The sequence below is a fragment of the Mustela erminea genome, chromosome 4 (genome assembly GCF_009829155.1).
Source record: "Mustela erminea isolate mMusErm1 chromosome 4, mMusErm1.Pri, whole genome shotgun sequence".
In the NCBI taxonomy this organism is placed as follows: Eukaryota; Metazoa; Chordata; class Mammalia; order Carnivora; family Mustelidae; genus Mustela; species Mustela erminea.
In genome coordinates, this window is record NC_045617.1 from 123260327 (window position 1) to 123536133 (window position 275807).

The 275807-nt window shown below is 46.4% G+C and overlaps 18 protein-coding genes, 1 long non-coding RNA gene and 1 other non-coding gene across 77 annotated transcripts; 12 read left to right on the forward strand and 8 right to left on the reverse strand.

The window, feature by feature from the left end:
- Positions 1–552: 552 nt before the first annotated feature.
- LOC116589630 lies at positions 553–656 on the forward strand. Its single transcript, XR_004285389.1, has one exon. It is a non-coding gene; the product is annotated as a small nucleolar RNA U13 (small nucleolar RNA).
- A 20199-nt stretch (positions 657–20855) lies between these two features.
- IER3 (immediate early response 3) lies at positions 20856–22185 on the forward strand. Its single transcript, XM_032338141.1, has 2 exons — positions 20856–21135; positions 21231–22185. The coding sequence occupies exons 1-2, from the start codon at positions 20929–20931 to the stop codon at positions 21489–21491; spliced, it is 468 nt and encodes a 155-aa protein (XP_032194032.1). The 5' UTR covers positions 20856–20928; the 3' UTR covers positions 21492–22185.
- A 188-nt stretch (positions 22186–22373) lies between these two features.
- Positions 22374–33059, forward strand: FLOT1 (flotillin 1). 4 transcript variants are annotated; one of them, XM_032338102.1, is made up of 13 exons: positions 22381–22659; positions 22994–23050; positions 23343–23418; positions 23504–23594; positions 23836–23979; positions 24114–24233; positions 24331–24426; positions 24650–24802; positions 30227–30408; positions 30591–30636; positions 30752–30889; positions 31142–31306; positions 32650–33059. In XM_032338102.1, exons 2-13 carry the CDS (start codon positions 23008–23010, stop codon positions 32677–32679), a joined length of 1284 nt encoding a protein of 427 aa, XP_032193993.1. In that variant the 5' UTR covers positions 22381–22659; positions 22994–23007; the 3' UTR covers positions 32680–33059. The 4 variants fall into 4 exon arrangements, with proteins under 4 accessions (XP_032193995.1, XP_032193996.1, XP_032193993.1 ...); XM_032338104.1 differs by lacking the exon at positions 23504–23594 and having other exon boundaries at positions 22374–22659; positions 23285–23418; XM_032338105.1 differs by lacking the exon at positions 24650–24802 and having other exon boundaries at positions 22376–22659.
- Positions 33060–34221: 1162 nt separating this feature from the next.
- TUBB (tubulin beta class I) lies at positions 34222–38763 on the reverse strand. The gene is made up of 4 exons (XM_032338098.1): positions 38503–38763; positions 36991–37099; positions 36612–36722; positions 34222–36318 (listed from the first exon to the last, which is right to left on the reverse strand). The coding sequence occupies exons 1-4, from the start codon at positions 38557–38559 to the stop codon at positions 35261–35263; spliced, it is 1335 nt and encodes a 444-aa protein (XP_032193989.1). The 5' UTR covers positions 38560–38763; the 3' UTR covers positions 34222–35260.
- Positions 38764–40829: 2066 nt separating this feature from the next.
- On the forward strand, positions 40830–55419 carry MDC1 (mediator of DNA damage checkpoint 1). 7 transcript variants are annotated; one of them, XM_032338041.1, is made up of 16 exons: positions 40835–41321; positions 43161–43299; positions 44161–44541; positions 44627–44696; positions 45010–46030; positions 46298–46469; positions 47357–47422; positions 47588–47680; positions 48426–49193; positions 49305–49348; positions 49801–52053; positions 52135–52254; positions 52384–52566; positions 52668–52793; positions 52905–53015; positions 54603–55419. In XM_032338041.1, the coding sequence occupies exons 2-16, from the start codon at positions 43164–43166 to the stop codon at positions 54768–54770; spliced, it is 5712 nt and encodes a 1903-aa protein (XP_032193932.1). In that variant the 5' UTR covers positions 40835–41321; positions 43161–43163; the 3' UTR covers positions 54771–55419. The 7 variants fall into 7 exon arrangements, 6 of the variants coding, with proteins under 6 accessions (XP_032193933.1, XP_032193932.1, XP_032193928.1 ...); XM_032338037.1 differs by having other exon boundaries at positions 45010–46469; XM_032338040.1 differs by having other exon boundaries at positions 45010–46469; positions 47591–47680.
- A 3502-nt stretch (positions 55420–58921) lies between these two features.
- NRM (nurim) lies at positions 58922–62062 on the forward strand. Of its 2 annotated transcripts, XM_032338130.1 has the most exons (4): positions 58926–59225; positions 59823–60019; positions 60636–60812; positions 61174–62062. In XM_032338130.1, the coding sequence occupies exons 1-4, from the start codon at positions 59093–59095 to the stop codon at positions 61453–61455; spliced, it is 789 nt and encodes a 262-aa protein (XP_032194021.1). In that variant the 5' UTR covers positions 58926–59092; the 3' UTR covers positions 61456–62062. The 2 variants fall into 2 exon arrangements, with proteins under 2 accessions (XP_032194022.1, XP_032194021.1); XM_032338131.1 differs by lacking the exon at positions 60636–60812 and having other exon boundaries at positions 58922–59225.
- A 458-nt stretch (positions 62063–62520) lies between these two features.
- On the forward strand, positions 62521–71203 carry PPP1R18 (protein phosphatase 1 regulatory subunit 18). 3 transcript variants are annotated; one of them, XM_032338072.1, is made up of 4 exons: positions 62521–62964; positions 63799–65656; positions 69790–70000; positions 70854–71203. In XM_032338072.1, the coding sequence occupies exons 2-4, from the start codon at positions 64040–64042 to the stop codon at positions 70871–70873; spliced, it is 1848 nt and encodes a 615-aa protein (XP_032193963.1). In that variant the 5' UTR covers positions 62521–62964; positions 63799–64039; the 3' UTR covers positions 70874–71203. The 3 variants fall into 3 exon arrangements, with proteins under 3 accessions (XP_032193963.1, XP_032193964.1, XP_032193962.1); XM_032338073.1 differs by having other exon boundaries at positions 64012–65656; XM_032338071.1 differs by lacking the exon at positions 62521–62964 and having other exon boundaries at positions 63186–65656.
- A 2783-nt stretch (positions 71204–73986) lies between these two features.
- Positions 73987–90366, forward strand: DHX16 (DEAH-box helicase 16). The gene is given in 21 exon segments (XM_032338043.1): positions 73987–74124; positions 74126–74410; positions 76019–76263; positions 76362–76524; positions 76846–76902; positions 81017–81271; positions 81461–81664; positions 81742–81933; positions 82791–82901; positions 83062–83177; positions 84731–84941; positions 85133–85231; positions 85349–85501; positions 86944–87084; positions 87266–87428; positions 87531–87649; positions 87764–87831; positions 88753–88915; positions 89010–89171; positions 89465–89638; positions 90152–90366. Coding segments are annotated over 21 exon segments (3333 nt in total). The 5' UTR covers positions 73987–74001; the 3' UTR covers positions 90281–90366.
- A 207-nt stretch (positions 90367–90573) lies between these two features.
- C4H6orf136 (chromosome 4 C6orf136 homolog) lies at positions 90574–94439 on the reverse strand. 3 transcript variants are annotated; one of them, XM_032338077.1, is made up of 7 exons: positions 94040–94439; positions 93732–93904; positions 92342–92740; positions 91976–92064; positions 91590–91790; positions 90954–91023; positions 90574–90876 (listed from the first exon to the last, which is right to left on the reverse strand). In XM_032338077.1, exons 1-7 carry the CDS (start codon positions 94323–94325, stop codon positions 90763–90765), a joined length of 1332 nt encoding a protein of 443 aa, XP_032193968.1. In that variant the 5' UTR covers positions 94326–94439; the 3' UTR covers positions 90574–90762. The 3 variants fall into 3 exon arrangements, with proteins under 3 accessions (XP_032193968.1, XP_032193967.1, XP_032193969.1); XM_032338076.1 differs by having other exon boundaries at positions 93732–94439; XM_032338078.1 differs by lacking the exon at positions 93732–93904 and having other exon boundaries at positions 94040–94221.
- On the forward strand, positions 93419–115347 carry LOC116587554. 3 transcript variants are annotated; one of them, XR_004284510.1, is made up of 6 exons: positions 93419–93649; positions 93744–93912; positions 94828–94868; positions 96175–96312; positions 98825–98864; positions 115185–115347. It is a non-coding gene; the product is annotated as an uncharacterized LOC116587554 (long non-coding RNA). The 3 variants fall into 3 exon arrangements; XR_004284511.1 differs by lacking the exon at positions 96175–96312 and having other exon boundaries at positions 93427–93649; XR_004284509.1 differs by lacking the exons at positions 98825–98864; positions 115185–115347 and having other exon boundaries at positions 93427–93649; positions 96175–96451.
- Positions 94527–110934, reverse strand: ATAT1 (alpha tubulin acetyltransferase 1). Of its 8 annotated transcripts, XM_032338107.1 has the most exons (13): positions 110779–110934; positions 110235–110295; positions 110026–110117; positions 109841–109901; positions 109605–109718; positions 109308–109409; positions 100583–100628; positions 100395–100463; positions 98767–98838; positions 98363–98606; positions 95333–95412; positions 95205–95244; positions 94529–94865 (listed from the first exon to the last, which is right to left on the reverse strand). In XM_032338107.1, the coding sequence occupies exons 1-13, from the start codon at positions 110883–110885 to the stop codon at positions 94691–94693; spliced, it is 1263 nt and encodes a 420-aa protein (XP_032193998.1). In that variant the 5' UTR covers positions 110886–110934; the 3' UTR covers positions 94529–94690. The 8 variants fall into 8 exon arrangements, with proteins under 8 accessions (XP_032194003.1, XP_032193998.1, XP_032193997.1 ...); XM_032338106.1 differs by lacking the exon at positions 95205–95244; XM_032338112.1 differs by lacking the exons at positions 95205–95244; positions 110235–110295; positions 110779–110934 and adding an exon at positions 110362–110772 and having other exon boundaries at positions 94527–94865.
- MRPS18B (mitochondrial ribosomal protein S18B) lies at positions 111430–119762 on the reverse strand. 2 transcript variants are annotated; one of them, XM_032338127.1, is made up of 7 exons: positions 119582–119762; positions 118322–118430; positions 118118–118215; positions 117922–117990; positions 114052–114118; positions 112334–112393; positions 111430–112009 (listed from the first exon to the last, which is right to left on the reverse strand). In XM_032338127.1, the coding sequence occupies exons 1-7, from the start codon at positions 119657–119659 to the stop codon at positions 111714–111716; spliced, it is 777 nt and encodes a 258-aa protein (XP_032194018.1). In that variant the 5' UTR covers positions 119660–119762; the 3' UTR covers positions 111430–111713. The 2 variants fall into 2 exon arrangements, with proteins under 2 accessions (XP_032194018.1, XP_032194019.1); XM_032338128.1 differs by lacking the exon at positions 117922–117990.
- Positions 119763–120199: 437 nt separating this feature from the next.
- On the forward strand, positions 120200–137917 carry PPP1R10 (protein phosphatase 1 regulatory subunit 10). 2 transcript variants are annotated; one of them, XM_032338049.1, is made up of 20 exons: positions 120200–120311; positions 120535–123183; positions 127156–127273; positions 127952–128038; positions 128194–128329; positions 128848–128899; positions 131697–131774; positions 131914–132087; positions 132293–132398; positions 132509–132621; positions 133211–133311; positions 133564–133711; positions 133789–133947; positions 134042–134288; positions 134458–134521; positions 134653–134847; positions 135002–135077; positions 135319–135432; positions 135587–136390; positions 136668–137917. In XM_032338049.1, the coding sequence occupies exons 2-20, from the start codon at positions 123165–123167 to the stop codon at positions 136775–136777; spliced, it is 2901 nt and encodes a 966-aa protein (XP_032193940.1). In that variant the 5' UTR covers positions 120200–120311; positions 120535–123164; the 3' UTR covers positions 136778–137917. The 2 variants fall into 2 exon arrangements, with proteins under 2 accessions (XP_032193940.1, XP_032193941.1); XM_032338050.1 differs by having other exon boundaries at positions 120535–121059.
- A 6928-nt stretch (positions 137918–144845) lies between these two features.
- On the reverse strand, positions 144846–161827 carry ABCF1 (ATP binding cassette subfamily F member 1). Of its 4 annotated transcripts, none has more exons than XM_032338068.1 (25): positions 161627–161827; positions 155232–155278; positions 154725–154814; positions 154478–154604; positions 154300–154337; positions 154106–154213; positions 153258–153332; positions 153055–153171; positions 151266–151364; positions 150779–150901; positions 150259–150359; positions 150083–150168; positions 149643–149782; positions 149409–149557; positions 149044–149127; positions 148730–148854; positions 148432–148544; positions 148133–148304; positions 147915–147989; positions 147752–147822; positions 146422–146454; positions 146170–146338; positions 145927–145991; positions 145766–145838; positions 144846–145623 (listed from the first exon to the last, which is right to left on the reverse strand). In XM_032338068.1, the coding sequence occupies exons 1-25, from the start codon at positions 161697–161699 to the stop codon at positions 145457–145459; spliced, it is 2520 nt and encodes an 839-aa protein (XP_032193959.1). In that variant the 5' UTR covers positions 161700–161827; the 3' UTR covers positions 144846–145456. The 4 variants fall into 4 exon arrangements, with proteins under 4 accessions (XP_032193959.1, XP_032193958.1, XP_032193957.1 ...); XM_032338067.1 differs by having other exon boundaries at positions 154478–154607; XM_032338066.1 differs by having other exon boundaries at positions 154478–154607; positions 154719–154814.
- Positions 161828–162908: 1081 nt separating this feature from the next.
- LOC116589422 lies at positions 162909–169626 on the forward strand. Its single transcript, XM_032341371.1, has 5 exons — positions 162909–162913; positions 164933–165756; positions 166955–167098; positions 167786–168024; positions 169279–169626. Exons 1-5 carry the CDS (start codon positions 162909–162911, stop codon positions 169624–169626), a joined length of 1560 nt encoding a protein of 519 aa, XP_032197262.1.
- A 6115-nt stretch (positions 169627–175741) lies between these two features.
- PRR3 (proline rich 3) lies at positions 175742–181120 on the reverse strand. 2 transcript variants are annotated; one of them, XM_032338132.1, is made up of 5 exons: positions 180916–181120; positions 180136–180198; positions 177975–178157; positions 177325–177615; positions 175742–177061 (listed from the first exon to the last, which is right to left on the reverse strand). In XM_032338132.1, exons 1-5 carry the CDS (start codon positions 181019–181021, stop codon positions 176955–176957), a joined length of 750 nt encoding a protein of 249 aa, XP_032194023.1. In that variant the 5' UTR covers positions 181022–181120; the 3' UTR covers positions 175742–176954. The 2 variants fall into 2 exon arrangements, with proteins under 2 accessions (XP_032194023.1, XP_032194024.1); XM_032338133.1 differs by lacking the exon at positions 177975–178157.
- On the forward strand, positions 181116–189836 carry GNL1 (G protein nucleolar 1 (putative)). The gene is made up of 13 exons (XM_032338074.1): positions 181116–181401; positions 181717–182250; positions 182649–182814; positions 183200–183336; positions 183492–183643; positions 183761–183832; positions 184788–184995; positions 185173–185268; positions 185840–186034; positions 188287–188465; positions 188544–188706; positions 188956–189096; positions 189482–189836. Exons 2-13 carry the CDS (start codon positions 182178–182180, stop codon positions 189721–189723), a joined length of 1824 nt encoding a protein of 607 aa, XP_032193965.1. The 5' UTR covers positions 181116–181401; positions 181717–182177; the 3' UTR covers positions 189724–189836.
- A 29394-nt stretch (positions 189837–219230) lies between these two features.
- RPP21 (ribonuclease P/MRP subunit p21) lies at positions 219231–220855 on the reverse strand. The gene is given in 6 exon segments (XM_032338142.1): positions 219231–219301; positions 219304–219372; positions 219518–219643; positions 220393–220475; positions 220570–220670; positions 220747–220855. Coding segments are annotated over 6 exon segments (462 nt in total). The 5' UTR covers positions 220804–220855; the 3' UTR covers positions 219231–219275.
- On the reverse strand, positions 220802–236480 carry LOC116587509 (E3 ubiquitin-protein ligase TRIM39). Of its 6 annotated transcripts, XM_032338083.1 has the most exons (9): positions 236390–236474; positions 233752–234211; positions 232618–232713; positions 226825–227055; positions 225627–225649; positions 224934–225049; positions 223845–224029; positions 223479–223546; positions 220802–220888 (listed from the first exon to the last, which is right to left on the reverse strand). In XM_032338083.1, exons 2-9 carry the CDS (start codon positions 234202–234204, stop codon positions 220867–220869), a joined length of 1194 nt encoding a protein of 397 aa, XP_032193974.1. In that variant the 5' UTR covers positions 234205–234211; positions 236390–236474; the 3' UTR covers positions 220802–220866. The 6 variants fall into 6 exon arrangements, with proteins under 6 accessions (XP_032193974.1, XP_032193973.1, XP_032193972.1 ...); XM_032338082.1 differs by having other exon boundaries at positions 223479–224029; XM_032338081.1 differs by lacking the exon at positions 220802–220888 and adding an exon at positions 235933–236001 and having other exon boundaries at positions 223451–224029; positions 236390–236480.
- A 16-nt stretch (positions 236481–236496) lies between these two features.
- Positions 236497–270353, forward strand: LOC116587534. Of its 24 annotated transcripts, XR_004284481.1 has the most exons (9): positions 236497–236611; positions 236910–237024; positions 238251–238352; positions 260487–260619; positions 263569–263797; positions 264863–265885; positions 266744–266783; positions 267177–267263; positions 269617–270353. XR_004284481.1 is itself a non-coding variant. In XM_032338134.1 (4 exons), exons 1-4 carry the CDS (start codon positions 263666–263668, stop codon positions 269927–269929), a joined length of 717 nt encoding a protein of 238 aa, XP_032194025.1. In that variant the 5' UTR covers positions 263181–263665; the 3' UTR covers positions 269930–270353. The 24 variants fall into 24 exon arrangements, 1 of the variants encoding a protein (XP_032194025.1); XR_004284482.1 differs by lacking the exon at positions 260487–260619; XR_004284488.1 differs by lacking the exons at positions 260487–260619; positions 263569–263797; positions 264863–265885 and adding an exon at positions 256925–256990.
- The last annotated feature ends 5454 nt before the right edge of the window (positions 270354–275807 follow it).

Here is a 275807-nt window from a genome sequence, read left to right on the forward strand (position 1 = left end):
AAGCAGCTCTCAAAGAGATCCAAGACAGGGACTGTGATATCTTGGGGGACTCAGAGCCAAAGCAGGCAAAACCATATCTATTTGCTCCAAGGCTAGATAGATTTTTCCTTACAAAAGCTAAAAATGGGAGTAGGACAGGCAGAGAAAGAAAGGAAGGTGATGGAGGGCTCAGAGCTGCAGAGAATGGAACAAGTTAAAGGAACCAAGAGAGACTAGAGATACAGAAGCATGGAGGCAGAGAGGGTAGGGGCTTAGACAAAGCTGGTAAAGCAGGCTGGGTTGAGAAGGGCTTGGTAGACCATGTGCTGTGAATGAGATTGTGTGCCCCCGAGATTCATCTCTTGAAGCCCGAAACTTCAATGTGACTATATTTGGGGATAGGGATGAGGTCTGAAGAATGGGCCCCTAATTTGATGGGGTTTGTATCCTTATAAAAGGAGGAGAAGATACAAGGGATCTCTGTCTTCTCATGTACACACAGAGAAAAGGCCATATTTTCATATGTCCCAAGGGGGACAGTGGCCACCTACAAGTCAAAAGAAGAGGTCTCTGATCCTTTTGTGGTTCGCAAGAATGACGGTTGGGTGTTCATGCCATTGTGTGACATGTGCCTTTCCGAAACCTTATTACAACCTTGGCACGCTGCCTTCCTGATGTGGGAAAAAAAGAAGAGGCCTCAGAATTAAACCTCCTTGCTGACACCTTGATGTTGGACTTCCAACCCTCAGAACTGTGAGAAATTTCTGTTGTTTAAGCCACCCAGTCTGCAGTATTTTGTTATAAAATAATATGCCATATTGGGAATTTTGAACTAAAAACTCAATGAGGCTTTTTTTTTTTAAGATTTATTTAGTTTAAGGGGCTCCTGGGTGGCTCAGTGGGTAAAGCCTCTGCCTTTGGCTCAGGTCATGATCTCAGGGTCCTGGGATCGAGCCCCACATAGGGCTCTCTGCTCAGTGGGGAGCCTGCTTCCCCCTCTCTGCCTGTCTCTCTATTTGTGATCTCTCTCTGTCAAATAAAATATTTTTTGAAAAAGATTTATTTAGTTATACGAGAGAGCAAGAGCATGAGCAGGAGGGACAGAGGGAGAGAGAATCCAAAGCAGACTCCACACTGGCCGAGCCCGATGAGGGGTTCAGTCTCCTAACCCATGAGATCAGGACCTGAGCCGAAACCAAGAGCCTGATGCTTAACCAGCTATACCCCTCAAGGCTTTAAGCTGGGGATATACATGCTCACAGTTAGGCCTGTGGAGGCTCACCCTGGCTGTGAAATGGGGAAGGAATCTGAGCAGGACAAGACTAAAAGCAGAGACACAAGGTCAGAGATGAGTGTGGGACCCAGGCTAGAGACAATGGAGGCAGGAAGCATGGTGAAAGGGAGTGGAGGAAAAGCAGACAGACTGGACAAACCTTTACAAGGTAAAATCAGCAGGACTTGGAGAATGTAAAGAGGAAGGAGGCAGATTCCAAAGTCCCTTAAGATATAGTTAAGATACTATACTAAGTCTTGGACTGGGAGTCTCAAGACTGAGGCTCTAATCTCAGACCTGCCACCAATAAATTACTCGGTGGCTTTGACCAAGTCACTTTATTGCCCTTCACTGCTTTAGTTTCCTTACATTACAGAAAGAGCTGGAAACCCACGATTCTGTGAAGTAAATGTGCTAACAAGGACAAATTAAAGCCATTGCATCATCTCCATCAAGGTTAGTTTGGGGACTCTTCCCCATGCTTTACTTAATACTATTGACCACATATACTTATAACTGACCATCAAGGACATCTTAGAATCCTCCACCTTACTTGTCTGTCTCCCTCAAAAGACTGAGGACTCCTTGGGGCAAGAACCAGGTAACCTTTTCCCAGAATCAGGTCTCGTATGGTGACTGATTTATTATATTTGTTAAATCGATTATATTAAAGTGCTGAGAGGACAGGTGTATGGTTATTCTAGGAAGGTGTCTTGGTGCGATGTGTTGTGTGTTTTCTGTATACGGGGCGCTGTGGTAGATGCTAGGTCCACAGAGTAAACAAGCAAGCAAGTCATGGACCTTACGTCAAGTCAAGCAGCTTAGACAGACATTAAACACATGAGGACAAAAATGATGGTTTATTTCTAGTTGTGGTAAGTGCTACAAGGAAAAGTACTGGGTACTCTGAGTGTATAATAGAGAGACATAACTTGGGGGTAGACGAAAGGTTTTCCTGAAAGAATGACCTTTATGATTACACACATGGGTTGATTTACTCACAGAATGAAGAGGGAAGAGGGATGGAGAGGGAGAGTGACTTCTAAGTAGAAGGAATAACAAGCATGCATGGAGGCCTGAGGCAGGAAGGAGTTCTGGTGAGGAGAATACTAGAAGGAAGCCCACCAAAATGGTAGTGTTAGTTAAAATCAGGTTGCAGAATCGTGGGTTCTTTCCATTTTCTTCTGTATACATTTTTCATTTTACAGATTTTCACCAACAAACATGTATTGTTTTAGTTATCAGGGGCAAGGGAACAGCGTTGTTAGCTTAAACAAAATAATAAATGATCAGAGAGAATGAATGTCTTGGGAGGAGGGAGCATATTCCAGAAGGATTGGGAACGTAAGCGGTGAGTAATTCCTACGTGGGAGAGAGCAATAAGCACATTGGTGGGACTGAACAAAGCAGCCAGGGTGACTCACAAATGAGGCAGTTGAAGCCAAGTCCACCAAGGGCCATGAAGATGAGGCCAAAGAGTGGGGGTAAGATGAGAAGTTACAGGGAGTTACGTTCAGGGGGCTTGAGCAGAGAGAATACAGCTTTTAGCAGAGGCAAGCAGGATGGGGAGAAAGCAGAGGCAAAAAGACCCCCTGAGCAGGCCCTCCAGGGCTGGTGCTGGACAGCGAGGACCTGATGAGGACAGTAGTCCTACAACACAGAGCCGGCTTTGGTCCTCTGTTACTTCCCAGGTTGGGCTGCCCCATGCTTTCTGCCCGTACAGCGGAAGTGGAAACGGTGGTTTCCGAAGGACCTTCCTGATCTGCTATCTCTGAGAAAGAAACTGCTAGCCCAAGGACATTTCTAAAGAGATAACGTCAAAGATTGGCTTGGGTGGAAAGGGGTGTAGGGCATAGGATAGGCAGGGGATGGAAAATTGAGATCTGATATAAGTTTTAAGATCTGTTCCCACCCACTCCTGTTCATGATAAACACCCTTGCCACCCCGACTGTGTCCATCGCCAGAGTTCCCCCCGCCTCTAGGCTGTGAAACATGTTTAGGGCTGGGATGTGAGTTGAGGAGGGGGTGGAAATTGGCTCCCCTCCTCTCTCTGAGCTGGACGCACAGGAATTGCTTCAGCTGCTTCCCTTCCAGCCGTCCTGTTCTTCCTCCGTAGTTACCTCACATCACCCTCTAATTGCTCCACCTGAAAGCTCCTGGGCGTCTCCCACTCCCTCACACTCCTAACAAGAGTGCTGCCTTACTCCCTGCTAGCGCAGAGAGACAAAAAGCAGCTTCATCCTGGCCTTCCAGCCCATGAGTTGAATGCAGCCTTAGAATCCCTGGCCCATGACTACTCTCCTGAGGAAAGAGATACAAAATTACATTAAATCATCATATTAAGGGGTGCCTGGGTGACTCAGGGGGTTAAAGCCTCTGCCTTCAGCTTGGGTCACGGTCTTAGGGCCCTGGGATTGAGCCCCGCATTGGGCTCTCTGCTCAGCAGGGAGCCTGCTTTCCCCTCTCTCTCCTGCCTGCCTCTCTGCCTACTTGTGATCTCTGCCTGTCAAATAAATAAATAAAATCTTTTTTAAAAATCATCATATTAAATGGGTGTATCAAATGCAGGACCAGTCAGTCGGTCAGTGGCTAAGGGATCTCTGTTCGTAGCCTTGGTGTTGGACCTGTGCTGTTGTGAGTATGGAGGAAGCAGGGACACTGAAGAAACAGTCCCAGTCTCCACAGGTTTTATTTGCTCTTCAGAGGCATCCAGTTCTTAGTAGAAGCAACATCAACCCAGCAACCCTGGGTCCGTGTTAACCACAGAGCTCCTGCTAGGTCATATGGGCTAGCACACTTACCAGTCTGTTCTAAGCCTCAGGTCGTTCCTTCCATTGCTGTTGTTATTGATGGTTGTTGAATAAAGGGGCTGGTCATAAGAAGTAAATGGAAGGCTTTGCAGAATAGGACTGACTGCATTTTCCAAAGATGAGTGCCCCTCCCTTCCCTGCTCTTTGGTCATTTTATAGTCTCCAGGGTAGGGTCCTGTTCTGACCCCTTGAATCTGGGTGGGGCTATGACCGCACCAACCAATGGGGTACAGGGAAAACAATGTAGATCATAAGAAAGGTGAGGTCATAAAAGGAATACAGCTCACACCTGCTTCTTTCTTCCAGTAACCCTAGCCACTCTGCAGGAAAAACCCAATCTAGGCCCCCAGGAGAGAAACTGGAGCCCCCAGCCAACAGCCAGCATCCACTGTCAGGTATGAGGGGGAAGAATCCTGAAGATGATTTGGGGCCCCAGTTTTGAGGCTTTCTGCTGCAGCCTCAGACATCATGGAACAAAGACCAGCCATCCCTACTGGGCTCTATCCAAATTCCCAACCCTCAGAACCCGTGAATATAACAAATGGTGTCTCGTGCTCCTAAGTCCTGGGGTAATCTGGTAGGCAACATTAGGTAACCAGAACATAGAGTAATCTTAGGGCGAGCAAGAATGAGCACATATCAACTGAAGTAGGAAGTGCCCTAAAAGAGTTAAGAATCAGAATGGAATGGCATTAAACACGGAAAGCATTACTAGCTCCCACCATGTGGTTTCAAAGCCAGCTCTGCTGTCAAGTTGTTCCCTCAAAGGCCACCAACAACATCTGAACTAACAAAAAATAAAAACAAAACACCTCTACTTTTTTTCCATACTCATCCTTCTTCAACGTCTTCTTCCATTGACTTCCAGGGACAATGTAAGTTCAACTACCACACTAAAATACCTTTCTACTGATCTCTGCCTTGTTATATTCATGGATTCCTCTTCTCCCACCTACCTTCCTTCTAGGGTATAACCAACTTACTTTCCAAAGTCTTACTCCCCTCTCTCTATCCAGGGCACTCGAAGAGCTCATTCTTTCTTACTGGAACTATCATCTGTCTGCTGAAGTCCCTCACTCCAGTCTCTGCTTAGCTAGCCCTATCCTTCTACATGAACTCCTATTTTGTAGCTCCCATTTCCCACTAGTCATATAGCAATACCTTATTTCTTTGCCACCTCAAATCCAACACCCCAAAATTGACACACTGAAATGGATGCTGTCTGGGCCCCTCTCAGGTCCTTTTTAGCAGCCAGTCCACTCATCACTCACAAGCATGTGGTCTAAAAACCACACATGGCTGTTCCCTTTTCTGTTGAATTTCTCTGGACCAAATGGGACCCAAACCTTCCCCCCTTACGTGTACTTTGGGCAGACCTGTGTCAATGACTGCCTGATGTAGGGCCTCAAAACACCAGCCCCCTTGCCTCCAGCTGGAGCCCACTCTTGTGCCGTCTGTGCCAAGAGCCTCCCTGTGGGCTCAGCCCACACATGTGCTCAGCTTCTTCCCCTTTGCCATCCCATTTCCCTCACTCTCCTCCTCCTCCCTCAATCAATCCCTTGAACAAAAGTCCCATGCCAGGTTCTGCTTCTAAGTGACCCAATCAAAAACACCTACCAAGGTAGATTTGCTCTATTTACCCTGTAAATGCTGTGTGCTGGCCACCCCAGTCTGAAACTCCCTATCAGGCCAGACATCAATTTGAACATATTTTCTAGCAAATGCCTCTCAGATGTACTCCTACCTCACAGCTGGATTGTGAAATCAGTCTCCCCTCCACCCAGCCTGATGTTTCCTGTTATTCCACCCTTCCTCAACATGTCTAGCATGTCAGTGCCAGATTAAAATTTTTTAAATGCCTCTGATTGTACAGCACCCCTACTCAAAAGTTCAATGCCTCCTGTTTCTAATGGTACCAGATAAAAATCCTTTTGTCTGCTTTCCTGGACCCTCACTGAGATCTGGCTTCCATCTTGTTTATTTAATCTCATTTTCAGTATTTCTAATTTTCTATTCCAGCCAGCCCCTTCAGAGTTCCACAAACCACACACATTCCTGTCACAGGACTTTCCCCTCTCATCTTTACTTTCCTAAGTCCCACCAACTAGCAAGAGTATAACCAGAATCAACGTTGAGTTCGCTCCCTGGTAAATCAGAAGCTGTTCTGGGTTTTCCCACAAAGAAAATTTTATTTGCAGCAAATAAGGAGATCATGGGGAATACCTTCCAAAGATCTGACTTCCTGAGCAAGGGCGATGAGTTCCTTTTATTTAGGGTTAGGATGAATATTTAGATAAAGAAGCCTTTGTCATCAAATGTAGAGGCAGGCCTAAGGCCGTGCATGAGTCTTAAGGAAACATGTCTGTACACACATTGTATGTTATGTAAATGAGACTGAGGCTCCTCCTTGGGTGGAGGTTTTAGTATTATAATTAGGAAAAGGTAATTGTAGGTCATTCTATCATCCATCTGTGCAGAAGTGAGTTGGGGGCTAAGCTTAAACTGGTCTGGGAGGTCTGAGCCAGCGAGAGGTCCTGTTAGGGCAATTCCTCCTGCTTGAGGGCTGGTTTTGCTTTCCATTTGCCTGAGTTACGAGATAAGCTGGAGGGGCACTTCGGTGGTGCAGTTGGTTGAGCATCACACTCACAGTTTCAGCTTGGGTCATGATCTCTGGCTCATGAGATCGAGCCCCACATCAGGCTTCTTGTTTCATTGGGTTTTTCCTCTCTCCCTCTCCCTCTGACCCTCCCTCTGCTTTCTCTCTCTCTCAAAATAAATAAATCTTTTATAAAAAGAAAGAGAGATAAGCTAGAAAGAAGAGCTCAAGGAAAAATGTGGGACAAAGATTGGTGAGTATAAGCTAGTGGTCAGTAAAGGTCAAGCCCAGGGTTCTAGCTGGTAATAGGAGGGATGGCCAACTGCCTTCCCATAGCTTCTCGATCCTTTGCCCCAGTTTCCAGCTGGGCACATAGCTGCCTGGAGTAAATAAACATGTGCAGGCCTCCCTTGCAGCTAGATATGGTTAAGTGACTTCATTCACCTCAGACTATTTCATATAAGCAGAAATGTTGTGCATTACTTCTGTCAAAGATCTTAACAGAAAGGAGAGTGTTTCTTTGCCTTTCTCTTCCCTACTGGCTGTAATGTGGAGCTTGAGCAGTGTTGGGGAGGAAGAATTTCCTCTGTCCTGCAAGGTCCTTCTAGCTGGACTAAGAATCAAATTGACATGAGAAAGATTAACAGAAGAAAACAAATTTGGTAGCGTATGAAATTCCAAAGACAATGAGGCAACATGACACTTACATGAGCTTGGGAGAGGATACAAAGGAGTGAAAAGGAGTGAAAGACCATTAGTGGTAAGGTGTAAGGAGATATTTAGAAAACAAAGGTCTAAAAAAAGAAAAAGAAAAAGAAAAGAAAAGAAAAGAAAGGTCTCCCTATTTTGCAGATAAGTTTCCTAGTTAAAGTGGAATCTCTGTAAATAGCTCTCTTTGGTACAAAAGAGCTCTCTGGTACAATCAGGCCATGAGGGAAAGGTGAAGAGCTTCTCCTAATCAGCTGCTACCTTTTGATTGCTTTTTATTCAAAATAATGTTCATGCCAGACTGGCCTATCTTGGGGAGGCCAGCCTTTGGCCCCTACAGCTGCCATCTTAGATCATGAAGTAAAAGCCATGTTTTAAGGATAGAGAAGCAACAAAGTAGAGCTCCTAGCCAAGCCCAGACTACCTTCCCAAATCTAGAGAATGAACTTACATGTAGTAAACCACTGTTGTTAGTGTTTTTACTCACAGCTGAATCTAATCCTAACTAATTCTTCATGGTTCTACTCACATTTTGTGAAGAAAGAAGTGGAGGCGATGGTGTATGGGTAAATGATTAATAGCTACCTTGGGGACAGACCCTCATTTGCAATATTTCCAATTTCCATGACGTAAATATTCCCATCAAGGTCAACTTCAAGCTACCAATGTTATGTCAATTGGCTCACAAAAATCCCGAAAATCAAATGATTGGCTCTTGTGAGCTGGTATGAGCTGGCTTCTGCAAACCACTGGGGAAGGACTGGGATGGCAATGATATTTAGTGGAACTTGCTACATGATAGGCACTGTGATAGGTATTTTGCATACATTACCTTCTTTTTTTTTAAGATTTTATTTATTTATTTGACATAGAGAGAGAGAGTACAAGCCGGGGGAGCAGCTGGCAGAGGGAGAGGGGGAGAGGGAAGGAGGCTCTTGCTAGGCGAGGAGCCCAACACAGGGCTCCATCCCAGGACCTTGGGATCATGACCTGAGCTTAACCACCTGAGCCACCCAGGAGCCTCCACATGTATTATTTTCTTTAATCCTCAACCAACTGCTGAGCAGCAAAGCCAAATTTCTCTAACCATTAACACCTTTTAGGAAAAATTCCAATACCAATGGATTTTTTAAAAATACCTTTTCTAGGCGCCTGGGTGGCTCAGTGGGTTAAGCCGCTGCCTTCGGCTCAGGTCATGATCTCAGGGTCCTGGGATCGAGTCCCGCATCGGGCTCTCTGCTCAGCAGGGAGCCTGCTTCCTCCTCTCTCTCTCTCTGCCTGCCTCTCTGCCTACTTGTGATCTCTCTCTGTCAAATAAATAAATAAAATCTTTAATAAAAAAAAATACCTTTTCTATAACCTTGGAAGATATATTGGTCACTCCTATTACAGATAATTAGAAAAGGTGGGAAATGGAGGTTAGAAAGAGAAAATGGGGTGTGGTGGATTTGTTCTGGGGTATGATCATCTAGCACACACTTTCTCTTCCTCTCACAACAATCACTAGATTGATTGGGGAGTTACCTCTTTGCGGTCAGTTGTAATGACTGTCAGATAAAGTGTCCTTTCTCTGTCTAGCTCCTACCTAAACTAGGCTAACCAGGCTCTCTCTGCTAGGGCTTGGGATGATGAACATGAGTTGGAGAGAAGGAAAAATCTGATTGTCACTCATTCATCCAGCAGATGGCAAGGGCAAGACTGAATCCTCCGGAGCTGCATTCATTGTTGGTTCCCTAAACCTTTCCCTTGATTCTGTGAGCTATCCGATACCCTCCCAATACTCAACTTTTCAGTCTAAGCTAGCCATAATGAGTCTCTGTGGCTCAAAACCAAAGAAATGCAAAGGAAGAAAGAAGCTTTAGAAAAAATTAAAGGAAGCTGAGCCAATGTGCACAGAACTTTAGAAAGACATTTCTAAATCACTATCAACAGGGAGGTAACCATGATTATGTAAGGAGAATTGAGACAAGCCAGTCAGAATGCTGGGCTGGAGTTTTATTCATTCTGCACTGCAAGAATTATGGGCAGAACTGACATTACATAACCCTGAGTGGTGAGTAGGTGTTAGAGCTATACCACAGGAGGCTCATCACAGGGTTATTAAGTAAAGGCAACTCAAATCGTTTTATAACTAGAGTGTTGAAGTTATTCTGAATATCTAGAATCACAGGAAATGTGTGGGAGGTTTGTTGTTCTTAATATGTTGATCATTTAGATGGGGGATCAGAGAGAAAACACAAACCACTAAGCACTCAGTCAACATTTTATCCTCTGGAAAGTAAAGAGAATTTATGATCATCTCATTAAAAACTAGAAGCAATGGAGAATCTGACAAGTTTGTAGTATGGAAGCCAGAAGTTGTATTCGGGTTTGTGGGACTGCCCAGCGTTCTTGCTAGGTCTGTGCCTCAACCAAAACTTTCCTTTCTCACTCCATCGTGCAGTGATCTCACCCTGCTCTGAATTCCTAGAACACTTGCTTTCTGTATCAACATTCCATTCATTTGACATTCATCACAGTGATTTGCTGAGGAAAAGTGCCTATAATCTCTAATATACCAAACAAATGTTAGTTATTATGCTATTGTGTGTGTGCATATACATGTCTACACATATATAATGTATATAATATATGCATGTTGGTGTATACATATAAAATACATAAATACATGTGTATATGTATGGTTATATAGTTATTTTGTGTTTCTCTTGTTTTCCCTTCACTGAGTTATAAGCTTCTTGAGTCATATTTTATCCATTTTTCTGCCTTCCACAGCTATCAGTTGAATCTAATCCTAACTAACACTCAATCAACCTAATGACTGATGTTAGTCAACCTAACTAACCTGATGTTAGTCAACTAACATCAATCAACCTACTGATGTTTTGAGCGTGGGGACTAACTTTTACCATTTCACAAGCACATAACTTTCAGCCACTTACCTTCACTCCCTTCAGTGTCCTACAAGGCTGCTAGGAGGATAATATAAAGTAATGGGCACAGAGCGCCCTGGATGCATTAATTTCCTGTGGCCTATGACAGAAAGAACGTTGTAATTTTAGTTCCTCCTTCCATCTCCTGTCTTCTTTTTCTCAGAAGTTTGGGTCATGGATTTGATCAGAGATACATTTCTCAATAACAGATTTCTGAAGTGACTCCTAGACCTCTGAATGGGAAGTATGCAACATAATCTAACAAGAAAGGACTAATCTATGCTGTTTTTAAAGTGTTGAAAGCAAGGTAAAGCCATCAGCTGTGATAAATATTTCCCTATGCACTATCTTTCCTTCTCTCACCTCATTATCTAACCCAGTATTGTCCAAGAACTTTCTACGATGATGGAAATGTGCTATATCTACTCTTGCCAATATGATAACCACTAGCCACATGTGGTTACTATGTACTTGAAATGTGGTGATGCAAATGAAAAACTGAATTTTAGATTTTTCTTTAATTAAAATTTAAAGAATCACATGCTACCTATGGAACAGCACAGAGCTAAACTAAGAGAATCTAGGTGGGTCTCTTCATTCATTCATTCACTCATTCACCATTCAGTCAAAGTCTTTTGAGTACCTAATATGTGTCAGGTACACTACTAAGCTCTGACAGTGGCTTCAATGATGGTCTCTCATCCAAAAGAGTTCAAAAATTGTCTAAGGAAACAATCCTTTGAGATGATCTCAAGTCCTTATCCTCTTGAGATAAGTTGCTGGAGGAGATTTCTTAGGCCTGGGTCACCCTGCAGATAACTTACCTTCCTGACTTCACCTGCTGGATTAGAATCTTTGCCTGAGCTAGAGGCAGTTCTCCAGGGCAGCTAAGAGGCCGGTGATATGGCCAACAGGGCCACCCACCAAGGTTATTCTATCTTGGAGGCTGAGTGCACAACCTATTCAGAGTTTGAAAGTGAGCCACAAGCAAGGATGCAAATGTCAGAGCAGTGTAAAACCCCAAAGACACCAAGAGCCAGGGCAGAAAGCCAAATAATAACATTAATAATGAGGATTGTTGAGAGACAGGAAAACACAGAAATTGGTTGCTCTCTCTAGGAGCCAAACTTCCTGGATGGCCATCCCAACTGTGCCCCTGTCCTGCTATGTAACATCTCTGTGCCATCCCTTCACTTGTAAAACAGATGTTATTATGGCCCTCCTTTCAGAGGCTTACCGTGAACACTAGATGAATTTGAACATGGAAATGAACCCAGCTGAACTAGCTCCACTCTTTGGCCAATATGCCGTGCTACTGGGCTTCTGAATGAGGTTGACCAGAATTCCAATCTAACTCTTACTACTTTATAGTTATACAGCCTTGAGAAAGTGAGCTGCCTCACTGAACCTCTCATCTTCCTCATTTGTAAAGCGAAGGTATAAATAATAATAGTAGGGGGTGCCTGGGTGGCTCAGTCAGTTACATGTCTGACTGTTCAGGGCTGTGAGACTGAACCCTGCGTCACTCAGCAGGGAGTCTGCTGGGAATTCTCTCTCTTCCTCTGCCCCTAGCCCCCCAAAAATAAATAAATAAATCTTAAAAATAATAATAATGGTGATGATGATAGTAGGGATTTGTGAAGCCTTAATGAATGGATTTCTGTATAGCCATTGGAAAGAACAGCGCCTATAAGGCAGTGTGGGCTCGTGTTACTGTACGTGATGCATGGGACCTGTACAGAGCCAAGCAGCAGAAGCTGAGTAGGGAGTGAGGCTGACAGAGATACTGAGCCACAGGGTGGTCTCGGGGGCAGGTGGGGTATGTTCCTGGAGCTGCTATAGTTCCAAGGGAAACTGCTGAGACATCCTGAGGACATGCCATTGTTCTAGGCAATGGGTGGCTAACCACGCAGACAGTTGCATTCTGGCCCAACCCTGTCGCCTGAGGTAACCTGAGAACCTGTTCTGTGATGAAGAAAGCATTTTTCACTTGGCAGATTTGGTAGACAGGGACTTTTTTGTTTGTTTTGTTTTGTTTTTTAAGTAAGCTATACTTAGCCCAAATTAGGGCTTGAACTCACCACCCTGAGATCAAAAGCTCCATACTCAACCAGCTCAGCCAGCCAGCCACCCCAGCAACAGAGATGTTTTGAGGCAGCTTCCTTGAACTGTTCTGTCAAGGAATAAAATGGTAAATGGCTCTGGAAACAACATGGCAATTTCTTTTTTTAATTTCTTATAAAGTTAAATCTACACCTAATTATACTACTCCTAGACATTTACTCAAGAAAAATAGGAATACATGTCCACAAAAAGTTATATAAAACATTCACAGTAGCTTTATTCATCATAGCCAAAAAAGAAGGAAAAAAACCACAAATGTCCACCAACAGCAAAAGAGCAGACAAATGTAGTATGTTTATACAATGGAATACTATTCAGAAATCAAAAGGAAAGATCTACTGATTCACACAAGAACGTGGGTGAATCACAGAGAATGTTACACTGAGCAAAAGAATCCAGACACAAAAGAGTGCCTAGTATAGTTTTACTTATATGGCATTTATATGAGTGCCTAGTATAGTTTTACTTATATGGCATTTATATGACATTTTAGAATAGGCAAAAACTACAGAGATGGAAATCAGAGCAGTGGTTGCTGGGGGCTGGGAGTAGAGAGCAGGTATGGACTACAAAGGAGCACGAGGAATTTTCTGGGGCATTGGAAATACTCTGTATCATGACTATAGTGACATTTGCACAATGTACGAGTTTGTCAAAACTCATCAAACTATATCCCTAAAGAGGATGCATTGCACTATCTGTAAGCTGTACGTCAGTATGCCCGGCTTTCAACAAAAACACAGTATGGAACTTGCTGGTGCACCAAGCACCAATTTGCTTGGTGCACCAGCAAATTCCATGTGAAGGAGTAGGAGTCAGAAACAGGATGAACACAACCTACAGGAATGGGTTGAGAATATTTGCTTCATACATCTCTTTCTGATTTTCTTTAAATGCTGACAATTTAATAAGTTTTTGTTTTTGTTTTTGTTTTTGTTTTGCCTTGTTAAAAGGTTCCTGGCATCAGAATGGCTTCATCACAATGTCTGGTGGTGGTGATGAAGTCCCAGAAAGTAAGTCAGGTTTGGTGGGGTGAGGAGGTTCGGAGCCGACGACTAAAGAAAGAATTCTTAAGATGTCGTTGGTGCAAAATGGTGGTTTATTAAAGCACGGGGACAGGACCCCCGGGCAGGAAGAGCTGCTGCCCCAGGTTGTGAGGAGTGGCTGGTTATATACACAGGAGTTGGGTAGGTGAGGACAAAGGGGTGTTCAGAAGGGCTATTGGGGCAAAGAATACTATCAGGATATTGAAGGCTTAGTTGCTATCAAGTAAAGACAATTGGAAGTCTGGTGGAATGTTACAATCCTGCTATCAAGCATCCTTGTTAATGAGATTTAGGTTTAGAAGAAATTTAACTTTATTTACTTTTCCTTCTACCTCCTCCTCCTTCGGTTTTTTATGGAGGGGAGGGTGAACATTAGGGCTTGAGGAACTGAGTTCTGTGTCTTTGGAAATTGGGCTATTGATAAGGTAACGTCTTTGTTGTAATCTCAAGGACATTTGCAAACCAAGGGAGACTCCTGTCTTGCAGGATTGTGATCTCAGCAAGTTAACTATTTATCGTTTTATGGCAGTCAGGGGTGCCTGAGGAATGCTACACATATGGAGGGGAGCGGGTGGGGGGGGGGGGGTGCAAGGCACCAGCTTTTGCTTTGTCCTCAGCCAGCCTCCTGCTCCCTCATCAGTGGTGACCAGAAAGGGTACTAGCATGTCCAAACAATCAGATCAATAGACACAGGGGCACCTGGGTGGCTAGTCAGTTAAGTGTCTGACTCTCAGGGTTGTGAGATCGATCCCCACAGCAGCCTCCATGTTCAGCAGGGAGTCTGCTTGAGATGCCCCCTCTGCCTCTCCCAATAGTGCTCTCTCTTTCTCTCTCTCTCAAATAAATACATTAAAAATAAAAAATCAATGGACAAATGACTATCACTGTGTTTGATGCCTCAAGAGGTTCATGTACAAAGTAGGTGAACTAAAACTGCATGTGGGAGTCAGGGCAGGCTCTTCTCAGGAAAATGGAGAGGAAAGAGAAGAAACCATATGTGTGAAGTGTCCAGTGGGTATGAGTTTGGCACATGTGAGAAAAGGCACAAAAATCTGACGTAGTGCTGTATCTCAGGGCACCAGGACAGCACTGGGGGAGTTGAGAGAGAAGGCCTGGACTCAGTTGCCTGGATTCAGGTTGAGAAGCCAGAGCGGCCCCACTAGAGAGCTTGAGGGCACAGAAGTCGCTAGGCAGGCACGGACTTGGCCAAGTTCATCTTTTAACAAGAAAGCTGTGGGAAGACAAAAGAAGATGGACTGTGGGGAGAGGAGTTAAGAAGGTTCTTCGTGGCTCATCCTTGTCATAATTTCCACTAAAATAAAATATGCCTTTAGGGTCATGGACTACTCTGCATGCCAAAAGTATTAGGTAAGTCTCAGTTAGTATAAAGCGGGCCTGAGGGTGGTTCAGCCTCCCTGTACTTTGGAACCCCCCGTTTCTTTTCTGAACTGGGGACCCCTAGCTCCCAAGCAACCCCTTAGTTTAGGCTCCCAGGGGGAGCACTGCTCTGTCTGTTTCAGGGATACAGCAGTTATAGGAGCACACCCAAACAGTCAAGTTTCATGGTAAAGACCCAGAGGCCCAGCCTCTGGTGTGAGGCTGGTAAAGACCCAGCCTCCCCTTGTGAGCAATCCCCTTCCATGCTGGGTGGGATTTCCTGGGGGAAAAAACTGACCAATCGTCTGGGAAGGGAGACTGTCATAGACGGGTAGCGTCAGGGCCACCCCAGAGCCAGGATGACGGTGATATGAGGCTGAGACACTCCAGGGAATCCGTGAGGCCATGGAGAGAAAACATGAGGGAAGGCGGGGCTACAGTCTGCCTGGCCCAGCTTCCTCTTTCATGAGCTCATGGTCAAAGCCAGGCCAGGCAGGAGGGTGCCAGAGATTGAGTGAGTATGTTTTTTCCCTAACTTGGTTCTGAGTCACACAGGCACCTACCCTTCCCAGAAAACCGCTTCAGGGCTCACCCCCTGGCAGCCGGTCAAGCCCCAGACTAACACGCAAGAGAGCCAGGTGGGGAGCTGGAGACCTGCCAACCGGGAGCACTCATCCCACCCCCAGAAGCCTCTCCCAACCTTCAAAGACTAAGGGCCTACAGCAGCTGCGTTAGAAGCAGGAGAGAGACTTAGTTTAACTTTTGAGAACCCAGGGGAGACGATGTTGAATCATGGGGTTGCAAAAGAGGGAGAAACATCAGAGAGCCTTTAATCTAAGCACTTGGCTTTACAGATCAACTCATCCAGTAAATACATGGTGCCTGAAAAGGCAGGACAAAGGGGGAAGTACTGCTTTTGTTGCACTTTCCCCTCCCCCACCACCCATATTGTGCTTTGAGTTAAATCGCTTTCTCCAGTGCTGATATGGGAGCTATCTACACAGAGAGGCAAGCCTCTTCCCTTTTGAAGAGCTCTGGGACATTAATGGATTAAAGGGCCCTACATTTCCAGCCTTTTCAGGAAGCTGGTATTGATGGAGAAGCACAGCTTTAAGCACTGAATGTAGAGCAGTGAACAAGATGGATAAAGTCCTATTCTCATGAAGGTATTACCCAGCAGGAAACTGAGGCCAAAGGGAGGAGCTACAACACTGGGTCCTGGGAGGCCAGAGCTGGCAGAACATCAGGAACACTGGGTCCCTTCTCAGCTCCCCACTCTCAGCAGCCTCCAGGGGAATTTAGGTTGAGTTGAGCTGCGCCAGGAGGGGCCAACCTGCGTCCCAAGGCAGGGGATACCATGTTCTCATGTGACCTTGCCCTGGTTCTCCAGGCATTCTTGCCTTCCTTTTGCATCAGGGAAAACCACCTGGGACTGATCTTGACCCTGGTAAGGCCTGAATCGGTGTCTCTGATGGTCATTTATTAACTTGCTGCCAAGAACTCCCCACCCCACCCTACCACCGTGCCTCTGGCAAGAATTGTTCCAACTAGAATGGTGTGCTTGGGGCCAGGGGAAGGTATTTAAAATCAGTCACATTGGCTGAACAAGAACTAGGAATGCAGAAGTCTTTGCTTCTTTGGAGAAAAGAAAAAGCCACAAAACCTTCCCGGAGATGGAGAGGGAAGGAAGGGGGGTGGGGCAAGGGCTGAAAACAAATTCTATCTCCTGATGAGCTTAGCACTTGGAGGCTATTTTGTCATCCTGGTTTCCTACTCCTGGATTAGCTCACTGTTGCCCACTGCTCCTCCGAAGCAGCCCCTCTTTGTATCATCATAATCATGGCCATCCCAGAAGAAGCACCTACTATGTGCCTAGGAGCAGTACCCTTGTATCCTCAATCCTCACAGTAACCTTAAAACCAATATGCCAACTTTTCAATTGAGGAGACCTTTTCAGAGGAGCTAAGTAGCTGGCCCAGTATCATGTACTTACTTAATGGGAAGCATAGCCGGAATTTAAACCCAGTTTCCTCTAATATCAGTGTCTCCTTTCTATCACAAATCCATCTCAAGTCAACAAAGTTACTGAGTATCTACCAAATGACCAGATGCCACTGAGTTTCAGTTTCTGTTTCCCTGGGTCCCGTGACTCCAGCCCTCTACCTGTTTCCCATTTTCAAACGCTCCCATTTCCAAATATGCATCTCCTTCCCATTATCATTGTCCGCCATTCTAGACTTTGGTCAGCAACGTAGCAGTACTCCAGGTGGGCCAGCAGGCACGACTCGCTCTTATGCCAGGGATTTACACAGAGTGAAGGTCAGTGCCTTGCCATCCATCATCTGCACAGTTAATCCCAATTTAATAGCAGATCCTCCTGAGCCCCAGTTGAGAATCCCCTGCCTCCTCTTTGGAGAGGAAGCATGGTGGGGAGGGGGGAGCCTCTGAAAGGACACAGCTGGACAAACAGACACCTCTGAGGGTGAGGGATAGCTGCTCAGAGGAGATGGATTTAAGAATATTTATTAACCCCCTACTAGGTGAAAGGCCAAGTACTGGAGATACAACTGAGATATCATGAGAAAAAGAGCAGATGTGGTCCTGTACGTTTATGGAGATTATATTCCAGTGGGGAGAGACAAACAACAAAAAGTAAACAAATACATAAAATGATCCTCCACATAGCAAGTGTCGTAAGAAAATAAACAAGGGGTTAAGAAAGAGGTTGGTGGGAGGTCAAGATCTCAGGTCAAATGAGAGAAAGGAAGGATCATAGCAATCTTGGGGGAGAGGGGAAGGAAATGAGGAGCAGTGAGAGCAGTGAAATGGCAAGGGGCCAAGAGCCTGTTTCCCTAGGATTAGGGCAGTGAGAACTGGTCCAGCTGCCCTTCTCGCCCCCAGCCTTTTCTGGCCTTAACTCATCCCCCAGCACTCACCACCCCCTTTCCTTGGCTTAATGATTCACTCCCAACCTTTCTCTAGCTTCCCGTATGGTAGGGAGGGGGTGAAGCAGAGCCATGGGTCTCTGAGGGTAGCAAGAACAGAGATGAGACTGATGGAGAAGGAATGGCGAGTAGTCTTAGTTTCCTGGTTCTTCTCTGTCCCATTCTGGTCTTGACACAAAGAAAGGTCTCTCTGAGCCAGGAGGACGGTAAAGTTAACTAGGTCCAGCTAGAGGCCTAGATTCCAGATGGGGGAGGTAGTGGTGAAACAAGATCCTGACATCCCTCTTCATTTCCCCTCCCCTGCCAAATGCCCTGGAGAAATTTTCCATCATAAACAAGTGGTGCATTCCTGACCTTGGATGCTCCCACCGCCTCCCACTAAGCCATTTTCTTCCATCATCACTATCTCCTCCACCCCCAATTCATATCTCTGTGAGCATGTAGGTAGGCCCAGCCACACATGCAAGTAGTCATGGATTCATTTGTAGTATGCGGTTGCCTTGAAATAATGGTGTAGCTGGGTGTGCAGGCTCCCTGCCTGGGTGTAAAAATGATGAGGATGGCAGGTGTGAAAGGCGGGTACTGGAAGGGGGTGTGTCTCTGTAGAGGAGGTGTGTTTTATGCTGGTCAGAGAGAGGTATGCAACACATGAGTTTAGACAGCAGTAATGGGTATAAAATAAAGCGACACAGAGGCCCAGGAAGCAGTTGTGTATGCAGAAATAATATATCTATTGGAGCCCAAAGGTGGGGATGTCCCTAACTACATCCCATACATCCTTGCTTGAGACATGCCACTAGGTGTTCCTCTTTTGGTGTCTGCATAAGGATAGTCCCAGCTGTTCTTAAGATGCTATAAATTTGTATGTAGGGTTTGAAAGAGTGTCTCCATGTCTCAAAGCTTTAGGTGACCCAGCCAGGCTGTGAATACCATATGTGCAGGTAGAGTTCTGCATTTTCAGCTTTCATTTACAAGACTATTGAGCAACTACTACAGGTAAGGCTCTGGGCTGGGTTTCATGCAGGGCGCAGAGAGACGTGTGACACAGCCTGCAATGGAAGGGATCATACGTGCACTCTGCGAGCAGCAGGCATAACATGATCCAGAGTAAAGACCTGAGCCAGATGCCTTTCAAATCCCTAGAGTCAGCCTTGATGCCTTCATGCCCTTACTGTCAGCACCCCATTCTTCACACTCCCAGGTTCTAATGATTCCCATCTCATTACCAAACAGCTATGGTCTTATGGTAGGAATGTCTCTTACTGCCATCTCTCCTCTTGGTTCCCTCTTCCATTGCTCATCTCAAGCCCTTGTTACCTTCCACCTAAACCTTTCCAATAACCTCCTATCCCCTGGCTCAGTGTCTCCTCATCCAGGGCACACTTGTCATCCTACTTAGTTTCCAACTACCCTCCTTTTATCCTTCCATGACCCAACAGAATCCAGAATCTTGAGTTAAACTCAATCTCCTGGCCTGGACCTCCAGCTAAGCTCTCCCCACTCGGCCCACCTCCTTTCCAGAATCATTACTTCCCACTACTCCTTTACAGGAAACTTACTGTAAGATTGTTTTTCTTGTGATTCCCCAAACACATCCTGTACTTTTCCAGCCCAAGGTCTTTGCTGATTCCATTCTCTTCCTCACAGTCATCTTCCACATCTAACTCTGTGGTACCCCACCCACTGTTCAAAGTCATCTCCAATGCCACTCTTCTATGAAGCCTCGCCTTATTGATTAGATAGATGGGAACACTAGTTCTTTTGGGTCTCCCCTTTATAGTTGGTGTTCAGTTTCTTTAAGACCCTCAAGAGAGTTCGAGGTGCCGGCTGTGTCTGGCTGGCCTCACTCAGCAGCCCATACACTGAAACCAACCTCAGTACTTTCAACAAGACCTTTAACAGTAAATGCTCAAAGGATGTTAAACTGTGAGTCCATGAGCAGCTGTCTCTAAGGCAGTTATGAAAGGGACAAATCTGGGTAACTGGGTAATCTGGGTAACTACTAACCTCTTGCCTTTGTTTTGTGGCAGCAGCCTTACGTGAGCATTTCTGCACACATCTGCGCAGGCAGCTTTCTTGTGTTGCCCCTGCGAAGTCTCTGCACCTTTGCTCCAGTATGTGCATGGTAAAGGGGAGAAGATAGGCCACCGCAAAAGGTTCCACTTGGGCATGTGAGTTATTTTGAGCTGGTGGCAATCAAAAACCCAGCAGACTCAGGAACAGCGTTTTGCCTCTCTTCTTTGCCTAAAAGAGTTTAGATAGGGGACTGAACTGCAAAGACGGCTATTACCAGAAGATAACTATCTGATGGTCCTACCCGCTTTGGCAGGGCAAACTTCTGACTTCCAAACATCCCCTCTTCTTATCTTCCCCTGAATTGGCCTCCTTCCATTCTTTAGCTCCAGAGGGCTTACGAACCTCAATTGCCTTTAAATCTCAAGGCTTCCTCAGTTCCTGAAGTAATTACATCTGTTTTTCTCCTGTTAACTTACATCAATTTAATTGTTAGACCAACCAGTGAAGCTAGAAGGAAAGAAAGGATGATTTTTCTGCCCCTACAATGTGGTGTGTGCTGGGGCAGGCAGCATCATGTCTTGTGTGTACTAGCATGTTCATTTCTCTTTTTGGCTATTTCTGTGATGACTTTCCTCTTGTGTGTGTGCATGCGTGTGTGTGTGTGTGTTGTTCTATGTGTATCTACAAGTATATGAATGTGCGTGTGTAGCTGTAATTCATTGGCTTTGCTGGGTCGCTGCTCCCAGCATGGCCAGATTTCTTTATGTCAGTCCTCCTACCTCCCCAGAGATGGGGCCAGTGGCCTAACCACCTCCTAAGCTATCTGCTGGCTGCTCTCCAGCCCCCACATGCCCTGACATGGGCCTGCAGCCCGGGATCTCACCCATCCCACTCACAACTCACACGCTCACAACGCACACATGGGCGCCTAGTTTGCACAGGCCACGTCGCCGCCCCCTCTCATTGTTTAACCGTCGGAATTTCCAGCTTGCTCTGGCCACCACTCCCAGCAGCGGGTGGAGTTGAGAAGGCCCCGCCCAATACTGGAGCGCACAAAATCTGCTCCGCAATGCTGTAGGTCCGCATTCGGCCATCGGCCTTCCGTTTCGCTCTGTCCGCCATGTGTCACTCTCGCAGCTCCCTCCCCACTATGACAGTCCTGCGGGCCCCGACCCCCGTCTCTACCAGCCCCGGACCCCGGCGGGGCTCTGGTCCTGAGATCTTCACCTTCGACCCTCTTCCGGAGCCTGCGGTGGCTCCTGCCGCGCGCATCAGCGCCTCCCGCGGGCATCGGAAGCGCAGCCGTCGGGTCCTCTACCCACGAGTGGTGAGTGTCGTGGAAGTGGGCACCCGGAGGGGCAGGGGGAACGGCCGGACGCCGGGGTCCTCAGCTAATCTGTCGCCTTTGTTGTCTCTCTTCAGGTCCGGCGCCAGCTGCCAGTCGAGGATCCGAACCCTGCGAAAAGGCTCCTTTTTCTCCTGCTCGCCGTGATCTTCTGCCAGATCCTGATGGCTGAAGAGAGTGTGCCGGCACCCCTGGCTCCGGAGGACGCCCCCAACGGTGCATCCCCCGCGCCCACCCCGGTGCCCCCGGTCCTTGAGCCCCTTAATCTGACCTCTGAGCCCTCGGACTACACTCTGGACCTCAGCACTTTTCTACAGCAACATCCGGCCGCCTTCTAAACGGGACCTCTCCCCACATCCCCCCACCCAAAAGAATCCGAAAAAACAAAGAAACACCAGGTGTACCTGGTGCGCGAGAGCGTATCCCAAACTGGGACTTCCGAGGCAACTTAAAATCAAAGCACTGCAGCGGAGAAGCCAGCCCGAGCCCGGATGAAGAGCACCGACACTCCCGGGAAGGCCGCGTGGGGAAGAGCGTCATTTATTTATTTCTCAGCGATTCTAATTAATATTTATATGTATTTATGTATGTCCCCCTAGGTGATGGAGGGGTGTATGTAATATTTATTTTAACTTACGCAGGGGTGTGAGATGTGCCTCCCTGCTGAAAACGCAGAACTCTTGGTAATTTGTTGAGTTTTGGCGAAGGTGGAGGCTGGGCGCTTTGGTTCTCCTCGAGAACCAAGGTGGAGGTCCTGGATCTGGGAGAGTGCCCGGACAAAGAGTCAACAACGATGGTGGCAGGTCGTAGGTTTAGGGGCTGGTATTCCGTCTTACAGGATTTCAACTCCCTGGATCTACTGTGTGAGGCTTTGACGGACCACCGGGGTTAAGTTCCTCTGCCTTCAATCTTCTCGAAGTTGCCCCGAGGGGTGGCTAAGATGTCGAAGGTCGGTGGGCTGTCAGCGGGCGGCTGTGGGTCGCCCGGTATGTTCTGTGAACACAAATAAAGTCGATTTACTGTCAGTAGTCATCTGAGTGTACGAATCTTTGTTAGCGGCGATTCCCCAGCCCTCCCCGCCTTCCGGCACCAAGGGCGGGCTGGAGGAGCTGGGGCCACGTCCTCCGCAGGCGCTCCGCCCCGGGTGACCGGATGCAGTCTTTCGTTGCCCCGTGTGCGGTTTTCCTAGTTACCGCGGGGCAAATCAGAGATGAGGCAATCTCCCCAGCCCGGGTTGCAGGCCCACGGAGGTCACGTCCCGCTTCCCGGGGCGGAGCTCCAGGCCGGGGAAGGACGGCGGCAGGCTGGCATCCAGCGCAAGCGCGGCGTGCCGGGAAAGGGGCGGGCCGCGGCGGGGCGGGGTCGCGTCTGCCGCGGCGACCGGGTGCGGCCGAGTGAGGGGCGCGAGCGCGGGCGCCGCTGGCTGGAAGGCAGTTCCCCGGGACCGCTGCTCGGCTCCTGAATCCGCTGCGCGCCCCGGCCCGGCCACCGCCAGCGTGCGGAAAGGTGGGTGGGAAGGCGAGATGGAGTCGCACCGCGGAGGAGCAGGGAAGGTGGCGCAAGGTTTGGGGGCCTTAAAGCGCGAGAGAGCTTTATCACCGGAGCCAGAAACTGCCCTCACCGTAGGCGGGACGGGGCAGGGGTAAGGGAGTGGCTGTAAACCGGCGAAGGGGAGGGAGTCTCTGGGATCTGTGGGATTGAATAGGCAAATGCCTTAGCGGAAAGGTGCGGAAGGGACTGGGCCCTGGTGGCTGGAGATTGGGAGAGACTGACGGGAAAGGGAGAATATTCACTCCTGTGGACCCCCGCCCGCAAAGGCTTCCTTTTTTTTTTCCCCCAGCTCCAGCCTGAGCCATGTTTTTCACTTGTGGCCCAAATGAGGCCATGGTGGTCTCCGGTAAGTAATGTTCTTTTCTCAGCCAGTGGCCCCCAAACCCTTGCGGGTCTGGATTCTACCCTTCTCCCTACCAGGTCCCCAGGCGCGGGCCTCTGTCCCCCCCACCCCCAGCGCCGGCTGCAAGCCACCCACTTGTGATTCCCAGTGCTGCCCTTCCAAGGCCCAAACTGCCTCCGCCCCGGCTCCCAGATTTCCCTGTGGGGCTTATTCCCGCCCCTCACTCCAGTTTTTCAGTCTTCCATATTCTAACCCTACCCCTGGTGCTGCAGTTTACTGCCCTCTCACCTTGCAGGCTTCTGCCGAAGCCCCCCAGTCATGGTGGCTGGAGGACGTGTCTTTGTCCTGCCCTGCATCCAGCAAATCCAGAGGTAGGTAGAAAAAGAACCAGGGAAGGGAAACCCCAGTTTTCTCGTTTCTTTTTTTCTTACTGTCCACTCCTCCTTTTTCCCATAGGATCTCTCTCAACACACTGACCCTCAATGTCAAGAGTGAAAAGGTTTACACTCGTCATGGGGTCCCCATCTCAGTCACTGGCATTGCCCAGGTGAGGCTTTCAGAGCCTTTACCCACCCGGAGTCCATTCCTTCATCACCTTCTTTGTGCCCAGACATTGAGAATCTTCTCATCATGGCCTTCCCAACCTCTGACTGCAGAGAAATGTCTCTGCTAAATCTCACCTTCTCCAGGGACTCCCAAGGACTTGACTCTTCCATTCTCTTCCTGCTTCCTACCTGGCTTTATATGAGACCTTCACCACACTTTCCCTATCCCTACTCTGGTTACAGGTGAAAATCCAGGGGCAGAACAAGGAGATGTTGGCAGCTGCCTGCCAGATGTTCCTGGGGAAGACGGAAGCTGAGATTGCCCACATTGCACTGGAGACTCTGGAGGGCCACCAGAGGGCTATCATGGCTCACATGACTGTGGAGGTGGGCTTGAGGGCAGGGAAAGATCTGGAAGAGATACCAGAGTGAGTGGCACAAGGACCCGGCTAGTCTGTGGGAGACAGTATCTGGAGGACTGAGAGCTTAAGTTCCTCCTTCCCACCATTTTGTTACCCTAGGAAATCTATAAGGACAGACAGAAATTTTCAGAGCAAGTTTTCAAAGTGGCCTCCTCAGACCTGGTCAACATGGGCATCAGTGTGGTTAGCTACACCCTGAAGGACATTCATGATGATCAGGTAAACAAACTTGGGTGGCTGATTCTCTTCTCTCCAGTTCCCTGCTCCCATCTCTTAAATCCTCCCAAGGATTCTGATTGCTGCTTCTCTCTCACAGGACTATTTACACTCCTTAGGGAAGGCTAGAACAGCTCAAGTCCAAAAAGATGCTCGGATTGGGGAGGCAGAAGCCAAAAGAGATGCTGGGATCCGGGTGAGATAGATTCTACTTGGGGGATCACTTGGTCCCAATGGTTTTCTTGGGCGTGCAGTGGGAGACGGGATGGAAGGGGCACAACTGAGTGAGGGCTCGTAGAACTGGGTTGGCAGAGGAAATAGATGAGGCACATGCAGGGGAGCCTGGTGAGGAGCAGGCTGTCCCCCCTGGGGCCTTCCTCTCCCTACTCTAACTTCCTCCCTGATCTCTGTGTGGACAGGAAGCCAAAGCTAAGCAGGAGAAGGTGTCTGCCCAGTACCTGAGTGAGATCGAGATGGCCAAGGCACAGAGGGACTATGAGCTAAAGAAGGCCACATATGACATCGAGGTCAATACCCGCCGCGCACAGGCTGACCTCGCCTATCAGCTTCAGGTCAGAGCTCTCACACTGGGCAGTTCATTCCTCTGAAGTCATCCATCTTAGGCCGTCACACTTTCTCATATTCTAACTCTGATCCCTTTATTCTGGCTCTACATTTCTGACCCAACTCCTCCATACGATGATTTGAAAGACCCAAGCATTTCAGTTGAAAAGCAAAGTAAAGGCCAAGAATGGATATGGTCAGTAGGATGTGATCATATGTTTCGGCAGATTGTCCCCTGGGGAATGGCACCTGGATGGGTAGGTGAAGCGAGCTAACATCCAGCCCATTCTCCACACTCACCGTGCTGTGCATTCCCACACAGGTGAGTTGTTGCCGCATCCACCCAGGGGGCCCGTTTTTCTGATTTTTTATGTGCTCACAACAGCCCTGGTGATCGGAGAAGGGCATAAGGAAGGAAAACATGGACTTGGCTTTGCATTCTGCAAAGTGAGATAGGGGCAGCCCTTGATACTACACGGAGGCATGGTCAGTCCTCTTTGCTTGCAGATTCTGTATTTGAGAATGGGCCTACTCACTAAAATTTACTGGTAATCCCAGAAGCAGTCCTCGTGGCACCTTTGTGATCATTTGCAGACATGCACAGAGCAATGAAGAATTTGAGTTGCCTGATGGTGCAGTTGAGGCTGAACAAGATATTTTGCCTTCTTGTTTCAGCTCTCATTTTCATAGTATATTTACTGCTACATTTTTTGCATTCTTGTACTCTTTGTTGGTGGTTTTGCTCTTTAAAATGGCCCCCAAGCATGCTACTAAAGTGCTAAGTGTTCCTGAGTGCAAGGAGACTGTGATATGCCTTACAGAGAAATTGCATGTGTTGGATAAGCTTCTTTCAGGCATGAGTTATCGTGCTGTCAGCAATAACTTCATTGTTAATGAGTATGTATATTATATAAGGTATCTTTAAACAGAAACACATATATAGCAAGCATATATAGTGCTTTGTCGTGAACAGGGGATCACAGGAACCTCACGGTATGTTTCCCCTAACAAGAAAATAGGTATTTGCTAATTCGGTATTCATGGTTACTTTATAGACCAGATCTACTGTGAATAATGGGAGTCAACTGCAATGTTATGAAATTTGGTTCTGCCACAAGTGGGTATAGGCTTAAAGGATACTGAAATAAAAAACGTCTTTAGTTTACGATATTAAATTCCTGAACTTTGCTTCAGTGTAGTCTGCCTACCAGTAGCAGCGGCATCGCTGTGGGCCTTATTAGATATAGAATCTCCAGCTCCAGTCCTGCTGACTGAATCAGAATCTGAATTGGTTATTTTTTTAGAGTTAGTCTCCACACCCAACCTGGGGCTTGAATGCATAACCCTGAGATCAAGAGTTGCATGCTCTACTGACTGAGTCAGCCAGGTGCCCCTAGAATCTGTGTTTCAGCAAAATCCCTAGGGGATTCATGTACACATTGGCATTTGAGAAGCATTAACATAGTGGAAACCATTTCCACTATGCAAGCTGGAAACCAACTTGCAGGGTCCTTAACCTAAATACAGCTTTTCTTATCTGCAAATCAAAGGATTGGGCAGGTTTGGGCTCTGTTCCAACTTTTATCAGCTCTTTTCTTTTGTGCCAGGCTTTGTGCTAGGTACTTGGGGAAATAGGAATTCATTCAACAAATACTGTCAGGTGCCTAAGATGTGCCAGACATTGTTTTGGAAGTGAGGGTGTAAGTATGAATGAGACAGAAAAGATTCCTGCTCTTGTGGAGCTTATATTATAAAACAGGAAACAGCTAGTAAGCAAGTAAATAACTTCCATAGGTTCTAATTATCCTGTTTAAGTGCTATGAAGGAAGTGTACAGAGGGATGAGAAAAACAGTGCAGAGGTTTGGGCTAATCTAAGAAAGCTTCAGTGAGGAAGTGATTTATGAGATAAACCTGAAGATGAGAAAGAGCCAACAGTGTAAGGAGTTGTGGGCCAAGTGCTGTTTCTGTGTTGATGGAAATGCTGTAAATCTGTAATTGTAAATGCTGTGATACTGAGTGCTTGAAATGTGGCTTGTGGAGCTGTAGCTAGTGAAATGTGAGTAAGAAACAGAATTTTAAATTTTATTTATTTATTTAAATTTTAAATTTTACTTAATTTTAATTAATTTTTTAAAGATTTTATTTATTTGACCCAAGAGAGATGTCACAAGTAGACAGAGAAGCAGGCGGGGGGTGGGGGAAGCAGGCTCCCTGCTGCGCAGAGAGACTGACGCCCATGCGGGGCTCAATCCCAGGACCCCGAGATCATGACAGCAGCTGAAGGCAGAGGCCCAACCCACTCAGCCACCCAGGTGCCCTTAATTTTAATTAATTTTAAGTATAAATAGCCATATGTGGTTAGACAGAGGACCATCACATGCAAAGGCCCGGAGGTAGGAAAGAGCTTGGTGTGTCCCAAGAACAGAGAGGAGGGTTCTGATCTGATAGGGCTGGTATGCTGTGAGTGAGATGGCAAGGCAGGCAGGGCCAGGTCCCATAGGGTTCAGGTGGCCATGTTGGAGACTTAAAAGAGAATTCCAAGCCCAGTGGAATCCTACTGGAGAACTTTAAGCAGGGAGGTGTCATGGTCTAATTCACATTTTTTTTCAAAGATTTTATTTATTTATTTATTTATCAGAGAGAGAGAGAGAGAGCGCACAAACAGGCAGAGTGGCAGGCAGAGACAGAGAGAGAAGCGGCCTCCCTGTCAAGCAAGGAGCCAGTTGTGGGACTGGATCCCAGGACCCTGGGATCATGACCTGAGTCAAAGGCAGCGGCTTAACCTACTGAGCCACCCAGGCATCCCCTAATTCACATTTTTACAAGGATCAGCGTGTCTGCTGTGTGGAGAGTTGATTCTCAGAAGACAAGAAGCAGGAAGATAAATTGGAAGCTTTTTCAGAGATTATGGGTTGAATAAATACAGTTAATTTCACTCCCTCTAAAACCACATAGAGTGATTTTTAAACAGAAGAAGGAGAAGATGAAAACAGATGGAGAGAACTGGATTGATAGGAACAGAAAACATCATTTTGGAAGCCAGAAAGCCATCGTAATCAACTAAGCCAATAGTACTTTATCAGTGACGGGCACGATATGACCATTGAATCCTAAATGCTGACAGCCTCCCCTAACCTCCTTATCCATTTGTCCCCTGGATGCATCTTCCAAAGAAGTCATTAGAAGACTGTGCTGAGGAACATGACCAGTGCAAAGGGAAAGACTTTAAGGATCCTGAATCATAGGTTCCTCAGTAGATGACTTGCCCAAATCACCATAGAGTGAAGTTCAGAGCCAACAAGCCTCACCCACATGCCCACAGTTTCACTGTTTTAGACCTCCTTCACTGTGAGCAGCCAGCCAGGGATTCCCTGATATATGAGGGAATCCTGCAGTGTTCAAGTCTGAGACTAAAACCACAAACAGCAAAGCAACTTGGAGGATACATACTATGGAAGGAGTAGAAAGCTTAAAAAATCTTTTTTAATATTCTCTCAGATAAGAGAAGAATTCACATCTAGAAAAGCAGGGCATAAAACAGAAAACAAAATGAGAGCTCTTAAAGTCAGTAAGATGGCAGAAATGAGGGGGGAAAAATCACAAGAAATTCTAGTGAGTCTGGATTTATTTATCTAATTGTAATACATTCTAATTGTAATAAATTTATTAATCCTAATCTACAGATTTATTAATCAAATCAACAGAACAAAGAAAATGGGAGAAAAATCACCAGTGGAAAAAATACTTAAAATGTCTATCTGTTCTGGAAGATACGACTTTCTAGATTGAAACAGTCCACCAAATGTGCAATACAACAAATAAGAAACAACTACCCTGTGAAATTTCAGAACAGAGAGAACAAAGAAGGGATCTAAAAGCTTCCAGAGAGAAAGATCACAAAGGGTCAGGCATCAAAATGACTTCAGATTTTTTAAGAAGCCAGGAGACCATTGGAGCAATACCTTCAAAATACAGATAGAAAATGAATTCTAGAGGCACCAGGGTGGCTCAGTCATTAAGTGTCTGCCTTTGGCTCAGGTCATGATCCCAGGGTCCTGGGATCGAGTCCCATGTCAGGCTCTCTGCTCAGCGGGTAGCCTGCGTCTCCCTCTCCCACTACCCTTGTTTGTGCTCTCTCTCTCACTGTGTCTCTCTCTGTCAAATAAATAAATAAAATCTTTAAAAAAATGAATTCTAATGTAGTAACCTGTACTCAGTCAAACTGTCATTTAAACAAAAAAGTAGAAAAAAATCTCAGAAAAACAAGATCTCAGAAAACTTACTGCCCATGTACTTCTTCCAAAGAAGCTACTGGGGGTTATTTCATCAAAAGGTGAGCCTTAAAAAGGGGGCAGGAGGGACTCCAACACCGAGAGAGAGAGATCCTGTACATTGAAGGAGAGAGCAACTGGTCAATTTGGAACCAGTCTGAAATTTTAGGGTCAGGGACAGCATAGGATGCCATGTCCAGAAGCACCTTTCCTCTGGAGTGAACACATGGATGCAGTAAAGGCAGGGGTATCATCTCTGCTGTTGATAAGACCCTCAGGGATGATGGTCCATGGCTGAGCCAGAGCATTGGGGCCATAGAGAAGCATGCTCCTCTCTGGTACCTCTGTCACCAAAATCTTGACAAGAGCCTTCAGATATCTACTCTACAGGAATAAGAAAATGAGATATGTGTAAATAAGAGGAATTCTATATGTACATGTTCTTGTAAATGTTTAGAATGTTCCTGGAAGAAGAGTACAGAAAAAGCTGGTCACAGTTACTACCTCTGGGGAAAGGAAAAGGTGGTTTAAGGAAATAAGTGGACAGAAACCTTGCTTCTCACTGCTCTTTCTTTTTTTTTTCCTTTTGAAAGTGTACGATATACAAAAAATAAAAATGAAAGAGATACATACACACTCCAGCATCACTGCCAGAGCCAGTAGGAAGCAGTTGCGGGGGGGGCTGGAATTGATGGTGGCTTGCAGGAAGGTTACAGCAGCTCAGATGGAGAGAAGTGGATGGCTCTGAGTGAGGCTGTAGGTGGAAGATGGCCACCACACATCAGAGCATTCCAGGTGCTCATACTCTACAACAGAGGGACACTGGAAAAATAGACTAATATGGGAGCTCAACAGAGGGACCCCTTAGCTTGGCCTGAGGAAGAACAAAGTAGGATCCCTACCCTATCCAGCTCTTGATGTTAAGGCTGCTTGGAAATTACCCTATCATCTGCCTCAGAGGAGGATCAGGCCATCTCCCAAGCCATGATTGGGAGCCATATGGGAGATGGACTCCCCTGGGCTGGCTAAGCCCACCGGGGACTGGTTTCATGTACTTAACTGTATGAATAATCTCACCCAGGAGCCCTGGCCCTGGCTTCTCTCTGTGGTTCCTGGGAGCTTGCTCTTCAGCCCTCATGTCGAGCATCACTCCTACTCAGGTGGCCAAAACTAAGCAGCAGATCGAGGAGCAGCGGGTCCAGGTGCAGGTGGTGGAGCGGGCCCAGCAGGTGGCAGTGCAGGAACAGGAGATCGCCCGCCGAGAGAAGGAGCTGGAGGCCCGAGTTCGGAAGCCCGCAGAAGCCGAGCGCTACAAGCTGGAGCGCCTAGCTGAGGCAGAGAAGTAAATGCCCCTTCCAGGCCCCATCGTAGTCCTTTATGACCTGGTTGCCCCCGTATGAAGAGCTGAGGCCTTCACTACCTGAACTCCTATGGAAGTCAAGTTATAGGCGCCTGTGTTTCTCGAGCAGGGCCTGCCTTTGGCCCTTCCTCAGCCCCTCCCTGCACTTCCCTTTCTGTGCCCAGGTCCCAGCTGATCATGCAAGCTGAGGCAGAAGCTGAGTCTGTGAGGGTGAGTTAAGAGGTGACTCTTGGTGGCTTGTGGAGCAAGTGGGGGTTGCTGTTTGAGCTGGGGTTTCCTGTCCTTAACAACAGCCGTCAGTCCCACAGTTTCCTACTGTTCTCAGATGCGTGGGGAGGCCGAGGCCTTTGCCATAGGGGCTCGAGCTCGGGCCGAAGCTGAGCAGATGGCCAAGAAGGCAGAAGCGTTCCAGCTGTATCGTGAGGCCGCTCAGCTGGACATGCTGCTGGAGAAGCTGCCCCAGGTCTGCGGGTGGTGGGCACCAGGAGAGGAACAGAACCAGGGAGTGTAGGGTGAGGGGTAAAAGGAGGGGTTTGGGGAGAGCCAGACTAGGGAACTGTGAATTCGGAGTGGGAATTATAAGCCAGTGACTGAAGTGAGGAGGGATGATCCTTACAAACTGAAGAATGTCAACGATCTCGAAGCCCAGGGTAAGGTGTTTGAGGAGGGGTGTGATCAGACCACAGGTGCTAAGTGTGCATCTCTCACCTACCAGGTAGCAGAGGAGATCAGTGGTCCCCTGACCTCAGCCAATAAGATCACACTGGTGTCCAGTGGAGGTGGGACCATGGGGGCGGCCAAAGTGACTGGGGAAGTACTGGACATCCTGACCCGCCTGCCGGAGAGCGTGGAGAGACTCACAGGCGTCAGCATCTCCCAGGTGAGGGTCTCTAGAGTGAGCATGGTGGATTTCCTGTAAATTTCTGGGTTCCCCAGGCATGTGAAGCGGTGGGCCTAGTACTAGGCCCGCACCCAGGAGGCTCCAGAGCCATTGACATCTTTGTTTTCTATATGCTATATGCTAGACGCGGTGCTAAGCTGCTGCTGCTACTGCTTTTTTAAAAGGATTTTATTTATCTCAAAGGAAGGAGAAAGTTTGAGTGGGAGGAAGGGGAGAGGGCAAGACAGATTCCCCACTGAGCAGATAGCCTGATGTGGGGCTCAGTCCCAGGACCCTGGGATCATGACCTGAGCTGAAGGCAGACGCTTAACCCACTGAGCCCTCCAGGTGTCCCCGAGTGCTAAGCTTCTACACAAATGGTTGGTTTTTGTTTTTGCTTGTTTGTTTGTTTTTTAATGAAACTGTCCTTTGGGTATATAGTATTTTACAAAGTAAAGAAACAACTTTGAATATGTTAAGGAATTGTGCCTCATCATACGGCTGGTAAAGCTAGATTTCAAACCCAGGCTGACTGTCTTCTAGAGCCTTGTGGTCGCCCCACTAGTACAAGGAACTGGTTGCAGCTGTTACTGCTTTTCTTGGTGCCTGTTTATTTACCTACAGATTATGACAGAAGTCAGAGAGCAGGTTCTGGAACCATAGTGAATCCTGGCTCTGGTCATGCTAGCTCTGACCTTATACAAGTTAGCTACTTCTATGTACTTTTTTCCTCACCTTAAAATCAGGCTAATAATAGTATCTACTCTATTGAATTATTAAGGGAATTAAATGGGTATTTGTAGTGTTTAGCACAGTGCCTGGCACATACTATATATGAGAGTCCTTAAGAAAAAATTATATAGGGGCACCTGAATGGCTCAATCGGTTAAACATCCAGCTTTTGGTTACAGCTCGGGTCCTGTGTTGGGCTCTGTGCTCAGTGTTGAGTCTCTTGTCCCTCTTCCTCCCCCTGCTTGTGCATATTCTCTCTCAAGGTACCTTTTTAAAAAATTACATATGTAAGTGAAAGCAGTAGACCATAACAGTGACCTTCAAGTTAGATTCCTTGGATCCTTCTTGAAGCCGGCATTGAAAGCCCTGAAAGATGAGCTAAGGAGGGTCTGTGCAAGCAGGGTTCTAGCCCCCTCCACTCCTTTTCAGTGATTTCTTGCTGTGGACAGGTCCTGATGACCACTTGACAAGAGGGTAAGGTAGGGTGGCAGAAAAAACTTCTTAGAAGACTTTTGGAAATGCATGTCCTCCCAGCAGCCCTCATCCAGATGGGGAGCTGGGAGAAGAGGTTACATGATTCCCAAGTTTCATCATTGTTGTCTTTTTACCAGGTTAACCACAAGCCTTTGCGAACAGCCTGAGCCAACCTTTGCTCCAGTACCTAGCCTCGTGGTTGCCAGAATAGTACCCATACTGCATGCACAACTGGCTTCCCTGAGCATGCCCTTGACAGTGGGGTACTCCCCCATCTCCTTGCCAAATAGCCTGTGCCTTGCCTTGGAGGGGAAGGGTTGCTCTTCCCAGCCCTACACTGCCAAGACTACCAGTCCCCCAGGGGTTCCATGCCAGCCTTCTGATTATCTTACCCCAATTTAACTTCCTAGACCACATGCACCTATTGTCCAGAATTTTCCTGACCAAAACTGAGGGATGGCCTGAGGTTAACTTTGTCAAATCAATTGCTGTTAAAAAGCACTAATACTAGTTAACAATTAATAAAGCAGAACTCATTCAAAATTAATGCTGGAATGTAGCCTACTCCCTTCATTCAATATATTTTTTAGAATGGAAGTTGGGGGCGCCTGAGTGGCTCAGTGGGTTAAAGCCTCTACCTTAGGCTCAGGTCCTGGGGTGCTGGGATTGAGCCCCGCATTGGGCTCTCTGCTCTGGGGGGTTCCTGCTTCCTCCTCTCACTGCCTGCCTGTGATCTCTGTCAAATAAAACCTTTATTAAAAAAAAAAAAAAGAACGGGAGAAGTTACCTTGTACACTGTTAAAGTTGTACCACTTTTTTCCTGCAGTTGGTTATAGGCAGAAAATCATGCTGAAATGGGAAGTAGTGAGAATTGACCTAGTCCCAAGAACTACTGAAAATAAGGAAATTATAGACTTAAAATTTCCAGGGTCACTCTGAGATTTTGTGTACTTAGAAGCATGTTGTATTGGGTTTAACGGTGTTACTTTAGAATGGGACCATTAAGTGATACTCTCCACTGGTTAACTTTCCCTGTTAACTGAGAAAATCCGAAAGGGTAAGAGAAAACATCAAGAGCCATACCATAGCCTAAACGAACCCTGGATGCCCTGGATGAGCTACACATTTTATGTGGAGCAGTAGCTCTCAACTCTGCATTTGCCAATATTCTCCTTGAGTAGTTAAAAGTAGATGGCTAGTTAACTGGCTTCTGGTTGGGTAGGCCTAAAGATATGCATTTCTAAATTCCAGGAGGTTGTTGATGGGCTGGGAAGCACTTACGCCCTACTTAACATTGATCCTGTGTATCTGAGCCTATGGCTATCCCAGTTATTGAGGAGGGTAGTAAGGTGCTGGGGTAGTTTGGGTACTAAGATTAAGAGAAGAGGCTGGAGCACCTGGGTGGCTCAGTTGGTTAAGCCTCTGCCTTCAGCTCAGGCCTGATCCCAGGGTCCTGGGTCGAGCCCACATCAGGCTCTCTGTTCAGCAGGGAGTTGCTTCCCCCTCTCTCTGCCTGCCTGTTTGGTTTTTTTTTTTTTTGCCTACTTGTGAGCTGTCAAATAAAATCTTAAGAAAAAAAAAAAAAAGAGGGTCCATTAAGTATAAGGATATTCTCATCAGTCCATGGAGAGCAAAGTGTATGTGTTGCTGAACTTGAGCTTCCTGTATCCACTGGTACTCTTTCCCTAAATGAGCACACATCTTGCAACTTAATTTTTTCAGTTGTCATTTATTTTTGGCTCTTGGGGCAATGTTATCTTTTCAATATGAAAAAAAGCAAGTTCAACACAATATAGAAATTTGAAGTGTAGGACAGGATGAAGCCAAGTGCAGGGGAGGGAATAGCAAAAGGAAAAAAACGAGATGTTGCCAAAATGGGAGGGTCTCCTTGTCCCCTCTCTGGAAGAATGATTCAAAAGATTTAGGTGGCAGTACAAACCTTTCTGTATATACACAGCAGAGCTGGGTGTTTGCTAAGGGTGGGGATGGGGAGGGTCTTTCTGGAGGCTAGTCCCTCTTCCCCTTCTTGGCCCCCTTCTCCAACCAGGGGAAAAGGAAGGAATCCAACATATGAAGGTGGTTATATAGGAAAAGAGAAGGATCCTGCTTTAACAGGGTGGGGCAGACCCCTGCAAAAGAAACAGCTCAGGACTCAGCTTGGAAGAAGACGGGAAAATACAGATAATACTGTCAACACCTCTCCTGAAGCTGAGAGGAGCAGGGAAATTCCTGGAAATTAGGACTCAAGAGCCTGGATATCCCTCTCCAAAACTGCTCTAGAATAGAAAACCCTACCCCTTCCTTATAGGTACCTCTACTGCTATGAGGTAGCTTTGTTTCCTTTCCCCGGGGCTACCACATGGGCTTAGGATGGTGGCCATCTACTGGGTTTTAAGCACTTGGTTCTAGATGGGATCTGATGAGACCCAGCTTCTTGGAGAATTATCTTATAAAACAAAGGGAAATACCAACTGGACAAATGGGAGAAGGGGACACCGAAAGGAAATACAGGGTTACTGAGAATGGCAGAAATCTAGGTTTCCCAGAGTGGAAGAGAGGAGACATTCAACAAACAACAAGTATTTATTGAGCGCCTATTATGTGTCAGGCACTGTGTTCTAGGACCACCCCCCTCCAAAAAAGGAAAAAAGAGACAGAGGCAGAAAATGTAATTCTGAGGGAGAGGACAGGGGCAGCTGAGGAAGAAGGCTGAGGGAATGGAGAATCCTGAGGTGATGATGCTCTGCCTTAGGCCTCCTCTTCAGCCTCCTCACCGAAATCCTCCTCCTCTTCTGCGGTGGCATCCTGGTACTGCTGGTACTCGGAAACAAGGTCATTCATGTTGCTCTCAGCTTCAGTGAATTCCATCTCGTCCATGCCCTCACCTGTGTACCAGTGGAGGAAGGCCTTGCGCCGGAACATGGCCGTGAACTGCTCTGAGATGCGCTTGAAGAGCTCCTGGATGGCTGTGCTATTTCCAATGAAGGTGACTGCCATCTTGAGGCCACGAGGTGGGATATCGCAGACTGCTGTCTTGACATTGTTGGGGATCCACTCCACAAAGTAGCTGCTATTCTTATTCTGCACATTGAGCATCTGCTCATCTACCTCCTTCATGGACATCCGCCCACGGAAGACAGCAGCCACAGTGAGGTAACGGCCATGGCGGGGGTCACAGGCAGCCATCATGTTCTTGGCATCAAAGACCTGCTGGGTGAGTTCAGGCACAGTGAGGGCCCGATACTGCTGGCTTCCACGGCTGGTCAGAGGTGCAAAGCCAGGCATGAAGAAGTGGAGCCGTGGGAAGGGCACCATGTTGACGGCTAGCTTCCGGAGGTCAGCATTGAGTTGACCAGGGAAGCGGAGGCAGGTGGTGACACCACTCATGGTGGCTGAGACGAGGTGGTTCAGGTCTCCGTAGGTTGGCGTGGTCAGCTTGAGAGTGCGGAAGCAGATGTCATAAAGGGCCTCGTTGTCAATGCAGTAGGTCTCATCTGTGTTCTCTACCAACTGATGGACGGAGAGGGTGGCATTGTAGGGCTCGACCACAGTGTCAGACACTTTGGGTGAGGGTACCACACTGAAGGTGTTCATGATGCGGTCAGGATACTCTTCTCGGATCTTGCTGATGAGCAAGGTGCCCATTCCAGAGCCTGTGCCCCCACCCAGTGAGTGGGTCAGCTGGAAGCCCTGTAGGCAGTCACAGCTCTCCGCCTCCTTCCTCACCACATCCAGGACTGAGTCAACCAGCTCAGCACCCTCTGTGTAGTGGCCTTTGGCCCAGTTGTTGCCTGCCCCAGACTGACCTGGAATGGGGTGGGGAGGCAGGCTTGATTAGTAAAGAAAGATACAGGACCAAATTTCCACTTTTTAACTTTTGGAATTGTGTACACAAATGTGCCTTCTTTCTCACTCACCTGTAATACATCCCTCCCCCATTATTTACCAACTAGGGAGTTAACTACCAATGCCTGTATTAGAGATTTCAGAACACAGCCCTGGTTAAGCACTCCAGTATACCAATAATCTCCTAGTCCTTGCTGTCTCCTTTACTCAAATATGCTGAATAGCATTACCTATTAATATGTGTATAACTCACCAAAAACAAAGTTGTCTGGTCTGAATATCTGCCCAAAAGGACCTGAGCGAACAGAGTCCATGGTCCCGGGTTCTAGATCCACCAAGATAGCACGAGGAACATATTTGCCACCTATATGGAAGAAAAGAGTCAAAATTGGCAAAGGAGATCAGCTGGAGCAGGGAGACTGCCAGGGACCCTAACTTGTGATTCCAAGTGCGGCCACGAGGGGGCAGAGGAGCCAATCATTTGCCCCATGGTGGGCAATCAAACCAAGGCCTCCTTTTGAAAAAAGGAGAGATCCATCCAAAAATATTAAGAGGTTCTTCAGGGCTGGAAGAGACCCCAGAGAAGCGGAAGAGGAGATGGGACCCAAGGTTCCCTGGGTTCCCAACCTCACCTGTAGCTTCATTGTAGTACACGGAGATGCGATCCAGCTGCAGGTCGCTGTCACCGTGGTAGGTTCCAGTGGGGTCGATGCCGTGTTCATCACTGATTACCTCCCAGAACTGCGGAGGGAAAGCAATGCGACTTCCAACCAATTATGCCCACCCGACCTACACACATTTTAATCCCGGACACGCCCGTGGTAAGCCTGGTTCTAGGGCCTGTGGCATTGCCTCCCCCTGCCTGCCATATCCTTCTACTAGACATCCCCAACCCCAGTTAAGCTGCAGCTTTCATTGCCTGGAATGTGAGACGAGGTGCAACTGAGGAGGCCTTGCGATCGCAGATAATTTTAGGGTGGGAGTGTGAGGAGAGGGAGATGGAAACGGCCAACCAGACTGGACAAGCACACCTTCCTACCGCGCACAATGGGCCGGTGTTTGAGAGACCAGAAGCTGCCGCAATCGACCACCCCCAACCCCGCCCTCCACGTGACTGCGGCGCCCGCGCCGGCCGCGGGACTGACAATGGGAGATGTCGCGCGTGGGCGTGGTGTGAATACCTCCCACGAGAGGCGGGGCTCGGCTTGGGCTAGGGCGCCCCCAGCCGGCCGGCAGGGCCGCTTTGTCCCGGCGCGCCAGGGCGCCCAGGCCCCGCCCTTCTGCTACAACGTAGCGACAGCACTTCCTCCCTGCCCTTCCCCCGCTACACTGTAACCGCGCGAAAAAAAAAAAACCCACCAAAGAAAACATCCCCCACCCCCTGTCTTGGCCCCGGAATTTTCTTTCTTTGCTAGCTTTTTACCCCTTTCTTTATATAAGGATTCTCTTCCTTTCTTCCACCGTTTAGTCCTGAGGGACCCTTTAAAGAAAAGGACTCTCCTACCCTCTTTCTTTATATTGGTTCACGCCCAAAGAGGGTCTCTTTACGGGAGATGTAAGGAAATAAAATTAATCCAGCAGCTATTAGTCTTCTTCCATCCACAAAGAATTACGGGACCGCCCCTCGGGAACCGCGGGCGCGCGAGATGCCTATCTTTTGGGAAGGGTACAGAGCAGTGCAGCCCACCCTGGCGCACCGCGTCCCCCACCCCACGGTGGGATCCAGGCTCCCCTCAGCCGCCGCCCAGCCTCGCCCCTTCTCCCTCCGGCGAAGCCCAGCCAAGAGTGGATGCACATGGGGAAACCTCGCCTCGCTTTGTCTCGGACGTTTCCGCATCTCCCTCCCCTCCCCGTCCTCGGACCGTTAGAACACTTTCAAATAAAATCTTACGGAACCACGGTCTTCCCACCGCCAAAACCGAAGGGTCCTTAACAGCTTCCACCAAAATGAACCAGCGAAGACTAGTTCCCCATTTTTCGCAAACTAATTCTAGCTACAAACGTCTATTATATATGGAAAACTTTTGAGGGGCAAAGCTTGACGATGGGTGGTATGCAAATATATATCGCAGCCATCGTTAATCTGGATTTTTTTTTTCTTCTCTAAAGAAATATAGTTAAAAGAAGAGGTTCAAAATCCTTACCTTGGCACCGATCTGGTTGCCACACTGACCGGCCTGGATGTGCACGATTTCCCTCATTGTTAAAATTTATTTTAATTTTTTTTGCTCGCCTCAAGGTGTGTACGGGGCAAGAAATTATATGGTTTTTTTTTTTTTTTTTTTTTTTCTATACTGCTAGTCTCAGGCTGGAAGGATGGGACGTGTCCCGGAGGCTGGAGCAGCAAGGTCCGAACGCAGCCGCAGGAAGGTTCTGAGAGAGAGAGAAAAGAGAGGGGAGGGCGAAAGAGGGAAGGCGGGCAGGGCGGGGCGCGCGTGCGCCTAGGCTGGGAGGCGGGAGAACAGGCACCGCGCCACCGTCGGGAGACAAAGCCTTATCGAGGCTGGACCTGATTAGTCGATGCCAGTCACGTATAAGACATCCATTGGTCTCTGCTCGGATGGACGAACGCAAGTCTCACTGGGAGTTGTAGTCCTCCATTGTTGTCCACGCTGCAAAATGAAGGGATGGATGGGTGGATAGTGGATTTTTGCTTTGGGGGTTTTTTTAAAGGTTTTTTGTTTGTTTATCAAAAATGACCTTAAGCAATTTTTCTTTCACCTATGCCTGAGTTTTTTGTACTAAAAGGGCGTAGTTTTCGGGGATACAGGAATTGGGATACCTAGGGTGCCAGGCGTTGGAGGGTGGAGTGGGCACGCCCTGAAAGCTCCTTACTGCGGTAGCTCTTGGGAAACGGGCTGCTTAGCTCAGCGAAAACTGGGGAGAAATGCGGCACCTTGCTCTGCTACCTAATAGCTGGTCCTTTGGTGACCCAGGACTTGAACTCTAGTAAGATGCTGCTCCCCCAGACAGGAAGAAAGGGAGTATTGCCCTCCTGCTGTTTTCTTGGAAGTTTTCTAGTGATAACGTTTAGAAACAGAATTGTAGCAATGGTTTTTCAAATTAGAGTTGTAATTGTATGAGGGTGTGTTCACAGAGTAAGTTGAATGGTTTAGAAAAACTGGTATCTGGACTCTGTGAAGTCATTAGTTTCTGTCCGTAAGGGATTCTGGACTTTCGAGCAGCATTGAAGACACTGCTTTTATCAGAGAACTAAGGGATGAGAAGCCTAAATTTCAATGCCTTCCAGCCTGCCTCTAGACATTTTGGTGAAAGTGTTTTTCAGTTTGCTGAATTCTTTGACTACATGGCTGGCCCTTGCAATCTTTCAAAAGCCTCAAGATTGAAACAAAAGGGGGGCGGATGGGAAAAAATAGGATGGGCTCAAGTCAGAGTGACGTGCTTCTTGGGCTTAATTCCTTTGATAGATACTTAGTGTCCACCAATCCAGAAGCTAAGGATACAAAATGAGTAAAAATTGGTTCACCGTCTTCAGGATTTTGCAATTTGTTGGAAAATGTATAAGCAGTGGAGTGTGGTAAGCACTCTAATAGGACGTGTATCAAGGTTATTGTTGTTGTTGTTTTTAAGATTTTATTTATTTATTTGACAGAGAGAGAGAGAGAGATCACAAGTAGGCAGAGAGGCAGGCAGAGAGAGAGGAGGAAGCAGGCTCCCTGCCTAGCAGAGAGACCGATGCGGGTCTCCATCCCAGGACCCTGGGATCAGGACCTGAGCTGAAGGCAGAGGCTTTAACCCACTGAGCCACCCAGGCACCCCAAGGTTATTGTTAATTCAGAATGCATTCAACACATTTCTCCTTACCTAAACAAAAAATAAACCTCAACTTGTGTAAGACCTTCGCTATCCACTTAAACAAAGAGTATTTTACGTTTCAGGGCATGATCACAATGAAAGCAATTACTTTATTGGGGCGGGGGGAGTTCAGAATTTAGAACTACAGGACTTGTTTCAGTTGTTTTTCCCTTACATTGGCTGTAGGAACCTTGGCAGGTCCTGTAACTTCGCAGACTTCAATTCCCTCTGTAAAATCTACTTCTCCCTATTTGATTGTTGTGGTCGGAAGAAAGTGAGATAATGAATGCAAAAGGACTTCCTAAAGTACATACATAATCCAATTGTTACTATTCTCTTCTCGTCTTAGTATAATGAAATATGATTTTTATCAACCTTCCTCCACCTTTTGAAAGACCTCAACCTTTAAAATAGTTAACAAAACAATTCTCCCTCTTCGCCTACAGATCCTTAGGAAAATGACCTCCAAATGTCCATCAGGGATGTAGTCTCCGGGAGGAAAGGACAGAACTTCCACTAAAAAAAAAAAAAAAAGAAAGAAAGAAAAAAGCCAAATCAAAAGGAACTGAAGTTCCACTGCGATGGAGAGGCATCAAACGCCACGCCTACGGGCAGTTCTCCAAACTGCAGCCTCCGGCCACGACTGCAACCCGCGCCTCGTTTTCGTTTCTCATGAGTCAGCGGACTCCATGTCTGGGAGGACCGAGGAAGGTTCTACCGCCGTAGTAGACGCGTCCGGCGACTGCACTAGTAAGCCCCTCTAGCCGCCAGCGGCGCCCAGACTCTGTGGTCGCGGTTTGGAAATCTGCGCGGGAAGTTTGCCACGGAGGGTGAAGCAGCGGTGGGCTGTACCTTGGAGCTGCCCAATCGAGGTGCGCCATTCCGTGCGCGCAAGGCAGCCTCCGATTACCGCCTCCCTCAATCAATTTCAAGCGCCCAGGAAAAGCCGCCCCTTTGAGCTGTTAAGGGGGCGGGGGCGAGGCTCTGGCAGGGCCTCTGGGTTGGGAGCTTCGTCAATCGTCAAGCAGCGGGGCTGTGACAGGCAGCAGCAGGAGCCAATCAGCATATCGGCGCCCTCTCGGCCCGCGCTCCCCCGCCACCGGGTCGCGGCCGTTACTGGTGGCGCGCGCGCGGGGACTCAAAGTAGGTGAGTTCTGGGGGGCCTCGTCCACCGCTCCTCGGAAGCCATCTTGGTTCTCTCGGAGGGCGGGATGGGCGTGCCTTGGGTGCGACTGGGCGGAGGATACTTGGAAGTTTGTTTCTCCGGATTGTAATACTCATCCTTCCTTGACGTCTCTCCCCGAGTTTAGGTATGAAGACGGGGAGTCGTGGGACCTGGAACCTGGAGGGAGCCCCCTGGGGTGGAGATCAAAGATGGTGGCCCACTGGATTGGCTCCAAGGGCCCTGGGCTCCCGCTGAGTTCTCCATTCTTTAGGCCAGAGTTAGCACTATCCCCATGGACGCGGCCTAATTTCCCTGTCAGCAGTTAACCTCTGCGGTGACATCTTTCGGAGTGATTTCCACCCATATTGTGTTGACTTTTCATCACCTTTCATTTGTCCTTTCATCAGGAGGGCAGGGTTAATTTGACGTTTGGTTTGTGAAGAATGTATCCTGAGCTCTTTGAACAGTACCAGGTGCACAATAGGTACTGTCTTTTTGAGCAGTACCAGGTGCACAGTAGGTACTGTCGAATGAATATGATGGGGTTAGTTCTGCTGGTCCGGTTCTCCAGAGGGTTTGTGAAGGCAGAAATAGAATTAATGGTTACAATATAATGAGAAGGATTAGGGGAAGTACAAGTTCAATGACCAATGGGGACCATGTGGGTACACGAAGAACACTAGAAGGCAAGCAAAATTGCAGGAAAGTGACCTTTGAACTGAATCATAAACTATGGGTAAGAATTGGACCAGAAAACTAGGAATGAAGGGCCAAGGAACTGGCTAAGGCATGCAGGTATGGGGAACAACAGGAACAGGGTGTTCAGAAATTGGGAAGAAGGTCCATGCGGCTGAAACATAGGCTTTGGTATAGGGGAGCAGGACCTGAGGTTCAGATCATGGAGGGTATTGCTAAGGAGTTGAGATTTTGTTTTATCCCATGGGCATGGAAAGCCACCAAATATTAAACAGAGACAGTATCTTGGTGATCTTGGGCAAGTTCCTTAACCCACCTATGTTTCAGTTGCTTAGCCTGATAAATGGAATATAATAATAGTAGTTTACAAGGTTTTTGTGAGGATTAAGAGAGTCTGTCATTGTAAAGTAAATAGAGCAGTGCTTCACACATAGCAAACCTCTATGTATGTCAGCTGTTAGGATTCTTTGCAGCTTAGTTTGATCACACTGTGATGTTCTGGTAAAATATAAAAATCCTGTGTTTTGCAGAAGCACATTTATTCCTGTCCTTTCCACCTACCTGCTGTGTTATCCTGAGCAAGTCATTTAATATTTTTAGCTTTGGTTTCCCAAATGCATGCCTCGTATGTCTATTATGCCTGACACATAACACAGTGCCCAACACACAGCTGATGCTTGGCAAAGTTTAGCTCCCTTTAAAATGTTTTTTTCAAACTGTGGGTTCCAACCCAGTGGATAGTGGATAGTGAAATCAATTTAGCGGGTTGCAGATCAGCATTTAAACAATAGTGGATGGGGGAAAAAAAGAATGAAAACTGGCAGTGTATTGTATACCATAAGGCCATTGTTTCTCAAAATGTTCATCTCTATACGTAAGCACATGCATTTGTATAGTTTGTGTACTTGGGACCTTCTAATATTTATTCCCTCTCCCATAATATTTATATTTATTATAGTCACAAATATTTTTGGAATGTTTCAGAAAGGTAATAACAGGATGCTTGTCAGAAGGAGAAATGTCAACCATCACAACTCTCCAGATTTACCCCAGTTATCAGCCTCCTCTTTAAGGCTGTGTGTGTGGACCTGTGATAGAGATGATGATAATGCGTTTCCTTCCCAGGTCATGGAGGACACCCAGGCTGTTAACTGGGATGTTGAAGAAGAGGAGGAGACAGAGAGATGCAGTGAATCCTTAGGGTGTAGCTTGGAGCCCGTAGGGCGATTGCATATCTTCAGTAGTGCCCATGGACCAGAAAAAGGTCAGAGGTTATTGGATACTAAAGTACTGGTATAGGCTTCTTATTTTTGTGGGGATAAGAAGCTTATACATGTTTCAAGGAGATCTGAAAAAATGTTTCACTGGGAATTCAGAGGAGGGGCCTGATTGAGTTGATTGTTTCAGGCAAGTACCCTGGGCTCAGTGGGCTCAGTTTTACTTTGGTAGGAGAAGATGAAGAGATTCATATGAAAATCCAGCATGGTCTGGAAATGGATGGTGGTGATAGTTGCACAACAGTGTGAATGTACTTAATGCCACTGAACTGTACACTTAAAAATGGTTAAATAGTAAATTTTTCATATATTTTACCACAACAGAAAAAACCCAATATGGATAGATAGGGTATTGACAATGAATAACACATTGCTTCTATTCTTCAATACTTAGGTCTTCTCCGGTCTTGTGTATGTATGTGTATGTCTGTGTAAGTAAAGTGACAAGTTTATTAAGTGAAGATATAAGGAAAAGCTCTCAAGAGTAAGGGGGTCCTGGAGCCCCTGCGTAGCTCAGTGAGTTAAGCCTCTGCCTTCAGCTCAGGTCATGATCTCAGGGTCCTAGGATGGAGCCCAGTATCAGGCTCTCTGCTCGGTGGGGATCCTGCTTCCCCCTCTCTCTCTGTCTGCCTCTCTGCGTACTTGTGATCTCTCTGTGTCTCTGTCAAATGAATAAATAAAATCTTAAGAAAAAAAAAAAAAGTGAGGGAGTCCTGACAGGGTTGACTGTCTTTTGTTTTTCTTATGTGTGTGGGGATCTTGAGTTAGTAGTGGAGTACTTAACGGAATATTTTCCTGATAGAAGGCCAAGACTCAAGCTTTAACTTACCTGCCTCTTTAATTCTTAGATTTCCCCCTGTATCTCGGGAAGAATATGGTGGGCCGAATGCCTGATTGCTCTGTGACCCTACCCTTTTCATCCATCTCCAAACAACATGCAGTGATTGAAATTTTGGCCTGGGACAAAGCGCCTGTCCTCCAAGATTGTGGCAGCCTCAATGGTACTCAAGTCCTAAGGCCTCCTAAGGTCCTAAGCCCAGGGGTGAGTCACCGGCTGAGGGACCAGGAGTTGATTCTCTTTGCTGACTTGCCCTGCCAGTACCATCGCCTGAATGTCCCCCTGCCCTTTGTTTCCCGGGGCCCTCTAACTGTAGAAGAGACACCCAGGGTACAGGGAGGAACTCAACCCCAGAGGCTCTTGTTGGCTGAGGACTCAGAGGAGGAAGTAGGTATGTCTGTGTATTGGGAGGGTGGGTGAGAAGATGGAGATGGTGAGTATAAAACAGTCAACTTACTCCTTTCTACTCTTGACAGATTCTCCTTCTGAAAGGTGTGTGATGAAAGGACAAAGGACCTCCCCTTTGGCAGCAGTAGTTCCAGAGAGGTGAGTGCCAAAGGACCAGATACTTGAGTCTTCAAAAGGAGGAGGAACCAGGGACTGTAGGATCCATCTGCAAGAGATGCTTATCATGAAAGTGGGGAATCGCACATACTCTTTCACTCAGATGAACTTTGATTGAGCACCTCTGATTGTGCCAATTAGAGAACTAATTGCTGGAGAAAGGAAAAAAACCACCCACAAAAAACAAAAAACAGCTACTGCCTTGTGTCTGCCCTTATGGGGCTCATAGCTGAGCGGAGTATTCCTTCTTGGGAAACGGGTGCTATAGACTCTTTCCCTTCTCTTCCCTTTGCAGTGATGAAGAAGGACCTTCTCCTGCCCCAGATGGCCCTGGGCCACCATTTGCCTTCAGCCTGGACAGTGACACAGATGAGGAAGAAAGTCAGCATCCAGCAGCAGGAGAGGCCTTCTTAGCTGCCAGAAGAGGCTCCACTGCAGAGACAGAACAGCCTACAGCTGTGGCAACTGAAATCCAGCTTGAAAAGGATCAGTGTTCAGTGAAGGAGAGGAACAATGGCACAGAAGTTGAGAGGGATGCAAGGAATGGGGTGGTCCCACTTGGGGCCACTCTGGCAAGAAACCAAACTGCTGAGGAGGACAGTGACACAGATATGGATGAGAGCAGGCCTGCTGAGGTCCACTGGGAAAGGGCCCAGCCTTCTGGCTTCACAGACAGTGATACTGATGTGGAAGAAGAAGGGATCCCCGCAACCCCAGCTGTAGTTCTTACGAAGAAGAGGCAAATCCTCCACGAAATTAGTAAAAAGATTCCTCAGGCACCTGCTTTGGTACATCTGCAGGAGAGCCCAGCCCATAGTGATACAGATGTGGAAGAAAGTGAGTTCCAACTGGCAGTCCCTCCAGAGAGAAACCAAGCCTCCGTGGTGATTGACAGCAATACAGATGATGAGGAAGAAGTCTTAGCAGCACTCACTTTGGCACATCTGAAAGAGAGCCAAGCTGATACATGGAACAGAGGTACTGATGTGGAAGAGAGCAGGGCCCAACCTGTGGCTCTTCTGGAGCAAAACCAAACCTCTGCTGGGAGAGACAGTGACACAGACTCGGAGGAGGAGGGGCTCCCAATCGAAAAGAAAGGAACTGTTCCCAAGTGTCATATAGACAAGGCATATTCAGAAAAAAGGCAGTCTCCTCTCCGAGACTGTGATCTAGGGGTGGACGAAGATAAGAGCTCACTTGGGGCCCATCTGCAGAGAAGCCAAGCCTCTGCCACAGTGGACATCAACACACAAGTGGAGGAGAAAGCCCTATCAGGACCAGCCGTTACACTTGTGGAGAAGCATCAAGTGCCTATGGTATGGACAAATCAAACAAATGTGGAAGTAGAAGGGGGCCAAGCAAAGCTGCCTGTAATGCATCTAGAGGAAACCCAGCCTCCTCCCCCTGGGGACTGTGAGACAGGTGCAGAAGAGGGCACATCCTTAGCAGCCTCAGTGGTGGCAGATACAGGAAAGTGCCAGCTTCCAGCAGAAGGGGATGCTGGGATGGAATGGGCTGCAGCTGTTCTTGAGCAGGAGAGAGCTCTTGAGGCAAGGGCCCAGGGTGAATCCCTTGTGTCACAGGTGGAGCAGGATCTTCTCCCTGTCTCGAGGGAGAACCTTACAGATCTTGTGGTGGACACAGGCACTTCAGGGGAACCCATCCAGCCACAGAGAGAGGGAGCCCAAACCCCTACAGAAAGGGAGAGAGAATTACATGTGGACAGGACCAAGGACTCTGGGGACAACCATGGTGGTAAGTGCTGGACTTCCTCCCTTGACTCCTTAAAGAAAGAATGCAAAAATAACAATAATAAATAAATAAAAGAATGCTTATAGGGCTTCCTAGTCTATTTGAGCTGCTATAACAGAATGCCATAGGCTGGCTGGTTTATAAACAACAGAAATTTTTTCTCATAGTTGTGAAGGCTGGGAAGTCCAAGATCGGAGTGCCAGTATAGTCATGTTCTGCTGAAGACTGCTTCCTCTTCATAGGCAGCTATCTTCTCACTGTGTTGTCACATGGCAGAAGGGGCACAAAGGGAATTCTGGGGTCTCTTTTACAAGGGTACTAGTCCCATTCATGTGGGTTCTACCCTCATGACCTAATCATCTCCCAAAGAACTTACCTCCTAATAAAATCACATTGGAAATTAGGTTTCAACATATGAATTTGGGTGGGGATATAAACATTTGGTCCATTACAGAGGGCTTGGGGCTAGGGAGAAAATGGTAGAGAAAGAATAAGGAAGTGTCAGATAAGACTTTTCTTTTTAAGGTTTTTTTTTTTTAAGATTTTATTCATTTGACAGACCACAAGTAGGCAGAGAGGCAGTTAGTGAGAGAGAGGGAAGCAGGCTCCCTGCCCAGAACCGCAGGATCATGACCTGAGCCAAAGGCAGAGGCTTTAACCCACTGAGCCACCCAGGTGCCCCTTTTTTAAGGTTTTATTTATTTGTCAGAGAGAGAGCAGCAGGCAGAGGGAGAAGCAGGCTCCCCACTGAGCAAGGAGCCCAACAGGGGGCTTGATCCCAGCACCCTGGGATCATGACCTGAGCTGAAGGCAGACAGTTAACTGACTGAGTCACCCAGGTATCCCCAGATAGGACTTTTTATTATCTATCTTATATTTTCCCCTCTCAGATTCTGAAGACTTGGACCTACAGGCTACCCAGTGCTTTGTGGAGAGAGAGAATCAGAGCCCAGAAGGTAAGGACATCCATGTCATATGGATGTTGGCACAAGTGGGAGCTGGGAGCCTAGACTGGTGGTCCTTGAAGGTTGTGAATACTGGTTTGGGGAGGCCAGGAGGCCAGGAGTGGGAGCCCAGAGTTCTCTGGAGGAGCTATGCTTGAGCCAGCTTTTCTTGTCCAGCAGTCCAGAGCATGGAGGATGAAGCTACCCAGGCCTTCCTGGTTACTCTACCCCAAGACCCTGGCCCTTCCTGTTGCAGTTTCCAGGCCCCAGGTATAAGAAATTCTAGCCTTCATGCCCCTAACTTGGCATCATTGCTTTTCCCTCATGTTTCTTTCATAATCTTTGACTCTTCTGCTAATGTTTCTCCATCTCCCATCATCTTTTTTTTTTTTTAAGATTTTATTTATTTATTTGACAGAGAGATCACAAGTAGGCAGAGAGGCAGGCAGAGAGAGAGGAGGAAGCAGGCTCCCCACGGAGCAGAGAGCCCGATATGGGGCTCGATCCCAGGACGCTGGGATCATGACCTGAGCTGAAGGCAGAGGCTTAACCCACTGAGCCACCCAGGTGCCCCTCTCCCATCATTTTTAAAGAGGCTGCTGTGAGAACTTCTATGCGCATGTGGGGTCTTAACTTAGACAAATATTAAATGTAGTAATTGTCCTCTTTATTCCAAGCCTTCCTTTAATAATCCACTTAGGTTTATTATTCATGAATTTTTTCTTTGAAAGATTTTATTTATTTATTTGAGAGAGAGAGAGCGTGCACGCACGCACACCCACATGAATGGGGGAGAGGGGCAGAGGAAGAGGGAGAAGCAAACTCCTCGCTGAGCAGGGAGCCTGATGTGGGGCTCAGTTTCAGGACCCTGAGATCATGACCTGAGCTGGAGGCAGATGCTTAACTGACTGAGTCACTCAGGCACCCCTGTTATAAATTAATTTCTCTTACTCTTTTTTCAACCTATTAAATTTTCAATCTGCATTTCTCTCTCTCTTTGACTCTTTACCTCCAGGTGCCCTGGATGAGCCATGGGAAGTCTTGGCAACACAGCCATTCTGTCTGAGAGAGTCTGAGGCCTCTGAGCCCCATCCCATTGCTGCCCATCTTGATGCCCATGGATCTTGCCCCTCTACACCCAGGACACCACCACAAGCCCAACATCCAGAGATCCCAGTTCATGAAGAGGCACTGGGGACTCAAGGCAGAGGGATGCAGACTGTGGAGAACGACATGGGTACACCAAGGGAAGCAGCAGAGGGGGTGACCCCTGAGAGAGGACTGTTGAACAGGGAAACCAAGAACCTGCCAGCAGAAGAGAGAGAAGATGTTATAGGAAAAGAAGAATTAACCAGAGGAAAACAGATGTTAGCTAGAGATAATCAGGGACCAGAGTCTGACCAAAAGGTAAAAAGTGCAAGTATTGAAAGGAATACGGAGACTTTAAACATAGAAATTGAGATACCCAGGGAAGTACAAGAGGAAGAGATAGGAAAGCAGACTCTTGCAAGAGAAGTATTTGAGAGAGAAGCAGAGAAACTAGTACTAGAGAGAGAAGATGAGCCAAGTGGATTAGGCATTGAGGTACCAGAAGAAAAACTGGAGAGCGGCCCACAGAGAGGGGAAACAGAGAAAGGGAGCCAGGACCAGGAAGGGCAGGCCTCCCATCTAACACCAGAGCCTAGAGCAGGGACGGGAGACCATCAGGGACTCACTTCAACCCCAGGAGCTTCTGGGAACCAGTCAGATGGAGCCCCGATGAGCCCCAGGAGGCAGCAGAGAGGTAAGTGAAGGCAGAGGGAAACCCAAGATGGTACACAGCCCCTGTGCTAATCAACCCCTAAGTGTCTTGACTCTTAGACCTCAGCTCCACTTGCTTTTACTTTCTCTCTAGGCCACTGGACTTGCAAGATGCCACCTGCTGAGAAGGCCTCTGCGGTGAGAGCTGCTTTTTCTACCGCTTCACTGCCCCTTCACCTGACCTTGCTTTAGTCTACTCCTCCATCTTCCCAATTTTCTTCGGTTGTCACCACTCCTTACTTGGCTTCTGTGCCTTTCCTTTCAACCTGTCATTTTCCATATCTGTTTCCCAAGTTCTATCTCCCTCTGTCTGACTCAGAACGTCCATTTTTTTATGTCTTTTCCCTTTTTCCAACCATCCTTTTATTATCATCATCTATCTGTGGAGAACACTGCTGGCATGAGGAAAGGTGTGTGAGAATGAGGACTGCTCCCTCCCTAGGAAGTTCCCAGTCTCGTGGAAGGGAGGTCATAGATAAGTGAAATGCCAGGAACACACTCTAACCATAAACAAGTATTAAGAACATATCCAAGTACTGTCTCTCTTCTCTCTGCCTATTCTTCCCTCACTTGCTTCTGTTTCTCTTCAGGGTGATCAGGAATCTGCAGATGCTTGTCTACCTCCTGCAGTGCCTGAAGCCTCAGCCCTCCACCACAACTCCCTCCTCTCTCAGAGTCAAAAACATCCTGTGCCCCAGCCCTTCCATTCTCCCTCTCCATCTTCTTTAGAGCCCATTCCCAGAACCAGACAAAATGGGAATCAGGAAGTTCCAGAGACTACCTTGTCCTCAGACATGGAGCCTCTTCACTCAAAATCCAAAGTCAGGCTCCGAGGGTCCTCCAGGAAGACACCCTCTGCAGTTTCTTCTTTAGCCCTTGAACCACACTCTACCATCCCCACAGACCAGCCCCTCAGTCCTGAGCTCACATCTCGGGTCACTCGGGGCAGGACACGTAGGTCCTCTGTCATGACCCCTGAACTAGTTGTCCCCACAGCCCCTGAGCTCCAGACTTCCACCTCCAAAGACCAGCCTGTCATCTCTGAGTCAACATTGCAGGTCACTCGGGGTAGAACAAATAGGTTTTCTGTCAAGACCCCTGAACTTGTTGTTCCTATAGTCCCTGCAGTCAAGCCTTCCACCTCCAAGGAGCAGCCTGCCGCTACTGAGCTCATATCTCAGAGCAGGACCCATAAATCTGTCAAGACCCCTGAACCAGTTGTCTCCACAGCCACTCAGGGAAGGGCACATAGGTCTTCTGACAAGACTCCCAAAACAGTTATCCCCACAGCCCCTGAGCTCCAGCCTTCTACTTCCAAAGACCAGCCTGTCACCCCTGAGTGCACATCTAGGGTCACTTGGGGCCGTACACGTAGGTCCTCTATCAAGACTCCTGAACCAACTGTCCCCACAGTCCCTGAACTCCAGCCTTCCACCTCCAAAGACCAGTCTATCATCACTGAGACCATATCTGGGGCCACTCAAAGCAGGACATATAGGTCTTCTGGTAAGACCCCTGAGCCACATGTCCCAACAGCTCCTAAAGTCCAGCCTTCCATCGCCACAGACCAGCCTGTCACCCCTGAGCCCACATCTAGGGTCACTTGGGGCAGGACACGTAGATCCTCTGTCAAGACTCCTGAACCAACTGTCCCTACAGCCCCTGAAGTCCAGCCTTCCACCTCCAAAGACCAGCCTGTCATCACTGAGCCCACATCTGGGGCCCCTCACAGCAGGACACATAGGTCTTCTGGCAAGACCCCTGAGCCAGTTATCCCAATAGCTCCTGAAGTCCAGCCTTCCATCCCCACAGACCAGCCTGTCATCCCCAAACCCACATCTCAGGGCAGGACACCCAGGACTTCTATCAAGACCCCTGAGCCAATTGTCCCGACAACCCCTGAGCACCAGCTTACCACCCCTGGAGGCCAGCCTGTCACCCCCAAACGTACATCTCGGGGCAGGACACCTAGATCTTCTAGCAAGACCCCTAAATCAATTGTCTACACAGTCCCTGAGCTCCAGGCTTCCACCCCCACAGACCAGCCTGTCATCCCCAAACTTATATCTCTGGCCACTCGGGGCAGGACACAAAGGTCCTCTATCAAGACCTCTGAGCCAGTTGCCCCCACAGCCCCTGAACTCCAGCCTTCCTTCTCCACAGATCAGCCTGTCACTCCTGAGCCCACATCTCGGGCCACTCGGGGCAGGACATATAGGTCCTTTGTCAAGATCCCCCAACCAACTGAGCTCAGAGCCCCTGACCTTGAATCTCTCACCCCCACAGATCAGCTGGTCACCCCTAAGGCTCAGGGTTTTCAGGGTAAGACACTCAGGTCTTCTGGAATAAGTGCTGGGCCAGTTCTTACCACCCCTGAATTCCAGTCTCCTGTCCCCACAGACCAGCCTCTTCCCCCTGAGCCCATCTCTCAAGCCAATTGCAGCAGGAAGCTGAGGGCCACTAGGAAATATGGGTCCCTCACAGCTCCCATTGTCTGTGAGCCGTATTCTGCACTCCCTGAACCTAAATCTCGGTCCTCAGGGAACCAGAGACAAGGGGCAGTGAGAGTAGTTGAATCCCTCAGGACCACACCCAAGCCTGCCTTAGCCCAGCTTCCTGAGGCCCCCACTCATGCTACCCAGATCCAAAAGGTAGAGGGAGCAGGCAGATCAGAGTTCACCCCAGAGCCCCTGCCTAAGGCCTCTCAGAGATGCAAGAGGCCTTTGGCTACTGTAGATTCACCCCCACTTCAAAAACGGCTCCAAAGAGGGGAAGTCACCCAGAAGACAGTGTTCCTCAAGGAAGAGGAAGAAGATCCAATGGAGAGGCCAAGGAAGGAGGAGGTAGGGAGAGGGCCGGGCCTATGAAGCTAGGAAAGGGCTTAGAGACTCAGAAACTCCCAGCAAGATCTTTCTCAATCTCAGGATGTAGTGGCTCCAGGACCAGGCAAGAGAAAGAGAGACCAAGCAGAGGAGGAGCCCAAGGGACTACCAAGCCGCAGCCTTCGACGCACCAAACCTAACCAAGAGTCCACAGCCCCCAAAGTAGGAGAAAAAAGGCATGGGGCTTGGTGGGAGACAGACAAGGGAGGATGGGAGGAGAACTTAGGGGTTTGGAGACCGGCGCAGATGGTACAGGTTGCTGTGACCAGCTCAGGTTAACCCCCTCCACAGGTACTTTTCACAGGAGTGGTGGATGCCCGTGGAGAGCGGGCAGTGCTGGCCCTGGGGGGGAGTCTGGCCAGCTCAGTGGCAGAGGCTTCCCACCTAGTGACTGATCGAGTCCGACGCACAGTCAAGTTCCTCTGTGCCCTGGGGCGGGGGATCCCCATCCTCTCCTTGGACTGGCTGCACCAGGTGAGAGTCTAAGAGAGGACATACCATCAGAGGTCACTGATGGCAGAAGAGCTGGGTGATGGGCTGGGCTGAGCTTGTGTGCTCACTGGTACTGTCCTTAGTCCCGCAAAGCTGGTTGCTTCTTGCCCCCGGATGAATATGTGGTGACTGATCCTGAGCAGGAGAAGAACTTCGGCTTCAGCCTTCGAGATGCCCTAAGCCGGGCTCGGGAACGAAGGTTGCTGGAGGTGAGAGGCAATCTTCTGCCCTGTGCTTCAGCCTTCCCTCCAGAGGCGCCCCAGCTATTCACTGCTTGTCAGGGCATACATTTATGACCTCCACCATTTTCTTCCTCTTAGGGCTATGAGATCCACGTGACCCCAGGAGTCCAGCCCCCACCACCTCAGATGGGAGAGATCATCAGTTGCTGTGGAGGCACTGTACTACCCAGCATGCCCCGGTCCTATAAGGTATGAGTGCTATGTTCTGGATCTGGTGAGGTGGCAGTTAAAGAGGTGGCTGGGGGGCGCCTGGGTGGCTCAGTGGGTTGGGCCTCTACTTTCGGCTCGGGTCCTGGGATCAAGCCCTGCATTGGGCTCTCTGTTTGGCAGGGGGCCTACTTGCCCCCTACCTCTGCCTGCCTCTCTGCCTACTTGTGATCTCTGTCAAATAAATAAATAAAATATTTTTTAAAAATAAAAAGTAAAGCAAGTAAAGAGGTGGCTAGAATGGGAAAAGGTTGGAGAACCAAACATGGACAGGAACACAAGAAGTGAGAGGGTGAAGGGAAGCTCTGTAGTATGTAAAGGGATAGGAATGAAGAAGTCTGCTGATTCCGAGGGATTTATTTTTATTTATTTATTTATTTATTAAGATTTTATTTATTTATACGATAGAGAGATCACAAGTAAGCAGAGAGGCAGGCAGAGAGAGGGGGAAGCAGGCTCCCTGCTGAGCAGAGAGCCCGATGCGGGGCTTGATCCCAGGACCCTGAGATCATGATCTGGGCCAAAGGCAGAGGCTCAACCCACTGAGCCACCCAGGCGCCTCCCTGAGTGTATTTATTTTTATTTTTTATTTTAAAATTTTTTAAATATATGCAAAGGGAGAGAAAACTTCTATTATCAGTGAACCTCCCATATATCAATCACTCAGATTTAACAAGGTAGTTTAGACTTTGCTACATTTTCTCCATTTATCATTTTGTTCTTTGCTAAATTATTTTTTTAAAAGATTTTATTTATTTATTTATTTGACAGATCACAAGTAGGCAGAGAGGCAAGGCAGAGAGAGGGGAAGCAGGCTCCCCGCTGAGCAGAGATCCCGATGCAGGGCTTGATCCCAGGACCCTGAGATTATGACCTGAGCAGAAGGCAGAGGCTTTAACCCACTGAGCCACCCAGGCGCCCCTGCTAAATTATTTTAAAGAAACTGCAAACTTCGTATTATTTCTCTCTATATACTTAAAGTATACTTTCTGAGATACTATGCACTTTGATTTCTCTTTTCTTTTCTTTCTTTCTTTCTTTTTTTTTTTTACATAATCACAACGCCATTATTGATCCATAACAAAATTAACAATAGTTTCTTGGTCATTTTCTTACATTCCATTAGCCAGATCTCACCAGTTGGCCAAAAATGTCTCTTTAAAATTCAAGTCAGGATTCAGACAAGACCCATGTATTGCCACAGTTGCATATCTTTTGATTCTCTTTTACTCTAGAAAAGATCTTCCCCAACCCACCTAGCCTTTTTTTTTATTCCATTGACTTCCTACAGAAACCAGGTCAGTTGTTCTTTAGAATGTCTGAGTCTGGGTTTTTCTGTTTGCTCCTTTGTTGTGTAATTTATGTTGTTCTTTTACATTTCCTGTAAACTATTAAATTTAAAAGGATTGAATAAATCCAGGTTTAGCTTTTCTGGCAAGAGTACTTCTAGCAAGTATGCTTCATATCAGAGGTCTATTTCAGTGATGCTGAAACTGATTAGTAGATTCTGAACCTACTTCTAGGATTCTTTTTCCCTCCTGACTTTGTCTTTGCTCTGTCTTTCCCCAGCCTCAGAGAGTTGTGATTACATGCTCCCAGGACTTCCCTCGATGCTCTATTCCGTTTCGGGTTGGGCTGCCCATCCTCTCACCTGAGTTCCTGCTGACAGGAGTGCTGAAGCAGGAAGCCAAGCCAGAGGCCTTCATCCTCTCCACTTTGGAAATGTCATCCTCCTGAAAACATAACCACAGTACTCTTTTCCCTCCTAGACCAGTAAATAAAGTGTTAGAAAATATTTGGAAGAAAGAACCTAGGGTTTTAGACAGGTTTTGGATATACTGACCTGATTTGTCTTGGAACATGGGGGGGCTGAAAAGGTTTACGGGTAACCAAAAAGATAGGGAGATTTAGAGCCACAGATTTCTTAAATAACCACTTAAGAGTTGGGTAATCCCATACTCATCTCTTAAGTGGCTACCCTTAGCAGGACTGATGTACTTAGTGCTATGAGGAACACACAGTGTCCTGCCTCCTGTTTGGAAACAAACCATTTCTCTTCCTCTTTTACTGGGATTCTTACTCATCTTCTGAAAGATAGTGGAAAGAATTTTAGTGTCAAGAACTTAAAGGGATGCTTGGAGTGGGTAATTTAAGGTTGGATTATGGAACGCTCTAAAATATTTTCCTTTCTTCTCACTCGATCTTGTTAGAAGCGTTCTTTAGCTTTGACTTTGAGCAAATTGCTACATTTTTCTGGCCTGCTTTTCCAGTATTTATAAAAATTAGAGCTTAGGTTTAACCTCTGATAAATAAATATTCACTCTGTGCCTTATGGTGTAGTGCAGTTTCTTTTAACATACCTGAAATTTAAATTTTACTTATTTTATTTTTATTTTTATTTTTTTTTTTTTTTTTTTTTTGTCAGAGAGAGAGAGAGCGAGAGCGAGCACAGGCAGACAGAGTGGAAGGCAGAGTCAGAGGGAGAAGCAGGCTCCCTGCGGAGCAAGGAGCCCGATGTGGGACTCGATCCCAGGACGCCGGGATCATGACCTGAGCCGAAGGCAGCTGCTTAACCAACTGAGCCACCCAGGCGTCCCTACTTATTTTATTTTTAAAGTAAGCTCTGTACCCAAAATGGGGCTCGAACTCACAATCCTGAGATCAAGAGTCTCACACTCCACCAACTGAGCCAGCCAGGTGCCCCTTCAATTTAAATTTTAAAAGTGGGTTGATTACAATGATGGGGAGAAATTGGAACCTTTATTATACATTGCTTCTAGGAATATAAATGGTTCAGCTGCTGTGGTAAGTAGTCTGACAGTTTCCCAAAAAATTAGACATAGAATTCCCAAATGACCCAGTAACTCCATTAGTAGGTATATATGCAAAAGAATTAAAACTTGTGTTCAAACAAACACTTGTACACAGTGTTCATATCAGCACTTAACAAGAGTCAAAAGGAAAAAACAAAAACAAAAAAACAAGAGCCAAAAGGTGAAAAAAAAATGTTCATCAGCAGTTGAATATAAATACATGTGGCATATCCACACGATGGACTATTATTCATCCATAAAAGGTGGTGAAGTACTGATTCATGCTACAGTGTTTTGAGGATGAACCTCAAAGCATTATGCTAAGTGAAAGGAGCCAGACACAAAAAGTCACCTGGGATGATTCCACTTACATGAAATACCTAGAATAGGTAAATGCATAGAGACAGTAGAGTGGTGGTTGTCAGGAGCTGGGAGAAGGGGAAAATGTGTGCAGGGTTTTATTTTGGATTGCTGGGGTTTTACTTTGGAACTTGATAGAGATGGTGATTACACAGATTATGAAGGTATTAAATGTCACTAGATTTTTCTCTTTAAAATAGTTAATTTGGGGGCCTGGGTGGCTCAGTCATTAAGCATCTGCCTTCGGCTCAGGGCATGATTCTAGGGTCCCAGGATGAAACCCGCATCTGGCTCCCTGCCCAGCAGGAGGCCTGCTTCTCCCTCTCCCACTTCCCCTGCTTGTGTCCCCAATATCGTCACTCTCTGTCAAATAAATAAAATCTTTTTTTTTTTTTTAATTTGAAATAGTGGGGCACCTGGGTGGCTCAGTGGGTTAAGCCGCTGCCTTCGGCTCAGGTCATGATCTCAGGGTCCTGGGATCAAGCCCTGCGTCGGGTTCTCTGCTCAGCAGGGAGCCTGCTTCCTCCTCTCTCTTTCTCTCCCTGCCTCTCTGCCTACTTGTGGTCTCTGTCAAATAAATAAATAAAATCTTTAAAAAATATTTTTTTTGCAAATAGTTCATTTTGTTATGTGAATTTCACTTTAAAAAAAGATGGGTGATTAGTTTGTGACTTTTCTGCAAGTGAATTATACTTAAGTTTGTAAAACTTTGGTGTAGTAGAATGAGCACAAGCTTTACTGACTTTTAACACTGCTGATTTCTAAACATGAACATGTCTCGATATATGTTAAGCACAGCCATTGTAGGTGTGGCACATGGTAGGACCCAAATAAATATTAGTCCCATTGTGCAACTCAGCCTGTACTGTGTGAAACTGTCTATGGCCTGGAGGTCCAGGGGATTCCTTACAGTACCAGCTGCCTCTATATCCCTATTTAGCACTCATGTGCACTCTTAGTGACACTGAAGTGCCCCAGTTTAAATTTCTGGAGACTAGAGACCTTTTCTTACACTTCCAATAAATTCTATAGCTTATAGCACAAATAAGAAGTATCTCTATCACTCAGGGTCCCAGCAAGAAATGACAACACTGTCAAATTAGGGCAATTTGGAGAGAGTTTAATAAAGTGAAATTTACAAAGAAATTGGAAGAGTAGAGAAATCATAATGTTGCACTACTCCAGTACCTATAGCTCTATTGTGACCACCTCTAAGTCCTAGAGGTTGAGAGGAGGGAGCAGTTTTGCAGAGAGGGCTTCCTCAATAAAAGCTGTGATTTTCATTGATACAGTCCATTCAGGACAACCTCTTGAAGCAGAAAGCAGGGTGGAGGGTGCATCTGGAGAGGAATCATAAGATGTCTGGTAACAGTTTACAACAGCATTGATTAAGAAAGGAGGGTAGGAGTACTGAGTCTTGGGGTGGAGGAATGTAAAGGCTATGGGGTGCTACCTGGCAATTCATGAGCCGAAAGCATCCCATCTTGGTAAATTTTTTTTGTATTTCTTCTGTCTGTAAGCCAAAGGATTTCACTTAATGATGTCTAAGTTCCCTGCTATGGTCATAGCCACTGTGACTAGGTCCTTAACAACATGGTCTTTTTTTTTTTTTTTTTTTTTAAGATTTTATTCATTTGAGAGAGACAGTGAGAGAGAGCATGAGCGAGGAGAAGGTCAGAGAGAGAAGGAGACTCCCCACTGGGAGCCCAATGCTGGACTCGATGCCAGGACCCGGCATCATGACCTGAGCCGAAGGCAGTTGTCCAACCAACTGAGCCACCCAGGCGTCCCAACAACATGATCTTTAATCCTGATGGAGGAGGGGCACCTGGGTGGCTCAGTGGGTTAAAGCCCCTGCCTTCAGCTCAGGTCATGATCTCTGGATCCTGGGATCAAGCCCCGCATTGGGCTCTCTGCTCAGCAGGGAGCCTGCTTCCTTCTCTCTCTCTGCCTGCCTCTCTGCCTACTTGTGATCTGTCAAATAAATATCTAAAATCTTTAAAAAAAATTCTGATGGAGGAAAACCTTTCTTTTACTTTGCTTTTCAGAAGTATTTGTAGGTATTACAAACAGGTCTGAAGGAAAGTATGTTTAGACAAAAGATCTTAGCGATTCCTCACTAGTAAGTGGGGTCAGTCCAGAGTGAAGTCATAGATAGTTAATTATCACAGGCTTGGATAAAATTAACCTACTACAAAGTTTACAACAAATACAATTTTCTATCACAAATATTTTAACATTGTTACTCTCATGATTGCAAATCAACAGCCTTTGGCATTATTAGAAATAATCTGTGTTACAGAGAAGTTTTCTGTCCTTGGCAAGTGGAGTGAACAAGTTACAGAATAAACATGGTAAAATAGTCACTAACTCTTTAACATAAGATGTAAAAGGTGATTCAGAGCTTTGGGTTCTCAGTCTGGGTCAGCAGTCTTCCGTTCTGTCGCCGTTTATTATTGAAGTGTTAACTGAGGCTTTGTAACTCTGACTCCGGCTAGGTTTTCTGGCTAAGGTTACAGAAAAGGGGGGTCATAATTCTCGGTTTCTACAAGAACCCTGAAAGAGAGGAACTGTCTTCATTTCAGCTGAGACAACTAGCCGATCTACGATTCAATCCACACGAAGGGCTATAGAGCCGCTGCCCTTTCCATCTGTCACTCGGAATTCTAACTTACCCTTCTGTGACGCAGAGACTGCCGTCTGGGTAAAAGCACCCGCGACCCGCCCAGCCGGCAGAAAAAAGGGCGCACCGCTGACCCGAACCCCGGCATTTGAGCGAAGGAGCCCCGCCTTTCCGGGCGGGACCCGAGGGGCGGGGTGAGGGGCGGGGCCTGCGGCCGCGGGAATCCCAAGCCCGCCCTCTTCCCCACCCCTCCGTGTGTCGCCATGGCCCCAGCTCTGCTCCTGATCCCTGCTGCCCTCGCCTCTTTTATCCTGGCCTTTGGCACCGGAGTGGAGTTCGTGCGCTTTACCTCTCTTCGGCCACTTCTTGGAGGGATCCCGGAGCCTGGTGGTCCGGGTGAGCGGGAGGGATCAAGGATGAGCTCTGGGGATGGAGGTGGAGCCGGACGAGAGGGAGGGAGGGCGGGGCTTGGAGACGAATGACAGGGGAAGTCCGGGAGAGGGAACTAGAACTGCGAAAGCTGGAGAAGCTTCAGGGCAGACCAGAGGGCTAAATTAGGAACTCAGGGATTAGCGGTTTGGAGAGGCGCGCGCGCGCGCGCGCGCGCGAGAGAGAGAGAGAGAGAGAGAGAGAGAGAGAGAGAGAAAGAGAGAGAACGAGAACTGGGTGGGGAGGAAAAGGGCGATAAGCGGAGGAAAGAAAGTGCTTTAAAGAGAGGAATATGGAAGGAAGAGTGTTCGAAAGAGGGAGCATTTAGACCACGGAAACAAGAGGGGCAGTCCCCTCTCCAGCCATATTCCTCCCCACCCTGAAGGAGGCCTGGGGAAAAGGGAAGAAGCAGGGAATGGAAAAGGTGGGCAAAGCCTGGAGAGGAAGCATTAAGACTCTTGGAGCATTAAGGGGAAATGGCCTGGGGCCCCAAGAAGAGAGTAGGATAGGGGATGTTTCCCATAACCCTCTTGATCTTTTGTCCCTTTCTTCAACTCCCCCTAGATGCCCGCCAGGGATGGCTGGCTGCCCTGCAGGACCGCAGTATCCTTGTCCCCCTGGCTTGGGATCTGGGTCTCCTCCTACTTTTTGTAGGGCAGCACAGCCTCATGGCAACTGAGACAGTGAAGGCGTGGATGTCTCGATATTTCGGGGTCCTTCAGAGGTCACTGTATGTCGCATGCACTGCCCTGGCCTTGCAGGTATGAGGCCTTGGCCACCGAGTCCCAAGAGAAACTGTCTGTGATAAGGGTGTCCTAGACTGGAGCGGCAAAAGGCCTTCTGAAAATGTGGGTTTAGGAAGAGAACTGAGGGTGTTGAGGACTCTCATCTCAGCTTTCATTCCTCTACAGCACATATTCTCCTTATCAAGAATGGTGTACCATTACTCATTCCCCAAGCAGATATGTGCATTCTCACCTTTGCAACCTTGTTCATGTTGTTCTGCTTGAGATTCCCCTTAGTGACATCCTTTCAGGGCTACCCTTTCTTCGAAACCTCTTCCCTAGGTCTCAAGAGAAGGCTTCACAGTTAGCATTCACTTGTCTTCTCAGTGAGTGCTTGGTACTTTATGTACCTATCTGGTTACCCCCATCTGGTCTGCAAGCCCTCAGGGTAGATATAGGTCATCCTTACATCCTTGGGACCCCACCCTAGGACCCCCACTTAGGACCCCCACCACCCCTATGTGGTGACTGTTTGTGATGTTCATGTAGAGGTGGGGAGAGCTGCAGGCCAGCCTGGGTTGGGGGGCAGCCTCTGGGTCTAAGTCTTTCAAGGGTAGGCTGCTGAGATACCCAGCCCCACATCCTTCCCCAGTTGGTGATGCGGTACTGGGAACCTGTACCTAGAGGCCCTGTGTTGTGGGAGGCTCGGGCCGAACCATGGGCCACCTGGGTGCCCCTGCTCTGCTTTGTGCTCCACGTCATATCCTGGCTCCTCATCTTCAGCATCCTTCTCGTCTTTGACTACGCCGAGCTCATGGGCCTCAAACAGGTGAGGCTCCCAGATTCCTACCTGAGACCTAGGATTCCTTCCAGAATGCCTTTTTCCCTTCCAAGGATTTCCCTCCTCCTTCTCCCATGCTCTTCCACCTTCCTCTTCTTTCAACTCCCTTACCTACTTACCTTTCTTATAAGACAGTCTTCCCTCAGCGTTCTGTCAAAGGCCTGAAACCATGGGCCTACTGGGACTGGGGAAGGCTCATGAACCAGAGATGAGGATCAGGGGTCCTGGTCTCAGGAGGGTGGTCCTTGGGCCTGAGTTACAGAAGGGGAAGTTTCCTGGAAGGGGAGGAAAGAGGTCGCTAAGTTGCAAAAGGGGCTTGATCCCATTTCTAAGCTGTTCTCCCTCCTAGGTGTACTACCATGTGCTGGGGCTTGGTGAGCCTCTGGCCCTGAAGTCTCCCCGGGCTCTAAGACTCTTCTCCCATTTGCGCCACCCAGTGTGTGTGGAACTGCTGACGGTGCTGTGGGTCGTACCCACCCTGGGCACTGACCGCCTCCTCCTTGCTCTCCTCCTTACCCTCTATCTGGGCCTGGCTCATGGACTTGACCAGCAAGACCTCCGCTACCTCCGGGCCCAGTTACAAAGAAAACTCCACCTGCTCTCCCGGCCCCAGGAAGGTGAGGCCAAGTGAGGAGCTAACCTGGTTCCAAGCCCGGCATTGTCTCTCCTTTAACATCCAGGCCCTGGCTGCTTCAGACCAGAAACCCAAATTCATGGACTGAAGGGGCTCTCCCTTCCCCTGTTTGAGCTTCCACTCCTTGGGCCCAGCACCATAACCTGAATTCTGAGTTTCAACCACTGGACTCCAAGATCTAACTTCTCACCAGCCTGGAAGAGGGGATAGGGAACTTACCTGTCTCCTCAGTTCAGGCCTTGACACCCCCCCCCCCCAACATACACACCTTAAGAACCTCCTCATAAGGAAGAAGGGAGGACCTGACCACTTCCCTCCCACTGTTACTCCCTTCTGCACCTCAGGGATCCCCCTTCTCCTCCTCTGGCTTCCCCTTCTAGGAGTGGGACCAGGGTCTGCAGGTTTGATAATGCCTGCCCTCCAGGCTCCGAGTGCCAGCCCCCTGACTAGCCTTGCCTGCTCCTTAGGCGCTGGCCCTAGGCTCTGTCCTCTAACCTAGTTGAAAGGATCCTCCCGCTTTTCATTTTGGGTGACTAAGAGCTCTCTGCTCTCCCGAGGAACACGCGCAGCAGAAAAATAAAATTCAGCCTGTTTTTTCTACATATGGTATGCAGTCTATCGGTGTTTCTCTAGCTAGAGGGCTGACTTTGGGAAGGAGGGCAAGCGGAGCCGGGCACATCAAACTGGAATCTGGGCAACCACCGCGCCCTCTGGCGACCACTGCGGTCAGGCCCAACCCCGTTTCCCCAGAGAGGCCCAGTCCCCCTTCCTCCAAATCCCCCAGTTTGCCTCGCTGCAGAGCAGGGAACCCAAGGGAGACAGGTTGAAGCCAAAGAGTGGGACAGCGGCTCTGCTGTGGGATCCAGTTCCCATAGCTGTTGGCTTCGGAGTACCTCTACTGCCGTCCCGTTCCCCACGGGCCCACCACAGCCTGGTGGCGGCCCCGGACCCCGCAGTAACAAAGGCCAGCCAGGGGAGGCAAAAGCGTGGGGAGGAGCAGCAGGAGATGGAAGGGCGGGTCCGGCTGTAGCAGCTGCTGCTTCCTCTCCAAGTCCCTCGAGGGGCCTGAGTCACGGGCGGCTGCCTTGGGTCGGCGAGCTCGGGGCGAGGGTCTGGACACCTGGGTTCTCCGGGGCTACCGAGAGGGAGAGGGGCGTGGTCCATGGGGACAGAAATTCAGGGCCAGGGATTGCGGCGGGAAAAGAGTCCGCGAGCCTAGTCCCACGCGAGGTCTCCGGAGCGAGGCTCCGCCCCTCGGGCCCCGCCCGCGCCCCCTTCCCACTCCGCATTGTCCTCAGACAAAGCGGTCGCCGCCCCCTGCCCGGCCCCCAGGTCTCTGTCTCGGTCCCTCCTCCTCGACTCCCCTCTTTCCCTCCTCCTCTCCTTCCCTCCTCCCCTCCCTCCTGTCTCCGGATCTCTCTCGGTCCCACTCTCCTCCTCTTCCTCTCTCCTCCCTCCGGACGCCAGGCTCCTCCGCACCCCCTCCCCTGGGAGCCCCGACGGCTTGTGAGTTGACTGAGGGGCTTCAGACTTGGGGAGGGGGTGTCTCCTGTCTCCCGTCCCCGGTCCGGACCTAGGGCTGTCTCCTCTTTGTGACGGGATTGCCTGTCCGAGCGGTCCGAGCTGGGTGGGAATGGCCGGCTATGTCAGGGCTCCCCGAGAGCAGAGACTCAGGCATAGGACTGGCAGGCTCGGATGAGCAGAGCCGTGGAGAGGGTACTCTGCACGCCAGGGTCTCGGGCTCGGCGGGTGGGAGAGGCAGGTGGTGGTGACGGGACCGGGTGGGGGTGGACGCCAGGGTTCTGGGAACGTGCTGGCAGCCCAGACACCCGGGTTCCGAAAGTCCCCAAGGGAGGGTATTTCCCCCGAGCTGCCTGGGGGCGGAGTGCAGGGTGGCGGCTGGGGGGCCAGAGAGGCGTGGCCGGAGTCGAGCTGGGAGGGGAGCCGGGACCTCCCAGGCCCGCGCTGAGACGCGCCCGGCGGCTCCCGCGGAGCTCCATTTCCCCTCTGCCCCCTGATTCCCCCGCTCCCCTAGACTTCTCCACTCCCCGCCCCTCCTCACCGCTCCGACACCCCCTCAAGTCCCACCACCCCCTCTCGGGCGGGATTCCCTGATCTCCCTTCCCACTCTAACCGCCTCGGGGTAACGGTGGGGAAGCCTCGCCTGAACCCTAACACCCCCCATCCCTCCCGGCCTCTCTTTTCTCTCTCTTCTCTCATAACGACTTTTTCCGCCCTTCTCTTCTCTCACATCCTCGGGACTGTCTCTGATACCATTAATCCTGTGCTGCCAAATCTGACTCCTGCGGCTTTGCCCTGAATCTCTCTTCTTCCTCTCAGGGCCACGACCCCACCCCCACTTGGCCCCCAGCTTTTTCACTTTTGTTTTCTCCTTTCTTTGCCCTCCATCTTCTCACTCTTTCCCTCTGTCTTTACCCTCAGCTCCTGTGCCTATCTCTGTGTCCCACCTCTCCCCCCTCTACTTCCTCTCCCCCCACCCCCAGTTTCACCTCTGGGCCTCTGGAGCCTCTCTTTCCTGTTCTCTAGCCCCAGCACTCCCTACCCTCACCTCAGCGCGACCATGGCCACCATCCCAGACTGGAAGCTACAGCTGCTAGCCCGCCGACGGCAGGAGGAGGCAGCCCTTCGTGGCCGGGAGAAGGCAGAGCGGGAGCGTCTGTCCCAGATGCCAGCCTGGAAGCGGGGACTCCTGGAGCGTCGCCGAGCCAAGCTTGGTCTGTCTCCTGGAGAACCTAGCCCTGCACCTGGGACTACAGAGGCTGGACCTCCAGACTCAGATGAGTCGGCTGTCCTCCTGGAGGCCATTGGGCCAGTGCACCAGAACCGATTCATTCGGCAGGAGCGCCAGCAGCAGCAGCAACAGCAGCGGAATGAAGAGTTACTTGCAGAGAGAAGGCCTGGGCCTTTGGAGGCCCGAGATCGGAGACCCAGCCCTGGGGAGATGCGGGATCAGAGCCCCAAGGGAAGAGAGTCAAAAGAAGAGCGGCTCAGTCCCAGGGAGGCCAGAGAGAGGAGGCTGGGGATAGGGGGAGCCCGAGAGTTGAGCCCCAGGCCTTTAGAGGCTTGGGACTGGAGGCAGAGCCCTGGAGAGGCTGGAGACAGGAGCTCCAGACTGTCAGAGGCCCGGAAATGGAGGCTGAGCCCCGGAGAAACTCCAGAGTGGAGTCTGAGACTGGCAGAGCCTGGAGAACAAAGCCCCAGGAGAAAAGAGGTGGTGGAAAGTAGACTGAGCCCTGCAGAGTCTGACAACCAGAAGTTGGGGCTGACAGAGTCGCATAAATGGAGGCCTGACTCTGGAGAGTCTCAGGAACAGAGTTTGGTACAACTGGAGGCATCAGAGTGGAGGCTGAGCTCAGAAGAAGAAAGAAAAGACTGTTCGGAGGAATGCGGGAGAAAAGAAGAGAGACCAGTTCCAAGGCTGGCCTCAGAAGAGATTACAGAGCTGTCAGAGATCCTGACAAGGGAGGCTCCAGACAGCAGCTCCAGAGAAGTGGAGGCAGGAGAGCAAAGGCCCACCCCTGTGGAGGATGGTGAGAGGAGCCTGAGGCTGACAGAAGGATGGAAATGGACCCTGAACTCTGGAAAGGCTCGAGAATGGACACCCAGGGACACAGAGGCTCAAACTCAGAAACCAGTCCCCCCAGAGTCTGCTGAGAAGTATTTGGGGCCTCTTGGTACTGAGGCTGGAGAAGGGGAGGCTGAGAAGGAGAAGGCGGGGGCTCAGGGCAGGCCTCTGAGAACCCTGCAGAACTACAGCTCTGTGCCCTCCCCCTTCCCACCAGAGGACGCTGGGACTGGAGGCTCTAGAAGGCAGGAAGAGGAAGCAGTGGATCTCCGGCCCCCACCAGCTGCCCCTCTGTCTCCCCCACCCCCAGCCCCACCTGCCCCCCAGCCCCCTGGGGATCCCCTCATGAACCGTCTGTTCTATGGGGTGAAGGCAGGGCCAGGGGTGGGGGCCCCTCGCCGCAGTGGACACACCTTCACAGTCAACCCCCGGCGGTCCGTACCCCCTGCAGCCCCCACCATTCCTGCCACCCCAGCCACAGCTGATGCGGCAGTCCCTGGAGCTGGGAAGAAGCGGTACCCGACTGCCGAGGAGATCTTGGTTCTGGGGGGCTACCTCCGCCTCAGCCGCAGCTGCCTTGTCAAGGGGTCCCCTGAAAGGCACCACAAACAGGTAGGGAGCAGCCAAGTCAGACTTCTCAGAAGCCCGCTCCTCAGTTCTCTCTGGCCTTTCTTTTTTTATATCCCCGTATTCTTGTCCTCGTCTATTCTTTCTTGTGAATTCCTGCCACCACCCTTCCTCCTCTATACACACCCTTCTTTCTTGTAGAGCTCATTTTCCATTCATTTCCAAGCCCAAGGATCCTGCCCCAAATCAAGTGCTGTCCCTGGGTGTGTCTCACAGGGTGTGCCCAGGCTGCTCACTTGTCATTCCTTCAGGCTCTGGGTCCTTCCTCCCCACCGCCTCAGCTCCCCCTCTTCCCCCGCAGTCCCATTTCTTCCCTTCCTTTCCTCTGAGTCTGTGACCGAATCTAGCCCTTCTGGTGGGAGACCTGAACCAAGGCTACAGCCTACAATCTGTGAGAGCAGGGTTTTCAGTTGAAAGCACATACAGCCTTCCAGTGGAGTGAATGTTGGGCAGGAACCCGGCAGAGGCACAAGGGGTGGCTTTGGGGTAGGGAGAAATGGCAGGGAGAAGCGAGTGGAGAAGGGTCTCAGTCCCAAGGCAAAGAGGGGAGAGCTGAACAAGGGGACATCCTAGGATGGGGGCAGAGGAATGGAATAGGGCTGGAGGGCAGAGAAAAGACTTCTGAACCCCGAGTCAGCTCCATGGGAGAGGCGCACACAGAGGCCATTTGAAGTGGGTGACCTCAGGGTTGCACACCCTCAGCTGGGCCACTGCTTTAGACAGTGCTCCCTTCTCTCTTGGGACAAGAAAAGCCTTCTCTTCTTCCAAAATCCGCCCCCCCCAACTCCTCACTCCCCTTCTTCCTTCCTCCCTGGGCTTCCCCTTCCTCCTTAGGACTGCCTCAGCAGTTGGTTTTCCCCATTTTCCCCTCTCTTCCTGCTGCCCTGGTCTCTCCCTCCCTTTGGGGTAGCAAAAGAGAGAAGTGAATTTGGAGGCACTGTGCTGAGAGCAAGGAATACAATGGGAGTTGGGGACAGGGGTGGGGGCTGAGGCCAGCAAAGGGTCAGAGGTTAAAACTGGAAAAAGGACAAGGTGCAGGAAGTGGGAGCAGCTAGGCTTCTTGCCCTGGCTTCAGCCCAACCCCTTCCTTACACACCAACCAGTTAGCAGCTTGCAAATCTCTAAGGAGAGAGAGGTCCCTGCAAGGGACAGGGAAGCCCTTCCTAGTCTCCAGTCCTCATCTCACCTGACATCCTCAGATTTGGTTTTCTTGTGTGTCCCCTGTCAGTGGGAAACCACAGGGACCAGAGACCTAGATTGAGCTTTCAGGTCACTTGATTCCCCCAATTCATCTTCATGTGGAGCTCAGGCTCCCACACCTGAGCTGTGGTACCTGAGTCTGTCCTGAGCACTCTGACTGCTACCAGCCCCTTTCCCTTTGGGCTGGGCAGATGAGAGGAGGTAGGTCAGGAACTGCCAGCATGAGGTGTTCAGACAAGTCACTTCCTACTGAGGTTGGCCTGTGCCTTTGGGGAGGAAGAGCAGAGGGAGGCATGAAGTTTGGGGCCCAAAGCTGGGGCCCATATGAGTGCAGGGCAGGACCTTTCATAGTGACCCTACCTAGGTCAGGGAGTAGGGGAGCCGGAAGCAGATCACCCAAACAGGAAGCCTGGGGTGGGGGCCGGAAGGCTGGTATGGCTGAGTGGGGAACCGCTGGGCCCTGGGCCTGCCAGAACCGCTCAGGATGTGGTGAGAGAATAAGGAAGCCCTGGCTGCTCTCGGGGTGGGGGTGGGGAGAAGCAGCACAGAGTTTTCTAGACCCAGACACCTCCCCCTCCACCCTGTCTCAGGCCTCCTTCCCTCTCTGCACCCTGCTCAGCAGGGACTAGCATGCCTTGTCCCAGCTCTGACCCAACCCACTTGCTGGGAGACCACAGGACTGCCCTCCCCCATAACTTCTGTTGGCAAGCTAAAGCCATCAAACATATCCTTGCCACGGGAGAGAAATCCCAGCCCTGCCCTGTGGCTGGTGCCCTTCCCTAAAGGCCCAGAGATGGGCTCCTCCCCTCTCTGGCCCCCTTAAGACTTTATATAGCTGATGGGAGAGGAGCAAGTGAGTCACACCCCTCTGTTTCCTCCCACCCCCACCCCACCCCCAACTCCCATGCAGGCTGTGCATTCCTGAGAAGTCCAGTCAGAAGTTGGGGTGCGGGGTGAGGGGTGGAGGGGGCTCAGAAGAGAAGCAGGGTTAGGGAAGAAAGACAAACATGACTGATAGCAAATAAAATGAATCCTTTTTCAGAGTGGATAATAAATTGTAGAGCTTGTTATCCCAAAGGGGATGTGAAAAGAAAACAAATGGGTCCCCAGAAGTCTGAATAAATCTGTCAGTAACAGAACCAGAAGCGGTCCCTTTTGAACAGCTGGAATGTAAGGGATCTGGCTGCTGTCACTCATCTCTACCAGCAGTTCCACAGACAGTGTGCCTCCCACATTGTTCCCCAGTGTTGATTCTCTGTGGGGACCACTGTCTGAGATCTGGACCAACCCTTCCTTACTCCCTGTAGCAACTTTCATGCTCTTATGGACAGCAGACAAAAGATCACAAATAAGTAAATTCTCTGGTACATTAGAAGGTGGTAGGTAAATGATTAAGGCGGGGGTGGGGGTGGGGGTGGTTAGAACAGGGAAAGTGGAACCTTGAGGGCCAGAAAGTTGGGGGAGTGAATATGAACTTCAAATAGGGTGACGGAGACAGGGAGCCACAGGGATATTTGGGGAAAGAGCGTTCCCGGTAGAAGGAATAGCCAATGCAAAGGCCCCAGAATGAGAGTGTCCTTGGTGGGCTTGACGAGGGTGGCCAGAGTGGGAGCAGATGCCTGAGAGGTGAGGTGGGATGTGACACAGTGGAAATACCCTGTGCGCCTTAGGCTCTAACTTTTCCTCCGTGTGAGATGAGCCAGTGCATGGTTTGGAGCCAAGGAGGCGGAGTTCCAGCTTCCCTTGGGGACCCAGGTTTCGCATTCCTTACAGCCTTTAGCATCCACCTGTCCAGCCACCCCCCCCCCCCCCCCGCCCACCCCAGCTGCTCTCTTCTCACATCCCAGCCCATGTGGAGACACAAGGAAGCAGAGCCCAAGGCCCGAGTTTCCCAAACAGGTGCCTGGAAAGACCTGAGTAGATCATCTGGACCTTTCCAAGTAATTCACAGGGAATCCTCCTGTTTGTCTCCTTAATTGCTTCGGCTCCCAGAGGTAATCCCACTCTGCTCCTGCGCCCTGAGCTTCTTAAAAGGGCAAAGGGGAAGGGTAGAAAGGCGCTGAGAACAGCTGGGCCTCGCCTGCTCTTGAGACAGTGTGTTTGTGGATTTTCTGCTCTCTCCAGGTCCCCTCTGGCCTTTTGCCTCTGTCTCTGCTTGCCTTTCCTGGTGCATTCTCCACTGCAACCTGTGTTTGCATGGACTTTCCTCTTTGCCCTTCCTTGTCACCCCGCCTAGCTGTACCTTTCAGGGACTTAAGGGCCCATCTCCCCTGGGTGTTAGGGGAGAGTCTGGTTTCCTCTGGGCCTTTTGGTAGATCTCTTCTTCCCTCCCAGGCCCCAGCCCCACTTTGTTGTTGGTCCACTCCAGCTACAGGAGAAGAGTGAGGGGAGCAGGAGGGCACCGGTGTCAGAGTCCGGGGTTTCCCCAGGAACTTCAAGGAGCTGGGGTGTGGAAACTAATGGCTTGGCTTGGCTTTTGCCTGGGACTGCCTCCAGCCAGCTACTTCCTGCCAGGTCAAACTTCCCTCCTCCTCCAGGAAGCCTTCCTGGTTCCCCTCAGGATGCCCAAAGAGTCAGTTCTGATTACAGGAGTTATCTCCATATATTTTCAATTCTTTTTATCCTTCCACCACCCGCAGTCTAAAGAGTTGGGACCCAAGTCCTGTATTAATCACTTCTGCCACCTCTGCCCCAGCTCAAGCCAAAGTCTGATGTTTTGGAAATAAGATAGAAGAAGGAAATTATGGGATTAGAAAGCCTGTATCAAAAGGAAAACTGGACCCCTGGAACCTCGGGCAAAGTCAGTAGGGTGCCCAAATCCAGCTCCCCCCCCCTCCCTTGCATTTGCTCCCCTGGGCGCCTCCCCGTACTAAATTCTGGGCCTCCCCGCAACCGCACCCCGTTCTCTCCCACTTCAGCTCAAGATCTCCTTCAGCGAGACAGCATTGGAGACCACGTACCAATACCCCTCCGAGAGTTCGGTGCTGGAGGAGCTGGGCCCGGAGCCTGAGACTCCCAGTGCTTCTAGCCCCGCAGCGGCACAACCCGACGACGAGGAGGATGAGGAGGAGCTGCTGCTGCTCCAGCGGGAACTCCAGGGCGGGCTGCGCACCAAGGCGCTGATCGTGGGTGAGCTGAGGCTCCGCCTGTCCGAGGGCACCCCCTGGTGCTCAGAATGGGCACTGCGGTCCGGGACGGAAAGGGAGGAATTAATGTTGGCGCTTCGAAGAGGCTTGACGGGATCTCTAGCCCCACCCACTCCTTTACAAATGGGGAAATCGAGGTCTTGGGAAGTGAGATGCACAGGGGCTCTCCAGATTTCAAAACTAGGAATCTTTCTGAGCGCAGTAGTGTGGTTAAAAATACAGGGTGTGGGGGCGCCTGGGTGGCTCAGTGGGTTAAGCCGCTGCCTTCGGCTCAGGTCATGATCTCAGGGTCCTGGGATCGAGTCCCGCATCGGGCTCTCTGCTCAGCAGGGAGCCTGCTTCCCTCTCTCTCTCTCTCTGCCTGCCTCTCCGACTACTTGTGATTTCTCTCTGTCAAATAAATAAATAAAATCTTTAAAAAAAAAAAATACAGGGTGTGGATCAGACAGGCCTGCTTTCGAATTCCATCTTGTCTCTTACCTGTGGTGTATGTAACCTCCAGGAAATCACCTAACCTCTGGCCTCCGTTTATTAATTCTGAAATGCGTTTGATAATAACCACCTCCTGGGGTTTCCAGGAGGAATTTTTATGAAGCATCTTGGAACTCTGGCTGGACATCAAATTACTTCGCCCTATCTGGGGTTATTGTGTGATTAAAAGAGTTGTGAGAATGCCTGACACAGAATGCAAGTCACATGAGTGATGGCTGCTGTTACTGTAGTAGCAAACACTTGGCTTGGAGGATATTATAAGCCTTACGTTCAGTGTAGAGGGTAAGTGGGGAAGGTAGGAGGCCCTCACTCATTCCCTACTATTATTGCTTCCTCTCCCACAGATGAGTCCTGTCGGAGGTGACCTTCTTTCAACATAGAGTCTATACCCTGGTTTCCCGGAACTGAAGATTCTGGAGCCCAGAAGACTGAGAATAGAGAGACCCTGAAAATGAGCTTGGCAGGGAAGGGCAACCGACATCTTCCAACTTGCTTTCCTCATCCTGTTTTTGGGGGCAGAGCTAGTCTCCCAGTTTCCACCCTCACCAAAGGTCCCTGGTTTGAGTGTGTCAGACGTGCTGATGGCATCCTAGATGATTCAAACGTGAGCATCAAGTCCTGAGGAGGATCACAGCACTCACTGGGGCTGGAGGTGGAGTACCTCCTCCACCTCCATGGGTGGGTTACCCTCTCCCTTCAGCTTCCTTGACTCCCAACCATTCCCTGGGGGCTCTTAGAATTCACTCTTCCTGGGCAGCCTGCCCCCACTCCATTTACAAGCCCCTCTCCTTCCTATTCTGTAGGCTACTGCCCTTTTGTTTATACCTCCTGCCTCCTCTCTTGACCACCAGCCTGGTTTACAAACCCCATTAGCTCCCAGCCCCACCTGTCAAAGTCCCAGGTTTACAACAACACCTACTTGTTGAGTCCATGTGGAACCCTCTCCCTTGTCCCTGGCGCTTGCCTCATTGGGGGTGTGGCTTCCTCCACTTTTGCTCAGTATTACTGTACCTTAGTTTTCCCCAAGAAGGAAGGCTGGGGATCTTAGACCTGTACCCCCCATCTAATTATTTAATTCTGTTCCTTCCAGTGGTCCACAACTGAATTGAATTGCAAGGGTGAGGGGCGACTAATAAGGCACCTCTTCCCCATTTCTCCTTCCTTATCAACTGCCTGTTTTGTTTGTTTGTTTTTTAAGTTTTCCTTAATAAAATGGAGTTCTCTCCAACTCTCCTGCTGCTTTTCCTTCTTTAGAAAAAAAGTGTGGGTGGGGGAGGCTGTCTGTTCCTCATTCCAAGTCTCTCCCGTCTTCCCACTGGCCATGAAGAGGTAGTGGCCATGGCTGCGGGAGGGAAAAATGGGGATGAAACAGGAACTCAGCATTGACATGAAGAAAGGGCTCGGGAGAGCCCCATACCTGTTCCTCAAAGGACTGGCAGGAAAAGGACTGGTTTGAGGAAGGGTAGGAGGAATCCACTAAGCTGGAAGTGCCACAAGAGCAGACTATTTCAGCGGGGTTTAATGAGGCATCCCCATGCCTTGCAAAATTACTCCTAGTGCACTTGCAGAGTTATTACCAGAATGAATGACTGAACAAATATATGAATAGATGAAAAAAGCTAAAATACTGGAAGCAGAGGACACTCTGAATTGAAGGATTCTAGTATTTAGAAGGCTGCTAGAAGCAGCCAGCTTACACTAACTAGTGTATAACAATCGCTAATCTAGGGGCATTTACTCCAAGACTCAAGACCATAAATAATAAGTCTAAAACTGCTGCAAAATATAGTGTATGTAGAGAAGGGCAGTTTCCTGAAAAACAGTCTCTGAAAGACCATGGGTTTTATATTTCTCAAGGTTTAATTAAAAACCATTGATAATTCAAGGCTTTGTTGCCCAACTATAGTTCACTGGGAGATTTCCCATTTCAAAGAATTTCTTTCTTCTACAAATGTGGCAGATCTATAGTTCACTTATCAGGGTTTTGTTTGTTTGTTTGTTTGTTTGTTTTGTTTTTTCCCAGTTTGCTAGGGTAGTAAAGACAAGTTTGAGTAGTTATAATCCTACCACTACAGGAATTTTCTCAGCTTAGTCAGAGGAGACTCCCTTTTACTAAATATAAAATAAGTAAGACAAATTATTTTTAAACATATACGGAAGTCTTTAATTTACTAGCAAAGGAACAATGAAGGTGTTAAAACAATGAGCCAGTTTAGAGAGGGTATGAGTATGAAAGGAAACAATGCTTACATTAGTAGCTAATTAGGTAAAGATCCTAATCAGTTACCACCCAGGAAACCAGAGAGGCAGAAAGCTCTGAGATGCCAGGGCTGCCCACAGTCCATCTCAGAAACAGAAAACAATGCATCTAAGAAGTAAATGCTAAGGACTCAATGCTATGGCTGTTGGAATAGCAATATTTATTTCCCAACAGTAAGTGTCTGGTAAGTCCAATTACTCATAGAAGTATGAAGCGGGGTCAAACCAACATCAGATAAGCAGAGAGTAAGGTAACAAGCTCTGCTTATTTTTGAATAAGCATCACCAGTGAATTAATCAAGCTGTTAGCAAAAACACAGAACATAGTTTACATGTTCCTTAGTTTGGAGGGGTTTTCCTTATTCTTTACAGATTTTATTTATTTATTTGACAGAGACACAGCGAGAGAGGGAACACTAGTAGGGGGAGTGGATGAGGCAGGCTTCCCACTGAGGAGGGAGCCTGAGGCGGGGCTCAATCCCAGGACCCCGAGATCATGACCCAAGCAGAAGGCAGATGCTTAATGACTGAGCCGCCCAGACGCCCCAGTTTGGAGGTTTTTAAAAATAACTTTATGGGGCGTCTGGGTGCTTCAGTCGGCTCAGGTCATCCGGCTCCCTGCTCCCTGCTCGGTGGGGAGTCTGCTTCTCCCTCTGCCCTGTACCCCACTCGAGCTCACTCTCTCTAATAAATGAATACAATCTTTTTTAAAAGATAACTTTCTGAGACCACCAAGAAAAGAGGGCACTTTTGTCGCCCCCCCCCCCCGCCCGATCCTGTTTCTTCCTGCTTGGAGGTCCTTGGTTACCTCTACGTGTATTCATTCCTGTCGCAGGTGCCGGTACTCCCAATCAGCATGAGCTAATCCTTCATCAGCACGGACCTAACCTTCCAACTTGAGATATTATCTCCCACCAACACGCACAAACCTTGCATTATATTTGGTTCCATAGGACTTACAGGTTTTATTTATTATGTATCTTGTTCCCCCCCACCCCGCCTTCAGTAAGGGGCTTTTGTCTGATTAGTTCTTTGCCATATCCCCAGCAACTAAAATTGTGCTTTGCACACAGCATTTGTTGAATGAATGAATAAGCGAGGGATCCACAGACTAGCCATCAGAGGGCGACAGAGAGACTTAGTGGAGGCGGAAATGAAACGTTTTGCCCCGAGCTTCACGTGAGGTTCCGTAAAGTTTGAACTCGCTCGGCCACCATAGTGCTTAAGCCGGAAATGGCAGGCCATTTCCGGTCTTCGCGGTTCGGGAAGACGTTTTCGGGCTGTCGGAAACCGAGCCCCAAGGTTCTAAGACAGGTCCTTCGCGGAACTCAGACTCCATCCCAGGGCTCCAGGCTTCCAGGCCTCCGACGGCCCCAGCCGCCAGCGTGACTACTGGAGACAGTTCAGGGCCAGGAACGGGGCAGCGTGGGTCACCATGGCGACGCCGGGTGGGCTGGAACGCTGGGTGCAGGACGAGCTGCACTCGGTGCTGGGGCTGAGCGAGCGGCATGTAGCGCAGTTCCTAATTGGTACCGCGCAGCGCTGCGCCTCGGCCGAGGAGTTTGTGCAGCGTCTGCGAGACACCGATACCCTGGACCTCAGCGGACCGGCCCGGGACTTCGCCCTGAGGCTCTGGAACAAGGTGTTGAGAGGGGCGGCGTGGGGCGGTGCCAAGAGTGGGAGCGGCGGGGGAGGAGGTGGAGCAGGGCAGGGGCCCCAGGTTATTTGTGCAGGTGAGGTTGGGCTAACTGTCCTTCCGAGAATTAAGTAATCTCAGTACCCAAGCACCTAACTTTTGTCCACTGTCGCCTGGGTACTGTGCTAGGTGCTGGACGTCCAGTTCTGGGGAGAAGTTCAAGGAGGGTTAAGTGTTATAGAGCAGTGTTTCTTGAACTTTAATATGCATGCTACTCATCCAGGACCCTTATTAAAATGTAGATTCCGATTAGGTGGTTTTGGGATGGGATCTTAGTTTTTGCATTTCTAACTAGTTTCCAGGTGAATCCGATGGTCTACAGGCTACGCTTTGAATAATGAGGCAGTAGAAAAGATGTGTGAGAAGTGCTGTGGAAGGGCAGAGAAGGTAGGGGTAGTGCTCAGGGGAAGGAAGCCCAAAGATTCCCCCAAATCTGTTTGGTAGAGAAGGGGTTGGGAATAAAGCTGTAAAGATTAACTACTGGAGGACAGGACTCTGTATTTCTTGTCTTTGTATTTCTCCCACCTGACAGCTCCTTACAGAACAAGTGCTTATTTAAGCATATGGAAGAGTGAAAGTGTCCAGCATGTTCACAGAATGGCATATAGCCTGCTTTAATTGTCACATATGTCACAAATGGTGCCTGGTGGGAGATGAGTTTAGAACCTAAGTAGTATGAGGATAAGACTTTATGTAAATCTGTTTAGCATGTATCCTGGAATCTGGTATAGTGCCAGGCTTCTGCAAACCAATCCTTATAGCATATCAGTTCTTGCATAGGGATAGCTTAGTTATGGGGAAGCACAGAGGCTGAACAATTGAGAGTTGGTTTTGAGAATGTAAAATAAACTCCATGAAGGCAGGGATTGTTGTCTTTTGTTTATTCCTGTGTCCTTGGTCCCTAGGAGGTAGGTACCTGATGCATCAGACAGATTTTTTTACGTGACCAAAAAAAAAAAAAAAATTGCAGATGTGATTAAGTTAAGGATCTTGAGATAGGGAGATTATCCTGAGTTATTTGGTGGGTTCTCATGAGTGAAAGTGGGCAGGAGAGTCAGTGTCAGAGCAATGCAGCAGGAGAAGGACTTGATCAGGCATTACTGGCTTTGAAGGTGTCATTCAGTAAATGTTTGGTAAGTAAATGATTGCAAGGAGGTTCAAAGCTGAGAGGCCCAATTCAGGCTGATGAACATGGTGTGAAGCCATAGGGAAAAGAGACAGTGAAGGCTGGTTTAAGATCAGGTCATTCCTTTTTTTTTTTTTTTTTTTTAAAGATTATTTTTTAAATTTATTAACTGACAGCAAGAGATCACAAGTAGGCAGTGAGGCAGGCAGAGAGAAAGGAGGGGAAGCAGGCTCCCTGCTGAGCAGAAAGCCCGATGTGGGGCTTGATCCCAGGACCCTAGAACCATGACCCGAGCCGAAGGCAGAGGCTTAACCTACTGAGCCACCCAAGCACCCCAAGATCAGGTCATTCCTTAAATTTGGAATGGGGCAGAGTGGGTTGGCAGAGATCAGGAGTTGCTCATATCCCATTGTCTTCCCTTCTGATAGGTACCACAGAAGGCAGTGGTAGAGAAGCCAGCTCGGGTGGCTGAGCGAGAGGCCCGAGCCCTGCTGGAGAAGAACCGATCCTATAAATTGCTGGAAGACAGTGAGGAGAGCAGTGAGGAGACTGTAGGTAGAGCCGGGAGCAGTCTCCAGAAGAAGCGTAAAAAACGGAAACACCTCAGGAAGAAATGTCATGAGGAGGAAGAAGAGGAGGAAAAGATTTCTGAGAAAGGGAAGCGAAAGGCAGGGTAAGTCAGAAGCAGCGTGAGAAGGGATGCACCAGAGGATGAAGGGACTTGATAAGCTTCCTAGGAGGCCTCATGTAATCCTTTGGGCTGGACTGCAGGGGGAGTAAACAGCAGACTGAGAAGCCAGAGTCGGAGGATGAGTGGGAGCGGACTGAGCGAGAGCGCCTTCAGGACTTGGAGGAACGTGATGCCTTCGCCGAGCGGGTTCGGCAGCGGGACAAGGATCGAACTCGCAATGTCCTGGAGCGGTCAGACAAGAAGGTGCATAGGAGCAGCATGTTGTATGAAACCCTGGGAAGACTCCCTTGGTCAAATCTGAGGTTTGGTGTGATTGGAGAGATAGTGATCTCTGGGAAGACCAGGATGGCCTCTGGTGGTGTCCATCTCTATAGTATGAGGACCCTTCTGGGTCCTCTGGCTATGGCAGCCTTTTGCCGAACCTGTAGCCCTAGAGATTCCTCACTGAAAAGGGCCATTTCTTTATACAGTGGTATATCCGAATGAGCCTTGTGATTCTAGAGGAGGAATGGCTGTGGGAGATTTTGACCTCATAGCCCTCCAACCCTTGTTTTCTTCTCCTAGGCATATGAAGAGGCTCAGAAGCGCCTCAAGATGGCTGAGGAAGACCGGAAAGCCATGGTGAGTCCTAGTGCCCAGGAAACCAACTATCAGAAGGCCTGGGGTGGGGGAAAAAGGACACAAAGGAAGTATAGTCGGGATGCTGATGGCTTGTCAGATCTGTGTTGCCACGAGCCTGCCAAGGACAAACTTAAGTTGTAGAGGAAAAGTAGCTGCCCACAAACCTTCTTACTCCTTAGGATCTGAATCATACTATGTTCATGAGGGAGATGTGGGCTTTCCCTAAGACTTAAGGAGATGTAATCAGAAGTCAGCTGGAACATCTAAGAGGATGGCTGGAGGACAGGGGCAGGGCAGCTGTCCCACTGCCGAGGTGTGTGCTGTCCAGTCAGCTTGGGCACACCCAATTCCAAAAACCTTCCTACCACCTAATCCCTCCATCCCAAACATGGTCTTATAATCTTCCCCTGGTTTCCTGAGTTTCTTCTCTCTGAATGGGGATATAGCCCTTGTAATTCCTAAACTGAACTTGTCATGGTGTGAATTCTGGTAGGGTAGACAGTTTTTCCAAAGGCCCGGTCGTCCCACATAAGGTTATACTTCGGATTCTCAAAAGAATTTTGAGACTCCTGGTGTCCTAAAAATGGCCTAGTGGAAGTCAGGTCTCTCCTGACTGAGCCATCTCATGACCCACCCCACAAAATGGCTGTGGTCAGAGACTTCTGAGCTATCTGTCAGTATGGGTGTAATGTTTTTATTTGCCAGAATTTATTCTTTCCTTTTCAGTCATGAAAACTTCCAAACAAACAGGGAAGTTAAGAGAGGAGTATAATAAACACCCATATAAACTATTCAGATTTAGAAATGGCTAATATTATGTATAGTATTTGTAAGTGTGGGCTTTTTCTTTCTAAACTTTTTTTTTTCTTTCTAAACTTTTTGAAAGAGTTTAGACATCATGGCATTTTATCCCATCAGCATGTATCTCCTAAGAATGAAGACATTGTCCTCCAAGACCACAGTGTCATTGTCATGCCCCAAAAGATGGACAGTCATTCTCATGTACCAGTGAGGAACCTGTCCACAATAAAATCTCCCCAAAACGTCTTTAGTAACTGCTCTTTCCAAACTGGAAGGCAAGTTTCATGCATTGTATCTGGTGGTTCAGTTTCTTACGTTTATTTGTTTCCTATTCTCTCTCTCTATCGTCTTGTACCGTGCCCCACATTCTGGATTTTTCTGACTCTTATCTTGTGTTGAGTTCTTCTATGCCCTGTGCTTCCTTTAAAGTTGGGTCTAAATCTTGCGTCAGCTCAGATTAAAAAGTTGTGACAGGAGCACTTCTTGGGTGGCAATGTGCCCTTCACATTACACCACATCGGGGGAACACACTGACTGTATACCTTTTGGTGCAGGTAGTGTTCCTGTCAACAGCCTTTCATCTAATGGTTTTAGTATAACCACTACTAGTCCTTTCCAAAGTCTGCTGTTTCACTTTTTGGGATTGCAAAAAGATGATTTTTGGAGTATGACATTCCTTCTACATTTATTGGCTGATCTTTTTATGTAAAGAAGAGCTTTTCCCTAACTAGGAATGAGCAGGACACCTGGGTGATACAGGCATTTAAGCATCAGACTCTGATTTTGGCTCAGGTCATGGTCTCAGGGTGGTGAGATTCAGCTCCACATGGGGCTCTGCCCTCAGGGAGAAGTCCGCTTCTCTTCTTCTCCCTTGTCTTCTTCCCTCCCCCTGCTTGTGTTGCTCTCTCTCTCTCAAATAAATAAATCTTTTTTTTTCAAGATGTTATTTATTCTATTGAGAGAGTGAGAGAACACAACCAGAGGGAGAGGCAGGGAGAGGGAGAAGCAGACTTCCCACAGAGCAGGGAGCCAGATGTGGGCCTTGATCCCAGGACCTGAGATGATGACCTGAGCAGAAGGCAGATGCTTAACCATCTGAGCCCCCAGGCACCCCAATAAACAAGCCTTAAAAAAAAAAAAAAACTAGGAATAAGCTATAATTCCATCTTAAAAGGCAGCACAAATGGGGCACCTGGGTGGCTTAGTCAGTTAAGCATCTGACTTGATTTCAGCTCATGTCATGATCTCAGGGTTGGGAGATTGAATCCTGTGTTAGGCTCTAAGCTCAGCGCAGAGTCTGCTTGGTATTCTCTTTCTCCCTCTGTCCCTGCCCACTCATGCTGTCTTTCTCTCTAAAAATAATAAATAATAATTTTAAAAATGAAGGTGGGGCAAATGTTATTTACTAATTTTGAGAGAAAGGAGTTTGATGTAACAGTCACCTCACTGGTAGCAAAACCTTTTTTTCCCATTTTTTGTGTGTGTGTTTGTCACATTGAACTCATGCATTTTTATTTCTCAGTATTTTATAGTTGCATATCATTTTTCTTTTTGTACTCGAATTGCCTGAGTTGGGTTTATTGTTGTTGTTGTTGTTGTTTTATTTATTAGTAATCTCTATACCCAGTGTGGTGCTCAAACTCAAGACCCCGAGATCAGGAGTTGTATGCTGTTTTGAGTCAGCCAGGTGCCCCTCAAATTGCCCGTTTTTGGTTTTGGTGGGGGTTTTTTGCCTGTATTTTAAAAGAACATCCATCTGCTTCCTCCATCAAGTTTAAAAAGTATTTGATTATGGTACTTAGATCATATCATGAACTTAAACTCCTTTTAAGTCTTCGTAGAATAGGGGCGCCTGGCTGGCTCAGTCGTTAAGTGTCTGCCTTTGGCTCAGGTCATGATCCTGGGGTCCTGGGGTCTTGGGATCGGGCCCCACATCAGCCTCCCCACTCAGCGGGAGGCCTGCTTCTCCCTCTCCCACTCCCCCTGCTTGTGTTCTCTCTTTTGCTGTGTCTCTCTCTGTCAAATAAATAAAACCCTTTAAAAAAAAGTCTTCAGGGGCGCCTGGGTGGCTCACTGGGTTAAAGCCTCTGTCTTCGGCTCAGGTCATGATCCCAGGGTCCTGGGATTGAGCTCCAGATCAGGCTCTCTGCTTGGTGGGGAGTCTGCTTCCCCCTCTCTCTGTCTCTGCCTGCCTCTCTGCCTATTTGTGATCTCTCTCTGTCAAACAAATAAATAAAATCTTAAAAAAAAAAAAAAGAAAAAAGAAAAAAAAGTCTTCGTAGAATAAACAGAAGCCAAGCAATTAAACAGAATTGAGGCACCAAAGGAGAGGGCCTGATGAAATTTTGCCACTACAGTAGAGGAGATTGTTTTAAATGTTTTTTTTTTTTTTTTAAAGATTTTATTTATTTATTTGACAGAGAGATCACAAGTAGGCAGAGAGGCAGGCAGAGAGAGAGAGAGAGGAGGAAGCAGGCTCCCTGCTGAGCAGAGAGCCCGATGCGGGACTCGATCCCAGGACCCTGAGATCATGACCTGAGCCGAAGGCAGCGGCTTAACCCACTGAGCCACCCAGGCGCCCGAGGAGATTGTTTTGATCACAGGGAAGACAGTGTTGCCACAGTGGGAGGGCTCATGGTGAGAGCTGAGAAAGGCCTTAAGGTTGTGGCCAGTCTTTTACTGTCATCCATAATGTGTCCTGAAAAGCTCCTGTCAAAGGAAACATGTAGAAGCCAGATGATACATTGTATGAGGCAGGGAGAAGTTAGTCCCAGAGGCTAAGCATTTCTGATTATATCTTGCCTTACAGAAACACTCTCTGATGCTATACTTCCAGATTTTTGTATATAGTGTGTTTTCCCCCTTTTTCCAAACTGTAGTCATTTGATTTCAGACCATGGAACATCTAACTGAGACTGAAGTTGACCTCCTGTTGGCACATCCAGTGGTTTCTAATAGTCTCACTTGTTTTCAGTTTGAGACCTGTGCTTCTAAATGCTGGTATTAAGCCCTTTTGTTTTCCTTCTTTCCACTAAGTTGAATAAAATAGTAAAAATAAAATCTAAAATATTCAGATAATTGCTTTAGTGTATCTATGTTGACAAAGATGGTGAGGCTGTCCAGAAGGACCTTCCAGCTGGATCGTGCTGCTAGAAGATAGTGGCTTTCAGACAGGCCCAGCTTGGGGCACACCATTAGTCAGGTTGGAAATTGCCAAAGGACACTGCTGGCCTATCAGGGAACTTGTCACTCTTACGGATAGGTAAGGAAAGGGGTTTCGAGGTGAAGATTTGGCTGCCCTGTCCTAACCCAGGTCCCTGAGCTACGGAAGAAATCCCGCCGAGAGTACTTGGCTAAGCGGGAGCGAGAGAAGCTTGAGGACCTGGAGGCTGAGCTGGCTGATGAGGAGTTCCTTTTTGGGGATGTGGAGCTGAGCCGACATGAACAGCGGGAGCTCAAATACAAGCGGCGAGTTCGGGATCTGGCCCGAGAGTACCGGGCAGCTGGGGAGCAGGAGAAGCTGGAGGCCACCAATCGTTACCACATGCCAGAGGAGACCCGAGGCCAGGTGAGGCAAAGCAGAGTCCACTTCAGCCCTGTTTCCCAAGCCAAGGGGAGGGAAGTCTTCAGAGCATTGGTCAGTGCCTTGGCTGACCCCTTCCTTGTCTTCCCTTTCCCTGCATGTGGGAGTAGTGACTGGGAAGGTGAGGCTTGGGAAGAGGGCATCTTCTGTCTTCACACGTCCTTCTTTCCACAGCCAGCACGAGCTGTGGATCTAGTGGAGGAGGAATCAGGCGCCCCTGGAGAGGAGCAGCGACGCTGGGAGGAGGCCCGGCTGGGGGCAGCATCCCTGAAGTTTGGAGCCCGAGATGCTGCCTCTCAGGAGCCCAAGTATCAGCTGGTGCTGGAGGAAGAGGAGACCATCGAGTTTGTCCGGGCCTCTCAGCTCCAGGGCGATGAGGTGAGCAGGAGAACTCTGGGACATTCTAAGGAGGTTGGGAAGCCAGCCCTGAAGCTCACACCCCTCTTTCTCCTCAGGAGCCATCGGGCCCACCACCCCCAACCCAGGCCCAGCAGAAGGAGTCCATCCAGGCTGTCCGCCGCAGCCTCCCAGTGTTCCCTTTCCGCGAGGAGCTCCTGGCTGCTATTGCTAATCATCAGGTCCTCATCATCGAGGGTGAGACGGGCTCCGGGAAGACCACCCAGATTCCACAGTATCTCTTTGAGGAGGTACAGTCATCCATGCCCTCCAAGTTGCTGAGCCCTGACCCTTGACAAGCACAGTCCTCTCAGTCCTCCTTTTACATGTTATTTTGAGTGGGTACGTAACTACCTTCTCCGTCTTTAGTCTTTTCCGCTAAATTGTGAGTTTCTTAAGAATAAGGACAAACCCTTTTCATGTTTCTTTTCTCACTTCTGTCACTGTGTCTGTGCCTAATTCCAGCGTTCCTGTTGGAAAGACCTGTAGACAGGTAGATGGTGGCCTGGGGACCTTCCCACACCACACCACACCACCACACCAACCAGCTCAGCCATCACATCCGCAAGGGCCAAGAACAAGGAGTCAGAGGACTTGGTTTCCTGCTTTTTCACCTTCTTTTGTTCCCCTTTGTTTCTGGGTCTGCCCCAGCTGGTCTTTTTCTAGTTCTGGTGTAGCTGAGCCTGATTGTGATCACTCAAAAGGCTGGAACTCTCGGGGCTGGGTGAGGACACCCTTGAGGGCCCTAAGGTCTGCCCTCCTATATGTTTGCCCTGGTAGTCTGTTTTTCACTTTCTGTCTGTTCCCTCCTTTCCCCCTGCCCTGTTGTACATTTATACTTTCTTTCTCTAAATTATTCTGGGCCCCAGGAGCATATTTATTTATTAAGGGTTTTATTTATTTGAGAGAGCATGAGCAGGGGTGGGGGGAGCAGAGGGAGAGGGAGAAGCAAGGGGAGCCCCATGTGGGGCTCATCCCAGGACTCCGGGTTCATGACCCGAGCCAAAGGCAGACGCTTAACTGACTGAGTCACCCAGGTGCACCTTCCCATTCCCCCAACCCCGGAAGCATATTTAGCCAAGGAAAAACCTCTTCTTTTGTCATTCAGGGTTATACAAGGAAGGGAATGAAGATTGCCTGCACCCAGCCCCGGAGAGTGGCAGCCATGAGTGTGGCTGCCCGTGTGGCCCGGGAGATGGGTGTGAAGCTTGGGAATGAGGTGAGATCTGCGGGGACGGAGAGGGGAGGGGAGACTCTAGGGTCTGGGACGTAGCCCACACTGTGCAGGGCTTCACACCACAGGTCCAGGCACTGATCCCTTCTCCCCTAGCCCTGCACTCCCTTCAGGGAGTGTCCAATCTTAATGGCCCTTTTGACAGGTTGGCTACAGCATCCGCTTTGAGGACTGCACATCAGAGCGAACTGTCCTCCGCTACATGACAGATGGGATGCTCCTCAGGGAGTTCCTCTCTGAACCTGACCTTGCAAGTTACAGGTAAAAAGGGTCCCTGTCTCCCACAAGAGAGCCACTGCCGTCTCTTCCACCCAGTCTGTTGCCTTCCTCCCCTTCAGCACCTTCCTACAGGTGCTGCTCCTTTATTCTCTGGCCTTTCTCTTCTTTCTTCTCATCCAGCTAGTTTGGCCTTTGTCTTCTCACTGGCCCACCAGTTCTTGAATCTTTTATGGTGTGGATAGTCGTAGGACTGGCCTGCAGGTATCATGGAGATGGGGTAGAAGAGAGGCGGAGAAGTCCTCTGCCCATTGCTTCCACAATTTAGAAAACACCAGGATGGTAGAGTGGTGCTGTGGAGACTTAAAAAGCCACATGAAGACTCTTTGAAGATTCTTAGAATGTTCAGCGTAGAGTGGAGAAACTCAGGGAGACATTCTGGTTCTCTCTAAGGGGAGGGCTGTTACATGGACAAAGAATTCCGACTTGTTTCACATGATGCTAGAGAGTGCAACTAACAACCATGGGAGAGGTTACAGGGAGACAGATTTCAGGGCAATACTAAGAAGTCAAGAGTGGTGGAGATTGGAGGGGCTGTCGGTGCTGGGGCTCTCACTCTTGGGCCTCTGGCCCAGGTCTTGGAGTGGCTTGGTCTGTGAATAGTGAGTTCTCAGTCCTGGTGTTGGCCAGGCAGGGCTTGGATGAACATGTGTTTTAAGAGGAGAAGGGATGGTGCGTGGCTGGTGGTGGGGTCAGGCCAGCCAAGCAGTATGTGCTTTCTCAACTCTCAGGAGGCTGTGAAGTTCTGGTCTTAGGAGATCACAAATGGAGCCAATAGGACAAATACGATTTGAGCCTTCACATCCCTTGCAAATATTTCAGAACCCGAGGAAGGCTAGCCAGTACAAGAGTGTTTGGGTATAGGGTTTTCCCATCAAACCAGCCTGCTTTGTGGAGCAGATAGTGACTTCACCAGCATAGTCAGGAGTGAGCTGATGCAGGCTTGCCTGTCACTTGGAAATCCAGAGATTTGAATGAGGATAAAGAAGATGCAGCACCGGGATAATTAAGGAGAAGACCAAAAATTCTGAGAGCTCTCTCAGGCTGGGATTGAAAGGCTGACCCGGGCCCTCTCCCCAGAAGGAGGCAGCAGGGCCAACAGGGATGCCAACAGCTCACAGGGTGTTTGAATTATGGTGGCCCAGGGGACCTTCCCAGCAGGGCCTCTTTTGAATAAAAGAGCTCTCACTTTTTTCCGCTTTAAAACAGATACTCTTACTTCTGCTGACTCTAACAGACCCATGACTCTAACCCAGAAAGGATGTCTGACTTGTCTTGGCCTTGGCTTCCAACCTGCAAATCTTGGCTGTTGTTGTCTTCCCAGGCTGGGATAAGCTGCAGACTGTGGGGTCTTGGCCTTCTTTAACTTTCTGTTGGTCTTCCTTAGCTGGGGTGATTGGCTTCTCTTTGGATCCGTCCTCCCACATTCCCACATTCACCTTTGGGCTCTTTGCTTCCTCTGTGCCCTCATCCAGGGGACCCTCTTGTCTTCTCCTGGCCAGCTTTCCAGGCTCACTGCTCTCCTGTTCTTTCCCTAGTGTGGTGATGGTAGATGAGGCTCATGAACGGACCCTACACACAGACATTCTCTTTGGGTTAATCAAAGATGTTGCTCGCTTCCGGCCTGAGCTGAAGGTCTTGGTGGCTTCAGCCACTCTGGACACTGCTCGTTTTTCCACCTTCTTTGATGATGCCCCTGTCTTCCGAATCCCTGGACGCAGGTTTCCAGTTGACATCTTCTATACCAAGGTGCTTCCCTCAGGGAGGGTGGGTTTAAGTGCTAGGCAGCAAACCATGGGCCTTTGGAGAAGGTTGTCCCAGGGAGGGAAGGGGAAAATGGAGAGTCCAAAAGGGCACTAGGACAAACTGGTTATTGAGTTGGGAGAAAAGGTTTCCCAAAGAGATGGCCTTCCTGTGACCCCTCTCCTGCTTCTGCCTAGGCTCCAGAGGCTGACTACCTGGAAGCTTGTGTAGTGTCTGTGCTGCAGATCCATGTGACCCAGCCCCCTGGGGATATCCTGGTGTTCCTGACAGGACAGGTGTGAGATGGTGGGGTTGGGAGTGGTGGTGGTGATGTATCCCAGGGGAAGACAGAACTTCCAGGTGGGCCTTGTGTCACTTTGGGACCTGTACTGCTGTCTCCATCCCAAATCCAGGAGGAGATTGAGGCCGCCTGTGAGATGCTCCAGGATCGCTGCCGCCGCCTGGGCTCCAAAATCCGGGAGCTCTTGGTGTTACCCATTTATGCCAACCTGCCTTCTGACATACAGGCTCGTATCTTCCAGCCCACACCCCCTGGGGCACGAAAGGTCAGTTGGAGAAACCTACATTTTTCACCCCTATAGTTCACACAACTAATAGTGAAAAAGAGAGTATGTGCCTGCCCTGTGCAGGATCTGTCCTGGGCCTGCTGCAGCCACAAGGCTCAGTAGTAGTCCCCCGCTTCCAGAGCTGGAGAGAGGATGAATTCAGCATGAACTGAGACACACCCAAATAACGTGACCCGCTAAGTCAGTACCGTGGAGGTGCAGAGGAGAGGGGAAGTCCTTGGTGTGCTGAAAGGTGGGATTTTATCTGTAACTTTAAGAAAAAAGGTAGGGAATTCCAAAGCAAAGCCTAAGGTATGTTTGAGGTCAGAGTGTAATCCAGAAGATTAAGGGGAAGGTTCACATGGTGAAAACAACTCTGGACTGAGATTAGATTGAGAGCAGTTGGAAGCATTTGAACTTTAGACGATTGGATGGCAATCAAAGGGTTTTGAGCAAAGATGTAACTTCCATTCAGCAAATATTTAACGAGCTCCTCCCATGTGCCAGGTACTGTTCTAGGGAATGAAGATACAATGAAGAACAGAACAAAGTCCCTAGCCTCTCAGAGCTTATAGTCTAACGTAAGTTAGGAGACACTGGACATGTAAATACACAATGCTGATTCGTGACCAGTGCTATGGAGAAATACCATGCAAAATGGGGAAATGGAGACTGACTCCAGAGGAGTGGGAGTGAGGAATGGCAGAAGGTGTTTTCCTCAGGATGTAGGGAAGATCTCTCCTTCTCCAGTAAGGTGAAAGAGAACCCAGTGAGGGAGGGAGCCTTGCTGATACCTGGAGGTAAAGTGTGTCCGGTGGAGGGAACAACTAGTGGGAAGGACCCGAGGGAGGAGTGTGCTCAGACCAGCCAGGGAGCAGCAGGAGTGGAGGAGGAGTGGAGGCGAGGAGCCCATAGTACTCAGAGAGGAGGTCAGAAAGGTAGCCAGGGCTAGAGGAGTCAGGGCTTCAAGGGGGTTGAATATAGTTCTCAAGTAGAACGGGAAGCCATTGACAGCTGGGATTAGTGATGTGACAGGCTGATGTTTTTGAGGGGCCATCCAGATGCCAGAATGATCAGTTTAGGTAAGCAGGGCCAGGAGTAGAGGCAGGGAGACACATGAGAAGCCTCTTGCAGGAAGTCCTGGATGAGGATGAATGTGAAAGTGCTGGTGGGAAAGATGGGAGCCAGGGACCTGGACCCCTCTCCCATCTCTGAAAACAGTTCTAACCCTGCTCCCATGTCCTTTCCACATTATGTCCCCGTTCATCCCTACTCTCGCTTGCTCCTGCCTGGCTTATCCCCCTCTCCTGACTTTAGACCCTAATTCCTTCAGCTCCTGTCCCTTATCTGCACCTGCTTCTCTACTAGAATCTTCCAGGAATACTTTTTCTAGGTAATTTGGTGGGTGGGGTCTCCAGGTGACTATACATCCTGTCACTCAGGTGGTTGTGGCAACAAACATCGCTGAGACATCACTCACCATTGAAGGCATCATTTACGTACTGGATCCAGGGTTCTGTAAGCAGAAGAGCTACAACCCTCGCACAGGCATGGAATCCCTCACTGTCACACCCTGCAGCAAGGTCAGCCTGCTTGGGCTTCAACAATGTCTCCATGGGAAGGGTTCAATTCTAAAGCCTGTGGGAGCTTCTTAGAGGACAGGGAAAAAGCAGCCTACATCCTCTCAGATTTCTTGCATAAGTATTGCTTCTTCTCTGTTCTCTCTCCAGTTGTCAGCCATGCCTGCCTCTCCTTTCTTTGTAGGCCTCAGCCAATCAACGGGCTGGTCGGGCAGGTCGGGTGGCTGCTGGGAAGTGCTTCCGCCTGTATACTGCCTGGGCCTATCAGCATGAGCTGGAGGAAACCACGGTGCCGGAGATCCAGAGGACCAGCCTGGGCAATGTCGTGTTGCTGCTCAAGAGCTTAGGTTATTTGGGGTCCCCCAGTCCTCCTGAGAGAGGAGGGAGGAGGGGCTGGAGTCACTGATCCCTGCAGAGAAGCTGTTCTACACCCTCACATCTTTCTTCAGGGATCCATGATCTAATGCACTTTGATTTCCTGGATCCTCCACCATATGAGACCCTTCTGCTGGCTTTGGAGCAGCTGTATGCTCTGGGAGCCCTCAACCACCTAGGGGAGCTCACCACGGTAAGGTGGGAGGGAAGCATGGGCAGGAGCAGGATGAGGGGGTTGGGGTGACTTCTTGAGTGGTGGAGGGACTCCTGAGGGAGGACTGGCCTCAACTCTTTTTCCTCTCCTTAGTCTGGACGGAAGATGGCAGAGCTACCGGTGGACCCCATGCTATCTAAAATGATCCTGGCCTCTGAGAAGTAAGTGCCACACCCCACTCCCACCCCTGCCACTCTGGCCAGGCCCCCAGCACACAAACTGGCTTTGCTTCCTTCTCTCTTGGGGCCTTCTTTGTTATCTTGGTCTTTTTCCTTTTTCTCCTTGCTGTATTCTTTTTTTTTTTTTTTTTAAAGATTTTATTTATTTATTTGACAGAGAGAGATCACAAGCAGGCAGAGAGGCAGGCAGAGAGAGAGAGGAGGAAGCAGGCTCCCTGCTGAGCAGAGAGTCTGATGCGGGGCTCAATCCCAGGACCCTGAGATCATGACCTGAGCCGAAGGCAGCGGCTTAACCCACTGAGCCACCCAGGCGTCCCTCCTTGCTGTATTCTTTAACAAATAAGTTACTAGAAAACTCTTAGTGCCCCTTTTGAGGCTCACAAGGGGCAGTAAAATACTAATCAAATGAGTAAGATTGACAAATAGAAAATTGGGGGGCATGAATGGATTTGGAAGACTTAGCACCTGTGAGGAGTGCTGTGTGTGGACTGGTTTGGGGACTTTCTCATTCCTGAGGTTTTGGACTGTAACACTTAGATGTAGTTGTGGAGGGGCCACCTTTAAGTGCCATTCCTCTGCCGTAGTAGAGGTCAGAGGTCATTAGTGAACTTGAAGTGCTGTCTTTTCCTGATGCACATAATACATCCCTTCCTCCTACAGAAGTCCTTCCTACCCTCAGAAGTCCTCAGCGCTTTCCTGCCCTCGCCATGGATAGCCTCCCCGCAATTGTTTCACCTCCAGCCCACCACCACCCAAATCTGTCCGCCCTGAATTGTAGCCGTTAATGGCAATCTCCATGTGAGGACACATCCGCACACAGTGATCACTTCTCCCCTTACCATGCATGTATCTGTTCCTGTATGCCTTCCTTTGGACCCTCATGCTTTGCCCTTCCGGCCCCAGGTACAGCTGTTCAGAAGAGATCCTGACGGTGGCTGCCATGCTGTCTGTCAACAACTCCATCTTCTACCGACCCAAAGACAAGGTTGTGCATGCCGACAATGCCCGTGTCAACTTTTTCCTCCCTGGTGGAGACCACCTGGTTCTGCTGAACGTTTATACGCAGGTCACTGGGCTTGGCTGATGGGATTGAGGGAGACACGGGGGACTCTGGTTCTGCTATATACTTAAGTCCCACTTTTTTTTAACCATCTTCACAGTGGGCTGAGAGTGGTTACTCTTCCCAGTGGTGCTATGAGAACTTTGTGCAGTTCAGATCAATGCGCCGAGCCCGGGATGTGAGGGAACAGCTGGAGGGGCTCTTGGAACGTGTGGAAGTTGGTCTCAGCTCTTGCCAGGGGGACTATATCCGTGTACGCAAGGTCAGCTTTTTTTCAGTCTCCCTGTTCCCCACACTCTCTCCATCTACAGAGTGAGCTGCTCTGGGGGCCTGAAGGGACTGCCCTTCAGCCTGAGGATGTGCCCTCTTCCCCTGGAGAAGGCATGCTTTTCTGTGCTTTCTTCACCAGACCCCTGAAGGGTCATTCCCAGGGGGTTCTTCACGCATTCCTTACCTTTTGAGTTCTCCAGAAGCCTGAACTAAAAAGGTAGTGAGTGCTTAGGTTCCCTGCATGTGTGGCTTTCTGGTTGACTTTCTTTCTTGTCTTTCTCTCAGGCCATCACAGCTGGTTACTTTTACCACACGGCCCGGTTGACTCGTAGTGGCTATCGCACAGTCAAACAGCAGCAGACAGTGTTCATCCACCCCAACTCCTCCCTGTTTGATGAACAGCCACGTTGGCTGCTCTACCATGAACTTGTCTTGACCACCAAGGAGTTCATGAGACAGGTGAGGGGACCTTCCCTTGCCCAGGATGGTGCAGATGTGGGGGGAGGTAGGATCCTAACAAGCTAAAAACCCAAGTTCAGGTTGCTGAGACCAGCAGAGAAATAGGAAAACACTTTGCTTTAAGGCAGGATAAAATAGAAAGGCCTTCTCTCAACAGCTATGTCAGCATCTACTAAGATTTAAGAACTGCATATTCATTCAGTACATATTTGAATGCCTAGTACCTTGGTGTTTCAGATGCTGGGGTAAGAATGGTGAACAAAGCAGATGTAGTCTCTGTCCTGAGTGTACTTTACGACTAGGTAAAAAACCTAGTTTAGGGATAGTTTACTGGGGATCCTGAATGACATGTAAAGGTTATGTCTGCCCTTGGGGTATATAGTATTAGAGCCTGGCACCTTGCCCCTAGCCCTGTAGTCAAAGGTGGAAGAAAGAAACTTTTCTGATTACACAAACACTAGAGTGTAGGTTGGAAAAAGGGGAACTCTACTGACTTTTTCTCTCCTCTTGTAGGTACTGGAAATTGAGAGCAGTTGGCTTCTGGAGGTGGCTCCTCACTATTATAAAGCCAAGGAACTAGAAGATCCCCATTCTAAGAAAATGCCAAAAAAGATAGGCAAGACACGAGAAGAGCTAGGGTAAAGAGAAGGGGACACAAACAAAACCCAACACCCCTCCTTTTCCTTCTGTAACATTATTTAATGTACATTTTTGGAATAAAGCTTGTGGGAACTTTAAATTTTAATTGATTTATATTTTATTTTTAAAAAAAGATTTGAAAGAGAAAGAATTATTATTTTAAGTAGCCTCCATGCTCAGCATGGGGCTTGAACTCACAACCCCAAGGATCAAGAGTCCTATGCTCTACCGACTGAGCCAGCCAGGTGTCCCAAGCTTATGGGAACTTTTGAGATGCAGATAAAGTGACATGGAAATTCTCATATATTCACTTAGACTTTATTATTTACAAGTTAAATTACACAGCAGCTTTACACAGCATGAGATGGCAAAAAAGGAGAGTAAAGAGGGGAGGAAGCTGGCTCCTGAGATTCGAGGCACCCCCCACCCCTTCCTCTTGTGCGTATATAGCAGTCTTCAGTGCTGCCTTTACCCCAGTTCCTGGATCAGGTCTTCGAACACAGGTGTAAGTTGGGTTCTGGCTCTGACAGTCCCAGAGTCACCAGGGCTCCCACTAGCAGCTTTTTCACAGGCGTTGGGGCTGAGTGTGAAGGCATCAGCTGCAGGGACAGAGGTTAAGGCCAGTTGGTGGGATGTTCTACACCTTCACCCATCCCCATCCAGCCTAAGGACTTACTTTGTCTAGGCGATGGCGACAAATGAGGCCACTGGAATTCAGGTAGAAGGTGGAATAGGCATCATAGGTCCTCGTGAAGGGAAAGAGAGAGGCTTACTAAGGGAGATGACTAGTCCCAAAGTTTAATTCAAGCATTTGTTTAAACCAGTAGTTCCTAAATTTTGCTACACAGTAGATGCAGATGAGGAGAACTCAAAAACAACTGATGCCCAGGTTGTACCCTGTCCCACTTAAATCTGAATGTCTGGCACCAGTATTTAAAGATCCTTAAATGATTTTTGCAGCAAAGTTTGAGAATCACTGGTTTGGGCCAAACCTAACAATTTCCTGGGATTCTGTTCTATGCCAGAAATTTACTAAATACCTAAGACTATGAAGCTCGACTTACTAGGAATTTTCATTTGTTCAATAAATACTCGAATGACTATGATGTACCACATAATGTACACCAAAAAACAGAGTCTAGAGGTTTCTTAACACACTCAAAGTCCCTGATTCCTGGTAGAGAAAACAAAATTCCTGCTCTCAAGGAGGATGCAGTCAAGTCACAGTATATCAAGGATGGTCTGGAAGACTAGATCAGAGTCCTAAAGGCAGGATTAAGAAACCGATTGGATCTTTTCTCACTTCTCTTACCGATAAAGCTCTTCCTTATCTCGCTTGTAGAAACGCAGAAAGAGCATGTGGATGGGCAGCCCCACAAGCCGCCATCGAGCTTGCAGGGTCCAATTCTCTGGGTGGCGGGTCAGCTGTAGAACCTCCAACCGAAGCTGTGCAAAATAGTTCCAGGCTAGGAAGCGGCAGAGGGTCAGTGACAGAATGTACCATGTCCGGCCCCTGGGAAGAAGGGATGGGAAAGATCGCTCATGATGGCATAATCAGAAAACCAAACTGGCCTCTGTCTGGGGAACAGGAAACAGTTGTGAGAGGTGGCAGGACCTTCTCTGGCAAATGAAAAAGATCAAGTAGAAAGCACATGGTGCTTTTCCTCCCCAAGGCCCTACCCGTGCCTGGATTCTCACTTGGTACGGATGTTCAGGATCTCATTGATGAATTCCACATCCGATGAGTAGAGAGTATAGTCGTGGGAGTGAAGGAAGAGATTGGGAAGCTGGGTGGAAGAAGAAGGCATCAGCCCAGTAGGAAAGAAAAGATGATCCTACTTCTCAGCTTTCTCTTTGATGCTTCTTTACTCTCCTCTGAGTAAAAAGTCATCTCATCCCATATTTAACTTCCCTTAAATCCAAACTGAAAAATATCTTTTTCTTGGGAAATGTTTATATGCCTGTCTCATAATTCCAAGAAATCCAGTCGACTAGCCCTCTATTTCCAGGTACTATCTACATCCCTTCTCACTGCACATGGAGGCCACTTTCAGGCTGACTTACCTCTTGTCTCAGTCTCTCATACATGACAGCCAGGTGCTCCTCCATACTTGGATCTCCTGATGGAGTGGCAGGGGAAGGGCGAGAGGTTCCTGGGGCTTGGAAAGGTATCAAAGCCCCAGGACAGGGGCAGGGAGGTCCCTCAAATAGGCTCCTAAGCCCATCCAGACAGCCACTATGCATCTCAGGTCCTGGTCCCTCCTCTCCCTTTCCTGGAGGGAGAACCACCCATGGTGAGCTGAGGGTCTGGATCTGAGGAAGATGTAGTGGGAGAGCCCGGGGAAGCAGCCAAATCGGAGGGTGTGGGGGTGGGGGAGACCAGAGAAGAGAAGATGGAAAAGTGGCTGTTGTGGAGGGGGGCCACAAGGGTGGGAATGGTAGAGTCCGTGGAGAAAGCTGGTCCTAAGGATGAATAATAAAAGGAAAAAGATAAGAATCTAGCTGACTGATGCCCCCTCATCTAAAATCTGTTCATTAATATGCTTCCAATCCCACCTGCTCCTCCTGACAGGAGGAAAATGGGATGAATTCAACTTTATCTCTACTGAAAACAGGAAGTTTCCTGTTGACACTGGTAAAGTACTTCCCCAAAACATTAGTTTAAGATCACAACACTGGGGGCAGTTACACCTCTCTTACAGAAAAAATCCTAATATTTTGAAAAATGAACAAAGGAATGGAGCAACAGATTTTAGTGTAAATGTGGATGAAATGATGTGGCCAGTAACACAACTCCACCATGAAGTGGGTGATAGAAAAAAACATCCAGCTGTAAGCAGGGGACATTTCTCTGAGCACTGATGACCTTGGGCACTCTCATTCCCTATGCCTATTTCTTATAAATGTCCTCTTACACACAAGGACGATGAAGCACACTGAACTGTTAAGAGGACTATCGGACATAATAAATGTAAATATAACTTCGTCATCTATAAAGTAGTATGTAAATGTGAGTTACTATCTTTTCAGGCTCCGCTAATGACACAAACAAGCCGAGGAGACCGTTAAAGGCTGGGCTTCAAGTCGCCTGGTTTACCGACGTTGAAAGTGCGATGGGCGGGAGGTCACCCAAAGTAAGGAAGGCCTCGCCCCAGTCCTTCGCTCTCAAGGAACCTCAGCGGGGCTGTCTTACTTCCGGGAAGGCTGGCAGGCGGTGCGGGGCGGGGGTAACACCAGCCCCAAGGCGCCGTCTCCGCTGGGGGCGTGGCCATTTTGCCCGCAGGGGCTAGAACCGGATCCACCCAGGCCGGCCTTTCCGCCCTAACCGCTATCCCGGTGTAGGATACGCGGGCTGCACGGGGCGACCCGCAGGTCTGTCTGTTCGGATCTGGGAATTCCGGGGCGGCTCCGCGGCCAGGCTGCGAACCTCCCCGCCCCTTGTCCTTCAAATCACCTCCATGCACAGGTAACCGCGGAAACGCTGGCGAAATGCGGCCGCGCCCCGCCGTCCCTGCTTCAACGGCACCTGCACACCCGAGACCCGGGAGAACCAACATCGCGTGCACGCGCCGCCCGTCTGTACGCTCCTCCCAGTCCCCGCGACCCCTCGCCCTTCCACGCGCCGCCCTGCACAGGTGAGAAGAGCGGTAGGACGGCATTGCGCCTGCGCGGACGGGGCGCGCGCTCCGCCCCACACGCCGACTCTGAGGAGGGTCTCTCCCCGCCCCCTCTCCTTCCCTCCTCTTTCCCCTCTGTTCTCACCTGGGGGCGAGCCTGGTAAGTGCGGAGGCAGGGGCCGAGACGCCGGGCCGCCCCCCGGCTGGGCTGGTACATGATCTAACGGGAGCGGAGACAGCGCCTCCGGTGTCCGGCCTCTGGCCTCCTCACAGGGGTGAGCGCGCCCCGGAGCCGGCTTCTTGAAGGGGAAAGGGTGTGTGTGTGTGTGTGTGTGTGTGTGTGTGTATGTGTGTGAAGGAGCCGGAGAGAGGGAAACAGAGATGTTGCGCGCTTGCGCACTGCAGCGGCTTCCAAGGAGGCGATGAGGCATTCGTCTGCAGTGAGTGCGCTTGCGCTTGTCGGCTCACGAGGCCATCTAAGCGCGCTTGCGCAGTAAATTAGGTCCCGGCGAACAGGGCTGTTTTACCTGTAGCGCTTAAGCAAAAAGCTGGGGGATAATGGGCCTGAACCAGGTACGCGAAGAGCGAAGGGTGGGATTGAAAATAATGACAACTTCCAGCAGCTCTCGTGATAAAAATACTTTTATTACTCTGGTTAAAAATAAAATACAAATGACTTGGCATTGATAAAGCCTGCTGAGTGAATGAATGAACGAATACATCCATTATGAGGGCGGGCTTTGGCTACCTCCTATAGTGACAATACGGACTTTGAAGGTGTAAGAGGGGGTTGTGGTCACCAAGGCCTGGTGCTGCGAAGGTCCTGCAAGTTTCGAATGAACCTGGCGTTGAATATGTTCCCACCCATTGTCCAGGTCTGGGCTGGTAGGGCCTGGGCCTGTGGAGGAACTGTGTGCATGTGTTCTTCCCCAGACCCTGCCTGTGACAAGACCTGCTCCTCGCTGGCAGACCTGGTAGGTGAGAGGGAGATGGAGAATGGGTTATAGGAATACTAAAGTGGCAATTAAGATCAGACTCTTCAAGGTCTAGCCCTGATGTAGAATAGGACATATGATGGGAGTATGAGGCTGAAACCATTAGGGCTATGTCCAAATTTGAAACCCCCCGGAGAGTACCAAAGGTAAGGACCAGTTGAACCTATGGGGAAAGAGCGTTTCAGAATATTAGGATGTTAGGTAGAACAATCTGTGAGAGGAGCTGGTGTTCAGAGGAGAAAGGAGCTGAGAGTGATGTTAGGAAAAGGAGTCAGATGTGGTGGGAGGCTGGTAGGGGAGGGGTTCAGACCTCACCTATTCTCTGTATCCTGTTCCCCCTGCTTTGATTCTTGGCCTATGAAAACACCAGGCAAGTGCATGGCAAGACTGGAGTAGATAGTCAGTATGGCCTGATTTGAGGGTAAGGAGGGATGAATACTTACCTGTATTGGGGGATGAGGAATTCAGGCCCCCATGGCGGCTGTAGCAGCAGCTTTGGGCTACCAGCCCTGGGGGAGCCCCCCTGTAGAAGAAATGGGAGATGATGGGGAAGAGGCTATAGGAAGAAAGATGAGTGGGTATGAAGGAATCAGAGGAGAGGAATGAAAGGAATAATACAGGAGAAAGAGAAGGGTAATTACCGTTCCTATGGGGTTTTAAACTAAGTTGTGCCTCAGAAAAGGGGAGGGAGCCCATTTCATACCCCAAGATTTCTCTGGAGTAGTCCTGGTTTGTTGATACTAGTTTTAATGTGTTAAAAGTAAGGGTAAATGTTACTGAAATTATGCCAGAAAACCAGACTCAAGCAAAAAAGTTTGTTGGACCAGGTGTCTTGGTGTTTGGTTTAGAAAACATGGTTACTTTAAATTACAGGATATGTCAGACCAGAGGGAAATAGGGATTGACAAAGCTGAATTCAGGGGGAAAAGGAATTGTCTTGAGAGAGGTCCAAAGGTGGTGGTCGGGGCAGGAAATCAGAATGGGAAGCGGAATCCAGGGAATAGTCAGGAGGCAGTGAGTGGATCCCAGAGATGTTGGTTAATATTGACATTTCAGCTGGGACGCCTGGGTGGCTCAATGGGTTAAGCCGCTGCCTTCGGCTCAGGTCATGATCCCAGGGTCCTGGGATCGAGTCCCGAATCGGGCTCCTTGCTCAGCAGGGAGCCTGCCTCTCTCCACCTCTGCCTGCCTCTCTGCCCGCTTGTGTGCTTTTCTCTCTCTCTTTCTGACAAATAAATAATCTTTTTAAAAAAAAATACTGACATTTCAGCAATGGGTGGTCTAGGCTAACGGGTAAACATCACTGCGGAGAGCTGGAGGTTTCTGGAGGCAATGGGGGAGTACATCTAGCAGCCTATACAGAGGGATCCAGCGACTACATTACAGGAGACAGAATCTGCATAAGATCCAGCAGATCACAAAGGTAAGGAGAATCAGAGGGCCAGGGATCCCAGGAAAAAAATCAGGTGACACACAAATGAGACTGAGACCGGAAGTTTGGGTGTGTTTTGGTTTTTTTTGTTTGTTTGTTTTCTTTTCATTGAAAATGTCCATTTAAAAAACACAAAAGAATGCACACTTTATTCAGACAACACTGAAAAGGAGAAGGAAAAGGAGTTGGGAGAGAGGGAGATCCTGCTCCCAAGTACTGGGATGGGGGAACACAGTAGGAGTATCTGATCTACCACACATTCAGAGAGTAGGGAGGGTGAAGACGTTCCATACGCTGGGTATGGAGCAGGGAAGGTTCTTGCTATGGAGGAAAAGAAGGCAGGCCAGGGGAAGAGTTCCCATACCACCTCAAGAAAATCTCACAAGACTGGAATATATCGTCATCTAGCTACTGGAGCAGGGTGTATGCAAGAGGGGATCCCAGAAGCTAACAGATACTTGAGACTCAGGGCTTGTTCTGAAACATGGCTAAGAGTGACTCTAGGATACTAAATGGGATCTACTGCCAAGAAACAATTCCCTCACAGAATCTGGATCTAGGGAAAGTGGTAGTATCTTTAGAAGTGTGGGAAGTCTTTAGAGCCTCAAAGCAGACATCAGTTTGGGGGCTCCCGGACACATATACAAAATGTGGTCCCCTTTGGGGACCTGGTCGTCTTAAGACCCTGTCCTTTATCACTGAACTGCTCTGAAGCAGAGCTCATCAGTTGGCTTCAGCAGGCTGAGAAGGTTAAGTGTGGTAGGCAGCACAAAACAGTATTAGAGTCACCAGTAATGCTGTAGAAGGACTATGGGATTTATTCCATGGACAAGACTCCTTAAAATGTTTCCCTGGCAGAGAAAGCCCTTAGACCTTCCAAGGTGTTCCACAGTCTAACAGCAAGCAAGAATGTGCTTCTCTGGGTAATGAGTATGAGCCACCCAACCACGGGATCTGGTGGCGAATCAGGCTATCTGTGGGAGTGTTCAGAGCCCACTTAGGAAAGAAAGCGTGCTTTCTACATAAGAAAAGCTACAAAGTATTAGCCCATCTGGGACCCTAACAACATCTTTGCCCAAGAAAGAGGAAGAGGGAATCCTACAAACTCTGTCAGTTTCCACTGGAACCTAGGGACTACAATGGAAGAGTGGATGTGGGGTTCTCAGGGAGAGGGGGGCTCTGCCCACCCCAGGTCTCCCAGGGAGGGAAGGGGGTAACTATCTGTCAGTATCGACTCTCATCAGAGCGGGGAAGGGAACTGTGGAAGGGTGTTATGGACAGGAGAAAGGGAAAGGGAAAATGGGGGAGAGAGAAAAACAGAGAAATCAGAAATGAAGAGAAAGCTAGGGAGAGAAATCAAGGAGATAACCTCTCCTTTGCTGGGATGGGTTCCTGCTATACAAAGCAGTAACATGAGGCCAGTGGCTCCCCAAACTGTCAGAAACATTGCATCTTCCCAGTAAGCATGAAACCAAGATTTCCCCAATCTGAGAGACTCAGTCCCCCCCACCCCCCGCAATGGATATGTTCTTACTATCCTTCCTCCCATCTCTCACTTTAAAAACTAGAGTCCCCCCCCCCCCAAAAAAAAACAAACCAAAAACTAGAGTCCCTAGTTTTTAAACTAAGCCTGGGTGGCTCAGTGGTGTTAAAGCCTCTGCCCTGTTCAGGTCATGATCTCAGGGTCTTGGGATCGAGCCCCACGTCTGGCTCTCTGCTCAGCAGGGACCCTGCCTCCCCCTCCCCCTGCCTCTCTGCCTACTTGTGATCTCTCTCTGTCAAATAAATAAATAAAACCTTAAAACAAAACAAAAACTAGAGTTCCTAGAGTCCATATAAAGTACTATTCTACTCCTTCATGTAACTTACTTCCAGACTGCTCCCATAAATCTGGTCCAATACATTCTTCTCAAAAGGTTTCAGGACTCTCCAATCCACCTGTCCTATTGCTTCACATCTCTGCAGATTCAAACTCCCCTTTGCCATTGCTAACACCCTCTTTGACAGTTCTGAGGCTCCCTAACCCTCCAACTCCTATTACCTGGTACGCCGACGTTGGGCTGGGCTGCCGCCAGGGTCGGTAGCAAGCAGAAGGCGGGCAGTAGGGTGTGGGGGGCAGAGGCGCAGGGAACGCAGCAACTCCTGCTCTGGCACAAAGGGGCGGAGGGGACCCCGTTCTGGTGAGTTTCCCAGGCTGCTGGAGCGGGGGGGTGGGTGGGCTGGAGGCGTGGCACGACGAGGGGCCCTGTTTAGGGGCCAAGGAGGCTCCACAGCTACCTTCAGAACTGGCAAAAGGGAAATACAGAGCAAGATGGAGAAGAAAAAGGAGAAGAGAGTGATGACAGTAAAGATTTGGGTAGAAAAAAAGAGAAATCAGAGACTTTAGAGAGAACTAATCCTTCTGGGTTAAGGCCCCCAAGCCCAGCCACCCTACCCCAGTCTTACATTCTCGGTCACTAGAGGAATATGGCTTAATGTCTCCCTCTGCTCTCTTGGGTGGCAGCTTTCTTGCTGGAGCTGGCAGTGGAGAGTACACAGACAAGGTAAGCATTAGAAGACATACTCTGCACCCCTCCTCCCAGCCACTACCCCCTTGGCCCCAAAACTCTGCTCCCTGACACCACATTTCCTCCTGGGGAAGGAGAGAATTCAGTTCAGCTCCACTGCAGAAGCCCTGTTGCAATGCCTTCACACCAAGAGGGAATTCAGGGGAAATACTGGAGCACTTTTGAGGGGAGCCAGAAGGAGTAGGCCAAATGCAGAATTGGGGGAAAAGTTCCAGGGGGAGACTCTGGGACTTGGGAAATGCAGGAGAAAATTGGCTAAGGGAGGCAAGCTCTTACTGTCAGTGGGTGCTGTCACGCCCCCCTGGGATTCTGGGGCAGTGGAATGGTCCCAGCCGGGCCAACGAGGACCCCAGGTCCCTCTAGATGAGATGGACAAAGTCCTTTGTTAATTAGGAATTGCTTTGGAGAGATCAGGGGAGGCTGGGGTAGGGCAGAATCTCTCCTTCCAGGGCAAGATTTAAGCTTTATTAGGAAAAACAAAGTTTGAGGAGAAAACAAAGACATTTGGAGTTAGCACAGTAAATGGGAGGCTAACATATTATGCAAAGCTCTACTTCCCGTCCCCTCACTTTTCTATTTGCTCCCTCCCTTTCCCTCTTAAGAGGTTCTCTATTGTGTGTGGCAAATGAGAGACTGCTCAGCAAATCCACTTAGGCTATATCCATGGTCCCTCCCGCTGTGGACTTGGGTCCTCACTGTCCTTGTTGGCTCTCACTCCCTCTCTAGCTTGTAGTCAGCAGGAGCTAGATGGGGGAAGCCTTGGCAAGCAAAGTGAGTCATGGATATGAACTGCCTCCCTCACACTGGTCAAAGCTATTAAATGGGAACAGATTGTTCTTTGAGTGGTGGTTATTCCCTTTCCTGGCCATGGAGGAGGTAAGAGCTAGCCACAAGGCCAGCTCAGCAAGGGAATATGTCTGTGCAAGCTGTGCATCTCTACCCTTGGGAGGCAGTGAGGAAGGAGGAGTGGGGCTCAGATTGGCAGGGAGTGTGTGTGTATGAGGATGGAATGGGGAGCCTGGGGAGCATTTCAATACCTCCTAGATTTGGCTTCTCCAGATCAATTTCATTATTTTGTTGGAAATATCATAAATTCTGAGCGTTATTTTCTAAAACTACTATTTAAACGTTGGACCATTCATGTCACTGTTCTGTTACTGCAAATGGAAGGGGTGGCCGCACTTGTCTCTCCCTCAACTGACAGAAACCTGAGGGGTCTGCAAAGGAATGTGGTGACCCTGGCCTACTTTGATGGACCTGAAGTGGCAAGAGACTCCATAAATATCAGTCATCAAACAGGCTCCCGATGAGCTCACTCAGTTAAAAGTTTTGACAAGCCTAAGAAGTACTAAGCTCATGAGGGCAAAAGCAGATGGGTAACAACTGCTGGGACTTGGGCTGCTTTAGAATTTTCCCAAATTGTCCATAATCGCACTGTGCTCCCTGTGGCTTCCAGAGGAGCTAGCCACCATGGCCTACAGTTCCACCCATTCACTGCAGCTTTACCAGCGGGTGTAGAATCAATCGCAGCAGCGCGAGAGTGTCGAGATGCCCTCAGGGAGGGAGCAGGGGGCCCTGTGAGGAAGGAAGCGGTGGTGCCCCTCAGTAAGGGGGCCAGTGGGATCAAGAATCCACCTCTTTCCTTCCCCTCACCCCAACTACTAGGCCAACATATACAAGGTGACATAACTTACGATGTTGATGGGCAAAGAAACCTTCGAAGATCACAAAGTTGTTGACCTATAAGATGAAACATGTAAAATATCGTTGTTCATTCAGCCATTCACAACTACATGGGGACAGAACCTTGTCCCAGAAAAACTACAGTGGGAGGAACAAAAGCCAGCCTTCCTGTCCTTGTTAACAGACTCAGATAAAAACTCAGACCCTGATAAACTGGTCCCAAAAGTTGATACAGAATTACAAAGGACCTCAAATAGCCAAAACAATCTTGGGGGATTCATACTTCCTGATCTCAAAACTTACTACAAGGTATGGTTATCGAAATGGTATTGAAGAGGCCAAAAGAGAGACATACAGACCAATAACATGAATAAAGTCCAGAAAAAAACCCATGTGTCTACAGTCAATTTTCAAGGGATGTGGCAATATGATTCAATGGGGGAAAAAACAGCTTCCTTTAACAAATGGTGCTTGGGGGCACCTGGGTGGCTCAGTGGGTTGAGCCTCTGCCTTCGGCTCAGGTCATGATCAGGGTCCTGGGATTGAGCCCCGCATCAGGCTCTCTGCTCATTGGGGAGCCTGCTTTCTCCTCTCTCTCTCTCTGCTTGCCTCTCTGCCTACTTGTGATCTCTGTCTGTCAAATACATAAATAAAATCTTTAAAAACAACAACAACAACAAAAACAAATGGTGCTTGGACAACTGAATATTCACATGTAAGATAATGAACGTGGGCCTCTAACTTACATTAGAAAAAAACAATTTCAACCGGGTCAAAGACCCTAAATATTTTGGGTTTAAAATTTTTTGTTTATTTAAGTAATCTCTGCATTCAGTGTGGGGCTCAAACTCACAACTTAGAGGATCAAGAGTCACAGGCTCTTCCAACTGAGCCAGCCAGGCACCCCAAAGATCTAAGTGTCAAGAGCTAAAACTATGAAACTCTAAGAAGGAAAGATGGAGGGGGATTGTCTCAGTGGCTCAGTTGGCTGAGCATCTAACTCTTGGTTTCAGCTCAGGTCATGAACTCAGGGTCGTGAGACTACTCCTGAATCAGGCTCTGTGCTCAGCTAGGAGTCTGCCTAAGATTCTCTCCCTCTGCGCCCCCACCATGCTTGTGCACTCTCTCTTAAAAAGAAAGAAAGAAAGAAAGAAAGGAAGGGGGGAATCTTCATGACCTGGATTAGGCAATTGTTTCTTAAATTTTTTTTTTTTTTTAAGATTTTTATTTATTTATTTGACAGAGAGAGATCACAGTAGACAGAGAGGCAGGCAGAGAGAGAGGGAAGCAGGCTCCCTGCTGAGCAGAGAGCCCGATGCGGGATTCGATCCCAGGACCCTGAGATCATGACCTGAGCCGAAGGCAGCGGCTTAACCCACTGAGCCACCCAGGCGCCCTAGGCAATTGTTTCTTAAATATGACACCAAATCATGAGTAACAAAAGAAAAAAAAAAAAAAAAAACTGGACTTCACTGAAAGCAAAACTTCTGTACTTCCAAAGACACGATCAAGAAAATGAAAAAACGGGGCACCTGGGTGGCTCAGTCATTAAGCATCTGCTTTCAGCTCAGGTCATGATCCCAGAGTCCTGGGATCAAACCCCACATCAGGCTCTCTGTTCCCCGGGAGGCCTGCTTCTTCCTTTCCCACTCCCCCTGTTTGTGTTCCCTATCTCGCTGTGTCTCTGTCAAATAATAAATAAAATCTTTTGAAAAGAAAATGAAAAAACTGGGGCCCCTAGGTGGCTCGGTCATTGGCCCCCTGCCTTTGGCTCAGGTCAAGATTCCAGGATTCCGGGACTGAATCCTGCCTGGGGCTCCCAGCTCAGCGGGAAGCCTGCTCCTCCCTCTCCCACTCCCCCTCCTTGTGTTCCCTCTCTTGCTGTCTTTCTCTCTTTCAAATAAATAAGTAAAAACTTAAAAAAAAAGAAAAGAAATACACAAAATTGGGCGCCTGGGTGGCTCAGTGGGTTAAGCCGCTGCCTTCGGCTCAGGTCATGATCTCAGGGTCCTGGGATCAAGTCCCGCATCGTGCTCTCTGCTCAGCAGGGAGCCTGCTTCCTCCTCTCTCTCTCTGCCTGCCTCTCTGCCTACTTGTAATCTCTCTCTGTCAAATAAATAAATAAATCTTTAAAAAAAAAAAAAAAGACACAAAATTATTTAGAAAAATGAAAAAACCCACAGAATAGGAAAAAATAATTGCAAATCATACACCTGATAAGGGTAGAATATATAAAGAAAATATAAAGAACAAATTATAAGTCAAGAATAGAGAGCACACTTTAAAAAAATAAGCACAAGGAGGGTGCCTGGGTAGCTCAGTTGGTTAAGTATCTGGCTCTTGTTCTCATTTCAGGTCCTGATCTCATCAGGATCATGAGTTCAAGCCCCATGTTGGGCTCCAGGCTGGGTGTGGAATCTACTTTAAAAAAAAAAGTGGGCAGGGGCGCCTGGGTGGCTCAGTGGGTTAAGCCGCTGCCTTCAGCTCAGGTCATGATCTCAGGGTCCTGGGATCGAGTCCCGCATCGGGCTCTCTGCTCGGCAGGGAGCCCGCTTCCTCCTCTCTCTCTCTATGCCTGCCTCTCTGCCTACTTGTGATCTCTCTCTGTCAAATAAATAAATAAAATCTTTAAAAAAAAAAAAAAAAAGTGGGCATAGTACTTGAATAAACATTTCTCTTAAGAAGATATGCAAATGGCCAATCAGCACTTGAAAAGATGCTGAACATCATTAGTCAACAAGAAGATGCAAATTGAAACTACAAAGAGATCCAATTAAGCCTCTAACTTCAGCTCAGATTGTGATCCCAGGTACTGAGATGGAGCCTGCTTCTCTCTCTCCCTCTGCCTGCTTGTGCTTTCTCTGTCTAATCAATGAATTAAAATCTTAAAAAAACAAAAGAAAATGACAGATGTTGGTGAGGATGTCGAGAAATTGGAATACTCATACAATCGCTTCTCGGCCTTTTGGCTAAGATCAAGTGTGGAATACTTGTACATTGCTGAGAGGATGTAGAATGTTCATCATTGTGGAAAAACACTGCGTCAGTTCCTCAAAAATAAAGATTACCACATGACCCAGCAATTCCACTCTTAGGTAACCCAAGAAAACTAGGGACGCCTGGGTGGCTCAGTGGGTTAAGCCTCTGCATTCTGCTCAGGTCATGATCTCAGGGTCCTGGGATCAAGCCCCACATCGGGCTCTCTGCTCAGCGGGAAGCCGCTTCTCCCTCTCTCTCTGCCTGCCTCTCTGCCTACTTGTGATCTCTCTCTCTCTGCCAAATAAATAAATAAAATCTTAAAAAAAAAAAGAAAAAGAAAAACTAAAAAGATATGTGCAAACAAAATCTTGCACACAAATGTTCATAGCAGTATTACTCATAAAAGCCAAAACATGGAAATAACCAATTCTGAATCAGCTGATAAATGGATAAACAAAATGTGGTATATCCATATGATGAATATTATTCACCCATAATAAGGCACATGGTACTGATACAGGTTGCAACATGAATGAACCCTCTGAAAACATTATGGTAAGTGAAAGGCAAACACAAAGGCCACATATCGTATGATTCTATTTATATAAAATGTGCAGAATAAGCAAATTGACAGAGCAGATTACTGGCTGACAAAGGCTATGAAAAGGTGTATACAGGAAGTGACTGCTTAATGATTCTGGTTTTTTCTTTGTGTGATGGAAAGGTTTTAGATTTAGAGACCAGGAATAATCAGACAACACTGTGAATATACTAAAAACCACTGAACTGTGTATTTTCCATAGTTAAGAGTGCATTTTATCTCAAAACCCAAAAACCTATATCCTACTTTTTAGTTCTCCCAGGACCCAGGGTAATGGAGACACACTGCACAAAATACCAGGGAAGAAGAGGCATCCAAAACTTTCAAAACAGAGGCTTAAACATATACACATACATACACACACTAGGCCAAATGGCTTAAATATACAAATACTGAGAAAAACTAAGCTTTAAGTAGCATTCAAATGGATGGAATTGTCAAGGGAAGACATGCGGGAGGACAGGGTACCACTTTGATAACTAGTAATTGACTATCTTAGAGTGATTTCATTATAGTGTCATATTCAATTTGGCCTTCACAACAATCCTTGGAGTCACTATGTTAAAGAGTAAAGACTTGGGGCACCTGGGTGGCTCAGTGGGTTAAAGCCTCTGCCTTCGGCTCAGGTCATGATCCCAGGGTCCTGGAATCAGGCCCCACATCGGGCTCTCTGCTCCGCGGGGAGCCTGCTTCCTCCTCTCTCTCTCTCTGCCTGCCTCTCTGCCTACTTGTGATTTCTCTATGTCAAATAAACAAAATCTTAAAAAAAAAGAAAAAAAAAAAAGAGTAAAGACTTGGAGACATGGCCTGCCCAAGCCAAGTAGCTAACAAGTGACAGAGCTGGGCCTCAAGCCCCGGACTCCTAATTCTAGCTGTAGTACTTGAGCCAGGAATACACTGCCCATCAAGAATGGGCAAAGGGGGGACGCCTGGGTCGTTCAGTGGGTTAAAGCCTCTGCCTTTGGCTCAGGTCATGGTCCCAGGGTCCTGGGACCTCTGCTCGGAGGGGAGCCTGCTTCCCCCACTCTCTCTGCCTGCCTCTCTGCCCTACTTGTGATCTCTGTCTGTGAAATAAATAAAATCTTAAAAAAAAAAAAAAAAAAGAATGGACAATGGGTTAATTAATTGAATTTAAATTTAAAAACAGTAAAACAAAAAAACAAAAAAACCAAAGTGCTTAACATTAAAAAAAGAAATGAGTGACAATGGGTTCAAATTCTTGCTCTGCTACTTATTAGCTATGGGAACTTGGTCAAAGCACTAAACTGTATAAATCTCAAATGCAGTCAACAACAATAGTGTACAAGGAAGGATACATCCATGATCCATGTAGATAGCACAGAACTCAGGAATCATTGTTTACATGATTATTTGTACTCTATAATGTTTTGGTCTCATAGTTACTTGGGTATGCCTGATACTGTGCTCCTTTCACTGCTCTCCACTGCCCTCCCCTGTACAAGGGGAAGACATTCTAAATATAAACAGACCCTGCCTGTTTCCTGCCTTGACCCTGTCTACCCACCCACCCTCCTCCTCCTCCTCCAGAAACAAGCACATGCCCAGCATTCCTGCCACACCAAACTGCCTGCCATACATAATTGAATACCTATCTGCTTCTGCTCATGCTGGTTCCTATATATGAAATGCACTTTAGCCTGCCTACTTGTCCACTGTCCCCATGACATTCACCTTTCAAGATTAAACTTGTGTCAAGCCTTCCTTTACTCAATCCCCACCCCAAGGTAGCATTCACCACCATGTCTTTATGCCTCTGTAAGCACAATCAAATCATATTACAGTGGAGTAAGTGTCCATGCTCCAAATCCAAAGCTAACTTGTCAACCCAATCTCAACCCCTACTGCCCATGACATTGTTTCAGCAATTCTCTCCATGTTCTCTGACATCATCACATTTTCTCTCTACTGAGTCGTTCTTATGCTGTTGCTTCTTCCAACTGAAAACAGTCAACTCTTTTTTTTTTTTTTTTTAAAGATTTTACTTATTTATTTGACAGAGAGCACAAGTCTGCAGAGAAAGAGGGTGAAGCAGGCTCCCTGCTGAGCAGAGAGAACGATGCAGGGCTTGATCCCAGGACCCTGAGATCATGACCTGAGCCGAAGGCAGAGGCTTAAACCACTGAGCCACCCCAATCAACCCTCTCTTAATCCACTTTCCCCTCTAGCTCTTGCTCTTTCTTTGTTCCCCTTAAAGTAGCATTTTAAAAAAATTTTTTTATTTTAAAATGTACTTATTTGAGGGGCATCTGGGTGGCTCAGCCAGTTAAACACCTGCCTTCGGCTCAGGTCATGATCCCAGAGTTCTGGGATTGAGTCTTGCATCGGGCTCCCCACTCAGCAGGCAGTCAGCTTCTCCCCTTGCCCGTTACCCTGCTTGTGTGCTTGCATGCGCGTTCTCTCTCTCAAATAAATAAATAAAATCTCTTTTTTAAAAATTTACTTATTTGAGAGATAAAGAGCTTGCAGGCCAAGTGGGAGGAGGGTGGGGAAAAGGGAGAGAAATCCTCAATCCTGTTGAGCCTGGAGCCAGACAAACAGCGGGGCTCAATCCCAGGACCCTGAGGATCATGACCTAAGCCGAAATCAAGAGTCAGACACTTAACCAATTGAGCCACCCAGATGCCTCCCCTTTTTTTTTTTAAAGATTTTATTTATTTATTTATTTGACAGAGAGAGAGATCACAAGTAGGCACAGAGGGAGAAAGAGGAGGAAGAAGGCTCCCCGCTGAGCAGAGAGCCCGATGCGGGACTTGATCCCAGGACCCTGAGATCATGACCTGAGCCGAAGGCAGCGGCCTAACCCACTGAGCCACCCAGGCGCCCCCCAGATGCCTCCCCTTAAAGCAGCATTTAAAAGAGTGACCTATTCTTTTTTTTTTTTTAAGATTTTATTTATTTATTTGTCAGAGAGAGAGAGAGAGGGAGGGAAGGAGAACACAAAGGCAGGTAGAGCAGGAGGCAGAGAGAGAAGCAGGCTCCCTGCTGAGCAAGGAGCCTGATGCAGAACTCAACCCCAGGACCCTGGGATCAGGACCTGAGCTGAAGGCAGCAGCTTAACCAACTGAGCCACCCAGGCGTCCCAAGAGTGGCCTATTCTTGTCTCCACTTCCTCGCTTCTCAATCTCCTAAAGCCCACTCCATTCAGTCTTCCACCCACCACTGCACGGAAAAGGCTGATTAGGATCACCAGTGGCCTCAGGTAAATAAATAATAAACTAAACTCCCACTCCCCCTGCTGTGCTCCCTCTCTCGCTGTCCCTCTCTCTATCAAATTGATAAATAAATTTTTTTAAAAAGAAGATTTTATTTATTTGAGAGAGACAGTGAGAACATAAGGGGGTGGATATTTGGGAGAGGGAAAAGCAGGCTCCCCACTGAGCAGGGAGCCAGATGTGGGGCTCAATCCCAGGATCCTGGGATCATGACCTGAGCCAAAGACAGATGCCCAATGACTGAGCCACCCAGGCACCCCAGGATTCTTGTTTCCTAACTGGTCTACTCGCTTCTATCTTTGCTCCCCTACTGCTATTCTTTTTTTTTTTTTAATTTTATTTATTTGTCTCAGAGAGAAAGAGAGAGAGAGAGAGAAAGAAAGAGGCAGGCAGAGGGACAAACAGGCTCCGTGCCATGCAAGGAGCCTGATGCAGGACTCAATCCCAGGATCCCACGATCATGACCTGAGCTGAAGGCAGATACGTAACCAAGTGAGCCACCCAATCGTCCCTCCACTACTGTTATTTATTTATTTATTTTTTTATTTCAGAGAGAGAGGTAGAGGCAGAAGGAGAAGCAGGCTGTCCAAGGAGCAGAGAGCCCAATGTGGGACTTGATCCCAGGACACCAGGATCATGACCTGAGCCAAAGGCAGACGTTCAACCATCTGAGCCACCCAGGCACCTGCCTACTGCTATTCTTCTTTATTTTTTTTTTAAGATTTATTTATTTATTTGACAGACATCACAAGTAGGCAGAGAGGCAGGCAGAGAGAGAGAGAGAGAGAGGAGGAAGCAGGCTCCCGGCTAAGCAGAGAGCCTGATGCGGGGCTCGAGCTCAGGACCCTGAGAGATCACGACTTGAGCCGAAGGCAGAGGCTTTAACCCACTGAGCCACCTAGGCGCCCCTTGCCTACTGCTATTCTTAACAGCCAAAGTAGTCTGGTTAAAAGTAAATCAGATTATCATCCCCCTGCTCAAACCCCTACCATGACTTTCCTCTTTCCACTTAGAGCGTAAACTTTACAGTAACCTATAAGGTTGGAAATATTATTTCTCCCCCACTGCTGCCTGCTCTAATCTATACACTCCCCTTCACTCCTGCTGCTCTAGCCACGCCAGCCAATTCACTTGCTCAGGCACATTCCTAACTCACGGAGTTTGTACTAGACATTCCCTTTGCCCGGGATGCCCTCTCTATACTCTCCATTACCTGGCTCCTATTATTACTTCCTTTAAATTATTGCTCAAATGGCACTTTCTCAGTGAGGTCTTCCCTGACTATCCCACTTAAACTTGCTACCCCATGCACACCCATCCCCACAGTGGTACTTGCAAGCCTTCTCAGTGGCTCTCATCTTTCCAGAACACTTATCATCAACCATGCTACATAGTCATCGCTATCTTTGTCAAACCAACTAGAATATAAGCTCCACAAGGGCAGCAAAGACTTTTATCTGTTTTGTCGAGTAAGTATTCCTAATGTCTAGAACAGTGTCAAGTGCTCAGTAAATATTTGTTAAATGAATGGATAGCATTAGTAACATTATTCTGTATTTTCTTATACACAAACCACATTCTCCATATTAGACCAAAGCTCCCAAAGGATAAGGAAAATATATTTTTCTGGGCCTTAATAAACACTGAGGTGCAAATGAGCTGGCTACATCTGGAGTACAAACATATTACTGGGTATACAGAACAGTGAAAAATTAAAATAGATGACAGCAAAGAGCTGCACAATGAGAGATGTTACCACCCCCCCCCCCAAAAAAAAGGTGGGCAGAAGGAAGAGCGTAGTTGTATAAAATGAATCCTATACAATGGGGAGTAAGAAGCACTTGGAAGATGCCACTTCTTTGCCCCAAATAAACAGATTCAATGCAAATACTCAGTAAGGATCTACCCTATGAAACCTCTAACCTGTGGGACTGTGGTCTCCAGGTTGTAATGTTTATTCAGGAACTTAAGCAGCTTCTGTGAGGGTCGGTCAATGGCCAGTTGGTGTGGTTCAACTCGCTCCTTCTGCAGGGAACAGGAGACTCAGGGTAGGAGGTGGTCAGGGGAGAGCATGCCAACAGGAACCCAGGAGCCTGGGAAGGGAATAGGAGGATACGGGAACATGGCAGGCAGGAAGGTACAAGGCAGGGCCCCTGGTAGGGGTTAGTGCAAAGGAGACTTTGATCTCTGTCTTGGATAGACTGGTGAAATAAGCGACACCTGCAACATATAGTGGAAGAGTTCTCGCCCATGGCCATGGCGTTGAAGAGACTCATGGATGTAAAAGTCCAGAATGCAAAGTGGTTCTACCTCATTGTGAGCCTCACGATCATCCTAAGAGGGTAAGAAAAACAAGTACCTTTTAGGACCCAGACATCGTTGCTGCCTCCCAACATCCAGAACTTTTATTCTTAGAAGCTAAGGGATGTGAACTCTCAGCTTGTAGTAATACTCACCAGTACAAAGAGTTTCTTGTATCCAACTTTAAGGAAGCCGATAATGGCTCCTTTTCCAGCCCTGTAGGATGGGGAAAATAATGAAACAAGCTAGTAGCAGCTATTTGTAAGGGAGAGTCAAAAAAGGAAGAGGGTTTGGGGGAGGAAGGAATCAAGTATGGGATGGAAGAGCATTTGGCACTTACGGTCGCGCTGAAGTGTCTTTGAGTACATACATAACATGACGGTTACTCTGCATCCTTGATGCACTGGTGATGGGAGCAGGAAGATGCTGCGCCTGCCCGGAAGATAAAGACAGATTTTCTGTAAGTCCATTTCAAAGGACCTGTGCTTTCCTTATCTACAGGCCCCAGAAAGGCCTTCCCCTTTTCTCCATGTAAAGACTCCCCAGTACCTTGGCAGAAGCCTTGCCCAGTTCATCTACAATGGTCATAATTTGCTGTTGCAGATCAACACTACAGAAAAAAACAACAACAACAACAACAAAAAAAACCAGGGAAACAAAAGAGTCAGATACTCACTGAATTAGAGGATCCTGTGAACCTTGGCCATAACCTCAACCCAGGTTCAGCACTTAAGACTCTCTGACTTTACCTTGGAGACCTCCAATCTGATTTTCTACCCTACCTTTCTGGAACCCAAACTTTTGCCACACCTCTTTTCAATACAGTACACTCCCTCCTCCCTGAGGTTATTGCGGGGAAGCAGGAAGGGCGGGTCAACCACATCCTTTGGTTAGAACAAATCAGGCCAAGGAATGAAAGGTCACAGATGCAAGTGACCATCAATTCCACTAAGTCTAAGGTCAAAAGTCACCATATGGGCGAGCCAGGGCAACAAAAGGAGAGGTCAATAGTCAGTGAGAAGGGGGCGTGGTGCCTGGATCAGGTTTTTCAGAACAAGGAGAGAAGGGCTTTGGGGCGGGTTTGAGATGTCACCGGGCCGGCGTTGTGGTTCCGGGTCGGCGGGCTGGGGGTCGCAGGTGCTGGTCCAGCACCGTGATCCGCTCCGGGAGCAGCGCATCCACATCGAACGAGAACTCCATGGCCCATTGTGCGGGGCCAGACCCCGCCCCATACTACGTCACTTCCGCCCCTCCCTGAAGGGAGGAAGTGGGGGAGAGAAAGCACTTCTGGAAGCCTTTAATTCCCAGCAGATATGAAGGAGGGGCTCAGGACCCGCACCATCCTCCGCCCATCCCCTTTCATATCCGCCCCCCCCAGGCTTCCAGCAACTCCAGGCAGGCCAGTCCCTTAACGCCATTCCCCGTCCCCGCGGCTGTCACAGCGATGCATTTTTCCTAGTGTCCCATTCTCCAACCCCTTCAACAGCCCCACCCCCCATGCCCCCAAAACAACGAGGAAACTGCTAGGTATCGTGGGAACACTGCCACTGCGTAGGACACAGGAGGCCAGAAAGGTGACCATGACATAATGGCCCATCTGTTCACTTATGGTGATTCTGGTCCCAAGAATCACTGGCTGGTCTGGCTCAAGCCTGATCACTCCTCTCCCCCACAGCCAGCACCCATTCACCGACAACCGCCCCCCCCCCCCAGCACAAATGGCATTAATCTGAAACTCAGCCAAGAAACAGGAGATACAGCTTTATTGTGAAAAAGCCAAGTTAACAGAAATCTGAAGCAAGTAAAACGTTTAGCCTATTATTTACAATATATAGAATCTGGGGTTTCCCATACACATCTGTCCTGCCCTCCCCTAAGCCTCAGAAGCATTTATTCCATGCAACAGCAATCATTTCTTCTCTCTGGCCCTGAGCCTGCCATTGGCCATAGAGACACAATTCCCCAGAGTGAAATCCCATCATGTAATTCCTAGGCACTATCTCTTAACTCCTTCCCAGTCTACAGCTCCTACAGAGCACTCTGGGGGCTCTTCTGCTCAGTGGAGGAGGCTTCAGCTGTGGTTTTGAGGGGCACCTCAGGCACTGATTCAGGTGGGGGACCACTCTCTTCTCGGAGATGGCCCTGATAGAGCCGTCGAAGGCGGGACAACTCTCTCTCAGGTGGCTGTTTCCAGCTGTACCATGGATACCAGGGGTCACCTGAAACCAGGGAGGGCGCTGGCGGAGTGGCACTCACAGCTCCATGAGAGGTACTGAAGTCAAGGTCCCGAGGTTCAACCTGAGGAATGTGGTAACTGAGGAGACCTAGGGGATTAAAGAAAAAACAGGAAGAGAAATAAGGAAGGGTAGTTGGGGTTAAAACAACATGTAAAATGACATATAGAGGGAGGGAGAAATTTAAGAGAATTTAAGGGAAGAAAAAGGAAAGAGGATTAAGACAACGGGGCAATGACAAGGTAAGAGACTCAGGAGAGAGAAAAAGGGACAATGGAGTGCTGAAAAGAGATTCTTGGGAAGAACATGTTGGGTGCCACCTCCTCAGACAGGCAGGAGTATTTATATCCCTCCAGCCCTAAATCTCCTTCTTTATGGCTAAGAAAAATGCAGTGGGCCCCTTCTCATGCTCACCATGATCTCTGGCTTTCTGGATGGCCTGGGTCAACTTCTTGTGTTGCTTCATACAGACCCCTGAACGAAGAAAAAGAAAACTGCTCATTCTAGAAAGCACAGTAAATAGAGAATACAACTGTTTCTATATGGTTATAAAAAGCTGGGTTTGGATAACTTGTTCTACCTAATAACCCTACTTCCCTGACCCCTCTGATTGGCCTCAGTTTCCCCACCTAGGCAATGGGAAGAATGCCCCCTCTCTGAGAGCTGAGATTAACACTTTAGCGGGGTCTAGCCACTATAGAAAAGCTATTTAACTATAAAACCTCCAAGAGCAAAAAATAATCCAAAGGGCAAGTGTGGTTAATTAAAGGTTTGGGTAGGACAATCCATTGAGAAAGATTCAGTAAAGGAAGAAAGGGCTCCTGATCTAGAGAAGGTGCTCTGAGAGAGTAGCAACATAGTTCCTTCAGCTTTTTATAGCTTCACTGCAAAGTTTTTGTTTTTGTTTTATTTGTCAGAGACAAAGTGTACAAGCAGGGGGAGCTGCCTCCCCATTGAGCAGGAAGCCTGACATGGGGCCAGGACCCTGAGATCATGACCTGAGCCATCCAAGCATCCTGGCCATAAAGCTCATCTTTAAAACTCCCTGACGAAACAAACAAATAAATAAATAAATAAGGATAAACAAACAAATAAATAAAAAGTAAAACTCCCTGACAAACCAAACTCCACTGATCACGTTGCCATTCCCAAAATGGAAGATTCAGATTATTCTTTGCAAATTTATCTTGCTTTAGAGCAGTGGTTAAAAATTTTTTCTGTTGGGCCACATAAATTTTAGGATCTGCAAGTCCCACAGTTTCTGTCTCAGCTATTCAACTCTGTCACTGTATCCTGGAAGCAGTTATAAACAATATGAAAATAAACAGATATGGCAGTGTGCCAGATTTGGCCTGTGGCCTTCATTAAGGAATAGACATAATTTTTTTTTTTTTTAAGATTAATTTATTTGACAGAGAGCGATCACAAGTAGACAGACAGGCAAGTGGGGGGCAGGCCACCTGCTGAGCAGAGCTCCATGTGGGGCTCAATCCCAGGACCCTGAAATCATGACCTGTGCCAAAGGCAGAAGCTTAACCCACTGAGCCACCCAGGTGCCCCAGAATAGATGTAGTCTTGAATTGTTAGGATTGTAATTCCAAATTTGGAAGATCTAATTGGATTGTTGGCAGCAAAAAGAATTTATAGGACAATTTGCTAGAAAGCCTTTTGTAAAAGCAAAGAGATCCTACAGAAAAGAAGTAATTACCACTTCTAAGAGTTACATTTAGATAACTTACTTCTACTGGTACTTGCTTATACCTTTTGTCCACATGTGAATATACCCATTAAGGCAAGATTGCCAACAAAAAGTTCATTCATGGGGTGCCTGGGTGGCTCAGTGGGTAAAAGCCTCTGCCTTCGGCTTGGGTCATGATCCCAGTATCCTGGGATCGAGCCCCTCATTGGGCTCTCTGCTCAGCGGGGAGCTTGCTTCCTCTCTCTCTGCCTGCCTCTCTGCCTACCTGTGATCTCTGTCAAATAAATACATAAAATCTTCAAAAAAAAAAAAGTTCATTCATGCTTTTTATGCCTTATGTAAGGGCCACCAAGTTACCTGTTGTATGACTGAATAAATGAGAAGTGCTCTAAGCTAAAAGCTATTTTGGTGGTGACAAGGATGATAAGCTAACCTGTGTATGGAGCATGGAAGATGACACCTGTGTGGGCGCAGACAAACTGTTCCAAGAGCTTCACGTTCTGTGGAGGAAAGTGGTAGGGAAACATGAGAGCAGGGAGAACAGCAAGACTCTGAGAAACTGGAAGTGCACAATCCCTACACATGTGCATAGTTTTAACTCCTATCTCTCTCCAGATGCTACCCTCCTTCCTGTCCCAGTTTTAGCTGCATCAATTTGCTGAATCCATTCTTTTCTTTTTTTTTTTTATTTGACAGACAGAGATCACAAGTAGGCAGAGAGGCAGGTAGAGAGAGAGGAAGGGAAGCAGGCTCCCCGCTGAGCAGAGAGCCAGATGCTGGACTCAATCCCAGGACACTGGGATCATGACCTGAGCCAAACGTGTAGGCTTTAACCCACTGAGCCACCTAGGTGCCCCTTGCTGAATACATTCTTGAAGACTCCGGCAAACATTTCCCATTTCTTGGCCTTGCAACCATTTCATGCACACCCTACATTCTGTCATTGAGACTCACATAGAACCATCTTCTACAGGGGTTAGGTTCTAAAATCAGCCCCTCACACAAAAAATTGGGGACAGTCAGTTGCAATCCCTGAAATCACTTTTTTTTTTTTTTTTAAATTTTTTTAAGATTTTATTTATTTATTTGACAGACAAAGATCACAAGCAGGCAGAGAGGCAGGCAGAGAGAGAGGGGGAAGCAGGCTCCCCGCCGAGCAGAGAGCCCGATGCGGGGCTCGATCCCAGGACGCTGGGATCATGACCTGAGCCGAAGGCAGAGGCTTTAACCCACTGAGCCACCCAGGCACCCCTCCCTGAAATCACTTAAAGATGTTATGTGTTGGGGCACCTGGGTGGCTCAGTGGGTTGAAGCCTTTGCCTCTGGCTCAGGTCATGACCCCAGGGTCCTGGGATCGAGTCCAGCATCTGGCTCTCTGCTCAGCGGGGAGCCTGCTTCCCTTCCTCTCTCTCCGCCTGCCTCTTTGCCTGCTTGTGATCTTTGTCTGTCAAATAAATAAATAAAATCTTTAAAAAAGAAAATGTGTTATAATGTGCATGTACAAATATGAACGTTTACGACAGCATGCTGTATGTAACATATATATTATTAACATCCATTTTATAGGTCTAATTATGTAGAATGACTGCCAACCAGCAGTTTAATCATAGAAGATAACACCCATGGAAAAAAGGAGATGTGCTTGTGGAGTGGAAGAGCAAGCAGAATCATCTGCACTATTCAATTTGTAATCTTTCTTCCTTGGTTATATAATTGATTCTAAACTGTATACAACTGGTCGTATTCTGTTTTTTTTTTTAAGATTTATTTATTTGAAAGAGTGAGTGTATGTGTGAGTGAGTGGAGGGGCAGAGGGAGAGGGAGAGAATCTCAGGCAGACTTCTGGCTGAGCATGGAGCATGATGAGGGGCACAACCCTCAGATCATGACCTGAGAAAAAATCAAGAGTCAGATACTCAACCAACTGAACCACCCAGGTGTCGCTGTTCTACTTTTAAACCAATCGTACATGGTTGAAACTGAGAAGTTACCGCAGCGCCTGGGTGGCTCAGTGGGTTAAAGCCTCTGCCTTTGGCATAAGTCATGATCCCAGGGGCCTGGGATCGAGCCCTGCATTGGGCTCTCTGCTCAGCGGGGAGCCTGCCTCCCCCCTCTCTCTGCCTGCCTCTCTGCCTACTTGTGATCCCTGTCTGTCAAGTAAATAAATAAAATCTTAAAAAAAAAAAAAATTGAGAAGTTATCTACAGTGGTGTCAGGAGGGGACTGAGAGCAGTCGGAAACCCCGATCTGCTGACTGATATACGAATTCCTTCGAACTCCCCTGATGACCAATCATTCAGCTTCTGCTCCAATACCTTTACCCCAAGTTCATAAAAGCATTTTACCCATTATTTATTTTTTTTAAAGATTTTATTTATTTATTTGACAGACAGAGATCACAAGCAGGCAAAGAGGCAGACAGAGGAGGAAGCAGGCTCCCTGCCGAGCAGAGAGCCCGATGCAGGGCTCAAACCCAGGACCCTGGGATCCTGACCTGAGCCGAAGGCAGGGGCTTTAATCCACTGAGCCACCCAGGCGCCCCTGCCCATGATTATTATTATTATTTTAAGAATTTATTTATTTAATGGATAGAGATCACAAGTAGGCAGAGAGGCAAGCAGAGAGAGAGGAAGGGAAGCAGGCTCCCTGCTGAGTAGAGAGCCTGATGTGGGGCTCGATCCGAGGACCCTGAGATCATGACCCGAGCCGAAGGCAGAGGCTTAACCCACTGAGCCACCCAGGTGTCCTTCATTATTATTTTTATATGCTTTTTGAACTCTTTAAGGAGCAAGACCTGGGGCTCCTGGGTGGCTCATCAGGTTAAGGCCTCTGCCTCTGGCTCAGGTCATGATCCCAGAGTCCTGGGATAGAGCCCCGCATCAGGCTCTCTGCTCAGCGGGGAGCCTACCTCCTCCTCTCTCTCTCTGCCTGCCTCTCTCCCTACTTGTGATCTCTGTCAAATAAATAAATAAAATCTTGGGGCGCCTGGGTGGCTCAGTGGGTTAAAGCCTCTGCCTTTGGCCCAGGTCATGATCCCAGGGTTCTGGGATCGAGCCCCACATCGGGCACTCTGCTCCGCAGGGAGCCTTCTTCCGAGCCCCCACCCTCCCCCACCCCCACCTCGGCCTGCCTCTCTGCCTACTTGTGATCTCTGTCTGTCAAATAAATAAATAAAAATCTTTAAATAATAAATAAATAAAATCTCAAAAAAAAAAAAAAGCAAGTCCTGTCCTTGCAATAAATTTTTTTGGAAAAATAATTGAACTCTGTATATTGCTTCATGCATTTGCTCTCCAGCCTTAAGTATCGGCATGTTACCAAACATCAACATGACAAAAAAACTACAAAAAAATAAAAACAAACAAACAAACAAATATCCCACACAACCTCAGGGGCCTCTGGGTGGCTCAGTCCGTTAAGTGTCCGCCTTCAGTTCAGGTCATGATCCTGGGGTCCTGGGATCGAGCCCCATGTTGGGCTCCCTGCTTGGTGGGGAGTCTGCTCCCACTCCCCCTGCTCCTCTCCTGCTTGTGCTCTTTCTCCCTCACTCTCTCTCTAAAAAACAACAAAACAACTAACCCAATCTATTTGCTAATAATTGCAATAGATATAAATGAACCTTTAGCCATTAGAAATGGACACTTTGGGGTGCCTGGGTGGCTCAGAGGTTAAGCCTCTGCCTTCGACTCAGGTCATGATCTCAGGGTTCTGGGATGGAGCCCCACATCCGGCTCTCTGCTTGAAGGGGAGCCTGCTTCTGCCCCTCTCTGCCTGCCTCTCTGCCCACTGGTGATCTCTCTCTGTGTCAAATAAATAAATAAAATCTTAAAAAAAAAAAAAAAAAAGGACATTTTTCTGACCTGCAATTTAGACTGTAAATTCATAGCTAAGAGATGAAGGGTTTTTTTTTTTTTTTTAAAGATTTTATTTATTTATTTGACAGAGAGAGATCACAAGTAGGCATAGAGGCAGGCAGAGAGAGAGAGAGAGAGGAGGAAGTAGGCTCCCCGCTGAGCAGAGAGCCCGATGCGGGACTCCATCCCAGGACCCTGAGATCATGACCTGAGCCGAAGGCAGCGGCTTAACCCACTGAGCCACCCAGGCGCCCGAGATGAAGGTTTTTAGTATAAGTCACACAGTAGAGGACAAAAAGATGGAAAAAGGAATGTTTTTATACTACTAGAAAATCAATGCAAAATAGACTGTAGAGGTGCTAGGTTATGAAGAGTGGGGCACCCATGGTAATCTCTTTAGCACTACAAAGAGGCTCAAATCCTTATTCTAGAGAAAAGACTGCCCTTACCCTAAAGTCGACATGGAGCTTGTGATCCCGGCAAATGGGACAGGGATTCCCAGCAACTTTATCTCTACGCTGTGGAGAAAAGAAATTAGTAGTTGAAGAATGTTCAAAATCCTGTGAGAAAATGTGCTACTGCCACTGTCACTATGGCATTCACCCTCACTCACATCCCATCCACGTACCACCTTCAGAAACTCACAATACATGTCTTTCTAGTCCGCTGTGGGGGTATTCCACCTTTGTGGTTTCTACGGTAGTCAGCCCAGATGGGGCGAGAGCCATAGCGGTTCTGGTATTCTGAAATGAAAACTCATACAAGTTATTCCTGGTGGGGATAGTAGAAGTGTCTCTGTCCATTTATTGCAGACCCCACATGATCCTCCCCTTTCCTATTCAGAAGTACCTTCTGAGTCCAGATATTTCCAGGGTTCATTCTTATAAGGCGTTATCGGAACTGGGGACAAAGAATCTTCCTCAGAGGGGCTTCTGGTGCAAAGAGTCTGAAGAGGAACCTATAAATAAGGCAATAAATGAGAAAATGAGTTCAAGGAAAGGACCTGATAGTTTCGCTGCCCACGTTAGGGACAAGAAAAACATGCCCATGATTCTAATGGAATAAAGCAAAAATATATTTAGAAAATAGCATCTTTGCTGGGGTAAAACTGAAGTCATCAACAAGCACTTTCTGTCTCTGACCGGATCCTGACGAAGATAATATGAGAGGGTAACTAGGATAGGTGACTGGGAAGCAGTCTTATTTGAGAAGACACACATGATGTGTTCCTGCTTTCAAAGATGTACTGAGGAAAGGGAAAAGAAAGGAAAAGGAGAATGTCTAGCTTCTTGGAAGGAAAATCCCTAGTGGGGAGAGGATGCATGATAAATGAGTCTCCAACCAAATCCGACCTGAATCATTGAATTTCCCAGCCTTACAAAAGTTGAAGGTCAACATTCCACAGGTCAGAACAAACTTGAGTCCTAACGCTAGCTTTAAAGCTACCAGAGCTGTTATTAACTCCGTGGTGACCCCTGTCACCACTCTTAGGGAGTGACAGCTGTGCAACCTTTCCTATGCCACCCTGCCCCACCAAGAACCTACCCTGCCCTACACCAAGAACCTCCAGTGCGGTGAGTACATAAGGCTGGAGGGAAACCTCAATGTAGAAGACCAATATCTTGTATGCTCTGGTTAACAAACAAAACAAAACAAAAACTTAATTTAGCTAGAGAAAGAGAGCTAAGGACTGGTCCTCAGGTCGTGAGAACGTATCCTAGTTTTACTGGGAGAGAGCTCAGCAGGTATAAGTTGGTGTCCCTCAACTCAAGGACACTCCAGGGCACGACAGATTTAGACATTATATGCTTGCTTAAGAGCTGGTTGTGTACGACCAAGAGGCCCAATCCTTCACCTAATTCTTTAGCCCAGTTGGTGCCTTGGAAAAGAATATCAAACTCTTTTCCCTTGGCTGGGGATTAAAAACCCGCGAAGTACTGAGAAGGGTGAGGGGAAGGCGAAGAGTGGTGAAAGCAATGCTGCCTAAACAGGCCAAGGCATAATAAGGACTCGGAAGAGTCTCCGCTCCTGAATTCCCAGCAATGGAGCGACGACCTACAGAAAGTATAAGTGAGTGGTGGTTGTAGAAAATGTGCTCCAAGGAGCTACCTGAACTCCGTAGGCACCTCTGAAGGGCGAAAGGCTAGGAAGGAGCCTCAGCCACGAACGCAAAACGGAGGCTGCCATGTTGACGTACGCCAAAGGCAAGAAGAGGCGGAAACGCAACTGCGCTTGCTCTAAGAAACTGACTAGGGTAGGGCCAAGGGCGAGCCCGCAGTGCGCGAGGCGGCCGCGCACTTGCGTCAGAACGGAAGCGTAAACGGAGGGGCTGTGGGGAGAAGCCAATTTCAACTGCGTCACAATCGAATTTGGCTTCAAAATTGCGTTTTCCCCGACCCAATCACTACAACTTCTAGATCTTATACTTAGAGCTTGCATTTTAAGAAATTTTGAAGGGGATTTCAACCGACATCTTCTCAATGCGCATGCGCCAGCCCGGTTCTACCAACCAGGGTGAGACGTGTTCTTGAGGACGGAAGCGGTGGAAGCAGAGGAAAGGGAGGTGCTAGGCTCTCCAGTCACGCGCTCGTGAGCGGGGGGGGGGGGGCCAGGAAGGAGGCGGAAGAAGGAACGGGCGGGGAAGGGGCTGAGCGAAGATGAAGGAAGGATAGCCAATCAGCTAGCGAGTTGTCTTTCGGGTTGGCCAATGAGTTCACTCCTCGCGCACAATGTCTCGCGACAAGGGCGTTTCACTAGCATGTTTGGGCGCGTTGGGCGGTGTCCGGGTATAAAAGACTCCGCCCGAGCAGGCAGCCGCCATTCTGGGGTTCGTTTAGAGGTAAGTTTGGGTTTTTTGTCGGTTGGTGGGTAAAGTTTTGTTGAGATCGTTGGACTGGGGAGGTGGTTAGGTTTGAGTTCTGTTGAGGACCGTGGTATATAGAAGGCGGCTGTGTCCGGGATGGGACATCGGGGTGTTTGGAGACAACAGATACGGTACTTTTGGGTGTTTAAAGCAACCCGTATTGATTATATCTTTCTCCCTTGTGTTCCTTTTATCCCAGGTTTGAATTTTCTCGGAGAAAGACAGGCCGGCCAAGAGGAAAGAAAAAAACAAGCCGCAGCACCACCTAAGCCCTTGAAAGGATCCTGAGAGGGGGGAAAGGGAAAACAGCAGCCACCAGCCCAACCACTTGTGTCTTCTACCCCTCCCCACCTATCTTGCCTACCCCACCAGCCCACCCTGCATGGGACTTGAAATCTGTGGCCGAAGGACCGTCACCACATAACTTCAAAAATAATCAACCACCCACCCTTCCCAAACCCACCCAAATTCACTCATCCAGCGTTTACTTTTTTGAATCCACTCAGAACTTTTTTTCTACGACCCCCCCTCCCTAAATGGAGTTGGGTGGGGGGCAAGTGAATACTGAGTTGGCCTTCATTTTTTTAAGAGACTTTTTGATCCAATGAAGCCCCCCAAATAATTGAGTTTTGGGTCCTGGTTGGTTGGTTTTATTTTTCTTCTCCAAAATTTTAACCCCCTCCCCCCTGAGCCCGAGGTGCTGACGTCGCAAAAATATTGGATAGTAAGTGTCGAATTTTCCAAAACCAGCCTTGCAACAAGAAATCAACGTTTCCCGTTGTGAAACCAAAAATAATGAGAGGAAGAAATGAGCCAATAGAACAAAGTAGAGAACTGGAGAAGGACCAAGCCGGTCACTTAATCTCCATTAAAAAAGGGCCTTTGGTCTAAACAGTCTTGTTCTCTCTCTCCTACCACCTACCTTCCTGCCCTGCTGCAGGAAAGGAAAGGGTGGAGCGAGGGTCAGCAAGTGAGGATTTTGACGGTTAACCCTTGGTAATCCAGCCAATTCCAGACTGCCAAAGCCATAAGTGTTGCTTTTTATAAGGAGGAATGGTTAACTTCCTCTTGTTAGCAGTCTTCAAAAGGGTTAATGAGCTCACATACAAAAGATGGTGGATCTTGTGGCCCAGAAGTCCCACTTCTTTGTGTGTGAGACAAGCAGGGCGCCTTTCAATTTGCCAGATAAATAAGCAATCTGTACATAAAGATTGCAGGGTAAGGAGATGGGCAGAGAAGTAATAGCTGGCTGTGACTTTAAATAATTGTTAAATCCTCTCAATTTTAATGTAATTTGCTTGGGGTATATTTGTATGGTTAAAATAGGTGGCAATCTAGGAATAAAGATTGCAAGACACTTAATTCAGTACAAAATATAATTTTAGTGCCAGTACATACAAGACAATGGGGAGGTAAAGAATGTTTTGTAATTGTTGCAGTTTGCATAGGTTATTTAAAAGCAAAAATGATTAACATTTTTAACTTGATAACGTTTTGGTGGGTGGGAATACAGTCTAATAGGGGGTGTAAAGGTTGGGAAATGTGCAATTCAGGAGTATAATTTTTAAAAGCCATTTAGTGCAATTGAATGCTAGCTTTCTAAAAGATTTTGTGTCGTTAAAAGGAATTTTTTTCTTCCCTGCTTCAATATGGCGACTTTTCCTTGTCCTTTGTCTTCCAAGCGGCGTTGCAGGTTGTGTCTTGGCCCATTTTTCTCCTGTCCTCCCACCTCAACCCTATTTGTTGAGAGGGTTCCAAGTCCTCCCCCCTTTCCCTTTGTAGGAGAATGGGGGTGGTCGACGGTAGCAGGTTGAATCTCAATTGGAAATTCAGTTCTTCCCCACAGAAAATTGTTCTTGTAAATACTTTAATTGGTTTTATTTTCACAACTTTCTTACCCAAATTAGGTCAAAGACCATTCAGGATGGGTGCTGGTTTGGGGTATTTTACTGTAAAGGGGTGTTTTCTGGTGTAACTAGCTGCCGGCAGCTAGCCGGGATAGCTTTTTTTTAAGTTTTCCTCTTCTCCATTACAAAATGGCGTCGTCCCTGCTTCTTTGTTGTTTTTTCTCCCCCCTTTTGCCACCCAGAGCTTAGGGCCGCCCTAGAAACTTGGTCAAGGGGGAGGAGCAGCACGGAAAGGTGATGTAATCCCCTTTCTTCTCTCCAGCCTCTTGAAACTCCACCCCTGAGCAGATGCCTTCTGTACTCCCTGTGCACGCTGCTGCTAGACAGGAAGACATTTACTTTAGAATATCTTTTATAATCTTGAAAAAGCTTGTAAGAATTAGGTCTTGAAGTTGTCCATCTCCCGGGCAGCTCTAGTTTTTATATTTAACGATCAGAGCCTGTTGCTTTTATTTTCACCCTCCTTCACTCATCACAACTGCTTGGAAGTTTAACCCCGCTTCAGTTGCCAGGGGTGGAAAACCAGTCAAACCAACAATACTTTAAGACTGGGAGCCTTCTGGTGCTGTGTGTGAAAGCTGTGTGTATGTAGATCTTGTGTGGTGGGAGATAGTGGGGAAAGGAGGACTTGTGAAAGTGACTTGAATAGACAAATGGAGCCTAATGACACTGAATTGTGCCATTTCTGCTCAGGACCAGTCCTTGGGCCTGCATTTGGTCGCTTTGTATAATGAGACTGGGGGAGGGTGGGTACTTCAAGACTTCCTTTTAAATCGCCCTTATTCCCACCTCTGGGTTTGGGGATAAACTCTTTGTGTTCAGTGCTGTATCACGTTCTCCAGTTACGTAGCTCCTGTACATTGGTACTAGGATGAGAAGTGAATAGGAAAGGAGGCGGCAGTTGTAAACTCAAGGCAGGGGGATGCGAGCTACGGTGTCTGGTAAGCAAAATCTTTCTGGTATTACATTTCACAACCTTCATTTCTTTTTTCCAAAGAGCCACCTTTTTTGAATTTCTTTTTTCTTCCCTTTAGAAAGAAATTCCTTAAAAATCATTAATGGCAGAAAAATGTCTTCATTTTTCAACTTGTCAGTGCTTTCGCAATGGGTGCATGTTCACAGCCATGCCCTATCTGAGGGTGGTATTGGGTGTCCTGTCCCTTCTCTATCTTCAACTTTTTCAAAGTCCAGTCTTTGTCAAATTCTTCATATACTTCTCATTTTTTAAATTCCTGATTTGAAGCGTGGAGGTTCTAGGCAGAATTGGAAAGCCATTTTGTACAGCTGTCCTGTGGTAACTTGGTTAGACTCAGGGCTAATTTTCTGCTGGGTACAGATTCTCAAATTAGTACTTAAAACTTCTGGGTTGGGTGGGAGGGACTCTTCCACATGTCTATTGACCACAAGTTTTTTTTTTTTGTTTTTTTATCTTTTAAGCAGTTTGCCATGTGCCTCTGCAGCATACCTTCCTTGGGAGCTGAATATTCTACCCATTGGGGTTCCTGATCTCTAGTGAACAGGGGATTTTTAAAGAAGATCTTCCTTAATATGGGAGATGGGGCAACAATGTCTTCTAGGGAAACCACATCCATCCAGAGAACCTCGGAGAACCTGATCCTTGTAGTTTGTGGCCAGTTATATTCTGGGAGCCTTTGCTGGGGTTGGGTGATTTTACATCCTCACTGAAAAGCAAATAAGATTTTGGGGAGATCACTGTACCAGGTTTTCAATATAAGTTTGAGGGATAGGGGCTTACTACTTAGGAGAGGTAAGACCTTGTGTATTACTTGAGAGACCTAATTTCAGTCCACTGAGTCTATTAGGACATAACCTCAAAACACCAAGAAAAGGGGAATTTCAGGGTTCAGATAACATTTTCATTTCCTGAAGTGCTAAGAGTTCTAAGTTAAGGTAAATTCAGACTCCTTCTTGTTATAAGAGGGTTATGATTGTTTTTAAAAGGGCTTTTTTTTTTTTTTTTTTTTTTTTTTTTGTGATGGCTATGGAATAACTTTAGCCAAGCTAGGTATTTTTCACCTTGTTGATTGAATAACTCCTAAGTAAAAGTCATTTTGGAGGCAGGAGTTGGTGTCACTTAAGAATTTCTACGTTTCTCTCTGGTAAGAAAGAAAATTCCCCAGAGCCTTGTTTTGTCAGTCAGTAGTGCTCATCTCTGCCTGCAAAATCCATAAGAAGGAATGCACAGCTTAGGTCTAGGTGGAGATAAGCCTGGGGTTCTTCCCCTCTCCCTGCCCCTTTTGTATGTTCTATCTTCAAGGAAATTAAAAGCAAACATATCATGCCCTAGATTATTTTTGTTTCCAGAAAGCTTCCTTAAGTATTCGTTCCAGGTTCCAGAAAGTACTAGGAAATGCACTTGGTTACTGTCCCTCCTTCCCTGGTCAGCTCTGCATTTTCCACTGTAGGCCTGCACCAGGAATTTAGGCTCTTCATTCCTTTGCAGTTGAGTGCCTTGTAGCTTCTTTCAAAATATACTGACTTTGAAGTAAGGAAATTTGGTTGTAATACACTTGATATAGTCCTTAGTTTAAAATGAGTTAAAACTAATTTGCTTGTAGGAAAGCCATGAGAAAACCCATTTACATTTTGTCACGATTGGTACTTGTGAGACGAAACTTAGTTCTGTTAATTGTATTTCCAAAATACAAATAATAGAAAAATACTAGTGGAAAATGAATATTTAACATTTCTGCTTTGTCTTCTAGCTTCTCCTGACTTTTCTTGCTTGTTGTGAATGGGGAAAAAGTTGTCCCTTGGTCTCATTCCCAGAAGAAGGCACTGGGCAGAATTTGGCTTTGTACTTGTTGGTCTCTTTCTGGGTGTCGTTATTCTTTCTTCTCTCCCACCCTCTTGAGGAACATTTGAGTTCAGGTGACACTTCTTTTGAGTTTCTGAAGGAAGTAGGGGTAATACTCTTGTTGGCTCAGCTTGTACTTGGCTGTGCAAAAGTAGTTCTCCAAGGTGATGTATATTGAGTTTTAATCAGTCAGGTCAGCAGTATTTGGCCTGGTGGGGGTGGTGGTGCTGGTTTGAATTGATGTTAATTTAATTGAAATCTTTTTGTCAAATTGTGTATATTGTGGTTGCCGTTATGTATTACTTTGGATTCACTCACTGCTTTTCCAGTTTCCAATAGATGGGAAATCTGTTTTATCCTTCTGTTGTATCTGTGTATGTATCTCTTGCTATAGTGTCCATATACCACTTTATGGTGTCTTACTACATGGAAGAATGCCTTTCTCCCTGTGTCTGTAAGAATCACCACATTTCAGTGGATTTGGCCCATGGGCTTCTAATCTTACCCAGTATTCTACCTGTGTTTTTCTTCTGACCTCAGATTCTACCTGTCCTTGTGGAGGTTCCAGAGCAGCAGCAACAGCACACTTAATCCAGATTTGCTCACCTCAGCAATTTTTTTTTTTTTTTTTTTTTTAACCTCATCTTTCTTTCTGTATTCAGCCCACAGGTTATGGTCTCAAGAACCAGCCTCTTCCCTGCTTCTGCTGCTGCTTCGCTAGGTTGTTAGGACCTGTCTATTTAGAAATTTATTGGCCTTCTTGTTGGGAGGACTAAAAGGTTGAGATTATTATGCTTGTTTTTCTTTTTAGAACAAATTTTTGTTCTAAGAGATTTGTTCTCTTTTCTGCACAAAAATCTGCACAAAACACAACTTGTAAAACACGGATATTCCCACCTTCCTGCTGGGATTATGTCTGTTACCTGTACTGTAAGTAGGAGGCAAGAAATTGTTTTCTTCTTGATTCCTTTCTATCCAGCATTAACCTTATATTCGAAACGCAGATAGTACTGAGGTGGCTTTCTTTTTCAGTTCTGAGAATCTCGTGTTTAGAGGCATAAAAATCACAGAGCTACATTGATTCTAAATTACCTTGGGTTTTGGCCTAGAAATTGCTTCACACTTTATAACAGCAGTTTAGCTTTTAATGAGCTCTTTTTCTAATCTGGTCTAAAGTAGCTATTTAAAATTTAATGGCGTTTTCTCAGCTTCTAGTTTTATTCCATTCTTTTTGGCTCTCTGGTTTCTAATTTCAGGCCTGCCTTTTGGGGATCTTGGATGGTGGTGTGATTTTGAAGGGAAGTAATCAGATTTGCATCTTTGCTTTTGAAATCACAAACCAGTCTTAACTTTAAAACAATAAAATTTGTGCAGTATTTGGTTAATGAGTGACAGTTCTGTTCAAGGCTTAGGAGTGCCTGCTTGATTTCCTTTATATCCATTTGTCTCCATTTCTGGGAGCTACCCACAACTTTCTTGAGGGAAAGATTATGTTTTCAAGTTTTTATCACTCATCAACTGTCACTTCAACTGATTGTCTCCTGGTACAAGCAGAGCATACTCTATTGCTGGAGGTCATTGTGATTCTTAATAGATAAAAAGGAACTGACTAATCTTAGAAGATATTTAGCCCAAGTGTCTGAAATTGTACCAGTTCTTAACAAGCTGTACTTTTTTCCCCCCAAGCCAGATTTATCAGCAGCTAAGAAGAAATAAGACCTAACAATAAGCAAGAAGACCTTGGAATGTTGAGTGTTTTGTTACGGAAACTTGACTCAGTCCTAGTACAATTTAGTGAAGTTCAGCTATCTAGGAAGGATGTAACCAGGAGGGAGAAAGGTGTGCTGCCCAGTCCTCCTGTCTTAATTGTCTTCCCATTCAGTCCTCCCCATGCTTAACTTACCAGGGCTTTTTTTCTCTGTGGTAATGATGTTTTGATTTTCTCTTACCTGGAAAATGGTGAGTGTAGTTGAATATAGATTGAATAATTAGTCACAAATTTTTATCAACTCTACAAATGGAATTTATTAGAGGGTATAGTGGGACTCTCCTTGCCACCCATTTATTCTGTGGGTTTATTTTGTCCTTGTCTTAGAAACCTCGATCATGGGTTCGGGTCCCATAGATCCCAAAGAGCTGCTCAAGGGCCTGGATAGCTTCCTTAACCGAGATGGGGAAGTTAAGAGTGTGGATGGGATTTCCAAGATCTTCAGGTGAGTCTGCCTGTTTTGGGGAGTCATTGTGAGCAGAGGATATTTTATGTTGAAATATGACTGTAAATAGGAATGACCGTTTTTGGAGGGGGAGAGAGTGAGTCAGTGAAATAAGATCGGTAGCCAATAATTTTAGACTACGTCATAGAAAAAGGTGATTCCTTGGTTCCTCACCATAATAGAATCTGGGCTTTGATGTCCACAGTCTTAAAGTCATGCTTTGGAAGGAAGGGAGCAGAAGAGCCAGGTGACAGAATTTTTGGTTCTGTTTTGGGTCACATTCCATTTACCCAGACTGCCATTTTCCTTCAGGGATTCTCCAGTTTCCGAGGGGAAGGCAAAAGACCAAGCCAGTCCTGAACATACTATGAATGGATGGCTGTTAGTGCTAGCATTCTTAACTGGGAAGCAAAATCAAGTGTGTCCTGGGGGTTAGAAAAGCAGTGATGCTCACCTCCCCAGATCAGAGACCTCAGTGTCCCTTCAGTTGTCTTCCATCCTCTCCTGGGATTCCATTTCACTCTGGATCCATCCCATCCCCCAGAGGCTTGTGTGACTTTCCTGTTCTGTGGCAAAGTCCCAGTCATAGGGATTTTTAGGCACTCCCACAGATCAGAGATGCTTCTGTTGAAAGAAGAGGCTCTTGCTCCATTTCTAACCTTAATATCTCTCCTACAGCCTGATGAAGGAAGCACGAAAGATGGTGAGTCGATGCACTTACTTGAACATTCTCCTGCAGACCCAGTCACCAGAAATATTGGTCAAGTAAGTGGGGATCTGGGTGTCTGGGCTGGGAAGATGTACATAGAAGGTGGGAGAGGGTGCAGGGGGTTCCTAGGTCATTGATGGGGGAGTAGGAGTGTGGGATGTGGCACTCCAAACCTGGAAAGGACATTACAGATTCTCCTACCTGCCTGCAGGTTTATTGATGTTGGTGGCTACAAGCTTCTTAACAATTGGCTGACCTATTCAAAGACAACGAACAACATTCCCCTCTTACAGCAAATTCTACTGACCCTGCAGCACCTCCCGCTCACTGTGGACCATCTCAAGCAGGTACCTTAAGTCTCTACAACACTAATGCTTCCTTTTTGCTTTAGCCTGGTAGATAAAATACATGGAGTCTGATGTGGCAGTCTTGGGCCTGTGCAGGAGAGTGGTAGAAAAAATAGGAATTTAGTATCAGAAGACTTGGTTTATGTCCATTAATAGGTTTCTGGTTGGGGTAGTTCAGGTATTTGAGCCTCAGTTTTCTTGTCTTTCATTGGGAATGAATGCCCCTACCTACATTGGTTGTTTTTAGAATTAAGTTTGTATGCCTACAAAGGTTTTATAAATGGTAAAGTACAAGAGTAGTGGTGGTCGCAGTTAGGGACTGTTAAGAAATTGTGGGCAGGGCGCCCAACTGGCTCAGTTGGTCTTGGGGTTGTGGGTTTGAGCTCCTGCTTTGGTGTAGAGATAACTTTAAAAATAAAATCTCACAAAAAAGAAATTGCGTGTGAGTTTGTGCAGTTCTTAGCTCTAAGAGGACTCATTTTCCTCCTTGTATTTAACTTTCTCCCCATCTCTCACAGAACAACACAGCCAAACTGGTGAAACAGCTGAGCAAGTCAAGTGAGGATGAAGGTAGGGGCCAGCCCTTCCTCATGACTGCCTCTTTGTTCTTTTCTTTTCTTTTCTCTTTTTTAAGATTTTATTTATTTATTTGACTGAGAGCGAGATCACAAGTAGGCAGAGAGGCAGGCAGAGAAAGAGGGGGAAGCAGGCTCCCCACCGAGCAGAGAGCCCGATGCGGGGCTCCATCCCAGGACCCTGAGATCATGACCCAAGCTGAAGGCAGAGGCTTAACCCACTGAGCCACCCAGGCGCACCCCCCCTTTGTTATTTTTGTGTCTTACTCCTATCCTTGAACTATCCTGTCACTCCTTGCTACCTCACTATACTTTTCTCTTTCTTTTAAAAATTGAGACTCTCTAACCTTTCTCCCTTTCCTGATCTGAATTCCGAATGGGATTTGTCCATTTCTCTACTACTGAATGTAAGATGAGACCCCATACTTAAAAACTGATGCTTACTATCTCTTGGTGTAAAAGGCATATACTTAAACTTCTTTGGAGAAGATAGTGTCATCCTAGAGAGTGTTGTCATCATTTCCTTTTATTTATTTATTTATTTATTTATTTAGATGGGAGTTCCTTTTATTTTTCTAAATAAATATAGCATATTCTGGGAACTTCAGTGTGTAATAGACATATAGTACTACCAGTAAACACCTTCCTTTAGGACATGGGCAGAAAGAATCCTGACTGCTGGAGTAGATCATAGCTTTGTTAGCAACAGAGTCTTTCTTTTTCTTAAGACAAAGGGTATTGGAGCCCTTGGCAAGGATCATACAGTTCTGGCATAAAGACAGGGCCTGGCTCCAGAAAAGGCTTCACGGCCTTTTCTTTAGTGAAGAAAAGGGTTTATACCCAGTGTACAAACCACTGGCACAAAACATTAGTATCCCACAAGTGAACAGTATTCTAGCAGAGCTAATCCCTGATCAGAATAGGCTTATTCTTTTGTCTAAAGGGAATGGTGTGCCAGGGCCTTTTGGAAAGAGGCTTTGGCAGTTTGGTATAGAAGGAGCATGTAGGCCTGGGTAAGCCTATCTGAAATTCTTCAGCTATAGAAGAAAACACTGGGAACGTTTACCAAGATAAGGGGTTTAACAATGTTTAAGTGAAAAATGTTCTCTAGCTTTCCATTCTTTTTTATTCTCGGTTTTAGGTTTTTTTAAATACTGAACACTTCTGTTTTTGTGACATAACAGAGTATATTGAGTAATAATTCGTAATGTAGCACATACTGTAGAATTTCCTTTTAAATCATTGCCCATCTCTTATTTTTTCATTTTCAGGTATAGTGTTCCTTGTTTTCCCGTTGTCTAGTTGTGTTGCCACCTTTGAATACAGCTTTAATTGTTCTGTTACTTCCTTTGAATACTGAAATTTGTACATTCCTTATGGACCTTAAAGTCTCACTAGACCATAGTATCAGTTGGTCCAAAAAGGTTTAGGGTATCCCTGTATTGGGGATGCACTGGAGTTCATGGTGCCTTAAATATAGAAATTGCTAGTTGTATATTTGAAAAGTTAGGGTTTATGGGGTGCCTGGGTGGCTCAGTGGGTTAAAGCCTCTGCTTTCAGCTCAGGTCATGATCCCAGGGTCCTGGGATCGAGCCCCACATTGGGCTCTCTGCTCCACGGAGAGCCTGCTTCCTCCGCTCTCTCCCTGCCTGCCTCTCTTGCCTACTTGTAACCTGTGTCTGTCAAACAAATAAATAAAATCTTTAAAAAAAAAAAAAAAAAAGAAAAAGTTAGGGTTTAATGTTTTCAACAATCTCATTATCAAATAAGTCTATATGTGGAAATGTTGGCAAGAGGCTGGTGCCGTAGGTAAGAGCTGTTCTTTGCCAAGTACAAAAGGCAAGAGCTGTAGGGGTTTTTGTTTTTGTTTTTCCTATATATTTGGAAACACATTTTTGTCCTTTAAATTCTCTGTTCATCTTCTTTCTCTAAATAATGCCTTCCCTGTCCATAAAGTGGTCTGCTTTAAGCTCTTCGCCTTTGCTACATTTAATTGATTTTTTTAAAGCCATTAATCACTAGTAGCATTCTAGGAAAAAAGGTGGCTTAGGAAATCTTTTATAAAATGGATCTAAATCTGTTCCTTGAAACTTTGTTTGCCTTTAGGTAGGACAACGTAGAGTAATACTGTTCTTAGCTTTTCAGATACTTGAACCCTGCCTGCTTCCTGATTTTAGTTTAATACATGGTTAGCAGAAGAGCATCGGCACTGGCTTCATTCTGGTGCTTTCTAGCTTTCTGACTCTGATCCTTATGCTGCTGTGTGTCTGTGAAAGAGGAATAAAAATCTTCAAGTTATAACAGCCATATGAGATACATGTAAAACAACTGATGTAGTTTTTATAATGTACCTTGTATGTAATTAATGTGTCATCTTCCCCTCCAACCCCCCACTGGATTGGAATAGAAGACTACCATGTGATTCATTGTTCCTTTTTTTTTTTTTTTTTAAGATTTTATTTATTTGACAGAGAGATCACAAGTGGTCAGAGAGGGGGAAGCAGGCTCCCTGCTGAGCAGAGAGCCCAGTGCGGGGCTCGATCCCAGAACCTAGGATCAGTGACCTGAGCCGAAGGCAAAGGCTTTAACCCACTGAACCACCCAGGCGCCCCTCATTGTTCCATTTTGAAGAGTTTGGTTTTTGAGCCTATCTCATGTTGTTGTTAAAATTCTATGTTACTTTTTCTGTTATACAGATTTTTATAGTATATCTTTAAACATCCTTGTTTTCTGTTAGTGGAAGAAAATATTTTTAGCTACTTAGGCATTTCCCCTTATACTCTGACCTGCAGAGCTCCGGAAATTGGCTTCAGTCCTTGTCAGTGACTGGATGGCTGTCATCCGCTCCCAGAGCAGTACCCAGCCTGCTGGTAAGCTCCTTAGTCTTTTATCCCTCGTGTTTCTTTCTTTCCCACTGGGACATGGCCTTCAGTGCCTTTAGCCTGCTTCACCTCTTAACAGTGTTTCTTTTTAAGTAAAATCCTTTAATGCTTTTTATTTTCATAACAGAGAAAGATAAGAAGAAACGTAAAGAAGAGGGGAAGAGTCGAACCACCCCTCCTGAGCGACCCTTGACTGAGGTGAAGGCTGAGACCCGGGCCGAGGAGGCCCCAGAGAAGAAGAAAGAGAAGCCCAAGTCTCTCCGAACCACAGCACCAAGTCACGCCAAATTCCGTTCCACTGGTAGGGCTGCTGGCTGGTCTTGGGAAGGTCTGTGGGCAGATGTACACCTAGGATTTTGTAGTGGATTAGCGGATTTATGATAGGGCGCACATGGAAGAAGGAAGATTAATGGGTGAGGCTTGGGTTGGATGAAGATTTAGGGTTGGACCAGGAAGAGTTGAGAGTGGGAAGGAGTTCAACCCCAACAGCATGTTTCTTCCCACAGGGCTAGAGCTGGAGACTCCGTCTTTGGTGCCTGTGAAGAAGAACGCCAGTGCAGTGGTGGTTTCTGACAAGTACAACCTTAAACCCATTCCCCTCAAGCGTCAGAGGTATGGACCACATCCTGAGTTTCTGCATGGGTTAGTTTGTGGATATGAGGGAGAAGAAGGGGCAAGTCAGAGTGAGTCAGAGATGTTGTTGACAGTTCCTCTTCTGACAGCACCACAGTTGCTCCAGGAGATGCTGCACCCCCTGCAGAGAAGAAATACAAGCCACTGAACACCACACCGAATGCCACCAAAGAGATCAAAGTGAAGATCATCCCACCACAGCGTGAGTCTAAAGTAGAAGAATGCACTTTGGGAGCAAACTCTTAATGGGAATGAATGTTGAAGGGTGGGTAGGGGGGGGATTTCTTGGTGACTTAATTTTTGCACCTCTGGAGGTCCCCTTTCATAGGATTACTTAAAAGTAATTTTAGAGATGAGTCTTAGAGGTGTGCTATTCAGTGACTGATTAGGGATTCCCCCAGCTTTGGGATATTCTGTCTTGTCCATGTGGGCTGCCTTCTTCAGTTACCTGAACTCTAATTCATACTCAAAGGGTCGGTTGCTTGCCTTTAAAATTTTTAAAAGAAAGGGCGCCTGGCTGGCGCAAGTGGAGGAGCATGCAACTCTTTATCTCCAGGTTGGGAGGTCAAGACCTACGCTGGTTGTAGAGATTACTTAAAAACAAAATAAAAAATAGAATAACAAGAATTTCTTACGTGAATCCAGCATATTCTTCCTGGTTACCTTGAACTTACTATGTCCTCAGTCGTGACAGGGTCTCCATTGGCCCATTTCCTGCCCAGACTTTGTCTATAGGAATAGGATTGTGAAAAAGGTCTGATGATTCCATTTTATGCTTTTTCCTTTTGTAGCCATGGAAGGCCTGGGCTTTCTGGATGCACTCAATTCAGCCCCTGTTCCAGGCATCAAAATTAAGAAGAAGAAGAAGGTGCTGTCACCTACAGCTGCCAAGGTATGAGCACTAGGCCGTAGGTCTGAGTGACAGGGTATCAAAAGTAAAGTAGAAGGAAGGGCTCAGCACCTGGCAGTGGTTGGGGAGGACAACAAGATGTGGACTGTGGTGGAGGTGGTGCAGGGTCGGTGGTATGGCAGATTCTGTCTGTCATGGGGGATCCTGGGGGATCCTGTCTAAGACCCCAGACTAATTGTCTTACCTTAACCTTGTTTCACATCAGCTCATGAACTTCTTTTTCTTTCACAATAGCCAAGCCCATTTGAAGGGAAAACGAGCACAGAACCAAGCACAGCCAAACCTTCTTCCCCAGAACCAGCACCTCCTTGTGAGGCTATGGACACAGACCGCCCAGGCACCCCAGTTCCCCCTGTTGAAGTTCCAGAGCTCATGGATACAGGTGAGTCTAGAAATTGGTTCAGGTCTGGGGGTTTTCTAAAGGGACGGACCTTGGTCTGAAACCTCTCCTGCTTACAGCCTCTTTGGAGCCAGGAGCACTGGATGCAAAGCCAGTGGAGAGTCCTGGAGATCCTAGCCAGCTGACCCGGAAAGGCAGGAAGAGGAAAACTGTGACGTGGCCTGAGGAGGGCAAACTGAGAGAATATTTCTATTTTGAACTGGATGAAACTGAACGAGGTGAGCGGTCAAGATTTTTGTGTAGTAAGTGGGCATAGGGAGTTTAAAAAGGACTGGGTTGTGTTTACTTTTTTTTTTTTCTCCTTGCCAATAGTAAATGTGAATAAGATCAAGGACTTTGGTGAGGCTGCTAAGCGAGAGATACTGTCAGACAGACATGCATTTGAGACAGCCCGGCGTCTGAGCCATGACAACATGGAGGAGAAGGTGCCATGGGTGTGCCCGCGGCCCCTGGTTCTTCCCTCACCCCTTGTCACCCCTGGAAGCAACAGCCAGGAGCGATACATCCAGGCTGAGCGGGAGAAAGGAATCCTTCAGGAGCTCTTCTTGAACAAGGAAAGGTGAGCAAAAGAGTGTGGGCATGAACGAACCATGGTCTTGTTAAATACTTGGACTCCTGAGGGGAACATTCCCTGGAGTAATATGGAGGTGGGTGGGGGCTAGGAGGGAATTTGAAGGGTTTAAATAATTTGTCACTTTTTTTCCCGTCACCTGTGGTGTTCTTAATAGTCCTCATGAACCTGATCCTGAGCCCTATGAACCTGTACCCCCGAAGCTCATCCCCCTAGATGAGGTGAGCACATGCTATGTGGTGATGGAGGGTGTGATCGATTTTAATGTGTCTTTTGACAATTCATTTCCATTTCAAATGGAATGTGTCTTCATTCTTTCAAAGTTAGTCCTGATTATTCTCCTGTCTTGCAGGAATGTTCCATGGATGAGACCTCATATATTGAGACTCTGGAGCCTGGGGGAGCTGGTGGCTCACCTGATGGGGCAGGTGGCTCCAAGTTGCCCCCTGTCCTGGCCAATCTCATGGGAAGCATGGGTGCTGGGAAGAGCCCCCAGGGTCCTGGAGGAGGAGGCATCAATGTCCAAGAGATCCTCACCTCCATCATGGTATGAGCCCACCTTCCTCTTTTCCAGTTTCTCTGGAATCTCTCTTTTTACCCCAGTACTTGTCTTCTCACTTGGTTCCTCATCTGGCTCTTCTCTCTGCAGTTGTTACCCTTGCACTCTGTTGACCTTGTTCTTTATTCATCTTACCTTACAGGGTAGTCCAAATAGTCATCCCTCAGAGGAACTGCTAAAGCAACCAGACTATTCAGACAAGATCAAGCAGATGCTCGGTAATCACCAGGGCCAGTCCTGGAGCTTGGGAGAGGAAGCTTACTGCAGATTTGAGGGCGAGCAGGGAGCAGGGTTTACAGACAGTGGTGAGCAGGGGTATTACTGCTGGTGGGGAGGGCAAGACTAGACAGAGCATTGCTTTGCCAAGTTGGTCTGAGAGGGTCAGAAAGGCACACCTAATTAGGAAGTTATGCCACTCTTCTAGCATCCTCTTGTTCTACTTTTTTTCTTTTTTAATAGTGCCACATGGACTATTAGGCCCTGGTCCAATAGCCAATGGTTTCCCACCAGGAGGCCCTGGGGGCCCGAAGGCCATGCAGCATTTCCCCCCTGGGCCTGGGGGACCTATGCCAGGTAGGTGATAGTAAGAGGTTGGAATGGGTTTACTTGCTTAATTTTGACCTGGTAATAATGTAGGTTTGACCCAAAGGTGGGAGGTGGTTTAGGGTGGGAGAGGACCTCCCTGAGTGTAACACATAGCTGATACTGTCTTTTTTTTCCTTAATAGGTCCTCATGGAGGCCCTGGTGGGCCAGTGGGTCCACGTCTCTTGGGTCCCCCACCCCCTCCACGAGGGGGTGATCCCTTCTGGGATGGCCCAGGTGACCCCATGCGGGGGGGCCCAATGCGGGGGGGCCCGGGACCAGGTCCTGGACCATACCATAGAGGCCGCGGTGGCCGAGGAGGAAATGAACCACCTCCTCCTCCTCCTCCCTTCCGGGGGGCCAGAGGAGGTCGCTCTGGAGGAGGACCCCCAAATGGACGAGGGGGCCCTGGTGGGGGCATGGTTGGAGGTGGTGGGCATCGTCCACATGAAGGCCCTGGTGGGGGCATGAGCAGCAGCAGTGGACATCGTCCCCATGAAGGCCCTGGCAGTGGCATGGGTGGTGGGCACCGCCCCCACGAAGGCCCTGGCAGTAGCATGGGTGGAGGTGGGGGACATCGTCCCCACGAAGGTCCTGGTGGTGGCATGGGCAGTGGCACTGGCCATCGTCCTCATGAAGGCCCTGGCAGTGGCATGGGTGGAGGCAGTGGACATCGCCCCCATGAAGGCCCTGGTGGAGGAATGGGTGCTGGAAGTGGACATCGCCCCCATGAAGGCCCTGGTGGGAGCATGGGTGGAAGTGGTGGACATCGCCCCCATGAAGGTCCTGGACATGGTGGGCCCCATGGCCACCGGCCTCATGATGTCCCTGGTCACCGAGGCCATGACCATCGAGGGCCACCACCTCATGAGCACCGTAGCCATGATGGCCCTGGCCATGGAGGAGGGGGCCACCGAGGGCACGATGGAGGCCACAGCCATGGAGGAGGTGAGAATGGTTCCTGCTCACTATGTGGCTTTTGATGTCCCATGCAAGTTTTGGGGGAGCATCACTATGCTGGGTATGCTAGGCCAGACATGAAATCACCCTATTTTCTGTATGTCTGGTAGTTGTTGTCTTTTGGCCTTCCCTCAAATTCCTAAGATTCCATGTCTCCCTGAAAGATAGTTTTCAGGATGCTATGGATAGGGTGGTGATGGGGTGCGAGGGTGGCTTTGAGCTCTTAGCCATGTTCTATCTAATGATTCCACCATCATTCCCACAGACATGTCCAACCGCCCTGTTTGCCGACATTTCATGATGAAGGGCAACTGCCGCTATGAGAACAACTGTGCCTTCTACCACCCGGGTGTCAATGGGCCCCCCCTGCCCTAGGGACCACCTCCTCTGCCCCACCCACACACACCCCTGTGGACTGCAGCCTTGCTCCTTCCACCCTCTTATGGCTTCTGTGAGGCCCACATTCCCCTGTCCCCAGCTGATGAGGAGCCGGCCCCCTCAGTTCCCACCTGCTTGGGTTTCTGGGGGTTTTCTGATCACTGGTGCGCATTGATGTACATATTTTCCTCCAGTCTGGGGAGGAGAGAGACTAGACACATTCTGTACCCTGGACTGCTGAAGAGAAGACCCAGTTGGCTTCACTTTTTGAGGAGATTTGCCCTATAACTCCAAACCCTTTTCCAGTATTACCCTTTATGCCTGAGAACCTAAAGCTGGTTATCCTGGAGAACAGCTCTACTCTATTGTGGGTCCTCCACATGCACACAGAACTGACATGGGATCAGATGCACTTATGAAATCATCCCAGCCAAGTTCATTCTTCTCATGGGGTGGGGAGATGTTAAAAGGGGTATTATATACCCCACTGCACTGAGAGGGCTCAATCAGGCTGGATTTGAGTTCTGGAATACATCATCCCCACTTCCACCTTGACACAGGCTTTCCATTGAGTTCCTTTCTCAAGTAAGACTTCGCAACCTTCTGTGAACACCCAAGTCTGCATCATGGGTCTGCTAGGTTCACTGATGGTCAATTCACGCCTGCATCCAAGTGGAAGTTGTAGCTGGCATAGGCGAGGCTGGTGGTGTTGGCCCACCCTTGCCTGTAGCTATTCTGGAAACTAACACTTAAGTGAGACCAGCTTTTCATCAACTTGCCGGGCCCTCTGGGCCTGACAGTCACACTACATGCACTGCCTTCAGGAGTTGGCGCACTCTGCCCCCACCTGGAACCTTGTCGGTGTGAAGCCTCTGGCTCCCTTGCCCTGTCAGCCACCTCTGAGTCCCACCAGGTGCCTTCCTGGGTGGGTGCCGCAAAGCTGACGCACCTTTCCCCAGCCCTCTCCTTCCCAGGTCTCGGCATCAGTTGTTTTCTATGAAAACAGTGGATTGGTTGGCTTCTGTGCAGGGTCTTGGGTTAGAGCCACGATGGATTTGAGGGATGAGTATTTTTTTTCTTTTGGTTTTGTATATTTTGTACATTAATAAACAGTGGAAAGAGAAGCAGCTTATTTAACCCCTAGTGTGTTTGGGCTCTTTGTTTAAAAAAAAAAAACCCACCACTGTCTGCTTAAGTACATTAGTACAAACCTCTGTGTCCCTTTGAGGAGCTAAAATTGGTTCTGCTCTTGAGGTGTGGGTATTGAGTGAAATACTGGTGAAAGAATTTTTTAAGATTTTATTTGATAGAGATCACAAGTAGGCAGAGAGGCAAAGAGGGAGAGCCCGATACAGGGCTCCATCCCAGGACCCTGAGATCATGACCTGAGCTGAAGGCAGAAGCTTTAACCCACTGAGCCACCCAGGTGCCCCTGAAAGAATATTTTGAACATAAAAGACCACAGGTACAAAGTAAATCCCATGGGCCAACATTCTTTGAGCAAGCCTTGGGACCTAGGCAAACTGCTTTTCACATTGCCGGAGCTGCTGGAGCTGCTGTTGGTATGTGTGGATGTTCACTTCACCTCTAGTTGACCCTACCATCCCTATGGATTTGCCTAGGGAAGGAGTAAAGTGTGGGTGGGTGGAAGCAGCAGGGAGAGTGGAAGGAGGAAAACTCCCAAGAGCAGTTTCTGGGAGAAGGAAAAACTGGTGGCTCCCTTTTTTTTTTAAACTGGTGGCTCCTTTTAAGAGCAGTTTCAGTGGATAAAGCAGCAGAACAGCTGCTCTTCCCTAAAAAGTGGCTCTGCAAAGCAGATGTCAGTAGGCCTACCACCTGGTGATGTTGAATTCTTTTTTTTTAAGATTTTATTTATTTTATTTGACAGACAGAGATCACAAGGAGGCAGAGAGGCAGGCAGAGAGGGAGGGAGGAGGAAGCAGGCTCCCTGCTGAGCAGAGAGCCCGATGCCGGGCTCGATGCTGGGCTCAATCCCAGGACCCTGGGATCACGACCTGAGCCAAAGGCAGAGGCTTTAACCCAATGAGCCACCCAGGCACCCCTGGTGATGTTGAATTCTTAAGGACAGGTATTGAGGGTTTCGTTGATGGAGTAAGGTCTTGGAGACAGGTTTTGGAGATCAGAACATAGAGGGATAGGATTAACTTCAAATAGGAATTTGAAGGAACTTCCCAAATAGGAATTTCTGCTATTCTTGAAAACAGAAATTAGGATAGTGCATTTTTGGGAAGATGGGGCTATAGGGGCATGGATTAAGAAGAGTGGTCTTCAGGGGCATTTGGCTAGCTCAGAGTTTTGAGCCCCATGTTGGGTGTAGAGATTAGGAAAAAAAAACTACAAACAGCTCATTTTGGGGCACCTGGGAGGCTTGGTAGAGCATGTGAGACTCCTCATCTCAGGGTCATGAGTTGGAGCCCTATGTTGGGCCTACTTAAAAACATTTAGGGTGCCTGGGTGGCTCAGTTGGTTAAGCAACTGTCTTTGGCTCAGATCATGATCCTGGAGTCCTGGGATTGAGTCCTGCACTGGGCTCCCAGCTCCACAGGGAGTCTGCTTCTCCCTCTGACCTCCCATCTCGTGCTTTTTCGCACTCTCCCAAATAAATAAAATCTTTAAAAATTTTTTTAAAAAGAACAGTTTTCAACCTAACATCAGAATCATCTGAGAGGCTTCTTAAAAGACATGAGGAATGGTGTCCAGCACATTTTATGATTCAGTAGTTGGGATGGATCCTGAGATTCTGCATTTCTAAGAAGTTCCCATGTGTTGCTGCTGCTGATCTGGAAAACACTCAAAACACATTGCCCTAGAACCCAAGTTTCTTGGCTGCTTCTTCCAGGAGTGGCCACAGGAGGGCCATAACCACCTAAATTTCACAGGCCTCATTTACATTTAGCAAGGCCAACGGAGCTATTTTTTTTTTTTTTAAAGATTTTATTTATTTGACAGAGAGATCACAAGTAGGCAGAGAGGCAGGCAGAGAGAGAGGAAGAAGCAGGCTCCCTGCTGAGCAGAGAGCCCGATGCGGGACTCGATCCCAGGACCCCGAGATCACGACCTGAGCCGAAGGCAGCGGCTTAACCCACTGAGCCACCCAGGCGCCCACGGAGCTATTTTTATTTTCCCTTTGCCCAGCCCACCCAGACTATGCTCAGTCTGCCTATAGGAGCTCTGTGCACTTGGGACCTGAGAAGAGCCCCTAACATATGGGCCAAACTAAGAGGTAAAGTATGAATGAAGTAGTGGCTGGCTCTGTCAGTGGAAGGTGTGACTCTGGAGCTTGGGGTTGTGAGCTGGAGCCCCACAATAGGGGTAGAGATTACTTAAAGTTTAAGAAAAGTTTTTTAAAAATAACTAGTACCGGGGCGCCTGGGTGGCTCAGTGGGTTAAGCTGCTGCCTTCGGCTCAGGTCATGATCTCAGGGTCCTGAGATCGAGTCCCGCATCGGGCTCTCTGCTCAGCAGGGAGCCTGCTTCCGCCCCCCTCCCCCCCCGGCCTGCCTCTCTGCCTCCTTGTGATCTGTCAAATAAATAAATAAAATCTTTTAAAAAAATAACTAGTACCCAGTTGAAGGAAAAAAATGAACAAACATGTCACGACCTAGTGGGTCATTTTCTGACTTGTGTTTCTACCCCTGGCATCAGGCCACAAGAACCTTTAGAGACAACTCAAAGTTTTTTCTACTTTAATTTAAAAATGAGTTCAGCCATTTTTCTTTCAAATTCTCCATGAAAATCCAAAGTAACCTGTTACTTTTTTTTGACAAGGCTGATCATCCTACATTTCAGCCACTGACCCTTCACCAAGTCCCCATAGGCATTTCTCTCCATTTCAGCTGGTCTTTTCTGCTCCCATCCTCCTTGCACCCCAAATACCCTTTCTGCTCTAAACATTCTGTCAATCCCTCCCCAGACACACCAGTTACATCTCCAATTCTGGATCACCATTGTTCTAGTTTTCACATTCCTACTCTTGGGCAGTAAACCTAATGTTGCAAAAATATGAAATCCTACCATCTTGGCTCAGTACAAATTGCAAGTACCAACTCAACACTTATGCTGCTTGGCAATTCCTAAATCTTGACTGGCACCAAAACTCCTGAGTGAGCCCCATCAATGTAAGCACCACTTCCCCTTCACCTGAAAATACCTGAGTCTACATTATCTTTCTTAGAGAAGAATAGCCCTTTTCCAAGGCCCAAGCCTTCTCTCATCTCCTGTGTCCTCTACCCAGCAACTAGAACAACTCTGTAAAAATGAAAAGAGATCAATTCTCACCACTGCGAGAAATGGCCTCCCATTGCTCTTCAAACTGTATCCCCTCCCCATCAAGGCTTACAGGCCCAGAGTGCCCTGGCCCCTACTTAAGTTCAAGCCACGTATCTTGGCTATGTCAAGCTCTTCCCAGGTTCAGGGGCTCTGCACACTATGGTTTCTTCCCTAGGGCTCTTCTTTCCCCACTCCCTTAGTTCCTTCACCACCTTCAAGGCTTGGCTTTAGTGTTACTCCCTGAGACATCTTCCTTATTCACGTGACTTAAAGATGACCCCCTATTTTCCTAGCGCCATGTTTCCTTTGGCATGCTCTAAAGGCACCATAGTGCCTATCTGCACTAACAGACTCCCAGGTGATGCTCATGCTGCTAGCCTGGGACACTCTGAAAGCCACTATCCTAGAATAGCTAGTTCAAGCGTCTCTGTTGTTGCATTTAGTACTGGCCGCACAATGGCAATTTCAGACACTCCCAGGCCTCCTTTGAGTGCTGTATGGCTACAGGACTCTTTTACTAGTTTTCACTTTTCCAGTTGTAGCACTATTTCCTAGAACACTGTGTGTTCCTAAAACACAGTGCTATTCTGGCTCTCAAGCTCCTCCAGGACTCATGCTTTGGTCACCCTCTCCACATTTTACACAAAGAGAAAAGGTCCAGGATACTGGAGTCAGATAAACAAGGACCATCATAAAAACAAAACAAAACAAGGGCCATCATATCAGCAACACCCTCTCTGTTGAAGGTGGGTCACTGTGGGCAGGTCACTGTCCTGAGTCGTCACTAGGAAGGTGTGCAGGAGAATCTCTGCTTTTCAAAAACATTTTTTTTTTAATTTATTTATTTGACAGACAGAGATCACAAGTAGGCAGAGAGGCAGGCAGAGAGAGAGGGGAAAGCAGGATCCCCGCGGAGCAGAGAGCCCAATGGACCCTGGGATCATGACCAGAGCTGAAGGCAGAGGCTTTAACCCACTGAGCCACCCAGGCGCCCCTCAAAAACATTTCTATGGTTATTATGTACCTTAGTCCAGGATTTAAAGATAGCAAAACTTGCTTAAGAATAAAAAATTTAATTCTGTTAATGAAATTCCATTTTCCAGGCGTTGGGTTACCCATATATACTGTACCATGTAAACTGTGTGTTTTTATTTTTTTATTTTGTATTTTTAAAGATTTTAAAAGAGATCACAAGAAGGCAGAGAGGCAGGCAGAGAGAGAGAGAGAGAGGGAAGCAGGCTCCCCGCTGAGCAGAGTGCCCCATGTGGAATTCGATCCCAAGACGCTGAGATCATGACCTGAGCTGAAGGCAGAGGCTTTAACCCACTAAGCCACCCAGGTGCCCCCAACTGTGTGTTTTTAAAAGATTTGAGAAAGACAGAGCGAGAGAGTGCACTCCTGTGTGCAGGAGAATGGGCAGAGGGAAAGAAAGAATCCTAAGCCGACTATGCTGAGTAAGGAGCCCAATGCTGGGCTCAATCTCACAACCCTAAGATCACAACCTGAGCTAAAATCAAGAGCTGGACACTCAACTGACTAAACCACCTAGGCACCCCTTTTTTGTTCTTTTTGCATTTATTTATTTATTTAAGAGAGACACACATAGTGAGAGAGAGAACACAAGTGGGGGGTGGGGGAGCAGGGGGAAGCAGACTTTCCGCCAAGCAGGGAGCCTGATGCAGGCTTGATCACAGGACCCTGGGATCATGACCTGAGCCAAAGGTAGGGGCTTAACAACTGAGCCACCCAGGCACCCCTTCTTTTTGCATTTAATTTCTATGCTGTTTTTCTTTTGGAGAAGAGGCAACCTTTTACCCATATTTAAGTGCATTATTAATAGTTCCACTAAGTATGTATATTGAAGGAAAAGGTGCTATTTGTGTCCAGAGACAGAAGCTGTTTTGCAGCATTTGAAGCGCTTGCAGTGAAATTAGATAAAAAAACTGAGGGGCGCCTGGGTGGCTCAGTGGGTTAAGCCTCAGCCTTTGGCTCAGGTCATGATTTTGGAGTCCTGGGATCAAGCCCCGCATCGGGCTGTCTGCTCAGCAGGGAGCCTGCTTTCCCCTCTGCCTGCCTCTCTGCCTACTTGTGATTGCTGTCAAATAAATAAATAAAATCATTTAAAAAAAAATGAAATGCAAAATTTTGGCATTCACTTTATAAATAACATTCCAATGTATTTTACATACCATCTAGACGACTGAACTGAAAATATTAAGGTAGAGTGTTGCATGAAACACATGTAACAAAAGCAAAAATTTAAAGCACTTTACAAAATAATTACATATCTATTCCCTTCACAACCTCTGAGGTATTTTTTATCATCTTCATTTTACAGATGAGGAAACAGGTACCAAGAGGTGAAGTATCCTGTCCCAACATCATGCCATTAGTTTGAACCCTCACTCCCACTTTCTGTGACATATTTACTTCACGGAATTGTGGAAATTACTTTACATGAAACATCTTACTCAGGGGCTTGGTTCAAAACCCTTATCTTTTTCCCCTCAAATTCCATTATGGGGGATGGTTTCCTAATTTGAGATGTTTCCTAATAACACTATCTCCACATCAAACTTGTACCTCCAGTATAAAATCTGTACTTCAGACCAACTATTATTTATTCACTTGGTCAAAAAATAGTTTCCCGGGGCACCTGGGTGGCTCAGTGGGTTAAAGCCTCTGCTTTCAGCTCGGGTCATGGTCTCAGGGTCCTGGGATCGTGAGCTCCACATCGGGCTCTCTGCTCAGCAGGGAGCCTGCGTCCCCTCCCCCGTCTGCCTGCCTCTCTGCCTGCTTGTGATCTGTCAAATAAATAAATCTTTAAAAAAAAAAAAAGGTTTCCCAAAAATAGGTGTCCACACTCAGTAAGTCTTGACCAAACAGCTCCTCATGTTCCCTCTAGAACTGGACACCTCAGATCATTCTCTTCTAGAATTCTTCCCACCTCCCGCACCTCTTCCTGTCTTTTCCTTCCCAACCCATCCTTCCCACACCCTACTTAAGCACTTGGTTACCGCACTTGCAACAAGTTATGGGCTCCACTCCACATGCTCTACAGTCATACCACCACCTGAACCACCAACCACTCGCCACTGGTTACTTCCCAAATCCACCTCCTCAATATAACTCTAGTAAGAAAAATGGCCACACAAGCCATGCTTTCTCATTAACTCCCAAAATAGTTTTTTCGTCTTTGTAGGCCTCTGGTCTGCTCTTTTCCTAGAGTCCAAACATGGCTCCCTATTCTCTCATTATTCAAATTCTTCTTCTTTTTTAAAAGGCCCACCCTGAAGTGATCCTCTCAGTCAAATAATCAAGTTCTGGATAATCTTCCCCTTCTATGAGCATATGGCAAAGCATAGAATCTAGAGTACCTACCATACATTTGGCAATTAACCTTTTACTGGACACTCAACTGACTAAGCCACCTAGGCACCCCTTTTCCTTTTGTATACCCCACGGTGCTGTACATGATGGCTGACTTAGGAACTTTTGAGAGGATCGGTACTCTGCCACAGGGCAGAGCTTGGACAGTGAGAGGCCCAACTAAGAGTCCCAGATGGAAGGGATGAACCTTTTCCTTCCTGTCTGAAGGGCTGGAGGAAGGCAGCGAGGCCCCTCAAACAGTAAGTATCATCTAAAACGCATTAAGACTGCAAGTTACAGCCATCAGTATTAGTGAAGAAGAGTGGATACTGGATGCTGCTAGCAAATGGAAAAAAGCAAATAAAAACTGAGAACAGTCCCAACTCCCACATATCTCCAAACAGTAATAGGGTGGCAACAACTCCTTTCCTTTATTTCTCCCCTTGTAAAGGGAGATTCAAGTTGAGTGGCAATTCTTTCCTGCCCTCAAGTCCCCAACTCAACAAGCAACTGCAGGTACTGGACCCCGGACTGGGTAATAGTACAGGCCTTAGAACTTGCCTCTAGCACTGAGCTGCAACAGCTGTTTGTATCAGTAAGTCATCATTAAATCCACCAGAAATGAGCAGCACCACTCAAAGACCAGGAGACCAGCTGGGCCTGAAGCTTTCAGATGGACCAGAGGCTCTGTTCTTAATGATAAAAGAGTCTGGCCACTTAAGCTTGGCTGGATGGAGCCCACAACAATGACGGTCACCTCTGTGTATATGGAGGGATGTCAAGGATAAGGCCAGCTTAGTTCTCTGAAGAAAACTGAAACAGACTGGTCTTTCAGAGAAAAGGAGTCAATCAAAGTGGTACCCTGGTCACGTCAAGGTCATGGTCCACATTCCCGTGCCTGAGTAGCTGCTGGGTCAGCTGCAAACCAGAGGGAGGTGTCCAAGTGGAGAGAGGGAGACAATATGAGACTTCTAGGCCATGCAAGCTTGTCTTTCAGGAGACTTCCAGGAAGGAAAACTCACTCTCGGGGTCTGTTGACCATGACTTCACCCAGGGCCTCCAACACTTCCCGTTTATAGTCCTCGAAGTCACCATCGATCTGGCTAACACTCTGCTCCTCCACCACCCACAGTTGGCAGTTGGTTTCCGTGATGAGTCTGGCATCATGGCTGACGACAATCACAGCTTTGAAAAAAGATGAGGGAGTGAAAGACAGGGAAGAAGGGGGCAGAGCAGACTCAGAACCTGTAAAAAGAGAGCCCTGGCCAAGGGACACTACAGCCTGGTCCCTAAGGAAAGGAGGAGGGCGCACCCTGAGCCAACTTACCGCCCTTGTATTCATTGATGGCTTCCCCAAGAGCATCAATAGACTCAATGTCCAAGTTATTGGTCGGTTCATCCTATGGAGGAGACATTCCGTGACCAAGCGTTAACAATTCCTTTCATTACTGCCACCTTTGGCCCCTCCCGCAGTCCACTTCCACTCACCAGGATGAGGACATCAGGCTCCCGACAGGCCAGCTCAGCAAAAACAACTCGGGCTTTTTGCCCACCTATAGCAAAGGAGAGAGGAGAACCATGACACTTCACTGCTTTATGTTTCTGAATGTAAGCTGACTGTGTGCATGCACAGATTCCTGAAGTCCTAGCCCCTCTTCTCTTCTGACTCTAGGTACAGTCAGGAAGTGTGAAAATGGAAGAGGACACCTTCCCAAGCCCCCACAGTGGTACCAGAGAGTTTGCAGATCTGGATGGTGTGGGCGTGACTCTCAAGGCCAAAGCGGCCCAGGCACTTCCGGGCATCCTGGTAGGGCAGGTTGAAGCCCCGCTGTAGGTATTCAGTGGGCGTCTCCTCCATGCGCAGCTGCTCTGCATACTGCTGGTTGAAGAAGCCAATTTTCTGCCCAAGAGAAAGAGGTGGTCTATAAAAATCATACTTTTTCTATCAAACTCTTTATATCCAAATTCCCAAAGTCAACTTACCAGCCGATGGTTCTTTCTCATTTCTCCACGAGTCTGCAAGGAAAACACAAGTGGGAACATAAGGGAAAAGGGAGAGGTGCTGCCACTCCATATTCCAACTTTTCTGTAGGGGAGACGGAAACCAGAATTGGGCTAGGAATAAGTCCATGCAGGAAAGGGAACCTGAATGTTCTCCCTAATGTGACAACAGCACACCTGGGAAAGGAAAGAGTACAGAGCCAAAGGGGAGTGAAAGGAGAATAAAGAAGGGAGACACAAAGCACAGATTCAGAACCAGAAGGGGACTGACCACTACCAAAGAATACCCCCTTCCCACCCAGCAATACCTACCAATGGCACCTTTTTCTGCCTCAGATGGGGATAAGAGACAAGTTTGTGAGAGGATCTAAGAACACTGGATGCCTGGGTGGCTCAGTGGGTTGGGCCTCTGCCTTTGGCTCAAGTCATGATCGAGTCCTGGGATCGAGTCCCACATTGGGCTCCTGCTCGGCAGGGAGCCTGCTTCCCCCTGCCCTCTGCCTGCCTCTCTGCCTAGTTGTGATCTCTCTCTGTCAAATAAATAAATAAAATCTTTTTTAAAAGTAAATAAATAAATAAAAACACCTTGTGGTGGTGTGAAGAAAAGGGCCCTTCTCAACACTTTCCTGGAGAGAATAAAGAGGGCTACAACCAATGTATAGCACTGTACGGCAGTGTGTTGTAAAAGTCCCAAAAGCAATTCTTAGGAACACATCCTAAAAAAATGCTGCATTCAGGAACACATATAGTAAGAATGTTTACTATACAACTGACCTCCAATGAAAAACCAGAAATGATCAAAGTGACAGGTATCAAATAAATCATAGTTAACCCATAAAAGACACAGATAACTACTGGCAAGGAAAAAAGGCTTGATGTACATTATCTGAAAGAACTAGCTGTAAAAACAATCCGAGAGCCCATTTTTGTCAAAAACAAAAACAAAAACATACGCACATTTGCAGAGAAAAAAGAAAAAGCAATCCATCAAAATTAATATCAGGAATCTCTAGATTTTTCTCTGACTTATGCAATTTATACAATGAACTTACATATCTTGTATAACCAAAACACAGACAGGGGAAGGGTACCCCCAGTCTAACCCCTCTTCTCCTGGCTCTCCTCCCCAAACTGATCTACAGTGTTCTCCTCTACTTCTACTTTCTTGAGCACCTCTTAGGACAATGAGTCATCTATGATGCGTTCCATATTAAAATCGCCAGCACAGAAAGGGACTCCTTGATTCTACCATCTGGTGAAGAGCTGTCTTGCCACCCTTGTCACGTTCCCCTGTCCTGGCTCCACGACTTACTGGTGTGAGCTTGCCCGTCAGCAGCAGGAGCAGGGTGCTCTTCCCCACGCCGTTAGGGCCCACAATGCAGACTGTAAGGACAAAGACAGGTAGTTAAAGAGGTCCCCAGGAACTGTCCCTCACAGTCTAGCTCCCCATCCCCAAGCACTTGACACCAACTCACTCCTTGAGTCCATGTCAATGCCAAAATCCAGATTCTTGAAGAGTGGTTTCTGCCCCTCATAACCAAACGTGACACCTGAGAACCAGGAAAAGAAGTGATTTACTTCCTTTTCAGAGTCACCCTGAAGGTCCTGTCCTGGCCAATGGATCCCATGCTGGGTGGAGGACATGGGGTGCACATGGTTCCACCCCGTGCCGCCAGGGTCTGGCACCGCTCACCATGCAGACCCAGCACAGGAGGACTGAGAGGCGGGGGGTTAGGGAAAGTGAAGCGCACGGTGTACTCCTTGGGGCGCTTCAGGAGCTCCGGAGCCTCTTGCGATTCCTCATCCTGGTTTTTCCTCCGGCATTTCTGCTGCTTTCGAGTCAGGGCTTCCTTTGTTTGCTTCTCCTGGAGAGAAAGGGAAAAGGAGAAATCCACACCCTTCATATGAAATGAAGGGCAGTGTCCTAGTGCCCCCTCTTTCTCTGTACTGAGAGAAGCGACCCCCAGGCCAGGGAGATCCCCAGGTGCTCACCGCCTGCTTGGTGGACTTGCCACCTGCCTTTAGCTCCTTCAGCTTTTTCTCCTGCTTCTCATACTGCTTCAGTAGTTCCTTCTGCTTCTGCTGATACATCTTCTTAAAGGTCACTGCAGCAGAACAGGAGGACGGGCATCAACGGTTGTCTTTCTCCCCAGCAGAGGGACAAGCAGGACCAGTTGGTGGGCATCACTGTCTGGACTCTGAAGACTTAGCTTAACACTACTGGGTCCTTGTTCTGAGGCCTTTTCTTAGGCCTCATCTCTTTCCTCCCCCTACAAATGATCCTACTTACTGTAATTGCCCCGATAGTAATGGAGCCGCTGGGCATCGAGATGGATAACATCAGTGCAGACATCATCCAGGAAGCCCTGGTCATGGGAGACGATGAGCAATGTCTTCCGCCAGCCCTGGAGGTAGCTGAGTTTTAGAAAAGAGTATGGACATGTCACCATGGTCAAGTTAGGGTTAAGTCAGGGGAAGCAGACAGACAATGAAAAAAGGGAGGAAAAGAGGAAATGCTAGGCTGTAAAGACAGGGTGTAAACAGCTAGAAATAAGGACGTAATGGGAACCAATGATGCAAAGACTGTAATGGTGGGTGACGCACTTATTGAGCCAGATGACAGCATTGAGGTCCAGATGGTTAGTGGGCTCATCCAACATCAGCAGTGTGGGCTCCATGAACAGCGCCCTAGGGGGTAGGGTGGCAGAATGTAGGATCAGGGGTAGATCTTTGCTCAGAAAACCCCATAGAAGCCTCTGATAGGTGAAAACTACTTTCCAATCTCTCGTCAGAGAAGCTTCTGTGCAGAAGATGTCAATGAAAATGTACCACCAGGTAGGGAGGAAAGATCTTCAGTCTGACAATGCAGACGATATGGGAGGAAGCAGGAAGCCTTGAAACTCCCTACTGGCCATAGAACAAGATGGATGGAGGCTGGAAGAGGGAGGGTAGTGATGTGGGTGGCCCACCTGGCCAGGGAGACACGCATGCGCCAGCCCCCTGAGAATTTCTGTGTGGGCCGATTCTGCATTTCAGGGTCGAAGCCCAGACCAGCCAAGATCCGCCGGGCTTTGGCCTCTGCAGCTGCTGCCCCGGTCGCCCGTAATTCCTCATACACCTGGAGGAGGGAGAAGAGGACACATGTCTGAAGGTTCCAGGAACCTCCAAGGCTTAGCCCGTGTCCCTTGCGCCATATCCTCTACCTTCTCTAGCCTCTCAGCAGCTGTGTCGTCTCCCTGCTCCAACTGTCCCTGGAGCTGTCGCTCCTCTTCCAACAGCTTCAATCGCTTGGTGTCAGCTCGAAGAACAGCCTGCACGGCTGGTGTCTCATCTGCTACCACCTCTGGGCAGGGGCGAGAACAGACAGGTCGCCAGGAGAGCCAAGACTCCCATTCCTTTTTCCCTTCAGCTCTATTTCTGGTTGGCCTGACCTTGCTCAATACTTTGTACTTATTTCAAATAAAATATTCTTTACTCCCTCCTCTCCTTAGCATCCATCTCCCTGTCCCCACTCTCCCCCCACAACATTTCCCACTCCATAACTATAATTTCTTCTATTCGTGGTTGACTCTTCTACCCCAACTGCCCACCCTCTTAGACCCACTTCACCTCCCCTCCAAACCCATCCCACCACTGGCCTCACCCTGCTCACACAGCAGCACGTCGATGTTGGGAGGGATGCTCAAGGCCCGGTTGGCGATGTGCTTAAGGAGAGTGGTCTTGCCCTTGCTGGGGAATGAGAACTATTGGGACCAGGCCACCCCTGAAAAATTTTCCTTCCAGCCCCTTCCCCTTTACAACTTCAGCCCCTCTCCTCACCCATTCGGTCCTACTAGCCCGTAGCGGCGGCCAGCTACAATGTACAGGTCTGCGTTGACAAATAACTCCTTGCCATGGGCTGAGATGCTGAACTTCTCCAGCTACAGTTATCAGGAAAACAGTGGCAGAGGAAATAATAGGTATATGAGAGCCCCTCTCTCACACAGCAGCTGCAACCTTCTCCCTGCTAGGAAGTCTCTGACAGACAACTCCAGCATAACCCTCTTTTCACACTGGTCTCCTTCCTGCCCACTACTTTGAACAGGAGTCTCCCAAATTCTAAGCCAGTCTACCCCATCCCACCTTACTTTACCCCCAAGTGTAAAGCAGACTCCTCTGCTTCTGTTGGTTTTCCTATTTTCTTGCTGAAGTTGACAGAACTCAAGGTATGGAACATGCCTCCAAGTTTTCTTCCAGTGGAGTATGCCACTCATACCTTACTTCCTTGGCTGCCACGACTGCTCAGGGAAGGGTGGCACTTCCCTGAGCAAAATGGTTTGAGGGTCCCCTCAGACCATACCTTAATGTCAGATGCATTTTCTAACATAGCTTGGCGGGAGGACACCTCTGCTTGGGACACGGAGAAATCATTTTCAGCAGCATTGGCTGCTTTTAATGAAGCCACCTGGCGCTCATACTCCATCTGAGAAGGAAGGAAAAACCAGATATGAGGCCACTGTATGCCAGTTACCTGTCACAACACAGCCACGTCATCAGACACACACACATACACAAAGCGCACAGTATACACACTTCTTTCCTGACTCCCATTTTTCTTGCAATAACCCCGAAAGCTCTCTTTTCCTGCCCTCCTAATTCAGATGTCCCCTATATGAAAATAGTTTTTTAAAGGTTTTAAGTAATCTCTGTGCCCAGTGTGGGGGTTGAAGTTACAACCCCACGATCAAGAGTCACATGCTCTAAAAACTGAGCCAGCCAGGTGCACCACCCCGCTCATTGAAATATTAAAAAAAATCAAATGCTCCTAACTTCGACCAAGGTCTTACCTGTTTCTTTAGCTTTTTCTTCTCCTTTTTGCTAAGGTGTACATAAGGATCATCAGCCTTAGACTCCTCTTCCTCTTCCTCCTCTCCTTCCTCTGAACCCTGTGAGAACCAGGGGGTGATGAAAAAACAAGAGACTCCTTCCTGAACTCAGATTTACTGTCATTTACCCAGTCCCACAATCAATTCATTCCTTCTCCACCCAGAGTCCTGAAATATCTTGGTGGGTCCTATCACTCTCTCATACACACCCCTGGGCTACCTGGAGTCCTTTAGCCACTTCTGCTGCCAGGAATTGTGTAAGACAAGCGGTATGAACGTGAATGTATAAAATATAACAATTCTTCTTCTTCTTCTTTTTTTTTTTTTTAAAGATTTTATTTATTTGGGCGCCTGGGTGGCTCAGTGGGTTAAAGCCTCTGCCTTCAGCTCAGGTCATGATCCCAGGGTCCTGGGATCGAGCCCCACATCAGGCTCTCTGCTCCGCGGGGAGCCTGCTTCCTCCTCTCTCTCACTCTCTGCCTGCCTCTCTGCCTACTTGTGATCTCTGTCTGTCAAATAAATAAATAAAATCTTTAAAAAAAAAAAAGATTTTATTTATTTGACACACAGTGAGAAAGGGAACACAAGCAGGGGAGCAGCAGAGGGAGAGGAAGAATCACGCTTCCTGCCAAGCAGGCAGCCCGATGTGGGGCTCGATCCCAGGATCCCAGGATCATGACCTGAACCAAAGGCTGAGCCACCCAGGCACCCAAATATAACAATTCTACATACCCACAGATATAACAACACATACCACTGCGGGGTGGGGGAGGAATAGACGAAACAGGTTATTTTCTTCACCTATCAAATGAGCTGCTCTGTCTTACATGCTAACAAGCAAAAAAAAATGTCCAGAAACCCTAACATACAGCACTGAGGAATCTTTTTTTTTTAAAGATTTTATTTATTTATTTGACAGAGACAGACACAGCGAGAAAGGAACCACAAGCGGAAGAGGGAGAAGCAGGCTTCCCGCCGAGCAGAGAGCCTGACGTGGGGCTTGATCCCAGAACCCTAAAATCATGACCTGAGCCGAAGGCAGACGCCTAATGCCTAACAACTGAGCCATCCAGGTGCCCCAGCACTGAGAAATCTTAAGTGGATCCAGAATCAGAATATCCTATAAGTGCAGGGACCTCAGAAATCACTAGATCACACAGATAACTGAGCTCCCTTGAGGTGGAAAAAAGTCACACAGCTGGTGACTGCCAGAGCCAGAAAACCAGATCATCTGAGGGTAACACCAGGGTCCTTTCCTCTCTCAATGAATGGGCCACAGGCCAAATCCTACCTGATACCTAGATTAATATGGCCCACAAGCTAAGAATGGTTTTACAATTTCAAAGAGTTATTTTTAAAAAAAGAATATGCTGGGGCACCTGGGTGGCTCAGTGAGTTAAAGCCTCTACCTTCGGGTCAGGTCATGATCTCAGGATGCTGGGATTGAACCCCGCATCGGGCTGTCTGCTTAGCAGGGAGCCTGCTTCCTCCTTCTCTCTGCTTGCCTCTCTGCCTACTTGTGATCTCTGTCTGTCAAATAAATAAATAAAATCATTAAAAAAAAAAAATTGAATATGCACCAGAGATTGTATGAAGTCCGTAAAGCCAAAAATATTTATTTTGTGACCCTTTACAGAAGCTTGTCAACTGTAGTATTTAACACCACCCCAGATTCTGCTCCCCTCCCCAAACCAAGGGCCACAGAATGCTAGTACCTCAGCCCATCTTCTCCCAACACCAAAATACATACCGGCTCTGCCTTCTTGGCTTTCTCCTTCCCTTGTCTGGGTAGTTCCTTTTCTTTTGTTATTTCTTCTTCTTCATCCTCCTCTTCTTCATTGTCCAGAGCAGCAGACTTATTGTGAGACTAACAGTGAAGACAATTGGTCTGATGAAAATGTTCTAATGCCTGAGACCCAGCAGGGGACCCTCCTCCTGCCATTACTCCCTTACCTTGGCCTTCCCCTTTGACTTCTCTTCCTTTCCCTTTCTGCCCTTCAACACAGGCTGCTGTTCCTCAGACACAGCCTGGAAAACACACACACAGAAAATTAATTTACTACCTTGTTGTTTACTAAGTATTTCTAAGAAGTCTAGAACTGGGAATTAACTATACCCAGTGCTGCTGAAGAGAAAATGAGATCAAGGAAAACACTGGCTTCCCTCATGAGATGAAAGTGGAAGGCTAACTAGATGATGTCAGTAAAGCTAAGGGATTGGGAATCAGGAAAGTGAGCAATGTGGATGGGGTGGCACTAATACTGGAGGGCTCTGAGACCGCACATCTTTTTTTTTTTTTTTTTAAGATTATATTTATTTATCTGACAGAAAGAGATCACAAGTAGGCACAGAGGCAGGCAGAGAGAGGGGGAAGCAGGCTCCCAGCTGAGCTGAGCTCAATCCCAGAACCCTGAGATCTTGATCTGAGCTGAAGGTAGAGGCTTAACCCACTGAGTGACCGAGGTGCCCCTAAGAGGACACATCTTAAGAGGAGATAATGGATGTGAGTTTGGAAAAGGCATTTAAGCATAAAAAACTAAGAAAGGCTTCAAGGGCACCTGGCTGGCTCAGTCAGTAGAGCATGCAACTCTTGATCTTGTGGTCTTATGTCTGAGCCCCAAATTGGATGTAAAGATCAAATAAATAAAATCTTAAAACAAAACTATTAAAAAAATAAAATCTTAAAAAAAGAAAAGAAAATTTAAATAAATAAAAGCAGTTTAAAAAGCAAGGGAATTACCACACCATGGCCAGAAGGTGCTCGATGGGGTGGGAGTGACCAGGAGAGCTGCCACTTTCACCTTATTGATCCGATTCTTCTCTAGCTTGGCAGGCTTAGGAGGATGTTTTTCTTCTTCCTCCTCATCCTCACTCTGATCTTGAATCAGGGCTGCAAAAACATTACCAGCCTAGAGAACGAAAGGGCAGGAGAAGTCAGTGGGATGGTCAAGGTTCCCCCCTGGGACACAGATGTCTTACCACAGAGATGGCTTACCTTAGTTTTCTTCCCTCCTCGGGGCGTGGGGGCAGGGACTGAAATGAAAAGGGAAGTAGGAAACATTATAATGTCTGGTTCCCCAGTCGAAGATCAAGGAATGAGGCACTTTACTATTATCATTTAGTATTCATAACTAAAGGATTCTGGGGCACCCATTTCCCCTCAGGTCATTTACCCTCATCCTCCTCATCACTGGCTGGCACTGAGAGCTTCTTAAGACGCTCCATGAGCTCTTTCTCTTCTCCATCATCACCCACATCCTTCTTCCGCCGGCCTTTTCGGGTGTCTCGTTTTTTTTTCGGCTGCTGAAAGGAAAGCAGGAGTAAGACAATGAAGCCCTGGCCCCTGCTGCATCTCCCATGAGCTGAGTGAACCAATATGGGCTGGACAGGGGTTGGTGGATGGAACCCCGATACTTGAACCTGCTGCTGCTGTTGCTGCTGCTCCTTCTCCTTGAGCACTTTCTCTTCTTCCCCAGCCTGTTTATCTTCTACAGACAGTTCCTCAAAGAACTGTAAAGGTAGTTAAGATATAGGTTAATGTGTCTCAGAGACCAACCAAGCAAGCCCTCCTCTGCCACACAAAGGCCCAATGACCCTCCAGTCCACCCTTACCTTCCTTCCTCTCTTGACAACATCTTTCCTCCTCCCATGAACTCCCCACATCCTACACATGGCCATATTTTTCTTTTTTAAAATATTTTATTTATTTGAGAGAATGGAAATGAGAGAGATCACAGAGGGAGAGGGAGAAGTAGATTCGCCGTTGAGCAGGGATCCCGATGTGGAGCTTGACCCCAGGACCCTGAGATCGTAACCCAAGCGGAAAGCAGACACTTAACTGACTCAGCCACCCAGGTGAACCACGTGGCTATATTTTGATTGGAAACACCCATGGTCATTTCTCACCCACAACCCTCATTTCCTCACCGTCTTTTTGGTCTTTTTGTCCTTCTTCCCCTTCTTCACCACTTTGTCTAGAAGGTTAAGCAGACATTGTGAATGCTTATCTACAAATTCCAAAGCAGCATAATTTCCCTGCAAAGCTCTCATTGGCTCCACTCTATTTTACTATTTTCTATCATTCTCTAGGCATTTGCACTGTCCCACAAAAGACAATGGTGCCATAGTGGCAGTGGAAGGGAGTAGAATTCATATAGTAAAGACAAAGCTCCCAGCTGTGTAAGTAGTTACAATATTCAGAGATGACAGTATTTTTTGTTTTTTTAAAGATTTTCTTTAATCTCTATACCCAACGTGGGGCTTAAGACCACAACCCCGAGATCAAGAGTCCTACACCAACTGAGCCAGCCAGGTGCCCCAATGACTCCTGTATTGTTACTTGGAAAATTAGTGGCACTAGTGGTACCATTTATTACTTCAGGATACAGTAGAAAAGAAAGTCCCTTCTCCCTACCCTTGTTACCCATGAGGGGGAAAGTAGGACAAAAATATGATCAGGGACGCCTGGGTGGCTCAGTTGCCTTTGGCTCAGGTCATGATCCCAGCTGCCTTTGGCTCAGGTCATGATCCCAGCGTCCTGGGATCGAGTCCCACATCAGGCTCCTTGCTCGGCAGGGAGCCTGCTTCTCCCTCTGCCTCTGCCTGCCATTCTGTATGCCTGTGCTCGCTCTCTCTCTCTGACAAATAAATAAAATCTTTTAAAAAAAAATGATAAATTCAGTTTCCCATATGTCATTTGTGAAAAGCACAGACTGGGGGGTCCTGGGTGGCTCAGTGAGTTAAAGCCTCTGCCTTCGGTTCAGGTCATGATCCCAGGGTCCTGGGATCGAGCCCTGCATTGGGCTCTCTGCTAGGCAGGGAGCCTGCTTCCCTTCCTCTCTCTCTGCCTGCCTCTCTGCCTACTTGTGATCTCTGTCTGTAGAATAAATAAATAAATAAAATCTTTAAAAAAAGAAAAAAGAAAAGCACAGACTGCGTAAACAGAGCTCTCTGGTAAGTAAATGAGTATCTGGGTCTATGCCCCACCTGCTCTGCTCACATAACATTCTAGCTAAAATCACACTGCGTTATATTTAACTGTTTGTACATCACTCTTTCATCCCAGAGAGCACGTGACAGACTGTTTGGCTTGAGTTCCCCTGGAACAAAGTGGGATGTCCTATATAAAATGTGACTGACTGAACAAATTTCAGCTCCTGCTTTCTATCCAACCCTGCTTCCCTGAAGGCTAACTAACTTCCTCTCCCTGCCCTATCAGATTGGGATGCATCCAGCAGTCTTAGAATTTCTCTTCCTGTCCAGGCCTCCCCACCATCATGTTCCCCTCCAAATCAACCCATCTATCCAAAAGCACTCCTGGATTGTTAACTTAAAACAAACAAACAAATAAATAAATAAATGGCTTTCTGCTACCCACCACATTAAGTATTTTTCTTTCTTTCTTTCTTTTTTTTAAAGATTTTATTTATTTGACAGAGAGAAGCATAGCGAAAGAGAGAACACAAGCAGGGGGAGTGAGAGAGGGAGAAACAGGCTTCCTGCTGAGGAGGGAGCCGGATTCGGGGCTCAATCCCAGGACCTGGAATGGTGCCCTGAGCTGAAGGCAGACGTTCAACAACTGAGCCACCCAGGTGCCCCCCCCTTTTAAAGGTAGATTCCATGCCCAATGTGGGGCTTGACCTCATGATCCTGAGGTCAACAGTCACATTCTCTACCAACTGAGACAAACAGGGGTTCCCCACATTAAATATTTTTAGGCTAAAATTCCACATAGTCCGTAGTAATCAATTATTCAGGGAAGTTTTACTGATATCTATATGCCTAAAACTGCAATTATCCAAGGATAATCTCAGTAATTTAAGGCTTGGCAAATTAAAAGGGTCCTATCCTATCTTTTCTGTTATATCCTTTTCCCTACCCAAACCTAGGTTCTGGACATTAACTTCTCCTTGCTCCCTGATTAAGCCCCAGGCATACATAGTCTGACTTTGCTTAATCTGTGTCTTCCATCCGGAACATATTTTAAGAATTTTTTTTTAAAGATTTTATTTATTTATTTGACAGAGATCACAAGCAGGCACAGAGGCAGGCAGAGAGAGAGGAGGAAGCAGGCTCCCTGCTGAGCAGAGAGCCCAATGTGGGGCTCGATCCCAGGACCCTGAGACCATGACCCGAGCTGAAGGCAGAGGCTTTAACCCACAGAGCCACCCAGGCGCCCCCAGAACATATTTTAAAATTTGATCCCCAAATCAGCTGAGTAATGTGACTGAGTTGAAAAGATATGCAAAAGAAATAATGAAAGGTTTTATATGCTATTCCAAAGAATTTAATCTCTTAAGACATTTTTTTGTTGTTACTTTAAAAGATTTTATTTACTCATCTGAGAAAAACAGAGTGCAGGGCGAGGGGCACAGGGAAAAAGAGAAAAAATCTTTTTTTTTTTTTTTTTTAAAGATTTTATTTATTTGAGAGAGAGACAGCACAAGTAGGGGGAGCAGCAGGCAGAGGGAGAGGGAGAAGCAGGCTCCCTGCTGACCAGGGAGCCCTATATGGGGCTCAATCTTAGGACCCTAGATCATTACCTGAGTTAAAGGCAGATGCTTACCCAACTGAACCACCCAGATGCCCTGACTTGAGCCGAAGTCCTAGGACCCTAAGATCATGACTTGAGCCAAAACCAAGAGTCTGACACTTAACCGACTGCTCCACCCAGGTGCCCCAATCCTAAAAACATTAAGACTAAGGACCCACTGCAGTACAGAAGGAGGAAGAAAAGGCAGGATCAGCTCACCTTGATAACACTGAGGAGTCTTGTCCCAAATACTAATTTCTCCCCAAGGACTAATACAACCACATCATCTCTCCTTCCTTTAAATCTCTTTTGAATTTTAGGGGAGCCTGGCTCAGGGGGTTAAGCCTCTGCCTTTGGCTCAGGTCATGATCTCAGGGTCCTGGGATTGAGCCCCACATCGGGCTCTCTGCTCAGCAGGGAGCCTGCTTCCCCCCACCCCCCGCCTGCTTCTCTGTCTACTTGTGATCTTTGTCTGTCAAATAAATAAATAAAATCTTTTTAAAAAATCCTTTGCATTTAGAACATCACTTTGAACCTCCTGAAAAAGCATGATCACCAAGGAACAGGACAGAACTAAGTATGGCTAAAGTGATCTTCCATCTCTCCTTTTTTTTTAAGATTTTATTTATTTATTTGACAGAGATAGATCACAAGTAGGCAGAGAGGCAAGCAGAGAGAGAGAGAGAGGGAAGCAGGCTCCCTGCTGAGCAGAGAGCCCGAGGTGGGACTTGATCCCAGGACCCTGAGATCATGACCTGAGCCGAAGGCAGCGGCTTAACCCACTGAGCCACCCAGGTGCCCCTCTCCTCCTCTTAACAGCATCAATTCACCACTTCAGCTGCTCCTAACTCCAAAGCTTAATACAACACTTCCCTTTACCTCAACATCTCCGCACCCAATTACCATTTGCTACCCTTGTCCTTACTGAGTCTCCAAAGTGTAGTCCACACTAGCTCTGCTTCCTCATTTCCCACTCCTTTTTAAACATACTTCAAAACGGTTTGGATATCATCTCCTAAGGACTACTACCCTTTTCCAAAGTTGCCACTGTCCCCTTAGGTGCTCAACCCCAAAAGTATATTTTTTTTTTATTGGGGCGTCTGGGTGGCTCAGTGGGTTAAAGCCTCTGCCTTCGGCTCAGGTCATGATCTCAGGGTCCTGGGATCGAGCCCCGAGTCGGGCTCTCTGCTCGGCAGGGAGCCTGCTTCCCTTCCTCTCTCTCTGCCTGCCTCTCTGTCTACTTGTAATCTCTGTCTGCTCTGTCTGTCACATAAATAAAATCTTAAAAAAAAAAAAAGGTTTTATTTATTTATTTGACAGAGATCACAAGTAGTTAGAGAGACAGGCAGAGAGAGAGGGAGAGGGAAGCAGGCTCCTGCTGAGCTGAGAGCCCCACGTGGGACTCGATCTTAGGACCCTGAGATCATGACCTAAGCCAAAGGCAGTGGTTTAACCCACTGAGCCACCCAGGCGCCCCCAAAAAGTGTATTTTTAGTCCTGATTTTGCAATGACTTCTCTGCAACATTCCATGCTACCATCTCCTCAACCTTTTACTTCTCTCCTGTCATTACTTAATTTCAGGGCTTGTTGCTTCTGGTTTGCCTCCAGTTTCTCCGATGGCTCACCTTTTTCAGTCTCATCTCTTCTGCCTCCTTTCCTTACTTCCCTTAACTGCTGAGGTTCTCTCGGGGTCCCATCTTCTGTCCTTTTTTGGCTTCAATCTGCATATTCTCCCTAGCAGACTTTTCTGCATCCAGCCTTTCAACAACACGCCTGTGTCTTTACTTCTAGCCTAAGATCTCTCTCTCTCTTTTTTTTTTTTAAAGACTTTATTTATTTGTCAGGCATAGAGGGAGAGCGAGCGAGCGAGTGAGCACAGGCAGACAGAGAGGCAGGCAGAGGCAGAGGGAGAAGCAGGCTCCCTGCCGAGCAAGGAGCCTGATGCGGGACTCGATACCAGGACGCTGGGATCATGACCTGAGCCGAAGGCAGCCGCTTAACCAACTGAGCCACCCAGGCGTCCCGCCTAAGATCTCTCTTCCTGCCATATGCTCTTAAAAGATTCCGGGGTTGGGGGGGGGGTTCCCAGAAATCCCCAACTTGGCTTTCAAAAGTTGACCTTACCTCTTCCCACTCCCAATCCTACAGCCCATTCCTGATTTCAAGCAATAGTCTACCCACTGAGTTACCTGTCATTCTTTTTTTTTTTTTTAATTTATGTATTTGACAGACAGAGATCACAAGTAGGCAGAGAAGCAGACAGAGAGAAAGGGAGGAAGCAGGCTCCCCGCTGAGCAGAGAGCCAGATGTGGGGCTGGATCCCAGGACCCTGGGATCATGACCTGAGCTGAAGGCAGAGGCTTTAACCCACTGAGCCACCCAGGCGCCCCCTGAGTGTCATTCTTAATCCTTCTTCCTTCAGTCAGTTCTCAGACCTGCTCAATGCCATCTCCTCAGTACTCTTTTAGTCTTCACTGCCTTGGCTCACTTTCTTATTGCTTCTCACCTAGATCATCGCTAGAGCCTCTTACCCATATGGTCATCCTGCCTCCAATCTTGATCTATTCAACCCATTCTCCACTGCTCAGTGTTGTCAGGATGAGCTGATCAGATTACTCCTTAAGCACTTCAATGAGTCGTCCCTAATGTCCTCAGGATTGAGGTCTTTGGAATAGTTAAGAAATCTTCCATTATTTGTCTCCTGAACATCTTTCCAGCCCCATCACATTAGTCACCCAATACTGGGAACAAGACATCCTCACCTGTCTTTACCTTTGCACAAACTTCTTCCTCTGCTTGAAATTCTCCTCCTCTGGCTAACTCATACTCATCCTTCCAGAATTAACTCAGCTACCACATATTCCTGCGAGGCTTTGCTGACATTCCTACCCTATCTGTCTGAATAAATGCTTCTCCTCTCTGCTCTAGTCTTTTAGTATTCTCAAGCACATTCATCACTCTGTCAATTATTTTCTGATTAATGCTTTCCCCTCCATTAAACTGGGTGCCCCTCTGGGGCAACTCTTATCTTTAATCTCTACATTTCCAATTCTCTACTCAGTACCAGGTATACAAGAAGTAACCAATGAATGCTTGTAAAATCAGTCACACTGTGTACGAAATGTAATTATTTTTAACCATTTTCTCTCCCCTTGAAGTGCCTTCAAATTTGGGAGGATGTCTTCATATTTTTTTCTCCCTCCCCTCAGCAGTGTATACGGTGATAAAAAGCAGCTGCTCAACAAACATTCTGGGTTTTTAAGTAAACCTTAACTCTCATTCCAACACCCAGTAGCTACACCACGTTCTTGCTCCAGATGAGCCTAATGTGTATTACGCAAGAGCTCAAGAGGGAGTCATCCTCTCGCTCCCGAGGGGGTGTGGGTGCGTGGCGCGGTCTATGTGCGTGCGTGTACGATCGCGCTGCAGCAGGGGTATCGAGGCACTGGTTACAGATTCCTGAGGAATGTAGAATACAGCATGGTGGGGAAGGTGTTCAAAAGAGAAGGAGGGCTTTCTTATTTCTCCCCATCTATCCCGCGGCGCCATATACTTTTCCTTGTCTCTTGCCCAGTCCCACCGAAACTCGTGCGCGACACCCCGGCACTTTTTCTTCCGCTCCCACCCAATTCGCTCCCGCCTGGGTAAAAGCTTTCTAGCTCCATTAAACGCATGCGCAGTGGCCTCTCTCACGGCCCGTCAGGCTTACACCCCGTGACCCCTTCCTAAAACATGCGCACTCTCTTCTCCCCTTTCCTCTCTCGTTGGTTCCCTGCCCATCAGCCTCACCTGTGGGGCTCGTACTCTCTCCGTCCCCGATCCACTCCGGTTCCGGCGGCTGCTGCTTGGGCCCCTTCGGCATCGCGGTGGCAGTTACAGCTACTCTGGAGACGCCGGGTGCTATTTCCGCTTCCGGTAGCGTGGGCTCCCGATGGGGGCGGGCTCTCCACGGCCAGCCTGTCCTTCCGCGGTGCACGTGCGCGCCTCGCAGTCATTTCGCGGGGCGTGCCTGCGGCGACGGGGCGGGGCCGACGTCTCACAACGTCAACAAAGCACTGACCGCTGTCCGGGAATCCTGAGCTAGTGACTCCACAACGCTGCGTGATTAAGTACTGAACATAGTAATTTCGGACTAGTACGGAGGAACAGAGGCATCCTTTTTTTCTTTGTTTTTGTTCTTTAACTGATTAGGAGCAGAAAGACTCAGTCTATCTACTTAGAAAGAGGCGTGGTGCAAAGACCTCAAGTGTAGAGTTGTAAACGACGAACCGTCGCCTAACAGTGTGGTGAAGCTTGGGTTCATTTTTGTTGGGATTCGGGGGGAGACCAACAGTTTTTCTGAGGTACAATTGATACACATAAACTGCACATACAATAAATTGACGGGGAATAAACTGCAAAATGTACACTTGGATCAAACTTTTGGCATATATACAACCATTAAACCACCACCACAGTCAAGATTTGGGCTTGCTTCTAACTGTACCACTCAATAGACGTGGGAGTAGATGCTCCCATAACTCTTTCAGCTCCTGTTCTTCCCTTAAACCATTATAATCATGCTCTTGTTTCTATACCATTATCTGAGTCTATTCTTGCCAAGGCCAACAGACTGGGGACCAATTCTCTGTCCTTATCTTACTCTCCCAGCAGCATTTGACACACAGTAGCTCCCACTTCCTTTGCGTTTTTCAGGGACTGTGCTCTCTGCAGGTTTCCCTTCCATTTCAGTGGCAGCTCTCTTTCTCTCCTTTAAGTCTAAATGTATTGAGGCACATTCTTTGACATTCTTATCTAGATTTATCACCTACGTCTCATGACTTTAAATACCATCCATAACTGATGAACATCTCCCAAATATCTCTTCTTGACCCCAACTGCTGCTGTTGAAAGACCCCCGCCCTGAGAGTCCCACCTCTTAAGACATAGATAGGAAAATTAACCGCTTGTTTGCTTTTCTGTGAACCGCTAGCTTTTAGGTATAAGGTTAGATTATGAATTGTGTGATGAATTATATAATTAACAGCTCTCTTGCTTTTCTGTAACTGCTTAGCTGAAGACGCCCGCCGTAATGGCGTCTTTACTTCCCCCGTCACCCCCTTCTTGTTCCTATCTCTCTTTCTCCATTCCCGTGCGCGGGCCCTCAGAACCAATCAGCCTGTTCCCCCTTCCCGCCTCTCTCTTTGCGCGCGCAGATCCTCAGAGCCAATCAGCAAAACCCAAGTATGCCTTTTTCAAAGGTTCAAACTATCCACCAATCAAATGCGCCACACCCAAAAACTTGTTTGTACCCTCCTATATAAGACCCTGTTTCCCTCCGGTTGGGGTGCTCGGCTAGCTGGAGCTGCCGACCACCCGCCGGTACCTGCGACCCAATAAACCTCTTGCTGTTTGCATCCAGTGGCAGTGTTGGATTCTTGGGTAAGGGGATCCGCGGGTCTTTCATTTGGAGGTCCCACCGAGATCATCGGACTCCTGCCCAGGGATCCAACGGACTCCCACCGGGAGGTAAGCTAGCTGGCCAGCCCTAGACTGTCCCTTCGTTTCCTCGTCTTCTGCTTCTGTTCTGTCTCGTGTTCTCTTTCGGCCGTTGTCTAGAATTGTACCTCTACGCGTAGGAGGGCTTGTATTTGTAGGCAGCTTGAGAAGGAGCTGACGAGCTCGGACTTCTCCCCTGCCAACCCTGGAGGATGCTCCAGGGTGCCGAGGGGCCCAATTTTTTAGGGCTCCTCATCTGTCCGAGGGCTACGTCCGTCTGTCCGTTCCAGAGGAACCCCTCGGCCCTGGACGGAATTTGTCCACTGAGAGGAGGTCTCGAGACTCCTTTTGTAGGCCAGTGGAATTTGTACGGTGCACCGCAAGGTTTTTGTCTTTGCCGGCTCGATTGTTTTATGTGTCTTTCACATTGCGCCTTGATTAAGATTACATTCTGTTTATGGGAGGGTGTCTAACCCGTTTGAATCTGAGGAATGCCTGATTGTGTGAATGTGTTTGTGCGGCTCCACGGCTTCGGATACGGAGTCTGAGTGGGCTGCACCCTGATTCTCGCGGAACGTCATACGGCATAACGGTCATCTACTCCTTGGAGTAGCCTGGTCCGGGGTTTATACGGATAGACCTTAGCCAAGACGTTCCTAAGCTCCCGCGAGGGACGCGAGCAGGACAGCACCTGAAAGATCCCCCTCCCTTTGTCTGCAACATCGTACATCGGGAGGGAAAAATAAATACTAAGGTCAATAGCTCCACCTCGCGGCCATCTGAAACCTGAAACTCCTCCCCTGTCACCCTGGGGGACGGTCCAAGGCTCTTTGGGGCCCGGTTCTTTGGGGCCCCACAACTGTCCGAGGGATACGTTCATCTGTGGGCCACAAAGGAAACTCATAGTCCCACACAGCTTTCTGATCCATCTGAAACCATCCTATCGGTATTACGCCGAAATCGCGCAGTGTCCTTTTTGTTATTTGTTCTGTGTGTCCTACTTATTGTCTTTGGTGTTATTTTAGACTCTGAGATGGGGCAAACACTTACCACTCCTCTAAGCCTCACTCTAGGTCACTGGGAAGATGTTCAGAACCGAGCCAACAACTTATCGGTGAAAGTCAAAAGAAGAAAATGGCAGATTCTCTGTACCTCTGAATGGCCCACCTTCAAAGCTGAATGGCCCACAGAGGGAACCTTTAACATCAATGTTATTTTGCAGGTCAAGGAGCGAATCTTTAATCAAGGACCTCAAGGTCATCCGGACCAAGCACCTTATATTATAGTCTGGGAAAGTCTAGTCAAAGAACCCCCTCCGTGGGTCTCTCCTTTTGTCCCCTCTTGCCCCCCCTTGAACCCCTCGACGCCGCCTCCATCAGCCCCTACCTCTCACCCAGTCCCCTCCGCTCCACCGGCTCCACTCCCCACACCAACTCCTAGCGACCCCTCAAAACCCCCCATCTCTTCTAACCTATATCCTGTGGTCCCTATTGACCCTCCCTCTTCTAATGATGCCCCCTCTCTGCGACGCCCCAGACAATTACAGGTCCTCCCTTCCGAGGAATCCCCTTTGATAGACCTCCTAACCGAGGACCCCCCACCTTATCGCCCTCTTAGACCAGCACCAAACCCCATAGGGGAACCAAATCCTGACCCTTCGCCATCTCCAATCGCAGGCAGAATTAGAGGCCGACAAAGACCAGAGCAAGAAGAAGCTTCCGGGCTCTTTCCATTGCGCCAAGGGAGGGAACCCGGAAACCTCCAATATTGGCCCTTTTCTGCATCTGATCTATATAACTGGAAGTCTCATAACCCTTCCTTTTCACAGGACCCCGTGGCCCTAACCGCCTTAATTGAATCTATCTTAGTTACCCATCAGCCTACCTGGGATGATTGTCAGCAGCTCTTGCAGGCTCTCCTCACCACAGAGGAGAGACAAAAGGTTTTTCTAGAGGCCAGAAAGAATGTCCCAGGGGACGACGGAAGGGTCACACAACTTCCTAATGAGATAGATGCTGCCTTCCCTCTGACTCGCCCTGACTGGGACTTCAATATGGCTGCAGGTAGGACTCACCTACGTCTTTACCGCCAGTTACTCATAGCAGGCCTCCATAATGCGGGACGTCGCCCCACTAATTTGGCCCAGGTAAGACAAGTGACTCAAGGTAAGGAGGAGTCTCCAACCGCCTTCTTAGAAAGGCTTAAAGAAGCCTATCGTAGGTATACGCCTTTTGACCCAGATAGTGATGAACAGAGAGGGAATGTCTCCATGACATTCATCTGGCAGTCGGCTCCAGATATTAGAAACAAGTTACAGCGTTTAGAGAACCTCCAAGATTTCTCCTTGCAGGATTTATTAAAGGAGGCAGAAAAGATTTTTAATAAGAGAGAAACCCAGGAAGAAAGAGAGGAACGACTTAGGAAGTTGCAGGAGGAAAAAAGAGGAAAAATTAAGGAAGGAAGCTGAGGAAAAGGAAGAAAAGCGAGAGCGTAGACGGAACAAGGAACTCAGTAAGATCTTGGCCACTGTAGTACAAGGTAGCCAGAGCTTAGAAATAGGAAAGTCAGATAGGAAGGGAGACATAAGGAGGCTTCAGATAGAACGAGACCAATGTGCCTATTGCAAGGAACGAGGACATTGGGCCAAAAGCTGCCCGAGGAAGAAGAACGCCAAGCAGGTCACAAAACTCATGGCTTTGGATGACGATTAGGGATGTCAGGGTCAGGAGCCCCCCCCTGAACCCCGGATAACCCTAACAGTCGGGGGGCAACCTATCACCTTCTTAGTAGATACAGGGGCTCAACACTCGGTTCTGACTGAGAACCCAGGGCCACTCAGCAACCGGACGGCCTGGGTTCAAGGAGCCACCGGAGGAAAGCAATACCGCTGGACTACGGAAAGAAAAGTACATCTGGCCTCAGGTAAAGTTTCTCATTCATTTCTTCATGTTCCTGATTGCCCCTATCCGCTCCTGGGTAGAGACTTATTGACCAAACTCAAAGCCCAAATTCATTTTGAACCACAAGGGGCCACCGTAACCGGCCCCAAGGGGACTCCTCTACATGTCCTGACCTTACAATTGGAAGAAGAATATAGACTACATGAGAAGCCCCCTCAGCCTCAGAGGGACATAGAATCCTGGCTTACATCTTACCCGAATGCCTGGGCAGAGACAGGAGGAATGGGACTGGCTATCCAGCAGCCCCCCATTCACATACAATTAAAGGCAACCGCCGTTCCCGTCAATGTTAAACAATATCCTATGTCCAATGAGGCCTATCAGGGCATCAGGCTGCACATACGGCGGCTACTGGACCAGGGCATTCTGGCCCCATGCCGGTCTCCTTGGAACACTCCTCTGTTACCCGTTAAGAAGCCTGGTACCAATGATTACCGACCAGTTCAGGACCTCAGGGAAGTCAATAAAAGGGTGGAAAACATCCACCCTACGGTGCCCAACCCTTACAACTTACTCAGCACCTTGCCTCCAACCCATTCCTGGTATACCGTCTTAGACCTCAAAGATGCGTTCTTCTGTTTAAGACTGAATCCTCAGAGCCAGCCTCTCTTTGCCTTTGAATGGAGGGATCCGGATTTAGGAATATCAGGTCAGTTGACCTGGACTCGATTACCACAAGGGTTTAAGAACAGCCCAACGCTGTTCGATGAGGCTCTTCACCAGGACTTAGCCGACTTCCGGGTAAGGCACCCCTCTCTGATCCTGCTTCAATACGTTGATGACATCCTGCTAGCAGCCACCAATGAAGAGGACTGCCGTACAGGTACTGGGGATCTTTTAATGACCCTAGGCCAATTGGGATATAGGGCATCTGCCAAGAAGGCCCAGATTTGCCAGGTTAAAGTCACCTACCTGGGCTATGAACTATATGATGGCCAACGATGGCTAACGGCTGCAAGGAAAGAAACTATTTCTAATATTCCTGCGCCTCAAAACCATAGGCAACTGCGGGAGTTCCTAGGAACAGCGGGCTTTTGCAGACTATGGATCCCGGGATTCGCAGAGATAGCAGCCCCTCTATATCCATTGACTAAGCAGGATACCCCTTTTGTTTGGACTGAGCAACAGCAACAGGCGTTCGATCATATCAAACGAGCGCTTCTTAAATCTCCGGCATTAGGCCTGCCAGATATAACAAAGCCCTTTGACCTCTTTGTTGATGAAAAACAAGGTTTCGCTAAAGGGGTCTTAACCCAAAGACTTGGGCCTTGGAGACGCCCCATCGCCTATCTCTCCAAAAAATTAGACCCCGTAGCGGCTGGCTGGCCACCATGCCTAAAGATGATAGCAGCAATTGCAGTCCTTATCAAAGATGCCACCAAACTGACACTGGGACAGCCCCTGACCATATTGGCCCCACATACAGTGGAGTCGTTAATCAGACAACCACCGGACCGCTGGTTGTCAAACGCCCGCCTGACTCATTACCAGTCCCTCCTCCTGGACACAGACAGGATCCAGTACGGGCCTATAGTGACTCTTAACCCTGCAACCTTGCTGCCCACCCCCGGAGAGACGCCGCCATTACATGACTGTCACCAGATCCTTGCTGAGGTGCAAGGAACACGACCCGACCTGACTGATCAGCCCATCAAGGATGCAGATCTAACCTGGTACACGGATGGCAGCAGCTATCTGCAAGACGGGAAGCGACGGGCAGGGGCTGCCATCACAACTGACTCTCAGCTTGTATGGGCTAGCGCGCTACCAGAAGGTACCTCTGCACAACGGGCAGAACTGATAGCTTTGACCCAGGCCCTCCAGCTGGCAGAAGGTAAGAGCCTCAATGTCTATACCGACAGCAGATATGCTTTTGCCACTGCACATGTCCATGGAGAAATCTATAGAAGGAGAGGACTGCTAACCTCAGAGGGCAAAGAAATCAAAAATAAAGCCGAAATATTGGCCTTATTAAAAGCCTTATTTCTTCCCAAAAGGCTGAGCATAATGCACTGTCCTGGCCACCAGAAAGGGGAAACCCCCGAGGCAAGGGGAAACCGCCTAGCTGACACAATGGCTAAACAGGCAGCCTTGGGGCCCCAATTGCTAACTGTCACTATACTTACTGAGACAGAAGACATAGATAATGCCATCATTTGGAATTATGAGGAAGCCGACTTGGACTATGTACAAAAATTGGGGGCTGACTATAATCCAGCCCTCAATCGATGGGAATACAGAGGGAAAGCTATAATGCCTATAAAAATGGCAAAAGAGCTAATCAATCACCTCCATCGGCTAACTCACCTGAGTGCAAGCAAAATGAAGGCCTTAATGGATAAGGCCAACTTAGAAAGCCATTTCCCCAAACAAAATTTCCTTCTTCATCAAGCAGCTGTTAATTGTAAAGTCTGTGCTCAAGTCAATCCTGGAAAGACTGTTATTAGACCTGGAGTCCGGGTGCGTGGGCAACGTCCTGGCACACATTGGGAAGTTGACTTTACCGAAATTAAACCTGGCATGTATGGATATAAATATCTTTTAGTTTTTCTAGACACCTTTTCAGGATGGGCAGAAGCTTTCCCTACCAAAAAGGAGACAGCTAACATGGTTGCCAAGAAACTATTAGAAGAAATTTTCCCAAGGTATGGAATACCCAAGGTGCTAGGGTCCGATAATGGGCCTGCCTTTGTCTCCCAGGTAAGTCAGTCAGTGGCCAAGCTACTGGGGATTGATTGGAAACTACATTGTGCTTATAGGCCCCAGAGTTCAGGACAGGTAGAAAGAATGAATAGAACCATTAAGGAGGCTTTAACTAAATTACTGCTTGAAACTGGCTCTAAAGATTGGGTATCACTCCTACCTCTAGCACTCTATCGGGCTAGAAATACCCCAGGACCTCATGGCCTAACTCCCTTTGAGATTCTTTATGGTGCTCCACCTCCCGCTGTCACTTTCTTTGCCCCCGATATCGCTGCTCATGCTCCCTCCCCCTCTATACAGGCCCACCTGCAAGCTCTGCAGCTGGTGCAACAGGAAATCTGGAAACCCCTAGCAGCTGCCTACAAGGAGAAACTTGACGTCCCACTACGGCCACATCCCTATAAAATAGGGGACACCGTTTGGGTTCGCAGACATCAGGCCACAAACCTTGAACCCCGTTGGAAAGGACCCCACATAGTGCTCCTGACGACACCCACAGCACTGAAAGTCGACGGGATTGCAGCCTGGATCCACGCCTCCCACGTGAAAGCAGCGCACCCAGAAGAACACACCGAACCCCTTCAAGATTCGGAATGGACCATCCAACGCTCCCCAAATCCTCTAAAGATAAGACTCATGCGCCGTTAATCCTTCTCCTTGTTTACACTTTTCTTTCCTTTGGGAGCCCCAGTCCACATCTCCCCAAGCAATTAACCTGGCAGGTACTCTCCCAAACGGGGAGAATTATCTGGTCCAGTACGGCCCAACACACCCCTAATACATGGTGGCCTACCCTGTATCCGGATCTCTGTAAACTGGCTATGGGGTCTTGGGACATAGGTCAACACGATAATCCCGATAATCCACCGACATCCCCTACAAGTAATGGAATGTCGCCACCTAACCGGGGATGTGGAGACGGGCCAAGACGCTACAAACTTAGTGCACTCCCCTTTTATGTCTGCCCTGCGCCAATAAATGATAAGGCTGCTAATGGACGGGCCTATAGATGTGGAGGCCCCAATGACTTCTACTGCGCGGCCTGGGGATGTGAGACTACAGGTGATGTCTATTGGAAACCCAGTTCAAATTGGGATTTTATCACTGTAAAAGCCAACTACTCCCATGAGATGGGAAATTTCTGGGACCGAGAAAATGACGGAAAACACTGTAAAAATGCATGGTGTCACCCCCTTAAGATTACATTCACAGAGTCTGGAAAGAAAGCAGTCCAGTGGACGACAGGATATAGCTGGGGCCTTAGACTCTATAAGGAAAACTATGATGAGGGACTCATATTTACTATAAAACTCTCAATAGAATCTCCCTCTGCCGCTATAGGACCTAATCCGGTCCTGCCAGATCAGAGAGCCCCTAACCCTCATCCCAAAGGCCCTCAAGTAACACCCACCGTCACCATCTCCCCACCTACCGCCACCCCCCGCAATGCTTCCTCCCTAATATCACCGGTTCCAAACAGACCATTCCTGGTACCGGTGATCGACTCCTTAACCTGATAATAGGGGCATATTAAGCTCTCAACTATTCTAATCCCCTTCTAGCTAAGGATTGTTGGCTCTGCCTAGTTTCAAGCCCCCCTTATTATGAGGGTATAGCTACAACCGCTAGCTTCATCAATCACACTTCCCCCCCCTCCACCTGTTCCTCTTCTCCTAGCCACAAGCTAACTCTCCCTGAAGTAACAGGTCAGGGACTATGTTTAGGCCTAATACCAACCTCCCATCAAATACTATGTAACATGACAACCGCCATCACTCCTGGTAATTACTACTTAGAAGCCCCCAACGGAACCTATTGGGCATGTAATACCGGCCTGACTCCCTGTATCTCTGCCCAACTCCTAAATGCCACTGCAGATTACTGTGTATTAGTCCAACTATGGCCTAGAATCACTTACCACAGTTCAAGTTTTGTCCTTGACTTCTTCGAGAAGGGGCAAAGGTCTCGATACCGGAGGGAGCCTATATCCATGACTATAGCCTTGCTATTGGGCATCGGGGGAATAACAGCAGGTATTGGAACAGGAGTTTCCGCTTTAGTCCGAGGTAATCAGCTCATGCAGTTACAAGTTGCTATGAACGCTGACCTTGAGGCCATAGAAAAGTCAATCACAGCCTTAGAAAAATCCTTGACTTCTTTGTCAGAGGTTGTACTTCAGAACAGAAGAGGACTAGACCTCCTATTTCTAAAGGAAGGAGGATTATGTGCAGCCTTAAAAGAGGAATGCTGTTTTTACGCCGACCATACTGGGGTAGTCAGAGAAACAATGGACAAGCTAAGAGAAAGACTAGCCCAAAGAAGAAAGGATTTCGAATCCCAGCAGGGCTGGTTTGAAAACTGGTTCACCCGTTCCCCTTGGTTCACAACCTTAATATCCACCCTTATGGGGCCCCTTATCATCTTGTCTCTGATTCTGTTATTTGGCCCCTGCATCATAAATAAACTTGTCCAATTCACTAAGGACCGCTTTTCCATAGTTCAGACTATGGTATTAACACAGCAATACCAACTTTTAAAACAGTCAGAGTTCCAGGCAAGCCTGGACCAAGAATAAGCCAAGCCCAATGGATATAAGATTCTATCCATGATAAAGAAAAAGGGGGGAATGAAAGACCCCCACCCTGAGAGTCCCACCTCTTAAGACATAGATAGGAAAATTAACCGCTTGTTTGCTTTTCTGTGAACCGCTAGCTTTTAGGTATAAGGTTAGATTATGAATTGTGTGATGAATTATATAATTAACAGCTCTCTTGCTTTTCTGTAACTGCTTAGCTGAAGACGCCCGCCGTAATGGCGTCTTTACTTCCCCCGTCACCCCCTTCTTGTTCCTATCTCTCTTTCTCCATTCCCGTGCGCGGGCCCTCAGAACCAATCAGCCTGTTCCCCCTTCCCGCCTCTCTCTTTGCGCGCGCAGATCCTCAGAGCCAATCAGCAAAACCCAAGTATGCCTTTTTCAAAGGTTCAAACTATCCACCAATCAAATGCGCCACACCCAAAAACTTGTTTGTACCCTCCTATATAAGACCCTGTTTCCCTCCGGTTGGGGTGCTCGGCTAGCTGGAGCTGCCGACCACCCGCCGGTACCTGCGACCCAATAAACCTCTTGCTGTTTGCATCCAGTGGCAGTGTTGGATTCTTGGGTAAGGGGATCCGCGGGTCTTTCACTGTAAACACCAACTACTTTTTGGACTTCCTCTCTGAGATCTCTAATAAGTACCTCGAATTATTATGTGCAAAACTGAGCTCTTGTTTTTACTCCTTAACCATGTCTCTCCCACGTTTCCCATCAAGAAATCACACCACCTCTCGGTTACCAGGGCCCAAACTGTAAGGTAATTCTCTTTTCCCATTTTCCCCTCAGCAGCAAGCCATGTCTACTTCATTTATTCAAAAAATATATTTATTAAGCAAAGAGAAGACACTACACTCCGAGATATCTCCACAACCCCCTCTAGCCAACCCTTTTCCATCTCCTTGTTAGTTTCATCCTCATTCTTACTTGGCCACCAAATGTCAGCCCTCCTCAAGGCTGTCCTGTGAACTCTCTTCTTCCCACATGACATTCTCCTCTCAGGTGACTTCAGCAACAGATTCCTCAGAGTTCTGTCCCAACTACCGTATCTTGAGTAGCCCCAATCATTAATCACCATCTATAAATATTCATGTGTTCATGTTCAAGAAAAAGAGCTCCTGACAACTGGGAATTGGCCTGATCCTAAGAGATAGGCCATGGTGCTCAAGTTGAAATAACCTCACAGAACACCAATGTCAGAAAAGGTTACTGTGACTGTCATGAATTTAAGACAAAGTTCATAATCTTCTCTAAGCACAAAGACAAGGTCATTGTGCAAACACCATAAAATATTAAACAGCTCCCTCTAGGCCAAAATGATGGCTTTCTTTGACCAGCTACACTTTTAGCCATGTTTCATTCCTCCCTCCTTCTAGATGAGATTTTTTAAAATGTACAATTGTATGGGGTTCCTGGGTGGCTCAATCACTTAAGCATCTGCCTTTGGCTCAGGTCATGATCCCAGCTTTCTGGGATGGAGTCCTGTGTTGGGCTTCCTGCTCAGAGGGAATTCTGCTTCTTCCTCTCCCTCTGCTGTCCCCGCTGCTTGTTCTCTCAAATGAATAAATAAAATCTTTTAAAAATGTGCAATCAGGGCGCCTGGGTGGCTCAGTGGTTTAAGCTGCTGCCTTCAGCTCAGGTCATGATCTCAGGGTCTTGGGATCGAGTCCCACATCAAGCTCTCTGCTCAGCAGGGAGCCTGCTTCCCCCTCCACCCCGCCTGCCTCTCTGTCTACTTGTGATCTCTCTCTGTCAAATAAATAAATAAATAAATTATAAAAAAATAAAAAAAATGTGCAATCATAATTGTCCTCACTTCCTGATAGTATCCAACCCAGAATAATTTCACATCCCTGAAACTTCCCTCCAAATCACCTAGCACAGATGCTAGTCCTGTCATTCCTAAACCTCCATTAGTGAGACAACCTCTGCAGAATTAATAAATCCAGTTTTTTGGGTGTGTTCCTGGTGGTCTTTGGCTGGAGGGCATTAACACTTTGTCTTATCTTCTACTGCACCCTGAAATTTTAGCAGAGGGGCTAATAGAGGATATTCATTCTGAAAATCCAGTATTTTGCTTAGCACATAGCTGCTTGAATAAAAGTAATTTTTCAAAGCTTCGGTGGCAGCTAGGAAGACTAGTTATTATGGTCAGTGGCATAAAGTTGAAGAGCTGTGTTAGCTTTAAGGAAATTTCCTCCAAGAAAGCCGGTGTCCTCTGCCCTTCCTGGTCCATCTTGAGAATTGGAGCATGGAAAAACTAGCGTTGTTTCCCAAACCACAAATAGGAGTATCTGACCCTGGTAGTTGTGGAGCTGAAACCTGGGGGAAGGGGTTCTGAGTACCTGAGGTGGTGGCCTACCTTGGGCTGTCTACCTCTTGAATTTTGAGAAATTAATTTCTATTTTGCTTTAGGACTAACTTTGGTTTCTGTTAAAACTGTGCTTAAAAGCTGATAAACCGGGTCATAGTAGGTACTTAATATTTAGTGAATGTTTCCCTGCTTATGGTTTAACTACCACTTATACTGTAAAACTTAGATATGCAAAATATTTGTCACTAGTTTTAATATGAATACAAACCTGTATACCCACCTATTTTCTCTCTTCTCAGAGTTCTTAAAATGACAGCTCAGATTCATTCTGAATTCCTAGCATTATCCCTGTATCTTTCTTTTTAAATGGTAGTTATGCAACCCAGAACTACCCCGAGAAAACTGATACTTTCATTTCGATCTCTTATTTTAAAAATGTCTACTTTTCAGGGCGCCTGGGTGGCTCAGTGGGTTAAAGCCTCTGCCCTCAGCTCAAGTCATGATCGCAGGGTCCTGGGATCGGGCCCCACATTGGGCTCTCTGCTCATCAGGGAGCCTACTTCCTCCTCTCTGCCTGCCTCTGCCTACTCTTGTCAAATGAATAAATAAAATCTTTAAAAAAAATAAAATGTCTGCTTTTCTCTGGTCTACTACCCAAGTCTGTATCATAACTCACCTGGACTACTGAAATTACTTTTGAAGGCATTTCCAAGCCTGGTCGGCTCCAAAGATCCATACACCCATATGATCTTGTTGAAAAATGAATCTAATCCATACCAACCTGCCTAAAAACCATTCAAAGGATTAATGAAAAGACCCAAGGCTGTGGGTTCTGCAAGGTCCTGAGTGGTCTAGCTCTTCTTCCTTCTGCCTCATCTCCTACTTTTCCCATCTCTTGGTGAACACCTTTGCTTAGACCTTGCTTTTCCACAGCTTGTCCTTCAGAGCTTGTCTCAGATGTCACCTTCCCAGTCTCCCTTTATTACATACTCTCTTTGCATTATGTCTCACTTTTGACAGGTGTGACCTTACACATATTCATGATTTTTTGATAAACGGGTCTCCCCTGTACGGGGCGCCTGGGTGGCTCAGTGGGTTAAGCCTCTGCTTTCGGCTCAGGTCATGATCTCAGGGTCATGGGATCCAGCCCCGCAAAGAGCTCTCTGCTCAGCAGGGAACTGCTTCCTCCTCTCTCCCTGTCTACTTGTGATCTCTCTGTGAAATAAATAAATAAAATCTTAAAAAAAAAAAATTGTCTCCCCTATAGATTTAAACATTGATTTTAGTTATTTCTAGTGCCTAGTATACTGTCAGGCCCATAGTTATTCTATAAATATTTGTTTAAAGACTGTTTTGTCGGGGCGCTTGGGTGGCTCAGTGGGTTAAAGCCTCTGCCTTCGGCTCAGGTCATGATCCCAGGGTCCTGGGATCGAGCCCCACATCGGGCTCTCTGCTCAGCAGGGAGCCTGCTTCTTCCTCTCTCTCTGCCTGCCTCTCTGCCTACTTGTGATCTCTGCCCGTCAAATAAATAAATAAAATCTTAAAAAAAAAAAAAAAGACTGTTTTGTCATCACAACTCCATAATCATCAAACCTACAACATGGGTAGAACATTACAAAATTACTCTGTGGATACTTGGCCTCTCCTTTCTCCTCTAAGGCCTTACCCTTGAACATAATGCAGCCTGGTGTGTCTGATGCTTGTAGGTTATGGGACCTCACTAGTTCCTTCAGACTGAAAAAAAACTCAAGCTTTTTCCTTCTCCAACACCACTGTATATGAACAAATGGAAGAATAAAGTGACTCCAAAAAGAACACCCTTATCTGCACCTCCAGAGATGACTGGAACACAGGGATTGAAGAAAACGCTTGTTTCCACTGCATTTATTACTAATATAAAAAATGTTAGAAAGAAAAAAAAATTCTCTCAGTTCTCCAACGGCTCTCATCCTTCCCTCTTGCCCACACAACTCCTGACCCATTTCTTCTGGGCCAGTTCAAAACCAAACCTGTTCACTGCCGTTTTCACAGAAAACAACCAGTACCAGGGATGTAGGGAAGAAGGTTAGATGAGGGCGACAGTACTGTCCAGGTTCCACCCAAAGGTAGGCCGGGTGGAGATTCACAGAATTCAGACAAAAGGGCTGGTGGCCTCACAATGACGTACTCTAACTAAAGGGGGCTGGAGAGGAAATAGGGTAGTCCATCAGAGGCTTCAGAGGACATCTCGTGGGCTTATGTCAAACCCAGAAAAACCAACACCAGGAGAATGGGGAGACTAGAGAGGCAGTCTTGTGGAAAGTTTCAAATTCTCCCATGTTGGGAGGTGTGGAAAGTCTAGAGGGCACCAAGAGCCTCACTCATTTTGGCAGAAAAACTTACTCTAGTGTTGGGAAGTCACAAAGATGCCACGGACACTGAGAAAGGCTACGTAGGAGGGGATGCACAGTTTCACAAAGCACAGTGATCACAGACCAGAGCGGTGGGGATCATGCTACTGACGAAGAAACTACAAAATCCAAAAGCAGGGAGAGTGGCCTTTCAGGGAGACTGTACCAGTCGTCCATATTTGACCCCAGGTCAACCTGGTTGACCTGCTCAGTTTCACAGAGCAACTGGCAACTTTGGGGGTAGGGGCTGTCACATAAAAAGGACTTAAAACAAGCAGCTAGAAGAAGGGAATGGTAGGAAACTGCTCCAGGGCTCTCAGGAATCGAAGGCAGTACCAGGGGCGAGGTGGACAGATGCACAAGAAACAGCACCAAAGAGGTTTCCTGTTCAGCAGTCAGTTGGCGATGGGGAAGAGGATCCAGGAGGCAGTTGAAGGGAGCAAAGATGGGGTCCTGAAGACGAGTCTCTGGAGGCTGGATCAGAAGAAAGCCCACATACTGGGCACCAGTGATGAAACACAGCTCTGGACCCCAAACTGGAAGGCTGTGGATAGGGGTGGGTGTCACTGACTGAGGGTGGTGGGTAGAACAGCCTCACAGTAGCCATCACAGGGCCACAGGGAAATATATGGCGACTAGGTCAGTGGGCTCCTTCCAGCCTGGATAGGAAGGCACAGTCTCACAGAGGAGGTCCATTGACACCTGGGTGGTAGAAGGCACAGAGGTCTTCATATCGACAGTGGCCCTTTTTGGCAAAGTGTCGGCAAACGGGGCGGTTGGATTTGTCTGTAAACAAATCAAAATTGAGCAGTTTAAAATAAAAGAAAGGAAAAAAATGTAAAAAAAGCAGAGAAAGAGAGGGCAGTCAGATTTTCTACTCCCTACCACTTCCAGACATTTTAGAATGGTAGTCATTTTCCTGGGAGAAAAACACATTCAGGGCTACTCTTACTTCAGAAGGACAAAGGACAACCCAAAAGAGAAGAGTCACAGGCATTTGGGGAGTGGTGGATATTAAATGTTATAGGCATAAGAAAAATGGACCTTACCTTCCATAACTTGGGGGCCATCCTTCGGCGGGCAGGTATTTTTGATAAGAGACCAACTTTTCAGCCTTCGAGGATTTCTCTGCTCTTTGTGAAAGCCTCCCCTGGAAGGAACCCCATGGCCTGGACCAGGAAAAGGAGGTTCAGTATTGGCCCCCCACCAACCACGACCATATGGCCCACACCTGGGGCCTAGGCCTCCCCGAATTGGGCCTCTACCCCGAGGAGGCGGTGGGAGACTCAGCAGTGGTGGAATCATTGGTCCTCTTGATCCTGGAGGACCTCTGTGAAGAGCTGAAGAGTAAGAGAGAAAGAAAGACATGGAAAGGTGATCAGTGGCCAGCTTAATTCTGATAAAGCAGCCCTGTGTTTTTGTTGTTTTACTTTTTATTGAAGTACAATATACATACATATACATACAGAAAAATACACCAATTTTAAATGTATAACTCAACTGCCATCAAAGTAAACACACCTGTGATTTTACCACCCAGGTGAAGGGATAGAGCCTTCTTAGCACTCGAAAATCCTCCCCACTTTGTGCCCCCCCCCCACTATTCCACCCTCCTCCCCAAAGGTAACCACTCTCCTGACTTCTAGCACCATAGGTTAGTTTTTGCCTGTTTTTGAACTTCGCATAAATGGAATCATACAGTCTGCATTCTTTTCTGTCTGGCTCCTTTCGCTCAACATCGTGTTTGTGAGATTCATCCAGGTTGCCTGTAGCAGGAGTTCGTTCATTTTCATTGCAGTGTAGTATCCCATTGCATGCACACACAACAACTTATTTATCCATTCTACTGATGGTGGACATGTGGGTGGATTCCAGTTTGGGGCTATAACGAAAAATGCTGCTATGAACATTTTTATACATGTCTTTGTTACACATATGTATGCATTTCTGTTGAGTATAAACGTAGTAGAAGTATTGTGGGGTCCTAGGGTATATGTATGCTGAAGTTTAATGAAGTCAAACTTTCTTTTTTAAAGTGACTGTACCAATTCATACTCCCACTGGCAATTGTTCCATAGTCTTGGACAATACTTGGTATTGTCAATTTTTTTCACTTTGCCATTCTGGGGAGTGTTTTTATTTTGTTTTGCTTTTTAATTGTGGTGGAATATGTAACATAAAATTTGCTGTCTTTTTTTAAAAAACTCTGCCCAATGTGGGGCTCGATCTCATAACTCTGAGATCAAGAGTCATATGCTCCACTGACTGAGCCAGCCAGGTGCCTAAGATTTGCCATTTAACTATTTTTAAGTGCATGTTTCAGTAGTGTTAAGTAAATTCTCATTGTTGTGAAACAGATCTCTTTAGAACTTTTCCATCTTGCAAAACTGAAACTCTATAGGTACTGAACAACTCTCCTTTTCCCCCTCCAATCAGCTCTTACTAACCACCATTCTACTTTGCTTCTATGAATTTGACTACTTTAAATACCTCATAAGTGGAATTATACATTTGTCTTTTTTTGACTGGCTTGTTTTATTTAGCAAGATGGCCTGAAGATTCATCCATACTGTAGCATGCAACAGGATTCCCTTCCTCTCTGGGGCTGAATACTATTCCATTGTAAGAAGATACCATATTTCCTTTAAAAAAAAAAAAAAAAAAGAAGAAGATACCATATTTTGTTTATTCTTCTGTCAATGGGCATTTAGATTGCCTCCAGCTCTTGGCTGTTGTAAATAATGCTGCTATGAATAGGAGTGTGCAAGTATCTCTTCAAGATCCTGCTTTCCATTCTTTTGGATATATACCCAGAAGTGGGAATGCTGGATCATGTGGTATTTCTATTTCTAACTTTTTCTGAGGAAACTCCATAGTGTTTTCCATAGAATTGCACCATTTTACAGTCTCACCAACAGTGCACAAGGGTCTTAACTTGAAGTGTTATGTTTTCATCTTGCAATTATTTAACAACTAATGATATTGAGTTCTTGTTCACATGTTCTTGGTCATTTAGATCTCGGTTTTTGAGAGAGAGCTGTTCTGGCACGTTGCCCATTTTTCCTAACAGGTTGTCTAAAAGAGGCCTGTGTATATTCTAGATTCAAGCTCTTCATTGGTTCTATTTGTTGCAAGTATCATCTACTCTATGACTTCCTATTAATTTCTTAATGGTATCATTTGATTAATAAAAGTTTAATGTAGTTCAGTTCATCAATCTTTAAAATGTTTATTATCTATTTAAGAACTGTTATCTCCTCCAAGACCATGAAAATATTTTTCTTTACTTTTAACACTTAGATCTATACTTCAGTTGGAGTTGATGTTTACATACCATATGAATAGGTCAGATTTCATCCCCCTCAAGAATACCCAATTAATCCAGCATCATTTATTGAAATGACCACTATTTCAGCTCCAACTTCATCATAAAAGAGGGGTCTACATACGTGCAGGCCTGTTACTGTACTTTTTGTACGAAGCTACTGACTTTTAGGTCTGTTGTGCCAACATCACACCATAACTACTACAGCTTTACAGTAAATTGTGACATTCAGGTAAGTCCTCCAACTTCAAGATTGTATTTGCATCTTTTGCATTTCCATGTAATAACACAGAATGTTTATTTCCATTATAGGGATTGATAGGGATTGTAACCAGGAATCCACTGAATCTACAGATCAATTTGGGAATAAGCGACATTTTTACAACACTGAGTTTTCCAATCTGTGAATATACATCTCTCCATTCATTTTTGAACAGAATCCCTTATCTTTTAGTTTTAAGTTCTCCTGGGTTTTAGTCCCTCCCTTGCCCCCTTCTCCAGGACTAATCAAAGAATCAGAGCCCCTCATCCTCACCTGACTTGGGGTCACCAGGCTTTCCATTGGCCATGGGGGGAGGGCCTAGAAGGCTGGGTGGTCCTAAGAGCAGACATGAAAATATAGTTATCAAAATGGACTAAAGTTATAATGATCCTGTCTTATGTTTTTCTACTAATTTCTTAATTCAATCTGTAAAGCCAGACACATTCTCAGTAGTGTTACATGTTCTCAGGTAAATCCACCTGCCCTTTCCTCAAAAAAAAGTTTCCAGTTTGGAAAAAAAAAATAAAAAAGTGGAGACTCAGTCAAGGAGTATAACGCGGTAAGACTATTTTACAGCTTTCTCTTTCCCTTAACCTAGTTGCTACCCAAAACATCCCGGGTCATTCCAGATGTAATCCAATCCTCCCTTTAACTGTTGGCCAATCAGAACGATCCCCCCCGCCCCCGGAGTAGTTCAGAGAAGGCAGCACTTCTATCTAGCTTCTCTGTGCAAGTCTGGCGGTAAACTGTTATCCTAGTCTTCGCAATCTGCAACCTCTCTAGGGCCCCCTCTCCCTTGCCGTTCTGCGACTGCGCACACGAGCTCTTTATCTTCTCCCCTGCCCTCTTCAGAAAGGTTAGAGGCCGGATCGAAGTTGAGGGGTCAAGGAAGAGAACTCGCTCAGGACTCCACACGACAGGATCCCATCCCCGCCCCAGTGTTTGCGCCCTTCCTCCTTCCGTTAGAGCCCCCTCCCCCGCACCTTTTCAGACCCTAACCCCTCGCCCTCGACCAACTGACAGGCATGTGCACACCCCTCCCGGGCTCCTCACCGATGGGACTCCCATCCTCCTCGTCTCCAGTCTCCTCCCGCTCTGGCAGCGGGGGCTGCTGCAGTGGCGGCGGCTGCTGCTGATTCTGCTTCTTTCGTTTGGGCATCGTGATTGCGGCAATGGCTGCAGCTGGATTTGGAGGGCAGTGAGGAAGGGGCACGCGGGGATTCTATTTCCGCTTCCGGTGAGTGCATGGAGAGGCTAATGCTCCCGCCATTTAACTTCCGGAAAGCTCCGGGGAGCTTTTATGCGTCAAATTCTATCATAAAACGCCTCCCTCGGTCTCTGCCAGGCACAGGAGCAGTCTCAAGGCTACTTTTTATTGCGTTCCTCTAAATGCTTTTAAAAATTCCTCTCTTCTCCCCTCGCAAAGAACCCACGACTGGCCGCTCACTGTGTGCCATAGAGTCGACAGGCTCTCGGGCCAGAAGGCCTGAGAGAGCTGTCGCACCTTAAGATCGCCACATCCGGACCCTGGTTACTATGGTAACGGCTGCAGGCACAACTTCGTGCCCTCTGACCTCTCTCCAAAAATCCTTGTCCCACCTGGGTTTCCTTCCTAGCCTGCCTTTGCCCTTACGATCTGTAAAGCTGCTCTTTACCACTACCTTGACAAGGAATTTGGGTCCCACGGCTCTTGAGACCGCTACCCGCCCCTCAAGACGTCTGGCCCCGCCCCCAGTGTAGACGAGCAACTCCACTCTATTCCTGGGACGCGCAGTCCAGTCTTTCCACTAAGGTCAAGCCCGGGGGGTGGGGGGCTGGGAAGTAGCTTCAGCGCAATCACGCTCTTTCTCCCAGGTGGTAGGACCCGCCCTCCGCTCCACCTCCCCCTCCAGGTGAGTGGTAGCTTCCCCCACCCCCCAGAGCGCAAGGTAGTGATGACACAAGTCCCCCCTCCTCCGAACGCGAGTTGGTAGCGTCCGTGACGAAATTAGCCTGATCCTCCCACGCGCGCCTCCTTCCTCGCCGCAGCTGCGCCTTCTCGGTGCCACTGACTCTCACGTGCAGTAGCGCACCCCGCATCCTGCTCTCGCCTCGCTCCTATAAAGAAGTGGCTGTATTTCCTTCGCTTTCCACCCAGGCCACAGTTAGGGTGGTGGGGGCAAATCGGCCAGGCCCGCCCGCTGACGTCACCTCATAGCCCCGCCCCCTCTAGGGTCCCAGGCCCTTGCGGCAGGGGGTGCCCGGGGGGGTGGGGGGGGAGTCAGTTGAGGCGGCGGGAGCTCGGCGGAGGGTGGGCCAGGGGACTGGTCCAGGCCATGCCGAGAAAGAAGCCCTTCAGCGTGAAGCAAAAGAAGAAGCAGTTGCAGGACAAGCGGGAGCGTAAGCGAGGTCAGTGCGGGAGCGAGGGGAGGGGGCGGGGCTCGGGTTCCCGGCACCTCTGGAAGGAGGGGTGTGCCCGCCGCACCCCTGCGGGGTGTGGGAGTGGGTGGTGGCCACGCGCAGACGATCGGGATTCTCTCACCCCAGTCTCCCTGGAAGGGGTGGGAAAGGATGGGGAATTGGGGGAGGGGAATCCCTCCAGCTCGAACGGGGCGCCATTCCCGCAGGTCCCTGGAGGAGGAATGACTCCCCCCACGCACATCCGGTAGGGTCTTGGGCAGGATGCTGGGAGGATCGGGCCTCAAAAGAAGTGGGGTGGTGTGAGGGGAAGCCACACAGACCGGGGAGGGGGGTCTTACCGCCCCTTAGAGCCGTCCAGTATTGGCGTCACCGCCTCCTCTCCGCAGGGCTCCAAGATGGGCTGCGATCCAGTTCCAACAGCCGCAGCGGGAGCCGGGAGCGACGGGAGGAGCAGACCGACACCTCGGACGGGGAGTCTGTGACCCATCATATCCGCAGGCTCAATCAGCAGCCTTCCCAGGGGCTGGGTCCTCGAGGCTATGACCCAAATCGGTGAGAGCAGGCTGGGGGCGCTGGCCGGGGCATCCCCGCCTACCCGGAAGTGAGAGCGTTGTTGGCTGGGGTGGGAGGGGGGAGCCTGCTGCTGGTCGTGGAGGGGGTGGGTCTGGGATGCCGTCCGTCTCTTGGCAGGCAGCTGGGCTCACGGGAGCCGGCCACAATCCTCCCTTGCCGGGCGGGGGCGGCTGGAGAGAGTTCTTGGCTTTTAAAAAAGCGAGGTTTAGAGAAGCGCAGAATATTGCGGGAGAGGGACTTGAGGGAGGTGGACTGAGAGGAGACTTGGACAACTTTGGAGAGAAAGCTCTATGAAGTTGTCTGCCCAGGAGGGGAGTTTGTGGCCATGGGATTGCAAGAGATGCTACGGTCCCTGTCCCATTAGATACCGGCTGCATTTTGAGCGAGACAGCCGGGAGGAGGTGGAAAGGAGAAAGAGGGCAGCCCGCGAGCAAGTGCTGCAACCTGTTAGTGCTGAGCTGCTGGAGCTGGACATCCGGGAGGTCTATCAGCCTGGCTCAGGTGAGAGCTCAACATCTGGGTATTTGGAAGAGGCAGTGGGTTGAGGGAAGGAACTTGGAAGAAGAAGATCTGACTGTGAGGGATGAGAGGTCTGGGATCCATTCTTGAGCCCTGAAACTATTCTGATTTACTTGGACTTTTTCCCAACTTCCCAGTTCTGGACTTTCCCCGACGTCCTCCTTGGAGCTATGAGATGTCCAAAGAGCAGTTAATGAGCCAGGAGGAACGGAGCTTCCAGGAGTACCTTGCAAAGATTCATGGGGCTTACACCTCTGAAAAACTCAGCTACTTTGAGCATAATCTGGAGGTGAGAATGAAGTGGGGACAGGAGTGGGGCATAGTGACCGTTAGTCACATTGGTCTGGGGTCAGGCAGGAGAGGAATTCTGGGCTTAGGTACTCTTCCACCAATCTTGTTTTTTCAGACATGGAGGCAGCTGTGGCGTGTGTTGGAGATGTCTGACATTGTCCTACTTATCACTGATATCCGACACCCAGTGAGTACTGGGGCTGAGGGTGACAAGGAGGATGGGGAGGAAGATTCTTGTGGGGTAAAGGGCGGAGGCAGGAGTTGGGAGATGGAAATGTCTTTCCTACCACATAGTGATGTCTGCAGTCAAGAAGTCAGTCCTTTGTTCATCAGTGTCACAGCTTGTCACTCCTGCTCAGGTTAACTGACTCTTTATTCCTTTGATGAAAAACTGTGTATCCTGTTTTCATTCCACCATAGCTAGACCAATAGGATGTTTTAGTGTGGAGCTCCAGGGGATTCTGTGAAGGCAGCCTGGGGCTCCTCCCTGCCCCACCACATCAGTCTCTATAGAATTCAGCCTTACATGGAAGACTAGGATGGTAGTTAAGGCTCTAAACTTGGCTGCTGGACACCTTTATGTTAACCTGGCTCTGCCACTCCATTGCTGTCCTCTAGTGGGAGAAAGGGAGGTCTGTGGGGACATTGAGCTTGGAAGTCCTTAATGGCCCATATATACACACTCCTACACATACGAATGTGTGTACTCACATGCACTCACACAGCCACATATGCTTATCACAAATCTACAGACATGTGCATGTGCATACATGCATCTAAATACGTGTAGATAGTTGTGTGCACACAAAAACAGGTATTATGAGTTTTATCCCAACCCTACTCTTATGCCTGACCCCAATCTTTACACCAGTGTGCTAGGTATCACTATTTCCTTGTCTTGTTTTTGGCTCATTTCCATCCCTAATCAGGACCTGTAAGAAGTCCCCCAGAGACAAATGCACAGGTATTGCTTACTGCTACTTTATTTTTCTAGTTCAGTTTTGCTAATTTACCCTTTTGCCCCTAGAATCTGCTACCCCCAGAGTCTTGTCTCTGAGTGGTACCTGGTGATTGGGGAACTAGAGGCAGAGAACTCTGGGTTGACCTCTCATTGCTCCCTCCTCTCGCCAACCCTGTCCCAGGTTGTGAATTTCCCACCAGCACTTTACGAGTACGTGACTGGAGAACTTGGGTTGGCCTTGGTCTTGGTCCTGAACAAGGTGGATCTAGCCCCACCAGCTCTCGTGGTTGCCTGGAAGCATTATTTTCACCAACACTATCCCCAGCTCTACGTAGTCCTTTTTACCTCTTTCCCTCGGGACCCCCGCACCCCACAGGACCCTAGTAGTGGTGAGTGGGCAATGAGAAAGGCAGCATGGGAGAGGTGGGGTGGCAGGGGACAACGGAGAATAGAGAAGCTTGTTGATGAAGGAGTACCTGATCTTGGGCCTAAGGGTGGTGGGTGAGCTGGGGTGTATAAGCCCAACACCTAACACTAAGCCTAACACTTGTGCCCTCTGATCTCAGTTTTGAAGAAGAGTCGGAGGCGGGGGAGAGGTTGGACTCGGGCCTTGGGGCCAGAGCAGTTGCTGAGAGCCTGTGAAGCCATCACTGCAGGAAAAGGTATATAGCTAAGAGGGAAGCTGTGGAAGGATATGGGGGAGACCCAAGACCTAAAGTCATTTTGCTTCCCTTCCCTGAAGTTAGTCCCTTCTATTATGGATGTAGTTGAGCACGCGGGAGAAGGATAGAAGAGGGAGCACAGGGGCACCTGGGTGGCTCAGTAGGTTAAAGCCACTGCCTTCGGCTCGGGTCGTGATCCCAGGGTCCTGGGATCAAGCCCCGCATCGGGCTCTCTGCTTAGTGGAGAGCCTGCTTCTCTCTCTCTCTCTTTCTCTGCCTGCCTCTTTGTCTACTTGTTATCTCTGTCTGTCAAATAAATAAATAAATAAAAATCTTAAAAAAAGAAGAGGAAGCACACATGGTGGCAACAAAGACAGCAGGTAGGCAGGAACCCCAGTGTTCTGTTGCTTTCAGTCTTCCCTGTATTTTTCCGAAACTCAACACAGGCCAAGAAGAATCTGTCATGTGGATTGGCACTCTCCAACTCCAGAGGGAGTTGTGCAGTACATAGTCTGTGCAATCATCTCTGGTAGCCCTGGGGAGAACCTTTATCATCTTCTTTCCTGAACAGTGGACTTGAGCAGCTGGCGAGAGAAGATTGCCCGAGATGTGGCTGGGGCCACCTGGGGAAATGGCTCTGGAGAGGAGGAGGAAGAAGAGGATGGACTTGCAGTCCTGGTGGAGCAGCAGACTGACTCAGCGATGGAGCCAACTGGCCCAACCCGGGAGCGCTACAAAGATGGGGTGGTGACCATTGGCTGTGTGGGTAAGGAAGTGGTGGCCCATGCGTGGTGGCCTACCCTGAGGTACAGAGTTTCAGAAAAGGAAGGTGTCAGCAATAGTGAAAAGGTCCTGGTGCCCTTGAGTTAAATTCAGGCTTAGCTCTTACTAATCTTGAGCAAGTTATTTACCCTTTCCGAGTCTTAGTTATTTTGGTTTTTAGAATGAGGATGCTGATACCCAATTAGAAGAACAGATGTGAGGAATGAAGAGAATAGCATAGGCAGAGCCCAAGGATGACTGACAAATAGTGTTACTAGTAATAATCACGATTGTTAAACTTTAACCTTTACGTAGTGCTTACTAGGTACCAAGCATTGTTCTAAATGATATATATCTTAACTGTTCCCATAGTCATAATCGGTCTGTGGTAGAGAAATCATTACGTCCTAGTAGGAGGTTAGTTAGCATTCATATCTTCTAACTCTTATCCCTTTAAGTCTGTTGTCAAGGAGAATTTCCCTGAATTAAGAGCTTTGTCTCCATTCTTGGTGGGGAAGAAAGGAATGTATGATTAGGACCCAGGCCCCTTCCCTTTGTTGATGGGAGCCGTAAGAAGTGACGTGGGCAAAGTTGTGGCATTGAGGTGATAGGGGAATCAAATTAAGGAAAGCAGAGTAGTTAGTTGGGCTCCTTGGAAACATTCCTGAGTTAGTCCCCTTTTTGTCTTGGGAACAACCTACCTGATTGCTGACAGATGGCACCCTCTCCAGTCATTTCCCCCTGCTTCTCCCTGGCGAGGGTAGGGGGGGTGGGGTGTCCACTCTTAAAGACTCTGCAATACCTGTGTGCAGTAGCTTACATCACAGTGATGCAAGGGAGAGCATTTTCTGTGGCATAGGCAGTCCTGAGCTTGGATTTACTTCTAGTTATCGACTGATGTTTTGCTAAGTGCCGGGTGCTGTTCCAGGAGCAGATAATGCTGCCGTGAAAGTGGCAGAAAGGTCCCTACTCTCACAGAGCTTATTGCCTTGGAAATAAATAGATTCATGACTTGAAGCCATATTATTTAGGGACAATGAAAGGGGATAGAGAGTGACCCAGAGAGGAGGGTTCTCATGTAAAGTCCCCTTTGAGAAGAGCCCGGCATGTTGAGAGGAATAACCATTTGGAGATAAGGGAAAAGGGCCTTCCAGGCCAAGGGATTAGTAAATGAAAAGATCTAGATGTCGGAGCAAGCTTGGTGATTATGGGACAAGCCAGTGTCAGAGCACTGGGAGATGGGAGCCATGGGGATGAGTAAGATCGAGGAGAGGGGCAGGACTTGAGAGTTCGTGGTCTGTAAAAGGAGCTGGGTATAGAGCTGGGTCATAGTATCTCAGTTGGGTAAGAAGGGAAGTGAGGACATGAGTTCAGTATGGAATAGTGGGTCAAAAATTTACTGGAAATGAGGAACAGAGTAAGTGAGCTGGAATGACGGGGTATCAGGGCAGAGAGAGTGGTGCTTGCAGTTGAGATTTTAGAAGCGTGAATTGACCAGATCCAGAGTATGACTATGGCAGTGGGTAGTTGAGGAAATGACCTTCGGAAGATAGATGCTGGCACTCAGAGGCCAGAGTATTAAACAGGCCACCTGTGCGGATACCAAGGTCACCCAAAATATTAGAGGTAGTCCTGAAGAGAGTGGCAGTGAGCCTCGAGGCTTTCCCGTCTTCTCCTTGGAGAAGTTGTGATGATTATGAGCTGCATGTCTTACTTGTGTTGGGCATTTAGTGTACCACAGGCACTGAACCACACAGTTGTATTTAATCCTGACCACTTTGAGCTTGAAGGTATCTGTACTTGTAAGATGAGGAAACAGGCTCAGAAATTGAAGTAAATTGCCTTGAGGTTATAAAGCTGATAAGTGGAGAGGCCAGGATTCAACCCTGGCAGCCCAGAATCTGATTTGAAACTTGCAAGGTTGTATCACTTTGTTAATTTCCTTCCATCCTTCCTTCCTTCATAAGATTGATTTATTTATTTGACAGGAAGTCAGTGGGAGAGGAAACACAAGCAAGGGAAGTGGGAGAGGGAGAAGCAGGCTTCCTGCTGAACAGGAAGCCCTATACGGGGCTTGATCCCAGGATGCTGGGACCCTGAGTTGAGCCCAAGGCATATGCTTAGTGGCTGAACGACCCAGGCACCCCCTCTTCTTTAATTTCTGTGCCTTACTTCCCTTCTTATAGTTATAGCACCATATCCTGCCTGACGCAGAGTAGGGAACTGTCTAATGTTAATTTTTCTTGCCTTTCTAAGGTTTCCCCAATGTGGGCAAGTCCTCGCTGATCAACGGTCTGGTAGGCAGGAAGGTCGTGAGTGTCTCCAGAACACCTGGCCACACCCGATACTTTCAGACCTACTTTCTCACCCCCTCTGTGAAGCTCTGTGACTGCCCCGGCCTCATATTCCCATCCCTTCTGCCCAGGCAGTTACAGGTATGAGGGCAGAGGGGGCAGGAAAGGAGAGGAGGCAAGAGGTCAGGAACAGACTGAGCATTCTTAATTTGCCCTCAGGTTCTGGCGGGGATCTACCCCATTGCCCAAATCCAGGAGCCATACACCGCCGTGGGCTACCTAGCCTCTCGAATTCCTGTGCAGGTCCTGCTCCACCTGCGCCACCCAGAGGCCAAGGATCCCTCAGCGGAACACCCCTGGTGTGCCTGGGACATCTGTGAAGGTGGGCTCTATGTTCTTGGTTTCTCCTCCCCTTACCCTGAACCCTGTCCTATCTCCTCACCTGTCCTCACAGGTTCTGCCATTGATGAAGCACCTGGCTGCTCATGCCTGGATTTCTGTCGTGGGGCCAGCAAGATTAGTGGTCTGGGATGATCTGTAGAAAACTGGAAGGACTGTGTTACAAGAATGGGGTGATGGTAACTGGGCCCAGTTAATGGCTTCCCTCCCTACTCTTCTTTTCTCTCTCCAGCCTGGGCAGAGAAACGTGGTTATAAGACAGCTAAGGCAGCCCGGAACGATGTGTACAGAGCAGCCAATAGCCTCCTACGGCTGGCACTGGACGGCCGCCTCAGCCTGTGTTTTCATCCCCCGGGCTACAATGAACAGAAAGGTCAGACAGCCACTGTTCTTGTGTTACTATGTAGGCAAAAGGTTGCAGGTTCTGTGGCTACACAGAGCGAGGGTTAGACCTGGATTCTATACCTGTTTGTCAGCTCTATGTTACTAAGCATCTTTGAGATAGTTTCCTGATCTGCAAAACCTGGATGATAGTTGTCCTCTGGCAAGGTGATGGTAGAGAGTAGAGTTAATATATGCAGAGCTTCTGTTCAGTGCCCAGCACATGGGAATTTGAATGAATGAATGAATGAATGAATGAATGCCAGCAGCTGCAAAACCGATTGTTACTCTTAGTCTTTGCCTCTTCTCCATCTTTCTTTGGCTTTAGTTCCTCGCTTAAAACTTTCCTCTGTTCTTTTCTTGTTTTGGTTCCCCAGGCACCTGGGAGTCCCATCCAGAGACCACAGAGCTGGTGGTTTTGCAGGGCAGGGTGGGGCCAGCTGGTGACGAGGAGGAGGAGGAAGAAGAAGAGCTGAGCAGCTCCTGTGAGGAGGAGGGAGAGGAGGACCGGGATGCGGATGAGGAGGGGGAAGGGGATGAGGACACCCCAACTTCAGCTCCAGGGTCCAGCCTGGCTGCTCGAAACCCTTATGCCCTACTGGGAGAGGATGAGTGCTGAGTTCCTACCTTGCGCCATCTTCTCCACCCAGTATCTCTGCTTTTGAACTGTCCTGGGGGTACCTCCCCTCTGCTGCCCCAATTGTGAATAAAGATGGTCTGCTTTATAACCCCTTCCCCGAATGGACTGAGGTGAGAGCGGCTGTTTTAGCCGACAGCTGTGGGAAACCTCTCTCCTCTTCTCCTTTCTTTCCCCTCTTTGGGAAGGAAGAGTTCTCTTAGGGGTTAATTCACTGGGTTGTAAGGCTATGAAATCCACTGTCTTTGCTCACTCTTCTACTCTGTACCTTATGAATCCCAGTATCAACATGGGGAGGGGAAGTCACTTCAGGCTTTGAGGCCAGGTCTAAATCCAACCCTCTTTTGGAGTTTGTGCCATTCCTTTTCAGATTTGAGCAGCAGCTGTGTGTGCCCCCTGCTGCTAGACCTGGGTCTATTAGGTTCTAGTAGTAGTACTACTATTTGGAGCAGAAGTGGTAAGAGATGTGACAAGCTGATGTCGCCATGTGAGTTTTATAGGACTTATTGAAATTCAACAAATACTTATCAAGGGCTAGCTGTGTGTCTGGATCTCTGCTAAGCACTAAGCGTATAAAAATGTGTAGATAGGGCCTTCCCTAAATGTGCAGCCTGGCCATGATTAAGACCCCATTCTCAGGCACCCAAGTTTTTAGATGAAGAAGAGTGTGATGTTTTCTAAATCTTTGAGGTTAATACGCTATCATTCTAGGACTTCGTGTTGATAGAAGTTTTTAGTTAAGACAATGTTTGTGAAGATGGTGATTAAATGTGTACAAGTAGCATCTTAATTACTGGCAACAAGTAATGTGCACATTCATGATTTAAGCAGACCAGCCCTTTAAGTACAGTGTTAAGCTTCATTATTTAAAAGCCCATATGCCCTAAAAGTCTATGAGATTGATCGAGGGCACAGAGATAGTTTTTTGAATCCTATTTAGCCTGGGCTGGGGCTAGAGAAAAGATGATCACTGCAGGGTCTGTGCTAGAACTCAGCAGGTAGCCAGAGCTGTCTTGGGCCTCTCAGCAGTAGTCAGCCATCCTATGAGTCAGAGCATCTGAAGATTTCCTGTACTCCTTTGTTAAGCAAGCAGCCAGACTCCTAGACTTAATTATTGGAAAAAGGGAGAATGGGATTTGTTGACTGGCACAGTGTTGTCTGAGTTAAGCATTAGCAAAAAGTATTTTTAATGGGCTGACAAACCTATACTGTTAGGTGCAAGAATGAGGAGAAGATGGAGTAACAGATTCCTTCTCTTCGCTCTAAAGCATCTTCTGCAGAATCTAGGTCACTGGGCAGTTTTCTGTTATGCCAGTAGAAACCCAGTCAGTCCAGGAGTGAAGGAAATGAAGTATATTTACAAGAGGCTGATATGTTTGGCTTTTGAGTCCTGGTCAACATTCCCCCAAGCTCACAGTGTATTGGTCCCAGTAAAGAGGTAAGTCCTGGAATTTCAAGTCCAGTGCAGAGATAAAATACTGTCAGTATGTGAATGTACTTGAAGGTTACTCAAAATGTGCGGTAAAAGAGAAAAAGTCCCAATTAGAGAAAAGCCCACTTATCTCCCACCCTGGGCTCTTTAGCCTCAAGGCTGACTCTTAGGATGGAAGAAAGGAGCTCAGGCTCAGCTTCCTCTAAAGGTTAATGATGTTTAGGAAAGCAGGGGATTTATCTGCTTCTAGAGGTAGGGACATTGGAGTGTTCTCAAGAAATGGAGGAAAGGGAGAAAATCACATTTCTTCCTGTTCCCTCCCCACCTCCTCTGCAGTGCTGCCTCTCTTCACTTTTATCTCTTGGCTGTCTCCTGAATTTCACCAGAGTTTTTGGGAGAGTCTGGGTGTGGGGATGAAAAGGTGAGACCTGGAGCTGGAGGGGAAGCTGAAGAGGAGAGATTTTTTTTTAAAAGATTTTACTTACTTATTTTTAATATTTATTTATTTATTTATTTATTTATTTATTAATTATGTATTTGTTTCAGAGACAGAGATCACAAGCAGGGGGAGTGGCAGGCAGAGGGAGAAGGAGGCTCCTGCTGAGTAAGGAGCCCAATGCGGGACTTGATCCCAGGACCCTGGGGTCATGACCTGAGCAGAAGGCAGAGGCTTTACTGGCTTTACTGACTGAACCACCCAGGTACCCAAGGTGGGTGGTGGGGGAGGGGTATGCTGAACACCTAGAAAGAGGTGACATCCACCATGTGCTATACTATAAATTATTTTCCCAGGCCCCTGTCAGTGACTCACTGTAGCAAAAAAAGACCGGGAAAAGAACTCTCTTAGCAGCAAACAGATTCAGAGAAGAACAAATAATACCCTAATACCAGTACCTGGGGCTGAGGGTTGAAACTAACTAATAAAAGGGTCAAAAGAAACCAGGGGTCCAATCTCTCTTCAATGCTGAAATACCCAAAACCCCTGTCTTCACACCCCTTAGCCTAAGTCATATCTACTTGAGGATATTTGACTGTAGCAGTTCCCATTGCTACTGGCCAGTGTCTTTCTCTCTCTGAGTTTACTTGTGCTATCTCTGCACCCAATGTGGGGCTCAAACTCATGACCCTGAGATTAAGAGCCACATGTTCTCACAACTAAGCCAGCTAGGCACCTCTCTGGTCAGTCTCTTGATGGAGAGAACTCAGTCCTTCTCTCATTTGTGCTGACATTCTATTTAGACATCAAGGAACTTCCTTCCCAGCATCCCTTTTTTCAGACTCAGGGTTTTTTTTGTTGTTGTTTTTTTGTTTTGTTTTGTTTTTTAAGATTTTATTTATTTGAGACAGTACCAGTGGAATGGGGAGGGTAGGGGGCAGACAGAGGGAAAGGGAGAAACAGACTCCTCACTGAGCAGGGAGCCAGAGAAGGGGCTCAATTCCAGGATCCTGGGATCATGATCTGAGCCAAAGGCAGACATGTTAACTGAGTCACCCAAGCGCCCCATCAGACTGAGTTCTAATACTGCTTCTGGGACAAGGTAGCTATGTGCAGTCTAGGGTTCAATCACCTGGGCCTCTATTTCTTAATTTCTTAGGATCACTGAAAACAATCAACAAAAGTTGGTTGAAAAGTGTATGTGCCAGGCATGCTGAGTTTTCTGGAACAAAGACATTGAATAAGGCATAGACTATACCCTCAAGGAGTAAAACAGCTAGATACTAATACAATAATTCTATAGCACTATGTAAATTAATTACATGTATCCATTGAACTTGAACTATAATCACAGAAGGATTCATTCACCCACTGAACATTTGTTGAGCAATCACTATTTGGCAATTGCTAAGTGGTAACTGATATAGAAGTGGTCCTTTGTGGGACTCATGATTTATTGGAGAGTGGAAACAAATACAGAGTTACCAAAAAAGTGTAATAAATGCTGTAAGAAGGGTCATACAGGATCGCCTGGGTTAGTGGTGGCTCAGGAGAGGGTCTTGGGATGCTAATCAGGAAGGAGCGGTGGACAGGGCTGGAAGCTGTGTTTGTATAGCAAGATTGAAAAAATCAGTAGTCTATCGTAAACAGTTACTGTGACAATAGTCAACAGGGGCAGCTAAGCCAGTCGTGAGTCAAAGGAAACCTATAGGAACAGAGGTCCAAGCTGAGGCCTGAAGACTGAAGACTGATTAGTAGGAGTTAGCCAGGCATTGAGAAGACAAGAGTATTCCAGAGGGGACATCAAAGGTCAAGGAACAAGCACAAAACAAACTGGGAGGACCAATATGTTCAGCATCACTTAGGGGCTTATGGTGCAAAGGAGAGGTGGGGAAAGGTGAGGCTGGAGAGGGAGGCTTGGGCCAGCTCTTGCTAGGCCTTGTCAGCCATGATAAGAAGGAGTCTTTATCCAGTGGAATAGTGGAGAGCTTTAAGCCTAAGAACAGGGAGAGATTTGTGACTTCGATCACTTTGCAGCATGGAGACTTACTCGTCAGAGAGAATCAGAAAGAGATCGCAAACAGGGAGAGTGGAAGGCAGAGAGAGAAGCAGGCTCCTGCTGAGCAAGGAGCTTCTGCAGTGATCCCAGGGGAAGAGAATGGAAACTAGAATTAAGGTAATGGCTGATGGAAAGAAGAGGAATAGTTTTATGGGGTGCTTAGATAAAGTTAATGTCTAGGGAATCATTTTGCAATGTGGGGGAGGGAAAGGGACAAGTCAAGATTGCATATCTTGTTTCTGACTTGACAACTGGGTGGGTGACACCATTTTCTGCAACAAGATTTATTCCAGTGGAACTTGGAGGAAGTTCATGGCTGCAGACAGATTTAATGGGTGGCATCAACACACAGAGGGAGGAGAGTAATGGAGATAGGCCTCAGAAAATGTATAGCATGAGAAGAGAAGAGAGCTAAGGAAGAAAGTGAACATACACCAAAGTGACAGCAGGGGAAGAGAAGCCAGTAGACAGAATGAAACCTGGAAAGTGTGTTGTGGTGAAAGCCCGGGTAAGAAGGAAGGGTAAAGTGTGGAATGCTCTTGAGGAGTGATGACACCAAGAATGAGGAGTGGCCACTGGTTTGGCAACAAGGAGCCTTGGTGATCTTGGTGGGAGCAGTTCTGATCTGAAATCAGAAGCCCCAGATGTCAGGCCATGGAGGAATAATTTGGAGGAAAGAAATGGAGGCAGTGGAGGAAGGGATACAATTTTAAATAAATTTGGCCATAATTGCAAGGGAAGAAAAATTGAGGGAGCAGAGTATATAGAACTGAGGAAACTTTTTTCTTTTTTGTGAAGTTTTGAGTGTTTTCATATGCTGTTAAGAAGAAGGATCAAGGGGCACCTGGGTGGCTCAGTGGGTTAAGCCTCTGCCTTCGGCTCAGGTCATGATCCCGGGGTCCTGGGATCAAGTCCCGCATTGGGCTCTCTGCTCGGCGGGGAGCCTGCTTTCCCCTCCCTCTCTGCCTGCCTCTCTGCCTACTTGTGATCTCTCTCTCTGTTAAATAAAGAAATAAAAAAAATATTAAAAAAAAAAAGTAAAATAAAAAAATAAAATTAAATTAAAAAAAAAGAAGGATCAATAAAAGACGAAGAAGAACAAGAACAAGAAGAACAAGAAGGATAAAGTGAGGAGGAAAAGTTGGAAATGCAGGAAAGTAGGGATTAGAATGGAACAAGCCCCATAGAGTGGAAGATGGTGGACTGAGAGTCCTCGTGCAGAGTTCCCTCCCACAGGAGCCCAGTAGCTTCTGTCTTAATAGAAGAAAATTAGCACTATCAGCTGGTCTGCACTGGGATGGCTCAACCAGTTGTTAGAACACTTCTGTACCAGTTAGTGTGTAGTATAAGAGTAAGTACATAAGCAGTAAACATAATTAGCAAAATAAATTCTATGAACTCATCAATTCAAGCTAATTAAGAGATTGCAACAGCATTGATTAAAGGTTTTCCAGCTACACCGACAGAGGACACCTGGCAGTGTCCTCTGTCGGTGCAGTGGCATCACTGCAGGCTGAGAGCTGCTTTTAATACATATGAAGCATTCTTTAAAATTGCCTTTTAGGGCGCCTGGGTGGCTCAGTGGGTTAAGCCGCTGCCTTCGGCTCAGGTCATGATCTCAGGGTCCTGGGATCGAGTCCCGCATTGGACTCTCTGCTCAGCAGGGAGCCTGCTTCCTCCTCTCTCTCTGCCTGCCTCTCTGCCTACTTGTGTTCTCTGTCAAATAAATAAATAAAATCTTTAAAAAAAAATAAATAAAATAAAATTGCCTTTTAAAATTATCTTTGAAGTAAGGAGTTGCTACTGCCTCTAAATAGTTTAGCTGCTATTTTGATTTTATTGCTAGTACATTGTCATTCTTGTGCCATTAAGTTGCAGTGTTTTAATATTTACAAATTCAAGAATTTTTAATAAAATACTAAAATCAAACTTGGGTAAAGAGACAGCAAAGTTTGGATATGTTTCTTAATGTGTCTTTTGAATTATCAAAGTGAGAATCGCTTGATTGCTGAGGAGAACAAAAAAGCAATATTAATGGGATGTATCCTGAAATATCTTCCATTATTTTTTTCCATATATATATATATATATATATATATATATACACATATGTATGTGTGTGTGTATATATATGTATGTGTATATATATATACACACACACGTATGTGTATATATATTCCATTATATTTTTCCATTATTTTTACAAAATTAATATGAAAATTATTTCCAACTTTTAATTTCTTTTAATTAATTAATTAATTTGACAGAGAGAGTAAGAGAGGAAACACAAGCAGGGGAAGTGGGAGATGGAGAAGCAGGCTTCCCACTGAGCAGGGAGCCTGATGCAGGGCTTGATCTCAGGATCCCGGGACCATGACCTGAGTCAAAGGCAGACATTTAATGACTGTGCTACCCAGGCTCCCCTCTTTTAATTTTTTTTTTTATTTTTAAAATTAACATATAATGTATTATTAGCCCCAGGGGTAAAGGTCTGTGAATTGCCAGGTTTACACACGTCACAGCACTCACCATAGCACATACCTTCTCCAATGTCCATAACCCAACTACCCTCTCCCTACCTCCCACCGCCCCTCCCACAACCCTCAGTTTGTTTTGTGAGATTAAGAGTCTATTATGGTTTGCCTCCCTCCCGATCCCATCTTGTTTCATTTATTCCCTTCCTAGCCCCCAACCTCCCCACATTGCCTCTCAACTTTTCATATCAGGGAGATCATATGATAATTGTCTTTCTCTGATTGACTTATAGTTCCATCCACGTTGTCGCAAATGGCAGGATTTCATTTCTTTTGATGGTTGCATAGTATTCCATTGTATATATATACCACATCTTATTTATCCCCTCATCTGTTGATGGACATCTAGGTTCGTTCCATAGTTTGGCTATTGTGGATATTGCTGCTATAAACATTCGGGTGCACATGCCCCTTCAGATCACTACATTTGTATCTTTATGGTAAATGCCCAGTAGTGTGATTGCTGGGTTATAGGATAGCTCTATTTTCAACTTTTTGAGGAACCTCCATGCTGTTTTCCAGAGTGGTTGCACCAGCTTGCATTCCCACCAACAGTGTAAGAGGGTTCCCCTTTCTCCGCATCCTCACCAGCATCTGTCCTTTTCTGACTTGTTAATTTTAGCCATTCTGACTGGTGTGAGGTGGTATCTCATTGTGGTTTTGATTTGTATTTCCCTGGTGCTGAGTAATGTGGAGCACTATTTCATGTGTCTGTTGGCCATCTGGATGTCTTCTTTGCAGAAATGTTTGTTCATGTCCTCTGCCCATTTCTTGATTGGATTACTTGTTCTTTGGGTGTTGAGTTTGAGAAGTTCTTTATAGATTTTGGATACTAGCCCTTTATCTGATATGTCTTTTGCAAATATCTTTTCCCATTCTGTCACTTGTCTTTTGGTTTTATTAACTGTTTCCTTTGCTATGCAGAAGCTTTTGGTCTTGATGAAGTCCCAATAAGTTCATTTTGGCCCTTGCTTCCCTTGCCTTTGGCAATGTTCCTAGGAAGAAGTTGCTGAGGCTGAGGTCGAAGAGGATGCTGCCTGTGTTCTCCTCAAGGATTTTGATGGATTCCTTTCTCACATTGAGGCCCTTCATCCATTTTGAGTCTATTTTTGTGTGTGGTGTAAGGAAATGGTCCAGTTTCATTTTTCTGCATGTGGCTGTCCAATCTTCCCAACACCATTTGTTGAAGAGACTGTCTTTTTTCCATTGGACATTCTTTCCTGCTTTGTCGAAGATTAGTTGACCATAGGATTGAGGGTCTATTTCTGGGCTTTCTATTCTGTTCCATTGATCTATATGTTTGTTTTTGTGCCAGTACCACACTGTCTTGATGATGACAGCTTTGTAATGGAGCTTGAAGTCTGGAATTGTGATGCCACCAACTTTGGCTTTCTTTTTCAACATTCCTCTGGCTATTTGAGGTCTTTTCTGGTTCCATATAAATTTTAGGATTTGTTCCATTTCTTTGATAAAAAAATAGATGATATTTTGATAGGGATTGCATTAAATGTGTAGATTGCTTTAGGCAGCATAGACATTTTCACAATATTTGTTCTTCCAATCCAGGAGCATGGAACATTTTTCCATTTCTTTGTGTCTTCCTCAATTTCTTTCATGAGTACTTTATAGTTTTCTGAGTACAGATTCTTTGCCTCTTTGGTTAGGTATATCCCTAGGTATCTTATGGTTTTGGGTGCAATTGTAAATGGGATGGACTACTTGATTTCTCTTTCTTTTGTCTTGTTGTTTGTGTAAAGAAATGCAACTGATTTCTGTGCATTGATTTTATATCCTGACACTTTACTGAATTCCTGTACAAGTTCTAGCAGATTTGGAGTGGAGTCTTTTGGGTTTTTCACATAAAGTATCATATCATCTGCGAAGAGTGATAGTTTGACTTCTTTTTTGCCTCCCCTCTTTTAAATTTTTAAAAAGATTTTTAAATTATTCATTTGAGGGGCGCCTGGGTGGCTCAGTGGGTTAAAGCCTCTGCCTTTGGCTCAGGTCATGATCCCAGGGTCCTGGGATCGAGCCCCATATCGGGCTGTCTGCTCAGTGGGGAGCCTGCTTCCCTCCTCTCTCTCTGCCTGCCTCTCTGCCTACTTGTGATCTCTGTCTGTAAATAAATAAATAAAATCTTTAAAAAAAAATTATTCATTTGACAGAGCACAAGCAGGGGGGAGAGTTGGAAGCAGAGGGAGAAACAGACTCCCTGCTGAGCAGGGTATCAGTCTCTGGGCTTGATCCCAGGACCCCAGTATCATGATCTGAACTTTTAAGGCAATACTTAATTCACTAAGCCACCCAGTTTTATTTTGAAAACTGCTTAACATACAGAAAAATCGAGTAAAAAGGGATGATAAACACCCAAACACCAACTGCAAGGATTCAGCAACAGCTCTTCTACCCACAGGTCCTGTCCCTGTGCTTTAACAAAATCACCTTTTTTTGCACCAAAAATACATACATACACACATACATATAAGGATACAACAATCTTAATATTTGGCCATACTTACCTTTATTGTATCTTTTCATCTGTTTGTATACTTACCTTTCTTTTCCTAAACTATCTGAAAGCAAGTTACAGACACCATAATCATTCATCTCTAAATCTTTGGTATGTATCTTACATAACCACTGTGGAATTATATGATGAATTAGTAATTCCTACTATCATCTAAATGGATCCATATTCAAATTCCTAATGTCATCTAACATTAATCCATATTCAAACTTTCCCCTTTTAAATATCTTTCATAGCATTAATTAAGAAAAAACAAGATCTAGTCAAGTTCCATACTTGTACCCTCTATCCCTACACTGTGTTTAATCAAGACAGGATGCTGTACTTAGTCATATGCTTTTTCTGCATCTATTGAGAGGATCATATGACTTGTCCTTTCTTTTATTTATGTATTGTATCGCACTGATTGATTTGCAGATGTTGAATCAACCTTGCAGCCCAGGAATAAATCCCACTTAGTCCTGGTGAATAATGCTTTTAATGTTGTGTTGGATCCTATTAACTAATATCTTGGTGAGAATTTTTGTGTCCCAAGTTCAACAGGGATATTGGTCTGTAATTCTTCTTTTTGGTGGGGTCTTTGGTTTGAGGATAAAGGTAATGCTGGCCTCCTGGAAAGAGTTTGGAAGTTTTCCTTCCATTTCTATTTTTTAAAAAGATTTTATTTATTTTATTTGACAGAGAGAGATACAGCGAGAGAGGGAACAGAGGCAGGAGGAGTGGGAGAGGGAGAAGCAGGCTTCCCGCTGAGCAGGGAGTGTGATGCAGGGCTTGATCCCAGGACCCTGGGATCATGACCTGAGCTGAACAAAGACACTTAATGACTGAGCCACCCAGTTGCCCCCATTTCTATTTTTTGAAAGAGCTTCAGAAGAATATGTATTAATTCTTCTTTAAATGTTTGATAGTGGGATGTCTGGGTGGCTCAGTGGGTTAAAGCCTCTGCCTTCAGCTCAGGTCATGATCCCCGGGTCCTGGATTGAGCCCTGCATTGGGCTTTCTGCTCAATGGGAAGTCTGCTTCGTTCTCTCTCTCTGCCTGCCTCTCTGCCTACTTGTGATCGCTGTCTGTCAAATAAATAAATAAAATCTTTTTTAAAAAAATAAATGTTTGGTAGAATTCCCCTGGGAAGTCATCTGGCCTTGGGCTCTTGTTTGTTGGGAGATTTTTTTTATCACAGATTCAATTACCTTGCTGGTTATGGCTGTGTTTGGGTTTTCTATTTCTTTGTGATTCATTTTGGTAGTTTAGACATCTCTAGGAATGCATCCATTCCTTCCAGATTGCCTAATTTGTTGGCATATAGTTGCTCATAATATGTTTTTATACTAGTTTGTATTTCTTCAGTGTTGGTTGTGATCTCTCCTCTTTGATTCATGATTTTGTTTATTTGGGTCCTTCCTCTTTTCTTTTTGATAGGTCTGGCTAGGGGGTTAATCAATTTTATTAATTCCTTCAAAGAACTAGCTCCTAGGGCGCCTGGGTGGCTCAGTTGGTTGAGCAACTGCCTTTGGCTCAGGTCATGATCCCGGACTTCCAGGATCAAGTCCCGCATCGGGCTCCCAGCTCCTTGGGGAGTCTGCTTCTCCCTCTGACCTTCTCCTCTCTCATGCTCTCTCTCACTTATTCTGCCTCAAATAAATAAATAAAATCTTTGAAAAAAAAAAAAAAAAGAACCAGTTCCTAGTTTCATTGATCTGTTCTACTATTCTTTTGGTTTCTATTTCCTTGATTTCTGCTCTGATCTTTATTACTTCTCTTCTCCTGCTGGGCTCAGGCTTTCTTTGCGTTCTTTCTCCAGCTGCTTTATGTGTAGTTAGGTGTATTTGAGACCTTTCTTGTTTCTTGAGAAAGGCTTGTATTGCTATATACTTCCCTTTTAAGACCACCTTTGTTGTGTCCCAAAGATTTTGAACAGTTGTGTTTTCACTTTCATTTGTTTCCATGTTTTTCAAATTTGTCTTTAATTTCCTAGTTGACAAACTCATTCTTCATAGAATGCTCTTTAGCCTCCATGTATTTGAGTTCCTTCCAAATTTCCTCTTGTGATTGAGTTCTAGCTTCAGAGCATTGTGGTCTGAAAATATGCAGGGAATGATCCCAGTCTTTTGGTACTGGTTGGGACCTGATTTGTGACCCAGGATGTGATCTGTTCTGGAGACTGTTCTATGTGCACTTGAGAAGAATGTGTATTCTGTTGCTTTAGGATGGAATGTTCTGAATAGATCTGTGAAGTCCATCTGGTCCAGTGTTTCATCCAAAGCCCTTTTTTCCTTGTTGATCTCTGCTTAGATGATCTGTCCATTGCTGTGAGGGAGGTGTTAATGTCCCCTACTATTATTGTATTATTGTTGATGTGTTTCTTTGTTATTAATTGGTCAATATAATTAGCTGCTTCTATGTTGAGGGCACAAGTATTTACAATTGTTAGATCTTGTTAGATAGATCCTTTAATTATGATATAATGTCGTTTCTCATTTCCTCTTACAGTCTTTGGTTTAAAATCTAGATTGTCCAATATACGGATTTCTACCCCAGCTTTCTTTTGATGTCCATTAGCATGATAAATAGTTTTCCATCCCGTCTTTATTTTGTTTTTAATTTTTTAATTTAAATTCAGTTAGCCAGGGACGCCTGGGTGGCTCACTTGGTTGGACGACTGCCTTTGGCTCAGGTCATGATCCCGGAGTCCTGGGATTGAGTCCCGCATTGAGCTCCCAGCTCCACGGGGAGTCTGCTTCTCTCTCTGACCTTCTCCTCGCTCATGTTCTCTCTCACTGTCTCTCTCTCAAATAAATAAATAAAATCTTAAAAAAAAAAAGTTAAATTCAGTTAGCCAACATATGCTACATCATTAGTTTTTAAGGTAGTGTTCAGTGATTCATTAGTTGCATATAACACCCAGGGCTTGTGTGGTGCATAAACAATGAATCTCGGAACACTGAAAAAATAAAATTTTTAAAAAAGATTTTTATTTATTTATTTGACAGACAAAGGTCACAAGTAGGCAGAGAGGCAGGCAGAGAGAGAGAGAGAGAGGAGGAAGTAGGCTCCCTGCTGAGCAGAGATCCCAGTGTGGGGCTCTGTCCCAGGCCCCTGGGATCATGACCCAAGCTGTAAGCATAGGCTTTAACCCACTGAACCACCCAGGTTCCCCTGAAAAAATAAAATTAAATGAAAAACAAACAAACACGCAGGGCTTATGAGATCATGTGCCCTCCTTAATGCCCATTACCCAGTTATACCATCCCTACCCCCTTCCCTTCTGCAATCCATAGATTGTTTCTCAGAGTCCAGAGTCTCTCATGATGTGTCTCCCTCTCTGATTTCTTCCCATTCAGTTTTCCCTCCCTTCCCCTGTGGTCCTCTGTGCTATTCCTTATATTCCACATATGAGTGAAACTGTATGATAATTGTCTTTCTCTGCTTATTTCCCTTAGTGTAATCCCCTCCACTTCCATCCATGTCAATGCAAATAAACAGTAGATGGTCATCCTTTCTGATGGCTGAGTAATATTCCATCATATATATGAACCACATCTTTATCCATTCATCTGTTGAAGGATATCTTGGACCTACCACAGCTTGGCTATTGTGGACACTGCTGCTGTGAACATTGGTCTACCCCCTCACTTTAAATCTGGAGGTGTCTTTGGGTCTAAAATGAGTCTCTTGCAGACAGCATATGGATGGGTCTTGCTTTTTTATCCAATCTGATACCCTGTGTCTTTTGATTCGGGTATTTATCCCATACATCTGAATAACTGTTGAAAGATATGAATTCAGTGCCATCATATTGCCTGTAAATTACAGTGACTTTCTGTATATTGTCTCTGTTCCTTTCTGGTCTGTGTTATTTTGGCTCTCTCTTTGCTTAGAGGACCCTTTTTAATATTTATTGTAGGGCTTATTTGGTAATTACAAATTCTTTTATTTTTTGTTTGTCCTGGCCCCTTTTATCACTCCTTCTATTTTGAATGACATCCTAGCTGGATAAAATATTCTTGGCTGCATATTTTTCTTGTTTAGCACCCTGAATATATCCTACCAGTCCTTTCTGGTCTGCTGGGTCTCTGTCGATAGATCTCTTGCTAATCTAATGTTCCTAGCCTTGTATTGTAGGTTACAGACCTCTTGTCCTGAGCTGCTTTCAAGATTTTCTCTGTGCCTCTAAGATTCTTAAGTTTCAGTATTATGGGGGCGCCTGGGTGGCTCAGTGGGTTAAGCCACTGCCTTCGGCTCAGGTCATGATCCCAGGGTCCTGGGATCGAGTCCCGCATCGGGCTCTCTGCTCAGCGGGGAGCCTGCTTCCCTCTCTCTCTCTCTGCCTGCCTCTCCGGCTACTTGTGATTTCTCTCTGTCAAATAAATAAATAAAATCTTAAAAAAAAAAAAAAAAAGTTTCAGTATTATGTGTCAGGGTGTTGACCTATTTTTATTGATTTTAAGGGGGGGTTCTCTGTGCCTCCTAGATTTTGATGCCTGCTTCCTTTCCCAGATTATGGAAGTTCTCTGCTATAATTTGCTCCAGTATACCTTACCGCCCTTCTTTTCTGCTGGGATCCAGTTATTCTAATATTGTTTCCTTTTATTGTATCACTTATCTCTGGAATTCTCCCCTTGTGATCCAGTAGTTGTTTATCTTTTTCTCAGCTGCTTTATTTTCTATCATTTGATCTTCTATATCACTAATTTTCTTCTGCCTCATTTATCCTAGCAGTTAGAGCCTCCATTTTTTATTGCCTCTCTTTAATAGCCTTTTTTTATTTCGACTTGGTTACATTTTAGTTCTTTTATTTCTCTGGAAAGGGACTTTCTGGCATCTTTGCTTTTTCAAGCCCAGCTAATATATTTATAATCATTATTTTGAAGTCTAGTTCTGATGTCTTACTTATGCCCATACTGATTAGGTCCCTAGCAGTCAGTACTTCCTCTTGTTCGCTTTTTTAAGGTGAGTATTCTATCTCGTCATTCTGTCCAGGGAAGAATGGATGAATGAAAGAACAAAATACTAAAATGGCAACAATGACTCCAGATTAATATACACTAAACAAATCAGTAGAGACCTGACACCAGGGTGAAAAAAGAGAGAGTGAGAGAAAGAAAAAGAGAATATAATCAGACAGGTGAGCAGAATAGAGCAAAATACTGGATTCTGTTTGTATTTTGGTCTGTTTTTTAGAAAATTAGATTCCAAATTATAAAGAAAGAAAAACTTATATATGTACAAAAATAAAATTAAATACAATGAAATGATAGAATGTAACTATAAAAATGTAAATTAAAAGAAAGAAAAAATGAATGAGAGAAAAGCCACAACAACAAAAAAGGAAGGGATACAAACAGGTGAAAAAAACTAAGCAATACACTATTTCCCAAGTGTATTTTGGTCAGTTTGTTAGAAGAAACTACATCTCAAAATTGTAAAGAAAGAAAAGTTAAAAAATAAATAAGAAAGAAAAAGTTACATATACAAAAATAAAATTAAATACAATGAAAGGATAGAATGTAATCGTAAAGATGAAAATTTTTAAAGACTTTAACAAAATAAAGCAAGAAGAAAAACAAAAAGAAGAAATAAAAGATTGAATATGATCAGACAGGTTGATAGAACAGAACCATACACTAGATTTTGGAGGTATTTTGGTCTGTTAGAAGAAACTGCATCCCAAAATTATAAAGAAAGAAAAAATATATATATATATAAAATAAGATTATATACAATGAAGGGATAGAACATAACGTAAAAATGAAAATTAAAGAGGATTTAAAAAAGAAGTTGATAAGGAGCATCTGGGTGGCTCAGTTGGTTGAGTGTCTGCCTTTGGCTCAGGTCATGATCCCAGAGTCCTGGGATCAAGCCCTGCATCAGGCTCCCTGCTGTGGGGGAACCAGCTTCTCCCTCTTTCTCTGCCATTCCCCTTGCTTGTTCTCTCTCTCACTCATTCTCTCGCTCTCAAATAAATAAATAAAATCTTAAAAAAATTTAAAAAGAGTTAATAAAATAAATTGTTTGAAAAAGGAAATAAAAAAAGTAAAGTTGAAAGACTAAAGAATCATGGGGGAAAAGGCCATGAATTCTATGTGCTGTATTCCCCCTAGAGCAGGAGTTTTGTTTTGTTTTTAAAAGATTTTATTTATTTATTTGACAGAAAGAGATTACAAGTAGGTAGAGAAGCAGGCAGAGAGAGAGGGAAGCAGGCTCCCCTCTCAGCAGAGAGCCCGATGCGGGGCTCGATTCAAGGACCCTGAGATAATGACCTAAGCTAAAGGCAGAGGCTCAATCCACTGAGGCACCCAGGAGCTCCAAGCTGGTAGGTTGTTTTGTTTTGTTTTAGTGCTGGAGTTTCGCAGTTCTAAACTTGGTCTAGGCTGGATATTCTTCTGGGTCTTATCTTCTTGGGAGGGAACTGTTGCATTGATTCTCAAGTGTCTATGCCCTAGGCAGAATTGTACTGCCCTTGCCAGGGGACTGGGCTAGGTAATCTGCTCTGGTTTGCTCTGTTTGTTTTTGTTTGTTTGTTTATTGTTGTTGTTTGTTTTTAAAGATTTTACTTATTTATTTGACACAGAGAGAGAGCACAAGCTGGGGCAGTGGCAGGCAGAGACAGGGGGAGGAAGAAGCAGGCTTCCCACTGAGCAGGGAACCCAGTGCAGGATTCGATCCCTACACCATGGGATTGATGAAGTTCTAGAACCTTGGTGAGGTACTGTGGGCAGAGGTCCGGAGCCGATGATCAAGGAAGAATTCTTGAGACATCTTTGGTGCAAAATGGTGGTTTATTAAAGCATAGGGACAGGACGCTTGGGCAGGAAGAGCTGCTGCCACAGGTTGTGAGGGATAGCAGGTTATATACCTTGTGGTTGGGGGAAGGTGAGGGGAAGGGAGGTTTCAACGGAGTTTTCATATGTTAAAGAGGGCCTCAAGGTGCTGGGAGGAGGTCTTGCCCTTGTGGCTTGATCAATGTCGTCTTTAGGTCAGCCATTAACATCAAGATAGTTGGGAGATTCTTGGTGGGGTGTTATGATCCTGCTATCATTTACATTCCCTTCTACCTCAGCTTCCTCCAGTTCCATTTATGGTGGGGAGGGAGACATTAGGGCTTCGGGAACTGAGAGTTATTTGCCTCTGGAAATTTGTGCTATTGATAAGGTAACCTCCCTGTTTGTAGATCTCTAGGACATCTGTAGAGCAAGGGAGATTCCTGTCCTGCAGGATTGTGATCTCTGCAAGTGAACTATTTATTGTTTTATGGCAGTCAGGGGTGCCTGAGGAATGCTACACATATTATGGAGGGGAGCGGGTGGAGAGGGGGGTGTGAGGCGCCAGCTTCTGCTCTGTCCTCAGCCAGCCTCTTGCTCCCTCATCAGGATCATGACTTGAACTGAAGGCAGACGCTTAACTGACTGAACCATTCGGCACCTTCTATGTGGCTTTTGTTCCCCAAAGTCTTTCCTCACAGCTTTAGAGGATGAAAATGAAAATAGTAGCCTCCAGGAGCTCCTGGGTGGCTCAGTGGTTTAAATCCTCTGCCTTGGGCTCCAGTCGTGATCCCAGGGTCCTGGGATCCAGCCCCACATCCAGCTCTCTGCTCCACGGGGAGCCTGCTTCCTCCTCTCTCTCTCTGCCTACCTCTCTTCCTACTTGTGATCTCTGTCAAATAAATAAGTAAAATCTTAAAAAAAAAAAATGAAAATAGTATTAGGCCCCCCAAAAATGGATACCCCAATAATGGGTCCATGATTAAAAGAGCGAGACTGATACAAAGCGAAGGTCAAGCAAAGCTTTATTTTGCGCCAAGCATCCAGAATCAAACTGACCGTCAAACAGACTGGTCAGAGCCGCCTCTCTGCTTTCCAGGCTACCTTTTATAGAGCAAAGGCCATGTGGTTGGGCCTGGACATACACAGGCAGCTAATTGAATTACAATTCACCCCACAGTAGCCATGGAAACTAGCCCATCACCTTGGTAGCTAGGAGACAGTATGCGCCTGGCCTGACCTACCCTTGTATTTGAGCTTTGTTACCTGAGGCTGGTTTCCAGGACTTGTTTTTAAGTCCCCTGGGGGACTGTTTAAGGGTTAAACAACAAAGTTATTGTTTAACCTCAATGGAAGCCTCTGGCTAAAATAAAAATATAAAATAGGTCCTTACAATAGTAGCCTCCAAATCTCTGGCCTGGAAGACAAAAAGTTGGAGCCCCACTTCTCCGTGTGATGAAGTTTTAGAATATAGGTGAGGTTAAGTGGGGTGGAGTCCGGAGGCAAGATAGAATTCTTGAGACATCTTTGGTGCAAAATTGTGTGGTTTATTAGAGCATGGGGACAGGACCGATGGGCAGGAAGAGCTGCTGCCCCGCTATCCTGAGGAGTGGCTGCTTATAGACACAGGAGTTGGGTAGGTGAGGACAAAGGGGGTGTTCAGAAGGGCTGTCATGGTAAAGAAGACAGTCAGGATACTGGAGGCCTGGTTATTGTCAAGCCAAGGCTGTTTTTCCCTCTAATGAGGCACTAACATGAAGACAGCTGGGAGTTTCCTGGTGGAAAGTCACATTCCTCCTATTGATGAGGGAGCAGGAGGCTGGCTGAGGACAAAGCAAAAGCTGGCACCTTGCACCCCCCTCTCCAGCCGCTTCCCTAGGTAATGTGTGTGACATTCCTCAGGCAACCCTGACTGCCATAAGCGGAAAAACAAATAGTTAACTTGCAGAAATCACAATCTCTTGGTTTACAAATGTCCTAGAGATCTACAAACAAAGAAGTTGCCTTATCAATAGCACAATTTCCAGAGGCAAATAACTCAGTTCCTCAAGCCCTAAATAAAGTTAAATTTCTTCTAAACCCAAATCTCACTAACAAAGACACTTGATAGCAGAAATGTGAATGGCTTGCCAAAAGACAACACTGATCAAGCTGCAAGACCTCCGTTATCCCGGTACCTTGTAGGCCCTCTTTAGCATATGAAAGCTCCGTTGAAACCTCCCTTCCCCTCACCTTCCCCCAACTGCAAGGTACATAACCTTGCCATCTCTCACAACCCCAGGCAGCAGCATCTCTTCCTGCCCAAGGGTCCTGTCCCTATGCTTTAATAAACCACCATTTTGCACCAAAGATGTCTCAAGAATTCTTTCTTGGTCATCGGCTCCAGACCTCAGCCCACCGAACCTCCCCTAGGTTCTAGAACTTCATCACTATCACACATCCTTGTCAATGAGCTTTAGGTTTAGAAGAAATTTAACTTTATTTACATTTTCTTCCGCCTCAGCCTCCTTCAGTTTTATGAAGGGGAGGGCAATGTTAGGGCTTTAGGAACTGAGTTACTTGTCTCTGGAAATTAGGCTATTGATAAGGTAGCTTCTTGGTTGTAAATCACTAGGACATTTGTAAACTGAGGGACTCCTGTCTTGCAGGATTGTGGTCTCTACAAGTTAACTATTTGTTTTTTTTTTTTTTTCGGGCAGCCAGGAGTGCCTGATGAATGTCACACAGGTCACTGAGGTGGGGGGAAGGGGGCATGTAAGGTGCCAGCTTTTGCTTTGTCCTCAGTCAGCTTTCTGCTCCCCCATCATTACTATCTAATAAAACCTTAGTCATGAGAACTTTCAGATAAATATTGGTGAGCTACATGCTTGGGGATGATTGCCAACCCGTATCTTGGAGGGTTTAGAGATAAAAGAAGTTTCCAAAGGAATTTTTATATGTTAAAGTAGACCCACAGGATCCTGGTTGGGGTGGGTTGGTCGGGCTAGGATTGCCTTTTGTCCCTTAGCAAAGTATTAAGGTGGAGGCAGTTGAGTCCCTAGAGGAATGTCACTCTGCCTGTTTCAGGGGTTTGTCAGTGGGTAAGGAAACTTAGTAACTTTTCTTCCGCCTCTGTTTCCCACATCAAGTGCACCCTTGGAGAAAAGCAGTCAGTCACTCCTGTCTCCCTGGTCTGGCCACACTCTGTGCTCACCTGGCCTGTGACAGAGCATTTCTCTCTCCAGCACATGTTCCTGTTATGAGTCTTCAAACCCAGCAGATTCCTGTGGCATGCTCCTGTGCTGCTTCTCCCGGGGAAGGAAGGGGAGTCTCTCCAGTTCTGCTGCTTATTGGGCCCCTGCAGTGAGGGGCCCGACTGTGCTATGGAGCACAGTTTATGGCAACACCGAGCTGAGAGCCCACTCCTGGGCTCCATCTTTGTAGCTTTGTGGCTTCCCCACTCTGATATCTGGGAGCTCTGCCATGCTCAGTCACCCCCTCCTTCTTTCTGTGACCCTGAGGGTTCTGTGACCACACTGTCCCAGGGAGGGTTCCACTCCAGCAGGGCAGACTTATAAAAGTTCTGATTTTATTCTCCACTGCTCTATCACTTGCTGATAGCCGGTTGATGGAGCCCCACCGTCCCTCCCCCCACTCATATATTGCTGATGAGGGAGCAGAAGCCTAGCTAAAGACAAAATACAAGCTGATTTTCTGTGACACCACCCACCCATAAGTGGGACTTTCTTCCAGGAAGCTCCCAACTATCTTATTATTTTTTAAAGATTTTACTTATTTGACAGAGAGAGAGACAGAGAGAGTGGAAACATAAGCAGGGGGAGTGGGAGAGGGAGAAGCAGGCTTCTAGCCTAGAAGGGAGCCTGATGTGGGGCTCAATCCCAGGACCTGAGCTGAAGGCAGATACTTAACAACTGAACATCTTAGTGCCCCTCCCAACTATCTAATGTTAATGTTTTACCAGAGGGAAAAACAACCTTAGGTTGATAATGGGCTAGACTTCCAGTTTCCTGGGGGTCTTCTTCAACATGTGAAAATCCTTTTGAAACCTCCCTTTTTCCTTACTTCCTCCAACCCCATTGTATATGATCAATTTCTGCTCACAACCCTAGTGCAGCTCTTTCAGCCCACCAGTCCTGTGCTTTAATAAAACCATCTTTTTGCACCAAAGATATCTCAAGAGTTCTTTCTTGGTTGTCAGCTCTGGATCCCATCTGAACCTCACCTATATTCCAAAACCACAGTATTGCCTCTGATTCTTTTCTACAAACCTCCTACCTTGCAGGAAGTGGTAACTTTTCTATTCGTAGAGTTGCAGCTGTTCTTTTCTTAGATCTCAGGTTGTTTGCAGGTGTTCAGTCTGGTTTCATAGCTATCTAGCTGAATTCCTGGGACCAGACGAAATTAAGGTCTCCTCCTCTTTCACCATCTTGGACTTGATTCTGTATTCTATATCTTTTACCAGGGAAATTGGAAATCTTGGCTCCTAGTAACCTGGACATACTTGCCTATTTGCTTTATACTAAAATATACATAAAACATATATACATAAAATAGCTTTAAAACTGCAACAATTAGGGACGCCTGGGTGGTTCAGTTGGTTGGACAACTGCCTTTGGCTCAGGTCATGATCCCGGAGTCCTGGGATCGAGTCCTGTATCGGGCTCCCAGCTCCATGGGGAGTCTGCTTCTCCCTCTGACCTTCTTGCTCATGCTCTCTCTCACTGTCTCTCTCTCTCAAATAAATAAAATAAAATATTAAAAAAAACCCTGCAACAATTACTACTCCTAACAATAAAATTGCTAAATAAAATTTAATATAAATTTGTTGTTCTCTTACTCATTCAAAAAGTCATTACTCATTACTTATTCAAAAGTCACCAGAAATAATTATTTTCTTTAATAGGTACCTTAAAATTTGCTAAATAAATAGGTTTTATTTGCTTTAATTTCTAATATTAGACTTTGATTTTTCTTTCAAAATTAATTTCAAAAAAATTAATTTCAATTTTGAGGTGCTTGTGATGAAGTTCTAGAACCTAGGTGAGGTTCAGTGGAGTGAGGACCATTGCTGTGAGGGAGGTGTTAAAGTCCCCTACTATTATTGTATTAATGTTGATGTGTTTCTTTGTTATTAATTGGTCAATATAATTGGCTGCTTCCATGTTGAGGGCATAAGTATTTGCAATTGTTAGATCTTCTTGTTGGATAGATCCTTTAATTATGATATAGTATCTTTCCTCATCTCCTATTACAGTTTGGTTTAAAATCTAGGGCGCCTGGGTGGCTCAGTGGGTTAAGCCGCTGCCTTCGGCTCAGGTCATGATCTCAGGGTCCTGGGATCGAGTCCCGCATCGGGCTCTCTGCTCAGCAGGGAGCCTGCTTCCTCCTCTCTCTCTGCCTGCCTCTCTGCCTACTTGTGTTCTCTGTCAAATAAATAAATAAAATCTTTAAAAAAAAATAAATAAAATCTAGTTTGTCTGATATACGGATTTCTACCCCAGCTTTCTTTTTATGTCCATTAGCATGATAAATGGTTCTTTCCCCCCTCCTTTTTTTTTTTTTTTTTTTTTAGATTTTATCGGGCTCCCAACCCCCTCCCTTTCAATCTGGTGGTGTCTTTGTATCCAAAATGAGTCTCTAATAGACATCATATTGATGGATCTTGGTTATTTCTTTTTAAAAATTTTTTACTTATTTGTCAGAGAGAGAGAGAGACAGAGAGTGAGCACAGGCAGGTGAGTGGCAGGTAGAGGGAGAAGCAGGCTCCCACTGAGAGGGAGTCCAATGTAGGACTCAATCCCCAGACCCTGGGATTATGACCTAAGCAGAAGACAGATGCTTAACTGGCTTAGTCACCCAGGCATCCCTGGTCTTGTCTTTTTAAATCCATTGTGATACCCTATGTCTTTTGATTGTAGCATTAGGCCATTTACATTCAGGAGTAATTATTGAAAGATATGAATTTAGTGCCATCTATTATCTGTAAAGTCCCTGTTATTGTAGATTGTCTGTTTCTTTCTGATTTTTATTAGTTTTGGCTTTTCTCTCTGCTCAAAGGATCCCTTTACTGTTTCTTGCAGAGCTGTTTTAGTGTTCACAAATTTGTTTTGTTTGTCCTGGAAGCTCTTTATTTCTCCTTCCATTCTGAATAACAGCTTTGCTGGATGAAGTATTTTTGGCTGCATATCTCTCACATTTAGCACAGTGAGTATATCATGCCAGTCCTTTCTGGCCTGCCAGGTCTCTGCAGATGGGTGTGCTTCCATCCTTATGTTTCTACCCTTGTAGCTTAAGGACATCTTGTCCCAGGGCTTCTTTCAGGAATTTCTCCTTATCTCTGAAATTTGCAAGCTTCACTACTATGTGTGGAGGTATTGACCTATTTTTATTGATTTTGAGGGGCATTCTTTGTGCCTCCTGTACTTGAATACCCATTGCCTTCCCCAGATTAGGAATGTTCACAGGTATAATTTGTTCAAATAAACCTTCAGCCCCCCTCTCTCTTTTCATCTTCTGGGGCCCCTATCATCTGGATATTATTTTGCTTTATGGTATCTCTGATTTCCCAGTGTCTCCCTTGGTGATCCAGTAGTTGTTTTCCCAGGTTCCCTATTTCCCATCATTTTGTCTTCTATATGCTGACTCTCTCCTGCCTCATTTATCCTAGCGGTGAGAGCCTCCATTTTTTACTCCATCTCAGTAATAGTTTTTTTGTTTTGTTTTGTTTTAGTAATAGCATTTTTTATTTCAGCCTGATTGGATTTTAGTTCTTTTATTTCTTTGATAGGGGATTCTCTAGTATCTTCTATGCATTTTTAAACCTACCTAGTATCTTTATAATCATTGTTTTGAAAACTAGTTCCAACATCTTACTTATATCCCTATTGATTAAGTCCCTGTCAGTGAGTACTACCTCCTGTTCTTTTTTTGGGGGTGAGTTCCTCTGTCTCATCAATATATTGAGAACAGAATAGATGAAAGAGAAAAGATGAAAATAATAACAACAGAAAAAAACAAACAAAACAAACCAGAACAAAACAAAAACAAAACAAAATAAGAAAAAATCCAAGAAGAAGTAAACCAGAACAAAACAATAAACTAGATCCTGGGTGTATTTTGGTCTGTGAAAAGAAACTAGATCCCAAAACTGGAAAGAGAAAAATTTATATATATACAAAAATAAAATAAAATAAAATACAATGACAGGAAATGTACAATGAAAAAATATATAATGTATATATGAAAATAAAGATAAAAATGAGTAAAGAAAACAATTGAAAAAATAAGAAAATAGGGGTGCCTGGGTGGCTCGGTGGGTTAAGGCTCTGCCTTCGGCTCAGGTCATAATCTCAGGGTCCTGGGATCGAGTCCCGCAGCAGGCTCTCTGCTTGGCGGGGAGCCTGCTTCTTCCTCTCTCTCTCTGCCTACTTGTGATCTCTGTCTGTCAAATAAATAAATAAATTCTTTAAAAAAAAATAAGAGGGGCACCTGGGTGGCTCAGTGGGTTAAAGCCTCTGCCTTCCGCTCAGGTCATGATCCCACAGTCCTGGGATCAAGCCCCACATCGGGCTCTCTGCTCAGCAGGGAGCCTGCTTCCTCCTCTCTGCCTGCCTCTCTGCCTACTTGTGCTCTCTGTCTGTCAAATAAATAAAATCTTAAAAAAAAATAGCTGGAAAAAATAAAATTGAAAGACTAAGGAATGATAAAAAAAAAAAAAAAACCCACAAATGGTATATACTGTTTTCCCCAAGAGCTGAAGTTGTGCAGTTTTCTATGATCAGTAAACTTCGCTAGTGAATTGTTCCTGCTCATCTTCTGGAGGAGGAGCCCGTTGTGCCGATTCTCAGGTGTCTTTGCCCTGGTGGAATTGTCTCCCTTGCAAAGTGGCCAGGCTTAATGTCAGAAGCTCTGGATTCCACTATGGGGTGATATTTTGCTCCTTGAAGGCTTTCAGCACTGATGGTGAAGCTTCAGAGCTGGGTTCTTGTCTCAAGGAGTCAAAGAATGAATCTCCCAGATAAAGGAGAGTGAGTAAAGTGATAGAGTTTTAAGCAAGGATACAGGAAAAGCTCCCAGGAGTGAGAGGAGTCCAGACAGGGTTGCAACCGAGGTCTTTTAAGGTCTTTTAAGCAGTCCTTTATTGAAAGCTAACCAGGGAACTTAAAATCTTTTTGACTTCTCTACTGGCAGCACCATTGATTAAGGACTAGTGATAACATCTTTCATGGCTTACTTCCTTTTAGGGTTTGATTATTTTCTGTTGACCACAGGAAACTGTCATAAATAAGACTCTGCCCTTGAACACTAGGGCAGGTGGTCTGGAGTTTCCCCTTATCTCTGGTTTCCTTCCACTTCTGCATTTTGGGGATTTCTGTGAGCCTGATTGCATAGCCCTCTCTCTCTCCCTACCTAGCCCTTCCTGTCCCTTTACGCAGTGGGGAGATGAAAACGGTGGCACCATGATCTCTAGCACTGGAACTGAAAGTTCATGCCCCCCACTCTTTAGTGATCCCTCACAGAAAAGCAGTCAGTCACCCTTGTCTCCCTGGTTTCCATCTGAACTCTGTGTTCACTCCACCTGTGACTGACCATTTTTAGCTCAGGAAAGTGACCCAGTTTCAAGTCTCCAAACTTTATGGGCTCCTGTGACGTGGACCTGAGTCATTCCTGGTGGGGGATTGGTGGAAAGGGAGGGAAGTCTCTCCAGGCTTCTGCCTTGTACTAGGCCCCTACCTGGAGTGCAATTGTGCAAGTGTAAAGCCTTTTGTGGTTTATGGCAAAATTGAGCAGAAAGTTGGCACCTGGACTCCCTGTGTTCAGCCTGCTTCCTTGCTCTGATGCCTGGGAACCCTGTAGCATTCAGGCACCCCTGTTCTTCTTGTGACCCCAGGGATCCTGAGATAATGCTGTCCCATCTGAAATCTACCCCACTTTGCTACCTAAGCACCTTTAAGCCAGGGACATCCTCCACAGCAGCAGACTTTAAGAAGTTCTGATTTTGCATGCCACTGCTTATAAAAATCTGTGGTAGACTCTTTAGGCAGGCCCCCTTCCCTCTGCAGTATCCTCTGACATATATATTGTCCCTGATTCACATCTCCCATCACCTACCTTCCAAAAAGTGGTTTCTTTTCTTTTCTGAAAAGATTTTTATTTCTGAGAGAGAGAGCAAGAGAGAGAGAGAGAGAAAGAACACAAGCAGGGGGAGCAGCAGGCAGAGGGAGAACTAGGATCCCTGCTGAGCAAGGAGTCCGACGCTGGACTCAATCTCAGGACCCTGGGATCATGACCTTGATGTGGTTTTGGAATATAGGTGAGGTTTGGTGGGGTGGGGTCCAGAGCCAATAACCAAGAAAGAATTCTTGAGATGTCTTTGGTGCAAAAGGGTGGTTCTTTTATTTTTATTTTTTTAAAAAGATTTAATTTATTTATTTGACAGACAGAGATCACAAGTAGGCAGAGAGGCAGGCAGAGAGAGAGGAGGAAGCAGGCTCCCTGCTGAGCAGAGAGCCCGACGTGGGGCTCCGTCCCAGGACCCTGGGATCATGACCTGAGCCGAAGGCAGAGACTTTAACCCACTGAGCCACCCAGGCGCCCCAAGGGTGGTTCTTTTAAAGCACAGGGACCTGTGGGCAGAAAGAGCAGCGATCGGGTCATGAGGAGTGACCCATTATATACTTTCAAGTTGGGAGGGGGTTAGGGATAGTAAATCTCTAAGGAATTTTGGAAGCAAGGTTTCCAGGATTCTGAAGGAATCCAGGATTCTATTACTGGGAAAAGGTCATTTATTATTGTCTAATAAAACCTTAGACATGAAACCCTTCAGATGTATATCGGTGGGCCATATATTTGGGGAATGATTGCCAATATGTATCTTGGGGAGGAGAAATAAAGGAAATTTCCAAAGGAATTTTTATGTTAAAGTAGACTTACAGGATTCTTGGGGGAGCAGGGCTATGATTGTTTTTTGCCCTTAGGAAAGTTTTAACATCCAGGCAGTTGAGTCCCGAGAGGAATGTCACTGCCTATTTTCAAGGACTTGTCAATTGGCTGCAGATAGTAAGGAAATTCAATAATTCTTCTTCCACCTTTGTTTCCCACATCAATTTCTATCATTTAATAATATGTCCTGAGGATTGCTCCATATTACTACATGCAGGTCTTTTTCATTCTTTTTATAGCTGCACAGTGTTGTTGTCTGGATGTACCAGTTTATTTGGTCTCGTACTGATGGACATTGTGTCATTTCCAGTGTTACAACAACTAATGCCAAAATGAATGCGCTCATGCATGTTCACTGTGGAAATATATACTGAGTAGATTATTAGAAATGAAGTTTCTGAGTCTAAGGGTGATTAATAGATGTAATTTTCTTAGATGGTACTAAATTCTATTCCACAGGGATTCTATTAAACATTTTGCCCTCCAATCAGCAATGCTATGGTGGGACCATTTCTCTACAACATTACTAACAGCTGCTTTGACAAACTTTGGCACTTTTGTCACTGTGATCAATGTTATGCCAGTAAAATGACATCTCAAATCTCTGGGGGAAAGACAGGCTTTTAATGGTATTAGAACAACTGGATAGCCTCTGGGAAAAGATAAAATTAGAGCCACACTTCACATCACACGCTACACTAAGCCCCAATAAATCAGAAATTTAAACATAAATAATGATATCATGTAAGTACTAAAAGAACACATTGATAACATCTACAACTTGTGGGTTGGGAAGACCTTTCTAATTATGATTCATTCAGAACAGAGAATAAAATACTAACAAATGTGATTATAAGATATTAAAAATACATGTGTTTATTTACTTATGAGAGGGAGATAGCACAAGCAGGTGGAGTAGCAGGCAGTGGGGAGGGAGAAGCAGGCTCCCTGCTCGGTTGATCCCAGGAGCCCAGGATCCTGACCTGACCAGAAGGCAGATGTGCAACTGAGTCACCAGGCACCCCAGGAAACTCTTAACTATAGGAAAGAAATTGAGAATTGCTGGGGTGGGAGGAGGTTGGCAGGATATGGGATAACTGGATGATGGGCATTAAGGGGGGCACTTGATATAATGAGCAGTAGGTCTTACATGCAACTGATGAATCACTAAACTCTACCTCTGAAACTAATGATATGCTATATACTTTGTATTGTTCTGGCTTTTTAAGAACATTTTTATTTAAATTCTAGTTTAAGGGCACAATATTGGTTTCAGGAGTAGAATTCAGTTATTCATCACTTATATACAACACCCAGCGCAAAGGGTACACATTTTGAATTACTAAATTGTTTAGAAACATTAAGGAAAGCCGTTGCATACTAGGATTTGATTTCCTGCTTGTTATGCGGAGTCCATATATTTTGCATATATTAACAACTATCTTATTATAAGTAAAAATGAGAAGTACCTGGCCTGCTCAGCCTGAGCAGCATGTGACTCTTGATCTTGGGGTTGTAAGTTTGAGGCCCATGTTCTGTGTAGATTACTTGAAAATAAAAAAAAATTTTTATTTTTTTTTTAAGATTTTGAGAGAGAGCAGAGTCCGAGGAAGAGCATGGGTGTGTGGGTGGGTAGGGAGACGGAGAGGCAGACTCCTCACTGAGCAGGGAATCCGACCCAGGGCTCAAGCCCAGCCCCCTGGGATCATGACCTGAGTGAGTCGAAGGCAGATGCTTAACCGTTTAACCAACTGTGCTGCCCAGGCAACCCCAAAATAAAAAAATAAAAAAAAAAAAAAAAAAAAAGTAAACATGAAGGACAGAGGTTAAGAAGGAGGAATAGGAATATTCTCTCTAGTTAGAGGAACCTATACTGATAAAAACATAACAGATGAATGAACCCGAAACTCCTAAGTGAACTGTATTCCACATTATTTCATCTATTTTCCGAATTGGGACATTATTCTCATTCTCCCACATGAGAGGTATCACTCTGATTCAGCCACAAAACAAAAACTCCCAAGTTCCCCTATTATCATCCCACTGTGGGCATGTTCAATCATGAGCAACCACAGCACACTTAAACTTAGCCAAAAATCAGACCTAGTGTTCAAGAGCCAATGAACTCAGAAATGAGATTCATGGGCGCAGCCAAGGAATATGAGCTGAAAACAAAAAGGGTCCAGGTCTATCCTAAACCAGGTAGACATTATCTCCAGAAATAAGTGATAAAGTACTCAGAAACATTTAGTTACTTGAGCACTAATTACTATTTTCCCTGCACATAATTTATTGACATATGAAGCAATCAGTGGAGACACTGAATCAGGGATGAAGGCAAAATAAAGATGTAAATTTCCACATTAGTGGACCCCAGGGAATGAATGAAATCTCCCAGTATTCATGCCCCATTGCAGCCCCTTCCCTGTAGAATCTGGGCTTGGGTTACATGGCTTGCTTTGTCAAGGGGACATTAGCAAATGTGAAGAATACAGAGTCTGGATAAGTACTTGTAACTTGGAGCTTGTCCTCTTGAAATGCTCTCTGTGAAGCCAGAGCATGTAAGAGGTTCAACCACCCTGAGACAGCCATGCTGTGAGGACCTGAAAACCAGCTATGTAGTGAGGCCACACTGAAAAGCAATGAGGTGCCAGACATGCAAAAGAAACTTCTTGGGTCTTCCAGATCAGGTGCCACAACCACTTGCTGAATGCAGCTGAGTGATTCCAGCTGATGCCATATGGAACAGAGTAAACTACCCAGCAAAGCTCTCAGATAGCTTAGTACACAGAATCATTGTTTTTTGAAGCCACATTATGCAATGACCTTTGTGCAGCAGTAAATTAAGTACAACACAGGATTTATAAGAGAAAGGAAGGGGAAAACCTGCATTCTGGGAAGAGTGAATTTTATTTTTATGTTTGAGGTAAATTGATTAGCTGGAACCTAGCAAATAAGTCAGTCTGAAACTATCTTTGAGTAAGTTCCCTAGAGATAATAAAACAATTTTCTTGTTTACTCATTGTTAAGAAAACCCTGAGGGCTTACCTATGGGGCATACTTGTGTAGTGTCCACCAGTGTCCTTTCATTAGCACCTTTGACCTTGTTAGTTCAAATTTGTACAATTTCTCTTAGTAGGATTTTATAGAAGACGACTGACTGAGAGATTGGGAAAGGCTGAGTGAGCTGGGAGGATATGAAGCCACTCTGACCCTCTAAATTTTTTTCCTTGTTTAAAAACAACAGCAGGGGCACCTGGGTGGTGCAGTTAAGCATCTGCCCTTAGCTCAAGTCATGATCCCAGAGTCCTGGGATTGAGCCCCAAGTTGGGCTCCCCAGCTCAGCAGGGAGTCTGCTTGTCCCTCTCCCTCTTGCTCCTGTCCCCCACTCCCACTTGTGCTCTCTTGCTAATAAAGAACTTAAAAAAAATAAAAACATCGCCAGCGGCATCAGTAGTCGGTCTAGCCCTTTAGTCAACAGTGAGGGCTACCTCAATAAAAAATGCTCCATGAAGTCTCAAACTCTTACAGACAACCCTGAATCGTGAGTTCCAAATGTGGCACTGTACTGAGGAAGCAGGGATGAAGGAGCACTGGGGTCAGTCAGGGCCCTGGAAATGGAAGCTGCTTGGTGGGGTCAAGTGGTCTATGGAAATCAGGATCTCCCTGAATGGTAGGAACATGAGCATGAGCATGGTAGGAATATGAGAATAAGGACAGACCCCAGTGACAGAAAAATACAAACTGAAGTAAGAGAAATAGAATGAAGAGCTGAAATACTCACAGAAGCACACAAAGTGAAACAGAACTATTTTTATTTATTTGAAAGATAGGGTGAATCCATCACTGGTGACCAGAGCTCTGAGGCTAACTTTCTCCTCAGGGAGGTGGGCTGGAATGGGGTGGGCTGCGTTTGGCAGGGACTGTGGTGGTTTGAGATCTGGGTAGATGAGAATTTGAATTTTTTCAGATTGTAGCACCTCTCACAGCAATCCAGAATCCACCTGTGTGTCCTTTCAGCTCTATGTCCCCCATCACCTCTATCTTCCTGGGGCATCCCCAATTTTTCTCTACAAACCTCTCACCTGCCTGGCTCCCCAGCTGGGCCTCAGGCCGGTCTCCCCAGAGTAGATGATCAGGATCATTGAGGAAACGCTGGCTGCGTTGGCATGTTAGGCAAGTCTGTACTGTCCAGCGCTGTCCCCTGCAGCCTGGAAGAAAGGGGGGTGTGTGTGTGTGGCAGGAGTGCCCAGGTTTAGTAGGAGAAGAAAAGATCTCCTGGATCCAGTTTTGCCTCCACTGTTTCTCAGTAGGAATTCGAACACTCCCCAACTTTGAATACAAATTTGAGGTGTGTTAGCCCTGCTTAAAGTCTGTCAATTTCTTGGTATCCCTTAAGATAAAGTCCAGACTCCTTAATTTGGAAGAGGATCTGCCCTGTTTCCTTCTCCAGCCTTATACGTTGGCCTTGTCTACCTCAAACTCCAGGCTCCTGGACTCTAGTCTCCTTGACAGCACCACAATCTCTCTTGTCTCAGAGTCCTCAAACTTGCCTGAATTTCCATTTCTCACTTCTTTTGCCTATCAGGAAGGTAATTTAGCATTTTAGTTCCTCAAGCAAAGCATTTTACTACACTATCTTGTTTCTTAGTCCGTCCTATCAGACTGTAACTTCAGTGAGAATAATGGATCAATACTTGACACATCTTAGAAAAATATTTGTTAAATAATCAATGAATGGTGATGTGAATCCTGTCCTCCACCATGCAAAAATGGGGAGGGGGGTTACCTCTTACAGCAACATCATTTCCCTACTGACCAGCCTTTCCTTAGTTGGTCCAAGTGAATTCAGCAATTCAACCCAGAGCTTGAAAAATCCGGCAGCTCTAAATTTCACGCCAAACGCCATCTAAAGCGAGCCCACTGGTGCTCCTCATTCACCCCCATTAGGGGCACTCACGTCTCTGGCGCTGGGTGCAGGTGAGGCCCGGGATGAGGAGGGAAGAGCAGCCACGACAGAGGGTCCTCTTCACCGAGGGGTCCCTGCGGAGGGAGTGGGATGGTGGTCCGAAGGCCCGCGCTCCCTCTCCCATTTTTCCCGCGTCCCGCCCGCAGCTAGATTCCCTGAGCGTCTCACCGCCGCAAGACCAGCCGCTTTGCAATGGTCCTCTCCGTGTAACAATAAAACCTCGCCAGCGCCTGGTTCATGGGGTCCTGTGCAAGGACACAGTGGGCGGCCTGGAGGAAGGAAACCATTACTTCGTGGCCAGCTACACCCGACCGCCTCCCCGTAAGTCACCAGACGCGGACTCACCTGGTACAAGAAGCTGAGCCTTTGGAAGGCCTCGCGGTCCTTAACCGGCCCAGCCATCTGCGCCGCGCGAGGGCCTCACGCACGACTGTCCGCAGGTCCCGCCCTTCCGATAGCCCCGCTTCAGGCGCCCGCGCACGGCCTCCTGGGAAGTGTAGTTCCTGGGCCGGTGAGCCTCTCTCCGCGATCCTTACTTTGGCGCCACCCTGCGGCCTCACGGACCCCAGTTGTTCGTAAACCCATACCCACGCCTGCAACCCAAGTTCGGGGTCCCTTTCTGAGTTTTGGCTTCCTTCTAGTCTTCCTCAAGCCCATGATCAGTTATCCTAGGTAGGAAAGTCACTGCTCACTAGAACAGGAGAGGACCTTAAACTTCAAAACATTTTTAGGACAGAAGACTGGTTTCTTTATGCAGATAGGTTGGGGAGATGGTTATGTGCAATTTATACCCAGCTAGAACTTCTGCCCTACTCTCCTGAAGCCAAAGGCAGATGCCTGAAAGATCTACAGATTGAAGGAACAGAAGTTAAACATTCAAAGAAAGCACTGGTACCACTGGGAGTGAAATTGGAAAGGATCACCAGGGTGATCAAGAGAGAGAAGCAGAGCTTATTACCATTCTTTTCCACTGAACAACAACAACAACAACTACAACAACAACAACAAAACAAAAAAACTTCCTATTATGCAGTGCTGGAGACACAGTAGGTGATCCTAGTTAACTTCTCATCTTAGGTACTGGAGCACAGAAACTTTTGACATCTCCTGCCCCTGAAACTCTCCCCTCTCCCACCTCCCCTATTCCAATCATATACTTCACATCCCTTATTCTGACCTCTGTCTCCTGTTTGTTCTGTTTGACATCCTGTGTTTACTTCTGCCTCATAATGACCACCAGCTCCTGAAGTCGGAAGTAGAGGGATGTGAGCTGGAGTGGCAGAACATGAATGAACCTTGGGATAGGGAGAGGGCAGCATTAGGCCAGGAGAGTAAGGCCTCTCTCCCTTCTCAAACCCTGTCAGACCAAGCAGGAAACCAGGCCTCCAGCTCAGAAAAAATGGCCAAAACCTCCTCTGGGATTAATTTCACAAGGATCCCTAAATTCAAAGGAGGAGTATGTTTAAAATGTAGACATCCAGGCCCACCCCAGACCTTGATCAATCACTGAGGGCAAACCCCAGGATCATGCATTCTTAACACCAGTGATTCTTAAGCATCAACACAAGGCCATTGTCAAATTACCACACAACACAGAGATCACTTCAGTGGATCCTTTGTTCCATATTCTGTTTTACCAACCAAAGCATCTTGCCACAAAGAACCACAGTCAAGGCACAAAGGTAAGAGGAGAGTTTGGACAAAGTCCTGTTGAGGTGGTAGGAGGAACTGAAACACCCTCAATAAACTGCAGTTTCTTGTCCCAATCTTCTGTGAACCCTTCATCACCCAAATAGCAGATATTCCAAATCATTTTAATTTGGTTTGGCATGCATTGCTTTAACCTTTTTTGACAACATATGTACCCTAGAAGTTGTTTATTTTGGCCTAATGTTAAAATGATTTACATTCTCTGATAGGGGAAATGGCAAAAGGTGAAGGATGGCAACAAATAAGCAAAAGACTGGCTCCTGTGAACACTAGTTCCAGGCCATATGCACACAGACTAAAGGAAGTTGCCTATCTGACCCTTCCCTCTACATACCCTCTCTTCTACCCTGTCCTCAGAGTGAGAAAGACTCCATTTCCTTTCTCCCTTTTTGGCTTGGACACCTTAGCCAAGGAGTAATGTTGACAACTAGGGATCAGCTATACTTAGTAACATTCTTTAAGGCCAGGGCTTTAGATAGAAAAACCTTTCTCTTTCCTCTAATACCTGACTGTTCTTTCCAGGTTCCCTTGGGAAAGCAGTGAAGGGTAGATACGTCTTGAGGGAGATTCCTCATCTCTGCAGGAGAAAGGTGACTGACTGACATTTTGGAGACAACCAACTCTAAGGAGGCAGGCACTAAGCCAGCTTTGCTGAAGGCTGAGGCATGGACCCAAGTTCTCCTCTCCTTTCTTCTCACACTCTCCTCCCCACAGTCCTACCTCTGGCCAATGCTAATGAAAACTTACTCTGGGAATGGAAGACCAAGGAAATCCCTTTCCCCTTCATTAGTTGCTAGGAATCTGTTCCTTTAGCCCCTTTCCCGACTTTCTTTCTAATCTTGATGCTCAATCTCTGCCCTCAAAAAAAACAAAACTCCTTAACTTCTAGACCCATAAGAGCAACTATCATTCATCTTTATTTTAGTCTAGGGGTACACAGACCCCTCTGATCTTCCTCAAGAAATAGGACCATTCTGGGTCAAACAACCCCCTAAAAGGATGTACAGGGGTTTCTGTTTCCTCTTCTGGTTTTGAGCAAGTCAGACCCTCCCATAGCCTTTCTGTTTCCGGAAACGCCTCTCCTTCCTTCCCAACCTATACATGTGCAATAGAAAACCTGATGGACTTCAGGGAAGTCAACCCCTGGGAACTAGCTCCCCACCCTGAGAGAAGGGAGACGCAACTGTGCTCTCATCCTAGACCAGTCCTATCTACTCCTCCATATAAACCATTCTAGAAACCAAGGTGCTTCTCCTAGACAGTGCAGGACTGGAACCAGGCAGACACAAAGACGTTCCAGCAGGTCACAGGAAGGAAGGCCCATAGCTCTTGACCCTGACTCACCCCAATTATTACCACATCCCTACCTGTCACTCCCAATCTGTTGGGGGCCTGATGGTAAGTGGTGCAGCATTCTTCCGACCAGCCCGGATGCCTGGATAGAAGAGGGGCCAAAGTTTCTCAGTAAAAGTATCAGTAAAAGTGTAGATATGAGAGCGGTCTGTGACATTGTAAAAAGACAGCGTGCCAGCCTCATAGTCTAGGAATATGCCCACCCGCTTGGGTTTCACCTTGATGTGCAAAGGGGTAAAAGGCGTGGTGGTGGCTGCATATTTGTCCCCATTCCACAGCCGCACCCGCCAGTAGCCAGTCTCAGGGAGTGGAGTCAGCTCGCCCTTTCGGCTCACGGAGTCCCGGCACACGCCCACTGCCCAGTGGGTCTTATCACCCACCTCCACCTCCCAGTAGTGTCGGCCTGAGGTGAAGCCCTCAGTAGCCAGGACACAAGGGTAGAAGGTGAACCGCCGTGGTGTGTCAGGGAGATCCCGGAGTCTTGTCTCCACAAACTTGACGCTCTTACGATCTTCTGACAGGACTAGGTTAGGGTGAGCAGTCTCTGGGTCCAGGGTCACATCCGCTGGCGGGAGAAGCCAGAGTGGGGAGCTAGATGAGATGGGAATAGCTAAATGCCCCTGCCTCACTCTTCCAGCCTGCCTTTACAGAGCCTGCTTCCTTAAAGATCCCCAGAACACCATAGTTTGGTTAATTTTCTCAATCCATGGTGTCACCTAAGGGAGAGGAAGGAACAATGGCTTCCCTTCTCACCCTGGCCCTAAAGTAAACAGTTAATGATCTCTTGATTCTGCAAGGGCTGATTTTAGGGTCCTGCCTGATCCCTTCTCCATCATCCTATGACATCATCTCACTATGTGAAGAAGCACAAATCACAGTCTAAGGGCCAGAAAGAACAGAAAATGTTAAGAAGGATAACAGCAAGACAGCATTATGGTCTAGGGATAGGGTGACCATTTATCTGGAATAGTCCTGGTTCATGACTATTTTCTCTGAGTATTAATGATACTCCCTTTCACTCTCAAGGGGGGACAAGTTTAGCATATTATTTAACCTCTCTGGGTGCCTGTTTAGAAAAGTGTGGGCCTAAGAATAGATGACACCTAACCCTGTTACTCACAGTGAAATTGAAAGCCAGGTGAAGGGATGGGCACAAAAAGTGACAGATGGGATAAGTGAAGCCCAGATAAAGTGGGATCTAAAGACTTTCTTCTCGGGCGCCTGGGTGGCTCAGTGGGTTAAGCCGCTGCCTTCTGCTCAGGTCATGATCTCAGGGTCCTGGGATCGAGTCCCGCATCGGGCTCCCTGCTCAGCAGAGAGCCTGCTTCCCTCTCTCTCTCTCTGCCTGCCTCTCTGCCTACTTGTGATCTGTCTGTCAAATAAATAAATAAAATCTTTAAAAAAAAAAAAAATAAAGACTTTCTTCTCTGCTGATTCACTCTGCTAGTTTACTTTTGGGAACAACTCACCAATTAGCTGTTTAAGGATTTTCCTTAGGGCAAAGTACTGTCGGGGGAAATTGCTGAAGTTCTTTTCCAGCTCTATGGACACTGAAGTCACCTCCATGGTCTTCACCTTCTCACATCTAGGAGGGATAGGGAGATAGGGGAAGAAAGGGCAGGATCAGGGGAAGCTCAATCTGAGTGAGTATGAAGATATTCTCTTTAGGGAGAAACTAAAGTTCTCCATCCTCCCACTTTCTCCCTCCTATCTGAAGACAAGTACTCACTTACTGCTTTCTTTTGCCAATCTATGGAGAACCATATGGCCCCTGGACAAAGCCTTATTTTAAGAATGAGTCTCAGAACTTTCTGGAGGTATGGCTATATTTCATGCAAGTAGTAATCACTCTCTCCACTCTCTCAGCCCCTTCCTTTGTCTGTCCTGTTTGGACACATTTCCACCCACAGGCACAGGGAGAATCTGGTTCTACATTCCCTTGGAATTTTCCTTACCAGGTTAGTCCTGATGTTCAAAAGGGAAAAGGTAATGGACTATTACTCCCAATGATTTCCTCTCTAACTGGCTTCATGGATGCAATGAACCTTCTCCCACATCCTACCCGGACTCTGTGTGACTTTCCTTCTCCCCTAACTTCTTACTGTACTCCTGGTCTCTAAGCCAAGACCTAACTCACTCAAAGAGATGCAAGAATCACTTACTTTTCCAGGGTACTTTTGACATCCTAGAGGGAAGGAGAAAAGAAAGCAATATTGGTCCTGGTAGTCAAGGGTCCTATAGGCAAAAGGTTCCCCCCACTTCCCCAAAGTCCTAGATCTGTACCATAAGAATAGGGCAAACTGAGCATCACAATGCAAGGGGAAGAGCTCCAGAGGGATCTGAGTATATCTCTTGCAACCTGATCCCCATTTTCAACTTTTGGTTAGCATTAAGCTTGGTAATTTATATCACTTCCAAATGGTTTCTTGTGTCTTTGTCTTGCTCCTTAAGGACACTGGGAGCTCAATGCAAAGGACAGGGATTGTGTCTGCTCTTTACTCTGTCCCCCAAGTACCAACCACACACCTGTCTCCTTGAGGATCAGTACAGACTGGTGGCATAGGAATGAATCACACTTTCCTGTTGTTGTTTGTTATCCCCATCTGGTACTGATTAATAAACATTAATAACTGTGTGCCAATCCTGATTTGTGAATACTTGGGGTCCAGAAGACAAAGAAGAGAAATCTCTGCCCCCCCGAGGATTTCCCAGTTTAATGTGTAAGGCAGAACACACATACATGAAAGGACACAAGAATAAGTACCAAGCAATACATAACATGAAGATAAATGTACAACGAGGCCTCACTGATCCAAATGCTGGTAATCTGATCTCTAAAATAAGAGACATTTCCTACAGGCTTGCTAACACCATTCATCTGCTTAAAAGAACAAATTATTTCAAACATTTAGAGGCATTATTTACATTTCAAAAGTAATATATCATTCATACATAATTTCAAGTGTCCTTCAAACTAGGTTTGAAATTTTTTTTTAGTAGTAGGTAAATCAATTTCCAGGACCTTAAAGTAATGGCAACTACTACATTTACATAATTTTTAATGTGTAGTTTTTTTCACTAATTCAGACCTGATTTCCCTTCTTTCAAAGGGAATTTTTTTCTTTGGTACAAATTAAGCACATAATTGTTCACAAGACATAAGAACACAGAAATGATTAGAAGGGGATGGGAGAAATCAGAGAAGCCTTTCTATAGAAAAAGATCCTTTGAGTATGTCTGGAATAAAGAACTGGATTAGAGAAGCAGAGCAGAAGAGTGAGCATCCCAGGTTGACAGAATGGCCTGTACAAAGCTATACTGCACTTGACCTGAGGGGCTATGCAGGGGCAAAGGTCGAACCTTAAGCATCTCGAAGCCCGACTGTAAGCACTTGCCCTCCACCTCAGCAGCCAAGTGGGCCAGGTCCCGGCGCTTGTCTCCAAGGTGAGCAGCATTTTCTCTGAGACGCTGTAGAATGTCCTGTTCTTCCTCCTCTAGTCGTGAAAGCAACATCTGTTGCTCTTCATCCAGCCGCCTATGAAGCTCTTCAAATTCCTTTAAGATCTGTTGCCGGCGACACTCCACGAGTCTCTGAGAAAAGAGGGAAGGTGTTATATTTAGCAGGACCAGTGGGGCCTTTCCCTACCCATCATGTGTATGAATTAACACAGACTTCCAGTGTCATTGGAAATAGCTTAACAGGATACTCATGTTTCTCTCCATTGAAATCTCCTTCTGGAAGTAATGGCTCCATCCCCATTGTCACCCTTACTGATTATTCGGGAATGAAGACCACTGGGGAAATTTTAAAAAATCAGTGTTTAGGGGCGCCTGGATGGCTCAGTGGGTTAAAGCCTCTGCCCTCGGCTCGGGTCATGATCTCAGGGTCCTGGGATCGAGCCCTGATCGGGCTCTCTGCTTGGCGGGGAGCCTGCTTCCCCACTATCTCTGCCTGCCTCTGCCTACTTGTGATCTCGCTCGCTATGTCAAATAAATAAATAAAATCTTTAAAAAAAAAATCAGTGTTTAAAAATTTTTTAATTTTCTTGGGCCACCTGGGTGGCTCAGTGGATTAAGCCTCTGCCTTCAGATCAGGTCATGATCTCAGGGTCTTGGGATCGAGCCCCGAATTGGGCTCTCTGCTGGGTGGGATGCCTGCTTCCCCCTCTTTCTCTGCCTGCCTCTCTGCCTACTTGTGATCTCTCTGTGTGTCAAATAAATAAATAAAATCTTTTAAAAAAATTTAATTTTTTTTTATTAACTTCTAAAAAAGCTGTACTTCTATGGTTTAGTGAAAAGAAAAAGCAAGATGTAAGAACTCAATAATATAATGGCATCTACTATTATGGATACAAGCTATATCTGTTAGTCCCAACTCTAAAGTTCTAGCTAATACAAATTATCAAGAAAAGGAAAGAAATAAGTATTGGAAAGTTAGAGATAAGATGGTCATCATTTGTATATTGCTAGACATCTACCCTCTAAAAACCAGAGAACCAACTGGAAAAGTATCAGAATCAGTAAGATTTTAGTAATGGGTTGTTACAAAATATATGCAGTTGATTGTTAAACAAAACAGTCTGTGAAGGTCCATTATATATATACCTGGATTTTTTTTTTTCCATAAATAGATTGTATAAAGGCGTTTTTTTCCCTTACGATTTTCTTAATAACATTTCCTTTTTCTAGCTCACCTGATTGTGAGAATACAGTATATAATACAAATAACATATAAAATAGGTGTTAATCACTGTTTATGTCATCTCTACTGCTTCTGGTCAACAGTAAGGTATTAAGAGTTAAGTTTTTCAATGACATGGATGGAACTATAGGGTATTATGCTAAGTGAAATAAGTCAGTCAGAGAAAGACATATATCATATCATTTCATTCATATGTGGAATTTAAGAAACACAACAGGAGCATAGGAGAAGGGAAGGAAAAATAAAATAAGATGAAACCAGAGAGGAAGACAAACCATAAGAGACTCTTAATCATAGGAAATAAACTGAGGGTTGCTGGAAGGGAGGTGGGTGGGGGGATGGGGTAACTGCGTGATGGGCATTAAGGAGGGCATGTGATGTGAAGAGCACTGGGTGTTATATGCAACTGATGAGTCACTAAATTCTACTTCTGAAACTAAAAAAAAAAGAGTTAAGTTTTTGGGGAGTTGAAAGTTATATGCAGATTTTCCTCTGCAATGCTAATCTTGTTCAAGGGTCAACTGTATATTGATTTCAGCAACAAACCCGTTAAATAGTTTCAAGTCACTTCAGAGAACTGACAGTTCCCATCCCAGGATTAGGTTCCAGAGTTTGTGAATTAGTTGTTGAAATTTGAAACATGTTTTCTCTCAGCTACCATACAAAATTAAATTTCTAATCTTCCTGAAATTTGATAATATAGGCCTAAAACACCAGCCATAATACTTTCTGAAAGTTATCACTTAGCATGTCCTTCCTTTTGTACTTCCACTGCAACTAATGATCTGCCCAGATGGTTGTCTCCAAGTGTCATATGATTGATGAAGAAAAGTAAACCCAAGAGTGAAGTAAAAGAGGAGCAGAGACAGGGACTCTGGAAATAAAAAGTAGATAGGGACTGAAAGGCAGGGCTGAGGGTGAATAGAGAGGGGCTGCAAAGACAGTGTGGGTCTTAGAAGCACAGTATTTCTGGATTTCAAGCTAGTTCTCAGCAGAAGTTGGCTAGCTCCAGTTCTGGAGCTGCTGCTGCTTCCCATTTCACTGGCGGCTCCTCAGGTGCACAGTGGAACAAAATATACTCTTAAAACATTTACCCTGTGAAAATTATAAAAGGAAAACTCACTAAAATGTAGGTAGGATGCCAGCAGCGGGAGCTCAACCGCTGGTCAGTTGTAGACCCAACCAGAAGAGATGTACCTTGTAAGTCCATAATATCTTACTACCCCAACAGGAGGAAGAAAGGTTTGTTTTTTGCAGGGCAACAAGCCCAGCCAGTGACAAACTGTCACAACCTAGTCAATGAAAAGTCCCTATACTCTGAACTCCCAGTTTACTTCAAGGACTCTTCATTTATGAGAGTCCCTCCTAAATACCCCCTTTCCTCTTTAGAAGAGTGGTCCTCTCCTTTGTTCTCTAGACTTGCCTATGGCTTTGCCTTAGCTTGCTTGTCCTGAATTGCAATTCTCTGCTATTACTGAATAATCTCATTGATGCAGGTAAAATAACTGAATTTTATTTCTTAACCCCTAAGTAAAACACAACTTTTTTCTTGGTGTGTATGCACACATGTGTGTGTTAGTATATGTTGAGAGGTGATATATGGGTAGAATTTAGGATTCAAACCTGTGGTAAAGAGGAAGCAAAGGGCTGTCTTCTATATAATTCCATAATCCCTTCTCTTTTTTCCCACTCTATGTATGTAGGGCACTGGTTCTTAATGAGGATGTTACTTCCCACTAGAGATATTTTGGAAACAAGGGGCATTTTTTTGTTTTCCATAACTGGGGATACTCTAGTAAGGCTGCTAACATGCCAGTATGTGAGATAACTCTGCAACATGCACTGTCCTGCACTATTTTCTATGTTCTGCTATATATTTAAAAACATAAGCCTGGACTTGAATGTCATTTTATACATAAACAGAGTATGTATAATATACCTGAATTTTTTAGAAATGGCTGAATAAAACTAAGACTGTATTTTTTTTTAGAACTTAACCAAAAGTTACTTATTTTGAAAAATTATGTCACGAAGAGCTAAGCTGCTTGTGATGCTTGACAACATTGCTATGCAATTATTTCAGTCTGAATTTGTATTTGTGGCATTGTTGATGATGTCACATATAGGTACAAGGATAAAACTACATTGTGGTGTCTTTCAGGGTAGCTGTGCCCAAATACTTATATATCAGATTTTATTCAAATCACTTTCCTTTATGTTGTATGTGTGTGTATGTATTTGGGCATAAGTCTCTTTTTAAAATTACACAGATAAGTTATTTTATCTTTAACTTTCACTTCAGCATCATTAATTACTAATTATTTATGTTTAAAAGGGGCACTGGGCCTGAATCTGGAAGTAGGGATGAGGGAGAGGTAGGAAGGAGAATTCAAATGGTCACAAAAGGAATGTTGGTGGTAGTTTCAGAGACCACTGAATTTTCAAAAACATCACAGTTCCGTTCAAAAAAAATTTTTATTCCCCTCTTTATCCTTTACCTTTAAGAAGGTGATCAACAGGAACAGGAAAGTTAATGACTGGGAATAAGCTTCGTTTTCACATATTTTAAGTTTCTCAGGAGCCCTCCAAAAGAACAAAGACCTTTTTTTTAAAGTTCACCTTTGCAATCAAAATTAGTTAAAATTTAAAAAAATTCAAATGCTTGCTTTATTCAAATATATAAAGGACTAAGGTAATACTTAGTAATACTTAATCATACTTGCTTTCTGTCAAAATGTTGTCATTGTTAAAAAATTAGTGTCTCTACTATTTTCAAACTTGCGTTTAATTTCTGGTGATACCAGAATCTCAATTCCAAAAACTCATTATTTCTTCTGGAAGCTTTTAATGAGGTCAAATTTCTATGTTGTCTTCTTATGAATTTGCAACTGTGCTTTTGGTGCCATGCCATTATATATTTTCTCCACTTGACTATAAGCTCAAGCAGGACAGGGACTGTTTTTGATCATCATTGTTCCCCAGTGTCAGAATTAGGCCTATACTGGAAGCTTAGTACATACTTATTGATTCATGCAGAGCTAGTATCCCTGATTTTGCCACATATTGGCTGTGTGATTTGGACTAAATAGTTATTCAAGTTTTGTTTCCTCCTGTGATAACTGAGGGTAATAATACCTACTTTACTAAGTTCATTTTTGCTAACGATGACCTTCAGGACTCCCTTTCCTTTGTGTTATAGCTCCTCTAAGTCCCACATGTTCATTGGCCTGAACTCTTAAAACTCTAACCTGGGCAGAACCTTAAAATCAAATGCAACCCTGTAAGTTTGGAATGTCATGGCATCCAATGAATTCATATATGGGACTCAATAAATAGTTATTACTGCCATTATTAAGAATTGTTCACGGGACGCCTGGGTGGCTCAGTTGGTTAAGCAGCTGCCTTCGGCTCGGGTCATGATCCCAGCGTCCTGGGATCGAGTCCTGCATCGGGCTCCTTGCCCCGCAGGGAGCCTGTTTCTCCCTCTGACTCTGCTTTCCACTGTGTCTGCCTGTGCTCGCTCTCGCTCGCTCTCTCTCTGACAAATAAATAAATAAAATCTTTAAAAAAAAAAAAAAAAAAAAAGAATTGTTCACTGTCCAATAAAATAAGACAGATAGCAAAATATCATGCTACAAATGTGGTAATGCTATGAAGAAGAAGCAAAATTATATGCAAATTAAGAAAGTTAATTTCTGGGCGCCTGGGTGGCTCAGTGGGTTAAGCCGCTGCCTTCGGCTCAGGTCATGATCTCAGGGTCTTGGGATCAAGTCCCGCATCGGGCTCTCTGCTCAGCAGGGAGTCTGCTTCCTCCTCTCTCTCTTTCTGCCTGCCTCTCTGCCTACTTGTGATCTCTCTCTGTCAAATAAATAAATAAAATCTTAAAAAAAAAAAAAACAAAAGTTAATTTCTGAAGGGTCAAGGAAGGTTGCATAGGAAGTGGCTTTTATCTTACCTGAAGGATAGATAGGATCCTATAGATGTAGGATGGAGAGAGCAACAGTCTAGGAATGAACTAACATCATCTAACATACCTGAACTTACTTAAGAGAATGTGGTCCTAAAGTCACTGGGTAGTTCTGGGAGCTCTTTGTCTGCTTCTTCCTTCTTTCGCCCCAGAGAACCTTCCAAATTCTTCTCTCCTCAATCCCTCTAAGAAACTCCTATACCCTGTTCTCTCCTTGATTTACAAGAAAAACGGAGACCAATGGGCATGAACTCCCTCAACTTGCCACATGTAAGATGTTCTGTCTGTCCTTCCTTCACTTCCTACATCTTTCTCTTCAATACTTAATTCATGAAAAATAATTTCAGTACAATGTATAATGACAAAGAAGCCTAATAAAATACCATTATTTTTGAGAGAACATTGAATGAATCAGACCTGATGGATTAAATAATGCATGGTTAACTGCCTGCAGAGCAGCCCAAATGGAATCACCTGCCTTTACCTTGAGCTCTCCAGGCTTCTTCTCCTCAGAGGACTTGCAGCGGGTGATCTCCTGCAGCTTCTGCTCTAGGGGCTCCAGGCACTTCTGTAATTTTTCCTGAGGGTGGAAGTGGGAGAGAGGGGACATTTGGGGTTGGCTGGCACATCCTACATTCAAAGGTTAACTCACTTATTTTAAAACCCATTTATTTGCTTCCTATCCATCTCATCACCTCTTGATCCCACTTCCTTCCTTGCCTGTCATTTGGGGTGTCGATTTCTGGTCCCTCCTCCTGCCACCAGCCTGTCCCCATCATATTCCTTGCTCACCAAACTTTCCTCTCACTGAATCTCACAGTTGTCCAGCTGTCACCAACTCCGTGTCTTTCCCCAATCCTATCATTTTCTTACTCAAGTGGTTGCCTTTTATGGTCAAAGTGACTTTCTGTATTCTAGCATCCTTCTTTACACTTGTCCTGCTATCCAACTCAAACCACCTACAAATATAATAAAGTCTTTATTACTTATACTGTAAACTACTTTAAATCTTGTGTCCAAGATTTTATTAACATAATTAAAAAAATACTTGGTCAGTGCTAAGATATTAAAATCTTTAGTTCTTATTACATGAACATTTACCCTGTGTCCCAACAGTAATTAAATCAGATACCACATTACCTATTATCTAGGCAGATACAAATGGCAGACAAGTTCAGCTTAGTTTGGTGGGGCATCAGCCTAACGAATGTTATCTATTCCCACTACCAATGGGAATATAAGGAACATTCTGAGTAGGGGGACAGAATGAAGAAATAAAACCACTTTTTAGTTCTTCCTAAATTTCATCATCTCCAAGTGGTTTCATTCATTTATAAAAAATGATACATTGTAAGACCACACAAACCACATAAGACTCAAATGATGTTAGGAAAAGTCAGAAAGCAATTTTGAGGCACTGCTCAAAACTTGTCATGCTTGAGGATAACTGATCAGATGTACGGTGTGCCCTCTGTGTATGTAGCTCTGAGGGGACTAGAGAGTAAGGACCAGATACAGTCTTGCCCTCAGGAGCTTAGGATCCTCTACCCAGTGAGTCTCCCATCCTCTGCACGCCTCCCTCTTGGCCCACATTGGTGTCATGTGTCTGGTTCCCCACCTTGTACTCCTGTGTGGCATCATCCAGTGGCACGACGGTATGGGCCCGGTGGGTGTGGGAAATTGCACATATCAAACATACAGCCTCCTGGTCCTCATAGCAAAAGAGGCTGAGGGCCTCATGGTGCTGGGGGCAGAGGCTTTCATCTCGGATCTTCCGCTTGACAGCCTGGAGCTGCTTGGCTATTTCCACCATACTGCCTAGTTGTCGATTAGGCCGGAGACTGCGGTAGCGGGATGTCTTTCGACAGACAGGACAAGGGAAGTCCCTCTCTAGGTCCTCCCACCAGCGGGTGATGCAAGCTTTGCAGAAGTTGTGCCCACACTCAATGATGACAGGCTCCTTCAGATACTCCAGGCACACAGAGCAACTCGCTTCCACCTGTAAGTTCTCCAGCGCTGCAGCTGTGGAGGCTGCAGAGGCCCCAGCATCTAATAGACTTGTCTCTGCCATTATTTAACTTAGGGATGGAAAGGGGGCAGAGAAAGATAAATATTAGTTGGAAGTTTAGTTTTCTGGTATCCCTGGCCTGACATTTACTCCCATGATAAATCCTAACTCTGGTTAGTCCTATTTTGGTATTTTACTCTTCCCTTCCACTAGATTCAACTTTTTTTTTTTTTTTTAAAGTAGGCTCCATGCTCAGTGTGGAGTCCAACACAGGGCCTGAATGCAGGACCCTGAAACCTGAACCAAGGTCAGGAGTTGGACACCTAACTGACTGAGCTATCCAGGCACCCCTCACCCTCTTTTTTGTTTGTTTCCAAAACCTGTGACTCCCAGCCACCAATCTATTTTTTTTTTTTTCCTCCTCAATACAGACACCCAACACCCATCTCTTTTGTCTTTACCTCTGCTTTTTCGTTAGAGGCTTCCTTCAACCCTACCCCAGCATACTTCTCCTGATCCAGACTTATCCCACGTGTGTCTTAAAACCAGACCAATGTATCCCTGGTTTGACATGTTTTTCTAATAGACGAGAAAGGGGCTTGGGAAACTGAAAGGTGCTATAAAAGTCAAAGTATTACTTAAGATTTCTTAAGTATATTTTAAGGTTTAATATGACAGAAGAATTTTATTACAATAGCTCCTTGAAGCATAAGCCACTGTTCTCTCCCTCTTTCAAAGGGTGAAAAAAGGAGTAAGTTAGGCAAGAGTAACAAGCTCTTTTTTTTCAGGAAATTTGAAATTATTCTTTATTAGACTAGTCTAGAGAAGGTGTGCCTCTTGGAGTGAAATGATTCACACAACATCCCATATCTTTGTGTGCACTTGGATATTTGGAACTGCTGAAGAGTGATAAATAGGTGGCAACTACACTAAAGAGTATATTAGTACATACTTCTTGAAAAAATATACTTCTTGGAAAGAGGCTGAGGAAGTCTTTTCTAAAATTCAGCAGTGATTGGAGTCTTTTGAAACAGCCACTGAAAACTAATTCCTTGGAGGTACTGTACCTCCAACTAATAGGTTCTAGAGTGGTTGGGAATTAGAGAAAGAAAAGTAAAGAGTCAATCAAAGTCTCCCTCAAGTGAAGGCTCAAAATACTGGAAATGCATCAAAGGGATTTATAAAGAAGAAGGCTGGTCCCCCACTCCTTCCTTGAAAATCACCGCTTTTATCCAAGAAATAGTTGATTTCTCTATCTACCCCCTCTTCCCCACCAAGAGACCCAACAGAAGAAAGGAAATTTAGTAGGTCTAAGTGCTAAGAGAAAAGTGGTCATGTAATGAGTTGGGTTAACAATGATTATTGTATATACTGATGGCACACATGAAAAGTGTTTTAATTTGGAATAGGAACTGATAACTTATTTGGATCTGAACTCTTCCCTCAACCAGGAGAGAAGTTCAGTCAGATGGTTCTTCTTTACCAAAGGGAAACCAACTTCAACTAGTGAACCTGCCCCCTTCTTCTAGAAATTAGGCGGCCTCCTCACCTGGGGTGAGTTGAACTGTACGCAGAGTTAGGGACCAGGATGGATCTAGACTGGCAAATAAGTGGTGTCAAAGAGAAATGGGGAAAAGGTTAGGAAAGCAGAGAGAGGACTTGGAGTTACAACCCAGAGTGAGGTGTCTCTGGGTTGGTCATTTCTTTCCCTCTCTATTCCTAGAGTCTCAGTAGAAGGGCAAACTTCAGGGACATCCTTATTTTGTTTCTACCACTGTTCTGGGGTCCCACCTTGCGACCCTTTTCTGAGCGTCGTCCACAACTCAGTCCCACCCTCGTCTCCATCTTCTCTCGCCAGATCTAGCGTAAGGGGATTGGAGAGGGGGAAAGGAAACGTAGTGGTTGACAGGGAAGGAGGAATGCGTGTCCAGGTAAGGAGGAGGTGTGACGTGAAGGTGGGATGCCTGCCGCTATGACGCAGCCGAGGCCCGCGGTGACGGCGTCAGAGTTTCACCCGCGGAGGTGAGCGGCAGCGGGACGGGGGAACGGCGGGGTAGCCAAGCAACGCCGGACGCGCTGACGTCGCCGGGGCGGCAAAACGTCCGCCCGGGCCCGAGGCGGGCGGAGGCAGCTGTGGTTACGTGCGGGGGGCCGGTGACGCAGTCGCGGGGCGCTGGGACGCGGCGTGCGGAGTCGGCCGGCAGGGGCAGGCCCCAAGGCCCGGGCGCGGCGGCGGGACAGCACCTACCTTCCCGGCTTCAGGTCCGGGAGTGCGGGGCGCGGAGCCGCCGGAGCGCAGCCTCCCTCCTTCCTCCTCCCCCCGCCCCCGCCCCACAGCGCGACACACAATACTCGCCGGAAGCGGAAGCCGCGCCGAGAGGCTCGTGTCAGTGGAAGTCGGGGTGTCGGCTGGCCGCGGTGGGAAGGCCTAGCGGTGCCTGCGGGAGGTGGAAAAGGAGGGGGGTCAGAGGTGAGAACCAGCTGGAGGAGTCAGGAACGAGAAGGGACCCGGAGGGGCAGGTATCTGAAATGTGGTCGTCCAGGTGACCGGAGGACTCCTCTGGAGAAAGAGGGCCGCGCATGCGCCTGGTGGAGCGCTGAAGCCCCATTGCCCGCAGGGCGCCGGCGGGATCCCGGGACGCTGGCTGTTCCGCCAGGCTCCGGGGCCAGGCTCTGGCCACGCTTGCTGGTCCTGGGTGGGGCTGGGAGCCCCTGAGGGCAGGGCAAGGGCGGCTGCGGACTTTGAGCTACACTTATCCTCTTTTCAGGTCAGTCCACAGAGAAGGTGGCGAGCTGAAGCGGCGGCCAGTTCCGTGGCGGACCTGCGGGTCTCAGCTGGCACGTCACTTCCGACTGGTTGAGTTTTAGCCTTTCCAGGATTAGGTAAGTTGTCCCTGCCTTGGGCTTCAAATGCTCTTCGCTCTACCCTCTGCAGGCTTAAAGACATTGTTTACCCCCCCCCCCCCCCCCCCAGTGGAGTGAAAGTCTTGCCTTTCTGCTGCTCGGGTTTTTATCTTCAACTCGCTCGGCGGCTGACCGCAAGCAAGCTTGCAATAAACCGCGGTTAAAGTGGTTGCTGCCTAACGGTCATTCTTTCCACTTTGGAGACTATGACTCTAGATTGTCCCAAAGAGCAGATGATGCTTGTGTGGGGACTCCAGACTTTTGCATTATAGCCTCCCTGCTTTCCTCTTCTACTGGAAGCTTTGCAGGCCTGTGACTTTGGAGGAAGAGCCTGCTGAAAGAAGTATGTTGAAACTAGGGATGAGATGCTGAAAAGAGGTGATGGAGCTGGGGAGGACCTAGTGCAGGGTGGAATAGTGATGAGACTGGAGAGGAGTTGGTGCTAGGAGTGTCTGATATTGTTCATCAAAAAGTCAGCTTGTCCCACCTTCTCTCCCCCAATACGTGGCATGCAGAGTGAAAGACATGGGCAAATTTTGGTGTACCCATTTCTAGGAGGAAATGGCTGAAGGGCCCCTCTTGTTCCTGTGTAAGTTGTGATGTTTACAAACACAGTGTAGTATTTAACCTTACATCCTGGGAGCCAGAAACTGTTTACTTGCAGAAAACATCAAATGTGCGAGGTATAGGGGTTTAGGATCAGGCATATAATTGGTCTCCTTGAGCTTTTTTTTCTGGTAGCCAATGATTTGAAGAGGATTAGACTTGGGAAGATTATTTTTCTCATTGTTATTTGACTGTTAGGAATTTTAGCTGTGGTAAAATTCAGTTTATAAAACGCCTCAATCTTTTTTTTGGAAATTTTATATAATTATTTGAGAGAGTGTGCGAGAGAGAGAGAGCGATCAGGAGCACGTCAGAGGGAAAGGGAGAAGTGGAGGCCCAACTGAGCAGGGGGCCTGCTGAGGGACTCATCCCAGGACTCCAGGTATCATGATCCTGGGGGAAGGCTAACTGACAGCCACCTGGGTGCCCAAAACACCTCAGTTTTAAGATAGGGTAGTTTGAAAGCCACTAACTGAGGGGTCAGCCACTTTAGCTTTGCTTTGGAGGGAGGGTGGTGATGGTGACGTTCTGGTTTTGATTTGTTCATTTGTAACTTTTTAAAGTGTTGCTAGCATTCCATACTGGCTTTCCGTTTGTAGGTAACCATTCCGAGGAGGAAGAGTATTTCAAAAGTCTGTGAAGAATGTGTTTGCCTGGAGACTGATCATTAACAAGATTTTATGCTGAGTATGGAAGGAAAGGTGAGAGAATGTTTAGATAAAAATATAAAATTACGGGGCGCCTGGGTGGCTCAATGGGTTAAGCCTCTGCCTTTGGGCCAGATCATGATCTCAGGGTCCTGGGATCGAGCCCTGCATCAAGCCCTGCATCTCTGCTCAGCAGGGAGCCTGATTCCCCCTCTCTCTCTGCCTGCCTCTCTGCCTACTTGTGATCTCTCTTTCTCTATCACATAAATAAATAAAATCTTAAAAAAAATTATATAGGGCATGTACTAGGATATAGAATAGGGGTTGGCAAATCTTGCTTGTAAAGAACCAGATAAGCTGTATTTTCTGCTTTGAGTCTCATACTTCCTCTGTATTTGTAGTGTGAAAACAGTGTTAGTACTAAATGTATGAGAATTGCTTTGTTCCAATAAAACTTATTGTATGGACACTGAAATTTGAGTTTCCTATGTCATAAAATACTTATTTTTCTTTTGATTTAACCCCTAATCATTTAAAAATGTAAAAACCATTTTTTAAAAAAAGATTTTATTTATTTGTCAGAGAGAGTGAGCACAGGTAGACAGAGTGGCAGGCAGAGGCAGAGGGAGAAGCAGGCTCCCTGCCGAGCAGGGAGCCTGATGGGGGACTTGATCCCAGGATGCTGGGATCATGATCCCTGAGCCGAAGGCAGCTGCTTAACCAACTGAGCCACCCAGGTGTCCCTGTAAAAAGCATTTTTAGTTTGTAGGTCGTATAAACACAGGTACCCCTGATATAGAACAATAATGAAGTACCCAGGATGTTTCAAGAGAGAGTAATTGTGAACAAGGGTGAACACAATGCTGTGACATCTTATTTCTATCTGTGTGAAATATTACATAAAATAATAATAAAGGAAATCTTAAATCTTTTTTTTTTTTTTAAAGATTTTATTTATTTATTTGACAGAGAGAAATCACAAGTAGATGGAGAGGCAGGCAGAGAGAGAGAGAGGGAAGCAGGCTCCCTGCTGAGCAGAGAGCCCAATGCGGGACTCGATCCCAGGACCCTGAGATCATGACCTGAGCCGAAGGCAGTGGCTTAACCCACTGAGCCACCCAGGCGCCCCTTAACCCACATTTATGATGACTTGTGAAACTTGGTAAGTTGAGATTTATGAATATAGTAGGATATAAGTACATTCTCTTTTTTTTTTTTTTTAAGATCTTATTTATTTATTTGACAGAGAGAGATCATAAGTAGGCAGAGAGGCAGGCAGAGAGAGAGAGAGAGAGGAGGAAGCAGGCTCCCTGCCAAGCAGAGAGCCCGATGCAGGGCTCGATCCCAGGACGCTGAGATCATGACCTGAGCTGAAGGCAGAGGCTTAACCCACTGAGCCACCCAGGTGCCCCTACAAGAACATTCTTTAAACAAACTGTTTTCCTTGTTCAGAATTGAAAGGAATTGTAGTTCAGGGGACGGAATAATGCTGAGTTATAATGTTGATTTATTTATATCAAGGCATTTCCACCAAAGGAGTATGCAAAAATGCATTGCAGTAATGACATGGAGAATTAAAATAAAAAAATATATACATTGTAATGTATTTTTTTTTTTAAAGATTTTATTTATTTATTTGAGAGAGAGAGACAGTGAGAGAGAGCATGAGTGAGGAGAAGGTCAGAGGGAGAAGCAGACTCCCCATGGAGCTGGGAGCCCGATGTGGGATTCGATCCTGCGATTCCGGGATCATGACCTGAGCCGAAGGCAGTCGTCCAACCAACTGAGCCACCCAGGCATCCCACATTGTAATGTATTTTTAAAAAATTTATACCTAAGGGACGCCTGGGTGGCTCAGTTGGTTAAGCAGCTGCCTTCGGCTCAGGTCATGATCCCAGCATCCTGGGATCGAGTCCCGCATCGGGCTCCTTGCTCGGCAGGGAGCCTGCTTCTCCCTCTGCCTCTGCCTGCCATTCTGTCTGCCTGTGCTCGCTCTCTCTCCCTCTCTCTCTCTGATAAATAAATAATAAAATCTTTAAAAAAAAAAAATTTATACCTAAATTCAATTTAGTTAACATACAGTGTATTGTTAGTTTCAGGGATAGAATTTAGTGATTCATCAGTTGCATGTAAGACCCAGTGCTCATTATATCAAGTGTCCTCAGTTAGCCCATTCTGCACTAATTCCCCTCCAGCAACCCTGAGTTCGTTCCCTGTAGTTTGGAGTCTCTTATGGTTTGTCTTCTCTGTATCTTACTTGTTTTCCCTTCCCTTCCTCTGTGTTCATCTGTTTTCATTCCAGATAGGAATGAAATCATAATGGTATTTGTCTTTCTCTGATTGACTTGTTTTGCATAGCCTAATATCCTCTAGTTTCATTCATTTTGTTGCAAATGGCAAGATTTCACTCTTTTTGATGGCAGAGTAATATTCCATATTGTATATAACACACATCTTTTTTTTCCCTCTATAAGTGAAAAGCCAAATTGGGCTTTTTTTTTTTTTTTAAAGATTTTGTTTATTTTTTTGAGAGTGTACGCATGAGTGGGTTGAGGGGTGCAGAGGGAGAAGCAGATTCCTGCAGAGCCAGGAGCCCAATGTGAACTTGATCCCAGGACCATGGAATCATGATCTGAATTGAAGGCAGACCCTTAACCAACTGAGCCACCCAGGTACCCTGGGCTTTTTTTTTTAAAGATTGTATTTATTTATTAGACAGAGATCACAAGTAGGCAGAGAGGCAGGCAGAGAGAGAGAGAGAGAGAGGGAAGCAGGCTCCCTGCTGAGCAGAGAGCCCGATGTGGGAGATCATGACCTGAGCTGAAAGCAGAGGCTTTAACCCACTGAGCCACCCAGGCGCCCCCCCCCTTTTTTTTTTTACTTAAAATCAATTTAATTAACATACGGTATATTATTATTTCTAGGGGTAGAATTTAGTGATTCATCAGTTGCATATAACGTGCAGGGCTCATTCTATCAAATGCCCTCCTAATGCCCATCACCCAGTTACTCTCTGCCCCCATCTACTTCCCCTCCAGCAACTGTGTTTGTTTCCTAGAGTTAAGAGTCTTTATGGTTTGTCTCCCTCTCTGATTCCATCTTACTTTTTTTTCCTTTCCTTCCCCTATGTTTGCTTTATTTCATAAATTTAAATATTTCCACTAATGTCGGGGGCAGCTATGTACATAGCAGACAACATGGTGCTTGCGCCTGCGGCTAAACAGAGGATGCGCACCACCTGAAAGATGATTGGTTGTGCCCAGAACAGGAAGCCCGAGGACACTGCGTGCTTTTTATCATGCTATCAGGCTTCCTTTCACATGTATAGTCTGCTGATGGGAGGAGAGGGGATACAAATAGGGGTAAAGATCCGGGTAAGGAGAGAACAATAAAGATTCGCAAGCTTGTCACTCCATGTCTCCGGGTCGTTCTTGCTGGTGAGAGCGTGTCTCCGGTCATTCTTGCTGGGGAGAGCGAGAGCGACTAGTGGCACCGAGACCCGGGAACCTCAAAATTCGGTATAGGAGACAGGGGATTGACAACGAGAAGGTAAGTGTGCACCCAGAGTCTGTCTTTTGACAGGGAAGTTCCATAAGGACGAGAGAAAAGCTTTCCAAAATGGGAAACGAGGTATCTAGGATAAGGATGGAAGGACCTTTGGAAGAAAAATCTGGCCAGAGAAGTTTTAGGAAAGTTCACTGATTATAGTGATGATTGCAACGTGAAAGCTCACTGTTTTAGTGACAATAGTAGAGTAAGCTCACTGGTGTTAGTGACAATCTTGAGAAAGCTCACTGTTTTAGTGACGATAGCAGACTAGTCTTTTCTTTGCTTCTTGACTATTTATTTCTGATATACTGTGGGTTCGGAGGTCTTGGGAGTGCGTGTGGAGGGGCCTCTGCGGGAGTTGCTGGAGGCGGGTGGAGCTCCTTTGGGAATGGGGGCTGCTCCGGCGTTCTTGCGCGCCTTGGGGTCGCGGGGCAAGGCCTGGCACCTTTGGACTGGAGTGGTCTGGCGCGAGCTTGCTTGTCTGGAGGGCAATATCTTGTGTGGAGGATGGCAGATCAGGATGGCTCTGCGGAGGCTGCTCGCCGTAATGCGGGAGCTGGGACTGGAGCTTGGAATTTAGAAATGCTGACTGGTACAGGACTGTTTTCGGGAAATCAAAATCAGATCAATTTTCCACCTGCAGTGTATTTGCAAACTGCTACTGCTGCCACTAGGGCATGGAAAACCCTACAAGGCACAGGTGATTTACAGGGTCAGTTGTCCAAAGTTATCCAGCTGCTACTTACCCCGCGCTCTTAACTACTAATTTATTATGTAACTCCTCTTAAAAGCACAACTTTTCCCAAATGTTTGAAAGTGCAAACTTGTTCTAAAAATACCACGTTTTTGCCTACTCCTGTTTGTATTCGCCCCCCTTTTACGTTTCTTGTACATCTTCCAATGCCCTCATGGGGTGTTAACCCTAAAGGCCTGCTCCCCAATCATTTGTGGCAGATGGATGTGACACATGTTCCATCTTTTGGACTTCAGAGATACCTGCATCTGTCCATAGATACTTGCTCAGGAGTAGTAACGGCCACACCACTAAGAGGAGAAAATGTTAAAATGTAATAACCCATTGTTTACGAAGCTTTGCATGCTGGGGTGTACCTAAAAGTTTAAAAACAGTTAATGGGCCTGCTTATACGTCTAAAACATTCAAGAGCTTTTTAGCCTGTTATGATATTCAACATAGCACAGGAATCCCTTATAATCCACAAGGGCAAGGAATAGTGGAGAGAGCCAACTTAACCTTCAAGACCACATTACAAAAAATAAAAAGAGGGGGAGTAGGGGAAGAATACACCACCCCCAGAGATCTCACCAATTTAGTAACATTTATTTTAAATTTTCTGACGCTAGATATGGATGGCCTGTCCGCCGCAGAAAGGCACTGGGGCCAGCGTAAGCAACCACAGATGATGGTTAAATGGAAAGATATCCTTACCGGGATATGGAAAGGCCCGGACCCTGTGCTCCGGTGGCACCGAGGATCTCTCTGTGTTTTTCCACAGGATGCTGCAACTCCAGTGTGGGTTCCTGAGAGGCTCACGAGGATGGTGGCAATGGAGCCTGTGGATGACGATGGTGATGATCCTGAGCCAGGACAGCACAATAGAGGCGAGCCAATGACAGATGTGGGCGCTGGTGAAGGCCTGGCCTGTCCCAATGCCACTGACAAATGAGTCGGAGATCCTCCCTCCTATCTTCACCACCAATGCTACTACCAGCGTGCCTTGGGTGACAGGTGCTGGTTGTCTGAATATTGGAACAGCTCGACAGGGGACTCTGCTTTGATAACAAGAATACCAACATACATTCCTATGCCGGTGTTGGTTAACACAGACGAGCTGCCTGTGTTGCTGCAACCTAGAAGGGACTTTGGAATTACAGCCGCAATCATGGCCGCAATAGCAGCTTCGGCAGATGCAGCCACGGCAGCAGCTATAGCCCTGACTACATCTGTACAGACTGCCGCAGCACTCAACAATGTGACAGGACAACTAGCAGAGGCATTGGCTACCCAGGAACAGATCAATGGACATTTACATGTGGGGATCCTGATTGTAAATCAGAGAGTAGATTTAATACAAGAACAACTGGACATTTTAGAGGGACTTTTAGTGGTGGGATGTATAAGCAATATGAAGGGAATCTGTGTTATGCCAGTAGGGTATCATAATTTCACCCGAGTTGCCAATATTTCTAGAGAGTTGGGAAAATGCTCAGTGGGACTTGGACCGCCCAATTTCATACCTGACGCGGCTGCTTAGATCCCAAATTGTAAGCTTAAATGCCACCAAAGTGTCCCTGGCTTCTGTGGGAGACTGGGTAAAATTTTTCCAGAGCTCATTGTCCTGCTTGAAGGAATGGGCAGGCATAGGGGTATTTTGTGCCCTTATGGTGGGAGCATCTATATTTGTGCTAAGATACCTCTGCCGTCTAGGCCGCCAACAACGACATCAACGAGAAATGATTGTACAAGCTATGTTGGCCCTCGAGGCTGGTACCTCCCCCCAAATATGGCTTTGCATGCTGGACCGGTAGTCAAAGACAGGTAAGACTGGTCCCACATCCATAGCAACCTAAGACAGGGGCTCCTCGACCAGGGGGAGTACCCGATAACGGGTAAGCATGGAAGGTGAGGATTGGCAACCTAAGACAGGCACGGTCCCTGCCATATATATAAAAGAAAAGGGGGAGCTGTCGGGGGCAGCTATGTACATAGCAGACAACATGGCGCTTGCGCCTGCGGCTAAACGGAGGACCTGCGCACCACCTGAAAGATGATTGACTATGCCCAGAACAGGTAGCCCAAGGACACTGCGTGCTTTTTATCATGCTATCAGGCTTCCTTCCACATGTACAGTCTGCTGATGGGAGGAGAGGGGATACAAATAGGGGTAAGGATCCGGGTAAGGAGAGAACAATAAAGATTCGCAAGCTTGTCACTCCGTGTCTCCTGGTCGTTCTTGCTGGTGAGAGCGACACACTAACGTGGATATGAATGAAATCATATATTTGTCTTTTTAATGTCATTCTATTTTATTTTATTTATTTTATTATTTTAGTTTAGTTTCAGTATTCCAAGATTTATGGTTTATGCACCACACCCAGTGCTCCATGCAATATGTGCCCTCCTTACTACCCAGAACCAGGCTCACCCAATCCCCCCCATCCTCCTCCTCTCCAAAACCCTCAGTTTGTTTCTCAGAATCCACAGTCTCTCATGGTTCATTAACACCTCTGATTTCCCCCAATTCACTTCTCTCCAGCTCCCAGTGTCCTCCATGTTTTTCCTTATGCTCCAGAAGTAAGTGAAACCATATGATAATTGACTCTCTGCTTGACTTATTTCACTCAGCATAATCTCCAGTCCCGTCCATGTTGATACAAAAGTTGGGTATTCATCCTTTCTGATGGAAGCGTAATACTCCATTGTATATATGGACCACATCTTTATCCACTCGTCTGTTGAAGCGCATCTTGGCTCTTTCCACAGTTTGGCAACTCGCCATTCCTGCTATGAACATTGGGGTACAGGTGGCTCTTCTTTTAACTACATCTATATCTTCGGGGTGAATATCCAGTAGTGTAATTGCAGGGTCATAGGGTAGCTTTTTTTGTTGTTGTTTTAAAAGATTTTATTTATTTATTTGACTTAAATCATGAGCAGGCAGAGAGGCAGGCAGAGAGAGAGAGGGGGAAGCAGGCTCCCCGCTGAGCAGAGATCCTGACTCGGGGCTTGATCCCAGGACCCTGGGACCATGACCTAAGCCAAAGGCAGAAGCTTTAACCCACTGAGCTACCCAGGCGCCCCAGTAGCTCTATGTTTAATTTCTTTTTTAAAAAATTTTATTTATTTTTTAAATTTCAGTGTTCCAGAATTCATTGTTTATGCACCATACCCAGTGTTCCATGCAATACATGCCCTCCATAATACCGACCACCAGGCTAACCCAACCTTCCACCCCCCACTCCTCCAAAACCCTCAGTTTGTTTTTTAGAGTCCACAGTTTCTCATGGTTCGTCTCCCCCTCCAATTTCCCCCAACTCCCTTCTCTTCTCCATCTCCCCATGTCCTCCATGTTATTTCTTAGGCTCCACAAATAAGTGAAACCATATGATAATTGACTCTCTCTGCTTGACTTATTTCACTCAGCATAATCTCTTCCAGTCCTGTCCATGTTGATACAAACGTGGGGTATTCATCCTTTCTGATGGAGGCGTAATACTCCGTAGTATATATGGACAACATCTTCCTTATCCATTTGTCCGTTGCAGGACATCTTGGTTCTTTCCACAGTTTGGCGACTGTCACCATTGCTGCTATGAACATTGGGGTACAGATGGCCCTTCTTATCACTACATCTGTATCTTTGGGATAAATACCCAGTAGTGCAATTGCAGGGTCATAGGGAAGCTCTATTTTTAATTTCTTAAGGAATCTCCACACTGTTTTTCAAAGTGGCTGTACTAACTTGCATTCCCACCAACAGTGTAAGAGGGTTCCCCTTTCTCCACATTCTCTCCAACGCACGTTGTTTATTGTCTTGTTCATTTTGGCCATTCTAACTGGTGTAAGGTGGTATTTCAGTGTGGTTTTGATTTGAATCTCCGTGATGGCTAATGATGATGAACATTTTTTCACGTGTCTGTTAGCCATTTGTATGTCTTCATTGGAGAAGTGTCTGTTCATGTCTTCTGCCCATTTTTTGATGTGATTATCTGTTTTGTGTGTGTTGAGTTTGGGGAGTTCTTTATTAGATCTTGGATATCAGCCCTTTGTCTGTAGTGTCATTTGCAGATATCTTCTCCCATTCTGTGGGTTGCCTCTTTGTTTTGTTGACTCTTTCCTTAGTTGTGCAGAAGCTTTTGATCTTGATGAAGTCCCAAAGGTTCATTTTCCCTTTGTTTCCTTTGCTTTTGGAGACATATCTTGAAAGAAGTTGCTGTGGTTGATGTCAAAGAGGTTACTGCCTATGTTCTCTAGGATTTTGATAGATTCCTGCTTCACATTGAGGTCTTTTATCCATTTCGAGTTTATCTTTGTGTGTGGTGTAAGAGAATGGTTGAGTTTCATTCTTCTATGCATAGCTGTCCAATTTTCTCAGCACAATTTATTGAGAGACTGTCTTTTTTCCACGGATAGTTTTTCCTGCTTTGCGGAGGATTAGTTGACTCTAGAGTTGCAGGTTCATATCTGGGCTCTCTACTCTCTTCCACTGGTCTATGTGACTGTTTTTGTGCCAGTACCATGCTGTCTTGGTGATCACAGCTTTGTAGTAAAGCTTGAAATCAGGCAACGTGATGCTCCCAGTTTTGTTTTTCTTTTTCAACATTTCCTTAGCAATTCAGGGTCTCTTCTGATTCCATACAAATTTTAGGATTGTTTGTTCCAGTTCTTTGAAAAATGCCAGTGGAATTTTGATCGGAATGGTATTGAAAGTATAAATTGCTCTAGGCAGTAAAGACATTTTAACAATGTTTATTCTCCCAATCCATGAGCACGGCCTACTTTTCCATCTTTTTGTGTCTTCAGTTTCTTTTTTGAGTGTTCTGTAGTTCCTCGAGTACAGATCCTTTATCTCTTTGGTTAGGTTTATTCCCAGGTATCTTATGGTTTTTGGTGCTACAGTAAATGGAATCGATTCTCTAATTTCCCTTTCTGTATTTTCATTTTTAGTGTATAGGAAAGCACTGATTTCTGTACATTGATTTTGTATACTACTTCATTACTGAATTGCTGTATGAGTTCTAGTAGTTGGGGGTGGAGTCTTTTGGGTTTTGCATAGAAAGTATCATGTCATTTGCAAAGCGAGAGAGTTTGACTTCTTCATTGCCAATTCAAATACCTTTTATTTCTTTTTGTTGTCTGATTGCTGTTGCTAGGACTTCTAATACTATGTTGAATGAGAGTGATGAAATTGGGCATCCTTGTCGTGTTCCTGATCTCAAAGGGAAGGCTGTCAGCTTTTCTCCATTGAGGATGATACTCGTGGGTTTTTCATAGATTTTATAAAGTTGAGGAATGTTCCCTCGATCCTTATACTTTGAAGTGTTTTAATTAGATAAAGATGCTGTATCCTGTCAAATGTTTTTTCTGCATCAATTGAGAGGACCCGGTGGTTCTACTCTATTCTCTTACTGGTTTATTCTATCACATTGATTGATCTGTGAATGTTGAAGCACCCTTGCATCCCATGGATAAATCCCACCTGGTCATGGTGGATAATCTTTTTAATATACTGTTGGATCCTCTTAGCTAGGATCTTTTTGTGAATCTTGGCTTCTGTATTCATGAGGGATGTTGATCTGAAATTCTTTTTGATGGGGTCTTTGCCTTATTTCCTCTTAGGACCTCTTTTGCTGTATCCCACAGGTTTTGAACTGTCATGTTTTCATTTTCATTTATTTCTGTTCGCTTTTTAAATTCTTCTTTAATTTCCTGGTTGACTCATTTATTTGTTAGTAGGATGCTTCTTAACCTCCATGTATTTGTTCCTTCCAGAATTTCTCTTGTGATTGAATTTTTAAGTGGGTAGTCTGAAAATATGCATGGTATAACCTCATTCTTTTGGTATTGGTTGAGAACAGATTTGTGACCCAGTGTATGATGTATTTTGAAGAAAGTTCCATGTGCACTTGAGAGGTACGTGTAGTCTGTTGCTTTAGGATGAAATACTCTGAATATATCTTTGAAGTCTATCTGGTCTAGTGTGTCATACAAAGCCCTTATTTCTCTTCTGCTTAGATGATCTGTCCATTGCTGTGAGTGGGGTGTTAAAGTCCCCTACTATTTCTGTATTAGTATTAATGTGTTTCGTTAAGCTTGTTATTAATTGGTTTATATATTTGGCTGCTCCAAGTTAGGGGCATAAAGATTTATAATTGTTAGATCTTCTTGGTGGATAGACCCTTTTATTTTGATACTGTGTCCTCCTTCATCTCTTTACACTCTTTGTTTTTTTTTTTTTTAATTTTTAAAAAAAAATTTTTTTTTTTAAGATTTTATTTATTTTTCAGAGACAGAGGGAGAGAGCGCGAGCGAGCACAGGCAGACAGAGAGGCAGGCAGAGGCAGAGGGAGAAGCAGGCTCCCTGCCGAGCAAGGAGCCCGATGTGGGACTCGATCCCAGGACCCTGGGATCATGACCTGAGCCGAAGGCAGCTGCTTAACCAACTGAGCCACCCAGGCGTCCCGACACTCTTTGTTTTAAAGTTTGATTTCTCCAATGTGAGGATTGCTACCCCTGCTTTCTTTTGATGTCCGTTAGCATGAGAAATTGTTCTCCAACCCTCACTTTCAATCTGGAGGTGTCTTTGGGTCTAAAATGAGTCTCTTGTAAACAGCATATTGATGGTATCCAGTCTGATATCCTATGTCTTTTGATTGGAGCATTTAGTCCATTTACATTGAGTAATTATTGAAAGATACCAGTTTAGTGGCATTGTATTACCTGTAAAGTGACTGTTAACTGTAGATTGTCTCTGTTCTTTTCTGAGCTTTGTTTCTTTTGGACGCTCTCTTTCTCAGGAAATCCCCTTTAATATTTCTTACAGGGCTGATTTAGTGTTTACAAATTCCTTTAGTTTTTGTTTATCCTAGAAACTATCCCTCCTTCTGTTCTGAATGACAGCCTTGTTAGATAAAGTATTCTTGGCTGCATATTTTCCGTACTTTGCACAGTGAGTATATGAGGCCAGTCCTTTCTGGCCTGCCAGGTCTCTGTGGATGGGTCTCCTGTTGGTCTGATGTTTCTACCCTTGTAGGTTATGGACCTCTTGCCCCTAGCTGCTTTCAGGATTTTCTCTGAATTTGCAAGCTTCACTATAATATGTGGAGGTGTTGACCTATTTTTATTGATTTTGAGGAGGGTTCTCTGTGCCTCCCAGACTTGATTCACTGTTTCCCACCCCAGGTTAGGGAATTTCTCAGCCACTATCTGTTCGGATAAACCTCTTGTCCCTCTCCTTTTTTTTCCTGAGACGCCTATTATTTTAATACTATTTTGCTTCATGGTATCGCTGATTTCTTGAATCTTTCCTTCATGAGCCAGTATGTTTCTCTCTCTTTTCCTCAGCCTCCTTAATCTCCACCATTTTGCCTTCTATAATTATCTCTTCTGCCTTGTTTAATCTTAGCTGTTAGGGCCTCCCTTTTTTACTGTATCTCAGTAATAGAATTTTTAATTTCAGCCTGATTAGATTTTAGGTCTTTTTTTTTTTTTCTCCAGTAAGGGATTCTCTAGTGTCTTATATGCTTTTTAAAACCCAGCTAAGGGGCGCCTTGGTGGCTCAGTGGGTTAAAGCCTCTGCCTTCAGCTCAGGTCGTGATCCCAGTATCCTGGGATCAAGCCCCACATCGGGCTCTCTGCTAAGCAGGGAGCCTGCTTCCCTTCCTCTCTGCCTCTCTGCCTCCTTGTGATCTTTGTCTGTCAAATAAATAAATAAAACCTTTAAAAAAAACCCAGCTAATATCTTTATAATTGTTTTGAAAACTAGTTCTGACATCTTACTCAGATCCATATTGATTAAATCTCTGGCAGTGAGTACTACTTCCTGTTCTTTCTTTTGGGGTGTGTTTTTCTGTCTCATGTCCAGAAAAGAATAAATGAAAGAGAGAAAAAATAGAAAAATAACAACAACACCAGAAAAATACAAACTAAACAAACTAGAAGAAAAGCAGAAAGAAAACAAAATAAGAAAAAAATCAAACAAGAAATAAAATGGAACAGAACAATAAACTAGATCCTGGGTGTATTTTGGTCTTTGTGTTAAGGCAATCTAGATCCCAAAAGAGGAAAGAAAGAAAAACTTTTATATATACTAAAATAAAATGAAAAGAAACTAAAAGTAGGAAACATACATTTTATATATATTATATATATTTATAAACATAAATGTTACATATGTATATAAAATAAGAAATATTTTATATATATATAAATTAAATAAACATAAAATATATGTTTCTCTCTTTCTCTCTCTCTTTCTCTCTATACATATATATGCATATAAGAATTAGGGGTGCCTGGGTTGCTCAGTCGGTTAGACAACTGTCTTTGTCTCAGGTCATGATCCCTGGGATAGAGTACTGGGATGGAGCCCTACATTGGGTTCCCTGTTTAGCAGAGACCCTGCATCCCCCCTCCCTCTGCCTGCTGTCGTACCTACTTGTGTCCTCTCTTTGTGCCAAATAAATAAAATCTAAAAAAAGAATAAAAAAATTAATAAATTAAGAAAATTTCTTAAGAAAAAACTAAGAGATTACAGAGTAATAAAAAAGCCACTAATGCTACATACTGTTTTTCCCGCTAGCTGAATTTTTGCAGTTCTCTGTGATCTGTAAATTTGGTGTTAGCCAGATGTTCCTGCTTGTCTTCTGGGGGTGGGGCCTGTGTTGTTGCCCTAGTGAAGTGTTGGCCCCTTTGTCAGGGGTTCCCAGCTCAGTGTAAGCAGCTCCAGATTGCACTGTATGGCACTGTTTTGCTCCCTGAAGGCTTTCAGGACCATTTCGGATGAAAATGGAAGCACCCCAATCTCTAGCCCAAGCTGAAAGTTCACATCCCCACTCTCAGTGAGCCCTCACAGAAAAGCACTCAATCACTCTTATCTCCCTGGTTTCTGTGTTGTGTTCACCCAGCCTCTGACTGAACGTTTTTTATCTCAGGCACACGACCAAGTTTCCAGTCTCCTAACTTCACGGACTCCTGTGGTGTGGACTTGTGCCATTCCTCCCAGCTGAGGGAGGAGGGACTTGCCAGGCTACTGCCTTTTACAAGGCCCTTGCTTGGAGAGTGGTTGTACCATTGTGCAGCAGTTCATGGTTTATGGCAACATGGAACAAAAACATTCCTAGACTGGTGTTTCGGCCAGCTTCCCTGAAACGACTGCATTCAGACATCCTGGCTTTTTCTGACCCCTGGTATCTTGTAACAACGTTGTCCCACCTGGAATCCACCCCACTTTGCTACCAGAGCAACTTAAAGCCAGGGATGTCTCCAAGTGTAGCAGACTTCTAAAACTTGGGATTTTGTACTCCACTGCCTGTAATACTTTCCGGTAGACCCCTTAAGCTCCCTGCTTTCCCTGGTTTATCTCGCCCTGGATGCACATCTCTGCACTTTCTACCTTGTAAAAAGTGGTTGCTTTTTCTATTTATAGAATTGCAGTAATTCTTTTCTCAGATCTCCAACTGATTTCATAGGTGTTCAGAATGATTTGCAACGATCTAGCTGAATTTCAGGGACCAGACAAAATTAGGATCCCATACTCCTCTGCCATCTTAAATCCTACTGACCCATTTATTCTTTTTTTTTTTTTTTTTAAAGATTTTATTTATTTATTTGACAGAGAGAAATTACAAGTACACTGAGAGGCAGGCAGAGAGAGAGAGAGAGAAGGAAGCAGGCTCCCTGCTGAGCAGAGAGCCCGATGCGGGACTCGATCCCAGGACCCTGAGATCATGACCTGAGCCGAAGGCAGCGGCTTAACCCACTGAGCCACCCAGGCGCCCACCCATTTATTCTTTAGTAGGGTATTCTTTATCATCCATGTATTTGTGGTCCTTCCAAATTTTTTCTTGTGATTGAATTGGAGTTTTAAAGCATTGAGGTCTGAAAATATGCATGGTATAGCCTTTTTAAAATTTAAATTCAATTTGCTACATTATAGTAGTTGTTTTTTTTAAAGATTTTATTTATTTATTTGACAGAGAGAGATCACAAGTAGATGGAGAGGCAGGCAGAGAGTAGTTTTTGACATAATGTTCAATGAATCATTAGTTGCCATACTCTTAATCTTTTTGTACTGGTTGAAGACCTGATTTGTGACCCAGTGTGTAATCTGTTCTGGGGAATGTTCCATGTGCGCTTGAGAGGAATGTGTATTCTGTTGCTTTAAGATGAAATACTCTGAATATATCTTTGAAGTGCATCTGGTCCAGTGTGTCATTCAAAGCCCTTATTTCCTTGTTAATCTTCTGCTTAGATGATCTGTCCTTTGGTGTGAGTGGGGCGTTAAAGTCCCCTACTATGACTGTATTAGTATCAACGTATTTCTTTTCTTTTTTCTTAAGATTTTATTTATTTACTTGACACAGAGATCACAAGTAGGCAGAGAGGCAGGCAGAGAGAGAGGGGGAAGCAGGCTCCCCACCGGGCAGAGAGCCCAGTGCGGGGCTGGATCCCAGGACCCTGAGATCATGACCTGAGCTGAAGGCTTAACCCACTTAACACATAGCCCCATCAATGTGTTTCTTTAAGTTTGTTATTAATTGGTTTCTATATTTGGGTGCCCCATGTTAGGGACATAAATATTTACAATTGTTAGATCTTTTTGTTGGATAGACCCCTTTAATATGATGGTGTCCTTCTTTGTCTCTTCTTATAGTCTTTGGTTTAAAACCTTGTTTGTGGGGCATCTGGGTGGCTCAGTCGTTGGGCATCTGCCTTCAGCTCCGGTTGTGATCCTGGGGTCCTGGGATCGAGGCTGCTTGGCGGGAGGCCTGCTTCTCCCTCTCCCACTTCCCCTGCTCGTGTTCCTTCTCTTGCTGTGTCTCTCTGTCAAATAAATAAATAAAATCTTCAAAAAAAAATGCTGCCCCTATTCCACACCTCATCTTCTGGGACCCCATTTACGTGGATATTATTTCACTTTATGGAATTGCTGAGTTTTCTGAATCTCCTTTTGTGATATAATAGTTTCCTTTCTCTCTTTTCAGCTTTCTTATTTTTCATCATTTGATCTTATCACTGATTTGCTCTTCTGCTTCATTCATCCTTTTTTTTTATAGTTTCCACTTGAGACTGCATCTTGGTAAAAGCATTTTAAATTTAAATCTGGCTAGATTTTAGTTCTTTTCTTTCTGTAGTAGGAGATTCTCTAGTGTCTTCTATGCTTTTTTCAAACCCAGCTAGTATCTTTATACTCATTGTTTTAAATTCTAGTTCAGTTATCTTAGTTACTTACATCTGTATTGATTATATGTGCTGCCGAAGCAAGCACTCCTCTGTATTGATTAAATCCCTGACAGCAAGTACTACCTCCTGTTCTTTCTCTGGGAGTGAGTTTTTCCACCTCGCCATTTGGAAAAGAAAAGAAGAAAGAAAGAAAAAACAATAAGAACAACAATGACAATGAAAAAAAAAAACAACAACAAAATCCAAACGAAACTGAAACAAAAGAAAAACCAACAAAAAACAAAACAAAACAAAAAATTAGATCCCGGGTTGTTTTGTTTTACTCATTAAAAGAAACGAGATTCCAAGATAGGAAAGTAGAAACACCTCTATATACATAAAAATGAAGTAAAATAAAATTTAATAAAAGGAAATAAAAACTGAATATATATATATCATGTGATATAAAAATTTAAAAAGAACAAAAAATTGGAAAAAATAGTAACATAACTGAAAAAATAATACTGAAAGCCTAAAGGCTAGAAAAACAATGCTATACAACTGTTTTCCCCAAGAGTTGAATCTTTGTAGCCTTCTATGATCTGTAAACATGGTGCAAGCCAGTTGTGTGGCGCTGATTCTTAGATGTACTTGCCCTATTGCAAATGTGCTTCTTTTTGCCAGGAGGCTGGGCTCAGTCTGAGTGGCTCCGGATTCCACTAGGTGGCACTGTTTTGCTCCCTGAAGGCTTTTGGCCCCCATGTGCAGGATGAAAATGGCGGGAGGCCTGCTTCTCCCTCTCCCACTCCCCCTGCTTGTGTTCCCTCTCTCACTGTGTCTCTCTCTGTCAAATAAGTAAATAAATAAAATCTTAAAAACAAACAAACCCAAAACCTTGTTTGATACAAGTGTTGCTATTTCAGCTGCCCCTTCCTCCCACACCTCATCTTCTGGGACCCAATTTGCATGGATATTATTTTGCTTTATGGAATTTCCCTAGCCCTTGAGCTGAGTTGTGTCCCCCACTCTTCAGTGAGCCTTAACAGAAAAGCAAGCAATCACTCCTGTCTCCCTGGTTTCTGTCAGAACTCTGTGTTCACCCAGCATGTGACAGAGTGTTTTTATCTCAGGCACGCTGTTTCAAGTCACTAAATTTACAGACTCCTGCTACATGGACTTGCACTGTTCCTTCCTGCGGGGGATGGGAGGGGATCTCGCCTTGTTTCTGCCTTTTGCTGGGCCCCTGCCCAGAGAGTGGATGCATGATGGTGTTGCAGTTCACAGTTTACGGCAACACAGAGCAGAAAACTGGCACCTAGACTTGTTTTCGGCCGGCTTCCCCATTCTTATTCCTGGGAACCTGCCACACTCAGGCACCTCCATTCTTCTTGTGACCTCAGGGATCCTGAGACACCCTGTCACACCTGGGATTCTGTCCCTCCCACCTTGCCACCTGAGCAGCTTTAAGTCAGGGACTTAGACCACTGTAGCAGACTTCTAAAAGTTACAGTTTTGCACCCTACAAAATCATGCACATTCTTTGCACCCTGCAATTCTTCCAACTGACTTCCTGATTGTACCTGTTCTCCAAGGTGAGAAGTGAGGCAAAGCTTAGCCTCTTTCTTGCTCATGGCACGTCCTCTCACCCTGCCTTTGCTCCCTCCTGGAGTCTCCCTGATGGAGTGAGAGGAAAGCAAGTAGGATGGTAGGAACTTGACTTTCATGTTGTAAAGAGAAAATAAAACAGACGAACAAAGGAAAAGGAAGGAAAAATAAGATAAAAATACAGAGGGAGCAAACCATAAGAGATTCTTAACTATAGGAAACAAACCGAGGGTAGCTGGAGGGAAGGTGGATGGGGGGATGTGATAACTGGTTAATGGGCTTTAAGGAGGGCACTTGAAGTAATGAGCACTGTGTGTTATATGCCACTAATGAATCACTAAGTTCTACCCCTGAGACTAATAATACACTGTATGTTAACTAAATGGAATTTGTATGGATAAAAAGAAAAAAAAAGGATGTCTGTCCTCAAAAAAGAGAAGGACTGCCTTATGGGGAGGACTGAGTACCTTGTGAGTCGGCAGACTGGGGGTTCGGTGTCTTGCTAGATGTAGGCAGGAGGCTGGCTTAGTTTCTGGTCTTTCCAACACAGCTACTTGCTTTAGCAAAGCCTGCAAGTGGAGAAGATGGTAGAAAGTCAGCTGGCAAAATGGAAGTCATGATTATATATATTCCAAGATCACCACTGCCACATTTTATTGGTTGGAATATATTCCGGGTCCTGCCCACACTCAGTAGGAGGAGATTCCACAAGGCCATGTGGATCAGGAATTGGGGACCATTGGCCTTACTATAGAATCTGTCTGCGCAGGGATGTTCCAGGTGACAGATGACAGGAATGGAGGGTAGCAAGTTCTCTGCACTGCACATGCTCATACACAGGGTGCACAATCACCGAACAAGATAATTATCAACTCTCGGTTTGATTTTGGACCAGATGATTTGCAGAGCTAAGCTGTGTTATCCAAGCAGGGTCCTAGATACAAGAATCATGGCTGTCACTTGGAAAGGTCTGTCTCAGCTTTATGGAGAGATCACCCTCCCTGAGTATTTCCACTTTCCCTTGTCAGACCTTCTAAATCTCTAGGAAAGCACCATAACTAGTTCAGTGTGGAACCTTTTTTTTTTTTTTTTTTTGCTTTCCTGTGTCCTGTTGCCAGGGAAATCCTGATCTCCCATTATTTCTACCAGTTCCTCAATATCCTGCAGTCCCTTCTTGTGATTCTACTTTGTTGGTTTCTTTCCTTTCATCCAGATTCTTTCTTTCTTTCTTTTTTTTTAAAAGATTTTATTTATTTATTTGACAGAGAGAGATCACAAGTAGGCAGAGAGGTAGGCAGAGAAAGAGGAGGAGGCAGGCTCCCTGCTGAGCAGAGAGCCCAATGCGGGACTCGATCCCAGGACCCTGAGATCACGACCTGAGCCGAAGGCAGTGGCTTAACCCACTGAGCCACCCAGGCGCCCTCATCCAGGTTATTTCTTAGTGATTTTTTTTTTATATTGATGAGTCAATTACATTAAAAAGTCACTGTCCTCTAACTTAAGCTTTCCACTAATTTTTGGACCAAATGGGCAAAGGTTCTCTTTCCAATCTCAGCTTCTTCCCACACAGGGACAAGACAGTAGTAGGATTCCTGTAGAGTCAGGAGTTGGTATAGAACCTCATCGCATGAGACAGGTAGGTCACATAGGTGTATACTTGTATCTTCTTATGTCCCTAGCATTTGGTACAACACCTGGCCCACAGTAGGCACTCAATTAGCTTCTGTGTGGAGGCTGTTTCCCCAAAACTCATTATAATAGTTGCATTTACCAGGTTATACACCTGACTCTGAATCCCTTCATGTTTCTCTCACTGAGCCTAGCAGGGAGCTAACATCTATTACTGCCCATTATGTGTCTGCTAAATGGAAGTGGCAATTCAAAGTTTTTTAAAAATTTAAGTTTTTTTAAAGTTAAGTGACAATTTCTTTGGCAATTCAAAGTTTTTTTCAACCGATTATGCACAGTGTTTGAAAAATTCACATAACATGAAAGTATAGAGTGAAAAGTAAATTTCATTCTCTGTCCCATCCATAATTCTTCCAAACTTCCTGGACATAACAGCTGTTAACCAGTTTCAACAGTATTAAAGGGAGAGATTTCCATTCTAGCAGGTTTTTCTTTTTTAAAAAATATTTTATTTATTGAGAGAGAGCTAGAGCATGATTGGGGCAGGGGAAAGGGAGAAGTAAGCTCCCTGGAGCAGGGAGCCAGATGTGGGGCTTGATCCCAGGACCCTAGGATCATGACCTCAGCTGAAGGCCGATGCCCAACCAACTGCAGCAGGTGGTATTTTACCAAGTATTCTATCTGTATTTTTGTTCTCAATTAATATTATATTGTGAGACTATCTCACTATTTACATGAAATCTGGCTCAAGATTTGATAATGACTGTTCTGTTGCTGGTAATTTTTAAAACTTTAAGTGAAGCAAAAATCATAGTCATTCCATAGTGACAGAGTTTCATGGAGCATATTGTCACTCAGATTAAAAATAGCCTGATTCATTCACCAGCCTCCCCTGAGGCTACTTTTGTTTGTGTGACTACATTCCAGCTATGGTGACGCAGAATGAGGTAGTAGGTGTTGCCATAAAAGGATGGAAACTTCCTGTTCTTCTGCTCTTTCTGCCCTGCTCACAGACCACGGACTATGGTCCTAGGTGTCCTAGTTCTAATAAGGAAACTTCCCAGGTTCATTGTCACCAGCGTGTCTGGACAGCCCCGTGGTGCAGAGTGACCTTACAGCCCCGGACGTCTCACCTCACTCATGGGACACACACAAGCTGCTGTCTGGTCAACACCACTGTTAGCTGGGTTTCTATTGTGCACGACTGAACTAATGTATATGGAGAGGGGAGGGCTTCCTGGAGGGGGTGGCAGTGGTGGTCTGTTCTGGAGATGAGCAGAGACGGATACACGGGGGGCAGCACTGGGGGCTCCCTGGGACACTGTCCGTGTTGAAGGGAGAACTAGGCCCCAGGGGCAGCACAGGGAGACTGAAAACTGTTTTCTTCTCATCTTTGTAGCCACAGGGCTGCCCTGGAGGCATGCATGGACTCATCAGCTGTTACATTTGGAGGCCTGTGTTTCTTCTCTTCTCTTCCTGTACTTTTTACAGAATTCCCCTGTTGACTGCAGCCAGGATGAGAATCCCTGCTGGTGACCTTTCCTCCTCCCCCTCCTGTCTGAGGGCAGTGGCTGTGAGGGGCTGAGATCTAGGGAAGAAACCCCCTCAGAGGGAAAAGGAACACAGGGTCATTTGTCATTGGATTCTATCAGAAATCTGCACTTATTCAGGCTGGCTTGGGTGGCCCACCTTGAGCCTGTGGACCCCAGGCCCCTCATATCTTGTGTCCTGGTGATTCCAGATACTCACTGAATGACTTCACTCTATTCTGTGTGTCACCAGCAGGTCACTATGTCCAACTTCGGTTCCCAGAGTGGGTATTATTACACAAGGGCATGATACCGGAGGATGGGAACACTGGGGCCATCTTGGGATCTGCCTACAGCAGGGGTGACTTTGGGAACCACCTGAATGTGTGGCCTTTCACAGGCCTGTGGCTAGGAATGCAGAGACTAGACCAAAAGAAGAGTTCAAGTCCGAGGATGTTGGTGATCACTCCCCAGGAATCCAGATCAGAGTCGGGTTATCACACATAGTTGCAGGGGACCAGGGCCTGAGGCTCCACCAGTCAGCGGACCACGTGTCAGACTCTGACTCAGGCTGGAGATGGAGAAGACGGGACAGTGCTGCAGGCATTTGGCACAGGTGGTGTGAGTGGCCGTCGTGTCATCCTGCTGCCAGGAGCAGCAGTGACAGCAGTCCTAGCCTCAAGGTGCGGTGGTGTGAACCGTGGGACCTGTGCCCAGCAGTGAGGCAGTGGTTCCTCTTTGGGCCTTGACCTGGGGTGCGATGGTGGATTCTGTTCCTGCCTGTGCAGCCTTGGGTCTCTTCTGTGGCTTTCCCTGAAATAAAATGAGGCCCAGTACTCTCTATCGATAGTACATATTTTCCTATTTATATAATTTATATATTTCATGTATTTTAAGTTATGCTTTAATATATTATGCATACTTTATATTTTTGTATTATGTATTTATAATATATAAGATATATGTTTCTCTATAAATATATGTAGTTTCAGTTAAAGCAACTTGGAATCTGTTCAAAACAAGGAACAAGAAATCCATGAAGGAATATTTTCAGGAGAGCAGGGATTCAGTTTTTTTTTCCAGTTTTTTTTTTTCAGTTTTATTGAGAAATAATTGACATGTAACATGGGTTTAAGTGTACAACCTGTTGTACACTTGGCTAACACCTGCATTATGATACCCAGTAACTTTTATATCTTCTTTTTGGGGGGGTGGGTGGGAACATTTAAGGTCTACTCTTAGGGATGAATGAGTTTTTCTTTATGTTGAGCTGATAACTGCTTCCTAAATCTTTCATCTGGTTTTGCTCCATGGGAGAGAAAATACGTTTCTCACAACATATCTTGCATTTTTCTTCCTACGAAAAAACTGTTTAAATGTGTATGTAAGGGGTGCCTGGGTGGCTCAGTCGGTTAAGCGTCTGCCTTCGGCTCAGGTCATGATCTCATGGTCCTGGAATCAAGCCCTGCATCCGGCTCTCTGCTCAGCAGGGAGCCTGCTCCCCCCCGCACTCTCTGTCTGCCTCTCTGTCCACTTGTGATCTCCCTCTCTGTCAAATAAATAGATAAATAAAATCTTTTAAAAAAATGCATATGTAATACCCTTCCCCACACTGAGTGCTCCATCAAGGACTTCAGTGCTTCTTCCCTCTCTGGCAAAGCCCCAGAATTGCTTGTGTTTTTGTTACAAAATACTCAGGCCTCTCCCCAGACCTACTGTCTTGGAATGTTGGGTGTGGGCTCAGGAATCACTTACTTAAGCAGCCTTACAGGGGAGGCTGATACACAGCCATGTAGGAATCCTGCTTCATGTGCTCACTACTCAATGTGGGATCTGAAGAATAGCAGGAGCAGCACCAGCCTTGTTATAAATTTTAGAATCTCATACTCTACCCCAGCCTGTCTAGCTCTTCATAGTCCAGGAAATTCTTGTGTGCACTAAAGGTTGGGCCTCCTTGGTCTATGTGTTTTCTAGGTGCAGAACCAAACTATGCAGTACAACTCTGGGTGTGCACTCTCATCAGCTTGTTTAACCCTGAGGAGTTCAGGGTTCTGTACTGTTCCTCTTTTTTCCTGTGGCCATCACCCCTTTAAGGATGTCATCTCTGGTAAAGGCTTTAAATGTGGTTTATATGGCATGACCTCTCACATCTATTTCTCCAACCCAGATACTTCTCCTACCCTGAACTCTATATCCACCTGTCAATCTCACTTGCATTTTTTTTTTAAAGATTTATTTATTTTAGAGACAGAGGGGAGGGGCAGATGGAAAGGGAGAGAGAATCCCAAGTGACTCCCTACTGAGCCAGGAGAGGGTGTCTGATGCAGGCCTTGATGGCATGACCTCAAGATCATGACCTGAGTCAAAATCAAGAGTCGGATGCTTAACCAACTGAGCCACCCAGGTGCTCCATGCTTGCATTTCTAGTAGACATCTCAGATTAATCATTTCATAAATTGGATGCTTGTGATGCTGCTTACTCAAATGTGCTACTTCCAGAAACTTCCCCCTTTCCATTGAAGGCACTGCAGTGTGAAATATTGGATGCTGTCCTTAATTCCTCATTCTCTTTCTCCCTAGAATTAATCCATGAGGAAATGTTGCAAAGTCCATCTTTAAATATATCCAGAGCCCAGTCATTTCTACTATCTTCCCTCCTCACACCCCAGATATACAGCTAACATCCCCCTCCTGGGACACTGCACCAGTTTCCTACAGATTATATACTGGTTGCTTGCCCTTGTACCTCTCAATTCTACACAGCAGCAAGCAGAGGCTTCTAAAGAGAGGTGGTACTAGGTGGGTCATCTTTTTAAAACCATCTTGTAACTGCACGTTATGCAGAGAAAACTCAAACCCTTCTAATACCCTAAGGCCTGGACATCTGATGTTATTTCAGCTGCTCTCTGTTCCAGCCACAGTGGCCTCCTTGCCCTTCCTTAACACAGGACATGCTCCTGCCCTAGTGCCTGTGCACTGGCGGTTCCCTGCCTGAAAAGAACTCCCCCCAGATACCTTCTTACACAGGTCCTTCATGTCCTTCAGATCTCTCAAAGGCACCTTGGTGAGGCTCATTCTGATCACTGTAGTAAAGTAGCCATCTTCCCATTCCCATCATAGGTGTCTCTCTGGATCGCCTTCTACACTTACTTCCCAATACCTAACATACACATTTCCCTTGTTTACTAGCATATAGTCTGCCCCTTACTCCAGAACATATGCCCCACAAGGTGGGCAAATTTTTTCTGTTTTTCACTGAGGTGTCCTAGATGTTAAAATATTCCTGTATCTGACAGTTATCAGTTGAATGAATGATCTGTATGGAGTACCTCTCTCTTCTAGATGAGCCTCACGCCACAGCTATTCATGGCAGCTACCACTTTTCTCCCCATTGTTGGTCTCCCTGCTCCACCTGTACAGCACAGGAAACAATTACAGTTCTCCATTCAGAAAAGTTGTACTTAGGGGCACCTGGGTGGCTCAGTAGATTAAAGTCTCTGCCTTCGGCTCAGGTCATGGTCCCAGGGTCCTGGGATCGAGCCCCACATTGGGTTCTCTGCTTGGCAGAGAGCCTGCTTCCCCCACCCCCACTGCCTGCCTCTCTGACTACTTGTGATCTCTGTCAAATAAATAAAATCTTCAAAAAAAATTGTACTTAGGCTTATGGGTTATATATTCCAGAGAAATGTGAATTCAAATCAGACACTGCTTTATAACTTTATAAATAGGATTGGAAACAGAATGAAGATCACTAGATCTAAGGGGCAGGGGGTCAGGTAGCTGAGCAGAGAAGACAAACTGAAATTTAATAAGGATGCGAAATGATCAGATCCTATCTCTAACTCCAGAATCTGCTTTTTTAAAAAAGATGGTGGAAGATGCAGAATGATCCAGAATAGCTGTAGAAGAAGAAGAGATGGATGGGTCTGAAAATTCATCTTGCAATACCACAGAGACTCCTGTGTGTAAGGGCTCACTGGGCCTTGTGGAAACAATGAGAGGCCATAGGACCCCTGTGATGGTCACAGACTGGGGATACCAGAGGAATATGAGACCAGAACTTGTACACAAGAAGAAGAAGAGGCTCAATTCTTTATATAAACAAATAAAGAAAAAAAAAACAACACCCAAAAACTGGGGGGTGAGGATCTAATCCAAGCTGGAGCCTAGCCTGACCTGGTCAAGGCAGCTTTTGATGCCTGTAGTCCTAGAGTCAGGTGATGTCTGAGTCCCTGTGATCATAGGTCCTGGTGGAATAAGTTTCCACTGAAGGGACCAGGGAATAGCAAAGATGACTTAGCTAAGGAGTGTCCATGTTAAAGCCCGCAATGCACTGAGTACTAATCAGGCACGGTTCTGTCCACAGTTGGCTACTCAGCCTCTCCTGTCCCACCTACAACAGACAGCACAGCAATCAGGCATCTGGAAGTTTCTCTGCTTCCATTTATTTCTTGTCTCAACTTTAGGAGTCTTCTCCTTTATTACCATATCAGTTCTATATGACAAGAATAGAAAACAAATTCATATCCAGATTTTCTTTTTCTTAATCTTTAAAAAAAAGATTTTATTTATTTATTTGACAGACAGCAAGAGCAGGAACACAAGCAAGGGGAGTGGGAGAGGGAGAAGCAGGCTTCCTGCCAAGCAGAGATCCTGATGAGGGGCTCAATCCTAGGACCCTGGGATCATGACGTGAGCCAAAGGCAGATGCCTAATGACTGAGCCACCCAGGTGCCCCTGAATCTAGATTTTCAATAGAGAAGTAAAATATTACTTCTCAGCCAAACATGAAGTAAAGACAGGGATGGAGATGACCCAGTCCCATCTCTGCTAGAGCAGGAAAGCAGATCAGGGAAGAGAGCACAGGTCAGTTTGTCATTGTCTGGGACAGAACAAACAGGATGTGGTCAGAGCCCACAGAAGATGAGACTAAAGGAGGAGCTATGGGGTAGGTGAGCTCCCTGTGGGGTCCTGTCTACACTATCCCAGGATCTCAAGAATCACTCCTTCCATACTTCCAGTCAGCTGTGAGTAGCTCCCTTCTTTTCCACATCAGGTCAGAGGCCAGGAAGAAGACTGGTTATGGTATCCAGAGAAATATCCTAGTACTGTACCAAAATGAACTGTTAACTGAAGAACTGTTAACTGAAGACATGGCTGTATTGGAAAACAAAGAAAGGATATGTAGGGGTAGTGGACCAAACTTCTGGAGGTCTATCTACATCAGGGAATTGCCCCTGACTTTCAACTGCTGGGGATCAGGTCCCCAATGGAGGAATGTAAAGGTGAAATAATTTATATCATTTAATATAATATTATTTAATATAAAGGTGAAAAATTTGTCCTTCATTTGCACAAGTCTTTACTAAAGAGTTAATGTTAGCAATTGGCTCCAGAGTGGGCAAGTACAGGTACGTGGATGGTACCTCTCATTAACAAGGCAGGACAAATTTCTACCTGGGGCTTGAAACCTCTCAGTGGGACAAGAAAACTCAAATTCCCCTCCCACTCCCTTCCCTACTTGAGTGCTTCTTCCTCCACATCACAGTTCCCACCACTACAGCTCCAGTGACCACAAGAACCAGGGCAGCAATGGTGCCCATGATGGGGATGGTAGGCTCAGTTGGCAGCTCTGGGAAGGGAAAGTGAGGGACCCAGACCTCAGGTTTGAGTCATGACCTCGAAGATGTTTTGCAGAAGAGCTACTTTCTTGGAGAAGATGTTCCAACCCCAAATCCCTCCTCACCCCATTTCAAGGTGATGGGCTGGGGCAGCCCCTTGTGCTGCACATGGCAGATGTATTTCTGCTCCTCTCCAGAAGGCACCACTACAGCCGCCTGTAAGGGCCTACTTAATCAGAGGGAGCCATTTTGTTGTTTATGCAGTAAACTTAAATTGACCCTATGCAGTAAACTTAGATTGACCCTGCCCCTCCCATAGGAACTTACTTGCAAAGCCCAGATACAAGGGCGGGTCAGGCCAGATAGAGACAGCCAATCAGTGGGGCGTGCATACTGTCTCCCTAGCTACCAGCCCCAGGTAGCTAACTAAGCCTAGATATAAGGGCAGGTCAGGCCAGGTAGAGGCATCCAATCAGTGGGGCACGCATATATCTAGGGTGAATTGTAATTCAATTGGCCACCTGTGTGTGACCTAACATGACCGTGCAGTTTTCTCTGTGCATTGCAGTCTCATTGGCCACCTATGTATAGCCTGGCTAAACTACTTCTATAAATAGTCTGTGAGGCTGGGAGGGGTCGCCTCTTTGCAAGAGATGGCCCTGACCGGTCAGTTTGATTCTCGATGCTTGGCGCAAAATAAAGCTTTGCTTGACCTTCGTTTTGTATCAGTCTCGCTCCTTTGATTACGGACCCTAACACCGCCCACTTCTGGAAGGTTCCATCCCCTGCAGACCTGGTCTCCACAAGCTCTGTGTCCTGGGTCAGATCCTCCTCAGCATGCTGCCAGGTCAGAGTGATCTCCACAGGGTAGAAGCCCAGGGCTCAGCACCTCAGGGCGACATCATGGTCCGAGATGGGGTGGCGGGTCACATGTGTGTTGGGGGGTTCTGGGGAAGAAGAATCAGAAAATCTACACTTTGGGTTACCTTCATGGGTCACAAAACAGCACTTGTCACCAACCTGAGGATGGAAAAGACAATTGGTTTAGGGATCTGAAATAATGTTTTAGAAGCAGGGAGAGATTCCAGGACAGGAGAGTGGAGGTCTAAAGTGGGGAATACACTAATGGTCCTGACTGTGGGGGACCATCAGTGACTCAGAAAACCTGGAGTCAGACCTCCAAGGATGTTCTCAGATGGAGTACAAGTCTTGAGAGGGAAAGTCATGGATTACAAGGTGATTGCCAGGATGGAGGGGACCATTTCAGGGATGTTCTCCAATTGCCCCCCAGGAGAGACTGGATTCCTCAATTGTCCTTTAGAGAAAAGTGGTCCTCTGGGTGAGTCACTCTCTAGTAGAAAAATGAACACACAAGTGGATCTCGCTCTCCTCACCTGTGGGAGGGCAGTGTTCTGATATTGAGTCCATTTCCCTTCCTGGTGGAAAGCCAGCCCCAGAGGAGGGGAGATCAGGGAGGCCCTAGTACCTGTGCGCAGCAGCATCTCCTCCCCCTTCTCCAGGTGCCTGTGGAGCCACTCCACGCATCTGTGCTCCATGTAGTTCCTGTACTGCTCTGTCACACCAGTCGCCTCCCACTTCTGACCAGTGATCTGTGCGGTGGAGTCTGCCTTGGTCCAGGAGCACAGGTCCTTATTCAGGGTGATGTGATCCATGCCATCATAGGCATCATGAAGGTACCCGCGCAGAAAGCACCCATCAGGCCCCACGTCGCAGCCCATCACTCTCTGGAAGGTGTGAAACCCTGACCCCGGCCCACCAGGACCTATTGTCATTAAATCCAAAACCAGTAGAGTCCCCAGGGTTCTTCCCCGCTGGGGGCATGGCGGTGCCCCACAGCCTCAGGGTGTCGCTCCAACACGGAGACTTGGAGCTACCCCGGCCGGCCATCCGGCGGTCCCTGGGGATGGAGGTCATGGTCTGTCTCCTGCCTGCGTCGCTCACCAGCCTCGCTCGGGTTGCAGTAGCTGCCCACTTCTCGCAGCCTCCCTCAGAGTGTCTGTGTGCACGTCCTGGAGTCCCGGGTCTGCTGGGCCCAATACTCCAGCCCCTCCTGCTCCACGCAGGGCGCCCCCGGCTCCATCCTCAGACTGGCAGAGTCGCTGTCAAACAGCGGGAACTGCATGTCGTCCACATAGCTGTGTTCCAAATACCGGGGTTCCCTGCGGCCAGGCTGGGACACCACAGTGAACAAATACCTCAGGGAGTGGGAGCCTGCCCGTGCGGGGAGTCTGAGACCTCGCCCTCCCCCTCCCCCTGTCGGGGTCGCGCCCCTAAGATGGCCCCGACTACATAGCCCAAGCAGCACGGACAGCCTGAAAAACATTCGCCCTGGCCACACGTGATCTTGAGCTCGTCACATGAACACCGCATGCCATCACTGCCTACAATCCCCAGATACCTCCTGTTCACGTGAACACCTCTGTGATTGGCTGTATACCTCCTGTTCACGTGAACACCTCTGTGATTGGCTGTTATGCCCTATATAAGGCAAGGGAACTTCCCCGCAGGGGAGGGAGAAAGATGACCAGGGAATAAACAAGAGCTTGTGCATCGACCTGTGTGTGTGTTGGTGTTGCGTCATCTCTGCAGGCAGGGAGAGCACGACATTTGGCGCCGAAACCCGGGAATTGTGAGTATATTTAAAAATAGCAAAGATACAGTGAAGGTAGAAATTCTGATACTGGTTGAGATATGTTCTGATTTACTGATAATATTGAGGTATATTTAACTTTTTAATTTTATGTGCATTGATCTCACATTGAACAGTTTTGTCAGGTGAAATACAATGTTTCCATTTTGTTTACTTGATTTTTAGAAGTGGTAGTACTAACAGGAAGATTTCATGGAATAGAAGTTGTGCAGCTTTTTAAACTTAGCATTTTAGGGAGAAGGTGAGAGAAGGCAATACATGAGTACCTTTTCCTCCTCGTCATATTGCACGTTCATCACTAGGACGACCACAAAGGAAAGGTTAGAAGTTTGCTGAAGAGCAACCACAAAGGGATTGCACGTTCGTCACTAGGACGACCACAAAGGAAAGGTTAGAAGTTTGCTGAAGAGCAACCACAAAGGGACAGCAGCTGTATGTTCGCGGATCGCGACTGTAAAGGTAAAGATAATGGGGTCGGAAATTTTTAGACTCCAAATGGAGAGCCTCTTGCGGGCACTTTTGAAAGCTAACGGAACCCCTCTTGAGAGTTATTTAAGAAGTTGTTTTTCAGGAGGCGGGAATTTGAATAGTAAACTTGCGTCATCTCTGTGAAACCTTAAGATGATGAAATAGAACCTTTCTTTGTTCCTATTTCTTTAGTTATCACTGTCTTATCTAACACTTTGAACCAGTTAACTCAGTTGGAGCATGGTGCTAATGTGGCTAAGGATGGGGGTTCAATCCTTTTATAGATCCCTTAACTTTACACACACAGAACTCTTCATAGCTACAGATTGCCACTTCTTGTAGGTATATATCTCGCAATTCAGCTCTTAGTCACAGGGAAGGTGAGGAGTATAGCTTAGCATAAGCCTTTCATCTCAAATGGAAAGACAGCTTAAATAATTGGTATATGTGATACTATAGACTTAATCTAATATTTAAATTAAACATAATAATGTAATATCTAAAATATGTGTCACTATAATTTTCTCTGGGTAAGACCATTTTCTAAATAGTATCTTTTAAAAATTAAATTTCAATAAATTAAGTTTCAGTAAAAATTAGGTACAAATACAAATAAAACATAGTAAGAAAAGGTGAAATCCTGTTAACACTGAGTTCTTGTGCCTAAGTTTGGGTTTATTAAAGGAAAGTATACTTGGTGCTATACAAGGCAGCAGAGTCTTCAGTTCACATATACTATTCAGTATCACACAACTCCTAATTTCTGTTCTTGGCCTTTGCAGTTTATGTTAGTACCAGTTCATGTTAGTACCTTTCTCAGTTATGAGTTATGATTAGTATTATTTTTAGTACAATTTTTTGGTAAAAGATGTTAGATAAGTAAATATTGTTAAACACTTCAGTTGCTCTTAAGCTCCTCACATGCTGTTTAATCAGAAGAGTGTTGATTTGATCTCCAGAAAGAACCAAAGAAAGAGTTTACAAAGTATTTTGGCTGTTGTACTGACCTAGATTAGGATAGTTGCTGTCTGTCATTGCTCATTTGATATTGCTCTGCTAAACAGTATCCAGAACTGAGGGACTACCCAACATCTCTATGCCTTTTTACCTCTTCTACTGTCTTAGGTATTCTGTACTTGACTTTGCTAACTTTGCAGGTCTAGGGATGAGAAGTTTATTGAGGTAATGGAGGGTTATAATCAAGTAATTTGCTTCTGCTAGAGATAAAGTGAATGGATTTTGTAATGAGTGGTCATGATCAGAATAAAGGTTAAAAGGAAGCAAGCATTATCAGATGGTTTTTAAAACTAATCTTTTGGCAGTAATTTCAAAAGTAATTGACACAGATTATTTACTTGAATCCTGAGATGTGAGGATTTGGATCTAAATCTTGTATCCACTTTGGGGAATCATTAATATCAGGACTAAACTCTAAGGACTACTGAGGAATTAAATCTAAATGACCTTGAACATTCTTGATACATGTTATGTCCTAATCTTAAAAATGGTCATTTAGATTCAGAGCTACATTTGTGGCCTTTGAAATAGGCCAACTTAGAACATTTCTGTATTTGGCAAGTTGTGCCTCTCTTATCCCAGCACCCTCCTTTGGAGTAAACCCACGTGGAATACTACCCAATCATGTGTGGCAAATGGATATTACACACATCCCTGAATTCGGCAACTTAAAATATGTACATGTCTTAGTAGACACATACTCGGGGGTCATTATGGCCTCCTTACATACAGGAGAAAAGGTCAGAGATGTCATTCAACATTGTTTGACAAACTTTGCCTCTTGGGGCATCCCAAAACAAATCAAAACTGACAACGGGCCTGCTTACACATCACACAGCTTTAAAAATTTTGCTGATACATTTCACATACATCTAGTCACAGGCATACCCTACAACCCTCAAGGGCAAGGAATCGTCGAACGCGCACACTTGACCCTGAAAAATCAATTAATAAAACAAAAAGGGGGAATAGGGGCCACCTACAAGTCCCCTAAGGACAAACTCAATACCGCTCTCTTTACTTTACATTTTTTGGTCATGGACGCAATAGGACGATCTGCAGCAGATCGCCACTCGCGTCAGGAGGTCAATCTCAATGATTGGGTAAAATGGAAAGACATTCTGACAGGTCTATGGAAGGGTCCGGACCCGGTCCTACGATGGGTCCGTGGTTCCATTTGTGTTTTCCCTCAGGACCAGCTGACTCCTGTTTGGGTTCCAGAACGCCTGACACGACGAGTACATCCAAATTCTCTCCACCAGTTGTATCCAGCCCTTATCGGGCATATGCATCACATCTAACTTGTATTCTAATCTCTCCCAAGCAGCGAACCTCTCCCGAAAATTATCTCAGATGCTCAACGGCACCTGGTCAGCCAAATTCCACAATCTGACAGCCTCCCTCCAGATGGAGATTCTGCAGATCAATGCCACGAGAGTCAACCCTCTCACGGCCTCCCAATTCCTACAAACTATGCAGGCAGTGGTGGCTTTTGGGAAATCCTGGTTTGGGACTATTGCACTCGGCTGTATTGTGCTCTTCGTCCTCCTCCTGGCGCTGCGTTGGATAAGGGCCCTCCAACACACATTAGCCAGAGACCGGCAGGCTGTACATCAAGTCTTGGTAGCCATAGAGCATGAGCTCACCCCAAGTATGGCTTAGCATGCTGGACCGGTAGTCAATGACGGGTAATGAGGATGATAACGGCGTACCAACCTAAGACAGAAGCTGCAGCATGCTCTGTAGTATTTGATGATGGGTAAGGGTGCAAGTTGATCATCCCAACCTAAGACAGGCACGGTCCCTTATCCATACAAATAAATAAAGAAGGGGGAGCTGTTGGGGTCGTGCCCCTAAGATGGCGCCGGTCGTGCCCCTAAGATGGCCCCAGCTACATAGCCCGAGCAGCACGGACAGCCTGAAAAACATCCGCCCTGGCCACACGTGACCTCGTGCTCGTCACATGAACACCGCATGCCACCACTTCCTGCGATCCCCAGATACCTCCTGTTCACATGAACACCTCTGTGATTGGCTGTTATGCCCTATATAAGGCAAGGGAACTTCCCCGCGGGGTGGGGGAGATAGATCTACCAGGGAATAAACAAGAGCTTGTGCATCGACCTGTGTGTGTGTTGGTGTTGCATCATCTGCAGGCAGGGAGAGCGCGACATCCCCCCAACCCGGGTCCGATCCAGGTGGATGCGGCAGGAGGGGCAGAGGGCGAGGGGTTCACGTGTCGGAAAGGGGGCGGTGGGTAGGGCAAAACATCTGTGAGGTCATGTGGTAAGGTCTCCGAGTGCTAGGCCGCGGAGCAGTGCTTGGGTCTGGCAGCCGCCTCCCTCCTCCCACGCTGAGGCGGTTTCTCCCTCACTCACCCTTCCTGGTCTCGGTCAGGGCCAGGGGCACCCCCGACAGCAGCAGCAGGAGGAGGGCTGGGGGACGCATCACTGGCAACCACCTGTTCTGGGGAGAAGCCGAGTTGCCTGGCCGGCAGTGAAAATACCAGGAACACTGATTGCCTTCTCTAGAAACCCAATAGGCAATGAGAGTGCGAACTGGGGTCGTCTCATGAGTATCCAGGCAGGAGGACCTGACACAGGTTTGGAGAGGAAGTGAAACCAGGGGAGATGCGGACTCCGTTAATAAGGGGCTTTCCGGCCCAAGACACCGCCCTCCTGCCGGACCCTCAGAGACAGGCCTAGGGATTTGTGACTTTGTCCTGATCCCTCTTCTCCAGCAGTGAGTGGTCTTGTCATACTGTCTCACTGAATCAGTGACTCAAGCATTTTGTTTTCAGGATATCTATACGATTTTACAATTTAGTGAGTACTAATATCCAAGGATAATTTTGTTTATGTGGGTTATACCTATCAATACATAACTGGGGCGCCTGGATGGCGCAGTGGGTTAAGCCTCTGCCTTTGGCTCAGGTCATGATCTCGTGGTCCTGGGATGAATCCCGCATCAGGCTCTCTGTTCAGCAGGGAGCCTGCTTCCCCCTCTCTCTCTGCCTGCCTCTCTGCCTATTTGTGATCTCTGTCACATAAGTAAATAAAATTTTTAAAAGAAATACATAACAGTAATAAGAATAAAAGAGGTTTAAAAATTTTTTCAAGAGATCATTTTGAATGATGTTAATAAGCCATTGCATGTTAACAAAAATTTGGTGAAAAATAACTATTTCCCGAAATAAACAGGGCAGTGAGAATACTGATCTTTGTACAATTGCATTGTTGCAAGTCTATCACATAAGAAGCCTGCTGGATGTTCACATTTGCAATCTTTTTTATTTAAATTCAATTAGCCAACGTATAGTACATCATTAGATTTTGATAGAATGCTCAGTGATTCATTAGTTGTGAATAACATCCAGTGCTCACCACATCACCCATTTCCCCTATTCCCCCACTCCCCCACTTTTTGCAATCCTCAGGTTTTTTTCCCCTGGTGTCCAGAATCTCTCATGGTTTGTTTCCCTCTCTGATTTCTTCCCAATTTCCCTCCCTTCCTCTATGGTCTTCTTCTTCTTCTTCTTTTTTTTTAATTTAATTTTTTTCAGTGTTCCAAGATTCATTGTTTATGCATCACACCCAGTGCTCCATGCAATACATGCCCTCCTTAATACCCACCACCAGGCTCACCCAACCCTCCACCCGCCTCCCCTCCCAAACCCTCAGTTTGTTTCTCAGAGTCCACAGTCTCTCATGGTTCGTTTCCCCCTCTGATTTCCCCCAACTCACTTTTCCTCCCCTTCACCCAATGTGCTCCATGTTATTTCCTATTCCTTTCCCACAAATAAGTGAAACTATATGATAATTGACTCTCTGATTGACTTATTACACTCAGTATAATCTCTTCAGTCCCGTTCATGTTGATACAAACATTGGGTATTCATCCTTTCTGATGGAGACGTCATACTCCATAGTATATATGGACAACATCTTCCCCTTATCCATTCGTCCAGTGAAGGGCATCTTGGTTCTTTCCACAGTTTGGCTACCGTGGCCATTGCTGCTATGAACATTGGAGTACAGATGGCCCTTCTTTTCACTACATCTGTATCTTTGGGATAAATACCCAGTAGTGCAATCGCAGGGACATAGGGAAGCTCTATTTTTAATTTCTTTTTAAAAAATATTTTAATTTTTTATTTGACAGACAGAGATCACAAGTAGGCAGAGAGGCAGGCAGAGAGAGAGGAGGAAGGAGGCTCCCTGGTAAGCAGAGAGCCCGATGCGGGGCTTGATCCCAGGACCCTGGGATCATGACCTGAGCCGAAGGCAGAGGCTTTAACCCACTGAGCCACCCAGGCGCCCCTATTTTTAATTTCTTTAGGAATCTCCACACTGTTTTCCAAGTGGCTGCACCAACTTGCACTCCCACCAACAGTGTAAGAGGCTTCCCCTTTCTCCACATCCTCTCCAACACACGTTGTTTATTGTCTTGTTCATTTTGGTCATTCTAACTGGTTTAAGGTGGTATCTCAATGTGGTTTTGATTTGAATCTCCATGATGGCTAATGATGATGAACATTTTTTTCATGTGTATGATAGCCACTTGTATATATTCATTGGAGAAGTGTCTGTTCATGTCTTCTGCCCATTTTTTGATGTGATTATCTGTTTTGTGTGTGTTGAGTTTGAGAAGTGTTTTATAGATCCTGGATAAGAGCCTTTTGTCTGTACTGTCATTTGCAAATATCTTCTCCCATTCTGTGGGTTGCCTCTTTGTTTTGTTGACTGTTTCCTTTGCTGTGCAGAAGCTTTTGATCTTGATGAAGTCCCAAAAGTTCATTTTTGCTTTTGTTTCCTTTGCCTTTGGAGACATATCTTGAAAGAAGTTGCTGTGGCTGATATCAAAGAGGTTACTGCCTATGTTCTCCTCTATGATTCTGATGGATTCCTGTCGCACATTGAGGTCTTTTATTCATTTGGAGTTTATCTTTGTGTATGGTGTAAGAAAATGGTGGAGTTTCATTCTATGCATAGCTTCCCAATTTTCCCAGCATAGTTTATTGAAGAGACTGTCTTTTTTCCACTGTATATTCTTTCCTGCTTTGTTGAAGATTATTTGACCATAGAGTTGAGAATCCATATCTGGGTTCTCTACTCTGTTCCACTGGTCTATGTGTCTGTTTTTGAGCCAGTACCATGCTGTCTTGGTGATCACAGCTTTGTAGTAAAGCTTGAAATCAGGCAACATGATGCTCCCAGTTTTGTTTTTCTTTTTCAACATTTCCTTAGCAATTTGGGGTCCCTTCTGATTCCATACAAATTTTAGGATTGTTTCAGCTCTTTGAAAAATGCCAGTGGAATTTTGATTGGAATGGCATTGAAAGTATAGATTGCTCTAGGCAGTATAGACATTTTAACAATGTTTATTCTTCCAATCCATGAGCATGGAATGGTCTTCCATCTTTTTGTGTCTTCTTCAATTTCTTTCATGAGTGTTCTGTAGTTCCTTGAGTACAAATCCTTTACCTCTTTGGTTAGGTTTATTCCCAGGTATCTTATGGTTTTTGGTGCTACAGTAAATGGAATTGGTTCTCTCATTTCCCTTTCTGTATTTTCATTGTTAATGTATAGGAAAGCAACTGATTTCTGTACATTGATTTTGTATACTACTTCATTACTGAATTGCTGTATGAGTTCTAGTAGTTGGGGGTGGAGTCTATTGGGTTTTGCATAGAAAGTATCATGTCATTTGCAAAGCGAGAGAGTTTGACTTCTTCATTGCCAATTTGGATACCTTTTATTTCTCTTTGCTGTCCGATTACTGTTGCTAGGACTTCTAATACTATGTTGAATGAGAGTGATGAAATTGGGCATCCTTGTTGTGTTCCTGATCTCAAAGGGAAGGCAGTCAGCTTTTCCCCCTTGAGGATGATACTCGTTGTGGGTTTTTCATAGATAGATTTTATGAAGTTAAGGAATGTTATCTATCCTTATACTTCGAAGTATAAGGATATACTATCCTTATACTTTGAAGGTTTTAATTAGATAAGGATGCTGTATCTTGTCATATGCTTTTTCTGCATCAATTTGTGAGGACCAGGTGGTTCTTCTCTCTTCTCTTATTGATTTGTTTTATCATGTTGATTGATTTGCAAATGTTGAACCACACTTGCAACCCAGGGATGAATCCCACCTGGTCGAGGTGGATAATCTTTTTAATGTGTTGTTAGATCCTATTTTCTAGGATCTTGTTGAGAATTTTAGCATCCGTATTCATCAGGGATATTGGTCTGAAATTCTCCTTTTTGGTGGGGTCTTTGCCTGGTTTGGGGATCAGGGTAATGCTGGCTTCATAAAAAGAGTCTGGAAGTTTTCCTTTTGCTTCAATTTTTTGAAACAGCTTCAGGAGAATAGGTATTATTTCTTCTTTGAAAGTTTGGTAGAATTATCCAGGGAATCTGTCAGGTCCTGGGCTCTTGTGTTTTGGGAGGTTTTTGATCACTTCTTCAATCTCGTTACTAGATATCAGTCTATTCAGGTTGTCAATTTCTTCCTGGTTCAATTTTAGAAGTTTATAGTTTTCCAGGAATGTATCCATTTTCTGCTGCCCCTCAGAACAATTTGTTACTTAAACTGTAACCCCTGGAGGATTTTACTAGTTGCCAAGCACATTTAGACATGGCCTTAAAAAATACTACTGACAACAGGTCTTTGGGGAGGACGATGTACGACCATGAAACTGGGCAGCTGGGGATGCCCAGCTCGCTCAGGGTGGAACGCCGCCCCTTCACAGAAGCTGGGCAGCTGGGGATGCCTGGCTCGCTCAGGGTGGAACGCCGCCCCTTCACCGAAGCCGGGCAGCCAGGAATGCCTTGCCCTCCCAGGGCGGAACGCCGCCTGCTTCAGGGAAGCCAAGCACCCGGGAATGCCCGGTCAGCTCAGGGTGGAACGAAAACTGCCTGCTTCCCTTTTTTGTTGTCGCTCCTTTCTCTTCCCAAAAGTGCTCGTTGTTAGTTAGATGAGTCCTTTGGATGTGCTTGGTTAACTATAAACCTTACCCTCCTCCTAGCTTGCCTGCAAGACGTGACTAACGTTTGACCTTCATCAATCCTTCTGTTGGCTATTGTTTTCTATCTAATAAAAGTGAGACTGTGGAGTTGCTCGTGGCAGCAGTCCTTTTCGACTGTTGTCCCCTGCTCCCAGTCTTTTGCAGCTGACTTGTTTGTGCCTAATTGTTCTCTCGTCGCCGACTGGAAGCGGCATCCATTTCATCTAGGTTGCTTAACTTCTTGGCATATAAGTGTTGATAATAATTTCTGATGATTGTTTCTATTTCCTTGGTGTTAGTTGTGATCTCTCCCTTTTCATTCATAATTTTATTAATTTGCACCTTCTCTTCTTTCTTTTGGATTAGTTTGGCCAATTGATCTTACTAATTCTTTCAAAAAAACAGATTCTAGTTTCATTGATGTGTTCTACTATATCTATAGTTTCTATCTCATTGATCTCTGCTCTAACCTTGATCATTTCCCTTGATGTGTGTGGAGTTGGTTTAATTTGT

Excerpts from the sequence above, each read along its gene's own strand:
- PRR3 (XM_032338132.1), bottom strand. The coding sequence starts at position 181,021 with ATGCCCAAACGAAAGAAGCAGAATCAGCAGCAGCCGCCGCCACTGCAG. Across the intron at positions 180,199-180,915 it reads GGAGGATGGGAGTCCCATCG|GACCACCCAGCCTTCTAGGC; the intron begins GTGAGGAGCCCG and ends GTCTGCTCTTAG. Across the intron at positions 178,158-180,135 it reads GCCTGGTGACCCCAAGTCAG|CCCCAAACTGGAATCCACCC; the intron begins GTGAGGATGAGG and ends TTTTCGTTATAG.
- LOC116587509 (XM_032338082.1), bottom strand. The coding sequence starts at position 234,204 with ATGGCAGAGACAAGTCTATTAGATGCTGGGGCCTCTGCAGCCTCCACA. Across the intron at positions 227,056-232,617 it reads AGAAGCCTGGAGAGCTCAAG|AGACTCGTGGAGTGTCGCCG; the intron begins GTAAAGGCAGGT and ends CTCTTTTCTCAG. Across the intron at positions 225,650-226,824 it reads CGGGCTTCGAGATGCTTAAG|GATGTCAAAAGTACCCTGGA; the intron begins GTTCGACCTTTG and ends CCTTCCCTCTAG.
- MDC1 (XM_032338037.1), top strand. The coding sequence starts at position 43,164 with ATGGAGGACACCCAGGCTGTTAACTGGGATGTTGAAGAAGAGGAGGAG. Across the intron at positions 52,255-52,383 it reads AAGAGTCCACAGCCCCCAAA|GTACTTTTCACAGGAGTGGT; the intron begins GTAGGAGAAAAA and ends CCCCCTCCACAG. Across the intron at positions 52,567-52,667 it reads CCTTGGACTGGCTGCACCAG|TCCCGCAAAGCTGGTTGCTT; the intron begins GTGAGAGTCTAA and ends TACTGTCCTTAG.
- ABCF1 (XM_032338066.1), bottom strand. The coding sequence starts at position 161,699 with ATGCCGAAGGGGCCCAAGCAGCAGCCGCCGGAACCGGAGTGGATCGGG. Across the intron at positions 153,333-154,105 it reads AGAAGAATCGGATCAATAAG|GCTGTGTCTGAGGAACAGCA; the intron begins GTGAAAGTGGCA and ends TGTGTTTTCCAG. Across the intron at positions 147,823-147,914 it reads CATTGACATGGACTCAAGGA|TCTGCATTGTGGGCCCTAAC; the intron begins GTGAGTTGGTGT and ends TTGTCCTTACAG.
- LOC116589422 (XM_032341371.1), top strand. Across the intron at positions 167,099-167,785 it reads TGAAGAGGACTGCCGTACAG|ACAGGATCCAGTACGGGCCT; the intron begins GTACTGGGGATC and ends TCCTGGACACAG. Across the intron at positions 168,025-169,278 it reads TCACAACTGACTCTCAGCTT|GCCCACCTGCAAGCTCTGCA; the intron begins GTATGGGCTAGC and ends CCCTCTATACAG.
- ATAT1 (XM_032338106.1), bottom strand. The coding sequence starts at position 110,885 with ATGGAGTTCTCGTTCGATGTGGATGCGCTGCTCCCGGAGCGGATCACG. Across the intron at positions 110,118-110,234 it reads TGGGCAAGGCTTCTGCCAAG|GCGCAGCATCTTCCTGCTCC; the intron begins GTACTGGGGAGT and ends TCTTCCGGGCAG. Across the intron at positions 95,413-98,362 it reads GCCCAACGTCGGCGTACCAG|GGGGGCTCCCCCAGGGCTGG; the intron begins GTAATAGGAGTT and ends TTTCTTCTACAG.
- PPP1R10 (XM_032338049.1), top strand. Across the intron at positions 133,712-133,788 it reads TCCAGAGCTCATGGATACAG|CCTCTTTGGAGCCAGGAGCA; the intron begins GTGAGTCTAGAA and ends TCCTGCTTACAG. Across the intron at positions 134,522-134,652 it reads AGCTCATCCCCCTAGATGAG|GAATGTTCCATGGATGAGAC; the intron begins GTGAGCACATGC and ends CCTGTCTTGCAG.
- NRM (XM_032338130.1), top strand. The coding sequence starts at position 59,093 with ATGGCCCCAGCTCTGCTCCTGATCCCTGCTGCCCTCGCCTCTTTTATC. Across the intron at positions 60,020-60,635 it reads GCACTGCCCTGGCCTTGCAG|TTGGTGATGCGGTACTGGGA; the intron begins GTATGAGGCCTT and ends ATCCTTCCCCAG. Across the intron at positions 60,813-61,173 it reads AGCTCATGGGCCTCAAACAG|GTGTACTACCATGTGCTGGG; the intron begins GTGAGGCTCCCA and ends TCTCCCTCCTAG.
- TUBB (XM_032338098.1), bottom strand. The coding sequence starts at position 38,559 with ATGAGGGAAATCGTGCACATCCAGGCCGGTCAGTGTGGCAACCAGATC. Across the intron at positions 36,723-36,990 it reads GTACTACAATGAAGCTACAG|GTGGCAAATATGTTCCTCGT; the intron begins GTGAGGTTGGGA and ends TCTTCCATATAG. Across the intron at positions 36,319-36,611 it reads ACCAGACAACTTTGTTTTTG|GTCAGTCTGGGGCAGGCAAC; the intron begins GTGAGTTATACA and ends ACCCCATTCCAG.
- C4H6orf136 (XM_032338076.1), bottom strand. The coding sequence starts at position 94,325 with ATGCCTCATCGCCTCCTTGGAAGCCGCTGCAGTGCGCAAGCGCGCAAC. Across the intron at positions 91,024-91,589 it reads GATAAGGAAGAGCTTTATCG|GACCTATGATGCCTATTCCA; the intron begins GTAAGAGAAGTG and ends TCCCTTCACGAG. Across the intron at positions 90,877-90,953 it reads GTCGCCATCGCCTAGACAAA|CTGATGCCTTCACACTCAGC; the intron begins GTAAGTCCTTAG and ends CTGTCCCTGCAG.
- MRPS18B (XM_032338127.1), bottom strand. The coding sequence starts at position 119,659 with ATGGCAGCCTCCGTTTTGCGTTCGTGGCTGAGGCTCCTTCCTAGCCTT. Across the intron at positions 114,119-117,921 it reads AGCTCCATGTCGACTTTAGG|AACGTGAAGCTCTTGGAACA; the intron begins GTAAGGGCAGTC and ends TTTCCTCCACAG. Across the intron at positions 112,010-112,333 it reads CCAGAAAGCCAGAGATCATG|GTCTCCTCAGTTACCACATT; the intron begins GTGAGCATGAGA and ends TTAATCCCCTAG.
- IER3 (XM_032338141.1), top strand. The coding sequence starts at position 20,929 with ATGTGTCACTCTCGCAGCTCCCTCCCCACTATGACAGTCCTGCGGGCC. Across the intron at positions 21,136-21,230 it reads GGGTCCTCTACCCACGAGTG|GTCCGGCGCCAGCTGCCAGT; the intron begins GTGAGTGTCGTG and ends GTCTCTCTTCAG.
- PPP1R18 (XM_032338072.1), top strand. The coding sequence starts at position 64,040 with ATGGCCACCATCCCAGACTGGAAGCTACAGCTGCTAGCCCGCCGACGG. Across the intron at positions 65,657-69,789 it reads CTGAAAGGCACCACAAACAG|CTCAAGATCTCCTTCAGCGA; the intron begins GTAGGGAGCAGC and ends CTCCCACTTCAG. Across the intron at positions 70,001-70,853 it reads CACCAAGGCGCTGATCGTGG|ATGAGTCCTGTCGGAGGTGA; the intron begins GTGAGCTGAGGC and ends CCTCTCCCACAG.
- FLOT1 (XM_032338102.1), top strand. The coding sequence starts at position 23,008 with ATGTTTTTCACTTGTGGCCCAAATGAGGCCATGGTGGTCTCCG. Across the intron at positions 24,427-24,649 it reads AAAGAGATGCTGGGATCCGG|GAAGCCAAAGCTAAGCAGGA; the intron begins GTGAGATAGATT and ends CTGTGTGGACAG. Across the intron at positions 31,307-32,649 it reads CAGGCGTCAGCATCTCCCAG|GTTAACCACAAGCCTTTGCG; the intron begins GTGAGGGTCTCT and ends TCTTTTTACCAG.
- LOC116587534 (XM_032338134.1), top strand. The coding sequence starts at position 263,666 with ATGGCTGTATTGGAAAACAAAGAAAGGATATGTAGGGGTAGTGGACCA. Across the intron at positions 263,798-265,653 it reads CCCAATGGAGGAATGTAAAG|GTGCCTGTGGAGCCACTCCA; the intron begins GTGAAATAATTT and ends CCCCTTCTCCAG. Across the intron at positions 265,886-266,743 it reads AGCCCATCACTCTCTGGAAG|GCAGGGAGAGCACGACATTT; the intron begins GTGTGAAACCCT and ends TCATCTCTGCAG.
- GNL1 (XM_032338074.1), top strand. The coding sequence starts at position 182,178 with ATGCCGAGAAAGAAGCCCTTCAGCGTGAAGCAAAAGAAGAAGCAGTTG. Across the intron at positions 182,815-183,199 it reads CGAGGCTATGACCCAAATCG|ATACCGGCTGCATTTTGAGC; the intron begins GTGAGAGCAGGC and ends CTGTCCCATTAG. Across the intron at positions 183,833-184,787 it reads TCACTGATATCCGACACCCA|GTTGTGAATTTCCCACCAGC; the intron begins GTGAGTACTGGG and ends ACCCTGTCCCAG.